We start from the raw sequence: 288,358 nt of genomic DNA on the forward strand, positions 1-288,358 counted from the left end.
CACATTTGTCTAAATAGCATCTATGCTTTTGAGGGCTTCTGTGGATAAAGCACCCTTCTGTTTGGGGGCAGTGGGGTCGGTCACACCACAACCTAGAAATACTGTAGATGTATCAGAAACGACCACACATGAACACCCATGCAGCAAAGCTATATATAGCACAAAAATGCTAGGTGTTTTTGTTTCTCGTGTGTGTGTGTGTGTGTGTGTGTGTGTGTGAGAGAGAGAGAGAGAGAGAGAGAGAGAGAGAGAGAGAGAGAGAATTTTTTAAAAAAGCAAACAAACTGCCATTTTAAGAATAGAGTTAAGACTCTCTCATGTAGTCCAAGCTCTGCAAAGCTGGGAATCGATACCTTAACAGACATGCCTCATGATTAGCAATAATGCAGTATCACAATCTTATTCATAGAATCCTAGAGGGACCCCATGGATCATCCAGTCCAACCCCCTGCAATGCAGGAATACGCACCCATATTCAGACCCTTGACCTTGGTGTTATCAGCACCGTGCTGTAACCAACAGAGCTAACTGGCAAGGCTATGCCTGCCACAACTTACCTTCTATGCACCTTTGCCTTTCAGGCCCATAGCCAGATGGGGAGGATGGAGGGCCTGGGACCAGGCAAGATGTCCCATGTTATCCTGGTCCTCTGCTGCCTTATGAAGAACAGGAATCCTCTTATGGGTTGACCCATGCCTGTTTGTTGTTGATGTTAGTGGGTTAGTGACCTCTCCTTCAACCACTGCCAAACATTGCCGTATGGGATAGGAGAGATGCTGTTGGGGGGGGCATGGTTATGGGGCCTGGTGCTTCCTTGACATTTTCTAAGGTTTCCACATGGGCCCACAAAGGTTGGAGAGCTTTCCTCTAGCCACTGCACCTCACATAATATTTCACAACTAGAGGAATAGTCACTGCACATGGCATCAGCTAGACGGCTTTGGCTTCACTTCTGTTTTCAGGCATGCACAACACTATTTTGCCAGTAGTTGTTTTCCAGAGACTTTAACTGGGTAGGAAAACGTTAATAATTTCTGAATTGCATCGAGTTGCTTCACCAAACCAAAGACCAACTATCCAGAATAAAGTGGTTTTCACTAAACCTGGAATGAAATTTATGAAATGCTTTTTAATAACTCCATAAAAATGGTTAAATTTTAAACTTGCTGTACCTGTTGCCGCTTTTATTGAATCATTTTGAAATTTCATACTTCAGTAGACGTCATCGAGTAGGTCATGCATGCCACATTTCAACTTGTTGATGCAGCAGGTGCCATTTTTATAAGCTAGAGAATCCCAAGAGGTACAGTGCTGGAACCTGAGTTTTGCTAGTTGCCTTAACTGTAGGAGCGCTCGCAGCGTAAGGTGAGGTATGCGTGACAGGGAAACGGTCTCATCTGAGCAGCATTTTTGATCAAAGTCACCAGTGTCTGGAATCAGCCACCAGGGTGAATACTTTTGCCGTGTCCTCAGTGCCCAAAGTATTCCAGAGCTGCTTCTCGCAGAATGCCGGCTCCTAATCATTTGCTCATGCCTTACATGCCTCCCCAGGGTACTGAGCTGAGATGGAGAATGTTGCTCCTTTTCAAACATGTGCATAGTTAAAGGGGGTGGAAGAAGGAGGAGGGGGCTGACACATGGAAATCTATGGAATTTAATCATTCCTAATGAATGATGCATTTTCCCCCAGTTGTGCTAATTCTTTGAGGTTGTGTTTTATTTAGATCCTATCATGTTGAGAATCCCAGCGTGTGCACACACACCCCACAAAAGGACGTCAGGGAGAAATTAAGCAATTTCCTTTCTCTTTGGAGCCTAAATATTTTAGTTCATTATTCCTCACCAAGTGATCTTTGTTCCAGAATTAAATAAATGCTTCCAATTAAAAAAGAAAACAAAGGCACAAACATATGGTATACATTCCTGATATTCTAAAGGAGGTTTGGAGAAGAAGAAAAAGAATGCCATCCTTTACTGGCACATTTTCTCTACTATGGACAGGAAAAGATTCTGATTATGTTTTCACTTAAAGGCCAACCTGCCCAATCCACAGTTCCCAAAACAGGAATGTGAACCAAAACACAGCCATCCTCCAAAATGTGGGCATCCCTAAATTTTGCACTGCAGTTCTCCAGCCAAATAGCATGTACAAAGGGTAGATGTGTGCATAGAAATATATGTGAAAGTAATGTGCAAAAATAGAGGAAATTGCTTCAAGTCCTCAAGCCAAAGAAGTTGGATAGCTCAATGCTCCTCTTGCCGTTATTCTATTTCCCTGATCTTGTGGAAGTCAGAAAAGGATCTCTGAGTGATTTGAAGAAAATGTGCAAGGTGACGGGGTTCTCTTGCCTCCAGCTGTTTAACAAGAGCAACTAGAACTTGTACCCCACCCCCTTTTATACTACTGAAATGAAGAAATCTGGAGGAGGGGGTCACCAGGTGTGGATTCTTGTGCAGAATGACTGTGAGTTCTGTTCAGCTCTGATATTTAAAACAAATTCCTAGTCTCGCAACTGTTGAGGCCTCAGTGAATTCTCTCTGTCCCTTGCACCAGGCCCCAGCCTGCTAAGATGGTTCTGGCCTTCCCAGCCACACATGGAGTTCACCTTGCCTTCAATACTCCAAAGAGCATCTAAATTCTTCCATTTATTAATTTCTAACATCCCTTAACTCTAGCAGTTATGGGTTCCCTTGCACCCTCAAACTCTGTTAACCCAGATCTGTAACAATATTGAGATTAAAAGAGATATTAAGAGCTCAGCAAGGAAGATAATGGGGGCAAAACTGGAATCTGTTGGCTCTGCCAATCCTGGTTCTGGTGCCAACTGCTGTGGGTCTCCCTGCCTTCTGCCCAGCCAGTCTCAATAGGCACCAGCAGCCGGCACTGGCTTCCCTCAATTCAGAGCACGCACAAGAGCGAGGGAGAGAAAGAGAGAGACGGGGTTAAGAGGACGTCAAGGAACATCGGAAGCAACTGGCCAAGGAAGCAACCCATTGTGTCCATCTTGTGTTCTTTTCTCTTTTTTTGTTTGCTTTGAGGGCAGACCACTGTGAAACATCCCAGTGTCACACAAAGGGGCAAGCAAGCCTTGTCTTTTGCAGAATCACAAATGCCAGCCTTTAATCAGGGCATGAAATAACACAAGTCATCCCTCTGGCGCCATCTGCTGGCCAAGTTGGTGCTGCTTCTGGCATCTCATTTAAGTGACTTTCTCATCACTTAAACTGCTTGATGATGGAGCTCTGCCAGGGCGAATTTAGGTTTGATGAGGCCCTAAGCTACTGAAGGTAATGGGGCCCTTTATATGTCCAGCTGTCCTTTGTCAACAACAAATTGTCACTGTTTTTACAGGTACCACTGTATATAGAAGAAATGAGCAAACCAGTGATATTTTAGGGAGCAGGCTAGCAGGCTATGGCTTACATCATAGGAGCCTACACAACACAAAACACTGTTGCTGTATGTAGGTTTTGTTTTATTTGTTTTTTATCTTATACTTTGGAAATGTACATCCAGGGTTTTTTTCCCCTTAAATTTTTTGGGGGCCCCCAAGAGAGTGGGGCCCTCAGCTACAGCTTGTTCAGCTTATACATAAATCTGGCGCTGAGCTCTGCAGTCAGCATTAGCCGCATTTCATAATGGTGCATAGAGGGAGCCTGGAGGCAGGGAAATTGCACTAGGACTGTGCACAGGAACCTAGGAAGCTGCTCTAATATACCACATCAGGCTGTTTGTCCATCTAGCCCAGTCCTGTTTGCTCTAACTGGCAGAGGCTCTTTAAGAAAAAAAGATACAGCAGGGGTAGGGAACATGGGGCCTGGACTACAACTCCCATCATCCCTGACCATTGGCCATGCTGGCTAGGCCTAATGGAAGTTGTAGTCCAGGCATAGGCAAACTCTGGCCCTCCAGATGTTTGCAACTACAATTCCCATCATCCCTAGCTAACAGGACCAGTGGTCAGGGATGATGGGAATTGTAGTCCCAAACATCTGGAGGGCTGGAGTTTGCCTATGCCTGTTGTGGTCCAACAATTTTTGGAGGGCCACAAGTCCTTCACCCCTGCTATGTAAATGAACTGAAAGCTTGAAAGAGTTTCCAGGCAGTGAAGAAACATTGTATGGCAGTGTCTCTCAAACTTGTGCCTTCAGCTGTTTGGGGACTACAATTCCCCTGAGTTGTAATCCCAAAACAGCTGGAGACCCAAGTTTGGGAAACACTGCTCTTTTGTCAGAGATGATTAAGGACAAGAGGATAAATTCAATTTAGTCCAGCAGTGTAAGGGGACCCAAGGCTGACAGTTGGGGAAGATTATTCAGAGGTTTGCAGTTAGCTGCTGTCCCTTCTGAGGGTTGGTATTGGGATCTGTGCTTTTTAACTTGTTGGGACTGAGCAGTGAAGGGGCTGAGTTTGCTAAATTGCTCAAGGGCATTAAAGCAAAAAAAAGAAAAAGACTGCAAAAGGACCTCTCCAAATTGAGTGAATGGACAGTAAAATGGTAAATGTAATTCACTGTAAACAAGTGTGAAGTGATGCATTCTGGGGCAAAAAAAATTACTAATTTCACATACTGTATACACTCAAGGAACAAGATCTTGGGGTCATAGTAGGTAGTTCAATAAAGAGGTTGACCCAGTGTGCAGCAGCCATGAAAGAAGGCAAATCCTGTGCTAGGGATCATTAGGAAAGGCATTGAAAATAAAACTGCCAGTATCATAACACTATAATACAAATCTGTGGTGCAATTGCATCTGCTGCTTTATGGAAGTGAGCCGTAGGCAACTGACACCCGTCAGGAGCAATGCCTCAACACCTTCTGCATCAGGAAGATTTTGAGCATCACATGGCAGGACAGTCTCAAACAAAAGGTGCTCTCCCAAGCTCACATTCCCAGCATGTTCACACTCCTGCCTCAGAGACGTCTATGCTGGCTTGTTCATGGAATGGAAGATGGCAGGATCCCCAAGGATGTGCTCTGCGGGGAGCTGGCTTCAGGCACCAGTTCCATTGGCAGACCAATGCTGCGTTGCAAAGATGTCTGCAAACGTGACATGGAGGCTGGGAATCCCTTGCAGATGACTGCAGTGCCTGGCGACGGAAAGTCAGATTATATATCCAGAGCAGAGACCAGAGGAGGGATGTCCGCTGGGAGGAGCACAGAGAGAAAAAACGCCATGGACAACTGGATGCCTTCATCTGCCCCAGCTGCAACAAAACACGTCTCTCCCTCACGGGGTCTCTACAGCCACAGGAGGGGCTGCAACCTCCCAACAGTTTGACTTCACCCCCAAAGGCACACTCCTCCATTGTCTCTCTAGACAAACAGATGGCATCGAGAATTATACAATTCTGTGGTGCAATTGCATTTGTAATCCTGTGTACAGTTCTGGTTGCCTCACCTCAACAAGGATATTATAGAGTTGGGATAGTTTCAGAAAAGGACAACCAAAATGATCAAGGGTATGGAAGTACTAAAAAGTCCCAAAAGCTGCAACTTTTCCCCTTTTGATTAAGGGTTAAGCTCTAATTTTGCTATATTGTTGTGAATTTTTATATTGTTATTATTTGATGTTATTGTTTACTGCTTAGAGCGAAAGAATGAGTGGGCAGTGTACAAATTTACTAAATCAATGAATAAAACGTGCATTTTTGTACATGTGTTTGGAGAACTGCATTGCAAAATTCGAGATTTTGAAAGATAATTGTGGTTTTTGGTTTGCCTTTTATTTGGGGGAATTTAAAAAAAATCATTAAAACTGAACCAAAATTCTCTCCCATCCCTGCTGCCAAGTAATCATGCACAGGAATGCACTGCAAAGAATTAAGCATCAAATTACAATTCCATGTAAGGGCTGCATCCTTTGAGCATTTCCCAAAGCCTTTTCCTCCAACGGCAATTGGCATTGACATCTCTTTCCGCAAATCCAGCAAGAGCACCTTGAAAACTCACCTTTTATAAGAAGCTCAGAGCTTGCCCATTTATCTCCAAAGCCATTGGAGGTGGATAAAGCTCCTCCCCGCAGTTCTTTCCTGCTTGTCTCAATGGCAGCCCAGCATTTGAGTTTGGCACCAGCTGCCTCTTGCCATCGACAAACCCCAGGGGCAATGTTACAGTTTACTGTTGCCATTTGGATGTTTTGTGTCACAAAACAGCCTTTGAGACACGACAATGAATCCAAGATGAGAGAGAAGGAGAAACAGAAACATATTTCCCTGCCAGTGACAAGGACTTTGGAGCACAATCCAAATCGATTATCATATTAACCTTATTGATACCATAGTAATGCTTGGGTTTTAAAAACAATGTTCATTGATTGTGCTACTTTTCACATTTTTTCCAGTTCAGAAATTCAGCATTTGTCAAAGTTGTTCCTGTAAGCAATGGGATCAAAGCAGCACATGGCACATATAATGCACTCTTCCATTGGTATCAGCTGGGTAACCGGAGATCAAGTTTAAGGATTATTTACAGACTAGGCAAAATGGATTAAGCAGCATTGTTTGATGAAGATTGGCAGCAGGGACATGGCTGCCAATTCACATGTAAGTCAAAACATTTCCTTGAGACTTTATGAGCTGGATAGCAGGACCGAAAATTAAAAGAAGCAGTGGAAAACTGGCCCCTTCTTGTATAGCCACCAGCACTCTCCCCATGACCCACAAGCCAAGCAAGGCAGGGATGGCCAGCTTGGTGCCTTACATGTGTTCCTGAACTACAGTCCCCATCATCCCTGACCACGGGCCATGCTGGCTAGAGCTGATGGGAGTTGGAGTCCAGCCATGCCTGGAGGTACTCATTCTAAGCATATTTATTGGAAGTGAGGGTCACCCTAGATGCAACACCATTCATGTAATTTAAGGTTACCAGATTTATTTCAATGAATTCTGGGACGGACAGACTGACTGACTGACTAAACAAACAAACAAACAAACTTCGTTGTTTTAAAAAAGGGGGGGAAATATTTAAAAAAATAAAGAAGTAATACCTTCTCTTCTGTGGTCTCCTCTGTTGCGTGGCCTTCCTCTGGGTCCCGGCCTTTCTTGGAGCGCTAGCCGTGCTTCCCCCCCTCCTCCCTCCTTGCACTGCAATCCCCTACAGGCTTACTCAGGAGTAAGCATTAGCAGAACCCCCTCCTCCTGCTGCTGCCCTGCCCGTCTGTCTGGGCGTCTCCTGCGCAGGCATTGTCCAGTGGCCACCCATGGCACGCCCAGTCAGCGGGCCCAGGGCAGAGCTGGCGGCGAGCGAGCGGGAGGAGGAGCACTTGGGCTGGATCACCTCATCTCCTGCTCGCCTCTCATCCGTGATGGCCAACGACAAGCTGGCCAACAAGCTGAGAAGCCACTTGCAAGTTGAGGAGCACAATGGCGAAGCCAAGCAGGAGCCGCCGCCGCCCAAGCACCACCCGGAGGCCGAGCCGGAGCCCAAGCTGATGGCCTTGGGCAGCGGTGCCAATGGCAAACTGAGCACCAAGTTGCAGCAGCGTACCAAGCTCAATGACCCCACACAGCTTTTGCCCGGCGGCAGCACCAAGCCCCTACTCCAAGTCCCCATATGTGTCTTGTGTGCAACACATCATATGGGGACTTCCAGGGAGGCATAATGGCGGGCAGCATGGTAGCGGGCAGCTCCCCTAGCCAGCCAGAGCCAACTGCGCTGCCAGGCTGGCTCCAGGGTGCTGAGACTGCTGCTGCGGCTGCCACGTTTCCCGGGGACATTAGATGAAATCCGGGGACATTCTGGGGATGGAATTTTTCTGGGGACAAATCCGGTGACTGTTCCCGGGAAATGGGGACATCAGGTAACCCTAATGTAATTAAGAATATAACCACCTGTTCCCTACCCCACACTTACATAGTGGGAGAGCTCTTCCCTTTAGCTCCAGTAGGAACTTTCCCCGCTGGTAAAAACGGGTTGTCAAAGGGTTAAAGCACCCCTGTCTCCCATCTCATGCCACAGTCCCAATCCACATAGTGTTTAATCTCCATTAAGGTTGTTGTTGTTGTTTAGTCGTTTAGTCATGTCCGCCTTTTCGTGACCCCCTGGACCAGAGCACGCCAGGCACTCCTGTCTTCCACTGCCTCCCGCAGTTTGGTCAAAGTCATGCTGGTACCTTCGAGAACACTGTCCAACCATCTCGTCCTCTGTCATCCCCTTCTCCTTGTGCCCTCCATCTTTCCCAACATCAGGGTCTTTTCCAGGGAGTCTTCTCTTCTCATGAGGTGGCCAATATTTCAAGCAGTGAAAATCCAGACAGAAAAGTTGTTGAGCTTTGCCAGCATGGGTTCCCATACGCCTGGATTTTCCCGGACATTTTAGCAATTTCTGCTTCCAACTGCAGTATTCCAGATATGTCCAGGAAATTCCTGATGTATGGTGACCCTAAGGCCAATATCTTTCTCCTATGTTGCTTCCCTTGAAGTCGTCTAAGTTTGCCACCTGTCCTGTACAATACAGGATTGCCTGTATTTCAATGCAAAATGCTACATCCTGTATAGTTACTATTTTGTCCTGTATTTCAGGTCATCTCCTCCTCCTCTGCCTCATTTTCTCTCCCTCCCTCTCTCTTTCTGCCAAGTTAGGGATCCTCTCCAAATGCCTGTGTTTGAAAGGATGTGTGAAAGGTCCTGTTATGTGGCAATAGATTGTAATGGATTGCTTTGAAATCACTTCAGTGCCAAATGGAAGGGGCGGAATCTTCCCTCAACTGCCCTGCCTCACATTTTTCCAGAACAAAGGTGGCAGCCCTACCTTTCTGCTATCAATGGGTTGAAGCTAGATTAAAGTCCTATTAATTTCAATGGAAACTAAATTCCGTTAACTTAGGCTGCACTCCTAACCCCACTTTCCTGGGGATATACCTAACTGTATTCAATATGACTTACTTCTGAGTAGACATGGTTAGGAGGAGACACTGTTAGTCTGGATCCAACCCAATGGGATCTATCTCCAAATAATAACCATGGTCCACTAGAATTATACACATTTAGGTTAATAGTCAAGAGAGAAATATTCTTCATTCATCAGAAATAAATTCCAGAATTGGAAACAGACAATGGGGCAAATATGGACTTAACCTGAGTCAAGACTTTGTAGCATTTAACCTCAGGTCTGAGGTGTATGAGAAGATAATTCCTCTGAGCATATTTCAAGTGCTTTCTATAACCACTGCCTGCTCAGCAGAGTTGTGAAAAACCTCTGGCTTAGAGAGTCATTACCAGACAAAGTAGACAGCAATGCAATTGCAGACCAATGGTCTGACTCAGTAGCCCTTTCTTCTCCCGAAGATCTCCCACAGGGCAGCAGAAGTTTTCCTTCTCCTAGTTGGGCTCCCTTCCCAGGTGGATGAGCCTCATCGGCCCCTCACTTCCCTCTACAGCACATGCAGAAACTGCTTTCTTGACCATTGGACCCATTAATGTTCTTGTCTGCTCTAAACACCAGAGCCTGCTTTGGCATGAAGGGGAAGTTGCTAACTCACTGAGGGCTAGAGACTCATCAAATGCCCTCACCTGATTTAGCCAGCCTCTTGAAGCCGTTTCTCTGCCTATGCCAGAAAATGGCAAGCACCCAAAAATAATTCTTAGGGCATCGTGGTGAAGATCTGGTATAACAAGCAGCCAAGGGTTTGAATCTTACTTTCACCATGAATGGACGAGGAAGCCTAGTCCTCCTCCTTCCGTCTAATAGATTATTATGATAGTTGCAATGCTGCTGGTGCTGCAATAAAAACAGCAGCAGCAACAACCCCACCCACAATCACAACACAGTATTTCCACACAATTATGCATGCAAAGTGTTCTGAACTCTCAAAAGTGCTTGCTATACTATTACTTTAGAACACAGCCTGGTAGTGCATCCATTAGATTTACACAGCATTTACCTTTGGATACCTGCCCAAATCATCTATTAAATCCTCTTCTAAGCCACCTCTTATGATTTCTCTTAACATCTGCCAAGCAACTTGCACCTGCTGCAAGACTGAGGTGGAAGTGTTTCAAGGGAGTTATAAAAAATGTGTCTTGCAGATTTCGGCCACAAGGAGGCAGTCTTGCAGAAAAAATATTGTCCTTGATCTCTGTGTGTGTTTTAAACAGGCTGCAGTGTTCAGCAGCCTCTATGGATTCTCTTAAATCCCAGGCAGGCTCGTCTGGAAAGAGGTGCCCAGCAGGTACTAGTGTGCCAAGGTTTCATAGGCTTAAACCAGCATTTTGAATTAGGCCCAGAAATGCAGGACAAGTGTTTCTGCTTTGGGATTAAAAAGACCCATTTCATTCCCCTAAAAACTGGGTTGTTGGGGATGAGCGTTCTGACCTTGGACTGCTAACCCCTCACCATCAGATGTTGGGGTGGCACTCTGCACATGGGCTGAGATATTCTATTTATTAATATGACTAATAGCTCCGGGAGCAGAGTGCTGTCATGACAGACAAGCTCCTGGGGCTTAACTCTCCACAGAGATGAGGCTCTGCACTGACTCCAAATCCTTTTTTAAATTTTTCTAGAAATCATTTTTATTTGGTTTTACAAATACAAAGTTATAAAAATCCAAATATATATCCAGAGATTCCTCTGAATCTCAGGACTTCCCCCAACCCCCTCCCTTCGGGTCCCATTTTGAGCATTTAGAACTGCATCTTCTTCCACACTCTAATTTTTATAACAATCCATATTAGCCATGGTAATTGTGACACTACGTGAGATAAAAATCCTGCCAATGTTTCAGTCTGCTTACAGTGATCTCTTAAGTGACTTTTTTGTGGTTTAACTTGTTTTATTTCTCTTTGCAAACAAAGTTGTCTTCAGTCCAGCTGGACTTGTGTAGGAGCAGAAATTGAAACCCAACAGAAAAGCAGCAGTAAGTCAGGAACACAAGGATTACAGGGGACTGACCTCAGCTACAGAAGGAATGGTTGATTGTTAAGACAAAGGAATTTTATGACAGCTGCCCCCAGTCAGAGATGGTGATCTTCTTGCTTGTCTTGCCGTTCCTTGACCCAAAGCGCTCCATTGCTTCCACAATATTCATTCCTTCTTTGACTTGGCCAAAGACCACATGTTTCCTATCCAACCAGTCAGTTTTGGCAGTGCAGATGAAGAACTGAGACCCATTTGTATTGGGACCAGTATTTGCCACAGACAAGATGCCAGCACCTGTGTGCTTGAGGATGAAGTTCTCACCAGCAGACTTCTCACTGTAAATCAATTTACCACCTGTTCCATTATGACAAGTAAAGTCACACACACACACCAAGGAATGATTCTGTGGAAGCAGGACCCCTTGTAACCAAAACCTTTCTCCCCAGCGCTCAAGGCACGGAAATTCTCTGCTGTCTTTGGAACCTTGTCTGCAAACAGCTTGAAGGTGATGCGCCCCACAGTCTCGCCATTGGCAGCGATGTTAAAAAACATGACCGGGTTGGCCATGATGGTGGGAATGAGTTGAGTAAAGGAAGGGGGAGTTTTTAAAAAGAAAACTGGCGGCAGTGGCAGTAACAGGCAACACCAGCAACAACCCCTCTCCACACAGTAAGGAGCGCAGCGCAGCAGAAAGCCTCTTAAGAAACTTATAAATTTCCCCCATTCTTTTATAATTCTTTTGTCCTCTTGGTTCCTGAGTTTTCCAGTCAGTTTTGCCATTTCAGCGTAGTCCATCAGCTTGGTGTGCCATTCCTCTCTGGCAGGAATTAGTATATTAGTACAGAAGACGTTTATATTTTGTTATGACCAAGATGGACTTTTGACAAAGAAGTTGATTGATTGATTGATTGATTGATTGATTGATACTGCTTTGGCTACAAGGCCATGAAAAGTTGTAGGAACTTTCCTACCCACTCATTTCTAACAAATCTCTAGGGTGAGCCAAAGTGGCTTCTTGTAAGTTCCAAAACCCAACCTGCCACAATTTGTATTGGTATGGACTAACTAAGGAGTTTGCTGTGGTTTCAGCTTTTCCATTTCCTTATTCCAGCAGAGTGGATTCAGATTTATGAGAGCCATGAGCAATTATATGCATGCTCACTGTGAAGGAAGCCTCAGTGGGAATTATTCCTAAGTAAGCATGCATGTCATTGTAACCTCAAACCTTCCATGTGTCCTATAAAGCCCACAGTTCATTCATTTCCTTTGTATCCCACACATCTTCCTTCCAAGAAGCTGTAGCTCAGTGGTGGAGCATCTACCAGGTTCACCCCTTGGCTTTTCCAGGTGAGTTGGGAAGCGCTTCTGTCTGAAACCCTGGAGAGCCACTGCCACCACCCCCCTTCCGTCCTTCCTCTTATTCGTATGCTGCTTTTCCACACACGAAAATCGTGCTCAAAGTGGCTCGCAATAAAAAAACAGGGATGGATTTCAGACAAAAGCTACAAAAGTAATTTCATAATAAAGTAGCAACAATTTCATAACATAGCAAAATAATAATAATTTCATAGCAAAACAATAGCAGAAACACCAAAGCCCACATTCTGATACTGTAAATATAAGATTGCTTAATGCAGCACCCAATAGCAAAAATAACAAGGGAGCTTCACAGTTTCACCTTCGTTCTAGAAAGACCCCTCCCATGATGTTGCTTAGTGTCCCTCTCCTGCAGCCACTTGCAAGACTTCCAAGGGCTGAAAACGCTCCTTCCATGAGGTTACTCCCCCAGTCAGGGCAGGCAGTCCTGAACTAGATGGACCAATGGTCTGGCAGCTTCCTATGTTCCTAAGCCCAGAGTGGTGGTCTAGCCTCGCAAGAAGTCCTGTGGGGTGGGTTAAGAGACAGTGACTCCCCCCAGCAAGCTTCACAGATGAACTTTGGGAAGTTCTTCAACATCCTCTGATCATCAGCAAGGGGACAGTTGTTACTGTGTTCTTAATAAGCATCTCACATTAGGGTAAAAGCAAATCCTAACGTGAATGGCTTCTTGAAGTATTATCAGTAGTGTGGTTTGCTGATTATATTTTGCAATCATCATTGCTCATTTGTGTTTATGAGCCAAGAGGGGGCCTCTATGGGCCAGAAAGTGTCATATCACTATTTATATAAATAGGCCAAATACTCTGGCACACTGCACCACCATGCGCTTAACACCATTTTTCTGTAGCCTCTGAGAACTGCAAGGGAATGCCAGTGGAAGGCTGAACCATATGGTCAGAAAGTCAAGAGCAAATTGGTTTTATATACAGATGACTCCTCACTTACGATCTCCTCACTATAATCTGGGTCCCCGCATGCATAAGCGAAATGTGTGTAAGCGGGGAACTAGGGCAATTTAAGAGGCATCAGAAATACCTTTTTCTTTTACACTGTACCTTTATCTCCAGATTGCCAGAAAGAGCATGGAACAGGGCAGCCAGTCCTGCTGCAGTACAGCTTCCCATCCAACCCCTGTTGAGTGAGGTAGCATGGCAGTAGCAGGTGCTCCCAAGTTTCATTTTGGAGCCCATAAGTTCTTTGTTTAAAGCATTTTAAATCTTTATTTCTAGACTTTGGACTCACTGGCATCCGCTTTGGGCTCTAGGAAGGGTCTCCTTGCTAGCTAAGAGGACTTTCCAGCTCTCCTCTGCCATTTCCAGATTTGAGTTTGTTTGTTTGTTTGTTTGTTTGTTTGTTTGTTTGTTTGTTTGTTTGTTTGTTTCCTGGTGCATTAGTGGGGGAGTGCCTGTATTCCAGCTTTTGGGTCTAAAGGGCCCTCAAAGCATTGAGCAGAAAATGGAAATCCAATCAAAAATAAGAGTAAAGTAACATATAACAATAAAAATACAGCTGATCAGAGCTTCACAGTCTCTGATCCTGTCTGAGGTGGGCCTTGGATGGAGGTCTGGAGAGATTCAGGAGCCAGGAACTAAGGGCAAGCAGGAAGTCAGGTCAGAGAACACAGGAAGCTGCATTATACCAAGCCGTTGGCCCATCTGGCTCAATGTTGTCTACACTGGATAATAGCAGTTCACCAGGATTTCAGGCAGAAGTCCTTCCCAACCCAAGCTGGAGATGGCAGGGATTGAACCTAGCACCTTCTGCATGCAGAGCAGGTACTTTACCACTAAGCTACAGCCCTTTTCCAGTTAAGGAATCAAACCCATAGAGGAATCTGGAACAGGGGACAGTGGAAGCAGTAGAATAAGCCTAGACTAAAGAGCAAGACCAGATAACACAAGACATGATGCGAGAGATCAAGAAGAGCTTGTTGCTCAGGCAAAGTTCTTTTATACGCCTTCTGTTCCATGATAAGCTGTAGTGACATGGCTCGCCACATGGGGCAGTGGTGAGCAGTTCCTGAGAAGATTTGCAGGCCGTTGGTGGTCCACAAACTGCATCCAGGTGGCCTGCAGAAAGATTGCAGATCAGTCATGAATATGTGCAGTTTGCCCTGTCCTGTCCTTTATTATTATTATTTCTTCTGATGACACTTTGCTCAGAAAGAAGGTGCATCTATTGCAATAGAAAAGCAAGACTATGATTATATTATAAAAACATGAGTTATATATGAACTTTGATTTACGGAACAACAGAAACATTTATTAAATGGTCTGCTAAGACTCCCAGAAGTTTTCAAGTGGAAATGAGAATGGCTGCAATAGATCAGTCATCCATCAATCAATGACCTTCCCATGTGCTCACAGGTGTCACCCAGTACACTGGTAATGGATCTTCTGAACCCCTTCCAAAGACACAGATGAACAAAAGAGGTCTTGCCAATAAATGGATACCAAAAGATGGGTCCAACTAAGGAATCAGTAACTCTAGTATCCTTGTTTCAGTCCCAGCAAAGTTGATCAGCAAGATAAATGGTGGATCACGGCTGGACATCTCAGGTTGCACATGTCATCCTCCTGAACTACACTCCCTGTCAGAGTGTGAGAAGGTCATTTCCCCCAGCTGTAAAGCAAACATTCACAATGTGTATTACAGGTGAAAGAGGGTAGCTAAGCGGTTGAGCAGATTGGGGAGGCAGCACTGTGCAGGCCACCCAGCCTGCGGACCATCTAATCATTTTGACAGCTGGCCATGGGTCTTAATTTGCTCTCCAGAAGCTGGGGGCAGGGACTGGAGCTTGGAGAAGGTCCTGCTGCAGGGCAGGGTGATGGCAAAGTGCTCTCAAAATAATACCTTTGGTTTCCTGTTGCTTCATAAATCTTTCCTTTGTGGCTGCTACGGGGATCCAGGGGTCGAGTTATTAGAAGGCTACTGAAGTTTCCAAAAGATGTGGCTAAGGATGCAAAACTGGCCGCTGGGGTGGGGAAGGGAAGGGACCATTGCGAATTGTTAGGGGGTGGACAGAGTCCGCTGAAAGCATTCCACAAAATGCCTGCCTAATATACAGCATTACAAAATGAGCTTGTCAAGCTAGGATCCCAGCTGGTGTCGATCTGCATGCCTTTTTTAAAAAAATTAGTTTTTTAAAAAGATTTTTCGTGTTAAAAAACAAACAGATAAACAGGGAACAGTACACTATCACCTCCACTTTCCATTCATAAACGGTTTTTTCACAGTTCATTTACCTTTAGTGAAAGACTCTTTTGTCTTGGACATCTTGCAGTGGGGGGATTATTCTTTCGTTCTGTTGTCTAATGTTAGTGCAGGGGTTTGTAGAGGCTACAATTGACGTTGGACTTAAGTCAAAGGATGCTAAGTGAGCAGGGATGCCCCCTTCCAGATCCCTTAAACCAGGAGTGGGGAATCTCAGGCTCAAAGGCCTTCCCATCTGGTCCTCAGAACTCTCCCTAAGGCCCTTTACTGACCCTGCATTTCCGGGGTTCTTGAGGGTTCTTGCCTGCTTGGAAAGTGTCAGAGAATCATAGAATTTGTAGAGTTGGAAGGGATTCTTGCATGTCTGGATGGAGGATAGCTAGAGAGGGACATGTCCGTGTGGCAGCCCTTCACATTTGTTGCACCACCCCTGGCATGTGGTCCTTGGATACCCAGAAAGGGATGCAACCCTCAATTCCCCACACCTAATAATAAACACAATAAACTAGAGCACCTGCAGTTCAATCAGTTTGTGCATCTCATAAATCAAGGCTGAAAGTGACCCATTCCCTGTCTCACTGGAGTGCTATCTAGCCCAGGTATGGGGACCATTTGGCCTTCTAGATGTTACTGAACTACAGCTCCAATCAACCCTGGCCTGTGGCCATGCTTGCTAGGACAGATGGGAGTTGTAGTTTAACAATATCCAGAAGGTCAAATGACCCCCCACTGCTGTTCTAGCCCCTTTAAGCCAGAAGTGGCTTTTAGCTGGGCAATCTTATTTATATATTGCATTATAGCCCTCCTTTTGGGGGTATATGGGGAGTTAGGGGAGGGGTTGTCCCTCTAGTGGGGAACACATTGTGCTCCTTCTGGGGTATTTTGTCCACCTTTTGTCCTCTCACCTGTGGCTCCTAGAAGCTGCCAGATGGGGCTCATCCACCTGGGAAGGTCGCCCATCTAAGAGAAGGAAAACTCTGATCCTAAACATCTCCTGCCTTGGCCTGCTTGGTGTTGCTGAAGTACAGCTCCCATCAGCCCCAGTATGTGCAGTGCCCAGTGATGATGGCGACTGAAGTTCAGCAACATCTGGCAGCCCAAAAGTTCCTGACACCAGCACTACTGAAAAACATGGGAGCACCCTGGAATCACTACTGCAGCGAGACAATGGCCTCGTCTCCTTGTCCTTCTCTGCACTGCCCAACCCAAGCCTCTTGAGTTCTCTTGGTTCTATTCCCACTTCCTTGTGGAGGAAGAAAAGATGGCAGTTAACGATTAGAGACCAAGGTTTACATTTTGCTTTTATCGTGCCCTTCCTCCAAGGAGCTCACATTCTACCTCACCCCAGCAGCCTTGTGAGGTTAAGTCAGGCTGAGATATGTCTATGATCGTCCACTGATGATCCACTGTGATCTTCGCATAGGGAAAATAATAACCTTTTACTTAGACAAGAAAGGGTTTCCAGTCTTCTTTAAAATATTCTAAATTTGTATCTTTTAACAGTTCCATCCATTTTGCCATCTCTGCAATATGCCAAGATTTTGATCAGGAGATCATATCAAAGGGGATTGTGAGCTGGGCCCACCCGTACCTGGAGATGCCAGAAATTGAACCCGGGTCCTTCTAAATGCTAAGCATGTGCTCTGCCACTGAGCTACAGCCTTTAAGGGGGGGGGCAACTACCAGGACACCTTTGACCAACACTCTCTCCTTCCTAAGTAAAGTTAGGGTCAAACTGCACTTCCCATGATCAGGGGAAACACAAAGGGCCAGGCTGTCAGGGATGCAGGTCAGCATGAAGAAGCAAAGGCAGTTTTCAGTGCTCAGTCAACTTTTTATTCAAGGAAATGAACATACAACTCAGCGACTTCCCAGTAGGTCTTGCCCCTGTGCAGCAGTTGTCAGGACTGACGGTCCCTGCCTTCTAGGGCTCCTCCTCTCCCCAGCAGTCTCAAACAGCATCTGAGCATCTTAGGCCTCTGTTCCACTCTCCTCCTTATTCTGTGTGTTCTTGGAGACAAGGCTGGAGGGGAGCTTGTCACAGCAGGAGAGGGAGACTCCCTGGATTCCTCAGCAGTCTCTTGTCACTTCTCCTCTGCTTCAGCCTTGGAGTCTGAACTGCTCCCTTTCACAGGTTCTTCCTGCTCCCGAAACTTTGTTGCCCCTTCAGCATCCAGATCCTCCTCTCCATCTTCTCCTTCTGACCTCCCCTCAGTGTTCCTTGGGGGTTCTCCACACTGGCGGAGGAAGTGGGGTGCAGTGGGTGCAGTCCACTCTGGGTGTCATCCCTGTGGGGGGGTGACATCGCCGTGCTGCCGCGGGTGCACATCTAGCTCCACCTCTGGGGTTAAATCCGGGTTAAATTGGGGGTCGGGCTGGCATTTTGATTACATGGGAGAAAGTCCCACCAAATTCAGAATAGCTTACTTCAGCATAAGCGCGCAGAGCGCTCGGGTGTGGAGCCTTAGGTGACGATCCTCTCTCCGCAAAATTTGACCCCAGAGGGAGAAGGGCGACCCACTGACTTCCCTCGGCCTTGCCAAATCCCCGCTGAGAAGTCGCGCACAAGAGCGCAGCACGCCCCGCGCGGGCGAGAAACCGCGCGCTCCCTGGTTCAGTGCGCGCTGCCTCAGGATCGCAGCCGGGTGGAGGAGGAGGAGGAGGATGGGTGAAGAGGCTCCCGGGCAGCGGGGAGGAGCGCCAGGCACCACTCCCCGCCAGGGGCCCGCCTGCCCTCCGCCACCCACCCGCTATAAATGGCCCTCCGGACGCCTCGGGAGCACAACTTTGGCCGAGCGCGGGGCGCCCCCTCTCCGGCCCGTGGGTCATGCAGGCCCCCGAGGCGCGCCCGGGCGGCGCTGCCCGCCCCAAGCAGCTGACCTCTTTCCTCATTCGAGACATCCTGCGCCCCGGCGGCGCTCCCGCCTCGGAGCCCGGCCGGGAGGCGCGTCCGCCGGCGCGGAGGGACCGGCCCGGGGCCAGCCCAGCCCCCGAGAAGCCCCGCGCGGCGGAGGCGACAGGTAAGGGGAGGAAGGAGGGGCGGGAGCCGCGGGGCGGAGGGGCGGGCCCGGACCTTGCTCAGTTCCCCGCTCTGGGCTTGGAACTTCTCGGAGCAGCCGCTTAGCCTGGCCCACCTGGCGGGGGAAATGGCAAGTGATGCTGCTCCGCGCCCCGGGGAGGAGGGCAAGGGCTCGGCGAAAGGCTGCAGGACCTTCAGCTCACGGATCGGGCAGCGGCTGCCTTGACGCCTGTCTGTCCCGAAGTGGGGGAGCAATTGCGTGTTGGGGAATTGCTTTGTAAGTTTTGTAAACTTTTGTCCATATTTTAAAAAGGAGGTTCCTGCAGGAGGAAAACCAGCATGGTTCCTGTAGTGTGGCCCTCTGTCTGCCGTGCTAGATTTCCTCTTGCAGGAAGGTTTATATATGGGGGCAATTAAAGAAATGTTTTCGTTGCCCCATTTGCAGTCTGAGATGGTGCGGTCTGTCCTGTCCCTTTGCTGCCTGAGTCTGCCGTGTGAAAGGCAGAATAAGCTGAGACCAGCTCACAGTCCCTCAGGGTGAGTTTGTGGTTGTGGGGGGATTTGATCTCTCCAACTAAGTCCAACGCTCTTAACCACAACACCCCACTGCCCCATTTGCACCTTACATCTAAAGCAGTATTTAAATAATCACAGATTTCCCTAAAGAATCCTGGGAATTGTAGTTTGTTAAGGGTGCTGAGAGGTGTTTGGGACCCCTTGTCCCACCACAGAGCTGAGCAACCACTTCCAAAGGTGGGAGGAGGGATTGCTTGTTAAACCACTCTGGGAATGGCACCTCTGCAGAGGAACAGGGGTCTCTGAACAACTTTCAGCGGCCTTGATAAACTACAGTTCCCAGGATTCTTTGTGTGGGAGTGGAATCCATGATTGCTTAGTATGGTGTATTGCCATTTTTACATGCATGGTTCAGAGGGGGCCTTATAAGCAAAATGCAAAGATCAAGAAAGTACACAAAATGCCGTGTTGTCATACACACATCCCATGTGCAGAGTGATTGTGTGGTTTACAGTGCAGGATTTGCTGGGGAGATCAAGGTGGCCTAAACATGCCATTTGGTTGTAGGTTGTGTGTATGTGTGTGTGTGTGTGTGTGTGTGTGTGTGTGTGTGTGTGTGTGTTTCCTTCCTTCCCTCCCTCACCTCCCTCACAAATTTTTGGTATTGTTTAAATAGGTCATAACTTCCCCCTTTCTGCTTCTCTACTAGATCAGTCTGCAGAGGCCTTCCTCTCTCATTCTGAGAACACCCCCAAATCCTTACCGAGACTCCCAAAGCAGCAAAAGCGTTCCCGGGCTGCCTTCTCCCATATGCAGGTCATAGAGCTTGAGAAGAAGTTCAATCACCAGAAGTACCTGTCTGCACCTGAGCGAGCCCACCTAGCCAAGCACCTGAAACTCACCGAAACCCAAGTGAAAATCTGGTTCCAGAACAGAAGATATAAGACCAAGAGGAAGCAGCTGGCCTCAGAATTTGGTGGTCTTGATAAGAACTCAGCAATTCCAGCCTTCAAAGAACGTGACTTCTCCAGGGCTACTCTGGCCCTTTCTGTGTATCACAGCTACCAGTATAATCCATATGTCTACTACCTGAATGGCTGGAGTCCAATCTTGTGGTAACTAATATACTGAGTGATCTACTTGCCACAGGGTCTAAAAACACTCTTCAGCCACCACCCAGCCACTGACTTTGCTACAGTGGGGTAGATTGCAAGTCAGACTTTGCCAGAGACAATTGGCTTCCTCCTGTTTTATTTTTCTCTCCTCTATCTTGGGACATCCAGGGAGCTCGCATGGTGCTCTTGAGCTACAGCTATGGTGTTTGCTTCCCATGGTGCAATCTGGGTGACATACAAAATAAATATTATAAAATATGCCTCTTTTCCTGCAAGGGATCACGTCTTTCCTCGAAAGTCAGTCTGCAAAGTAATTCACAACCTGCATATAATGTGCAGCACGTTTCACGTGTAGGGAGAGAGATACTACTATATTGTGAGAAGTGCACTGAATGATGGAAACTCCAGAAGTGTTCATCCCTAGAAGAGGCTGCCTGCTTCAGGAAAAGACCAGCGCTCAGCAGGGCAGCACATGTTTTTTGTGCAGAAAGCCCCCAGTCCAATCCCTCGCATCTCTAGTGAGAAAGATCGGGCAGTACAGCAGTACACCTTTTCTGGCCTGACGCACACACCCCTTGCCCCCAAACATGGATTTGGGGACCCACTTCTTAATTATTAATATTCTTTAAATTATCAATTTGTATGGTGGCCGGGCTGCTTTTGTGGTCTGCCTTAAGTCAGGCTGTGATCCAGTGGTGCAGAGAGCCAAGCTGATACCATCCAGATGTTGTCAGACTCCAACTCGATCTCTGGCCATGCTGGCTGAAGCTGATGAGAGTCCAGCCCATCTGGAGGGATCCAGGCTGACTGTCCAGGCACACCTGAGAAGGGATAATGCTCAGGGGTAGAGCAGTTGCTTTTCATGAGGAAGGTCCTGAGTTCAAGCCCAGCATTGCCAGATAGGGCTGGGAGAGAGATTCCAATAGTCTGACTCGGTATAAGGCGGCTTCCTATGACCCACCATTTGAGGCTGCAGATGATGGGTGGAGAAGGACCTTTGCCTGAGACTCTGGAACAGTGTCGGTCAGTGTGGTGACCTCTAAATATTGTTGGACTCCAGTTGCCCACCAGTTCCCTAGCCAACATGGCCAATGGTTGGGGATCACATAATGTGCTATTTAACCATGTTTGGTGGGTACCACATTGACTTCTCTTGCTATGAAGAGATCCTGGCAACCAGGGTAGACAACAATGGGCAAGAGGGCCAAATAGTCTGACTTGGTGAAACCCAACTCCCTGTGTTTCTTTGTTGTGTCACTGTATGATGAGCAGTTTCCTATCACAACAGAGAACTGCTATCAAGTTTCATGCATTTCTTTCAGTGCAGAGGTACAGCACCTTCACACTGCCTTTTGTGTTTCTGGGTGAATTACTGCTGTGGCTTTGCTTTGTTTTTATGTAAAATGTATGCCCAGAGCAATTATGCAAGACTATGGAAAGCTGCCTTATACAGAATCATACCACTGGTCCACCTAGCTCAGTATTACACTGACTAGCAGTAGCTCTCTAGAGAGGAATCTTTTCTTACCTGGGGCTTCCTGCACTTTGCTGCTGAGCAGAGATTTAACTTTCTGCTTTTTCTTTCCCAGAAAGCAAATCTCTTCTGGGATATGAGATGGAGCATGTATTCAATTTTATTTCCACGGAACGGTGTCTGTGCTTTGGCGAAGACATCAGGAAAACCCTGTGTTTAAACAGAGGCAAGAGAGAGTGAGCTTCCCTCAAGGAAAAAATCTGTTAGGTGGGGATGGAAGGCTCTCTGTTTCCCAGCCTTCAAATACAGCTGTTGGGGGTGGTTTCTTCTACCTCCATTGTGCTTGAGTTATGTGTCTGCGATGGTGGTGCAGATGTTTGTGAAGTGGCCAGCTCTGAATAGTGCAGAACACAGCTCCCCATCTTTCATAACCTTTAGGAGACATCAGAAGGCAGCCCTGGGTGGGATTATTTTTTAATGTTTAATGTTTTGCCATGCTTTTATATATGTTGGAAGCCACCCAGAGTGGCTGGTGCAACCCAGTCAGATGGGAGGGCTATAAATAATAAAATTATTATTATTATTATTATTGAATAGGGTGTCCCTATTTTCATGAGAGAAATGTTTGAGGGTATGTACAATTCCTTCTGAGAGCACATACCCTGCAAGTGTGCCAGTTTTCCAGGGACAGTCCTGGAATTACAGAAGCTGTCCCAGTTTCTGATTTTCCTTTTTCCTCCCCTCCACATCTTGGGGAATAATTAAAAGTGTGTGCATGTTTGTAGGTGCAAAAACAGAGACCTGTTTCTACTGAAAATAAAATACCTGCACCAAATGCAGGAAGCAGTGAATCTGGCATATGAAGCTCTTCCTATAATTTTGAAGGAAAGGTCACCATTCCATTTTCAATTCTTTAATTGCAATGCTTTAGCAGCCAGCCATTTTTAAGGAAACACATGGAGTGTTGATTCCTTTATTGTAGATGGAACCTTACACTGTCAACACAGAAGTAAGTCCCACTATAATCAGTGGAGCTTACTCCCTAGTATGTTCCTGATCATTCTCACAGTTTTCATCACCATCATCATTTATTATTATTTCTGACAATTAGTATATCCCACCTTTTCCCCGGCAGGGACTCAAGGCAGTTTACAGCTAGAATTTTATTTCATTCTATTTATATGTGGAAGGTGTTGTACATGATCCCTTCCCTCACACATTTTTTCTTTACAACAATCCTGTGAGGTAGGTTTGGTGGAGAGGCTGTAATTGGCTCAAGGTGACTGATGTAGATGTGTATATGACATCTATGTGTTTGGCAAGACCAAACGTAGGGGAAACTTCCTGGTGTGGAATAGGATGTCCCTCGTTTAATGAGAGAGATCTTGGAGGGCATGAGAGCATCAAAACATCAAGTCCTCTTGCTCCTTGGGGACTTGTGGAAAGTGCGTTCAAAACCTGTGGTAGCAATGAGCCTTGCACACCAGCCATGCTAAGCTGTGGACAGCTGAACTTTTAGAAGTTTAAGAAGGAAAACAATTAGAGGAGCAAACGCAGCCTGTAGCCATTAGACTGCCTCACAAGTACTTTTTATTGTGCTTGTGCGTGGATTTCACATTTAAACTTGCCCAGAAATGGGACAGAGCAGACTTCAGGCTATATATACACCATACATTTAAAGTACATGAGTCCCCCCCGCCCAATCCAAGAATGCTGGGAACTGTAGTTTGTTAAGGGTGCTGTGAATTATAGCTCTGTGATGAATAAACTTTTTGTTCCTTACTCCTACTTTCTGGGGTACCTGACAGAGCACTGAAGCAAAGCCTGCACCTTTCTTTTATTTTCTTTTATTGTAGGTTTGTTTGTCTTACGCAGAAGACACAGCTTCCTGTGATGGCAGTAAACATGCATCTCTTCTGTGATGCAGTCCTCTTCCACACATAATTTCTCTTCTCACTAAAATCAAGCATATTTGAGGGAAGCCCACCCCCCCCCGCCCTCCAGCCTTCTCTGACATGCAGAAGCAGGAGCTGCTACCTTCCGTTTGAAGTGGTGCAATCAGAATCAGTGTTAGTGACTTATAAAAAGGCAGGTTGCTCAAAATCACACAATTGATGCACCATAAAAAGACCAAATCCAGCCTGTAAGCAAATAATATGCTTAGTTGCTTCCTTTAGCATAGTTTATAATCCAGTTGTTTGCATATTTACTTGGAAGTCCTCTTTTATTAAGTGAAGTTTACTCATGTGTATATGTTTCCAGGCTAATGAGTCAATCTTCTGTATCCCTACTCAGAAGTCCAAGTGAGTTCAGTTAGGCTTCAGATAAGTTTTGCTTTTCAGAGCAATCCTATACATCTTCAACCAAAAGCCAATCCTTTTCCACACTGTGTTCCATGAGACCTATTCCAAATAAGTGTGTTTGCTTAGAATTAACCTTGATCTGCCTTAATCAAGAGATGCTGGCACTAATCCATGCTAGAGTCACCTCAAAGAAGTTGTTTGTTTTATTCCTTCTGTTCCTTTCTCCAAAGAACAATAAATTGAGACAATAAGCTGTATAAGCTTCCCAAATAAAGGCATTTTTTACTTTTCTACTATTGTTGGAATTGACTCTCTTGTTGACAGCCACACAAAATGTTATGCATATCAGCAAGAAATCTGACTGAACAATTTATATGTTAAAACCTACTTTGGAGTTCTGGATTTCACAAGTATATCAGCAAGTGTCGGAGCTGTGTGTTAGCCTTTCACACAGTTAGATGTGCCGCTTATGAGCACAAGAACAATTCCCATATCTGACGAACATTCACTAACTGTGCAATCATATAGGTGGGACACTTGGAAGTAAGCCCTGTCAAGTTCAGCAGGTCTCTCTGAGTTCAGTGGGATTTACTTCTGACTAGGCATGCATATAACTGTTGTAAACCCCTAAGAAGCTTGTTTGATATCAGAAAGCTGATATGTTGTGGGAGGACATTTAGACTGTATGCACACTAACCCATTTCTTACACAAATGTTTCTTCTAGGGCTGCTGGTTGAGTCAGGTTTCTTAGCTGCTTAGTCCTCTGCCTTGCATTTTAACCAATCAATTGTAAATTAGTGTGCATACTGCTAAAATCTCAACAGAAGTGCCTTTGTGAGATATTGAATGAAGTGTGAGATAAGTTATGATTGAATAAATGTTGCTGTTTGCTGGAAGGAAAAGCTACCTTGAGTATTTTCTGTTTAATTTCTCATTGCAGTCATGCAACAGAACCAAAATCACCTCAAGAAATACAGAGAGATGGAGCGGGAGAGGGAGACAGATGTGTGCCCTTAAATCCCAGCCTCACCAGTTAAAATGTATATCCAATCATCAGTGAAACCAGGGACTTTCAGATTTTTTTCCTGAGAAACATTGAGGTTCCTTGAAAGCTTCTCTAAACCAGGGATGGAAGGATCTATCAATTTTGGTGGGTGTGGTTTAGAGAAAGTTGCCTGGGAGGCCAAAGTGGAGGTTGCTCCCCCCTGGTTTAAGGCTTGCTCCTTTGTTGGGGACACAGGATGTTCCCAACATTCTTGGACTCCAGCTCCCACCAGCCCCAGCCAGCATTGCTCATGGTCAGAGATTATGGGAGTTGTAGTCCACCAACATCTGGCTAGCAACACATTCCCCACATCTGATCTAATGGCAAGGGGGCATTATTAGACAGTCTAAAATTGCTTCACTGCACCACCGATAGGCATTTTTGTGTTCTGCTTGTTAGCATCAAAAAGCCATTTGGCTGGGTTCTTGCCGTTCTTACGATCTGTCATTCACTGTGAAATCATTGGCAGGGCACCAAACTATGTGGGGGTCCACAGCACAGTGCTGCCAGTGACCCCCTCCCACAGCACACACAAGACTGGGTCCCCTTCAAAAGCGGCACAACTACCCAGCCTCTGCTAAAACATCTGTCTGGGCCAAGGCAGCAGCAGCAGCAGCAGAGCTGGTACAGGTCAGTGAGGGTCTCTTCTGAGGGTACCCCAGTCAGTGCCCAACTTGGCCGACTGCTGACACCAGTCCTGCTGGCAGCACTTCTTGTGATACTTGACAGTCATAGAGGCTGATTGCAATACAAACTTGGGATGGCCTCATGCTTGGAGCAGGTCCAGAACTAAGAGTAAAGAAGACGCTTTGTGTGAACAGGGCCTATAAAAAATAACAATTGCTTGTTTTCTAACTGTTCAGAATGTAGCTTATCCTATCTGCAGGAAACCTTTTCCCAGCTCTTTTATCTTGTTATTAGAGCCTATATATTCTGGATGATGCAGCCCCCGCTCTTCACCAGCACGAAGAGCAGAAGGTCATCGCCAAACAGTTAGAACAATGTTTCGAAGCCCAGCCTGCTGCTTATCCACTTTGGAGAAGGTGATTGCGCAATGCAGAGCCAGAGATTGATTTCCAGTCTCTCTGCCTTTCACCAAACAAGCTGCTCTTTTAAACACAAGATCAGGCTATTAGGACATAAATCTATTGGGATGGAGGACTTATTTCAACATTGCTCTCTGTCTCTTATGGTGGTTGCACCATCGCTCTCAAAGGATTGCTTTCTGCTGCCAGGACATCCGTCCATTTAGCTCAGGAATTTCTATATTGACAGGTGGTGACTCTGTGGTTCCAGACAGGAATACTTCCCAGCCCTAGCTGCAGTTGGCAAGGATTTCACCTGGTGCTGTAGCTCAGTGGTAGAGCAATTGCTTGGCATGCGGAAGGTCCCGGGTTCATCTCCAGATCAGAGTGGGGCAGTCCCCTGCCTGAGACCCTGAGGAACCACCATCAAAGCAGATACTACTGAGCTAGAAGCAGCTTTCTATATTAAGCACACAGAGCATGTGCTCTGCCAGTGACCTACAGCCTCTCCCCGATAACTACGTATGTCATCTGCCAAATCACCAAGTCCAGCTCCCTCAAGCATGAAAAGCATACAAAAGTCCTCAATGCCTTTTGATGCTTTCAGTGGCACATTGACAACACAGAAAAGATGGAATGTCAACTCTTTATTGCTTTACATCAGCACAGGTGATGCAGCGCATTTGGGAAGGGCCATAACTCAGTGGTAGAGCATATGCTTTGCATGCATGCAGAAAGTCCTAAACTGAATCCCCAGCATTTCCAAAAGGGTTCAGAACACCCCAGTCTGAAACCGTGGAGAGCTCTTCCCAGTGTAGACCATACTGAGCTAAATGGGCTGATGATCTTATTCAGTACAAGGCAGTGGCCTTAATTCCTATGGAGAAGGCCTGTAGCTCAGCATTCCCCAACATCTTTCAGCAGAGCTGGGAATACCCTTTGTCTGGAACCCAGCAGGGCTGCTACAAGTCGTCGTTATTCCATTTCTTAAGAGACAATGGAGTGTACCTCCAGGGGTGAAGTCAAACAGCTGTGCTAGCAGCACCAAAGTGACAAGCCTGGGCAGTGTGTCTGGAGGTCCTGGGATGCCCAGGTGAGAAGACCTCCTTCTATGCCTTGCTGATGTTGCTGTCCAAAGGAAAGCAGAGCAACACATTTTGCACCAGCTTGGCTGCAGGAATCATACAAGGTGCCATCCAATCATCTTAGGGACTCCACTCCAAATTTGTGTAGGGTTTACTCCTTAGCTTTTTCTTCTCCCGAATACATCCCACAAGACAGCTCAGGTTTAGGATCAGAGTCTTCCTTCTCTTAAATGGGCTCCCTTCCCAGGTGGTGGAGCCCCACCTGCCCACTGCAAGGTACTGTAAGCAACACTCAATGAAATACAGCAATCTGATTAGTTATGAGGCAGCTTCCTATGCTCCTGCTTATCTTACTTAAAATGTTCCTATGCTGCTCTTCATTTAAATGATCCCAGAGCAGTTCACAGCACATGAACATAATGCAATAAAATCCACATAATAGTAGACTAGTTTCTTCACACTCACACACCTCTCACTATCCTCCATCCAGGCTAGCAAGAAGCCTTATCATAGTTCAAGGAGACTTTCCAGCTAGGCAGAAAACTGTATGTAGGAAGATACAAAGCAGGACCTGTGAGGGGTTGGGCCCTGGAGAGAGTCCCACGGGCCAGGAAGAGAGGCCTGGGGAGCCACATTTGGCCCAGGTGCTTGACATTCCCCATCCTAGCTTTGCATGTTTACCTTGGTAAGCCAGCCAAATGTGCAGTTATCAGGAAGGCATTTCCACAGCAGGGGTTGGCAGCTGCAGGTATGGCAGTCGTGTGCAGCATGGCAAGGGGGCACATGGCCTTGTGAAGCCCCGTGCATGTTTTTTTCAATGCATGAAAGGCAAAGTCATGTAAACTATAATAGGCTGTTCCTGAAACTTCCCACCAATTGGTAAGGAGAAGTGAAACAATATTTTAATCACAAAAGACAAGGTCAAAAATTGTTTTTTGTAGGGAGAGTAACAAAAAGGGCTTTATGCTTTGATAACCAAATCCAAGCGTGTTAATGAAGGATCTAAAATCACAACAATGTAAAATGGAAACGATACACTTCCTCTCGATGAATGGGCAAGAGGAAGACCCACCCCAGCTTATGGAGACATTAACGTTTTCTCCAGCATTAACACAACAGACTCTTGTTTGCAAGCTACTGGAAAAAGGAGGCATCCTTTAATGTCTGTCAGCATGCGTCACACTCCACCGCTAACATCTCTATCCAGATGAAATGGTGTCGAAGGCTGACATAACATTTACACTTGTTCATGCCAAATTGTTTTATTTCATGCTACAGAAAAAGGAGCTGCTTTTGGATAACATTGGACTGACATTTGCATGCACACTTGGCAGGCAGGCTGAGTCAGAGTGCCAAGAGAAAGCGTCTACTTAACAGAAGGAACGCTTGCAGAGCAGAGGGATGTGGGAACCCATTGACACCAGCAGGCTAACGTGGTTCATTTGCCTTAGGGCTGGTTTTGGGTTCAAGGTGGGCTCTAGGCAAGTGTTCTCTGCTGACTACTCCCAAGATCTTCATCACCATCATCATTATTTACTTGTACCCCACTCATCTGGCTAGGTTGGCCCAGCCACTCTGGGCAGGTTCCACAGGATGTAAAAGAACACATGGTGCATCAGACATTAAAAGCTTCCAGATACAGATTCAGATGTCTATGGAAGGTCATATAATTGGTTATCTCTTGGACATCAGATGGGAGGGTGTTGCACAAAGTGAGAGGGCATTCTACTGGTGTCCTCCTGACATCAGCGCCCCATCAGAGGCATACAGGAGCTCTGGAATCTGACACGCACCATTTTAGATCTACCACAATGCCAATTGGTCCTGGTTTTCATAGAACCATAGAATCATAGAGTTGGAAGAGACCACAACGGCCATCGAGTCCAACCCCCTGCCAAGCAGGAAACACCATCAGAGCACTCCTGACATATGGTTGTCAAGCCTCTGCTTAAAGACCTCCAAAGAAGGAGACTCCACCACACTCCTTGGCAGCAAATTCCACTGTCGAACAGCTCTTACTGTCAGGAAGTTTTGTCCCCACCCTCCTCTCTGCTGAGTTCTACAAGGACCAATACTGGGACTAAGGAGGAAGAAGCTGACCACCTGCTAGGCTGGTTGTAAGGAATAAGAGAGGAAGGTGAAAGCTGGCTGAGAGCAGACTGAAGTTAGTGGAGCAGTGCCCCATTTTCCCTAATGGGCCAGCCTCCACTGTCTAACAGTGAAGTGTTTTGACGCTTTCTGTGACCTCATAGTAGCTCAGCCAATGGCCTGGTGAATGAAAGCTCCCCGTATAGAAATACTAATGAAGGTAAATGAGGAGTGTGGGGGTGTCCAGGGGACACTGTTTTGATTTTTCTAAGGAAAGAGTGGCATGTAACAACTATCATCATCATCATCAATGGAAGAGTGTACACCACAGAAATAATCAGGGCCACCTATAGACCAAACAGCAAAACAGAGTAAGAGCATTTCTTCAACTTTTGAATACTTGCAGACCATTTCACAATCTGCTGCATGAATTATCCCCATCAGATAAGTCAAAAAAATTTACAGACTAGGTTCAAAAAATTCTATATTTATTCATGCAAATTGAACTGTTTATAGCATTTGTTTTGGCTGTTGCTGAGACAGTTAACTTATGAAACATATCTTTGAGCTCAGTGTTGCCTCCCTCACCTCACAGCCTGGTGCTGGAAGCAGTTCCCTGGGTCATCTGCCTCTAAATCTGGCCCTATTGACAACCCCTTCAGATGGATTGATATTTTTGGAATAAGCCTCCCTCATAATCTAGAACATGGGTTCTCAGATATCTGGAGCCTGGAGTCACTTTTGCAAATCTAAGAAACTGTTGTGGGCACCACAAAACACCCATTTCACAGATGAAAAACAGGTCATGCTCAGAACACACACACACACCCCTCCCAAATAAAGCTGGCAACGCACACCATATACATACAACAGGCAATCTCCCAACCAAACAGCAAAATGCAACAACAACAATAACAAAACCACACCAACAATTTTAAAGTATTAAAAATGGTATGGCAAGGAGGCCTTGGCAGGCACCAAGGAGGAGATGGTGGTACCCATGGATGCCATGTTGAGAACCCCCGATCCATCATCCCTTGCAGCAATTTGATGGATTCAAAAATCAAGGAAAACTTTTGTAATTTTGGCAGATTATGAGCTAAGCCCCCAGGATAGTAGCGTTGCTCACTACTCTGACCTCTGACCAGCTAAGAGCCACCTGCTGTTTAAGGGATTGTTGGGTGAAGGCCAGTCTCTTTCACACCTTGCACCATCCAGCCCTGAAGCGCTGGAGTAGAGCCGATGCATTGCAAGGCTCAGGGACTAACCTCAGTGCTGACCTCCTGACTATAAAATCAGAAGCAGAGATTAAAGGTGGGACAGGAGGAATACTTTGCAGGATGTATATAAAACACAGATTGCCAAAGTACTGTTTCCTGTGTTTTGCCATGGTGGAGTGGGGAGGGGGAAATATTTTCAGTCACTTCCAAAAACCCTTGCTGAATTATTTTCTCTGTTCTTACGGGGGGGGGGGGAGAAGAAGCCAAAAACATGCCTGCATTTCTTTAATAAGGGATACCATGCCACAGAGACAAGCAGAAAAGGATAAATCAGCAAGAAAAATAAACCAGAAGGCAATTTTTCAAATATATCTGGACATAATCAGCAAACCCAGGAGTTCTTGGATGAGACCCAGTGTATAACTGTTAGATATTATAGGCAGTGGAAGCTGGAGTTGAAAATTAAACTGTTGATACCATAACTGGTTGAAAATGTTGAAAATGATCAAAGGGATGGAGCAACTTCTCTTTGGGACTTTTCATCATCATCATAATTTATTACCCCGCCCATCTGACTGGGTCTCCCCAGCCACTCTGGGCGGCTTCCAACCAAATATCAAAAACAATACAACAATTTCAGTGTAGAGCAAAAGCAAGTAAGAAGCAACATGACAGAGGTTTATAGAATTCTGCAAAAGTGGGAAAAGTGGGTAGTGAAAAGTTCTTTTTCCTTGCTCAGAACACTAGAACTCAGGGCCTTCCAATGAAGCTGAATGTTGGAAGATTCAGGACCAATAAAAGAAAATATTTCTTCATGCAGCACGTAGCTAAAGTATGGAATTCATTACCACCAGAGACAGGTTGAGTGGCTTTAAAAGAGGATTGGACAAGTTCATGGAGGATAATCCTATCAGTGGTTACTAACCTCGATAGCTATGTTCTACTGAAATCACAGTCAGGCACAGGGCTATTGTCTTGCTTGCCAGCTTCCCTTTGGCACCTGGTTGGCCACTGTGAGAATAGGATACTGGACTAGATGGCCACTGCCTTGATCCAGGAGGCTCTTCTTCTGTTCTTGTGTGATGCCCAGAACTAGACACACAGTGTGCTTTGTTTGAGAGGCATGGCTTGTGTTTTCAACTAGAGGACACAGAAGCATTGTAAGATACTCTACTGAAGGAGTTACCAGATAAGTTGATTGTGTCATCTGAGCCTAAGCTGTAATAAAAAAAAGTTACATAGAGCTGGAACACATTTTTCATCTAATGCAGTTAAATTTTGTACCCTTTGCATCTCTTGGTTGTATCCATTGGCAGTTCTTCTGCCACACAGATAGCATTATTGAATATTTGCAACACTTTCTGTTTTTGCTGGTCTTGTAAACGTTCTTCTCTGAGACGCCAAAAGTAAGCTACTTTCTCACCTTGGCAAAGTATTGGGGAGATGCATCAATCAAATGGTCAGGAAACACTAACAAAGACAACCTTGACTGACCCTGAAACAAACAAGGTATTGCTCTTATCGAGGGGGAAATTCCATTTGAAAGTGGAATGACATCACAGCCTCCCAACTGGGTATTCTGTATCTAGATACCAAGAGATTTAAGGCTCCAAACCTTTACCAGCTTTGCTGTGAGTAAGCCCATTGAACCCTATGAAATTTACTCATACGTACACAAGTACTCCATTAGTTAAATACTCAGACACCAGAGGTTTTGTCAGCATGATTAGCTAGTGACACCAAACCGAATGGAATCTGTAATCTTTGTTGTTGTTTGTTTAGTCGTTTAGTCGTGTCCGACTCTTCGTGACCCCATGGACCAGAGCATGCCAGGCACTTCTGTCCTCCACTGCCTCCCGCAGTTTGATCAAACTCATGCTGGTAGCTTCAAGAACACCATCCAACCATCTCATCCTCTGTCGTCCCCTTCTCCTTGTGCCCTCCATCTTCCCCAACATCAGGGTCTTTTCCAGGGAGTCTTCTCTTCTCATGAGGTGGCCAAAGTACTGGAGCCTCAGCTTCACGATCTGTCCTTCCAGCGAGCACTCAGGGCTGATTTCCTTAAGAAAGGATGCGTTTGATCTTCTTGCAGTCCATGGGACTCTCAAGAGTCTCCTCCAGCACCAGAATTCAAAAGCATCCATTCTTCGGCGATCAGCCTTCTTTATGGTCCAGCTCTCACTTCCATACATCACTACTGGGAAAACCATAGCTTTTACTATGCGGACCTTCGTTGGCAAGGTGATGTCTCTGTAATCTTTAGCTGGTTAAAATTATAGGTGGAGAGTTGTATCCAATGTTTGTTGTTGTTGTTGTTGTTGTTCTATTATCTGTACCCTACCCATCTGACTGGGTTCCCCCAGCCACTCTGAGCAGCTTCCAACAAATATAAAAGCATAATAAAACATCAAATATTAAAAACTTTCCAATACAGGACTACCTTCAGATGTCTTCTAAAAGTTGTATGGGGTTTTTTTTATCTTCTTGGCATCTGAAGGGAGGGCATTCCACAGGGAGGGCGCCACTACCGGGAAGGTCCTCTGCCTGGTTCCCTGTAACCTCACTTCTCGCAGTGAGGGAACAGCCAGAAGGCCCTTAGTGCTGGACCTCAGTGTCCAGGCTGAATGATGGGGATGGAGATGCTACTTCAGGTATACTGGGCAGAGGCCGTTTGTGGATTTAAAGGTCAGCACCAACACTTTTAATTGTGCTCAGAAAAGTACTGAGAGCCAGTGTAGATCCTTTATATGGTCCCAGCTGCTGCTCCCAGTCACCAGTTTAGCTGCCGCATTCTGGATTACCGGTAGTTGTAGATTTTGAGTCACCTTCAAAGGTAGCCCCAGGTAGAGCGTGTTGCAGTAGTCCAAGCAGGAGATAACCAGAGCAAGACAGTTTGAGGGCAGGTTGGGTCTCAGCCGGTATACCAGATGGAGCTACTAGACAGCTGCCCTGGACAGCTGTGAGTCCAAAATGACCCCAGGCTGCCACCTGTTCCTTCAGGGACACAGTTACCCATTCAGGACCAGGGAATCATCCACACCCACACCTGCCCACCCCCTGCCCCCCAGAAACAGTATTTCTGTCTTGGCAGGATTCCACCTCTGTCCATCAGCTGAGAGATCCAGCAGTACCAGGAAATAGCTTTCACCTTTGTCCCTAGCCTGCCAAAGTAGGTTAGTTATACTCAGAGCAAGCACACCAAAATTAATGGACATGACTATGGGCTGTATCCAATGATAGCCCTACTCAGAGTAGATCCAGTGAAAGCGCAGATTAAATACATGAAAGTGCATTAACCAACATTTGTTCCTTGCTCTTGAATCTTCTCCCTAATTGTCCATACAAGATCCACAGGACAGGGACCTTTATCTTGCTTATGTTGCTCTGCCATGTGCCAAGTACACTTGATGATATTGTTACATGCCACGCTCACCACCACAGTGGTGCCAGATTCCAGGGGTTCCAGGTGCTTACCCAGGATCTATGTTTCCTTTGGAAATGAGGCACAGTGGACTGAGGTGTCTTTATGATATAGGGTTGTATTTAAACATATATACAGCCTTAGTCTAGGTGGACGGAGTGCAGAGCATTCACATGCTAAGAAGGTTTGGCCTTTTCCATAACGGCAGCTTTGGATGTAAAGACAGCGCAAAAGCAATGCTCTTTGTCTCTTTGTTACCACTTGTCCCGGCCAGCCCGCCCCCTTCTTCACAGAGTCGAAGGATCTCTGCCCACGACACAGAGCTGGAGGAAGCCTCCCCACTTTGCCTGGCAGTCTTTGCCCTCCTTGATGGGCCATCACTGGCCTTTGTTCTCCCAATGACTCCCGTTGAGCAGGCTTGGCTTGTTAGCATAACTAAATCCAGGGGGCTTGGCACAGTTTAATCAAACCTTGATTAATTCTATCATTTACTAAATCCAGGAATTATGGGGAGGATCTGGCACCTAGGAGTTTAAGAGATCACTGCCCCCCACCAACTTTATAAACAATGCTCCATCTGGAACCGAATTTAGGACTGTGTGGGTGCTTCTCCTGCACGGGTTGCTGAGCTGAGGGGGTGCCACAGGGCACCATAACTATGACATCGTGCACATGCAGAACAGAAGGTGAGAGGTGGGGGTGCCAAATTTTGGGCTCACACAGGGCACTGCTGAAATTTGAAAGACCAAGTCTGCCCTTTCCAAATAGACACTTATAACAACTGCACTTTCTCTCAAAGCACTGATAACAGTTAAAGAAAGAGGAAGTGCCTGGACAGAGATAAGTTTCAGGAGTTTTTCACTGCCTGGTTGGGCAATCTGGCCAGGTGCTGAAAGAACTGGGCAAATGAAATAACCAGGTGAGAGTCTCCTTATTTATTATTTCAATCCTCAACTGCCTCCTTCTCAAAACACGAAGAAGTAAAGAGACCGCAAGCAGCTCACTGAAAACCTGGGCTGTCTTCCAGACACCCTGGTATATCAAACTTCTCACCAACCATTAGTGTTTCCTTTCCTCCCTGCTGGGTATGTAGTAAACAAATGTGAGGTTATCAGTATCTGTGAACCAGCATGATAACCCTAATCTTTTTTCTAGTGACTCAGAGGCTACTCATCCAAAGTTTGGTTTATTTAAGGTGTTGCTACATAAAAGGGGTGCATTGTATAGAGTTTTGTTCCAAAATCATAAAAAGTAAATAATTAAAATATTAGCTGTCTTAAAATTTTGAAACAGAGTTCCAAAACATGCCAAGGAATATACAACAGACCGATTCCTTTATATAATTTCCCCACTCAATAAAATAAAGGGCTGTAGCCACTGCAAGTCCTACTCAGAGTAGATGCTTTGAAGTTAGAGAACATGGCTAACTTAGGTTTATGAAGTTCACTGGGTTTGCTCAGAGAAGAACTTAGTTGGATGCAACTGGAAATCTGCTGCGGTCAATAGCTTAAACTTCTACAAACCCACCAACAGGAACAGAATGTGGTCTTTCAAATTTCAGCGGGGCCTGTGCAAGGCCAAAATCCAGTGCCCACACCTCACCTCTTGCCTTCCATTCCACTCAATTCACTGTATCATGGTTGAAACGAGCCCCCTAGGCTCAGCGCCCAGTGCAGCAGAAGCAGTCACGTTGTCCTAAACCTGCCTCTGCCACTAAGACATGAAGGACCTGCCTTCTCTGTTATAGACCTGCACAGCCAACTTTTGTAGACACATAAAATCATAGTGTGGATGGGACCCCAAGGATCATCTAGTCCAACTGCTGCAGTGCAGTGCAGAAATCCTGCCCACAGCCATCCCTGGGGCCGGGGGTGAGGGGCGGTGGAGCCACCAACCTTCTGGTTAACAGCCAGGTACACAGACCCATTGCTCCCCCTGAGGTCTTCATCTGAGATACCTAGAGCTGTGCCAAAATTTATGGGAGAGGGATCTTCATAACATTTCTGAGAAATATTGGGGAAGGGGTTCATTTATGATGTACCACCATGGGATGTGGCTGAAGAAAGCAGCACAGCAGAGGGGCTTCTTTTTTTGAGGATGGGGGTGAGGGTGTTGTAAGGGCAAGTTGTGGCAAACTGAACTTAAAATTGGAACAATTAGAAACTGAGAAAAACTGAAATTGACAGATTCATCCATCCCTAGCTGTGGAATGCTGCCTTCATGTCCTGCTTACAGGCTTCCTCAAGATATCAGGTTGCCACTATGGGAGACAGAATGCTCACCTAGATGGACCTTTGGTCTAATTTAACAGGGCTCTTCTTGTGCTCTTATAGCCCTCCTCTAAAAGAGAAGAACAACCACCAGAAATTATTGAGAAGTTTTTGGCATCTGTCTGTATCAAGAGACAATGGAGTGCACCTCCAGTGTTGAAGTTAAACCACTACAGAATCTACTGTGGCTGTAGAGACCGGTGTTTTTGCATCACCCAAGTGACTTCCCCGAGGTGCAAGCCTGGGCCATATATCTGGGGTTCCTGGGCTGCCCAGACAGCGTCTCCACCCGCTCTCAACCTCGATGATGGAGTCCAAAGGAAAGCAGAGCAATACATTTGGCACTGGCTTGGCTACAGGAGTTGCCAGAAAGAGGCTTACGATGTGCCAATGCAGCCGTCTGGATTGTGTAGGATTTACTCCTGAGCCTATTCTTCTCCTGAAGATGTCCCACAAGGCAGTGGGATGAGGCCAAAGAGTTTAGAATTCCATGTGCAAGGGACCACTATGGGGAAGGGGACTTTCATGCGCCCTCACACCATGTATCCTACCTCATTCCATGATGATAGGGACCACCAGGAGGGCCTCATCCACGGACTTTAAAGCTGGAAAACTAGGGAAATGAAGAAGGGGCTGGAGAAAAGGTATGGCTAACTGGCTGAAGTTTGTACCAGGAGTACATCATGCAGCAATATTGCAAGTTCTACAGTATTTATTGATGTGGATATAAGAGGGGGGAAATGCGGTCATTTATATTGCTGTCTACCCTGTAGAGCAGGGAGAGGAGGACCTGTGGTGGATTCCAGCTCCCATCAGCCCCAGCCAGCATGGTCACCATTAAGAGATGATGGGAGTTGTAATCTAACAACAGCTTGGGGATCTTAGGTTCCTCACCCTACTGTAGAGCAGTGATTGTTGGAAACCATGATGGTATAGGAGACATCTTGCCTGATTCTAGTCAGACTTGATGCAAGGCAGTTTTGAGAGTTTTGTCATGGGAAAAGCTGTTATCAACTTCTGGTCTAAGCTAATAGCCACACTGAGCAGGTTATGCTGGCAACCAAGCTAAAGAGTGTTTGTCCCTCGCAGATGGACATATTTCTGTACCTTGTCAGGCTCCAGAGCTGACAACTCACTTAGGTTGCACAAACAAAAATCCACTCAGGGAAAATAATTCAGGGGCCCAACAGGAAGAATGAACTTGCTCCAATTTTTTTTTTAATGAAAAGAAACCCATCTCACAAATATCAGCATGAGATTCCTGTTAAAAGCAGGGCTGCCCAGTTGTTGACTGTCCTTGTGACTCCTGTGACTTTAGTACAGTTTGTTTTGTAGAGATTAACAGATCGTATTAGCTACCTCCATGCCAAAAAACACCCTTGCTAGGGTGGCAATGTGTCCTACTTTACAGAGGACAGTCCTCTCTCTGAAGATGTTCTCTACGTGAAGCACTGCCCAGTCCAAGACTGGTTTAAAGATAAAGAACCCTAAGAAGGGAAGCAGGTGTAACCTTGAAGTTCTTAATAGTGAAAACCTGCCCAGCGGAGTGGGCCAAGACGCTGCTCAACTGATCACAGTCTTCCCACTAGGATGAGATGTTTTTCTATTTAAACTATAGCAATTATTGCTAACTTTAGAATTTCCAGCCCCGTGCCACCCCACAGAATTTGATGGGTTGCACTCTTGGGACAGACCAATACAGCTGCTGCTCTGGAAAGTAAGGGAAAGCAATTCCTTCCCAACTTTATGTTTGCTTATTTACTTAACAAGATGTATACACCACTTACTGGAACAAAATTCCTCTAAGTCGGTTTACAAGACACTCTAATATATTAATTTAAAATGCCAATAAAAACAACAAGCCTTAAAAGAAAGTTCATAGAATCATAGTTGGAAGGGACCCCAGGGGTCATCTAGTCCAACCCCCTGCAATGCAGGAATCTCAGCTAAAGCATCCCTGACAGGTGGCCACCCAATTTCTGCTTTAAAACCTTCAGTGAAGGAGATGCCACAGCCTCCTGAGGTTTCATTAAAGAATATAAATACAGTGGTACCTCAGGATGCGAACAGGATCTGTTCCAAAGCGAACGTAATCCGTGTCCGTGCGTGCGCGGGTTGCAATTCGGCGCTTCTGTGCATGCGTGTGATGTCATTTTGACAGTCTGCGCATGTGCGCGCAGCAAAACCCGGAAGTAACTTCCATTACTTCCAGGTCGCCGTGGAGCGCAACCTGAAAATACCTAACCCGAAGTGTATTCATCCCGAGGTATGACTGTACATAAAACAAAAGTAGTAATTTAAAAACACTTACGGTAAACTTGCAAAATCACACGCCTGGGCTTGCCAGAGGGAAAAACATTTAAAGCAGGTGCAGAAAACAAAATAATGAAAGAGTCTGCCTAACATCAGTGGCCAGGGAGTTCAAAAGTATAGATGCTGCCACACTAAAAAAAAAGAATTGATTTCTTGCAAGTTGGGAATGAATATTCTGTGCTCGTGGCAATTCTTCAAGCAAACTGGTTTCAAGCTGTTGGAGGCTTTATCCACCACTAGTAACACTTCGAATTTGATCCAACAGATCAGTGGCCAGTGCAGATCCCTGAACATGTTATATGCTGGCAGGTCCTTGAGGCAGCGGCAGCAGACTATGCATTCCTTGCAGGCCAGATCTGCTGCCCCTGTGGATCCTGCGCCATCTGAGGCAGTCGCCTCATCCTGCCTCATGGGTGGACCAGCCTTTTCACTTGCTTGTGGAAGAGGGAAACTGTGGAAGGAACTTTTAATGAGGACCATTTTGGAACTCATTTGGAAGGGCACATCTTAACGGTTTTACAGTTTGCATTTCCATGCTTTGCTTTGCTGCATATTTTGTGATTTTAAATCTGTGTTGGGGTTCTCTTACCAAAGAGCGTGTGCCCCAAACTTGGATGTTGGTATCCAGAAATTCTCTTACTTTTTTCTTTTTTCTCAAAGCAACAGTAACAAGAGCTGTTAAAAGTCGTATTTTCCCCAGAGGCATTATGGGAAAGGGGCACCCCTCAGTGGGGTGGCTATTTAAATTTCCCATAATGCCCTGGAACTACACTATGGAGTCACTGTGAGATACTGAAATGGCCAGCAGCCACCAGGGTAGAGGCCTATCTTGGATTTGTGGTGTGTCAGTTAATAAAAAGCAAGGGTTGTATGTCTGCAGCCATGGCTTGGCCCAGAGGAGACAACAGCTCCTTTCCCTTCTCCAGTGCCCTGAAGGGGGGTATTTTGTTCCCTGAGCTTTAGCCAGATTCTGCCTCTGTTCACACACTCCATTGTGGAGCCTCTGCTTTTATTTGACTAGCTAACAGGATTCTTCCCCTCCCTTTTGAATGGCCTTTGGTTGGGTATTGACAAGATGTCAAAACCTTCTTGTCCTTTATTTGTGCCAGTGAAAAGAGGAATTACCAGGAGTATTTATCTAATAAAATATCTTTCACCAGGGGACCGTTCCATTGTATTTGCAAAGCAGGCCTCAAGGTCCTAATCAGCTTTTACACATACCTTGTTGAAAAAGATACATAGAAAAAGGATGTATAACCTTGAGACTTTAACAAAGGAGACTTAAGTTCTGTGAGGGTGCAGCTGTTCAGCCATCAGCCTGTTGGCAGAAGGACCACTTAGGGCGTTTGGCCTTGTGGCTTAAGAAACAAGATGGCGTCCTCTGGATGTCAGCTTCTTCCACACTGAACAGAAGAAACGGAAAATAAGAGTTACCACCCAATTTCTATTTTTTAATGCTTTTATTCAGTTGCGCATTTATAGCAAAAAGCACTACAGTCCACCTCCCGCCACTCACCCCACTGAGGAAGAACCCATGTATTTTACAAATTAGGTTGCGCTACAGTTGTCCATGTGGAGATGGAGCCTGCTACCTTGATGCATTACGAGGCAGGAAAATAATAAAAGGACACCATATTTCCATAAAATTGTTAAGAGTCTTGAGTTTGACTAAAATCAGAGCAGTATTGCCAGGTTGGAATTTACCAGAACTTGATGTGGCATCATTAGTACAGTGAAGACTGGTGACCCCTGGACCTGGTGGGGTGTCCGAGGGGGCTACTGGAGATGGACCAGTTTGTTCTGGTTCTCTTCCCATCCTCTTCTCTTGTAACGATACTGAGAACACTAAAGCAGTGCAGTTGTACAGTGTGTTAGTTGTATCTAGCCGAACCCTGAGAGGGGTCCAACACTCCTACCTCCAGAGACAAGGGTGAAGAGCGGGACCTGTTAGTCATAGCAAACTGCATGATTGACTGTACTGTCCAAAGCTGTGATTAGTCACAGAGGAAATGGACAGAAAAGACTCCAGAGAGTCTCTGAAGGATAGGAAATTTAATAACATGACCATGGGGAACACAGAAGTACTGGGATGCAGCGCTGGCTTTTGGAGGTACAGAAAAAATACTGGCAGGGCTCTGTCACATCAGGTGTCTTCTAAAATTCAGATAGTTGTTTATTTCCTTGACATCTGGTGGGAGGAAGTTCCACAGGGAGGGCGCCACTACCGAGAAGGCCCTTTGCCTGATTCCCTTTAACCTCACTTCTTGCAGGGAGGGAACCGCCAGAAGGCCCTCAGAGCTGGACCTCAGTGTCTGGGCTGAGTGATGAGGGTGGAGACACTCCATTTAGGGCTTTAAAGGTCAACACCAACACTTTGAACTGGGAGCTTTCCCTGGTGAGGTAATTTTAGATTCTGGACTTAATGGTCTTACATAGCTCCCTCTTTGGATGCTAAGGTCTATTACTTCCCTTTCCTCAAAATGTGGGAAGCCAGTCCAGCTGCTTTGGGGAGCCTCCTGCTCATTCTGGGGTGTTCCAAGGGCCAGACAGAGAGGCCAGGGACTGCCTTTGGCCTCTGTGCCTGCTGTAAGCCCCTCTGCCACCACAGGCCATCCCTGCTCACAGGGTTTCTGAATTTACCCTGAAAGGAGAACTGGGCAGGGTGGTGGTGGGGAAGTCATGGTTCAACCATATGAAAGAAAGTATCAGAAGGCCTGACCTGATCCTGGGCCTTTAACTCAGGGTGGTCAGACCCTGCTTCCTTTACCACAGGACCTGCTTTCATTCTTCTTCTTCTTTCATTAATAAATTGCTTCTTATGAAGCATCATGATTTCATAATACAATAAAAACATACATAAAACAACTGAACATGTAAAAGCAGTTAAAGACTGTTTTAAAACAATTACTTTTATAAAATGTTTCATATCCAGTACAGAGATCAAATGGGATAAAATTCCCTGCTTAGAATGCTTTTCTTGAAAGAGGAAAGTCTTCAACAGACACTGGAAATACAACAGAGATGCCGCCTGTCTGATATGTAGCAAGAGCAGGGATGGAAAAAAATCTGTCAATTTCAATTCTCTCATTTTCCCAATCTTAAATTCAGGTTTCCGCATTTTTTAATTCTCGTGAAAAATCATCAGCATTTTTGTGCTGGTGGGTAGTAAAATGAACACATTTTCTTATGCAGTTTTGAGTAATGTACACATTTTTGCAAGCAGCTTCTCCTAAAATAATGCATTTCTGCATGCAATTTTCATGAATATATTCATAACATATGCAATTTTGTAAACATTGGTTGAAGCACTGCATCACAAAATTTGAAGAACGCGAATTTCAAAGAATGGCTGTCTCTTGGTTCACATATTGTTTATATTGCATAGATATATTGTGTAGATAGGTCACTTGTGTCACATGTGAATTTGTTCATAAATCAATTCCATCATTTTTCTGCATTAATTCTTCTTACTTGTTTTTAACTTGCCTCTCTTGAAGGAGGCCAGGGCAGCAAATCTGCAGAAGTAAATCAGGGAAATTGCAGAAAAATGTGTATATCATAGAATTATAAAATTGTCGAGTTTGAAGGCACCCCTGAGGGCCACCTAGTCCAAGGCCTGCAATGCAGAAACCTTTCCTGCAGCCATCCCAGGGTGGGCTCAAATCCCCAGCCTTCTGGCGAGACATGCTGATTCATTGTTCCACATTTAGCACAAACTATTTAAATACTGATCGCCAAAGAATTGATGCTTTTGAATTCTGGTGCTGGAGGAGACTCTTGAGAGTCCCATGGACTGCAAGAAGATCAAACGCATCCTTTCTTAAGGAAATTAGCCCTGAGTGCTCACTGGAAGGACAGATCGTGAAGCTGAGGCTCCAAGACTTTGGCCACCTCATGAGAAGAGAAGACTCCCTGGAAAAGACCCTGATGTTGGGAAAGATGGAGGGCACAAGGAGAAGGGGACAACAGAGGACGAGATGGTTGGACAGTGTTCTCGAAGCGACCAACATGAGTTTGACCAAACTGCGGGAGGCAGTGGAAGACAGGAGTGCGTGGCGTGCTCTGGTCCATGGAGTCACGAAGAGTTGGACACAACTAAACAACAAAAATTTAAATATTTATTGTACCTCAAAGTATAATATGAAAATGAGTGCTAAATTTGTGCAATGTTCCACTATAGTTCTGGAAGTGGGTTTTTATTTGTGTGAAAGCTCAAGTATAATGTGGGAATTATCAGTTAGGAAATGTCATGAAAATGCAATAAACCGTTGTGTGAATACAGCCCAGGACAGTTCCGATCAGGATCCACAGAAATTGTATTTCTCAAGCATGCCTATATCAGACACACAGGAATAAGTGCAAAATAGCTGATAAGAATAAAGCCATTGTCTTTGTTTTCACACAGTAGAGCAAAATCTGGTTTACGTACAGTGCCTTTGTCCAGATTGCCCCACTAGTTTCCCATTTTCTTCCTAGCAGAAATCTGAACGGACTTTGTGGACAAATAAAGATATTGTCATTCTTTTCCTTTTTCATTTGCAGAACAAAGCCACAGGTGTGGCTAAAAAAAAAGCTCCCCTATACTTTATGCAGTATCTTGTCATCCAAAGTAAACAGGGACTTTAATGACATTGTCAGGGAAGAGAGGTGAGATATTTGCCTCTGAAGCAGCAATAATATTTGATTGAGAAGCAAAGCATCAAGTAAACGAGATAATAATCGCATGCGGTGAACAAATACTGCCCAGATCCTGGATTAAAGGACGTGACAAAAGTCGTCCAATTCCAACTGATAGAACTTTGGCAGCCAGAGCTGGACACAAAATTGGAGGAAGGTGGGGGACTTTTCGGAAACCAGTACAGCATGTAGTTATTTGATCTGTCATGAGATGGTGACAGGCATTTTGCACAACAATCCAGAGGATAATTCTCTTGCACAAATCTCATTTCAATTCAAAGCAAACCACAAATCAGATTATTCTTCATTCTCTTGCACAGATCCCCACCATTCATTCATTGAACAACATCCATGCAAGAAAATGGTGACAATCTAGTTTCTGTTTTGCTCCGGATTTGAACCTAATACTGGAGTTTAGGTGCTAAGTAGTTGTAAATCTGCAATGCTTAAGTGTCTGCAGTATCTTTCCAAACAGGCGCACCACCTTGACCCCGCGACACTGGGTGCCCAGGGCATGCTGACGTCACCACAGCATGCGCATGTGATGTTGGCACACCCTGCAGCGTGTGCATGCCATGGCTTAGGACTTGAACATGTGTGGGTTCCCACAGCCCCGCGTAGATGGTGCCTATGTTTCCAAGGGAGAAGGATGGGAAGAAAACCAGAACAACTTGGCCCTGACCCCATGGCTTCATTGGCCATGCCTCTGGGACCTCCTAGCAGCCCCACAAGGTCCATTGGGCACCAGCCAACACTGGGTTGAACCAAAACTACGCTGGCTATTTTAGCCTCCAAAATGCACTGCAGGGGAGAAATGGGCAGGACCACCAAGGTAAGCTTCCCCCGCAGGGCTCTCCTGAATCCTGGGAAGGTCCAACATTGCAGGAGGGGTGACTCACTTTACCAAGGCCTCTCAGTACCAAAGCTTGTTCTCTTGATAGATGACATGGATTCTCACATAGCATATTAAGGCTGGATCTACACTGATCTGTAAAAATGCTTTAAAAAGTAATATAGCTCTCAATGCAATTTTCTATTGACTGCTGTACAGCGCCCTCTGGTGTCACATCTTTATAACACATTTTTAATGTTTTATCTGAGCAGTGTAGATTAGTCCTAAATGACTTTCATTTAACAGTCAGCTGATCCAGGGTTAAGGAAAACCCCTTTAAAAATCTCGGCAGACGAGAAACAAGCTACTTGCTCCTGCTCCTTTAGCTACACTAGGCTATTCCCGAAGAATTCCTTAGTGCAGCCAATCTCAGCTAATTGTCAGGTTTTTGGCTCCATGGTGCTCTCTCCAATCACCAACAATCTGCTGAAAGTGGGGGCTGTGCCTGCAACCCCCCTTTTGACCCAGTCTTGACTTTGCCTGTCCCACACATGGGCTTGGCCAAAATAGCCTGGTGAGCCAAATGGGGAAGCCTGGAGGGGCTAATTAGGCATGTGGGCTGTGGGTTGTGGGTCCCCACCCCTGATTTAACCCAGTCTTCCCCAGCCTCATGCCCTATGGATATTCCCCAGCCCACATGGCCAATGCTAATGGGACACCAGCTTGGGAAAGGTGAATTTAATAGTTTAGCAAACAAATGATGGATTCCAGGGTGTGTTAAAAGAACTGGTGCTCACATAACAGGTAAACTTTGTGGCGTATTCATCCAGAAAAAAATATATCCCCAAGGATATTAAAGCAGCCCTTTTTCAGGAACATTGAATACATTATTTTAAAAACTAAGCTCTTCTATTGTGTGTGCTCTTCAGAATCCCTTTGGCACATCCTCTCCTTTGTTAGACCAAGAGGTTATATTGTAAGCTGTGTCACCTTTATGGGGCAGGGAAGCTACAGGTGATTCAATATTGTTACAAACCACCCCAATCTACGCCTTGGGGTAGCAAGAGATCCCAGGGTTCTAGGCACGTAACCAGGGTTGTGTTTCTGTTGGAAAATGAAAACACAGTGGAGACAAGTGTGTGTGTGTGTGTTGTTGTTGTTTTTAAAAAAGGTTTATTGTACATGTATTTTCAACCTGGGTTTTGATGCAGAGAGTTCACAGCATTAAAGGTGTCTCTCCATTTACACGTGACCTTGTAAATAATTTAATACTTCAATTCAAACCCAGAAATGGCAGGAAAGAGCTGGGGAGTCCCTGTGGTTCATGAGGAAGAAGAGAAGAAGAGTTTGGATTTGATATCCGCTTTATCACTACCCTAAGGAGTCCCTGAGCCTGAAGAGGATGTCGCTGAGGGTGGTGGAAGCCCCAAAGAGACCAGTGGGGCAGTGGGGCTTTGGTTACGCTGCTCAGTCTCCCCGCCTAACAGCTGATGTGTGGGGTCGTGCAGCAGCAGCAGCAGCAGCAGATGCTTTACCACACATCCTCCAGCCTCCTGCCAGTGCCAGAGCTTCAATTCTAGTTGTGGATATTTTTGGATACAGTAATTTTTGTATGGATTGAAGAGATCGTGGCAGAAAGGGCATTTAAAGGGTGCTTAGAGGGGGCTCCCCATTTTATGCAATTTCACTTGTGTGCAGGGTCCCAGAACGTAACCCTTGCGTATGGGGGGGTGCCTATATGTAAAACTTGAAATTTAGTCATTTTCTTGTATTTAGAAGCCCCATTTAGAAGCCCCAAACTGTAGCTTGCTTAATTTGTGCATAAATTTGGGGCTGCAGCTTGGATCCTGTATTAAATGCACAAACACTTTCCTGTATATGTGCAGTGCTCCAGCTTCATGGAGATGCATTTCTGAGCAGGTGGTGGGCAGAACATGCTCAGAGGTCACCTTTAAGGACAGGGAACTGAATTATTTGAGGACAGGGGACAGGCATTCCTTCTCTCTGATAGCTGACGTGGACTGCCAGCACCCATAGTATCAGTCATCGTTTTCACATGGAATATTCTCATAAGCAAGGGAACAAAACAAATGAAGTCAATGTGTTGCCCTCCAGATGGATTGGACTACACTTCCCCTGACCATTAGTCATGCTGGCTGGGGCTGATGGGAGTTGTAGGGCCCCATCTTGGTTTTCGCTAAAATGGAGCTTGAATAGGGATTGGGCCAGAGATTGCTTCTCACTCTGCCAGTTCCAGACTTTGGGAAGCATTTTATAAGTGGACTTCTTTGCTGGCCCTCTAACATACACACATGCATGCCAGCTAAAAAGGTGCCCTGGGATTGTGATGTCCCGCAATCTGGATTAGCCTGGTTTGCTTGACTGATGTGTTTACCTACAGGAGATGGAGCAATAACGTGTTTCTTATGCTTGATAAAATGTCCTGAATAAGTTTATATTTTGGATTTCATCATCGAATAAATATTTAAACACCCCCTTCCCTCTTGGTCATAAATGTGTGTGCTTTTCTGAAAGGTGAGAGATGTATGAGAACGCAGTAAGAGCTACTGATCTGAAAATCTTAGGGGCGAGTAGTTGTGTGTGTCTTTTTTATCTGAATGTGTAATCTTCATTATGCGTAGATGTATTGTAAATCTGTTCTGGCACAGCACTTAGAAGGTTAGTCTACTGTTTACCAACTCAGGGACAAACTAGGCACGGTTTGAGGTGGCCCAACCCGGGGAAGCTGCTAAATCTGCAGCACCCATGGCATATTGGGGGGAGTACATTTTCAGTCCAAAGGCCACATTCCCTTCTGGCAGCCTTCAAAGGGCCACATGCCAGCAGGGGGCGGGGCAAGAGGCAAAACTGGGCAGAAAAGGGAATGCAAGCCAGATGGTCAGCAGCCCCAGACCTCTCCCTCGTGACCTGCACAGGTAAGAGCTCCACCATATTGTGCAAGTAGCTGGCACTGCCATGCGCTATTCACTCTGCCCCTGCAACCCAACTCAAGAGCGCCATGGGGTGATAAAAAAAAGTAATGGACCCCTGAAAGTTAAGTCCAGTCGCGGACGACTCTGGGGTTACAGCGCTCATCTCGCTTTACTGGCTGAGGGAGCCGATGTTTGTCCGCAGACAGTTTTTCCAGGTCATGACTAAGCCGCTTCTGGCAAAACCAGAGCAGTGCATGGAAACGCAGTTTACCATCCTGCCAGAGTGTTACCTATTTATCTACTTGCACTTTGACATGCTTTCGAACTGCTAGGTTGGCAGGAGGAGGGACTGAGCAACGGGAGCTCACCACGTCATGGGCAATCGAACTGCTGACCTTCTGATCATGACAGGCATATTGAAAGAGTACGTGTCAAAGCCAAACCATATGAATCACAGTTCCAGCAAGTGTAAGAAATGGTACTTTCCCTGCAATGGCATGTCCAAAGATATCAAGGCGTTTCTTGGCTCTGGACAAGGCAGCCCCAAAGCAGCTTTCACCAGCTTGGTGCCCACCAGCCATTTTGGACTCTTGCTGCCATTAGCACAAGGCAGCCTGCTTTGGGGGAAGCAGGGGAGGCTGGTCCATTCGGGCAAATGAGACACGTCTGCGGCCGCCCCCTGCAGACTTTCTTACCTATAAGCAGCACAGTGAGTGGCCCTGCCTATCGGCTTCCTTCTCCTCAGTCTGAGTTTTGTGCTTATAGATCCTTGTCCGCTGGAGGATGGAGTATACAAATTTAATACATAATAATAAAATAAATAAATAAGGCCAGTGCTTCCATGAGAGAAGATGAAGCAATGTGCTTCAGGTGACGGATTCAACCCCCATCCCTGCCTTACACCACTGCCAGCCTCGCCATGGGTGCAGCTGCGGTGGCAAGGTTGGTGGCAATGCAGGCATGACAGCAAAGACAGGGAGGGGCCCCAGATCGGCGGGTGGGGTGGGGGGTGTTGCTTTGCCTACCGCAGCAAAACATCCTGGGCTGCCCCAGGGATAAACCTATGATTAAGAGTCAATCCATACCACACATTGAAAGCACATTCAATGTACACGACTCCCCACAAAGAATCCCGAGAACTGCAATTTCCCCCTCACAGAGCTACAGTTTCCAGAATTGTTGTGGGAGGGAGTCATGTGTTTTAAATATGTATCAAATGTGCTTTCAATGTAGGGTGTGGATCTGCCCCACGTTGTCTCGGCCTGCTGCCCTATTGGGCACCAATCACCAACTCTGGGGATAGTAAATATCAAAATGTTCTTCCCCTGGAACACACTGGGGGGGGGGTCCCCAACCCAGCTGCTGGTCCATCTCTGTGCCTCTTCACCAAGAGAAGCAACTCTGACATCAAAATATTCACATAGGTAAAGCAAGAGCCCCTGGAACTTGGACTCGTTAGTGATGCCCAGCTAGCATGTCTCTATGGTTTGGTCACAAACCACAAAGACAACCGTTTATTGTTGACTTAGTGCTGCTCATGCAGGCAATCTTTGCACAGCATCTACAACCCTTCCTCATGAAAAAGCCATCTCAACCCAAACTGAAATCAATGGAAAATGTAAGGAGCCATGTTATAGATTGGTTACAATGCCATCAGTTACATGAAATGTTTAAATTAGATAGAATGGTTTTTTTGAACCAAAGCTCACAATTCGAAAAAGAACTTCTACAAAACAAAGAGAAACTTTTGTCTAAAATGTATAATCAGTTATTAGAATGGGAAACGAAAGACAAGCTTGTTAAAGCCTCAATGACACACTGGACAATAGATAGAGGACACAATATAGATTTTGGGGAAAACTCTGGAAAACTGACTTGAATTTTACAGCATGTTATTCTTTGAAGGAGAACTATCTGAAAATGATTCACAGATGGTATTTAACTCTGAGCAGGCTTGCTAAGATCTACAAGACAGAATCAGATAAGTTGACAGAATATGCACAACTTGCAGACTTAACATATAGAATAAGAAAACAAGAACATCATATGTTTATAGAAGATTGGAAAACATTTATTGAATATATGAAAAATAATTGTGTAGAGCTGAAAACACTGGCAACATTAAGATAAATTCAACAGTGTAAATAAGTTTTGATGGATGCAATAATGGAATACTGATTGGTATAGTTTTTGCAGGGATTTAGGATATGTAAAATGAACCATGGAAAGAAAAGAAGGGAAGTCATTGAAATATTAAGGATGTAAAATGAGTATTTAAAATTGTAAAACAGAAAATTTAATTTATAAATTTTGTGTGTGTGTGTGTGTGTGTGTGCCATCTCATTTTATTTCCCCACTTAATCCAGATTTACCATTTCCCTGGAAAATCAAGTAAGCTTTTAAAAAAATGGGTGGCATTTTGATGGCATGCAAGTGCTGTAAAAAACTTGCTGGCATAGGGAGCACAAAGTACCCAATGAAATGCCATGTAGAAGTAGCCACAGTCTCGCATCTGTATCCCCAAAGGAGCGTTTCCACCCGCATGGTTCAGCTGAGATCCAGCTCCAAGAGCCTTTTGGCAAAAAGTGAGGTTACGGGGGACCAGGTGGAGGGCCTCCTCGGCAGTGGCGCCTGCCCGGTAGAACGTCCTCCCATCAGATGCCAAACAGATAACCAACTATACAACTTTCCAAAGGCATCTGAAGGCAGCCCTGTCTCGGGAAGTTTCTAATGTTTGATGTTTTGTTCCTTTATATTTTGTTGAAAGCCACCCAGAGTGGCTGGAGTAACATAGTCAGATGGGTGGGGTGTAAGTAATAAATCACCACCACCACCTTGGCCTTTCAGCAAGCACCGAAACAAAAGTACAAGAAATGTTCACTGCCAATCTAATGCCCAATTTGTTTCTACTGAGACAACTCTATGGGGGAGAAGAGAACTAAAATTGGGAGCAACAGTGTTTTCCACATTTCAGTAATGCAGTGAATATTTAAAAATTCTCTCTCAGCAGCATTTTGCTGGTTGAAAGACTGGCTGCTTCTTGAGAACACAGACATTTTGGACCTAGAAGGTTTTAATAATGTTTTTGGGTGGCATGCATATTTGTGGTACGACAAGGTTAAAGCACATAAAGCATTTAAAAACCATATTGTCAGGAAAGCCTTGTTCAATGTCTGGATAAGATACAAAGACTTACTGGAAAATAAAACCCCAAGGTGGTTGTCACCAATGGAAGCGAAGGCTCACAAAAAGCTCAATATGGAGGCCAAATGGCCGAAATATTGGGAAATATTGGAACAAGAAGGAGAGAAATTGAAATTGCAGAGTTTTGAGAAATTAAAAGATAAAGTGCGAGACTGGCTTCATTATTATCAAATAAGAGAGGCCTATAATTTGGACAAAAAAAATTGGCTTCCAGGTGGAAAAATCAAAATTGGAAACAGAACTGTTAGATCCCAAAAATAAGATACTTTCAAGAATGTATAACTTGCTGTTAAAATGGAATACGCAGGATGAAACGGTTAAATCTGTAATGATTAAACGGGCACAAGATATTGGTCATAACATTATGTTTGCTGACTGGGAACAGTTGTGGACCACCGGTATGAAATTTACAGCATGTAATGCCTTAAGAGAGAATATTATGAAAATGATATACAGGTGGTACATGACACCAGTCAAGCTTGCAAAAATATATCATTTGCCTGATAACAAATGTTGGAAATGTAAAGAAAATGAAGGTACATTCTTTCACCTTTGGTGGACGTGCCCAAGGATTAAGGCTTTCTGGGAGATGATCTATAATGAAATGAAAAAGGTATTTAAATATACCTTCCTGAAGAAACCAGAGGCCTTTCTTCTGGGCATAGTCAGCCAATTGGTGCCAAAGAAGGATAGAACTTTCTTTATGTATGCAACAAGTATTGGAAGACACAAGATTTACCCACCCTGGAAGAGTGGCAGATGAAGGTGATGGACTATATGGAATTGGCGGAAATGACTGGCAGAATCCGAGACCAGGGAGAAGAGTTGGTGGAAGAAGATTGGAAGAAATTTAAAGACTATCTGCAGAAACACTGTAAAATTAATGAATGTTAAAATGATGTTGGATTGAAAATAAGTGGCATTAGCAACAAAGTTAATAAGAATATGCAAAAATGAATTGATAATGGATGAAAATATAGAGTTATAATATGTTAAGATATAGAGTTAAGATAAACGAAAGAGGGTAAGGATTTGCTGATTTTATTATTTAAATGGGAATACAAAAAGGGGAGGTGTGAGGAGGTCAAGGAAATAAGCTTATGAGTTTAAAGTTACAAAAAATGGATTTGTTTTTAATTCTTTTTTATCTACTCGTTTTTTGTATTTTGTATTTTTCTTTTTCTTTCTTCTTTTTTATGTATTTTTGTATGCTTTCTTTTTTTATCTTTTTCTTTTTATATGTCTTTTTTGCATGTTTTTGTAAAATCTCAATAAATATTTTATTAAAAAATAAAATAAAAATTCTCTCAATTCTGGCATATCTATGCTGCAAATTTAAACCAATTTGAAACATGTTTATCTGTGTTTCTTTCAAAGAACCACAGGAATTGCAGTTTGTGAAGGGTGCTGAGATGTCTGTGGTAGAGATCCCCAAATTCCTTCTTATGATTTCCTGCTTCAGAGCCCCTTCAACTATGCTATCTGGGAAGCTTACAGTTCAACATGTCATATGGAGGTTAGGGATGGTGGTGAAATTTGGTTTTGTCTGCATTTCATTGTGAACCTGCTTCATTTCTACTTCTTGAAGCAGTAGAAATGTACCACAGAGGGCTTTTACAAACCATTGATCCAATCCAATAAGATAACCACACCATCAAATTCCCATACGGCTTGCCTGCCAAGGTACAATTAGTTAATACTGTTGTATCTGTATATACCAGTAGCATTAATGTGGTATACTCATTTATCATATTCTCTTTGCTGCAGCTTATCCTTAATCTTTGTAAATACAAATCTGTATCAACAGGAGATCTTCAGAGACAGCGTCCCCAGTGTGTACTCTCAGAATCACTATAAAAACAGTGTGAAGAGATCAGCCAAATGCAGAGTGCTTAAGCAGTAAGGCAGAAATTGGCTAGAAAAAGGCAATTGTCTTGCAGTAATTGCTCACATGCTGTCCTGTAACTTTTTGTACTTTTATTTTGCAGTCAGTAGAATCATGTGGATTAGCTTTTCCTGCACTTCAGACAACAGATGGAGAGGAGCAGGAAAAGGGTTGCATGTCTGAATTCACTCTCACCTCCCCACGAAGAAAACTACAAAATATGGACTCCTAATTTTTAGTTTCTTTAAAAATGGCACATAGCCCTTTTAAAGCTACGTGAAAGGGGAACCAGCATAGACTTTGCATTCCAAAGCAAAATTATCAGATCGTAGTGAAGTGTAAAGAAAGAAAAAGAATGATTACACCCTGGCCACCTTTTGGCAGAATGCAAAAAAAGTTTGCTTTCTTTGTATGCATGAACATAAAGATTTTTATTTTTGCATTTGAACTTTGGAAAAGAGAAACTGTCCCTCCTCCAGCCCCTTAGAAACCCCATATTTCAGTTTCTGAAACCCCGCCATCCGCTTCCACCGTTTTAAATCTACTTGCACTGTCTCATGTGCTAGAGACATTATTTCATAAAATAACGCAGGCTACTGAATTCTGTACATTTATGAATTTCTTATCAACTACCAAATCATGAAATCCGTTCCTAGGGTCAAGGAGGGGGTCTATGTCTTTCCATCACCCATCTCCAAATACACAGGATATGTGTTTCTACATATAACGTGCATTATAACATAGCACTGGGGCCTGCAAATGGTACCCACGGATACCATCAGACGACTTTTCCAAGCCCAACAGGAGCCACTGCCACTCCCAATTTATATTTTTTTATTTGTCAGGAAGGGATCTGTTTTGTGGCCGTGTTTTATTTGTTGGGGGGGTGTTCTACCGGCTGCTGTGGGTGGGGAATCTCAGCGATCACCAAATTTTCTTCTGTAAAACAATTGTTTTGTGGTGCTTCCACATGCAGAAAAAAGATAAGAGCCGCTTTGCACATCCATCTGTGATGCCAGAGTCAACAGGTATGCAGAAGATGTACCTCTGAACACGTATTTGTGTGCTTACAACACATTTTAAGGTACATGTCTTCACTTTGATGTGAGTACCAGGTTTGTACAGGTGAAACTCGAAAAATTAGAATATCGTGGAAAAGTTCATTTATTTCAGTAATTCAACTTAAAAGGTGAAACTAATATATAAGATAGACTCATGATATGCAAAGCGAGATAAGTCAAGCCTTTATTTGTTATAATTGTGATGATCAGAGGACACCCAGGTTTAAATCCCACCCCGTCCCCAGCCATGAAGCTCACAGAGTTATTTTGGGTCAGTCATTCACTGAGCCTGCTCTACCGCACAGGGATGTGGGGGAAATAAAATGAAGGAACAGAACCATGTAACACCGCCCTGGGATCCTTGGAGGTAGGTGGGATAAAATATAATTAACATATTGCAGAATTCTGCCCCACAGACAACTTAAGTTCCTAGTTACCATTTACCCCCCCCCAAAAAAATCAAACACAAAATGCATGCATATGGAAATCAGATCAAATACTTTTATTTCTTAAGCTCCAGTGTTTTAACTGTAGCAGCATTTCTCAGAAAAACAACTTTCTCCCCTGTTAAATATATACATATACATATATGTAGAAACATTCTTTTAAAAAGTAGACATTGGTAAATACATAAAAAGGCAATTTTAGAAGAACAAAATATCAATTTTTAAAAATCCACCCTTGTTTTTTAAAAAATAAATGTGCGTTTATAGCATGCAAAGCAGCAATGTGTGCACTTGTCTGCTTTGTTTCTTAAAGACCTTTCAAAAAACTTTAGCTGCTAGAATATTTTAATTTCTTAAGCCAAGCCAAGACATGGCATAGCTGAAGATGGCTTTAGAGCAGAGGCGGGGAGCGAGTCACACCCCCCAGATGTCATCGGGCTCCCCTTGCCCATCAGCCTCAGCCACCATTAGCAATGGTCAGGAATGATGGCAGGTGTAGTCTGTAATCCCTGGAGAACACATTTCCTACTCTGTTTTAGAAGGGAGCTCCAGTCCCAGCCACTGGTCATTAATGAGTATTCAGATTTGTTTGTTTTTTAAAAAATGAAGACTGCACTCAGAGAGCATCCCCTGGTGGCTATCAGAATCTTCCCCAGCTGCTTCACAGATTAGCTTCTGAGAAGCCAGCCAAGTTCATGGTGACATCCTAGCCTCTGATCTAGATTGCAAGGAAATCAATTCAAATAGGCATCAAGGGAGACCAGTCTTTAAATGTAAGCCTGACCCCAATTGTGTGCACAGTGGTTGGTGAGGTTTAAAGCAGAAAACATGATGACGAGGCTGCCCTCCCCATTCTACCCAACACACACACCTTCTTACAGAATTACAATCTGGCTAGGGAAAATGACCTCAGGGCTGGAACATAGCCAGAAGGATGGTCCAGCAAGCCTCTTTTGTATTTTGAATCATATTCCCAACAGAATAAAAAATACTAGCCAGCAGAGTTTTGGGCTGGGTCAGTTATATTTGGTTGATTTTAGACTGTTACTGTCCTTAAGGTCACAGGCATGTATTAACGGCAGCAGCATAAGGGACACGGCTACAGATCTCCCTCCCGCAGCAACTTCTGTCTTCTCATGCATGCATTCTGCAACATTAGCAAGCACAGATGCTGCTGTGAACTGGATCCCTGATTGGCTAGCTTGTGCTGCTTCTTTTTCAGTCACACCACTAGTCAATGTGTGAGCTGATTCCAAACTGCTTTTCCCAGAGGCCTATTTTCCAACTCGACTGGGAGACTGCTTCACACTTTCTTGTGATAGAGGGTTTTGTGCATAAAATGTTTTAAAATGTGCAGTGATTAAGCAGGCATGTGGCATAACCAACATGCTACAGACCCTTGCAGCATGTTCCTGTAGCGGAAGACTTGTGGTTATCCACCAGTCGCTTGGGCAAAAGCAACTCTGATCTACGAATAGAAAGTTGGGTCCAATTCAAAAAAAGCTATGTCACTAGTTCTGTGCACAGTTCATCCAAGGCAAGCCCTGTCCAAACATACACATCCAACAAATTTCTGGAAAGGAGGGATTTTCAAAAGCAGCTTGTAGTAAGGCATTGAGCAGGGCGGGTGAGGGTGCATCCCTACTATTCAAAGGGGGAAACAATTGGCCATGAATACTTGCCCTAGTCCTGAGCATTCTGCTGAACCCATGTCTGGGTTGTAGCACTTCAGAATGTAAGAGGGAGGTTTACACTATATATCAAGTGTGATGGAACCTCCAGATGTTGTTGCACTAAAACTCCCATCATCCCCATCTAGAATGGGCCCTGGTTGAGTTAACAGGAGCGGGAGTCCAATATCTGGAGGGCCACAGGTTCCCCACCTGTGTCCGTACAAAAATTCTATTGGCAAAGAAATCTAGACTGTACGGGAACCTAGCCTAGTCTTCTGCCTGACATGCTGGGACAGGTGTAGAAATCAATTTTAAATTTCAGTCCTCAAGACCAAGGTTATTGCTAAACTCTCCTCTGGTTTGTATGACACTCTGGAATGTCTTTTCCCTCTACATTCCAAAGGCTGAAAATGCTACATACACACTGTTAAGAGAATGAAAAATAATCCCATTGATTTTGCAACCTAATGTCCATTTTCAGTTGAAGAAACAGGCAACTAGCCATGATGCACACACATTCGTCTTCCAGCAGTAGCTGCTATAATAATTCTGTTTTCCCCAGTCAAGTAATGCACTAACCCTGCTTTTAGCCAACGTGCCTCTAGCTCTCATACATCTCCAAAAAGGCAACAGCAAAGATTATTCCCCAACAATAGGAAGTTACTCAAGGGCCAAGTTACTAAATGTATGCTGGGACTGCTGTCTGCATTTATATCCAAGTGAACAGTGCCTGTATTCAGAAGGGCAATGAAAATCAGCATGCAAGTACATTGCAGAAGAACATTTGACTGAAGGTATTGAGTGGTACCTTTAAAAAAATCCTTCAGCTTCCTGGAAATCATTCAGTGAGAAGTATTATCAGAATGGTTTTAAAACTTAGGGCAAGCTTGACAACAAATTCAATATTTACTCGGGGTAGAAGCATTGTAATTAATGGACATGTTTAGCTTAGGTTCATTAATTTCAATGGGTCTACTCTGTGTAGGATACAGTGGAATACCACCCAAAACCTCCTTCTGCTCCAAACATATATGCTAAGAAAGCTGAGAAGCAAGAGACACACGATTTTGAAAATGCTTAAGTAGTGATTCAAGAGGTGTTTTACAAATTCACCTGTGCACAATCAATATTTGACCACCAGGAACAGAATCCTCTTTTTGCCAGGGAATACAAACACACACACACACACACACACACACACGGAAGAGAGAAACCCGCCTAAATCAAAATAAATGCCACAGCAGGGTGAGGGGAGATCAAAATTTGTCTGATATAACCATCAAATGGCAGGAGGCTTTGGGACTGGTTATCCCTCCACAGGAAGACCTTAGGACACCTTCAGAATGCAGATGATCATCCCTGTCAAGTAAAGGGCAATTCCAGGTGTAGTGCTTTGGCCAGTGATCACGGCAAGTTCTAGGGCAAACCTCCGTGTTACACCCAACCCTGAAGACAAGCCTTGTGTCAGTTACTCCCCGGCTGCCCATCCCAGGAGGAACACTTCCCCCAAGTGGTGAGATCATGCGCCTGTGCTGTGTGGACATACAATCACAACATGGTAAAGGTGACCCTACTGACCATGTCAGGATGAGGTGGGGAGATGGAGGGGAAATTTACATGGGGTGCTCTTTCAAGAACCAGCCCCATATCACGCACACCCTGTAGTTCTGCCACAAATATATTATAAACAGTGCTTTTCGTGACAGTACTGACCAGTATCACATTTTTTCCCCTGCCCATGGTAGCCATTTTGTACTGAAACTCATGGTTCTTTTTAAAGATATGAGTACCGGCACCTTTTGGGTCTTTTCTGCACTCTCCCCCCCCCCCCCGCAAAAAAGCACTGATTAGAAAGATTTGGGATGGCAGCAAAAGGTAGCAGCCAATATGCAAATGAGCAGCAGCAGCTCTAAGCCCACCATAACCCACCAAAGAAAGAAAAGGAACCTCTGAGGTATTTTTGTTTCACTTCTCGCTGCTGAGGAAGCAGACTGGAATAATCTGAAGCAGTTGTGCATTAGTATTTATAATTAAAGTGATCAGGCTGAGCTTTGGCACTTTCAAGCACAAAAGCAACCATCTACAACCCCTAGACTTGGAGCAGCCTTCATCCTCATGGCGCCCGCCAGGTGTATGGAACTACCATTCCCATCAGGCTGATCTGCAGCCAGTCCACCAAGTGCATTGAGATTACTATGAAATAGCTGCTGTTTATAAATAACTATTATTTATAAAGTGTATAGACCCAGGCACTTTGGAAGAGGCAGCCCGTTACAATTATTTCTTATATATTGTTCAGTTAAATCCCAACAGGATTTCTTCTTCTTTTTTAAGTACCGTATTGACCCAAATATAAGCCGCACCTGCAAATAAGCCACACCTATAAAATTCAAAGGGGTAAAAGAAGAAAAGACAATACCCGAATATAAGCCACTCCCTTAAAATTCTGCAGGCACTCACACCTGTAAAAGGCAAATGTAGAAGAAAATCCTACGGGTACCATTCCCCCACGCTCCGGGGGTGCTTCCTGGGGGGGAGCTGTGCTGCTTTGCCGGCAGCCTCCCCCCCATCCCCCTGACGCCTTGGGGGAGGCGTGGGAGCCACAGTCGGGATGGGTACCATTGTCCCACACCCCCAACAGCCCTCGTGCTGGCATCTGGGGGGGGCGCTCTCTCCATTCTGGCCCTGGAAGGCAAGGCAGGGCTACGGACCTAGCACAGCTGTTTCAGCAGTGATGTCGTAAAAACCAACTTCTGTAAGGTTGCGAATTTAAGCCACACTTTAACTTTTCATGGTTGGAATTGGGGGGGGGGAGTGTGGCTTATATTCGGGCAAATACGGTATCTTGCTTTAGAATTCTACATTTCCCACATACAGGGATGTGTAGCACACAACAAACAGGACCATCCAGTTGCAATCCTGATTTGCTAACTATATATATATATATATATATATATAAAATAAAAATACAGTGGTACCTCGAGTTACAAACGCCTCAGGTTACAAATGCTTCATGTTATAAACTCCGCTCACCTGGAAGAGTTACCTCGAGTTGAGAACTTTGCCCCAGGATGAGAACGGAAATCGTGTGCCAGCGGCGCAGCGGCAGCAAGAGGCCCCTTAGCAAAAGGACGCCTCTAGTTAAGAACAGTTTCAGGTCAAGAACGGACCTCCGGAATGAAGTAAGTTCGTAACTAGAGGTACCACTGTAAACTGTACTCTTTGTATGGACAAAACGTTACTGGGACAGCACAAAAGTTGTACATGTTCATAAAAAAGCTGACACAAAGCTATCACAAGTGCTAGAACTAACTCTACATACCTTCATTTGTACAGGCCAGAGGGCCAAGAGCAACATCACCGCTCTCTCTTTTTTTGGGGGGGGGAGAGTGAAGTTTGTCTCTGCCTCTGCAAAGGCTTTTTGGTTCAGAGGCATTATAACTGTACCGCAACAAAGAGCTGCCTTTTCTTGTCAGTCTTTTTTGCCTTTTCCTTTTTAAAAAACAACAACAAAAACTAAGAAGTGATTCAAGGCAAGTTTTCCTAAGGAAATGTAAACTGATGCCCCACCCCTCAGCACACTTGCAGGAGTGAAATTTGCAAAAACACACACACACACACACACACAGCTGCAAAAAGTCTCGGACAGGCACAGGGGTCTTAGTGGGGGAAAGTCACACAACACCTGTTCAGAAACTGAGATGCAATTTGGTTTTAAAGTACCATCAGAGGCATTTAAGGGTTTGCTAAAACATAGTTTTATGCAAAACTACGTACTCTTGGTCTTCTACTCGGTATAAGTCAAAACTGGTTGAAGTTTCCAGAAGTGCCTACCGATCCCAATACATTAAAAGGGAAATGACTCACATAAGGCAGTTTCTTAAGATTTCAAAGTCCTACGCCTCTTTGAGTATCCAGTTTCAGAAGAATTTAAGGAGCTGTTTAAGGATTGATAATTCTTTACCACTATGACACTGTACAACAAGTGATGATTAAAGCCATTCTGGTTTAGGAGGGGTGGGGATAATGCTATTCACAATTTTTCAAAATAGTGCAGAAGCCTCTTCTGACACACACACAAAAAGAACTCTTGTTCAACTGTTAAAACTCTTAAAAGCCACCCAACTCAGTGATATAGAAAAATAAAAGGATAAACATTATCCATCAATTTATATCGCATAATTTCTCTATATAGAACTTTGTTCAGCTAAAAGGCTCAATCTTTTACATTTTCAAAGAGGGGAAAGTCCAATCCACAAGAACTCTCTTTGCCCCTTGCCCCCAGGGGCAGCCCTCAAAAGCATTTCAAGCCTTGTAGAACCCTGTACAAACTGGTCACAGTTATAAACTCCAAATAAAACTATAAATACTTGTTCAAGCCAAACAATCCTTGCACAATATGGTTTAACAAAAGCAGGGGGGAAGGTACAGAATCAATTTCTCTGGCATCTAAGAAAACACACACACACACACACACACACACACACACACACACACACACAGCAGTCCCCAGGGGTGAATCTACCAGAAACCTTTACACAGTCACATAAAGAGCCCTGGAGAATTCCAGCACCCCCACAAAGGGACTCTGCCGTCTCAGAGGTTCTGGGTTGCAGCTGCAGCACCAGGACATGTCAGCACGGCGTCCCTTTCTCCAGTTCACGCTTTGTAAGTGCATATTTGAAGAATTCATACACAGACCAGGAAATGGCAGTTGAAGGCATCTGGTATATCACTCTTGCCTGGACCCCCTTAAAATACCCAGCGATGCCCCCCAGCTGGTACACTGTCCTAAAGGCATTGGCCATTCCAGAGAGATGTCCGCTAACGTTCACAGAACTCAACACCATGTTCTCTTGCGTGTTGAGGAGAGTCTTGCAGACGTCCAGGGGTGTCGTGGCGGCAGCCGCCACAGCCCCAGCCACAGCCCCCGATATGATGTGCGTACTTGGATTGTACTGTCGGCAGGGGTTGATCTGCTCCTGCATGAACTCATAGGTCATGAAGTGAATGGCTTGGAAGGGGATGTTCATGGTGAGCTGGGTGCTGTAGCTCCGGTAGAAGGCACCCATCCCCTCCGTCCGATGCACCGTCCGGATGCACTCCAGGACCGTCTTGTACGGAGAGTTGTACATCTGCATGCGCTGCTTCACCACTGGCTCAGTGGGCAGGAAGGCACAGCGAGGTGTTGGGCGTGCCCCGAGCAGGGAAACAAAAGAAATAAGAAAAGCCAAATTAGATGCAATTCACAGATTTCGGCGGTGCGTACCAACCAATAACAGAATAGTAAATAATGGCCATTGTACTTTCCCAGATAATATATTTGAGGAAGACAAAGTCCCAAAAGTTTAATTTCAGAATTACAAGATCTGAAAAGTTTAAAATTTTAAACTTGCAAAGCCAAATACACTAAAGTATCTGGCAGATTAAATATCAATCACCCAATCCACTGTCAAGTTTAAAGTAGATTTCATTTGGATTCTCAAGGCTGCCAAGCGGGGACATTTGTCAGTCACAAAAGTGTCTGTATCAGACAGAGGCCACATTCAGACCTTACCTTTACAGCACTATGGTGCCACCTTAAACAGTCATGGCTCCCCCCAACAAATGCTGGACGCTGAGAGCTTTTAGGAGACCCCTATTCCCCTCACAGAGCTATTATTTCCAGCATGGTTTGACAATCAATGCCTCTTCACAGGGAACTCTGAGAACTGTAGCTCTGTGAGGGTAATAGGGGCTTAACAAACTACAGCTCCCAGAATTCTTGGATGGAAGCCGTGGCTGTTTAAAGTGGTATCATAGAACTTAAAAGCATGGCGTGATGGGAGCTGGAGTTGCCCTTTCTGAAACAAAACTAATGTAATTGCTCTAAATGTACCGTTTCAATTCCCAGGTGACCCTCGCAGAAATTTGGGAGTCATTTGCCAGTCAGTACCGACAATGCTAGGGACGCGGGTGGCGCTGTGAGTTAAACCACAGAGCCTAGGACTTGCTGATCAAAAGGTTGGTGGTTCGAATCCCCACGAAGGGGTGAGCTCCCATTGCTCAGTCCCTGCTCCTGCCAACCTAGCAGTTCGAAAGCACATCAAAGTGCAAGTAGATAAATAGGTACCGCTCTGGCGGGAAGGTAAACGGTGTTTCCGTGCGTTGCTCTGGTTTGCCAGAAGCGGCTTAGTCCTGCTGGCCACATGACCCGGAAGCTGTACACTGGCTCCCTCAGCCAATAAAGCGAGATGAGCGCCACAACCCCAGAGTCGGTCACGACTGGACCTAATGGTCAGGGGTCCCTTTACCCTTACCTTTTTACTGACAATGCTGAACTGCCTGTGTCTCCCAATCTGAAACATTTCATTTACTTATTTGACTCCATTTGTGAATAGTTTCCCATAAAAACTCATGGGGGGGGGGGGAATCAACAGTAAAACAGTTTAAAATGAAAAAACAATTCAAAGCACTATGTAGGTCTTATGGGTTCCTGGCAATTTTAATTCTCCTTTCCTCCTCTCAACACCACGGAACCATTGATAGGCGAGGGCATTACCTTCAGCTGGATTCATAACACCATCATGGAGTAGGGTAGCTAAGCTCCCAGCCATTCCTGCACAAACATACAAAAAAGACAAGTCCCCTTTCACAAATCAATCCTCAGCAATTCGCCTTTCCTTTTGCACCCAAATGAGCTCTTGAATGCACAATACATAATCACCCTTATTTATGCAACATCATCAGGAATCACATTGCTCCTTTGAAAAAGAAAAAGAAAAACAGCCCCCACAACACTTTTATATAAAAAAGCCACAGTAGACATATGAAAGCATTCACCATTTGCAAAAATACAGCGCAGCAACTTATAAGAGACCATCTGGGGGAAGAATGGTTCTTCTTTGGCAGTTCATTCTTATGAAATTCATCTGTGCAGTTGTGCAAAGCAAGTCTGTGTTTTAAACTGTCTACCTGCCCATACCGACTTCCTATGATGAAGTTGTTATGAAAAAGTCGGGGGGGGGGAGGGAGCAACCGCAATCTCAAACCAAAACACAAGAAGATAAACCTCAAAAGATACTCAACAAAAGACGCATTCTTATTTGCACTCCCAATTTGCATTTCTGAATTAATTCTTAACATATTTCAAATATGATACTGGATGCGTAAAACATAACATTATTAAGATTATGTACAGCCATGACATGCTATTTAAAACAGTTTTCTAAAGTGTCCCAATTGGATCAACTGAAAATAAATAAATCCTATTTGTTTCAGAACACTGTTGTTTTTAAGTTTTTTTATCCCTCCATTATTCTTCTGTGGCTATGGCATCATGTTGTCATTCTGAGCAAGGGAAATATGCTAAGTGCTGCTCCCTTCAAACAATCCTTTAATGTGAGGGGAAAGGCAGGGGACAAATAAATATATCATCAGCACCAAGAAGACACAATTCATTAGGTGTGACTGGCCACACAGCCATCAATAGCTGACATGTCCCCTGAAATGGCCATGGGCAACTTTGTACCTGAAGAGACACTGGGTTGCATCCAAAGAGGGTCCTGTTCAGAGTAGACCTACTGAAATTAATACACAAAGCTGACTTGGGTCCATTCATTTTAATGGGCCTACTCTAAGTTAGTTGAAAGCGACCCACTGTCTGCATCTGCTATATGCACTGGATACTTTAAAACTGACTTCTGCATATTAAATAATATTTCAGAGGCACACTATATATATATATATATATATATATATATATATATATATATATATAAACACCCTGCATAATACTATACACATTGACTTGTATTTTAGACCACCAAGCCTGAAATACTGACTGCATTTAAATTGGATGTTTTTCTACATTAATCCATTAATCTGTGGTTACAAAGCCAGGCAGGTGCAAATTCAGAGAGTGAAGAATTTATTCCATGGGTTATTACTATAGTTCCCTCAAGAGTGGGAATATCAGCACAGGCCCCAAATAAAACCTCCCAAATGAAAGGTCAGGTACCTCCAAATACTGGGGGGACAAAGCAAGAACAAAGGCATTTGGCTGGCTAGACCAGAACGTAAGTTTCTGAAGATGACAGCCAAGAGAGGGAGGCAGGCAGGCAGACAAAGAGAATCGGGACCTTCTCCACTTGGATTGCTTCTCCAGCCAACTTTATGCTATAGATCACTTGTTTTAGTGTTTTATAATTCTAAGCCACCTTGGCAACAGAGGCTGATTCCTTAGGGCAGAGGTTTTCAACCTTTTTGAGTCCATGGCTCCCTCGACCAACTACGTTCTTTCTGCGGCTCCCCTGTGGGGCTCAGGAGTCCAGTTATGTCCCCCTTTGCCTGCAGAGCAGGCAGCCTCTCACCCTTTTTCAAACACCCGCCCTTGTGAAGTGTTCCCTCTCTGAGCTGCCCCTCCCCTGCCCCACAGGGGCCTGGGACTTGTCTGTCCATTCCCAACAGGACTGGAGGACTGGCTGGCTGGGCTCCCTCACCCACTTGCTTGCTTACTCCAAGGCTGCCTCAGCTCCTGGCAACCAGCACCCCCTGGCCAGCCCCAGAAGCACCATTCGCCTGGGAAGCTTGTAGCCAGGGCTACAGCCACAAACAGCTGTGCAAGCCTTTGGGAGGCAGAGACTTGAGAGGGCACCAGAGGAGGGAGGGTAGGAAAGAGGGACAGAGGCCAGTGTTGCCCAAGGCACCCCTGACCATCATTCAAGGCACCCCAGGGTGCCACGGCACACAGGTTGAAAACCACTGTCTTAGGGTGAACAGGGCCCTTCCCCACCAACCCATCTGCCGTCAGCCAGCCCCCAACTAGCCTGCCTTTCTACTTGCAACCAGTCTAAGGGGTGGCCATGCCTGTCAGCTTCCTCCTCCTCCTCCTCCCTGGTCTCAGTGTTGCGCTACAGAACTTAGCAGGGAGGCAGAGGATGGGGCAAAACTAGAGCGGCTCTGGCTGCACTTACTGTTGATCTCCCTGCCTCCTGCCCTACAGTGTCCCAAAGGCACCAGCAACCACTGCATCTTTGGTGCCCTGGCAGAAAGGCAATATATAAAGGCAATGGATAGATTTAATAAGATTAGATACTGATTTAGAAGCAGAAGCAATTTGTCCCCCCCCCCAAAAAAAAGCCCTAAGAACCTGCTTCCCTAGAGGGCTGCCCAAGCTTGACCAACAAGTTGCTTCAAGTATCTGCTTCCTATGGCCCCAACCAGAGTTGCTCAGGGTCAAATGCTTCTCCAACATCTAACTTTTAGGGGCTCTGGAGCACTACGTAACTTCTGTATTCTTCATACACGAGGCTCTAACACTGCTGATGCCTGTGGAAAACAGACAAGGAGTTGAACGCAGCAAGAGAGCGCTTAGGCGGCCACCGGCGGAGTCTTCCCAGCGTCTTTTTTCCAGAAGCAGAAATGCAGGCGGAAGATGCCAGAGCACAAGAAAAAAGTACACCATTTGAGAGGCAAGGGACCAGGATGGCCCCCTGGGCTGGTTTATGTCAATATACCGTTGGCCAGGTGGCTGTTCCCTCCGTGGCGAATAATGTCACTGAAACTCCGTTTCATTTTCTCATAGCAGGCAAAGTACAGGGCATGCGCTGGGCCGGCTCCCACCACAGTCACGTTGATCCCTCGCAAGGGTCTCCAGAAGCCTTCCGTCTGGATCATCTTCTTCAGGGCCTCAAACACACTTCTGTACTGGGCTTTGGGGTCGGGCTGCAAACTCTGCATCCGGGTCTAGAAAGAAAGAATTGAAGAAGCATCAGGAAAGCAGCCCTTGATGGCCCCCAGGATTAAGTTGAGGGCACCAGGTTCTGCCACTGAGCTTTTTTATCTAATCCAATCTAATCTAATCTATCTATGCATTTTTGCACTCAAGTGCCACAAAGGCAGCCACACCGATAAAACAAAGCCATTACACTCAGCAGCAAGACAAAACAGAATAAAACTACTCAACTGACAGTGCATTTGAAAGGAAAAGCGCTACCTAGTCCACTTGAAAGAGGACTGCAACAGAGATTGCCATCTCTAGCTACCTTCCCAGTTAAACACAACATGCCTGGGTGAATAAGAAAGGTTTTGCCTGGTGCCTAAAAACAGCCAGTGACTGTGCCAGGCATGCTCTCCTGGGGGGAGCATTCCACAAACAGGGAGCTATCACGGAACAGGCCCCTTATTGAGTTGGCATATGAAGCCGGGACTCAGACAATGTCCAGGTTGGTTCATGCGGGGAGAGGCAGTCCTGGAGGAGCTATGAACTCCTAATCTGTGGAGACCCGTTTTAAAAATGAATATATAAGCCAAGGAACCTTACACACAGGCTCCAACAGCGTGCCAGCAGGGGGCGCTATAACTCAGCCAAACAGGATAGCACTCTCTCCCCACAAAACCCGGACCCTGAGAACTTTATTGCTGTTACTCTCTCAATACAACAGAAGCTGCAAACGAGAACTGTATGTACTTGTCTCACATGTCTCAGTAACGAGCACCCACTTTAAACAAGAGTAGAAATAAGTAGGACAAAGCAAGCGCCTTCTGTGGTTTCAGAGACACATTATTCTGGGCCTGTCGTGCAAAAGCCAATTTTAATTTGTGCTGTAAAGATAATCATGCTGGGAAACGGTTTGGGATAGAAGCAGCACAAGATCAAGTACCAGGGCTAAGTGACAAACTATAAATTAACATCATCAGATCTAGTTGGCACAGATATGAAATTGTTGCTCCTCCAACAAAATGTGCAATCTTCACTCAAACTTCCCTCTTGTAAGACAGCAAATCTGGCACCATTTTAAAAAAGGAATCTGGGGGAGTTCGGAAGTTTCAGATCCTTTAACTTGGCTTCTGTCCCAGGTAAAGTGGCCAAAAGCATGGCAATAAAGCTGGAATCATTAAAATGAAGAGCAGGCTTTGGCAAGGAAGAATCAGCACGACTTCCCAACAGGAAGCTTATCATTCCTAGCATTCGCTGAGGCCACACCTTGATGAAAGCAAAAGATAAAAACCCCACGGCCCACCTAATTACTATATATGAATTTTGGAAAAGACTGGAATATTATGAGAATTGAAATTTGTATTCACCCCTCCTACTTATATTGAACACATTTTGGGGGGAAACCCTGACACCCCCCCCCAAGTATTTATATATGCCTACCTGGTTGAGAAACACCTGTCTAAAATCAGGGATTGTTACAGAGGAGCTCATCCCAACCTACACTCTGCACACACCCCAGAATTACATTATTATTATTATTATTATTATTATTATTATTATTATTATTATCAGTATTGTCATTATTTTGCTCAGCAGGTGGCAGTGCACTGAGCACAGAACACAGAGAAAAAGCAAGTCTGGGTACTGACTGCATGTATCGTGCACCAGTTACTGTCAGAGTAGGACCTGGGAGACCAGGGTCCGAATCCCCACTCAGCTGTGAAGCTCACTGGGTGCCCTTGCGCCAGTTGCTCACTCTCTGCCTAACCTACAGGGAATAAATGAGGAGGGGGAGAAGCATGTGTGCCACCTTGAGCTGCTTGGAGAAAAAGCTGCAGTGTAAATTAGCCCCAGAGAGCAAAAACAAATCCTTGTATTGTATTGTGGCATCCACAGTGACTCAGCAATCAAACCTATTGTTCTGGAGTGCCCTCTCTGTCCAGGCCTGAGCTCAAACATATGAAAATAATTGTGAGATTACAGCTAGCACACAAGCAAAGCCTAAAGTGTGATGCAGCTGCAAAAGGCAACAGGCACATGTGATTCGAAGTAAAAAGAACCACATTTCCAAGCCATGAGAATCAATGGTGTCACTTTATTCCGCACTAGCTACACCTCCTCCGGCACACGATGTATCCCTCTGGTGCCACACTTTCTAAAAAAGTATAGTCCGGGGTGTCCAACCTGAGGCCCTTGAGTTGTTTCTGAACTTCAACTTCCACCAGCCCCAGCCGTCATAGTCAGGGATGATGGGAGTTGTGGTTCAGCACTATCTGGAGAGCTACAGGTTCCCCATTTCTGAAACAGAGAAAGTGGAATGGGTTCAGGAAGAAGACAATAAAGATGGTCAGAGGTATAAAAATAAGTCCTTAGATTGTGGAGGGTGGAAACATGATAGAACTCTTCAAATCCTCCAACAGCAATCACACAGAAGAGGACACATCTGCACCATACATTTAAAGCACATCCACACCACTTTAACAGTTCATTTATCAAGGAGCTACAGTTTGCAGCAGCCTACAAACTACAGTTCCCAGGATTCTTTGAGGGAAAGCCATTCTCAAGTCCACCCACCTCACCCAACAACCCTATGATTCAAATGCTAATTATTGCATTTGTGCTTTTTGGAATCTGAGCGCATGATCTCAGGACAGCAAGACTCTGGGATGCAATTCAAGCTACTTGGCTGGAAGGGAGAACCAACGCTGCCAGTGCCGACTGGACTTGTCCCAACAGCCTAATGTCAGCCTGAGCAATGCAGATCACTGTCATTCTGTGCAAATGCTCATTAGCTCTCGCTTCCCTGCTCATTAAACATGTCTGAAAATGTACCTGCTCTCAAAGCTTACAAGTTTTGTGTGCATGTGCTAATGATGTTCCACCAAGGTACAGCCAAAAGGTATACAGTCAGGCTGTGCCATGGTCTCAGGTGCTCCAGCTCTTCAGTGGCAAAGCTAGGAACTCACTAGCCAGCCAAGAAATCTCCACCTGGCTGTTTTAATTGCTTAAGGCAATGCTTAATAGTCACCTGGATTGTTTCTACTGGTTCAGGCCTGGGCTGTTTAAGTTGCCGTGAAATCAAAGCGGAGGCCCAGCAAGTCTACTCAAGCCCCACAGAGCTGCTTGCTTGCGTCTCTCCTTTGAAGAACGGCATTCCAACCTGGAGCACAAAACCACTCTGAGCAGCGGGACACCATCTCTCGCTCTGCAGTCTCACAGCTCTGCCTCAGCGAGAAGAGGGGGTTCCCACCACTTTGCCACTGTCAACAGCAAGGTGCAAATCCAGGCTTCCTTACTAACACAAGTACAGCAAATCCCACTTCAACACAACCACCTATTTTCAGGGATGAAAAAGGATGCAATTCTAATCCCAGAAGATTGTCTCATTTGCTGCAAAGAAAAATGCAAGAGAAGAATTACAGCAGATAAACACCAATTTGCAAGCTGCCAAAAAACTTGAGATTGGCCAGTCACATGATGAACACATAACCAGCCTTGGCACAGCCTTCCTAGAAGCAATTAAAGGAACTGTGTATTTATATATCACATTTGCGTTTATATCACATTTGCATGTATTTATGTATTTATTCATTTATTCCGTATATCTCCCAACCTGCCTCCCAAAGGGGTTTGGGCCAGCAATCTGGAAAGCAGACAAAAACCATACCGATGCCTATGTGCTTCTCCAAGTCACTTTCAAGCAGTACTTTTTTCAGGGGGTACTTTAAGGGACACAGCCCTGACACCTCTTTTTTGGTTGCTGTTAAAAAGTGTGGCACTTACTGTAACAACCTCTATTGTCTATTGTATGAGGCAAACATGCTTGTCATTAATGTCTCCCAAAGCAGGCAAAGTAGTTTTAGGAGACTGATCCTGAAGATCTTACACACACACTTACATTATTAATAATTGCTTGATAATAATATTGCAGAAACTAGATAGCATCTATAATGTTAGTTTCAGGTGTTGAGGTGCTCCTGAAAGGTCAGACTTCTGCTCTAGGCTTTCCATGTCTTCCCCTGCCCTGTGGAACAGAATCCCTGTTGAGATACAAAGAGTGGGACACACTCTTTATACTTCCAGGAAACCACTGAAGATATTTTTGTTTCCAGAAGCTTTTCCTAACGTACGTGAAACCAACGTTATTATGGCACTTGTAAAAAAGGCTGCAGCCGGGGAGCAGCGTTGGAACCCCGGAGAGCCACTGCCTGTCAGAAAAGTCAATCCTGAGCTACAAGGTCCAATTGCCTGACTCTAGACAAGCTCCTTTGGGGACCCACCTATGGCCATATTGTCAAAGGAAGCAAAGAGACAAGGAAAGAAAGTTGTGCATCTCAAGGACATAAAAAATAACACCCAACTTTAATAAGCACGTTTGCATACCCTGAAGTGCTCCAAACATTGATCTGGAGACTGCCCTTTTAGATAAAACAGAAAGTGAAGCCACAATTACCAGGTTTATCATGGCCTGACAGATATAAAGGCAACAACAGAATTATGCAAGATGTCTTAGGGCCAGTTTTTTTTGGGGGGGGGGAGGTCCAGTCCGAGAATGGATTTATTTTGAGGATTTGTGAGTATTGGGCTTTGCTTCCTTTTACACTCACAACAAAAACTTGTTATCTAAGCCAGTAACACAAAGCCAGCTCACTTTCCAGGGATAGCTGGTCCAAGGGATAAATGCAAAGGGGGAAATGGAGCAGGGACATTTTTGAAATACTTGAGCACCACACCCAGTTTAGTCACAAGGAGGTTTATGTAAAATGAATCCTTCAGCTTGTTTACACTATGACAAAAGACACCCCTGTCTGCAAGACAGATCTGAAAATGTAGGCAGATATCAGAGCCTGCTGTTCCTGCTATATACAAACACTTCTCATGCATACACAACTGCCTAGATCAGGCAGAAAGTCTACTGAGTCCAGCATTTTGTTTTGTTATGAATTAGAAGTGGAACCTGGAGCAAGACGCTGAGGTGTGGAGGGCTCTAGTTCAGGGTTCTAGCCAGCCATGCCCATACTCCATTCCTGGATTTTCTGTTCTCCACCCCACCCCACCCCACCCCAATTTCAGTATTTAGTGCACTGAATATGCTCAGTCCTCACTGGGTTCTCTTTTGAGGGGCAGGGGGTCTCACCCCACCCTCTGCAAGGAATGCTGTCTATCTGCAAATCATGGAGTGCCTGAAAGCCCCCAGATACCTCCTTCTTGCATGCAAACTGTGCCATTAGAGGTGTATCAGGCAGGAGCGGGGAATCTCTAGTCATGCAGCCATTTCTCACCCACCAGCCCCACACATGTGATGTTACCCCTGATAGATAGGATCCACTTTGGAAGAGCAAATTTGCTGTTACTACTGCACAGGATTGTTTTGCCCTTCAAAATGACCCCCCCCACACACACACACCAATACTTGACAGATGTAAACACAAGCCATTTTTTAAAGAACTGCACATTAAAACTGCTTGTTGTTGTTGTTGTTTAGTCGTTTAGTCGTGTCCGACTCTTCGTGACCCCATGGACCAGAGCACGCCAGGCACCTCTGTCCTCCACTACCTCCCGCAGTTTGGTCAAACTCATGCTGGTAACCTCGAAAACACTATCCAACCATCTCGTCCTCTGTCGCCCCCTTCTCCTTGTGCCCTCCATCTTTCCCAGCATCAGTGTCTTCTCCAGGGAGTCTTCTCTTCTCATGAGGTGGCCAAAGTACTGGAGCCTCAGCTTCACGATCTGTCCTTCCAGTGAGCACTCAGGGCTGATTTCATTAAGAATGGATGCGTTTGATCTTCTTGCAGTCCATGGGACTCTCAAGAGTCTTCTCCAGCACCATAATTCAAAAGCATCAATTCTTCGGCGATCAGCCTTCTTTATGGTCCAGCTCTCACTTCCATACATCACTACTGGGAAAACCATGGCTTTAACTATACGGACCTTTGTTGGCAAGGTGACGTCTCTACTTCTCAAGATGCTGTCTAGGCCTGTCATTGCCCTTCTCCCAAGAAGCAGGCGTCTTTTAATTTCGTGGCTGCTGTCACCATCTGCAGTGATCATGGAGCCCAAGAAAGTAAAATCTCTCACTGCCTCCATTTCTTCCCCTTCTATTTGCCAGGAGGTGATGGGACCAGTGGCCATGATCTTCGTTTTTTTGATGTTGAGCCTCAGACCATATTTTGCGCTCTCCTCTTTCACCCTCATTAAAAGGTTCTTTAATTCCTCCTCACTTTCTGCCATCAAGGTTGTGTCATCTGCATATCTGAGGTTGTTGATATTTCTTCCGGCAATCTTAATTCCAGTTTGGGATTCATCCAGCCCAGCCTTTCGCATGATGTATTCTGCGTATAAATTAAATAAGCAGGGAGACAAAATACAGCCTTGTCGTACGCCTTTCCCAATTTTGAACCAATCAGTTGTTCCATATCCAGTTCTAACTGTAGCTTCTTGTCCCACATAGAGATTTCTCAGGAGACAGATGAGGTGATCAGGCACTCCCATTTCTTTAAGAACTTGCCATAGTTTGCTGTGGTCGACACAGTCAAAGGCTTTTGCATAGTCAATGAAGCAGAAGTAGATGTCTTTCTGGAACTCTCTAGCTTTCTCCATAATCCAGCGCATGTTTGCAATTTGGTCTCTGGTTCCTCTGCCTCTTCTAAATCCAGCTTGCACTTCTGGGAGTTCTCGATCCACATACTGTTTGAGCCTTCCTTGTAGAATTTTAAGCATAACCTTGCTAGCGTGTGAAATGAGTGCAATTGTGCGGTAGTTGGAGCATTCTTTGGCACTGCCCTTCTTTGGGATTGGGATGTAGACTGATCTTCTCCAATCTTCTGGCCACTGCTGAGTTTTCCAAATTTGCTGGCATATTGAGTGTAGCACCTTAACAGCATCATCTTTTAAAATTTTAAATAGTTCAGTTGGAATACCATCACTTCCACTGGCCTTGTTATTTGCAGTGCTTTCTAAGGCCCATTTGACTTCACTTTCCAGGATGTCTGGCTCAAGGTCAGCAACCACACTACCTGGGGTGTACGAGACATCCATATCTTTCTGGTATAATTCCTCTGTGTATTCTTGCCACCTCTTCTTGATGTCTTCTGCTTCTGTTAGGTCCTTACCACTTTTGTCCTTTATTATGGTAATCTTTGTACGAAATGTTCCTTTCATATCTCCAATTTTCTTGAACAGATCTCTGGTTCTTCCTATTCTGTTGTTTTCCTCTATTTGTTTGCATTGCTCGTTTAAGAAGGCCTTCTTGTCTCTCCTTGCTATTCTTTGGAAATCTGCATTCAATTTCCTGTATCTTTCACTATCTCCCTCGCATTTTGCTTGCCTTCTCTCCTCTGCTATTTGTAAGGCCTCGTTGGACAGCCACTTTGCTTTCTTGCATTTCCTTTTCATTGGGATGGTTTTCGTTGCTGCCTCCTGTACAATGTTACGAGCCTCCATCCATAGTTCTTCAGGCACTCTGTCCACCAAATCTAAATCCTTAAACCTGTTCGTCACTTCCACTGTGTATTCATAAGGGATTTGACTTAGATTGTATCTTACCGGCCCAGTGGTTTTTCCTACTTTCTTCAGTTTAAGCTTGAATTTTGCTATAAGAAGCTGATGATCTGAGCCACAGTCAGCTCCAGGTCTTGTTTTTGCTGACTGTATAGAGCTTCTCCATCTTTGGCTGCAGAGAATATAATCAATCTGATTTCGATACTGCCCATCTGGTGATGTCCATGTGTAGAGTCGTCTCTTGTGTTGTTGGAAAAGCGTGTTTGTGATGACCAGCTTGTTCTCTTGACAGAACTCTATTAGCCTTTGCCCTGCTTCGTTTTGATCTCCAAGGCCAAACTTGCCAGTTGTTCCTTTTATCTCTTGACTCCCTACTTTAGCATTCCAATCCCCTATAATGAGAAGAACATCCTTCTTTGGTGTCACTTCTATAAGGTCTTGTAAGTCTTCATAGAATTGGTCTATTTCAGTTTCTTCAGCACCAGTGGTTGGTGCATAAACTTGGATTACTGTGATGTTAAAAGGTCTGCCTTGGATTCGTATCGAGATCATTCTATCATTTTTGAGATTGCATCCCAGTACAGCTTTCGCCACTCTTTTGTTGACTATGAGGGCCACTCCATTTCTTTTACGGGTTTCTTGCCCACAGTAGTAGATGTGATGGTCATCCGAACTGAATTCGCCCATTCCCGTCCATTTTAGTTCACTGATGCCCAGGATGTCAATATTTATTCTTGCCATCTCATTTTTGACCACCTCCAACTTACCCAGGTTCATGGTTCTTACATTCCAGGTTCCTATGCAATATTTTTCTTTACAGCATTGGACTTTCCTTTCGCTTCCAGGCATATCCGCAACTGAGCGTCCTTTCGGCTTTGGCCCAGCCGCTTCATCAGCTCTGGATCTACTTGTACTTGCCCTCCGCTCTTCCCCAGTAGCATGTTGGACGCCTTCCGACCTGAGGGGCTCATCTTCCAGCGTCATAACTTTTATATGCCTGTTGTCTTTGTCCATGGAGTTTTCTTGGCAAGGATACTGGAGTGGCTTGCCGGTTCCTCCTCCAGGTGGATCACGTTTGGTCAAAACTCTCCACTATGACCTGTTCATCTTGTGTGCCCTGCTCGGCGTAGTTCATAGCTTCTCTGAGTTCTTCAAGCCCCTTCGCCACGGCAAGGCAGTGATCCATGAAGGGGTAAAACTGCTTAAGAACACCCAAATGGAGCTTGCAGACCCCACTATGGTCTAAGGACAACAGTTTGATAATATATTGCCAAGGGTGCTCTATCACTGACTTTTGCATCCTGGCTTTTGCATCAGCAAGATGAGCGTGGAAGATGTTAAAATGAATGAACACCCAGCTCTCTGTGCAGGGACTGCATTTGACAAATTACAACATTTCTGGCAAGTCCATTCACTTGCAAAACATACTTTCTGCTTTGAAGGGAACTTAGCAGCCCTGCACAGCTGCTCTGACTTCATCACACGTAACCCATATGATTGCAAGCCTTCATAGCCATAGGCGGAGGGCTTTTTAAGCTTTTAGGACGAAAGTGATTCTCAACTTCATGCCATTTTCAATACAATTATGGAATAAGAGAATGCAGACCAACAGACACTGGAAGAGCATAAAGCATAGCTGTACCTTTCTGCCACTCATCAGTGTTAGAAACTCAGATATATAAGCTAGGTGCCAAATGGCTCCTTAAACCAAGGTTACAGTCGCCAAAACAGATTGCCTAGTTGCCATTTGGGGGCCAGACAGCCAAGTCTTGTTTTTCAAATGACTGACTGTCACCTGGCTTGTTCAGATGACAATCTTGAGCTAGGTTAAGAACTTTGAGAACTTAAGGAAGAAAAGTCACTTGATCCACATATATATTGGCTGATTCCTACCTCTTTTTGTTAATGGTGGCATGCAGTGCTATTTTTCTAGAAAAAGTGGTGCCAGAACTCACCCTGAATGCGTCCCTCATCCTCTTAGAATAGCAATGGTGCCTACCTGAGAGGTGCTGGAACTCACCTGAGAGATGCCAAAACTGAGTTCCAGGGAGTTCCAGCTGAAAAAAGCCCTAGGCATGGATCATTCATAACGTAAGAATATTCTTCATAACTGCAAGCAGGGCACTGGGGCGGAGTAAGTGAAGTTCAAGCTACAACAATTGACTGTAACGTTGTTCAGCGCTCCTATTCCGGCTGCACAGAAAAATCATTTTGGTTCCTGAAATTCATTCTGATTGTGCATATAAAATATAACTGACATGTGGTTATATACAGGATGTGGTATTAATGTGTGAAAACTGTCCAGATCCAAGGATCCCCAGGCATGCACCTCTAGATGGTGGAGATATCAGACAACATCCTGGCGCCTAGACATCTTCATTTGGTCGCAATGGGCTAATAATTTCAAACACTCCTTCAAGGCATACAAAACGCCCCTGGGTGAAGAACACAGAAGTGTGCCTGGGAAATAACATCATGAGGCACCTGTTAATACCGGCCTGGTAAGGAATCCCATTGGTGCACACTCTTGCAAACCAGCTTTCTGCACGCAAGGGGGTGGGAAGGGTTTTCCACTCGTCTTGGACAGCCATTCTTTGGCAATGGAAACAAAATCCTGACAGTTCCCATTTGCACACACTCTCCAGCCGCTTGAATCAGCACCAAAAAATATTTCTCCAAGCTGAGCATCATATGAACATCTGAAATGGCCTTACACTCAGACCACGAGTCCACCCAGACCAGGACTTCCTGGTATTATAAAATTAATTTTGTAAAGAAATGCACAGCATCCCATTCCTCACAGTGGCCAACCAGATGCCTCAATGGTGAACCGACAAATAGGGCATGAACAGAACAGCATTCTGCCACTGATGCTCCCATGCAGAACCTTTATTCGCAGGAAGGCTACCCTTGATCTTGGTGGCAACATATAGCTATCATGGCTGGTTGGCTTTGGCAGCCTCATCCTCCACAGCAAGAACCCTCGACGAAGATCATCAAATGAGATAAACCCCGAAGGGCAGTAGATATATTGTAAAGGCCCTGGGCGGTATCCCATGCTGATCATACTCAGACCCACTGAAATTTGCAGACATGGCTAACCTAGGTCCAAGTATTCAATGGGTCTCCTCTTGAGTAGATGGGGCTCCTCAACCTGGGAAGGTGGCCCATTTAGAAGAAGAAAAACTCTGGTCCTAAATCTCCACTGCCTTGTGGAACATCTTCAGGAGAAGAAAGGCTAAGGGGCAAACCCTACACAAATCTGGAATGGAGTCCCTCAGATGGTTGGATGGCACCTTGTACTCCTCCTTCCAGCAAGTCCTGCACTGACTGCTACTCCTCACTGTCTCAGGTAAAGATACCTTTTTATGTCCCTCGCAAGGCATCCAATCCATTGGATCCCCACAGTTCCTGTCCAACAGCTCTGGAATTTTATGCCTCTGTTTAGATCAGGGTTTCCCAAACTTCTGAGTTCACTGATCCCTTTATGAGCTTATAAAGTCGTTATTAACTGCAACCCAAATTCTTGGGAATGTAAATGAAATACAATCAAGAAAAATCAATATATAACCAACATTTATCTATCAATCACCATTCCCAAGAATCATAAAACGGTTTTTTTAAGGAATATTGTTGCACTGTGGAATAATCTTATTAAATTTAGAAGTTCCTCAATGGCAACAGAAATGCAGTCTATACATGCCCATGCCCTATATTTCTGGGGCTCATAGTTCCTAATTAAATTTTTCACTCTGTGCCTCATAAACGCCTTTTCTAACCCTAGGCCCCCTCACCCTCTTCACAGACCCAAAACCCCAGGGAGAGGGGAGGGGAATATCTACCTGGAAACACTGGTTTAGATTGCAACCCACACTGTTATTATGCCCATGAATCCAGGATCTGTGCTACCCATCAGATTTATCAGTTCAGAAGCCAACATGAAGCATATGCAGGGCCAGCCCAAGATATTTTGCTGCTTCAGGTGAGGAACAAGATAGTAGTAGTAGCAATAGTAGTAGTAGTGGTAGTAGTAGTAGTAATTTATTTATACCCCACCCATCTGGCTGGGTTTCCCCAGCCTCTCTGGGTGGCTCCCAACAGAATATAAAAAATGTAATAAAACATCACACATTAAAAACTTCCCTAAACAGGGCTGCGTTCAGATGTCTTCTAAAAGTCAGATAGTAGTTTATTTCCTTGACATCTGATGGGAGGGCATTCCACAGGGGAGGCGCCACTACCGAGAAGGCCCTCTGCCTGGTTGCCTGCAACTTTGCTTCTCACAGTGAGGGAACCACCAGAAGGCCATCGGAGCTGGACCTCAGTGTCTGGGTTGAACAATGGGGGTGGAGATGCTCCTTCAGGTCTACTGGGCCGAGGCCGTTTAGTGCTTTAAAGGTCAGCACCAACCCTTTGAATTGTGCTCGGAAACATACTGGGAGACAATGTAGGTCTTTAAGGACCGGAGTTATATGGTACCTCCCACTCCTTGGCTTACATGTTCAGAAGCTGACTGGATTAGCAATCATGGCAATTTTGGCCACCGCAAATGAGAGCAGTAGGCAAGTTTGGAGGGTGCATAGCACATACAGCCATCTTTCCACTACCTTGCTGCCACTTCCTGCCCTCCTGCCCAGCATCTGATGCCTGAAGGAGCTGACTCCCTCTACCTAATGGTAGTACTGGCCTTGGACAGGCCTCAAAAATAAAAAAGCATCTGGAATCTACATTGCAGTAGCAAAGCACATATGACTAAGATCCATGAACGCTGGCCCTGGCATGCCTGTCTATGGAGAGATGCCACTAAAATGCTATTCTAGTAAAACGCAACCAAAGCAATCCCTTTTAATGGTGAACTTTAGTTTCCATTTAGCTTCCTGCAGACTATTTTGAGACATTGCATTCTGAGATTTACATTCCTAGCACAAAGCTGCACTGGAAAACAAAATATGTCACAAGGCTTTGGTATTGAATCCCCTTTGGCTATGTCAATAAAAGCTAAAACAAAGATGTCTTGCAAGTGTGGACCATGAAGCAGAACCAGTAGCAGCTTGTGCTTGCCCAAGAATGGGAAATGCATGCAACTGCAGCCTGTGTGAAAACGGGGCTAGAGGGAAGCCTGTATTTTAGGAATCCAAGCAGTTATGCTCCTTGGACATTCTTCATACTGGAGTAGTGATAACCATGTACTTTTAGTGCCCAGTGCAGAGGGCAGTCAGTGCCTCCAAAATGTGGGGATGCTACAAGTCCCACTCATCCTGACAAGTCAATCCTCCACATCTGGGCTGTTGCTCGGTGATGGAGGAGGTGCTTTGCATACAGAAGGTTACAGAGTCAATCCTTGGCAAACCCAGGGGTGAGCTTTGCCCTCTTCGATCCAACAGCCCTTCAGGAAGTCATGGTACTTCTGCATCTTTGAACTTCTCCACAGCAGAAAGGCGCTCAGCCAACATGGCTGCTCCCATCACTGCACCCCCTGGGAAGGAGAAGCCCCACCTACTGGCTATTAAAGTGCAGCCAGCTCTTAAAGTGCTGAAAGGAAATAGGGCAAGCCAGAGCAAGCAAAATAAATCCAAGCTTTCTAGCTGACTACACATTATTAACAGTTAATAAGCCTTCTGCAGGGCTGGCACCCAAATTTGAACACAAACTCATTAAAAAGAAGAAGCACCTAGAGAGATGGGAAGGCCTGGTGGGGGGTGGGGACAGAATAATGGGGAGGAGGTCCTCAATTTTTCCATTTTTCTTCCAGGCCTTCACATATCTAGGAATACAACCCTCAAGCCAACTGCTGATGACTGGAAGATAAAGTAATTGAGATTTTCTTTAGACATTAATGGAGCGGCATTCCGGAGAAAGAGAAATTTTGGGTGCAACCCGCAACACAAAGACACTTGCACAAAATAACTTGCAGAAGCCTCCCTTTGTTTTTCTCTCTTTTCAGAATGGAGATCCCAGCAGCAGCCCTAACTCCAGAGGAAGGATCCTCATTCCAGTCTTACAAATGAGGCGGCTGCCCTCAAAAAGCCTCTTCAGCAGAACTAATGACACACAGAGATAAGGAGGAGTCCTGATCCCAGCACTGGTTTAGCTTTTACTGTGAATCCACATCAAAAAAAATTCTTAACTTACTGCGCGCTGCCCAAATAATCACCATTATGAGGCACCTAATAAATAAACAGCTTAAAGGAGGCAACCCTGAACAAGAGGGCTCCACCAGTTTTGGCTGGCGTGACTTACTGGGCATGCAAAATTTATGGTCTCACCAACTCCTCCTTTCGGGTAGTCTTGTTCATTTGCACAATGCTTCTGCAGGCTGTCTCAGTAACTCCACTCTCCCTAGAAGAGTCCAGCAGGGTATGTGGGTAGGAAGGGAAGAGAACTCACCACCAGAGATGTGGGGAGGAGGGCTTTACAAAGTAGAAGCGCTTCTGCTTTGCAAGTTCCTTAGTTAACAATGAATGGATACCAACTGCAAATGAAGCTTTAGGCAAACTTGGCCACTTCAACCTATCACCTTGCCGACAAAGGTCCATATAGCTATGGTTTTCCCAGTAGTGATGTATGGAAGTGAGAGGTGGACCATAAAGAAGGCTGATCGCCGAAGAATTGATGCTTTTGAATTATGGTGCTGGAGGAGAGTCTTGAGAGTCCCGTGGACTGCAAGAAGATCAAACCTATCCATTCTTAAGGAAATCAGCCCTGAGTGCTCACTGGAAGGACAGATCCTGAAGCTGAGGCTCCAAGACTTCGGCCACCTCATGAGAAGAGAAGACTCCCTGGAAAAGACCCTGATGTTGGGAAAGATTGAGGGCACAAGGAGAAGGGGACGACAGAGGACGAGATGGTTGGACAGTGTTCTCGAAGCTACAAACATGAGTCTGACCAAACTGCGGGAGGCAGTGGAAGACAGGAGTGCCTGGCGTGCTCTGGTACAGGGGGTCACGAAGAGGCGGACATGACTAAACAACAACAACAGCAACAACAACTTGATACAAGCAAATCAGTCAAATGCTGCTGGAAAGAAAATCTCCCCAAGTATACTGCCAGGTATGCACACAGGTCTCCAGCTGTCAAACAGGAGAGGACAGAAATTTATGAAGGCAAGACTGAAGGTTGTGCAAAGCTGACGTGAGGAACACTTGCCCAGCATCCAAACACCACTCCTAATCAGCAGCATCTCTGGAAAACAAGGGTCTCTTTCTGCAATTCCCCAGAAACACCTGTATTGAAAACAGGTAGATTTCAAGCATCCCACAAGGGAAACTGCTGCAAAATAAGTACCACAGGGATCCTCTTCACAAAAAAGCAATTTTATTTCATTTACATATAGTCCCATTCTTGCAAGCTCAGAGCAGCTTGCAAGTGTGGAGGCATCGCTTGCAACTACTGACAGACCAACACCCCCCAACACACACTTTTAAAAATATGTGTTGTGCATCCTTTCCAGCATCTTCGCCCCTGCTTTTCTTCATTGCAGATGCCTCTGTCCCAAGCACTGAGACATCCAGCATTTCCCATGTTTTGTATACGCAGGGCACAGGATTCACCCCCAGCGGCACTCCGCAGCAAAGCACCCACTGCCAGTGTATGGGGCCCTGTAGGCGCTGCTACTCTACACTGTTATTGTCTCCTGTTCTCCTGCCCAAGAGAAGAGAAGAAGAGCCCTCTTGGAACAGGCCCAAAGCTCATCTAGTCAGGTATCTTGCTATCACAGCAGCCAGCCAGATGCCCATGGGAAGCCCGTAGGCAGGAGCCAAGCACGACAGGACTCTCCTCACCTGTGAGTGTCAACAGCAGCAGCAGCAGCAGCAGCAGCCATTCACGTGCCTTCCATTCTTAGAAGCATAGAATTGTAAAGAAGGAGGGTCACCTAGTCCAACCCTCTGCAATGCAGGAATCTTTTGCCCAAACTGGGACTCAAACCCACGACGCTGAGATTAACAGTCTCATGCTCTCCCAGCTATCCTGCATAGCAGTGCAAGTTGAGCCCAGGAAGGGAAAGAGAGATGGGGGTAAGCAAATGGACAGTTGTCACAGTGGAGGGGAGAACGTGAACCAAACTCTGGGCTTCACAACCAAGGATTCCCCTCTATAACCTCAAACAGATGCCATCTTTTTTAAAAAGGCTCCAGGAAAGCTAAACATTTGAAGGAGCAATCTACCTGCCTTCACGCAAGTAAAAGAGAAGACGCATCCTTTGAGCAAGGTCACAACTCAGTGGCAGAGTATGAGGTTCCAAGCTCAATCTGTGGCATCTCCAGAAAGGGCTGGCAAAGACTCCCTGCCCAAAATCCTGCAGAGCTGCTGCCAGTCCGTGTAGACAATACTGAGCTAGATGGACCAATGGTCTGACTCGGTATAAGGCAGCTTCCTCTGCCCCCAAAGCCACACATTCTTGTAAATAAGATTCAATGCGAAGAGCAGCAGACCACAACCACCACCGCAAAATGATTAAGACCCATCAGGAAAAGGCAGAGCTTCTCAGAAGCTTGGAAGGAATCCTCCCCAGAATGACTGCTCTGCAGAAGGAGGAAACACAAGCCAAAGGAAAGTCTCTCTTTGGCAAGTGCAGCCAAAGTTTACCTTGGCAAAGCACAGATCTAGTATTCCTCCACTTCCATTTGCAAGCAAGCAGCCATGGCAATTGCACACTCTCCGTGTTCAGAGAGGCCTGCCATTCAAGGTTAGTCAACGCATCCACACTCAGAGCGCGCCAAATGCTCAGTCATCTTTCCCAGCAGTGAAACAAGGTTACGTAGGCAGGGAGGGAGAAGCAGGCCTGGGCCAGAAAATGCAAGCTTCCCTTGCAATTGTGCAAGCGACTGGCAGGAAACATTTGGTTCTGGCCCATGTTAAGAAGAGAAAATGAAAGCTTTCTATTCACACATGTCAACACAATTCACTCCCCTCTTTCCTGTTTAAATTTAGATTTCACACTCCTTGGGGCAGAGGCCTATCTTTTTACACTTGCATAAATACTGGGAAATGTCACGTCCATCAGCTGGCACAATAATAAACACTTTCATCGAACTCTGAACTTTCCCCCTCTCTTCTTGGATGAGAAGCACAGGCCCAGTACAAGCACAGCTCATTCTCCACTAGGCCAAGTACTCCCTAGCCCTGCTGAGGCTCAGTCTGGAGTTGGAAAAGTCACACCAGGAAGCCCAAGAGGACCAGACTATTCACCCACCATTTCTCCCTTCCACTCAATCCACAGATATATAAACATTTAAAATATAAAATCATTTTATCACTGTTCATTTTCTAAAACTTTCAAGGTTGCTTATGACAGCCTTGTAACTTTTCATGGGCTTTTTAAAACTGTTTATTAACTGTTATTTATTACATTTATAGTCTTCCTTTCCACCAATGAGCTTGAGCCTAGTAGCAGCTTGCATCTCCAGACTTGTTAACGCAGGATACTACCCTCTTAGTAGCAGACTAATAATGATCCCTTCTGCCAAGCAGGCCGGCAGAGGAGGGTTGGAGCTGAGGGGTGGGTGTGCCATCCTCCATGGCCAGCACAGAAGTGGATTCATGAAGTAAGAGGCAGAGAGATCTGCTCCTCCTCTGCCGGACCACCCACTCGCCTGCATGGAATTCCTAGTCGCCTGTGGCCACTGGGTGAGTAAAAAACACAAGGGGTACAATGCAATTAATCAAGATAAAAAGCAGCAGATGAGACAGCTGAAACAGTACTAAGAACACATCACTGATAGAATTTTAAATAGCTTGGGAAAATAAAAAGGGGGGTTGTTTTGTTACCATCACCTAAAAGATAACGTTGAAGGGCATTCTGTACCTGGACTCCTGGCAAGGCAGACTCACACCCTGTCAGAATGAGTCTGCTTTGCCACTGACAAGAAGATGCACATGGGCAAAGGGAAACCTTTGAGTCAACAGGGGCTAAAGCTCATCCGCAAGCAACTAAGCCAAGGCATTTCCAGCATTGCTAGCCCATCTGACCGAAATTTCCTCCCCACCCAAAATGCAGTAAGCAGATCGTGGGCAAGTCCCTCCACACTGCAGAAAACAAAATAAATCCTCTGATCATGCTTAAGAAAATGATTTTGTTGAGAAAAAAGAACGCCCACAGATAAAATGCAGCAGGCAGGTTTTTTGGTGCAAGAGCTTCTAGGATCCATCATGTCCATATTGCACAAACAGAGAATAAGGCCTTTGTGCCAGGCACTTTCCTGGGTCCTATTGAAGACAGCAGGGACGCGGGTGGCGCTGTGGGTAAAACCTCAGTGCCTAGGACTTGCTGATCGTAAGGTCGGCGGTTCGAATCCCCGCGGCGGGGTGAGCTCCCGTCGTTCGGTCCCAGCTCCTGCCCACCTAGCAGTTTGAAAGCACCTCTAAGTGCAAGTAGATAAATAGGTACCGCTTTATAGCGGGAAGGTAAACGGCGTTTCCGTGTGCGGCACTGGTGCTGGCTCGCCAGTTGCAGCTTCGTCAGGCTGGCCACGTGTCCCGGAAGTGTCTTCGGACAGCGCCAGCTCCCAGCCTCTTGAGCAAGATGAGCGCGCAACCCTAGAGTCGGTCACGACTGGCCCGTACGGGCAGGGGTACCTTTACCTATTGAAGACAGCAAGACTTATTCTCATGGACGGTACATGTACACAGGGTTCTGCTCTGAGCTGCATGGTATCTTTCGCCCAAGACCATGACATCTGCTTAACCCGTCACCTTTAGGTGCCTCGCAGGGACCTGGGCCAGACAGAAAGCAGCTGCTCATGCACAGCCATCATCACTGCAGGCATCCAGCCCTGTGTGCCTGGTTAGCTGCACACAATAGCCACACAGCGGCCAAAAGGCAGACAGAAGGGAAATATGGGCCAATAGCCTGCTTAACGTGAACAGAACAAACTGACAGCCAAGATATAGGTTTTTGGGAACAACCCTATTCCTGTGACTGTAGTTTGTTTTAAACAGTTTTCAGTATTGTAGTTTTTTAATTGCTGCAAACTGCCTTGGGACCTTATGGTGAAGAGAAGGAAAAGTATCAGATTAACAACCAACAACAACACCAAACTCACCAGCCATCACCTGAGCCACTCATCACATAATGGCACCACCTCAAGACATAATTCATTCCTTATGTGCAGGCAATTGCATACTTCAGTGCTCAATTGCTCATAGAAACACATGCTGCAGAGTCAAATGTGCCAGGAGGGATCAAAACCAGTTTTTTAATCAGTGCATGCATAATGTCACAACACCAGGTTGTGCTTTGGTATCCTTACGCGCATGTGCAGAAGTGATCTGCACACCAGGGGAGGGAACTGGACTGGGGGGAGACAGAAGGCATGAATGCGCCCATCACTTGTGGCAAAGTTCAGGTAAGTTGGAGCCCTAAAGACTGGGGAGAAATTTGCATAGGGAGAATTTCATAATCCCTGTGCATAAAGGCCCAGAGCAACCTTCAGGACGGTAGACTCTTCCTGTTATGCCGATTACGCAACAGAACAAGCTTCCACAACAGCTGCCTGAATGAATGCCCTCATTTGAGGCAGCAATTTTAAAGGCACTTTGACCAGGAAGACCAAGATATCACTGGTAAAGTAAGGCTGTGATGCAACTTAGGACTTTTGCTCTTACAGTTTCAAAGTTACTTAGTTCCAGTGGTGGCAGCAGAGGAAGGGAAGGGAAGGGCAGAGAGGAGAGAAAATGCTGCTTTCAGTTTCTCACAGTCTTGCCAGGATTTTCAGTAAAGGGGGAAAAACATTTTTTGAAACATGAGGAAAAGTCCAAAGTAGTGGGCAAACCCCAAGAAGTGTCTTAACTGTTTCATAATCCTATCTATTTGCCCAGCATCACATTGGAGTTATGGGAGTGGCAGATCAACAAATTTCTAGCCCTCAAATGTACAATGTTTGATTTTTTTTTAAAAAAAAAAACAGTTGTTGTTTTGTACATTTCCAACCACTGAACTTCCTGCCCTTTCAGGAAATCCTCGCATATCATCCATGGAACTCCTGCATGTTAAAGCAGATCTGGAAAAGGATCTATAATGCATGCAAAGTTCACCACCTCAAAAAGAGAGATCCGCTACAGATACAGTACATGTAAATATCTGCTGTATACATTACTCCTGCTTGGTGTTCTAATCGAGAAACGCTATTTCATCTCCTCCAAGTTTCTGGTTCTCCATCACCTCCAGCAAAACAAGGTCACAGAGAGTACCAAGGAACAACGTTTAGAAAAGTGCTGGTCTAGCAGGCACACCCTGGGTCGGAGGATACAGCAAGCATTCATATAGCATTTTTCAAGTATCCCTCACACAATATATTGTTGGAGGCATCATAAGAATAGCACATGGCAGGTCTATATTATTATTCTCTTATGGTGCACAGGAGGAGCAAGGTTTGCCCAGCATGTTCGCAGCAGAACATGGATTTTTGAAGCACTCCACATGGGAAGGGAATAGGGGTCTTCTAAAGACTCTCAGCACCCTTAACCAACTATAGTACCCAGGATGCTTTTGGGGAAGCATAGATGTATGAGTATGAGTATGCTGCTTTAAATGGCTGGTGTGGATGTGGCCCCAGCTTAGTCTCTGACCCACTACACCAAACCAGGGATGAAATGGGAGACTGTGCCCCCTTTGGGCTATCTTCCACAGTGTTGGGCCCTCCAGATGGTCAGAAATAATGAGAATTGCAGCCCAATCTGGAGGGGTACAGTGTTCCTCACCCCCCAATTAAAAGTTTTCCCAACTTTTCATGTTGGTGACACACTTTTTTGACATGCATCATTTCACGACACACTAATTCAGTTTTACTAGCTACCCGGCAGGCTGCCCGCTCCCTTTCCAGCCCCAGGAGGAGCACAGGGAGTTTTTGCATGACACACCTACACACTGCAGCTGACACACTAAAGTACCGCGACACACAGTTTGGAAAGCTCTGTCCTAGAAACTCAATCTGAAAGTTGTCATCCTCTCATTTTAGGGAGGTTTAGTTTTAGTTTAGTTTTAGTTTTAGTGGAAGACAGAAATGCCTGGCGTGCTCTGGTCCATGGGGTCATGAAGAATCGGACACGACTAAACGACTAAACAACAAGTTTTAGATTTCGAAAAGAGATTTTTCAAAAACTAGAACCAATAGAAGGTATTGATTCACACCGCTGGCTCTCCTGCTACACATCACATAAGATAAGCAGAGCCGTTTTTCATCCAAAAAAACAGGAAGTGCTCATAAGCCATGCGAAGCAACTTTGTGTACACTTAATTCTGCCAAGCTCTGGCAACACACTCTGGAAAAGCCTGCCAAAGCACACTTTTGAATAACCGCCTGCTGGATTAGAGCAGCGCAGCCAGGGAGGGATGCAAATAACAATCTCCAACCCGCGGCAGCAACCAATCCCACGGCCCCAGAATGCACTACCCATGTATAAGATGACCTCAAACTTTGAACATGTTTTTGGAATAAAAAAACAGTCTTATACACAGAAAAGTATGGTATGTCATTTCAGAAGGCCGCGTGCAACCTGCGACAGAGAAGGAATGAAAGCATTTCACCCTGTGGTCTTTCAGTGGTCCTGTGCAACCTCTTAGGCATGCAGAAGACACACTAAGTCCTGATTAAACATGATGGGCAAGCAAGCAAAAACTTAGCCAATCCGCATTCCATGAAGCCAGCACCCCATTCAAACGGACTACAGCAATGAAATGCTTGCCCAAGCTACAAGTCCCAGGCCGGCTGCTAACACTGCCCACTGCTGCTGCCGTCCCTGGTCTCTGAGCTGCCCTCCCCCCCAAAGAGAGGTGCCTCCTCACACTGCCCCACAGGGGCCTGGGAAGCACCCCCTGGCCAGCCCCAGAGGCACCATTCGCTGTGCAAGCCTTTGGGAGGCAGAGACGTGAGAGGGCATCAGAGGAGGGAGGGAAGGAAAGAGGGACAGAGGCCAGTGTTGCCTGCAGCACCCCTGACCATCTTTCATGGCACCCTAGGTCATCCTGGAGCCCCTCTCCTGCACCTACCCCCGGCTGGTAGATTGGTGGCTCCTAGCAAACCAAAACAAATAGGTCACACAAGTCTGAAATTCACACACACAGCATCACGTTCGAGATTTGGGCCTAAAAGCCAATCTACAATATGTGGATCAGATCACAGTTGGTCCACCACTGACAAGCACTGTATCTGCAAAATCAGAATGGATCTTCAGGTCAAAAACAAGAGCTTCACACAAGCAAACTTTTGATGAAGACCACAATACTGCATGAAGGACAGAGCTTTCGTTCCCTCTTCTGCCAGACCCCGGCAATCCGATAGCCAGTGATCAGGGATGATGGGAGGTGTAGTCCAACATCATCTGGAGGGTCACAAGTTGTGCAACCCTGGTCTAGACTCTCAGCCACTTGAGAGAAAGGACCTGTCTTTTTGTTTACAAACTTCAACCTTCGGTGGCTGTAGAACAAATCCCAAGGTCCCTTTCAGCACGAGTACGCACATTTTTATGCATTTTATTTTGTGCAGAAGTCCTACCAAGTTCAACCAGACCAACTCCCATATGGCTTGCAATCTTGTACCCTCTGAAGACTGTCTCATTTGAAAGAGCTCTTAAGTGAAGGCTGCTCTTTTGTAGCCTATATTTCATATTTTAGTTACTTTGCAGCTGGATTATTTCAGATTTTTTGTTACAGCTGTATTTGAAACAAGCTTGTTAAGATGCCTTGTAGACTCCACTGTGGAAAGACTGGACAGAAAATATTTTAATGTGCACTCAAGTCCCACGAATATTGATGTCCCTGTAATAATATGAATGATGTACCGTAATAGGTGGCTGACAAGGCAGATGTTGTTCTTCAGCACTTGTGGTGGAACTGGAAGGCCTGAACACAGAACAACCATCTCTCCCAGCAACCCCCAAATTAAAAGTTGATAGCCAACTAAGTCAAACTTAAGTTTCTTAACTCTACTGATTTCAATATGTCTACTCTAATTTGAGTAACATTGGGTATCACGTGCAGAAGTCATAGGACTTCTGAGAACCATGAATTTGGTTTCTGCTGTGTTGCTTCCTGGATCCTTCAACCCACATGAAGTGAACTCCACAGCCATAGGCATAATTTTTTAAAAGCAAATTTTCCAACTGCACAAATCCCCAAAAGCAATATGAACACGAAGCATCTTGGACTGCTTGCTTACATTCTGTATTGGGGGGGGGGGGTTCTCCCCAGGAGTAAATATCTTTTAGCTACTATACAGAAACAGTTCAATAGTGATTCTGCTAAGTTCAGACACCAAAACAAGGAGCATATGAAGGTATTTATAACAAAGTGTCACCTGCCACTCAAGGTGAAAAAGAGACACGCCTGGCCCCCAAGAGTAGTGTGTTTTAATAAGATATGGACAGTGTTAAGTATGGAATCTGAGCACATTCTACCTTAACAAAATTTGTTTACCTGCTGACCCTGATGATACCTGTAATTTAAGCGCTTACATAAACACACACACTGAATGTATCTAGCTTCCCGCCCCAACCCAATTTTTTCCTCCAAAGTGGATATTATCAACTTTTCAATTGCACATACAAAAATTCCTACTCCACATTTTGTCTGTAAATGCACACTAAACAAAAACTAGGCCAGAGGATTTGAAACTTTTCATCTCCCATGCACAGACTCAGCTGAGAAATTTGCCATTTGCTGCAGGAAGAGAAGAGCTCAGGACCATCGCCAAATGGCAGAGGACATACTTTTTGTCCAAAGGGCTCCTGTTCAGCCACAGCACCTCCCAAGTTTTCTAGGAATGCAATTCAAGCCCCCTGCAGCCTCGAAGAACCAGGCCACAGCCACACCATGCATTCAAACCACTTTTATACCACTTTAATAGTCTTCCCCCAAAGAATCCTGGGAACTGAAGTTTGTTAAGGGTGCTGGGAATGGTAGCTCTCTTAGGGGTCTCCTAACAACTCTCGGCACCCTTAAGAAATTCAGTTTATAGGATCCATTAAGGGTGCTGTGAGTTCTTAGAAGACTCCTCCGAGAACTATGATTCCCAGTAACCTTAACAAACCACATTTCCCAATGGGGAAGACATGACTACTGAAGTATAAATATGCTTTAAATGTACTGTGTGGGTGTGACCCCAGTCAACACAGAAATCAGCTTCAAGGTATATGGCTCTAGGGGGCCAGGGATGGAAAGAACAGGGGATAAATGGGTTACCTGTGGCTCACAAATGCTACTGGGGTACAAATTGTATCAGTCTCAATAAGCATGGTCAATAGTCACAGCTGCTGGAGTTGCAGCCCAAGCATTTCCGGTGGGACGAAGGTTTCTCATCCCAATGAGAGATAGAGAGACCAAAGCCCCGAGTAGGGAGGAGATGTCCAAACAGGGAGAGGGATAAGGAAGATAAGGGAACCCCTTAAAAAAGATCTCTTGGCATGTGAGGAGAGTTCGACTCCACCAAAAACTATAGTTGTTGTGATGGCCAACTGACAGCTGTCAAACATTTCATGAAACCACGAGGCTTCAAGACCTGGTCTACTTAGCATAACTGCCTTAAAAAAACTGATGTTTTATTTTTCTCTTTTTTGTTATGTTTTTAACTGTAGGTTGCCCCTGGGTGTTCAGGTGTATGTATATGTCACTATTTTACAATTAACATGAAATTTTATTTATTTTTGCAATTAGCACAGATCAGCTTTCACCAATTACTGCTATACATTGAGCGGCAAAGTGTTCAGCACATATCCACATTTTCAAGTTCACCAAGCTGAGATTTATCACGTAATTTAATGCCAATAAGACTCTCCCTGTCCCTCCACCTCCCTTGTTTCTTTAACATGTTTTACAACACACTAAACCTTTAAGCCTGCCAAATCACCACCTTGGAAGAATTAAAAGGAGAGCTCAAAGATGGTTTCATAAGCCAGCTGACGTAGTTCTTCAAAGGAAGCATCTTCCTTCAGTCGTAGAGGAAATGATTTTAAGTTCCTTATCCATAAAAGAGTGAAAAAGGGGACCCGTCACCAAACTCAGAAGTCTCCACTTCCTCCTACATGTGATATACAACTCCCTAAACCACCTGCTGAACTCTAACCATTTGTTAGCTATGCAATGACCGTCATTATGTAGCTCACCCCAAATCTGCCTGGCAGTGTCCACATTCTGTATTCTCCTACCATACTGCCAGGGAATAGGGATGGGGGGGCGGGGTGTCAAATTCACTTCATATTTAAAGGCAAACCTACCTAATGTGTACTTTCCAAAATAATGCATGAACTGAAACTCAGTCATCCTTCCAAAGTCTGCTCCAAATTCTGCAATGCAATTTGCTAGCCAGGAATGTGTACAAAAATGCATATACTAGTGTGCAGAAAAAAGCACAAAAAATGCATTATATCAGGGAAACATGCTTTTCAAAAATGTGTGCTTTAGGCAACACTGCATACAAATATATGCATATTAGGAGAAATCTGCACTAAAATTCTGGTGGATTTTCATGAGAACATAAAATAAAATTCACAAACTGACATAGAAATGTGGATAGCTGAACTTAAGAATGGAATGATAAGAAACTGAGATGCTGAAATTGACATAGTCCCTCATCCCCCCCCCCCGGACTGGGCTTTGGAGTGGGACTCCATTTCTCCTATTCCACTGGGCTTTGAACTGGGGAGGGGGGTGTCTCATCACCTAACAATATGGAAGAACCCCAATCCAAATTCTCTAGCATGCATAACGATCCTGATAAAAGGTCTATGACAAATTCTAGATTATGTCAAGCCAAGAACTCTTAACTGGGCATTTGGCTGATTAACATTCTATGGCTTTTTAATGTGTTTGTGGGAGGGAGGTTATTCGTTTGTTTTTGTTTTATTATGTATTTTGTATTCTTATTTTGTATTTTTATAATGTGAACCACCCTGGAATCTTTAGATGAAGGGAGGTATGCAAATTTTAATAGTAATAGTAATAATAATGCTTCAAGAGTCTGTAAAAATGTAAAGGCGTGAAAATGTTCTTACCATCCCCCGCTTCTTAAACAGCAGTCACAAATCCAATGAGTAGAGCCGTTTAATGTTAGTTTTCAAAAACTATGCTCACTTACATCTGACATATTTAGAAAAGTCCTGCCATCCTCCAGCATTCACTGCTGCAAGCAATATAACCAACCAAGGACCATCCACAGCTCCATGGCAGAGAATCTTCCTTGTGTGCAGGAGGTCCCAGTTCCAATTCTCCGCATCTCCGGCCACGCCAATTACGGTAAACAATACTGAGCTAGAGGGACCAATACTCTGACTCGGTAGAAGAAGGCTTCCTGCATTCCTGTGTGTCTTGGATGTTAAGATTACATTGCATTATACAAAGAAAAATATAAGTGCATTTGTTGAGCCCACTCAATGCAAGGAGATGGGGAGTAAGAAGCTATGCACAATTTGGTATAGAATCCTGCCCTATGTTTTGGAGGTGGTACACCAGAGGAGGCTATCTATCATCAACAGCAAGCTTCAAATGTATGGGAATGAACAATGAAGACAGTGCCTCTTTTTTTCAAACAGTACGGACCCAGGCTCAAGTCTGCATGACAACCTTGTTACCTGCTTCTCTACTTCATTCTAAATGTGTTGGGAAAAGCTACATTTGGCTCCAGGGTTTGGAAAGGCGTTCTGCCCATGTTCAGTGCTGCCCTTTATTAAAAGGGTGTGCAAGTGTGTCTCTTTTTTTACTTCACCTACACCACTGCTCCCACTTCAAACAGCTCCTACAAGTTCATGATCGTCACCTGTGGCTCACCTGCACCTGCCACCTTCAGCAAAGGATTACACAGAGATGACTGAACCACCACCAAACCAGTCATTACTGCTTATTTACCAGCATTTCTCTCACACGCAAAAGAATTTAATGTGTTTAATCCACTTTACAAAGGGGTCCAGCAGGTTAGCTCCTCGTTGCACAAGCTTGAGTATTATTAACTTGACACTTGGAAAAGGAAAGCAGGCAATTTGTTTTATAACAGTGGAAGCTACAATAGGACAATACAAGATGGACTCTGATCTCAAAACGCCAAGGCTGCATCTCAGGTTATGCCACTTGCTCCTTCAGCACTGTTCCATCACCAAATGCTCTGCAGGGCTGGCCGACCCATGAGGCAAGGTGAGGCAACTGCCTCAGACAGCAGGATCTACAGGGGCAGCAGATCCCGATGTAGATCTTTATTACCCCCTTGTTCCCAATGTAGATCTCCACTCATTGTTTCATGGTGCCATTTTGTGTTTCACCTCAGGTACCAAAATGTCTTGAGCCAGCCCTGCTTTCTGTCCTGGCTCTGCGCCCAGCCCTAAACTACCATGGCCACCCTCCAACTCAGAAATACCACCTCCCTCAGGTAGGAGCTGGGCCAATCAGATTCCTGGTACCTAATCACTAAAATACGGGAGCTGGGTTCTAGGAATCTGAAATAGTTCCCCAACTCTGATTAGAAGCATCATTCCTCTAGGTAGACTTCAAGTAAAGAGTTGAGAATATTAAAGAGTTCAATCAAATGAGGGGCAGATATACATGCTATGTGGAAGATGAAATGGCGGTATGAAAACCAATGTTCCTTGAAGTACCATGGGAAACGTATGAAGATGTTTTAAACATGTGTACAGGATTCCCACTGCTGCAGCAGATGTCAGAGCGATAGCATGAACATAGGAAGCTGCCTTATACCAAGTCAGACCAGACCAGACCAATAATGTTGACACTGACTGGCAGAGGCTCTCCAGGGTTCTTCCCCAGGGATTGAACCTGGGACCTTCTGCGTGCAAAGCTCACACTCACTTTTTGAGCTGCGGCCTTCCTCGGTTCACAGAGTGGGCACATTTGCTGTGCCCCATGCATAGCAGACAGGAGACAGCTACTCCCAAGTCAAGCCTTGAAAAATTCCCTGGCATTCAAGATTGAACTTAGCAAAACTTGAGATCAGGGAATCGCCACCCAGTCACAAGAACAACCGAGGGAGGGAAGCCAGCCACCCAACTGCATTTTCCCTCACTCTTGAGCAACACACGAATTCCTGCTCCAAACCAGAGTGTGCTTCGCAAGGCAAGCAAGTACACATTGCCACATTTTTGTTAATGAGAGTTGTAACGTCAGGCACACGCCCATGCTGTTACCAGACACAACCCTGCTGCCAGACCTCTTTTGCAATCAAGTGAGTGGCAGAAAGCATTAGCCTATTATACTAAATATTGCTAGAGAACGTAGAATGATAGCATCTTCAAATATCTAAAGGGCTGTTGCATGGAAGAGGAAGCAAGCTTGTTTTCTCCTGCTCTGGAGGGGAGGAATTGAACCAACGGTTTCAAGTTAGATGAAAGGAGATTCCAACTAAACATCAGGAAGAACTTTCTGACAGTAAGAGCTGTTCAACAGTGGAACGGTCTAGATGACCCTTGGTGGTCCCTTCTAAATCCACAGTTCTATGATTCAATGAATGTGTGTTTGCAAATGAGACTAAACCTGATCAATGAGGGGTGGGAAGAGTGGCTCTTTTTTTTGTTAAAGCAACGTTAACATTAGTCTGAGTTCTGTAGGCTGCAATCCTATGCATACTTACTTCCAGCTAAGTTTTGCTGGACACAATGGGACTGGATTCTGAACAAATATGCTTAGGATTGCACTGGCAATTGATTTGAACAATGAACACACACGCGTATGTCAAGAAATTGGATAATGCAGTCTTGCTGGCAGATGGGCAGGGGAACTCCATGATGCCTCTTCAGCGATAATGCCAAAATGGTCACCAGAGCTCACTTCTAAATACTCCTGCGAAGTGCCTGGTAAGAGCCTACCACCAACTGAAATGACAGGAGGGAAAGCAGTTCACCTGTTCATCTAGGAAGGTGGTGCAGTCATCTCCAAGTAACAGAACGCAGGAGAAGGGCTGCTAAACTGAGCATGGGGGAAAGGAGACAAGACTTTTACTCCAGATTGAAGATTACCTAGAAATTTAATATTTAGCAGCAGGAGAACACCAAGTCCTGCAGCCACCATTCCTCCTACTGTATTCTCACTAACATGAATTAGGCACATTCCCTCCTTAATCCTGACTGGGATAACATAACGATTACGGTATTCACAGGGTTAACAGTGCCCAGTGCACTGGAGAAACTAGCAGTGGTGTGCAGTGAAATTTTTCATAGTGTGAGGACGACTGGGGGTCACACACATCCCTCCCTAAGCTAGGCAGAAGATTCCTGGGCTTTGGGAAGGAAGAGCCAGGCTTTAATACTCTAATTTACTAGGCACATTTAGGGGACTAGCCTAGTCCCCCTGGTCCACCGACTGGTTAAGAGGGGTGCTCTCTGCCAATGATTCACTGCACAGAACATCAGCATCTCTTAGGCTGCGGACGTGACATATATTTAAAGCACACACTCCCCTAGTAAAATATATTTTTAAAATCCTGGGAACTGTAGTTTGTTAAGGGTGCCAGGAACTGTAGTAAACTGAAGTTCCTGAGATTCAGGGTGGAGGAAAAATGTGCTTTGAATGTATATGCATCCTTAGTCTCAAGTCTAAGCACCATCATTAGCAGAAACAGCATTTCCAGCTGCAGTGCTGAAGCACAATTATTATTAGACCGCAGAAATATGCAGAGTGAGTGGATCCTATTTGTAAGTAGTAGTAAAGACAAGAAATGGCAATTTGAGGATACGGGTGGCGGAGGGCAGCCAGCAAAACACGCCCCTCTTGGCTTAAGGGGGGGGTGTCAGTTGCGACCTTTACAGAGATGTTGCTTGTAAGAGCCCAGGTGGCACTGCCATGCTGCAGCGCAGCCCGACTTTTGCCCTGCCCGGGACCTGCGCCCCAGTCTCGCTCTCCTGGAGTCAAAGGCGAAGGGGAGCGGGGAGCCACGCGAGGACGGGAGGGCGAAGGAAACACATGGCAGCGGCTGCCACTCGGACGGCGGAGCCCCAGCAGCCTGGGGCAACCAGGACTCGCCCGAAAGGGGCAGCGCGCCCCTGCCCCGGGGCGAGGGGTCTCCTGGCTCCCCTCCGCGCGCCCTCCCGCCGGCTCACCTTGACGGAGTCCACGGGGTACATGACCGTGTGCTCCAGGATGCCGGCCACCGCCCCGGCCATCATGTGCGTGCCCAGGGTGGCGCTGGGGGGCAGGCTCTCGTACTCCTCCTCGCCGGGGCTCTCCACCTCCATCAGCAGCCCGGGACCCGCCGCCGCCGCCGCCGCGGGGCCGCCCCCCGCCGGGCTGCCGCTTCTGCCCCCGACGCCGCAGCTCAGCGCCATCCCAGCCACAGCCCGAGCCAGGCGGCAGCTGCCGGGGAAGAAGAGAGCGGGCGCGCAGGGAAGGAGGAGGGAGGGGAGAAAGTTCACTTCTTCAAGTAACACCCCTGCCCCCCCGGCCCGCCCCCGCGGCCCCGCGCCGGCCAATGGCTGCGCGCAAAAGCTGGCCGCAGCCTCCTGGCAGCCGCAGCTGCAATCCTGCAGGCGCGCGCCGTGACTCACAGGCCGGCCAGCAAATCCCCGGGAACAGAAAGAGCGAGGCTCTCGCCCACTGGGCGGATCGGGTCCTGCCTTGCTCCCGCCCCGCTGCAAAGGGGAAAGCGAAGTACTCTACTACTACTACTACTACTACTACTACTATTATTATTATTATTATTACTACTACTACTACTACTACTCTGCCACGCTCAGAATGCAAGCAGGCACAGTCAAGTTGACTTGGGCTGCTGCTGGCTCGAAGGAAGACGGCTTAAGGCGGCTTGCCAAGATAAAATAGAAGGTTCCTCTTCTTCAGCACGGGGAGTGAGTTAAGGCACGCGTGCATGCAGTCTGCGGGCTTGCAACGCATGGCAGGTTTGCAAAGAAGAGCGCCTTGTGATGACTTCACGGGGCCACCTCGTGAGCGCATGCAGGGGCACGCGGAGACTCCGTGTGGGGTTTGGGGTGCGTTACCCGCTTTACCACAAGGGTCTCCGCCGTGGCAAGGAGGAAAACGCATCCGCATGTAACAAAGTCTCCCGAGCTTGCGTTACCCATTCTGTTTTCAATGACAGTCAGGACTTGGTGGATATGCTACTAATTGGATTTCTCTTGGTAGCAGCACCTATAGTTATAGCCACATTTTGGAAGGTGCGAATGTAATGCTCGGTGCAAGAGAATATGGTGTATCACCCTTACAGAAAAACTGACTCACAAATAAACACTGGCAAAGGGAACAAAGCAGGAGAATGATGGAGCTTCGTTTTGTTTACAAATTCTCCAGAAAACCAAAGACCCGCTCCAAAGGTTTGTACTAACATGTGGATCAACTCTACAATTCTATGATTCTACGAGTTTTATCGGTGTATACTGTTACAAGTTGTAGTGTGTGGTATATACAAGAATAAATACAGATTTTCATTATGTATTTTTGTGGATTTCTGGTGAAATAAATAAAATGAAAATAATAAAATGAAGCGGTATTATAAATATAATTTTAAAAAACATTCCAAAAAAATGTCAGTAATAAACTTAAGATGCAAGATGAAGGTATTAAAGCAAGATGTTAAATGGACAGAAATAAAAGCAACTCAGATATCTTAGGCAGTGTACACATGGCAGTTTAAAGTGGATTTGATCCAGCTCATGTGTGCATGTTTTCCATGCAACTCTGTTCTCATCCAAGGGGCAACCTGCACTTTCCCATCATTTACTTTGCATTATCCCAAACCACTGAGAGTGATGTAAGAAAAAATTCAACATGCAATTCCATGTTATGCATCTGTGGACATATTGTGTGGGCAGGAATTTTTTTAACAGTGCCATCTATCACCACACCACCTCCTCTTGCCAAGGCTGCTGGTGGAGTCAGGAGGGAGGCAGCCACACTTTTAAATTTTATTTTTAACCCACCATTTTGTGGAAGTCTGGTAGGACTGCACAACAAAACAAGTCTGTGGAAATCCATGTGTCCGTGGCAGGTATCTCTTAGCTCAGCGCAGGCAATTAAAAAAGGAAAGTGCTAACCGTCATGCTTGTCCCTTTTTTCTTCTTCTTTTTTCCCCTTGTTTTATTAAATTTGCTTAGTAACAATTATTATATATATTCTATAAAACAAAGAATACAGAACAAAATTCATTCATACTACAAAGCCTAACTACATAACATTAATATATATGGTTTCTGGAAAAAAGGCTTACATAACAAAATCCATTCAAAATACCATCCGGTTTACTTTTTTTCCCCCACTCCAAACCCCCCCCCCCCGGGTCAGACCTTCCTTCTTCATATTTTTATCCATGTACAGAGTCTGTTCATTCGAGCTTGTGTGTTAGGCTTGGCTCCCCCTCTTTCTATCCAGTTCCTGTAAAATGCCCATTTATTTGTGTTTCTTTGGCATTTATTTTCCCATCTATCCTCTGCCACTATCTGTGCGAATATTTCTGATTGTACATATTCAAAAACATAATCATTCCATTTTTCCATACTCCATTTGGCCTTTTCTTTCCATCCCAAAGCAATAACTGTCATTCCAGCTAGAATCATAATCTTGTACAACTCTTGCTTATTACTTTTTACTTTATTTCCCAGTATTCCCGAAAATAACAAATCCCAATTAACTTCTATGTTTATTTGAAATAGTCCAGAAATCACCTTTGTAATCTTTTGCCAATATTCCTTAACCAGATTACATTCCCACCACATGTGTGAATATAGTCCTTTTTCCTGACCACAATGCCAGCATTTGGGACTAAACCCTTTCACTATCTACGCCATTTGTGCCGGAATTCTATACCATTTTAATAAAAATTTTCTACTTAATTCTTTATACTTTTCTATTTTAATATTGTTTATATTCTTCATCAATTCTTGAGCCGTGTTTGGATGGATCATACCTTCCTGCTCCCATTTAATCTGGATTATCCTTATCATTCTTTCTTTGTCACTTATCATCAGTTTATATAACATCCCTGCTATCCCTTTCTCCGTTATTTGTCTTTTGTTCAGCACCAGATCTATTTTCATTTCTGTCCTCATCGTTTCCTCTAGTCTTTCCGTTTTTATTAAATAGTTTTCCTATTTTTTCTAAAAAAACTTTTTTTTGTAATTAAATTCCCTTCTTCATCGAACATATCTTTTAATTTATAAAATCCCTGATCTTCTAATTTCTTCCACCAACCTGGTTCCCTTTGACTCTCCTGCATATATTTTAATGGCATCCACCTTGAGTATGTTGGCATCCATTTTGTATTCCAATTCTTCCAAATTCCTAACGCAGTTTTCCTTGGTCCTATTGTCTTCTTAAAAGCTGTATTAATATCTCTATTAAATATCCCTTCTCCGTCATGCTTGTCCCTGTGGGTCAATTTGCAGCACAGATAATGTCAGGTGAGGGTTCAGAATGGGGCAAAACCCCTTGTAGGCTTTCTTCATCCATACAGGCCTTTCTCTGCACTGTATAGATGGAAGCAGAGCCAGCAGTCCATTGAAGAACCTTTGGCCCTCCATATGTTGCTGTCTCCAATTCCCATCAGTTCTAGCCAGGATTGACAGTGGTCAGGGATGATGGGAGATGCATAGCCAGGGGGGCTGCTGCCCCCATCAAGTAATAATAAATAATATTTTTTTATTTATACCCTGCCCTTCCCGGTTCAGAAAACTGGGCTCAGGGCGGCTAGCAACAAATTTAAAACACTTAATTGTGATACAACAAAAAACAGCATAAAATACAGTATAAAAGCGTGAATAACAATAAATTCAAAAATCAATTTAGAGGGAAAATCCAGCCAATAAACATTAGATGATCACCAGGGCTAGCTGGCTAAATTAGTCCTATTTGGGCCAGCGAGGAGACCAGGGGAGAATTAGCTGTGGGATCCCAGAGCAGGTAATCTTCATAAAAAGCAGGGGGGGAGGGGGAGGAAGGGGAATAAAAGATCAGGCCAAGTTCAAATTGAAAGTCAGGCAGAATAGCTCTGTCTTACAGGCCCTGCAGAAGGAAGTTAAATCCTGCAGGGCCCTGGTCTCATGGGACAGAGCATTCTACCAGGTCGGAGCCATCACTGAAAAGGCTCTGGCTCTGGTGGACTTCCTTAGGGCCCAGGACCTCTAAACTATGGACCTTAAGGTCTTCTGCAGGGCAGACCAGGAGAGGCGGTCCCGTAAATACGCGGGCCCTAAGCCACAGAGGGCTTTAAAGGTCAAAACCAGCACCTTAAACATGACGTTATACTCCACCGGGAGCCAGTGCAACTGGTATAGCACTGGGTGAATATGCTCCCATGGCAGAGACCCTGTGAGGGGCCTCACTGCAGCATTCTACATTCAGCCACTGGAGTTTCTGGGACAGCTTCAAGGGCAGCTCCACATAGAGCGAATTACAGTAGTCAAGCCTGGAAGGGACCGTCGCATGGATCACTGTGGCCAGTTTGGGGCGGGAAAGGTAAGGGACCAACTGCTTAATGTGGCAAAGGTGGAAAAATGCAACTGACCAATCTCATCAGTTCTGCCTCCCCTAACAAAGTCCTGCCCCCCCCCAAAAAAAATCCTGGCTACACCCATGGTTGCTGGGGTAAGGATTTGAGCAAGGACTTGAGAGAGAGGTGGATCTTAGGCCTGACTGACACAGGTAGCCAGCCAAACGCAGCGGTGGGAGAATCGTGAGTAGAGAGAATAGACTATGGCTTCAGACAGCAGGTGGAGGGATCCTGTTCTGGGATGCTCCCTCACATGAAAGCCTCCCTGCAAGTAAAAACATGAAACATTAGGAAACTTCCTTGCTGACGGCTGCATTCCCTCTGCAACTATCGGTTGAGGGGCGCATGCTGGCAGTAAGCAGGGCTGAAGCCAACTGAGCAGGACCAATTCCTAAAATGGGGAGTGCCTGAGTCAAAAATGAGGAGCATGGTTTGGCCATCCCTGTCATAGGACATCGGAGAGAAAAGTTCTGGCCTATCCTGCTCACTGTTGCAGCAGTTTCCTACCTGTGGGGAGTCATTCAGGGACAGGAGCATCATAAATGCACCCCCCCACACACACACATTCCACCTGGTGCCTCCAGAATCCTACCACCAAATCTCACTGTGGTCACTTCCACACTATACAGTGAAAGCACATGGCTTCTCCCAAAGATTATTGGAAACAGTAGTTTGTTAAGAATTTATTGTGGCAGCAACAATTGTGGGCTAGAGACCACTGCATCATATACTTGGGACTGTTGTCATCAGCTGGGAGGCATCCTGGCTTATAAAAGCTAGCCGGGAAGGACTGGGCGATGGGCTTCGTGGGGTGGCGAATGCTTCCCTCCGTGAGGGAGCCTTCCCAGACCCGCTGAAAGAGGCGGTTATTAAACCGCTTCTTAAAAAACCATCTTTAGATGCGGCCACGATGGCCAACTATCGCCCAGTCTCAAATCTTCCATTCTTGGGCAAGGTGATTGAGCGAGCGGTTGCCGAACAACTCCAGGCACGCCTGGAAGAAGCGGACCATTTGGATCCCTTCCAGTCGGGATTCAGGCCTCACCATGGGACTGAAACTGCCTTGGTCGCACTGGTTGATGATCTCCGGCGGGCTAGAGACAAAGGTGAGAGCTGTTTCCTAGTTCTGCTGGATCTCTCAGCAGCGTTTGATACCATCGACCATAACATCCTTCTGGACCGTCTTGAGGGGCTGGGAGCTGGGGGCACTGTCATACAGTGGTTCCGCTCCTTCCTCCTGGGCCGTGTTCAGAAAGTGGTGGTGGGGGATGAGTGTTCAGACCCCTGGGCTCTCACTTGTGGGGTGCCTCAGGGTTCTGTCCTCTCCCCCATGCTTTTCAACATTTACATGCAGCCGCTGGGAGAGATCATCAGGAGGTTTGGGCTGGGTGTTCATCAGTATGCGGATGATACCCAGCTCTACCTCTCTTTTAAATCAGAACCAGTGAGGGCGGTGAAGGTCCTGTGTGAGTGTCTGGAGGCGGTTGGAGGATGGATGGCGGCTAACAGATTGAGGTTGAATCCTGACAAGACAGAAGTACTGTTTTTGGGGGACAGGAGGCGGGCAGGTGTGGAGGATTCCCTGGTCCTGAATGGGGTAACTGTGCCCCTGAAGGACCAGGTGCGCAGCCTGGGAGTCATTTTGGACTCACAGCTGTCCATGGAGGCACAGGTCAAATCTGTGTCCAGGGCAGCTGTTTACCAGCTCCATCTGGTACGTAGGCTGAGACCCTATCTGCCTGCGGACTGTCTCGCCAGAGTGGTGCATGCTCTGGTTATCTCCCGCTTGGATTACTGCAATGCGCTCTACGTGGGGCTACCTTTGAAGGTGACTCGGAAACTACAACTAATCCAGAATGCAGCAGCTAGACTGGTGACTGGGGGCAGCCGCCGAGACCATATAACACCGGTCTTGAAAGACCTACATTGGCTCCCAGTACGTTTCCGAGCACAATTCAAAGTGTTGGTGCTGACCTTTAAAGCCCTAAACGGCCTCGGTCCAGTATACCTGAAGGAGCGTCTCCACCCCCATCATTCTGCCCGGACGCTGAGGTCTAGCGCCGAGGGCCTTCTGGCGGTTCCCTCATTGCGAGAAGCAAAGCTACAGGGAACCAGGCAGAGGGCCTTCTCGGTAGTGGCGCCTGCCCTGTGGAATGCCCTTCCAGCAGATGTCAAAGAGATAAACAACTACCTGACATTCAGAAGACATCTTAAGGCAGCCCTGTTCAGGGAAGTTTTTAACGTGTGATATTTTACTGTATTTTTGGTTTTTATGGAAGCCGCCCAGAGTGGCTGGGGAGGCCCAGCCAGATGGGCGGGGTATAAATAATAAATTATTATTATTATTATTATTATTATTATTATTATTATACCTCAGAGCAACAGAGCCAGATTTAAAAAGCTTGTTTCTGGTCATTAATCCCAAGGGTCACATTGATCGAGAAATACTTAAAGTATTTTTTTTATGTAATTGCATAAAATTATAAATTATAAAAATTATAAAATTATAAATAAAACATGTTATATTATAAAATTATAAATTATAATAATTATATATATAATTATAAATTATAAAAATTATAATTTATATACATGTATATATACATGTATGTATATATACATATATACATGTTCTATTTACAAACAAAACATTTAAATAGCTACCTTTCTACTGGTAGAACAGGGGGATCACAGGAAGGAAACAAGGTCAGAAGGGGGCCATGGTCAGAAAAAGGTTGAGAAACACTGGTCTGAACTCCACATGAGCTTTGTGCCAGCAAATCAGGGTGAATGCGCAATAAACAGGTGCTCTGGAAGGAACCCACAACTCCCCTTATCCTGACTGTTGGCCATGCTGGTTGGGGATGAGGAGAGCTGAAGTCACACCACGCCTGTTCTATGGCATGATACAGGCACCTGTAATCCCAGCTCCTGGGTCCAAATAGCAGCTAGAAGGGACTGATTTATGTCTGGAAAATGGCACCAAGAGAAAAAAGATTATTGTTCCCAATGCCCAAGCTAGTAAGGCTGCAGTTCTAACCCACTTAACTGGGACTAAGTAGGCTCCATGAAATTAAATAGGACTTGCTTCTGAGTAGATATGCTGAGGGTTGCATTGTTAGTCTCGCTTAACTAGGTGGATAAGCCTCTTCCACTCTGACCTTCTTCAGCCTCCTTGTCCTAGCAAGCTGGCACACATCCACCAGTTTCCAAAAGGTACAGTTTGTTACTTTTCAACTGATTAGGAAGACTGAGCCAAGCTTATCTTAAGCTACTTTCTAAGGGTAGGAGGTGTGTACTGCCACTTCCCAACTTGGGCTATGTCCGATAAAGAAGGTGCGGCCGGTTTTAAGCACCCAAGTGGGAGGAAACTTTTCTGAGAAGTGAGACTAGCCCTTGTTATCTAGCAGATCCAGTAGATGCAGCATGTGTGGGAGGCCACGCACACCCTTCCCTACGAATCAAGTGGTGGCACAGTATCTCATGGGAACCTAGGAAACATTGATCCATCTAGTTCATAAGGGCATAAGAAGAGGCTGCTGGGTCAGGCCAATGGCCCATCTAGTCTAGCATCCTGTTCTCCTGTGCTACTTTGCGGAAGCACCTCAGATGAGTGAATACAACTACAAACTGTGATCCTTCTTTCAAACCACCTTTAGCTCTCTTGCCAAGCTATTCATTTCTCCTTCCATATGGGTGTGTTTCCTTCCTTCCTTCCCCTCTCTCTTTAAATTATGAAGCAAAGAAAGAAAAAATAGAGGTGGCCCACTGAGTTTGGGGCACGACCCACCAACTGAACAGTCTTCTTTCTAGCCAGCTGTTTCAGCTGCAGAGCAGTAGACTGAAGACTGTTCCCCAGATTCCAGAACTTTTGAGACTGTTCCTTGAGCTCCCCAGCCCTGCTAGATCTTCCAGAGGAAGCCAGGGATGGCACACCAGATGATGCCCCGGCAACCCCCACTCTTCTGTTGCAAATTACGGGTTCCTTCAGATGACCTGTTTATTCAGCATTCATCCTGATCTACTTGTACAAAGCTTTCACAGAGGTCAGGCTATGACCTGTCTTCACTGAGCATTCATTCTGATTTGTTTGTGGGGAAGTTATGTGACCATGAGCATTCATCCTAAATTTATCCTGATTTGCTTGCAGAGTGTTTACATGTCTTCCAGTTAATCATTTGTTCATCCCATATTTTACAATGCATTTCTTCATCCATTTACAACCCACAAATACTCTTTTTCTTCTCTTTAAAATAGTGTGGATTTGTAGTGTATTGTTATGAGTAGGGGGGTGGGGCAGTAGGCTGAATACCTGAGTCCCCTTCTAATTATTGGAGTAGCCAAGCTAGCTTCTCAGTGAGGTGATGGACCAATAAGGGAAACAAAGGAAGTGACTCTGTGCGAGACAGAAATGGGTGGGGACCCGTCACTCAACTCACTGCTAGTTAGAAGGACAACGCAGGATTGAGAGCAGAGAATTGGAGTGATGTGAGCTAGAAGCAAAGCAGCTTCTTGTGGTGTTAATGCTGTGAGCCTCTGCATTGTAGGCTCAGGTTGTATATATGTGTAAATAAACCACATCTCATAAAGGCACCACATTCTCCACTGTCCCTCACTCCAAAGGAAACACCTGCAGTCTCGCACTGCTCAGAGACTGGGTTGGCTGCAGCAGTATATTATCAGATAGAACATTTTAATCAAGGGTGACAACTGAAATAAAAGAAGGGGGGCCCAGGTAAGCCCCGTCCCGCATAACTGATCACAAGACATGGCACACACACAATTTGAATTGCAATGCCTATTAACTTGGGGGGGGGGCTAATATTTTATTGGGCGACCGAAGGGACCTTGGCCCCTAAGAGTTGGCTCCTATGACTTTAATCCACTTTAAATTATGGCATGTGTTTGAGTCCTTCCTGCAAAATACTGCCTGGAGGCTCCCTTAAAAATATGAGACATGATAATGGAACCTTCTGCATAAAAAGCATGCAGTCTACCACTGACCTATGGTCACTCTCTTCTGAGCACAGGGGAAGGGGAGCCATTTGACCTTTTCTCCACTCACTGCTTCCTGCTGCAACTCTCACCTCCCCTTGCAAACTGTTTCTTCCTTCTCAGATGCGTTTTTACTCTCAGGAACATGTGCAGTAGGGCACAATCAGCCATGTATGTCCATGTGTGGCCTGGGGCGGACTGCAGTGCAAGCCGTCTCTCTGCAACCCACAATTACCAGGATTCTTTGGGGGCAGCCACACGCTTTAAATGTATGATGTGGAGGTTATCCTAGTCTGGATATAAGAGATCTGTTTTACTTGATGGGGCTGTGATATTCTGGTGGTAGGTCTAATGGTCCCTTGGCAACCTTATCCGCAGTGAACATTGTATAGCAGCCGGGTTGTCAGTTTTTAAACTAGTCTGTCACTGTAGCTCTGCCTTTAGCAGATTGAGATACAGGCATTCACAGGAGATTTCGTTCATTCCTATTATAAGCCTGCTGATGTCTGAACAGTGTGGTCAGGTGACCTTTGACCATTGGCCAAGCTGGCTGGGGTTGATGGAAGTTGAAGGCCAATGACATCTGGTAGGCCACAGATTCCCCATCCCTGTAGTATAGTGCCTTGACTATCAAAGGGGATACAACTGGTCACAGTGATCTGAACTCTGCATGCATTTCTAAGAGTTGCCTAGGAATGATGCAAAAGAGACCAGGGTTCTTAGGCCTTCAGTAGTTGTGCAGAAGGAGGCATTTCAGCAGGTGCAGCTTGCAGGACAAGTTAGACCTGCTGGAATCTCCTTTCCTATGCCTCTATTAAAAGTTCAGAAATCCTGGCCTCTTTTGCATCTGGACAGCCAACTGCAACCACCAGTGGCACTGACTTGAGCCCCACACTTTGAATGCCCAGTGCACTCGCCTCGTGCCTTGAAGTCGTGATGCCGCAATGCAATGTGATGTCATAACATCATATCATGACACTGCAACAGCAACATGGTGGCGTGAGGCGCGTGAGCGCTCTGGCACCTCACACCTCACAGCAGCAACTGAACTGGTGCCTGTGCCTCTGTTACAGCGGGGGTATGGGCTGGGCACCCACAGAAAAATTGCTGTGGGCAGAGGCGGGGCTAGCTGCTCTGGCACCCAGGGTGGCACACATGATGTGCACCCACGGGTGGGGTTAGCCGCCCGCGGGGGCAGGGCAAGCATCCCAGGGGGTGGGGCGAGTGTCCCATGGGGGCGGGGCAGTGGTGTCACCCCTCCTCAGGGATGACACCCAGGGTGGACTGCACCCACCGCACGCCCCTTCCTCCGCCGGTGGCTGTGGGTGCCCAGGGCCCCCTGAAGTTGGTGCCCCTGGCATCCACCACCTATGGCCCTCCAGATATTGCTGGCCTACAAGCACTAAAATTTGTATTTGAGCAGGTGTAGCCCTGTCGTCTTTTGCATTTGGCTGCCCAGCCTCCACATTCCCACTAAAAGGGCCTAGTCTTTCAGCACCCACCTTCGAGGCCCATTCATATGGGAATCGGCAAGTTCCAAGGAGATGTTTCTCAAGCATCTGGACTGTGGAAGTCATTTGGAATGGCAGCTTGAGATGTGCTGTGGCTCCTGGAGCTAGTCAGTGGACGGGCAGTCTGGCTCTATCAATATTAGGGAAACACTTCCAGCTTTTGTCTCTGGATTGGCAGTTTCCTGACCACAACAAGCTGCCTAACCAACTTCTTGCCTGCCCTACTGCCTTGGGAGTGTTAGTACGTAGGATTCGCTGGCTGGCTCACATCTGCTTTCTCATTTCATTCGCTTCCTGTAGGTTTTGTTGCTGAAGTTCCATGAGGACATAAACTCCGATTCAGTTCACTTGCAGAGCTTTCCTGGGACAGGGAGCGGCTCCACTTAGCAGAGTAATTATACCACCTTTTGTGTTTCTTCCTTGACCCAGTCTCTTCAGCAACTTGTCTTTCTGGTTTGGAGGGCCTCAGGTAACACAGGTGAAGCTGCGGTGTCAGTGATTGGTAGGCACGAGAAAGCAGAAAGGCATGCAGAGCAAGTGACAATGCCCAGATTAATCGCACATGGCCTCTGCAGTGTGTAATGTACCTGCACACCCTCCCGGCAGGGACATGCAAAAAAGACCATCCTCCTGCATGTAAGAAGAGCCTGCTGGATCAGGCCAGTGGCCACCCTCATCCAGCATGCCATTCTCACATTGACCAGGCTGGTGTCCATTATGGGAAGACCACAAGCAAGACAACTCCCATCACCCTGACCATTGTCCAAGCTGGCTGGGCTTGATGGAAGTTGAAGGCCTATGACATCTGGTAGCCACAGATTCCCCATCCCTGTAACATAGTGTAGGTGCCTTGAATATCAAAGGGGATACAACTGGTCACAGTGATTTGAACTCTGTACCCATTTCTAAGAGTCACCTAGGAATGATGCAAAAGAGACCAGGGCTCTCAGGCCTTCAATAGTTGTGCAGAAGAAGGCATTTCCGCAGGTGCAGCTTGCAGGACAAGTTAGACCTGCTGGAATCTTCTCTCCTATGCATCTATACAGAAATCCTGTCTCTTTTTGCATCTGGACACCCTTCTGCAACCACCACCTGTAGCCCTCCAGATGTTGCTGGCCTAGAACTCCCAGTCCCAGCATCCCTGACCATTGGCCATGCTGGCTGGGACTGATGAGAGTTGGAGTCCAACAGTATTAGGAGGGCTGTAGTGCCCAACCCTGCAGTAGTGGCCATTCCTGGCCCTTTTACAGGACTCTGATTTGTAAACATAAACCAACAGGTGAAGCTTCATGACATGAAGCTAAATGTGATTGCCTATTAATTGCTGGAGATTGAACAGATATTGAACATGGCAGCTGATGGTATTTTGGGACAGTTAGGCAATCCTGTTTAAATTAAAATACTGGTTCATAAACAAGCAGGTGTTAATACAGGCTTACTCAACCTCGGCCCTCCAGATGTTTTGAGACTACAATTCCCATCATCCCTGAGCACTGGTCCTGCTAGTTAGGGATCATGGGAGTTGTAGACCAAAAATATCTGGAGGGCCGAGGTTGAGGAAGCCTGTGCTAATTAGGAGGGAGGTGTTATTCTTACCCAGCAGTTAACCTGAACTTTGTATTAAATGCAGGAATATAACAACCAGCTGCTTGTCTTCAACATAAAATTTGTATCTGCTAATGCCAGTCATTCTGTGTTGTAACCAGATACTTGGGAGGAGAAGGGAGCAGCTGCAGATGTGTTTTGAACAGATAGCAGCTCACCCATCCTGAATGCTACAATGTCTTTCTCGTCCGTCAGCTTCTTGTCTTAGAGGAGCTTCAAATCCATTTTTAAGATGCACCATAATTTCCAACACAGAAGAGATGAAAGGGAGGGAGTTCACTTTTGGGAATTATAAAACAAGATGTTGCCTTGTGGAATGCTGCTGTTCAGCCAGCCTGCCATGTCCTTTTTCAGGATACTCCATTCCACCTGCCCACCAACACTAATTTCCATTCCCCCTGCCACAACTGTCAGTCAGCGCTCCATGCCCTTTGAGCATGCTAGCCGCTTAGAGCATGCTTACATTTAAAGCAGATTCAATGCTCATTTAAAGCACATGACTTCCCCCAAAGAATGCCGGGAGCTAGTTTGCTAAGCATGCTGGAAATGGTAGCTCTGTGAAGGAGAAACTACAGTTACCAGGATTCTTTGGGAGAAGTCACATGCTTTAAATTGATGCTAAATATGTTTTAAATGTATACTGTGGATCTGTATCGGTGGGAGGCTCTGCACACTTAAGATTTTTTCTAAATATTTTTTGCATTTGGGGAAAACTTGTGCTCCCCCCCATCCCTGCTGACACCTCCCTCTTGTACACTGATGGTGTTCTTTTGGCTGCATAAGGACTGGCATTGGGAGAATGAGTTTGCCATTAGTATAGGGGTGATATCGGCTTAAGGTTGCAAATGTAGGGAGTTGTAGTACTTAACTTCTAGAGGTTGCCAGGTGGGCAAAAGCTCCTCTAGAGGGAGGCTTAGTTGGGCTGGTTGACCCATCTCTAATTAAGAACATCTGCAGATGTACAGGAACAGGTGTCCAGAATGGTTCAGGCAGGCTTTTGTGAAAACCAAAGTTTACCTGTAGAATATAAAGGACAGCATGAAGCCTCCTGTTTTCACACACAGAAGGTAATAAAAGATCCTTCAGTTACCAATAAGTGCCGGGAGTTGCTTAGAAGCCTAGTACACCTCTGTCACACTTGCACCCAACACTGCAGGTCCTACTGTGGGCAAAATCTGCATTGCCACCTTTGCCTTCAGGGCTGGCCCAATCATTAGGCAGACACTCGGTGGCAGGGAGGCGCAGCCACAAGGTAGGGGGGCACAGAGCATGTAACAAAATGGCTTACTCTGTTGCCCATGCCTGTTACTGCGTGCTAGGGTGGAGGATTAGTTCCCACTGCCAATGTTGATGTAAGGTTGCTATTGATTTGATTTAATATTGCTTTTGATTTGTGTGCCACTTTTCCCAAGCAACCAGGTTGAGCTCAAAGCAACTCACAACAATAAAAAGCCATTAGAAATTTTAAAATAGTCACATTTCCATCCATATATAATCATGTCAAAAACACAGAAGCACGAGGATAAGGAGCCTGCGCCCCTCCAGATGTTGCGGGACTAATGTGTCCCTGCACATCAACCTGACAGCACACTGAGCAGGTCCACAAGCAGGCCATATAGTCACTGTCTTCTCCACTATGCTGCAAAATTCTGCATTTCTGATTAAATTACATTAATGATTTCTAAAGTTGTATCTATACATATAAATCAGCACATTTATTTCTTGATCTACTTACACAAATCTGTGTCGTCTTCTGTAACATTGTGAAAGTAGTCACCCTACCTCTCTTTGAGGGTAGAGAGGCAGGCACCACACATGGCGGCTTTCAGGGCTCAGGGTGAGAAGAGATCCAACCATCTTCCTTTTGATTAACAGTTTAACTGCATACCCTGTTGAGCCACGAAGATGTGCAGTTGGAATTGGCCTGACGTTGCTGTAATATACAGTTAGTGGCTCACATGAAAGGGTGCATGAAAGGGTAAACCTGAGCTCAGGTTGCAAGTGGGTGTAGTTTGACAGCCTCTCAGCAGGCTCTGCTCTCCCCTACCCCATCCCACTTTTCAGCATTTTTCTCTTCATGCTTCCTGAAACAAGCAAGAAGCCATAAGACCTTGGCTCCCTGCAAGTGAACTGAATCACTCTGAAAGGAGTCTTTAAAGCCTGCATCTTTGCTAACCCAAAGATTGCATGATCTTTTTTTGTAAGGAAACCAAATACTTTCCTTTTTAAAGGCGTTTGGAACCTTTTTCTTCTTCTTTGTTTTACTGCCAACAGATGGAGACTTGTTTGCTGTAACTTCTGGAAACTCTGTGAGTAAAATGTTCACTTATTTGCAAAGCTAAGTGTCTGTGATTTATTCTAGCCTAAGTATTTCTGTGGGGAACTTTGTTCAAAGGTGGATGAGGGCAGATGTAAACCTAAACAAGTATTAATGTGCTTGAAGCCATTGTGCTAACTCTGCTACTGGAGAGTAGGAACTTCTTCCAAACCTCTCTCTCCAACATCATAAACCCAGGCAACAATACTGGTCCTAAGTCAGCCTGGGGTACAGCTGGACCTCAGCAGAGTTCAGCAGCAAAAGTATCTAAAGGAAGAGGAAGCCACCAACAGTGGTCACTTTCTGGGATCAAACTAAATCAAACTAAATGTGACATTGAAATGCATGGTTGCAACGAAGTGTCTTAGTTTTTCAAACGTAAATAGCTGCCCAAGAGAGCACAATCAGAATCAGAAGCAGAGTGCATGGAAGGGAAAGGTAACCCTTACCCCTCCAGCTGCTACTTAACCCCACATAGAAGCTTCCATTATAAATAATAAAACCTTGTAATATATAATGGCTGTCTTGTTTGACCCAGTGAATAGCTGGATGTGCTGACCAGCTGGGTCACAAGAGACTTGAGAATGATACATCATCTGATTGAGTTGGGAACTGCAAGGCTTAGTAAGCAACTAGATTCCTGGAGAGCTATTTGTGGCTATTACTCATTGATTCATGACCTTTTTATAAACTTTTTTTTAGTTTTTAATATACAATAACTATAAATAGAAGTGTCCCTTAGATAATGGTACAGAACAACCTATAATGGGGAATGTGGATCCTGGGAACTGTAGTTTGCCAATTGTCCTGAGAATTATAGGTCAGTGGCAAACTTCAGTTCCTGGGAAACTTTGCAGGGAACCATGACTTTTAAAAGTGGTATAAGAGTGCTGTAAATGTATGGCTTGGATGTGACCTATATCAGTGGTGGGGAACCCCGGGACTGGGGTTGAATGTGGCCCCCCAGGCCACTCTATCTGGCCCTTGGGACTCTTCCTCCAGCCATTCTTAAGCCACCCCTTCACTGGCCTTGCTCCATAGTTAGTTGTGCAGACACTCTTCTCATGTGGTTTATGAGAAGCTTGCCTGCTCCCACCTTTTGGTTACGTGTATATATTTATTTCCCCTTCATGGATCACTGCCTTGCCGTGGCGAAGGGGCTTGAAGAACTCAAAGAATCCTAGAATCATAGAGTTGGAAGAGACCACAAGGGCCATTGAGTCCAACCCCCTGCCAAGCAGGAAACACCATCAGAGCACTCCTGACATATGGTTGTCAAGCCTCTGCTTAAAGAAGGAGACTCCACTACACTCCTTGGCAACAAATTCCACTGTCGAACAGCTCTTACTGTCAGGAAGTTCTTCCTAATGTTTAGGTGGAATCTTCTTTCTTGTAGTTTGGATCCATTGCTCCGTGTCCGCTTCTCTGGAGCAGCAGAAAACAACCTTTCTCCCTCTTCTATGTGACATCCACTCCCTTTGCTTGGCTGGAATGTGTTCTTGAACTGCCATAGTGCCTCTCTCAGGAACTGGCTGGTTGCAAAGGTGGGGGGGGGCAGTAAATATCCTAGTTGCTGCAGGACAGGCCATCCAGGGTTAGGGGCCATTTTTGCCCCTTCCTACAGGAGTCTCCCACATTTTGTGACCTGGGGGCACATTTGGAAATCTCTTACGGAAACTACAAAATACCAATGTTACAGAAGAAAAACTGGTGATGCTCAGGTATGCCCCCTCCGACAAAAGGTAAGTCACCTACACATCCCAAATAAAACAAAAACGGACACAAAAACACTCACAACCTCACGGCAACACTCACAACCCACAGAAAACAGGCAACCTCCCCACCAAACAACCAAAACATAACCAGCTCAAATTTTAAAAATAATGATTGGGAGGAACAGGAGACCTTGGCAGGTAATAAAGCGGGTGTCTGTTAGCTCCATGGTGCCCATGAATGCCACGTTGGGGGCCCCAAGTTTGAAGGGCCCAGTTAAACTGACAAAAAAATCTAAAGAATGGATGGTATCCGATGCTAATCTTACTCAGAGTAGACCCATTGAAGTTTTTCAACTTAACAAACACATTTAAATGGGTCTACTTCCTTGGGTGGATGCAACCCAGCAATGTACTCTTTACACCCCATAATAGCTCCAGTCTTGCTATTAACGCAGAACAAGAATAGGTCACACAAACACCAGCTGTTTTGTTCAATATATAGCCCATTTTACTGTAACAATATGTTTCACCTATAGACCCGGAAATATAGCTGCTCTTGAAGGGCCGTCTGAAACACGGGGTCTGAGCTGCACCCTTCCCCCCCCCCCCCCGCCCACTGTGACATGGCGCCCCTAGATGCCAGAAGCATGACTCAGCACTAGCAGCCACATCAGACACAGCTGTGCTAAGAGTTCCACTGCCCCACAGTGGTAGAAATGAATCCCTGTGACTTTGTTTTGAGAGTTGATGCAATGTAGTAGCTGCAGCTGAGAGGCTGTGCAATATACCAGGAAGCCTCTGGTCCTACTCTCATCTCTTCTGTGAACTCCTACCCAGTCAGATGAGGAGCTCAATATTACCTAAACCTGTATTCTTCATCCTTGGGTTCCCAGATGCTGGACTACAATTCTATCATAAGAATTTAAAAAGAGCCTGCTGGATCAGGCCCATGGGAAGCCCCAAAGCAGGACCAGAGGGCAACAGCACTCTCCCTACTTCTGATTCCCAGCATTGAGACATTCTGCCTCCAACAGAGGAGATAGAACATAAATATTGTGGCTAGTAAACATTGATAGACTTAGGACTCATCCGCACTTCCACTTGTCCTGTGCTTAGAAAACACAGATCCAAGAGATTTCCCCCTTTCCCCTCTTTAGCACTAAATCAGAGCAAACATCAACCTGGAGAAAACCCGAATTGCCATTTGCTCCAATTGAGCGTTAGAGAGTGGTTTTCCCAGGGGAAAGCAGCGGGACCAGAGAAAGTGTGGGAAAGCCCTAAGCCTCCATGGACTTTTGGTGGCCATCTCTGCTTCCTGTGAGAGTGAGTTCCACAGTTTAATGCTGTGCTGCTGTGTGAAGAAGGGCTTTCACTTGGGTGTCCTGATTGCTCCAACATTCAGCTTCATTAGATCCCCCTGAGTTCAAGGGTTGAGAGAAGGAGCCAAACTTTTATGTATCCACTTTCACCACACTATTAATAATTTTATACACTTCTATCATGTCTCCTTTTGCTCACCTTTTCCCAAGACTAACAACCCCCAAATGTTGTAAGCTTTCTGCATTGGGAGAGCTGCTGTAGCCACTAGATCATTTGGGTTTCTCTTTTCTGAACTTTTTACCAGCTAGAATATCCTCAGCATCGTCCCCGGCTAACTTAGCCACTTATTAGGGGTGATGCGGTCCAGCCGTGCTTGTGGGGGCCCCATGACAATTGCGCTGGTTTGTAAATGTGTCCACAACCCCAAAATCTTGGCAACCCCTCTCTGCTGCTATGGCCACACCCTATTTTGACTGTAAAAGGCACACTAGCAGTTTAGGCTGTTGTTTTTCTCATCATTTGGAAATCCTACTTCTGACCCTTTTAATCACCCCTTTCCCTCACCTTCCTTTACTTTCCTGGTTTAAGGTTTGGTTCTGGAACCCTCCCCCCATTTTAAAGTTTCAAGCTCATATAGTGACACCCCCACAGTACAAGGAACAACTAGCAGAATGAAAAGAGGCACATCAACTTTCTTTTGAAAGAAAACTATATGAAAATGATGTATAGATGGTATATAACACCAGTACAGATAGCAAAAATGTACAAAACCGGGTCAAACATATGTTGGAAATGTAAAGAAAAAGAGGGTACTTTTTATCATATGTGGTGGGAATGTAGAGAAATTTAAAAAAAAAAGGAAATGATATACAATGAACTGAAAAAAATGTTTAAAATGACATTTGTAAAAAAAACAAACAGAAGCATTTTTGTTAGGGATTGTATTGTAGGACAAGACCTGCCAAGGAAAACAAAGAACTTATTTATGTATGCTACAACAGTGGCAAGAGTTTTGATAGCACAAGGATGGAAGAATGAAGAAATCCTGACGAAAGAACAGTTGCAAGAGAAATTGATGAACTATACAGAACTGGCTAAATTGACATACAAATTGCGAGACAAGGACAATTTTGACTTCACGGAAGAATGGGAGCTTTTTACAAATTACTTAAAAAGACAACAAAAATAATTGGACTCTTTGGCAGGTTTTGAATAAACATTCACAAATTTTATTAGTTGAATATATGATAGATACGACAAAGATATGTACAATTTTATAATATGCAGAGAATAAAATGTGTTGAGAAATCAGAGAAAGGCGCTGAGGGAAGTCTTTGGGGGAGGGGGGTTGAGGGGGGAGGGGGAAAAGAATGTATGTAATAATATGATTGATAATTGATTATGTTGAAATTGCTTAATAAAAAAATTATTAAAAAGAAGGGGGGAAAGTGAACCTCTATCCATCTACTTCCTTCCCAGGCAAAGCTCCAGTGTCAGGAGCTTGTCCTACACTTGAGTAGGACACTGGCAGAGACACATGCCCGACTGGCATGTTCTTTCCCTCCTGGTCGTTTATTCGGAAGCTTCGAAAGCTTTCTTCAGCCCGAACATCACAGCGACCAATGCCAAGAGACACCGGCACACTTAGGGATCTGCAGAGTGTTCGCAGTTTGCGTGACAGACCTCAGCAACTCAGCATTTTGGCTAATCTACTTTATTTACATATAAACACACACGGAGCACTGCAACATGGCTCCCTCTCTCTCTAACATCAGACAGCAAAGAAAGAGAACAAAGGACAATAGTCCCACTTTACGGAACACAGTTACACAAACATCCTGTCTCCATCACTTCCCACTCTGTGGAGTCAAAACATATACTGTCATGTGATAGACAACAATCCCATGACTGCAATCACGGAGCAGGAATTCTTAACAACTGTTAAGTTGTGGGTGAACATATCAGATGACACAGTGATTCTTCAAACAGCTCTTCTTTATTCAGAGGCCAGAACAAAACTGAACTGAAGGGCTCAGTCAGCCTGCTTATATAGAGCTCCAGTACATTACTGTAGCAACTTTCTAAAACTATCCAATCACTGAACGTCACTTTCGATCCTTCATTTGCATAAAAACTATCCAATCACTGAACGTCACTTTCGATCCTTCATTTGCATAACTATCTACAGTATCCCCCTGCTGGCCCAGGGTGAGAACTTCAGTACATAACAACAACCATCACCACTGGACCGGGGACTAAGCTCTTCTCACAGCCCATGCTGCAACACCACTACAGCATTGTCCTTTAAAGAAAACACTGGGTTATTTATGGTGTGATCAGCAGTGCAGTCAAGTAATTTCAGACTCTAGACTTAAAAGCCTTCCTTGGGGAGGGAGGGTTCCTTAGATGGTTATGTGTATTATTTTACCAATGTGAAAATATGGCAAACCTGTCCTGTGGCATTTGCCCCCCCCCCCCCCGGCCATGCTGCTCGACATCTGCCTCAAAGTTCTGCCCTGATGGCACCACTTGGTGTAATACAGCAACTTTGGTTTGTTTGGGGCTTTCAAATAGATTTTCTGTTTGCAATATTATTTTTACTTAACTTGGTCTGTTTTATCCCCTAAACAATTGATTTCTTAGACTGAAGATGGGGCTATTAAAATTTGACAGAGGTGTTAGACCACTAAAAATCACTCTGAGCCCATGGGATAGAGTGGGATATCAGCCAGCCAGCCAATAAAATATACATTAATCCAGTGCTTTTTTCTGGGGGGATGCAGGGGGTATGCATACCCCTAAACATTTTGTGAATCTAAGTTTGGCCTCATTGAGGGGCAGTATTTCAATATGACTAGGAAAAGGAGAGTACCCTTAAACATTTTTTAAGAAAAAAAGCACTGCATTAATCACATACTTGTGGGCATGCACATGGCTAGGAGGAAGGACCACAACTCAGCGGCAAGCAAAAGGTCTCGGGTTCAGTCTCCTGGTGGGGCTGGGAGACAGAGGCCCCCGTCTGAAACCATGGAGAGCTACTGTCAATCACTGGAGAAGATACTGAGCTGCAGGGACTAATGATTTGACTCAGTCCTATGTTCCTATGGCTGACGTTCATTCAACAGAGATGCAGCAGCCCTTTGAAAGGGCTGTAGTGTTTTTAAATTGGTATTAACATTCATGAATAAGAAATCCACATACAGATGGGGACAATCTGGTGAGAAGGCACCACAGAAAAGCTTTCTTCTGCTTTAAACATCTTTTTAGACATGTGTTAAAAACATTCTATTCTTGACAGTTCCCACAGTGCAAGTGCCATGCGTGCCCTTCTAGGTATGATCCTGTCATTCAAGCTATTTTGTTCCTTCCTCTTGTGAATGACTGCCTAGGACCTGTGTGTATTCAGCTGCATTTCCACCAAGGCGTTGACACAATGACCTCCCTGTATTTTTCCTGTAGAGTCCTTAAACATGACACCCTGGTACTTCGACCCCCTCGGCAGCACTTTAGCAAATCTCTCACCTAGGTCAATTAATGCCAGCAAACATCACTTCCTGCTGCTCAGCATGAAATAGCATTGTTTTGTTTTGGGGTTTTTTTTAAAAAATACTTGTAATTTCTAGAAGTTCTCAAATACAAGGTACAGTTTCACAATACATGAATAATAACATAAAACACTAACATAATTTTAATACTGCATATGGCTGTGCGCACCCCAATATCCAAGTGACAAGAGGGTTCAGGGGTTCCAGCATTTCCCCAGTACATGTGCAGTCCACCTGGAAAGATCTAGGGGTCTTGGTGGACCACAAGCTTAACATGAGTCAACAGTGTGATGCAGCGGGGGGGGGGGGACTAATGCTGTTCTAGGCTGCATCCACAGGTGTCTAGTGTCCAGATCAAGGGAAGTAATAGTAGCACTCTGTTCAGAGCACACCTGGAATACTGTGTCCAGTTCTGGGCACCACAATTTAAGGAGGATGTTGACAAGCTGGAATGTGTGCAGAGGAGGGCAACCAGGATTATCTTTTTTTTTTTAAAAAAAGATATTTATTAAGATTTTTAATTTTTTATACAAACAAAAAACAAACAAAAAAATTAAAAAAGACATACAGTTCGTAATACAATCTTTTCAGTAACATATTTCTCTGACCTCCTCATACCTCCCCTTCTTGTATTCCCTTTTAAATTCTTTGTTCAGCAAATCCTTAACTTAAAGCATTACAGCTTATAATATCACCTTATTTTCTATCCAAACCCTTTTTTTCATCCATGTTCCTTTATATCATTACAGCTAGAAACCACTCAATTTCAATCCAACATCATTCAGCATTCCTTAATTTTACAATATTTCTGTAAATAGTCCTTAAATTTTTTTCAATCTTCTTCTGCCGACTCTTCTCCCTGGTCACGGATTCTGCTCGTCATTTCTGCCAATCCCATACAGTCAATCAGTTTCATCTGCCATTCTTCCAGAGTGGGTAGATCTTGCGTCTTCCAATACTTTGCGATGAGTATTCTTGCTGCTGTTGTAGCATACATAAAAAAAGTTCTGTCCTTCTTTGGCACCACTTGGCCGGCCATGCCCAAGAGAAAGGCCTCTGGTTTCTTCAAGAAGGTATATTTAAATACCTTTTTCAATTCATTATATATCATTTCCCAGAAAGCCTTAATCCTAGGGCACGTCCACCAAAGGTGAAAGAATGTACCTTCATTTTCCTTACATTTCCAACATTTGTTATCGGGCAAATGATAGATTTTTGCAAGCTTGACTGGGGTCATGTACCACCTATATATCATTTTCATAATATTCTCTCTTAAGGCATTACATGCCGTAAATTTAATCCCGGTGGTCCACAACTGTTCCCAGTCAGCAAACATAATATTGTGTCCAACGTCTTGTGCCCACTTAATCATTACAGATTTAACCGTCTCATCCTGGGTATTCCATTTCAGCAGCAAGTTATACATTTTTTACAAAGTCTTAGTTTTGGATTCTAACAATTCTGTTTCCAATTTAGATTTTTCCACCTGGAAACCAACTTTCTTGTCCGAATTGTAAACCTCCATTATCTGATAATAATGAAGCCAATCTCGCACTTTATCTTTCAATTTCTCAAAACTCTGCAATTTCAGTCTGTCCCCTTCTTGTTCCAAAATTTCCCAGTATTTTGGCCATTTGGCCTCCATGTTAAGTTTTTTCTGAGCCTTAGCCTCCATTGGTGACAACCACCTTGGAGTTTTATTTTCCAATAGATCCTTATATCTAATCCAAACATTAAACAGTGCTCTCCTGACAATATGGTTTTTGAAAGCTTTGTGTGCTTTAACCTTGTCGTACCACAAATATGCATGCCACCCAAATACATTGTTAAAACCTTCAAGATCCAAATTGTCTGTATTCTCAAGAAGCAGCCAGTCTTTCAACCAGCAGAATGCTGCTGACTCATAATAAAGTTTAAAGTCTGGCAGGGCAAATCCACCCCTTTCCTTTATATCAGTTAATATCTTAAATTTTATTCTAGGCTTCTTGCCCTGCCAGAGCAACCAGGATTATCAAGGATCTGGAAACAAAGCCTTGCAAAGAGCGCTTGAAGAAGCTGGGTACATTTAGCCTGGAAAAGAGACTTAGAGGAGATATGATAGCCATCTTCAAATGTCTTAAGGGCTGTCACTCAGAATAATAATAATAATAATAATAATAATAATAAATTTTATTTATACCCCGCCCTCCCAAGCCAAAGCTGGGCTCAGGACGGCTAACATCAGTAAAATTACAGTCAAAAACATAGTAGGGGAAAAAACCAATTTAAAATACAGGTTAAAATGCAATTTAAAATGCAGCCTCATTTTAAAAGTAGCCCATAAATCAAAACCATAAGGGGAGGGAAACATAAGGGTCAGACTGAGTCCAAACCAAAGGCCAGGTGGAACAGCTCTGTCTTGCAGGCCCTGTGGAAAGATATCAAGTCCCGCAGGGCCCTAGTCTCTTGTGACAGAGCGTTCCACCAAGTCGGGGCCAGTACTGAAAAGGCCCTGGCCCTAGCTGAGAACAATTTAACCACCTTGCGACTTGGGACCTCCAAAATGTTGTCATTTGTGGACCTTAAGGTCCTCCACAGGGCATACCAGGAGAGGTGGTCCCTAGGTACGTGGGTCCTAGGCCGCATAGGGCTTTAAAGGTCAAAACCTTACCTTTCCAGCCTCGACCTGGCCACAGTGATCCATGCGGCGGTCACCTCCAGGCTTGACTACTATAATTTGCTCTACGCGGGGCTGCCCTTGAAGCTGTCCCAGAAGCTCCAGCGGGTGCAGAATGCTGCAGCGAGGCTCCTCACGGGGTCTCTGCCATGGGAGCATATTCACCCAGTGCTTTTCCAGCTACACTGGCTCCCGGTGGAGTACAGGGTCAGATTTAAGGTGCTGCTTTTGACCTTTAAAGCCCTTCACGGCCTAGGGCCCTCGTACCTACGGGACCGCCTCTCCCGGTATGCCCCACGGAGAGCCTCAAGGTCCATAAATAGCAACACCCTAGTGGTCCCAGGCTCTAAGGAAGTTAGATTAGCTTCAACCAGAGCCAGGGTCTTTTCAACACTGGCCCGGCCTGGTGGAACGCTCTGCCTCATGAGACCAGGGCCCTGCAGGATCTGATTTCTTTCCGCAGGGCCTGTAAGACAGAGTTCAGTCTCAGTCAGTTTTATTGCACATAGCCAAAGGCTGCCGCAATGTACACAGAATTATTTGACAATTAAAAGAAAATATACTGAATTGGTAAAAAAGACTTAAAACATTTATATTATTAAAACATTACGTACTCTAAACAAAGCTATAAAAGTACCCCAATGTACAAATAAAAACATTAAACAATAAAATTCATAAGCTAAAATCATCACATAGTCACTAATGTTAAAAACAATATCAATTAATACAGTGTCCAAGATAGATAGGATCAAATAAATTCATCTCCTTTACAGTTAATGGCTACCTTGGCTATATAATTTGCTCTAATTTTCCTAGCAGCAGTTGCAAAAAGTGCTACCCGCCAGGTCACATACTTATCTGTGTCTGCAAGGAGATATAACATCATATCAAGAGGGTTCTGGCCAGGGACCCTGTCATTATAGGTACCAAAAATCTTTTTCTTGCATCATTATATAGCGGACAGTGCAAGATATAATGCATAATGTCAGGGAACTGCCATCTGAGACGCAGGAGGTGAAGGGGCTCACGGAGGGTGAGAGAGACCATTCAGCGGAGGAGGGGACCAGCAGGGGGAGAAGTGGAGTTCCAAGGGAAAGTGAGTCGGAGGGAGGGCTCAGAGACACTTCAAGCGAGAACAGTGGGGAGGTTTCAGGACCTCCTGTAGGGACACCCACTCCTCGCCGGAAACTGTCACGCCGAGAGTCCAGAAGACGCGTTTCCGTTAAGGAGCTTTTATGCTGGAAGAAGTTCCATAAACGCCCACTGTCCGATTCAACGAGCGACTGATGGAGCCATGCTTAAGGAGCTCCGTCACAGACAGAGGTTTGTGGACTTAGCCAAACTCTGAGGGACTAGGATTTTACGCACAAGCAGCTCACCATCCCATCACACATAAGGTCCTCTACTTCAGAACATCCCCTAATGCAAACACGTTCGTTTTTTGGTATGCCTCTGTGTCTCCCATCTCTATAAGCAGAGCTTATTGTATTTAGTTGTAGCTCTGTAAAAGCTTCTCGAAGCTGTGCAAAAGTCAATTCATTAAAATAAGATATGTGTTCATTGACCTCTCTAACTTTAAAATACAATGGGGCGCATGTAGATGTGCACATAGAGTTTAGATCGATTTTAGTTGCCACTGCCCTTATGGTTCGTTTAAAAATATTTTTCTGTGGATATAAGGGGAGTTCTTTAATCTCAGTCACTGAGAGATCATATTTGCCCATCAGTTGGGCAGCATGATGTGCCCAGTTTTTAAGGGGTAATCCATTTGAGAGCTCAATCAGGCATTTTTTTGGTAGCCTAGTGTTGTCCATCTGTTGAACTCTAAACCAGTAACAGAGAATTCTTTTATCTATTTGGCTCTCTATGCTCAACATGTGAGTTTCCAACCTGACCATGGCAGATTGCACATCTTTGGGTAAACCTAAAAGAACTCTTAAAAAATAATTCTGTGGGGGTTCCAGACCGGAGACCTTTGAGGTACCCCAAACCTCTGCACCATATAAAATCTGGGCCATTGTTTTTGCTTTATACACAGATAGAGCTGGGTTGACCAGATTTCCACCTTTACATGCAGCGAATTTCAGAATGGCTTTTGCTGGGCTACTCCTTAGGAGCATCTGTCCAAGGAAAGGATTGGGTAAGACAGAGTTGTTCTGCCTGGCTTTTGGCTTGGAGCCAATTTGATTCGCTCCCTCTCTTTCTTTTTTTTCCTTTCCTTCTCCTCCTGCGATGAGGCTGCATTTGAATATTTTAATGTTTCAATATTTTAATGTTGTATTTTAATTTTGTTTTTAAGTTGTAATCATTCAACTTGTTTTTATTATTGCTTGTAAGCTGCCCTGAGCCCGGGAGGGCGGGGTATAAATAAATTATTATTATTATTATTATTATTATTATTATTATTATTATTATTAAACCAGCACCTTAAACCTGACCCTTTACTCCACCATACAAGCTAGTTTTCTCCTGCTCTAGAGGGTAGGACTTGAACCAATGGCTTCAAGTTGCAAGAGATTCTGACTAAACATATGGGAAAACTTTCTGACAGTAAGAGCTGTTCTGCAGTGGAACAGTCTCCCTTGGGAGGCGGTGGACTCTCCTTCCTTGGAGGTTTTGAAGCAGAGCTTGGATGGCCATCTGTCATGGATGCTTTAGCTGAGATTCCTGCATTGCAGGGGATTTCACTAGATGACCCTCAGGGTAGCTTCCAACTCTACGATTCTCTGATTCTAGGGTTGGTTTTCCTAGGAATGTAGGTCTCTGGGTACAGTAACGTCTTTATATATAGTTTTATTTACAGATATGTACAAACTAAACATCGGACAGAAGAGCTCCCAGCATTAACAATCCCTACAACCTCCAAAGCCACAGCTTTATTTCAGCAAAGAAAGCGAGTCAAGTCTCTGTGTCTCACGTCAGATTAGACTAAGACAAATAGAAGCTCCCTGGCTTATTTCCCCACCCCTAGGATGACGTGGCATCCAGCCAGGTGAAGGCGGGAGGCTTACCCCCTCCTGAAAGAGCATCACCAGTCAGTTGTCTCTATGGTAACATGTTTGGTCTTGACCAACTCTTTACACATGTAAATGGATACCTAACACACTTTAACAAAGAGACTGATTTGACCAGTCCAGCAGGTCCTGCTATTAGAGACTACAGTTTTACAGTTACAAAATCACAGGCTTGGTTGGAACCCATCCTAACCAACCTCCAGTCCTATAACAATGCAGTGCACAACTGCTACAAATTTGAAAGAAATGGGCTATGGATAGGAATGTTCACAGTCATTGCCTTTATCCACGGTACACCCTGGAATGTTTCAGCATAAGGTTCCTTGTTAGCAAACCCAGCCAAAGGTTTTCTGTGTGACTGGGACCTCATAGCTTCCTTGGGGCTTGCTACTTAATGTAGGAAAGGGTCCCAATTGCCTGCAGTTATCTCTCATGCTTTACCTCTCAAAACCAAACATTGTGAAGTTAGTTTCCCTAAAAGAATTCTGGCTGATGTAGTTTACCCCTCACAGTGCTTTGAGGGAAAGAATGTGCTTTAAAGGTGTAGTGTGTACACAGCCCATGTCTGAAACCCCCACCTTCCATGTATGGGACACCTTTACACAAGAATCAGTGTAAAAAAATATCAACAAATATCACTTCCTTTTCACTGCAGTGCTTTGATAATGTCATGCATTCTCCAGCAGAAAGGATGATGATAGGGGAAACTATTTATTTACCTCTATATTTAAATATTTATTAACCACACTTTTCATAAAAATACAGCAAGGCAGAGTACAATATACAAAATTGTCAGCAGACATTTGAAAGTGGGCAGAGATTATTCTAGTGGCAGGGCTTTTTCCTACAGGGCAGGACCTGCTACAATCAACGTTCAGTCCCTAGTAAAGGCTGCCAAACATCAGAAACCACCAGAAGTGCTCCATCAGAGGATCTCTTTCACTCAAGGGCCGTATTCAACACTAGTCCTACTCAGAGTAGACACATTGAAATCAGTGGACTTAAGATACTCATGTCCATTGATTTCAATAGGTCTACTCTTAGTAGGACTTGCACTGGCTACAATCCTTAGACTTCATGCAATTGCAAACTCTGGTTATGTGGGCTGGGGGAAACTGTAGCCCATCTTGCTCCCTATCCAGACGTTATCCCAGATATCCCTTTTATTTCACATTCAGGGCAGTCATACCACATGAGCCTGTTTTCAATGCTATTTGTGTCAGTAAGGTTTTGGGGTGATGATGCTGCCTCATTTCCAATAAGCGCACACCTGTAACTTTCTGCTGAAATCCTATAACTTTTCACACCATAAATGTCCAGCTGTGTGCGCACTTTTGTTGCACCAAAGTGATCTCCCCAGGGTGCAAGTCTGGGCAGTGTGTATGGAGGTCCTGGGCTACCCAGACAACAAGACTCCCCTCCTGGCCTCGCTGGTGTGGTCCAAAGGAAAGCAGAGCAATACATCTGGCACCAGCTTGGCTGCAGGAGTTGCTGCAGGGAGGAGTACAAGGCACCATCCAATTGTCTTAGGGACTCCAGTCTGAATTTGTGTAGGGTTTACTCCTTAGCTTCTTCTTTTCCCAAAGATGTCCCACAAGACACACAAAGCAGAATACACCTCCAATAAAAGACCAGTCTGGAGGGTTCCATTGTCTACACATGGAATGTCAAGCGCAGGGCTAGTTCTATTGCTCAGCTTATTAGACGGATGCAAACCATCCTGCAGCATTGGCTGCAGTAAGACTGCATATGAGCAGCAGTACATTTTTGAAGCAGACTTGTACTACAAACTCTCCTTATGGTCTTCCCCAGCCTGGTGCCTTCCAGTTAGCCAAAGGCCGACAGGAGTTCAGAAATGATAGGAGTCCACAGAATCATAGAATTGTAGAGCTGGAAGGGACCCCACGGGTTATCTAGTTCAACCCCGTGCAATGCAGGAACCCAAAAACTCTTGGAGGGTACTAGGTTGAGGAAGAGATTTGCCCACACGTGAAGTTGCACAGGGTGTCAGACCGCTGGTCCACCTTCCCCAACAGTAGCTCTCTGTGAATACTCTACTATGGAGCTCCTTCCCTATGAGGAGATGCCAGGATTTGAACTAGGGAACTTTTCCCATCATCGGTTATATGTTTGATTATTGAGTTATACGCACATATAAACAAAAATAATCCAACCTATCACACAGAATACAAAATCAAATCAAAGGAAGAATGAGTTCTCTGCTCTCATCATGATCTTCTTGGAGTATGCACTCTACCTCTCAGCTAAAAATGAGGCGGCACTTGTTTTTGAATGGGGACTAAGTTCTCCTCACAGCCCACGCTGCAACACCACTACAGCACTGTCCTTTAAAGAAAACACTGGGTTATTTATGGGGTGATCAGCAGTGCAGTCAAGTAATTTTAGATTCTATATAGACTTAAAAGCCTTACTTGAGGAGGGAGGATTCCTTAGTCAAATGCTCTACCCCCATCACACAGAAGAAAGCAAAGCACTTACTTATTGTGCAGAATACAAAATTAAGCATGATTATAGTTAGCCAGGGAATACCACGACAACAACAGCCAATCAGTTTATTACTGGAAGAGGCTAGAAGTGAAATGATGGAAGAACTAGATGTCACAACTATCCTTACTAGCTCTTCAGCACCCACGGGCCCGGGGATATAGCTCAGTGGTAGAGCATTTGACTGCAGATCAAGAGGTCCCCGGTTCAAATCCGGGTGTCCCCTCCTTCTTTTTTCCCTCCTTCCTGAAAAAAAAAGTAAATTCCCCCAATTGCATTCGCGCGTCGATTCCTTCCTATCCCTGCACGGAAGGGAAAGCTGCGGCTGCGGCAAATGCATTCGAAGGGAGCCTTGCATCCGGGGAAAGCTTTGCTCCTCCTCCTCGGTTCCTGAGCCGCCAGGGCCCGATCCACGGCTTAAAGCAGCGGAGGCAAAGCCAAAGTCCCATCACCCCCTGCGCCGAGCCAGACTCCCATGATGCCCTGCGAAAGAAGCGCCCGTGGCCAGTCGCCATCTCGGTATATCAATGTGATAAATGAAAGAGATTCCCCCCTTCCTTTTCTTTATGGTTGTAGATCTATGTTTACACCGGAAGTGTGCCCAAAGGGACCCTGAGGCGACCGCGCGCGCGCTGCTCTATACTTCAACTCTACGGTTGAGGCGGCTCTTGCGTCCCACCGCGTTCGGCTATCGCATTTGACGTCACTTCCGACGCCCGGTCCTCCGAGACCCGGAAGTGGAGGATGGCTGAGGTGTCGCTATGCGCCCGGCGCGCGGCGCGCGGCCCGGAGAAGCCGGAGAGGCAGCGGCTGAGGTGAATTTTGGCGGGGAGGGGAAGGAAGGGCAGCGCGCCCGCGTATGTTGTGCGGCCAGCTCGGACTCCTGGGTTCTTCCTTCGCGCCCAGTGGCGCCGCCGCGGGCTTCCCTTCCGCCGTGTCTGAAAAGGCCAGGGAGGAAGAAGGGCAGGTTCCGGCGGCGGGAGGCGGCGGGGGAGGAGCCTCTCAGAGCCGTTTTTTGGGGAACGGGGGTTTGGTGTGGGATCCGCGCCGGTAACGGCCTCGGCGGCGGAGCTGCGGGACAGCCGTGCGGGAAGCGATGGGTGGCTGCCCCCCCCCCGTTGTGGCGGACGGCGCCCCTCGTTCCAGCGGCGGCGGAGGAGGAAAGTCCTGTGTTTGAATGGCTGTCCCGGGCCAGGCTGGTCTAAGGGGTAAACCGAGAGAAGCGTTCGTATAAACTGCGGTGAAACATGAAGTGTGTGTAGCAGCTTCCCACAGCTGGCTGGCTATTGGAAACTGTGTGCTGGGCTGGATCCTGTCACCCTCCAGATGTTGTTGGGCTGTTATCAGCCCCATAGCCAGTACTGAGGGATTATGGGAGTTGTGGTTCAGCAGCACCTTGAGGGCTAGAGGTCCCCTGTCCCTGTGCTATAGCCGTCAGCTTCCTAAAAATCTCATGCTTGTTACGTGGAAAGAACCAAGTGCAGAAAAGGGCATATTATACAGCTGCTGCATCAGCTCCCCTAGTTGGAAAAGTTGCAGCATTGGGAGCTTTTTAGCTTAGCAAAAAAAGAGGCTAGCAAAGGTATGCCTCAGCCAAGGGACTTTAGTTAGATGCAGCCAAGGTAATTCTTAATGTCTTAAAGCGCAGGAGCCCATGTATTACATAACATGCAGACATGTAATAAAAATGAAGTATTCTTTAATCCTGAGATGAAAGATGAACCTTTTTGCATATTTTCTTCCTCATAGGCCCCCATCCTTTCAAGTCTGGGATCTACTTGCTTCATTGTGCTGTTAAATGTAACCTAGCAACAGGGTATTATACTGACAGTGTAACTTGGTTTTTAAGTTAAGCAGATCTGCTGATTTTAATGAAAATCCCATTTTAATATCTTGTTTTTTCTTCCATTCTCCGTTTAGTTTCTGCATGATATGGCTTCTTCCAGCATTCTTTGCATGGAACTATTAAGATATGTAATTTGTATTAAATAGCTGGTATAGTTTGCCGGAAGGTCACAATGTTTCAGATGTAAGTAATTATAAGTACTTCATGTTGCGGTGTCATAATTTGGAACACGCACACTTGGAGTTCCATTTCAAACCATAAATTGTTAAGTGGAAATTACTCATAATAAGACTGCAGAGTCTGCATTAATGCCTTCAACAATGTTGGGAAACCTCTGGCCCATGAGACCATTTCCCCACCTGCCCCGTACCTGATGCCACATATGACATCAGGTGTGGAACAGGTAAAACACAGTTGCAGAGAAATAGTTGGAAGCCTTAAAATTCTCCTCTAAATATTCTTTGCCAGGCAAATTTTGTATGTGGTACCTTTTAAATGTTGCCCCAAAGGCAAGCCTGCTGGGATTTGTTCCACATGGCAGCTCCCAAACAGAGCTTCTGAGTGCAGTTGATCTATGCTGAAAGCAAGGTTTGCAGGTGCTGCCAATCAGTGTGTTGAGTGACACCATCAAAATATGTGCCTTTGTCCATGCAATTGGAAATCAAACAATGTGGGCAAAAGAAAATGCTTCAACTAATGTCATAGTGATGTCAGGCAATTCTCATACATGCATGAAATGGATTTTTTGAACATATTGTGATAGTGTTGCATCTGCTAGCAGCCAATTTGTTTCTGATTCAAGGTTCTAGTTTGTAAAGTTGTAATCATTATATATATTCCTTACACACACACACACACTGTGCTGATTGCTTCAAATTTTGTTTAGAAAGTAGGGATTAACTTGGTAATACAACTTGGAATCTTATTGCAGTTAAAGCCTTGATTGTATAATGTGGGTTTTTGTGTTTTGAAATGTTATTTAAAATACAGTGTGTTCTTCTGGTTATTTATAGCTGGAAGCTAGCAGCTTTGTTGCTTGCTTCAGCATCAAATTGCACTGATACAGAAGATGAATTTCAGCAAATGTATGCTGGAAGGTCATCAAGCATCAGACTACATTTAGTTAAGTGGGAAGTTTACATAACCTCACATTGCTCTGCTAGCTTCAGTGGAAGTAGTGTAAGCTAGCCCTTGGCTTCTTCGGAAGGAAGAGTGAGATATAAATTTAATAATAATAAAATTGCCTGTATCTCCAATTTGTGAGTAACTGTGCTAGTGCACTTGCTTCAGATATGAGAGATGAATTGACCACCTCAGAACGTGTATTTCATATTGCCATGCCCTCACACAGTATGGCTTGGTGAATGGAGTTGTTGAAGATGTATCTGAGAGGTCTTCACTATCCTTAGCCTAACAACATTGTTGTGTGGTTAAAATAGGACAGTCCCATGCACAGCATCCTGTACTTTTTGAAAGAAGGGTAGGATATAGATCAGGGATTATTGCTAATAATTTGTTACATTGGTTTAGTTTTTGTGCTCATCAGATGTTGGATCTGAATAAAAGTACCATCTTTTTAATATCACTGCAATCTTTTCTTTTCAGTTCCTATTTGTACCATTGGTCCTGGGGATTATGTTTGTGTGTTATGAATCTGTAACATTTGGCTGACAATAGAAGTCTCTCTTACTGTACCTTGCCTGATCAAACTGTTCTGAAATGGGTAGGTAAGTATCTGAATGCTGTCGGGGTGAAAGGAATATGCTGAGTGCTTGATGGGGATGAAACAGACTTAAAAGTCTATTTGACTTTGGGCTCCCTTAATTTTGACACTTCCTGTACTATTTCTATTGATGAAGGTACAGTTGGAGACAAAACATCTCACATTGTTAACAAGTACAGTGCTACCTCAGGTTAAGAACTTAATTCATTCTGGAGGTCTGTTCTTAGCCTGAAACTGTTCTTAACCTGAAGCACCACTTTAGCCAATGGGGCCTGCTGCGCCGCTGCTGCGCGATTTCTGTTCTCATCCTGAAGCAAAGTTCTTAACCTGAGGTACTATTTCTGGGTTAGCGGAGTCTGTAACCTGAAGCGTCTGTAACCCGAGGTACCTCTGTAAACTGTTACAGCTGAATACTGCACTATACAAGATACAAATAGGTACAAATAATGAATAAATAACAAAAGGTGCTGAATTTCAATTGCTTGTTTTCAGCACTTGTGTCATGAAGAAATATAAAACACAAAAGGAGCTCTGCTGAATACTAAAGGCCATTCTATTCTAGCACTCTGTTCTCACACTGGCCAACTAGATGCCAATGGGAATTCTGCAGTGAGTACTTGAAATTGACTTAAATGGAAAGGACTCACAGTGGCATTGCATATAAATTGGAAAAGTGGGTAAATGGTGTTTGGAAATAACAGCACATATAAAAATTATTTTTAATATATTTTACCAGGTTTGTCATCTACTTAACGCTTTAAAAATGAATTGATAAGATATGCATTTGAGAGATTGTGATAAAGGAAAAGTGTTCTTTGAAAAAATGTTGCACACCTGTAGCAAGCAGCATCATAAAGGAAGCATTGCCCTTTCTCACACAAGAAGAATGGTGGTACTTGCTTCCACAATTTAAAAAGTAATTTTATTCAAACTGAAATGAAAAGCTGCTACTTGATTAAATTGGGGCATCTTTTAGTAAATCAAAATGCATTTAATTGCTTAAATTAATCTAACTGATGAATGAATTGAAGATTCCATCTCTAATTACTGCAACTCTATGCCATAAATGTAGTACCCCTCATGTTGTAGTCCTGGAGTCTGAGATATGAGGATTTTGGCTTGCCCTAGGGTCATCTAATAAACTCTGCTTGACTTACAGCAGAAACTACAGTACACAAACTCTTGAATATAGCAGTGTATTAGAAGGCTACACTGTGGGAGCTGAAATTTCTGACCACATATACACTTTTGTGTGACTAAGCCATATCCCCTGATCATCTCTTCTTCCTCCCAGCAGTCTCCACCCTTGTGGCTTCACTCCTCTGTCCCCAGGCAGCTACTTGTGTTCATAGCAGTATTGGGGGCTATGCAGACTTAGCTTGCATTTACTCATCTACTTAAGCATATCTATGCTCTTAATATTGGATTGTTGCTTTAGTGTCAATAGTGATGATATTGATGTTTTAGAATTACTGTAATTGAGCATCGTGACTGCGATAGGAGGACAAGGTATACATCTTCTAAATACATACAAAGTGTAGGGAAGCATTTTAAATCTAGGAATTAAGAGTTAGTAATGTAACTTTTGGAGTCTTCCTTCAGTTCTTGAAACTGCAGAATCATCTATTTGAAGAGTTTACAATCTACTTAAATTCACCATGAAATATTTTCTGGCTTAGAACATTTGGGATCCAGTGACTGGATCCTTTGTGTGTCAGTGAGTGTACTATAGTAAGGCACCTTTTCAGACAGGCTATCTTTTTGTTTTCTAAATTTCAGGATCAGTGTTTCTTGTCTGTTTCCTGCTTCTTGGCACTTCAGCATTTCCCCAGTAGGGTGTCCACGAATATTGAACACCACGTTACGGCAGATTATTGTCATTGGGTTGCTCGCTGCTGCGTTTTTCCTGCTGTACTATTCTGTTGTAAAATATGGCTACAGGGACAAAAAGCTGCACAGGTAAGAACATCCTGTAAGACAAAAATATATATTCCAAAAGTGTTTGTTCACATCTGAGACCAACACAAGTAACAGTTGTTTTTGCTTTTAAATGTGCTTCTAAGTCCCTATAAATTGAATGCAAGTTGCAGTGAGATCTTATGCTTGTTGACTCTTTAAGCTCAGTCCCACTGGTTTCAATGAAATTTGCTGCTAAACAACACTTTGATGCTCTCTTCCAGGTATCTTGCTCGAGTAACCGACACAGAAGCTACAGATACCAACAATCCCAAGTTGAACTATGGTATTATGGTGGACTGTGGTAGCAGTGGATCTAGGATCTTTGTGTATTGGTGGCCGAGGCACAATGGCAACCCACATGATTTGCTGGACATCAAACAAATGAGGGACAAAAACAGCAAACCAGTGGTTATGAAAATTAAACCAGGTATTGGAGAAAAGGCCATAACTCCCCGCCATAGCTTAGCAGCATGTCTTAAAAGGAATGGTAATTTATAAAAATGTAGCAGTTTCATTTTATTAAATGTCTCATTGTGTTTTATCCCTGTTTTACTTGGGATGATACATGCAGGCCAATTCTGCCCATGTTTACTTGGAAGTCAGTCCATATAGCCAAGGGTTTTGATTTCATTCTAACCTCCTTCACCTCATTCCTGCAGACAGCTCTGCTTGCTATTGTAACATAAAAACAAAGAGTTGTTTCCCTGTGGTTTGAAATTCAGCACTGGTTGGCCTGTGCAGTAAACTGGAAGGTTATAACTTTAGAAAAACTCATTGAGGAAGGACCTATTGGTAGTTACGTCAGCTAACAGTGACTGTTTCATGGAAGCTACCTTGAGTATATATAAAAAGGTGGTATATAAATAGAATAAATAGAAACATAAACATGTTATGTTTAGATTTTATTTGTTGTCAGACTCGATCTGTGGCATCTGTTCAGTGTCCTTATTTTTTATGTGAATAAATATGATCAAGTCATACTTTTCTTTTCATCAATGAACTGTGTTTATATGCAATATTTACTAAAAAAAATACTGCTGTAGCCTAAAATGCTAATATAGCATGTGAAATTATGCTATTTGGCATATTTATGAAATTTACAGGGAATACCCTTAGGCATTTTTACTCAGGCACAAGATGTTTAGTGAAACTTACTTCCAATTTGAGGGGGGGGGGGAGAAAAAATTGGAGAACACTTAAAAAAACCACCTATGAAATGTCCTGTTTTCCAGAATGAGTGAAATGCTTTTAAGGATCTGGAATCTGTGGACCAGTTCTATTCAAAGTGCAAACTTCAGGATGCCATATTAAACTTCAAGCCGTATACTTTTCCTGACACATAAATTGAAAGATGCATCATTCAAGTACCTGTAATATGGCCTTTTCCCTGGCATTCAAACATACTGTGTATGCCTCCCTTCAAATAGATGGAATGATTATTTGACATCTTGGGCCCTTTCTGCTCCATTTGGTTGCATGGCTGTTATATGGACTCCAGTTATATATGCCTTTTATGCTCTAATAAAACATATTCCAAGGTCTATTATAATACAACCTTTGTAGCATGGGAGCCAAGGTGTTTTACCTTTTGCCTAGATAATGTTACTAATCTCAGCTCACATATCATGGGTTTTTTCAACAACAGTCTTGACCTTTCCAGAAACAGGCTTTTTTAAAACCAATAAATCACTTTTGTAGTAATGTTATGGCCACATGAATTATACTGGCTAGTAGATCCCTTTGCTCAGGCAGTATTTTGTCTTTAATTGGATTGGCATACTGAATGTTACCCAGAAAATTCACCAAAAAAGCAAACAGGTTATTCAGCTTCCAACTCTTACAATCAGAAACTCTTTGAAATAATAAGGGGTTTTTTGTATGTTGGACTCTCCCACTTTCTGCTGTATACATATATACTCATGTATTTCCATTGCTTTTTTTAGGCATTTCAGAATTTGCTACCTCTCCTGAAAAAGTCAGTGACTATATTTTCCCACTTCTGAGCTTTGCTGCTGCACATGTACCCCGTGCAAAACATAAAGAAACACCTCTGTATATCCTTTGTACAGCAGGGATGAGAATCTTACCAGAGAGGTGACTGAATATCTTTTTTTTCTATTACAGTTTAATACAGAGAATTGAGTATCTTAGGGGTCTATTTGTATTTTAAACATATTTGGAATCTTGCAGCCAGCAAAAGGCAATACTAGAAGACCTGCTAACTGATATCCCAGTGCATTTTGATTTTCTGTTTTCGGACTCGCATGCTGAGGTTATTTCAGGAAAGCAAGAAGGTAAGGAACTGCTTTTGAAAAAGACAAGTTTGAAACCACATTCACTAGACTGATGGAATGTCTGTCCAGGGAGCAGGTCCCCTTCAGTGGGTGACAGAGAACTGCTACAAGAAACACAATTGTAAGAGATGCTGTGGATGACAACACAGAATGAGGAGAGCAATGTCCCTTTCCAGGATGTCTATATACCTAGTTAGCCCACAACCAGATTGTGTCGATACCAGGTCACTCCAATTTTAAGAAGCAAAAAACACAGGCAAATTGGAAGTTAATTTTGAAGGGGCAGGGGCTCCTTAGATTGCTACATTTCCTCTCTACTATAAATTTAAAAAAATATCCAGGGATGTAGCAGGGTTAGGGAGTTTGAGGGTGTTAGTTTGGTGGTTGGTTTTTTAGGTAGAATATATTTGGTGGGAAGGAGAATGAATAGATGAGAAGTCTTCCCTGCATGATATAAGAGTAAAATCAGCTGGATTTGTGCAGTATCGAGAGATGCTGAGAAAGGGCTTTATTGGAGATTCATCAGTGGAATGTCAACAGTTGATCTGAATAAAGCAGATTCTAAATGTGATGTGGGTGGCGCTGTGGTCTAAACCACAGAGCCTAGGGCTTGCCAATCAGAAGGTCGGCTGTTCAAATCCCCACGATGGGGTGAGCTCCTGTTGCTTGGTCCCAGCTCTTGCAATTCAAAAGCACGTCAAGTGCAAGTAGATAAATAGGTACTGCTCCAGTGGGAAGGTAAACAGTGTTTCTGTGTGCTGCTCTGGTTCGCCAGAAGCGTCTTAGTCATGCTGGCCACATGACCCGGAAGCTGTCTGTGGTCTGTGGACAAACGCCGGCTCCCTCAGCCAGTAAAGCGAGATGAGCACCACAACCCCAGAGTTGTCTGCAACTGGACTTAACGGTCAGGGGTCCTTTTACCTTTAAATGTCTTTGAATAACCATACACTGTTTACCCCCACACCCCTCCATTATTTTCAAATACAATTACATAGTGTGAAATGCACTTTTTGAAACTCACCTGTATTTCTTGTAGCATCCTTAGATTTCTCTTATTTTTTAATTTTATATATTTATATTCTATATTTGGATTTTTTAAAAAAAAATCAAGGCAGCGTACAAAATGCAAGAAGAAAATTGGCATAAAAACTTGATGAAAAACATAAATAAGTCATCAGGTGTTTCTTTGTCTGCTTAGCTGACTGCTTAATTCTCTGCACACATCACAGGTACTGGAATCTTTATTTTTTTGTAAGCCTTTCTTTATCCCTTGTTTGATTTTTCCAGCAATACACCTCTTTCCCCTCATCATAGTTCCTGTGCCTTGTGGCCCTCGAGAAGATGTTGCACTACAACTCCTATCATTCTTCTGGGGATGATGGAAATTGGAGTCCCAACAACATCTAGAGGGCCACAGAGTCCCCACGCCTGTTTTAGCTAAGCCATTGTGTTCTGTTATTTATAGGTGTTATAAAGCTGGAGGGACGCGGGTGGCGCTGTGGGTTAAACCACTGAGCCTAGGACTTGCCAATCAGAAGGTCGGCGGTTCGAATCCCCCGCGATGGGGTGAGCTCCCGTTTTTCAGTCCCAGCTCCTGCCAACCTAGCAGTTCGAAAGCACGTCAAAGTGCAAGTAGATAAATAGGTATCGCTCTGGCGGGAAGGTAAACGGCGTTTCTGTGCGCTGCTCTGGTTTGCCAGAAGCGGCTTAGTCCCGCTGGCCACATGACCCGGAAGCTGTACGCCAGCTCCCTCGGCCAGTAAAGCAAGATGAGCGCCACAACCCCAGAGTCGGTCACAACTGGACCTAATGGTCAGAGGTCCCTTTACCTTTACTATAAAGCTGCAAGAGCACACTCTGGTGGCAACATTTGGAATTGCTGGGCAGAGCACTTTCATACTACAGTACAGTCATACCTCTCAAACGCATTGGCTCCCGAACAAATCAGCTCCCGAATGATCGAAACCTGAAAGTGAGTGTTCCCATTTTCAAATGATTTTCAGAAGCTGAATGTCTGGCGTTGCTTCCGCTCCTGCAGCCAATCGGAAGCCTTGCCTTGATTTTTTAACTGTTCCGGGAGTCAAATGGACTCCTGGAATGCATTCTGTTCAAGAGCCAAGGTACAACTGTACATAGATTTTTAGAAGGTCTTGGAGAGGCTGGAATTTTCTGTTTATTTCACACATCATTGTGGGCAGTGAGGAATTGTTGTTTTTCTTTTTTTTACCCATGTACCTGAGAAGTAGCATGTCTGGATTAATTCTTTTAAAAGGAAAGTAGTTTTCCATACAACTCAAGTTTATTGGGGCTCATCCAGACTTGTAGTTGTCCAGTGCCTAGAATGCAGTTTTACCCTTGCCCTGCCATTTTCCTCCAGAAAACCCGCTCTTTAGCAATAAATTGCAGCAAACATCAATCCAGAGTAAACCTGATTGGCATTTGCTCTGATTCAGTGGTAAAGATCTGGTTTCCCGGGGTGAAAGTGACTGGGCAAGGGCAAGTCTCGTTGGGCCCTTGTTATAATACTGTTTTAATTAAGTTTACTATTTTTAAAGGTGCAGCCCGATAACTTTTAATACTTAAAATTGTTCTCTTAAATTTTCTAGGAGTATATGCATGGATTGGAATCAACTTTGTCCTTGGAAGATTTGAGCATACCGATGATGGCAAGTGTCTTAATAGCACTCTATGTAGCCTACCAAAGGGAGAAATGGTGTTGATGGTCCGATGGCTGTTGCTAGTGGACAATATCCTGCAGCAGCTGTGAATGAAAGTTGATCAGCAGCTGTGCTTGGTGGATTCTGATCCATAATAAAGATATAGAGTCTAAAAATATGTGTGTCTTATTAGAGAACAGAAGGCATAAAACAATACCCTAAATATTTTCAGCTACAGAAGTTTTAACAAGGCATTGTGTGTGTGTGTGTGTGTGTGTGTGTACACACATGCACCAGGAAGTCCCAAAAACATTAGCTTTTGAGAGGTATGGAGGAGACTTTGAATAAGTGCTTCAACCCCATACTGTATTATTTTCATTGCTATTTTCTGTATCTTTCCCAGCTCTGTGTTACCATTTCTGAAAATAATATACAAGGCATTCTAAATATGCCTACTTTAGAATGTCATTGCAGCGTTTCCTGTTTTACTCCAAACTTCTTTCCTAATACTGTTAAAATATAGCACATATTTTCTCCCACCACAAGCTAACTTTCCTATTACCTTCCAGGACTCTTGTCATTATGGCTGTGATGTGGGATTATTGGGGCACTATGATCAGAGAGCTTACCAAGAGTCCTCCTCAAGAGTGTTATACCAAGAATTGCATGTTTTTGTCAACTCTGCAGCCTAGCAAACTCTTGGCATTAGGCTGCCATTGCAGGATTGCCATTTCTACATTGTACCAAGCAATGGCAGTGCAAATGTTTGAAATTCAGATCCTCAGAAGGGTTTGCCCCCACATCTCAACATCCTTCCTGTCTTGTCTTTCAGAGGATGATGCTGTAGTGGAGGTGCATATTCCTGGCAGTGAAAACACGGAAGCCATTCTTCGAAAGAGGACTGTGGGTATACTTGACATGGGTGGTGTGTCAACTCAAATAGCATACGAAGTCCCTAAAACTGTAAGCTTTGCCTCTTCACAGCAGGTTATTATCTGTACAACTTTTCCTTCTTTTCCTTTTGTTTTTTTCCTGTGTTTTAATCCATATACCATTGATTCTTTTTCTTTTGCGTGTTATGAGTTCTGTGCTTCACTACGTGACATCTTCACCCCAAGACAAGAGGAAGTTGCATCTTGATGTCCATCAGCTAAGCAGTCTGCCTGTACATGATTCATTTCATCAGTCAGTTTAATACAAATGTCCTTGAATTATGCTACACAATTGTTAACTTTTCCTGGTGTTTAACCCCCATTTTGAATTGTGCCATTGAATTGTGACACTTCTGGTGGGAATATGCGGTGGTATATGGATTGTGGGTGTTACTTATTTTGGTTTGTTGGTTTGTTTTTATAAAGTTTTATTCAGACCTTTCCTAATACATTGCAATAAAAACCAACTAATCTAAACAAAAACATAAACATAAAAAAGAAAGAAAAAAGAATTCAAAGTCCTCTTTCACAGATAAATCTTAACTTGTCACACACAGAGACAGGTGAACCATCCTAGCTCTCACCTGGGAGATTCTCTTCCCTGCCTCATGCAGGTTCTTTTGTCAGTTATCAGTAACCTTCATCAGCATGTTACCCCCTCTTTAACCCTGAATAGAGAGCCACAAATAATACAAAAGACCAAAGCAAAGCAGAAAGAAAAAGGAAAGAAAACAAATAAGAATATTAAAGAAAAGAATAAAGTGGAAATGAAAAATAAAAAGTAGATAAAAAGGACTTCCAACTATCCATCTGTCAGGTATATATACAATAGTTCTTCAAAACAGTCAAATGTTCAATCTAGAGTAGTATCCAGCTGTTCCTTCCTCTGCTAGGTGCTTTTTTCTAGTTTTCCATCTGGGACTCTTCTGTTCATTTCTTTCGCTGCAAGAAGTCCAAAGGAGGTTCTTCGATTATTATTATCTGTAAGAGTCAACAATAGTCCTCCTCCAGTCCAACATAACAACGTTCCCTCCAATTTTAAGAAACATTCAGTCCTTATTCCTTCCAGAATTTCTTCACTATGGTTATGTATTAACACAACAGTCTATAATTATTTAGTTCTTATATGGTCATTAATCCACTCCCAAATTCATATCTTCCAAACCCCTTTTCCTTGTAGCTATTGGTTGTCAATCCTTTTTTTTTAATAGAATTTTTCTCCTCTTCCATTCTTTTTCCAAAAATGTTGCAGGAGACGTAGTAGCTTTTTCTTCCAGTTTCAATCAAAATTATACGCACAGTCCTTTCGTTCTCAACACTATCTCTTCTAGTTCAGGATATTTCTTGGTCTCTCCATCTATGCACACCAGCACCTCCTCCAACATCATAACTCCAGCATTTGGCTATTTACTCCTTCAGGCATCTGTGTGGATGTTCTCTGGATTTCATCCTCTATTGTCTCCAATTTTACCATTCCGTTCTCCTTTTCTGGCAGTTCTCCATCAGCATTTTCTCCAAGTATTCTATAACTTCTCCAGCTTCGGCTTTACACAATACAATTTTTAAAACCATTTTACTCACCTCCACTTTAATTTCTAACAGTTGCTTATGGAATAATTGCTGCATGACATTGACAGTTAATGGTTTAAAATAAAAAATTAAAAAAAAATTCCTTCCAGTAGCAGCTTAGAGACCAACTAAGTTTGTTATTGGTATGTGCTTTAAAATAGTTTAAAATTCAGCATCCACGGTGCACTCTCAGAAATCCACACGGTTTTTGCCTATCTTAAGAGTCAAGCAGTGCATTCCTAACATTTCAGTCCCATAGGCAGCCATGTAGCTCCACTTTTCAAGCAACACATTAATCAGTGAGATGGAGGGTTGAAAATAGATCACAATAAAATGAAAACCTCTCAGAAATGGAGAACCTCCCAGCTGTAGATAACTTTATTTGATAAATTACTTAAACACGCTTCATCCTTTATTTGTTTTCAGCCTCTTAATGATGTGTCCTCTTAAGCCAACTGGCAGGTCATATTTCACGTGAACATTTTAACCAACAGACAGAGAATGCCTCTGTAGAAATAGTCTCTGTAGTAATTTCAAAAGTAATTCAGGAAAGGAGGTTTTGCTGGACTTTGCTCTAGAGACTAACCTCTAGGGCTATTAAGTGGTGTTTGCGCCAGGTTATGTTTCTTTTGCCCCCAATGCATGTTCCTCAAAGATTTCTCTGTCCCATGGAGGGAGTAATAATTCCAGGGCATTCAGAAGTTAATATATCTGCCCCTTGCCTTCAGTAATTTATACTTGATATGTGGTAAAGATGTCAAAGGGAGGGAAGGAAAAGAAGAGGCAAGAGTTAACGGGTGAATATAAGAACATGCACAGTTCCCCCATGGGTGGCTGCAATCAGTTTGGATCATAAATTGTGCAGATTTGGTCAACTAGCAGAGTTTTGGTTGTTGGTGCCACTTTCTTTAGCAAGGGGTACCCAATGTGGTGCTCTCTAAATGTTAATCAACTGCAACTCCTATCAGCCCCAACCAGCATGCCTGATTGCCAGACATGATGGGAGTTGTAGTCCAACTGCATCTGGAGGTCCCCCGTTTTGACACTTGGGTATTAAGCACAAAGAGTTCCTCTAGAGAAAGTTCTTGTGAAAATGTTTAGAGAGCTGCAGATTTGAAATAACTTCCCTATATTCAGAGTTAAGTGTTACACAACACAAAGCAGAGCTGTTCATGCCTCTTTAATCTCGTGTTTTGGGATCTGCAGGAGGAGGTGGCCAAGAACCTACTTGCAGAGTTTAATCTAGGGTGCGATGCTCACCAAACTGAACATGTGTACCGAGTTTATGTGGCAACTTTCCTCGGCTTTGGTGGAAATGCTGCCCGGCAGAGATATGCAGACAGCATATTTACCACCACAGTATTTAGAAACAGGTAATATTCTATAATTAACTTGATTTCCAGATCCAAATGATTTCCCTCCTATACATGTCAACATTTAAATCTTCCCCAGTGAGATGGGCACATCTTCAGATGGTTGCAATAATCATGTAGGTAAGAGCTATTTGACAGTGGGACAGACGTTCTCAGAAGGTGGTGGACTCTTCTTCATTAGAGATTGCTAAGCAGAAGGTGGATGCTTTAGTTGAGATTCCTGAATTGCAGGGGGTTGGACTAGATGACCATGAAGGTCCCTTCCAATTCTACAATACTATGATTCTATAAGCTCCTTCCCAGCACCCTCTCCCTGTAGGGCTTTGGCTCAACTGGAACTCCAGTCAGGCTGGTTCTGCCCCCACCCCTTTCCTCACACCTCAGTTCCAAGGAACTTGGAAGCCTCACTCTTAACTGCTATGTGTCTCCACAGCCCTTCCTTATTTGACTTATCTCCCAGCCATCATTATGATTAATATTGCCCTTTACTCAGTTTGTATATACTGCCCTTCACAGGGCGGTTCACAAAATGAGAACACAAAATACATAACAAACAAAAACAAACCAATAACCCCTCTCCCACAAACAGATTTAAAAGGCTGTATAATGTTTACTCAGCCAAAGGCCTGGTTATAGAGAAATGCTTTTGCCTAGTGCTTAAATATGCCATGAAGGTGCCAGGTGAGTCTCCCTGGAGAGAGCAGTCCAGAAGCGGGGAGCCACCACAGAAAAGACCCTGTTCTCATGTTACCACCCTCTGGACTGCCAGCAAGCCCTGCTGACCAGCGTCCCGATCGCGTATCCACAAGAGGAACATTAGAAAATGCTTTCTCATGGGAGCGGTGGGCCCTCCTTCACGGGTGGGATGGTTGTCTGTCAGGGATGTTAAGCACAGGTGGAATGGTCCTCCATTAAGGATGTTGTAGTTGCATCCTGCATTGACCACCACAGGCCGACTAGAAGTCACAGATTTTGCCATTGTGTTGCTTTCCCCAGTTTGTGCCTGCCCACCTGACACAGCGCTGGGTGGGACCACTCTCCAAGGCAGAGCCATCTGGTATCCTGTAAACGGTTTCTGCACATGTAACTTGCTCAATCTTCTTTGCAGGCTTCTAGGCAAACAGATTGGTATGACTTCTGACACCCCCTATTTAGACCCTTGCCTGCCTTTGGATGCTGAGGATGAAATCCAGCAGAATGGGCAGAAGATGCATCTTCGAGGGACAGGAGATTTCCACTTGTGCCGTGATGTTATTCAGCCTTTCATGAATAAGACAAATGAGACGCAGACTTCTTTGAATGGCATTTATCAGCCTCCTGTGCACTTTGAGAACAGCGAGTTCTATGGCTTCTCGGAGTTCTATTACTGTACCGAGGATGTATTGCGGATGGGAGGAGAGTACATTGCTGCTAAGTTTATTAAAGCTGCAAAGGTAAAAGGTCCCTCTGCTTTTGGGTGGTGAAGGGGGCAGCTAGATTGTCAGACCAAGGGCTAGGTTCATCTTCTCAGTGAACCCACAAAGCTAATTTGGTGATCTTGGGCCAATCACTTTTCTCTCAGCCTAACCAGCCTCAGATGGTTGTTGTGACAGTGAAATTGGCAGTGGTGGTGGTGGGGTGTAAGAGAGAGAGAGCGTGCTTTTTATATGACCCTGAGTTCCTTGGAAGGAGGGCAGCCAAAATATAATAAAATTAATGCTACTCTTTATTACACATGTACATGAGTTGTGATTGATGCTGAAGAGTTTTGGTTCTGAGAGTCCTAAGTTTCTATCATTAAGGTAACATTCTGCTATATAGGTATATTTATTTCATTTACGAATTGCTTTCCATGAAACATCCCAAAGCGATCGACAATAAACCCACCAATAAGAAAGATTTCCTAACCGATACAGATACAAACTGAGATGGGAATATTCACTTAAAAGGATTTTTGAAAAAGGAAGGTCTTCAGTTGGTACCAAAAAGGACAATAGAGACAGCGCTTGTATGATATGTAGCGGGGTGGGTTCCAGAGGTATAGACATATACATGCAATACACAGATTTCCTGCATATGTTCAATAAAATCCTCACCAGCCAACTCCTTAATTTTCGGTTTCATGGAGAGGGAACAGCAGGGGGTGGTAGTTAACTGTGATCAAACTGGGGAAGAGGTTTGGGCATGAAGAGTGGCTGGAGGGAGCCTGGGTGAGGGATAGTGCAGTTGCTCATAGTGGTGGAGCAGAGATGGGTGGTGGAGATGGAAAGAGATGTAATTTTGAGCTAGTAGGCTCTGCAAGCTCATACTGACAAGGGAGAAGCAAGTTCTTTAAAAAGGTGCTAAATTTTTATTTGAGCCCAATTGACACTTTTCTTTTTATTTAGAGAACCTGTTTCTCCCTTGAATGTGTTCCTGTTATAACCCCCACCCTGTTTCATTCCTGGAAGCTCTTCATACATATTTAAGTCTCATTGTAAGTGGATGGAGGTGCATTACTTTTTGTTGGGCTTGGCCCTAAGCAGGGAGGGGCATTCATGTTTGACTCCTCTTTATTGCATGCTGCTTTTTTAAAGAGTTTTGAAAAGGATTATCTTTAATTTTATCCTCTGAACACAGTGAGCACTATACTGTGTAACAACCCTTCCCTGCTGGCTGGCAGAAGGGATAAAGGGCTGCCTAAAATCTGCCTTTGCCCCCACAAATTCTGAATGCCCCACCCCCAAGATTAGCTAACTTTGCTCCCATATGCTTTAGTGTATTTGAAAAAAAGCTAACAACATTGTAGAGTGGCTTCAAGAACCACTGATTATGAAGCAATTTGCATGTAAAATTGCTGTATAAAATGTTGTTAATCTTTAGGTCCATCTTCTGGTGAGCTCAGATATCTGAAATAATGCATCTCCCTTAATTAGCCACCCCAGTTCCTTAGACCAAGGCAGAGAGGCCCTTTTTGTTGTCCCACCACCACAGGCAATAGCTTTGGTAGTGACATGGGAGAGGGCCTTTTCTGGTAGTGGCCCAGTTGTGGATGAAGTATGCCAGACACATTTGGCATTTTGGTGCCTGACAAATACCCGTTTGATTGCACAGACATTTGGGGGATTATTAGTCCGCTCCTAGTTAGTTTTAAGTACTTAGGCAGTTTGGGATATATGTTAATAGTTTTAATCATATTTTTACCAGCTCTTGTTTATTAAATATGGATATATTACTGTTTTTAAGTTTTTGTAACCCTGAGATTTGTAGATGATTGGGATAAAAATTCTGTGAGATAAAGGATAGATAAATACAGAAATATCTCCCTACCGTTCTATTTTATCCTTGCAATAATGTTGGGGTTGGTCAGGATGAGAGACGGTGACTGGACCATAGTGCATTTTCCCATGGTGAGGGGATTTGAACCTGCTCTTCCTAATTGAGGTTGGGCACTCTGTCCAATATGCTGCGCTGCTTCTCTGGTTAATGCAATAGCCCTCAATTTTCTTAGCCCCCAATATTTCATTACATTCCTTGCCTCCAAAAATGTATAATATTTTCTATATAATATTTTCACATTGCCTTCAAAATGTAGATATTTACATTCTTTGTGTTTCTTTTTCAGGATTATTGTGCAACAAAGTGGTCAGTCCTAAGGGAACGTTTGGACCGTGGTCTTTATGCCTCGCATGCAGACCTTCATCGATTGAAGTGAGTGTTCATATTCTCTCATAGCTGGATCTGCTTGAGCATCCTTCCTGGGGAGAGAAGAGCCGAGAACAAATTGCACCAGTAGTTCCTAGAAGGAAACACTTCAAGGAGGCCCAGAAGCATTCATTCTTGCCATCTGAACTACTAGTCATAAACTGCAGAGTTTTTTGGAACTGTGGTTGAGTACCGAGTACAGTTTCATAAGCAATGCTATACGTTTATAGCTATTTCGTATAACAGAGTTCTAGTGCAAACAACCACTAGGACTGTTGCAGTTCCCATGTGGTGGAGGAGAGAGACCCACCCCACAATGGGGCTGACCTCCTACACAAGCCGCTTAGTACAGTGGTACCTCTAGTTGCTGTTCGCACCCCGAAAAGTCCACAACTTGAGCGCCTCTTCTGCGCATGTGCACAGCGCAATCAAATACTTCTGTGCATGCACGAAGATTGCTTCTGCGCATGCGCGGGCGGCAAACCTGGAAGTATACACTTACAGGTTTGCCGCGTTCATAAGATGAAAGTCGGTAATGAGTGGAACACAACATGAGGTATGACTGTAATGCAAATGCCTGATCCGTGAACTTCGGTCTTCCCCCACATAAGCTGGGCTTCCATAAAATCACATTGCGCACCTGGTGGTTCACACAAGCTCTTACCTCCATGTTGGAGGAGTAGTGAGGGGACGTCCTCCATCTTGGGAGGAGAGTAATGATCCAGTGAGTTTATGAATCATATCTTAGTGTTCCCGAAGGTGACTGATTAGTGAAAAAGGTTTATACTTTTCGGATCCGCAGTGCCAGATCTGTTAAATGCTGCTATTCCTGGAAAAATGGAGTGGGTAGCACTGTGGTCTAAACCACTGGGCCTCTTGGGCTTGCTGATCAGAAGGTCAGTGGTTTGAATCCACGGGACGGGGTGAGCTCCCGTTGCTCTGTCCCAGCTTCTGCCAACCTAGCAGTTCGAAAGCACGCCAGTGCAAGTAGATAAATAGGTACCACTGTGGCAGGAAGGTAGACAGCGTTTCCGTGCACTCTGGCTTCCGATACACCGTTGCGCCAGAAGCAGTTTAGTCATTCTGGCCACATGACCCGGAAAGCTGTCTGTGGACAATGCCGACTCCCTCGGCCTGAAGCGGGATGAGCGCCCCACCCCACAGTCGCCTTTGACTGGGCTTAACCATCCAGGGGTCCTTTACCTTTTACCTTATCTATTCCTGGAAAGTCCAATAATGCTGTCTATTAATTACAGAAAATTAACATGAGAAAGGCTTGTTAAAGTAGCCAATACCTAAGCTTTCATCCCACCTTTTTATCTCTTGGGTTTAATGTTCAAGCCTGCTGGAGCAGATGCACTCCCTCTGTCATAGCAAAACTTAATAATCTATTCCATATAAGCGCCTCATTTGTTGGCTGCAATCTAGAGAATGTCTGTGTAAGTTTAAGTAAAAAGTGTGCCCTTGAATATGCAATTATATGTAAATGCACAAGACCAAGGGAATTCAGTTATTCTTTTTAGGCTGTTCTTTTTATGTCTTAACGAGTTCTGCTTCTGTTTAAAAACAGCAGAAGTTGACTTCTTAATGTTTATTCTTTGTAGGTATCAATGCTTTAAGTCAGCCTGGATGTATGAAGTGTTTCACAACGGTTTCTCTTTTCCTGTAAACTATGGCAACTTAAAAACTGCACTGCAGGTCTATGACAAAGAGGTGCAATGGACGTTGGGGGCCATTCTCTATCGAACACGATTTTTGCCTTTGAGGTATGGCTTCGCTTTTCTTAAGTGTGGTGTTCAAAAAGAGCCAGTCACCAGTCACAACCCTTTCAGTGGATAATTTTCTCCAGAAAACTTTGCATCTGTGATGCTTTCTGAGCATCATGTAGAGCTAGTGAGTTGCCCACCACATGGTGGGAATAGAGGACGAATGGGATGGTAAACACTAGTTGTTGTTCACCTCTGTGTGCCCTGTTCCTTGAGACCAGCACAGCAGCCTTTGCTGTTGGGTTGCTAGGCATTCAGATAGGTTTGAGAGGATGAAAGGAATTGGTCTAAGAGGAAGATGACATTAGTGTTACAGCCGCTGACATCACAACTCCCCCCCCCCATAAAGTTCTAAGGGATAGTTTAGGAGTTGGGGCTCTTCCCACTTGAAAATCAGCATATTCCTCAGTTGCCCTCTCAGCTTTCTTCTGGCATCTCTCCCACCCTTGCAGAGGCTGACTTGCTGAGGTGTGGGTTGCTGTAAGATTTCTTTCACGCTAATAATTTTGTTCTGTTTTCCCAGGGACATCCAGCAGGAGAATTTCCGAGGCAATCACTCCCATTGGCGCAGCTTCTCCTTTGTTTACAACCATTACCTATTCTTTGCCTGCTTCTTTGTTGTGCTGCTGTCCATCCTGCTGTACCTGTTGCGATTGCGACGGATTCACCGGCGAATGCTACACAGCGGCCCGTCCCCTTCCCTCTGGATCGAGGAAGGCCTCCCGCCACAGAAGATCCCAGGAGCCTTATAAGCTGCTGAACACTGGTCTTAGGACTTGCTAAAGAAAAAGCCATCATTTTTGCCTCAGGGTTCTTTTCTCATCCCTAGAAACCGTTGCCCAAGTCTCTTGCTGCGGTGTTGGAATCGAGAGGTCACCTGTACCTGGAAAACTGAGGGGGGAAAGCAGGGTCAGCTCCGCTTGGCTAGACTGAGGGAATATCAGCCAAAATTATTTTAAAAACTCATACCTTAAAAGTAAATGCACTTTGACATTGAGGGGAGATGTTGTAGAGGGAGGAACGAAAAGGGTGGGGCAGGGAAGACTTAATGCCAGTAAATAAATAAATGGGAAAGAAGCAAACTAGTCTGTTCTCCACTGTTCTGTACACAACTACTGTGATTGTTCTCTCAATATATGGTAAGCCAGCTCATAAAAAGTTCCTGTGGATGTGAGGGAAATCTTATTAACCAATAATCCATCCTGTAAGGCAGGGCTGGGGAGCTGGATGGGGCTGGCTGGCCAGACCATTATCTTCCTGCACCTCTCGTGCCCACAGTGACATTGGGTGACCCGTTTTTGCCTGCATGGTTTGAAATCAGACTGTGGGCAGAAGCACAGCCTGCAAAGCACAGACTTATCAGTTGAATGTCAGGGCTTGCAGAGTGCTATGCACAGCCCATCCTGACAGGCAGCTGATGGACAATGCCCGAAACCCCCTTTTGGCTGTAACTCATATGATGTTTAGTGTTGGGCAGGTAAGCCCAGCTGAAATGGCCCGGTAGACTTAATTGAGCCCATGGGCTGGAGGCTCTCCATTGGAGCCCTCAGGATATCTCATTTGTCCCTAAGATCCACACACTCCGTATGCCCCAGAGCCACACTGACATCAGACAAAGGGTTCTTTAATATATTCATTCCTGGTGTGAACAGCAACATAGGCTTTAACAGAACTCTCCCTTGGTGCTCTTAAGCTGCTTGCTGTGTCTGCACAGAGGAACCAGCACCCAGGGAGAATTGCGCAAAGTGAGAGTCAGCAGCAGGATTCATAAACCCTTCACCGCTGTAAGCAAATGCACATTGCAAGACGAGGCCTCCACCCAGTCCTCTGCTGCTGTCCACGCCGGGAATGAGGGTGTTAAAGAGCCTTTTTTTTGGTGTCTTGGCTTGCCTGTGAGTGTTTCAGTGAACAGTGCCAATATGGCTGGTCTTGAAGCCCTTGCTCTGTTTAAATGTCTTTAAAAAACATTTTGTAAAATATGCTGACCAGGGCAATAGATCTTGAGGTTCTGAGCCGCCCCCTGAAAAGAGGGTTCTTCAGTTTGTTAATGTTGTGATGTACAGTATTCTTGCAATATTGGGATGGAGCAAACCTGGCTAGCCATTGTAATGTACTGGTGTTGGGAAATGCACTCATAACATGGCACAGTTGGCCTTGCCTGCAGTCCACCTGGTGTGCTTGGTAGCACTATCTGTGCTGCAGCAGAGAGTTAATATATGTGTGGCTTTCAGTCTTTGGGCCTGGCAGTAATTATTGATCCTTTTGTAGCAGCAAATAATTGAGTGAGACTGAAACACTGCTTGGACGCGTGCTGGAAAGATAACATGTATGCTGTCATGTCCTTATTTCTGGCTATAGAAACTGTTTTTTACTTGAAAGAACATGTTCATAATTTAAAGTGGCATTTGTGTGAACATCTCATAAAATACAAGCTTTATCATCTTAGAAAGCAGCATCTGGTTTCACTCATGCATGAAGGGGTGTGTGTGTGTGTGTGTGTGAGAGAGAGAGAGAGAGAGAGAGAGAGAGAGAGAGAGAGAGAGAGAGAGATACTAGCCTAATTGTACCTTATTAGAATCTCTTCCAGGCTTGTGAAGTTGGAGTGGGAGGATACATTTGAAATTAATTATAATCTTTTGACTGGAATCCCCCATGTGTGCTCTGGTCAGGGAGCATCTATTTAAGGAGGGGAGATGCTCTTGCACATGTTGCTCATGCTTTGAATTTCTTTCTTTTCTTTTTGGCCTATTTAGATTCTCACACATCTAATTTTATTGTTACCCTTTACCCCCAAAAGACCCAGGATTGTAAGTGGCCCTGAGTGTTTAAGTATATTATAGAAATGTAAGCAACAAGTGTAACTATCAGACTTCCTTGGCATTTTGTGTTTTTTCAAAAAAAAAGCTGAAGCCTTTTGCTTTCCAATTCTATATACAGTGGTCCCTCGGGTTACATACGCTTCAGGTTACAGACTCCGCTAACCTAGAAATAGTACCTCAGGTTAAGAACTTTGCTTCAGGATGAGAACAGAAATTGTGCTCCGGCGGCAGCGGGAGGCCCTATTAGCTAAAGTGGTGCTTCAGGTTAAGAACAGTTTCAGGTTAAGAACGGACCTCCGGAACGAATTAAGTCCTTAACCCAAGGTACCACTGTACAGTAAATGCTTGTGATTCTATCATGAAAAATATGGGAGGACAAATCTTGCAACTTTCGTACTTGTGTCAAATCAACAAGTTTTTAACAGCTGTTGGAGGAATAATGAGCTGCTTTCTAATCCAGAGCAATTTGCAGTGACCCCCTCCCCTCCACAAAATAGTGAAACACAACACTCTTAATAGCCTTAAGCTCAACAGTTTTCAACTGGGTTCCCAGGCCTCGTGATCCTCTCCATCCCAAAGGTTGTGTTTATACATTGGGGGGGGGTTGGTTAGGCACTTAACAAGCTTTGCTTCAGCCTCTCCTCTCTTTCCACCCCCCCACCAAAAAAAAATCCATTAAGGTTAGCAAAGAAAAGACCAGGGCTGTGCCCTCTAACCTTTGCCAATGGCCTTGCAGCCAGGTAAGTGATATCAAGACATATCCATCAGAATTGCTTCTGCTTCAGGGCTGCAGCTACAGGACCCAACCAATCTTTGATAAGCATTCTCTTAAATGCAGGAGAGGAGTAGCTTAAAAAAGGAAATGATTTTTTGTTTTTTGTTTTTAATTGTTAGAATGCTGCACTCTGTATGAGGGAAAAACAGGTTTTTTTTCTCATTTCCTTTCTATTACTCAAGGGTCTGTCTTTTTTCCTCTTTTAAAGGTTGCCCGGACAAAACAGTTTGGCTAATTATACTCTGCCAAAAAGAGCGTAACAAAGAGGTCAGCCAAAAAGTCTCAGTAGCCTGGTGACAAACTTGATCTGGGGCACTCTGTCCCCTGATGCTGCTTTTATCTCTGCCATTGTTGGTGCTTAATGATGGGTAGAAGTCTGCAAATGCCACGTACATGGTAGTAATGTTCACTCTCAGAAATAGACTTTTTGGAGAAGAAAAAATTTCTGTTATTTTTCAGGTCATCTTGCCAGCAGCAGAACCAAGTGCAAAGCAAAGGCTGCATTCGTGCCGAGCTGCTTTTCTAATTTTGTAATATTTTTATATCCCACCTATCGTCCAAGGAGGACCTCGGAGTTCTCAGGAGGCCTTCTGACCAGGCACTGGACAAGCCCTGGCATTCTTGGCTTCAGTAAGGGCATTCCATTTAGTACCATAGGTCTGCAGGTCTAAAGAAAGGGCCATTGTTCAATGGCAGATCGTCAACTTTGCATGATGTGTGGCTGTGACTTCATAAAATGTTTTCTTCTAGTTGGATGGCACATTTTGATTCATAACTTTCCTTCCAAAAAGTTATAGCCTATTCTATTCTAGTCTAGAGGAACAGAAAGCTAGTGGGGGAATCAGCAGAACGGGTTATGTTTAAAGAGATGTGCACAGTTCACTTTGCCAGCAAATAAAATGGGGTGGGTTAAAAGGCAGGGTGCAAGCAATTGAATGACTTAAGGGAATAATGGGTGGAGAAAGATCTAAGCATGGGAATTAGGTGGTGATTACAGGAAGAAAACCAAATAAGCTGAAGGGAAACTGAGCAAGAGATAAAGAAAAACCTAGGCATAGGGCTGCTCCATTTTTGTTTCATTTTATTTTACAAAATGTCACTTAACTGTAAATAAGCAGTTTACAAAGAATATAAAATATACTTTAACACCATCAGTGAACCCCCCCCCCCAATAAAACCAACAGTTAAACATATACATTATAGGGTAAAATTACAGACTAAAATACAAGCAAACTTTACATGTCTGGGCAGGCTTGCCTAAACGAAAGTTTTTAGCAGGTGCCAAAAAGAATACAGCAAAGTCACTAATGCCAATGGGCAGGGAGTTCTAAAGGATAGGTGCAGCCACACTAAAAAAAAGGATTTCTTGCAAGGGTGCCTCAAAGATCATGGCCACTTTTAAATCCTCAGATTTTGCTGCCTGATATTAAGCATTTTGTTAATGAATTAATTGCATACTGCCTTCCTTACTCATCCCAAGGCAGTTTATGATATTGTTCCCCATCTAGGCTAGCCTAGTCCTTTGGTCAACTGTGGCAGAAAATTACACAGGCACCTCTCCTTCTACCTGGCAGTAAAAATGTAATAATAATTTGTTGTCTTTCATTACATCCAAGGCCTCATTTTGCCTGATGGTGGGACCAGCCATCCTACTGTGTTCTTCTGTGTCTGCATGCACCTGAAACTTATGGCTGAAAACAAATCCAAGTTGAAAGATTCAGGTGTAAACTTGGCTGTGCTTAGAATAACTGGCCTGTGGACCACCAGTGGTCTGTAAACATATGCATGTTGATTTTTAATCGTATTTTTATTGCTGCTTTTATTCTGCTATACTGTACTGCAATTCAAATTCTATGGAATCCAGTTTGCAGTGCAATGTAGAAATAAAAGCGGTAAAAATGCAATTACAGATCATACAGCATCTAGCACAGCACATTACAATTGCTACAACAGGCAGAAAAATCATTAAGTGGTCCGCCAAGACCCTCAGCAATTTCCAGGTGGTTTGAGAGGGGGTGGGGCTTGGCAGCCACTATTCTCACCAATATCTGAAAATTTGCCTATTCACCCATCCCTAACTCCCAGTAATGGTATTCAGAGGCATCTGGCCTCCACCGCTGTGGGCAGAACATAGCCACCATAGCTCCTAGCTGCCATTGAGAACCTTATCCTCCATGGATTTGTTTAATCCCCTTTTAAAGCCATCCAAGTTAGTGGCCATCAGTGCTTGAGTCCCGGTCCCAGAATTTGGCATCTTGAGAACTTCCAGTTTCCTAATAACAATAATAAGGGTTCTAGCCCTTAGGACAAACAAAATAAGTTTCAAGCTTGTGAGACTGTAATTAAATCCCCCAAGCCAGAGCTGACTGAGCTACGTCTTCAGTGGACATAACAACAGAGCCATAATAATAAAAACAATAAACTCAGATCACAACGTCTAGCTTTTCCTGGCACAGAATATTGGATTGGCATAGGTTTTGGAAAAATAATAATGCAGAGTGCGCACAGCATCACATATAACAATGCACAGTCTGGTGACAGAGTGCAAGTGGAAATGTCATCTCCATCTTGTTGTTTTGATGTCTCATTGTACTGAATGTCTGGCTTCACTTTAAGAGGTGAAGTCAAGGTACAACCAAGTGATGATGTTGCTTTGGCCCTTGTGTATTGTATGTAGAAACATGCTTGCCTTAATTGCGCCAGGTGGCTTCTGCCAAACTCTTAACAACTAGCAGGTTATCTAGACAAGTGACATGGTACCCAGCCAGATATTTTTCAAAGGTGTCCCTTCTTTCATTAGTGCAAAGTATTCGCTTGTGGTGCCACGTGAGGTGCTTAAGATTGTGCTCAGCACACACCAAGCCGCTAGAGTGGTGGAGAGGGATGAAAAGAGACCGAAGGAGGATTGAGACTGGAGTTTAAGAACAAAGGAAGATTTCTGCTGGATCAGCTCTAATCCATCTGTTTCCAGATGTGGCCTGTTGGATGCTCCCAAGAAGCTTGGCAACTGGGGCATCAGGACTAGAGCTCATCCCAATTTGTCACCACTGGAGGTAGCTCCAGAGCAAGAGACTCTTAATCTCAGAGTTGTGGATTTGAGCCCCACATTGGGCAAAAAGATTGCAGGGGATTGGACTAGATGACCATTGTGATTCCAGTTCTATGAAAGCTTGATACTCATAGATACACGGTGCCTCTGAATAGGGAAACTCCGTTTAGCTGTCAGGGTTTGTCATCACTGGTAGATGCATCCAAGAGCAATCATTCTCTTTAAATCTTCTGTAATTGCAAATATTAATGAAAGTAACTTGCAGAAATGTGTTGTATTAGTGAAAATTTATCTGCAAAAAAGTGCATAGAAAAATGTTACATTAGGATAAATTTGTACTAAAATGCTGCTGAATTTCCATGAAGACTTTTTAAACAACATGCAAACTAGTGTTGGATATGGAGAGAACAGGACCAAAATTAAAAGAATGAGAAACTGACAGAAAATGAATTTGACCCATTTGTCCATCCCAACCTGGGAGGAAACTTTATTTAATTCTTTATTTAATTCTTTATTTAATTCTAATAGAATTTACTTCTGAGCCGACATGGGTAGGACTATAGCTTAAAATATTTATTATGGCATAAATTTTCATGGGCAATGGTCCATGCCATTAAGAAATCTTATACAGCCACAATGCTTCTATTAATTTCTGGTTTTATTTGGAATATGTTTGTACTATCTCAGTATATGTGTGCTTTAAACCCTGTTTCAGGTAGCATGTGATTTTTAAATTCTAGATAATTGGCCCCTGCAGTTGATTTTAAAAATATGGAATGGAAACTTTACTTTTTAGGGACTGGCTAACTTTTGTATGAGGACAGTCTCCCCAAATCATGAGTCCTTTTTAAAGTCAGGCATTTATCTGGGAATTTTTAATATCTGATTCAAAGACATCTGTTTCCAACCTCTGGGAGTCAGAGCTACAAAGTGAGCATTATGAAATGTTTCTTCAAATCTCGTAAAGTCTTTGGAGGAATGCAGTGTTAAAAACAAATGTTTATTGGGTTTGCTTCAGTAGCCAGTGCAAATAGAATAGAGGACTCAGAGCATTAAAAAAACACACTTTGTTTCATCAGGCCAATGACAGGCCCAGAAAGCCATATAATGTCGGACTCCAACTCTCACCAGCCCCAGCCATTATGGCCACTGGACAGGGATGACGGGAATTGTAATCCCACAACATCTGTAGGGCCACAGCTTTCCCACCTCTGATCTGCACCCCAGCTTGCTTATACTACAGAATGAGGTGGTTCAATGGACAAAACCACTTCAAAAATCAGGTTGAGGGGGTGTCCCGTTTTGTTAAAGTCCTTATGAAATCAACTCCCTGTATTACTGACTAATCTTCATGACACTACTCTTCAGATATACTTGAAGGTCTGTCACACACAAGAGGGCGAAGACTAATTATCTGCTGCCCTACAGAGCAGGACTTGGTCTAAGTTTCACAAGAGGGTAGATTTCAGTTGAGTATCAGGAGAAACTTATTGATGGCCAGAGCAGTTCAATGATGGAACCTAGAGGGGGTGGGCTTTCCTGTGCTAGGGGTCTTCAGGCAGAGGCTGGGCAGCTCTAGCTGTATTTCCTGCACTGAGCCAGCATTGGACTAGATGCTCTAAAATACTTCTTTTAAGGCCCCCTCTAACTTGAAGTGGTTTACAATAAGGTCGAAGCCTGGAGAATAGAGAACTAAGAGGAGATAAGATAACCATCTTCATATTTCTGAAGCGCTATCACATGGAAGAGGGAGCAAGCTTGTTTTCTCCTCCCCTGGAGGGTAGGATTTGAACAAATGGCTTCAAATTGCAAGAAATGAGATTCCAACTAAACAGCAGGAAAAACTTTCTGACAGTAAAAGCTGTTCAGCAGTGGAACAGTCTCCCTTTGGAAGGTTGTGGACTCTCCTTCCTTGGAGGTTTTAAAGCAAAGGTTGGATGGCCATCTGTCATGGAAGCTTTAGCAGATTCCTGCATTCCAGGGGGTTGGGCTAGATGACCCTTGGGATCCCTTCCAACTCTACAACTGTATGATTCTATGACTCAACTCTTCAATTGAAATCCAGTGGGGCTCAGTTTGGCTCGACTGGAGTAAGGAGTCCCCTGGAGACGTCAAGGTGGCCAGATAAGGAATGGGAGGAGCTTGGAGAATTGGAGGAGGAAAGGGAAGGTCCTAGGGGTTGAGGAATGAGGGCTGTGGGTCCCAGGAAGGTTCTGATCCAGAGGAAGGTCCTTGCTGATTGGAAGGTGGAGTTCTGGATCCAGGAGAAGGGCCTAGAGATCCATCAAAAGCTTTCAAAACTTTCAGCTATAGCAGCAATCTGATCTGCAGGTGGGGAGCCAGAACATCATGCCCCTCACTTATATGGTTCTGGTAGGGTGTAAGGCAGGGAGTCCAATCAGTAGGTGGGGCCAGAGCTCATAATAGGTGGGGCCAACTAATTCTAGTTTTGTCCCTATCTGCCTCCCTGCTGAGTCCTACAAGCTTGTTCTTCTCAAGCTATCACCTAAGTCATCTCTCTGTAGAGATCAGGCTGCTCAGAAGTTCCATTCATGTGCTTTAGTCAATATGAAAGGCTGAGGTGACCTGAATGAGGCTTGAACCTGTGGCTCCAGGAAGTCTAGATGATGCGGATAAAGGACCAAGGCTGTTAAACCACCCCTCCACAATGTTTGGAAAGAGCTAACAATTTTGAGAAGAAAGAATAAATGACCGGTTAGTGAGGACCAGGAAGCTAACATGTGCATTGACACTTGGCATCCCAAGGCCATGGATATTCAGTGGGGGAAGTCCAGCAATTGTTCACAAACCTTGCTTTCAATCTAATTGCCTAAGCATAAACTTTGTTGGCACATCTGGAATTCTGGAATTCTCATATTTTCATCACCATCACCACCATGTGTGTTTCTAGACTTCAAGGGTATGAGAAGCTCGGAGTCCTTCCAAACCATCACTGTTTTCACAAGGCTGCCACCAGTATATATCAATTTGCTGCTTTTCAGATAATAATATACTGTAGTTTGCATTTTTCTGATAGCGGATAAGGGAATGTAGCTTTAGAAGGTTACATATAATCCTAAAATGGTTTAATAGTTCTGTTGGAAGCTGCAATGCTAGCATCTGCCGTGGTTTGCCTTGGCTCTTACCTTGGCACACAGTCCAAATGGGAGCTACTGCTGACAAGTTCCGACAAGATCAGTGACTTCACCTCAGGCACTTCAGTTCATTTTCTGTCAATTCTCTCACTTTGCATGGAAATCCAACCATTCCATTGGCAGAATGCTAGATGCCTTATCCTTACCCGACCTTCCACTTTACCTAGGCATGCTGTAAGCATTCCTGATGGGGGCTGTCATTTGCCTTTCCATGCCTAGACTAGCGGCAGCCCTTGCATTCCATTACATTCCCAGTCTGAAGGGAGTTTCCTTTGTGGCATTTGCAACCAGGGCACAAATTGAGTAAATTTGAGTAAATTGTAAGTCTCTGGTGGGCTTCTGCCCAGCAACCTGTGGCTCAGCTGGTGAGCTGATGAGCCAACATGATAAATGATCAACCACAAGGTGGCTCTCTCAATGTGTGGCAAAGGCAGACCTTTATCACCCTTTGCACACGATAGACTGATGCAGTTGGAAGTGGTCTTGAAGATCATCTGCTCCAACCTCTTACAAATGCAGGAAATGCACTGCTCTAACATTGCTGATCAATTGCCATCAGTGGCAAGCTCTAATGAAGGAGAGCCTAGCAGCCTCCGCTGTCAACTAGCTTGCACTGAAGGATGGACTCATCGGTCCGTTTCAGTTTCCTCAGGTTCTCATTTTTCCAGTCTTAGTTCTCCAAATTTCTGCAGGAATTTGCAAGTTCGTTCTTTTAATCCTCATGAAAAGACATCAGCACTTTAGTGCTGATATCTCCTAATAAACACTTTTTTGTATGCAGTTTTCACGGATGTACACATTGTTGCAGGGGATTTCCCCTAATACTGTATATTCATTTTTATGCACACTTGCCCCAGTACATCCTTTTTTGTAAACATTGGTTGGAGAACTGCATCACAAAATTTGGAAAAGCGTGAATTTCAAAGGATGGCTCTGTTTCAGTTTGTGCAATGTTTCAGAAAGTGTGAATTAGGTATGTTCACCTTAAAATGCAAAGTGAATTGAATTTCTGCCCCGTTTTCTAATTCCGCTCCCATGAAGTTCTTCCTAACATTTAGTCTATAAATAATTTCCCAGTGCTGCTCTTTGGAGGTTGGCTTTGAACTCTCAATGGCAGGTTATAGGACAATTGGGTTTTCCTAGCATGTCTTTTACATCAATAGCACAAACGGCCACCCTGGCTTTTTAAACTAGTGAACAACAGGCTGCTGCAGAGTAAAAAGAAAGAAAGTTGATGGATGAGAGCCTTTCCTTCAGCAACATTCAGTGCTCCCTCTGGCAAAAAAGTCTACATTTCCTGAAGGCCCAAAGTGGGTAAACCAGATGCACACACACCCATTCCCTCTCCCTCCTCCCCTCCTGCACCACAGAGGAGAGGTCTCTGTTGGAAGACATCCTCTATTTGAGGGCTGTCTGGTCCAAGTCTGGTTTAAAGATAAAGAAGAGCCTTCAGAAAGAGAGCTCAGGAGAGGCCTTTGAGTTGCCCACCAGCAGCTAGCAACTGGAATGGAGATGGATCAGGCCCCAAAATCACCTGGTCCCTGGGGCAGAGGAGGGGGGCAGTGGGGGCGGGCTGCCTCGGGTGTCACAACTGAGGGGTGACAAAATGGTGGGGGGCACTCACTGTGGGGCCTGCAGTGAGCCCAAACCACGCATCTCTCCTGGGAGTGACATGGTGGCTTGGGCGCCCGCGGGCTCCACGCTGCCCCAAACTGTCCGCCCACCGCCTCCCCCTCAGCTGTAGGGCGACTGAGTGGGAGGAGACAGGCAGACTCCTTGGGGACCCCAGGGTATGTCCTGCCCTGGCTCCCCCCGCCCCCACAGGCAGCTGGCCCCACCCCTGGGTGCAGGGCATGCGCGCTGCCCCAGGCGCCTGATCAACTTGCTCCACTGCTGCCCGGTCCACTGTTTTCTCCACCATAGGGAGGAATGTTTCTATTTAAATTATAATAATTGTTTCTAAATGTGCACTCAGAGATATGAATTACAATGTGCAAATGTTTTGGCAAAGTTTGAGTGGCCACTCCCTCTCTCTCTTTCACACACACCTGCCTGCACCCCAATAGCCAGGACAGGTACAGGGAGGGGATGGCCAGTGGAAAGTCTTGCAAGCCAGACTAAGAAGCCTGGTGAAGGGGAGTGTGGGCATCCACAGGACTTTTCCTGGCCAGGGGGTTGTGTGGCGAGAGAAATATTCAGAATGAATAAATAAATATATGTTGTTGTCTTTGTCCATGGAGTTTTCTTGGCAGGGATACTGGAGTGGCTTGCCGGTTCCTCCTCCAAGTGGATCACGTTTGGTCAGAACTCTCCACTATGACCTGTTCATCTTGGGTGCCCTGCTCGGCATAGTTCATAGCTTCTCTGAGTTCTTCAAGCCCCTTCGCCACGGCAAGGCAGTGATCCATGAAGGGGAAATAAATATATACACGTAACCAAAGGTGGGAGCAGGCAAGCTTCTCATAAACCACATGAGAAGAGTGTCTGCACAACTAACTTCAAATTCCGGGTTCCAGAAATACTTGAAGCTTACTATTTTTAAAAAATTAAAGTTGGGAATCTGAGGATTTTGGATCAGCTTGGGGGGAACTGCCCCCCTTGCCCCCCCTGAACACCCATGCCTGGTGGGTCACATTCAGATAAGCACTTCTGCACTTCTGTTGACCTTTCCTATGGTAAATGTTTCCTCCATGAAACACTGGAGGATATTATTTATATTTATCAGTCGCTTTACTCACAGAAATGACTCAAAGCGGCTTGCAAATACAGTAAAATAACTACAACCAATTACAATAAACACAACAAATAAAAATCTAAAAACACATTTCTACAAATGAGAGACAAGTCTAGTAGTTCCTGCCTCACCAAAGGAGACCACATCTACTTAAGAAACCTGCAAATTAAGGGCCGAAAGATGGTGATTGCAGGGTCTGGGTTGGTTCATGTCAGCAGAGGTACTGGAGTCCTGAGCCCTTTAAGTCTTTATAGGTCACAACCAGCACATTTGTGCTCAGAAACTAATTGGTAGCCACTGCAGTTGGACCAGGATCGGTGCTGTGTGCTCAGACTCTGTTGCTCCAACGATCAACCTGGCCACCAATTTCTGCACCAGCTGCAGTTTTCAATCTGTCTGCAAAGGCAGCCCCACGTAACGTATTGCAGTAATCTAACCTAGAGGATACATTACTCTCTTGTGTATTTTTAGACTTTCCTGACGTCATGGTTGGATAGCAGTCTATACATTTGTCAATAAATAATAAACATTTGTTACCTATAGGGTAGGCTAATATACACCAGCAATAGGGAGCTGGGCTACATTGTTGATCTGAAATTGTCAGGAGGACTTTTAAAAACAAAGAGCAATTCTAAATGCAAAAAGGCTGTATTTTTATTGGTTTTTGTTTTTCCTTAACTATACAAAAACAGAGCAGAGCCCAATGGGCATGTACTTTGCACAAACAATTTCAATAATGGAAAATTTAAACAATGTAGGGCACTTTTCCCATTTCATGTTTTGACAATGTGCCTTTCTGAAAATTTGGGTTAATTTCCTCCTGAATTATTGCTTTTGTGTACATGTATTTTGTTTTCTGATTTACATTGGCTATCAAAAATATAGAATCTGATAACAAGCAAATATGCAGGGGATACTTTGGGGATGTGGAACTGTGTGTGTGAAGGAAAGCAACATGACAGGACTGAAATGTGAGATTTGGAGAAAACATCCCTGAATGACCCCAGAAAGTTCTCCGTTGGACCAAGTGCTCTTGACATCACAGTGTTAGGCAATCTAATTGCCTCTTGACACTATGGTTCATTTCTTATTGTTCTCCTTTTCAGCATTAAAACTTGCACTTATCCCATCAAGGTATTTCAGAGCTTTGCTTTGATTACAGGGGAAATGTCACATTCTTTTCTGTGAAAACAAATATTTGGAGGCAATAAGGTTGTTGTTTTTCCATTGGAAGGTGTACTCAAAGGAATAGCTTTTCCTACCTCTTGTTTGTTCTTGTTGTTTACCAGCATTGATGGTTGCTTTATCATCCTTTCTGGGGAATGAGCTGGCACTCCCTTGTGTGTCTGGACCGCATCACAGCTCCCTATTCAGTTTTGGTCCACGTGGGCACAGCTGTTAGTACAGGAGAGGTGCCCCTGCCACCCAGCTCAAGCCTGCTCTGTTTGCTTGTTCCAGCTGCAGCAGGCTAGAATTAGTCAAAGGTGAGGTTGTGTTTGGGCCAGAGGATCTTCATGGCTGAGGCGTCCAACCTTCAGCAATGGATGGAGACAGAGGCAACATTTTTAGGATGGATTCTTTACCAGTGGTGTGAGCCCGAAATTGTGTCATGTCAATTCCAGCAGAGCAAACACTGGGTCAGCTAGCAGCCTTGTGCTTCCTTTTGCCCAATAGCTAAGAGTAATGGAAGCTGTTGTTCAAAAGAGCTGAAGGGCACCAGGTTGGGAAATGACTGTTCTGAAGTAACACAGACACATATGCTCAGCCCTCCCATTATTCCCACTCCACTCCTAAATTATAAACCATTCCACAGTTGCTCTGGGGATCAAGACAAATACCCCAACTGCACTATACATTTAAGGCATTATATACCACTTTATACAGCCGTGGATCCCCAAAGAACCCTGGGAACCGTACTAAGAGGGCTGAGAGATGTTTGGAGACTTCCTTTCCCTCCAGACTGGTTTCCCAACCAATCTCACTTCCCAAGGATCTCTGGGAATTGTAGCAGCGTTTCACATTAGTACGGATGGTGCCCAATTTTTCCTCAAAGCAGCTGAGTGTTCTGCCTGTTCCCACAGTTTATCCAACAACGATATGAGATCGAGTGAGAGGGAGCATGACTGGCCCAAGGTCAGTCAGTCATGGCTGAGAGGGATCTCAATCTGGTTCTCTCAAGGCCTCATCTGATTCTTTAACCACTACACCAGTGACAGGGAACCTGAGGCCCTCCAGATGTGGCTGGAATCCAGATTTTATCATCCCTGGCCATTGGCCATTCTGGCTGGAGCAGAGGTGAGTCATAGTCCAGGTTTTCCATCCCTGAACATCAATTTGGCTGATCTCTTCCTAGGCAGCCAACTTTCCCCTCATTCAAACTGACCATGCTGAAAAGTTTGTTTGTTTATTATTGTTAAAATTGCATACTAAAAAGGTAAAGATACCCCTGCCTGTACGGGCTAGTCTTGCCAGACTCTAGGGTTGTGCGCTCATCTCACTCTATAGGCCGGGAGCCAGCGCTGTCTAGAGACACTTCCGGGTCACGTGCCCAGCGTGACAAGCTGCATCTGGCGAGCCAGCGCAGCACACGGAACGCCGTTTACCTTCCCGCTGGTAAGCGGTCCCTATTTATCTACTTGCACCCGGAGGTGCTTTCGAACTGCTAGGTTGGCAGGCGCTGGGACCGAACAACGGGAGCGCACCCCGCCGCGGGAATTCGAGCCGCCGACCATGCAATTGGAAAGCCCTAGGCGCTGAGGTTTTACCCACAGTGCCACCCGCGTCCCAAAAATTGCATACTACCCTTCATCTAAAGACCTCTGGGCAGTTCACAGCACAAAAATACAAAATGAAAGCACAAAATACATAATAAAAACAAGAACAAGAATAAAACAAATCAATAACCCCCCTTCCCCAAACACATTTAAATGGGCACCGAAGGCCTGGTTAAAGAGGAACACTTTCGCCTAGCGCCTAGAGGAGTATACTGAAGGCAACAGGCAACAGTGGCGTAGCTGGGAGGGCAGGGGGCTGCACTGGGCGCCACACCGCAGGGGCGACACTTACCACAGGGCCTGCAGCATGCCCCAGCCACACATCTCTCCTGCGAGTCATGTGGTGGCTTGGGCACCTGCAGGCTACATGCTGCCCAAAATGGCAGTGTGGGGCCCACTTCTCCCTCCGCCACCTGAGGGGGAGGTGGCTGCAAGGCTCTGTACAGCGTGCCCTTCTCTGGCTTGTTTTGCCCCTGGGCGCAAGGCACATGCGCCGCCCCGGGCGCCCAAGCAGCTACCTACGCCACTGCCAGGCGAACTTCTCTGGGGAGAGCATTCCACAGATGGGGAGCCACTACAAGAAAAGGCCCGTCCTTACGTTGCCACCCTCTGGAACCCTCATGGAGGAGGCGCATAAAGATGGGTGTCAGAGGGTGAGCTCAGGGTCCAGGTCAGTTCATATGGGGAGAGGCAGTTCTTGAGGTATTGCAGTCCTGAGCTGCTTAAGGCTTTATAGGTCTAAAGCAGCACTTTGAATTGTAGAATCCGTTTTCTAGAATCTGTTCTGCCTGGTTCAGAAAAGGTTACTGAAAGATGGAAGCAGCCAAGCTGGCTCATCTCAGTTAGCAGAGTACCTGCACCTTTTGCTTCATAATTTTCTTTCAAAGAGGGCCAGAGACATACTCTTTTTCAAAAATGTGTGTGGTTTCTTTCCCCAGTGGGGGAGACTGCTGACTGTGAGCCTGGTACATCAGTACCCCTTTTCCCCACTTCTTGGCAGCCCTCCACGGTGCTTTGGCGCCTTCCTTTGAGATCACCAGGGCATCTTCCAGGTGCACCATCACCATGGAAGTTTGAGGAGGTCCAATCCCCTTGAAAAGATTTTGGGGGGTGCAGGCCCCCAATTACCCCTAGATGGTGCCCCTGGTTTTCCTCCTACCTAGAGAGTTGCTACAATAAAATAGCATTCAGGGACGGTAGGGAGTCAGACAGCAGCAGTATCTCAGGCAGTTGTGGGATCCTGCAAGGTTCCATCTTGTCTCCCATGCTCTTAAAATTGGAGCGTCCAAGAATTTGGGACATGATGCCACCAATATGCAAATGACACCCAGCTGTGTCTCTTCATTGCATCCGAATCCAGAGAGGCTATGCATGTGTTTGATAAGGGCCAGTAAACTGAGGCTGACTCTTGGTAAGACTTGCTCTATGGGTAGCTGGCTCCTGGGTCCAGAATTAGCTAGACCATCTGTTCTAGGTGGAATAGCACTCCTCAGACATAGCAATTGCATAGTCTGGAGGTACATCTCCATTCTAAGTTGTTGTGGAGACCCAGTTGGCCTCAGTGGTGCAGACGGTGTGCAGACAGCTGCAGATGGTTGGCTAGCTATGGCCATTCCTGGGCTGGGAAAAGCGGGTGGCAGAAGTCCATGCTGTGACCACTTTGTACTTCTGCATGGAGTATTATTATTTTTTTAAGTAGTGGTAAGTAATCTGGTCTATTTCGCTACCTAATTCCTGCATGCCTAGACCCTGCTTATACTTAAGGTCACTTTCAAAACAGTACCACACAATCATTTATATTTTAGGGAATAACATTATGGAATAAATTAAAGATTCTATATTGACAAAGGCTGCAATTCTGTTCACTTTTACCCTGGGAGAAAATCTCACTGAACTGAGTATTGTTAGGCAGGCTGAAATCTTATGTCCATTTACCTGGGGTGCAGTATGGTGGAGGAATGGAGCAACCACGAGGACAGAAAATGGGATTTAAAAAATGGAGTAGCATTGATGGGAGAGATGGGGGGGGGGGAGGAGAAACAGGACAGAGAGCAGCCCTGAGGGGCAGGTGTGTTTGGGTAATGATCCACTGTGGGAGAGAGAAAGATGTGGGGTGAGTTGGCTGACAGAGAGAAAGAGTGTGCCTTCTGTGAAATGTTATTTGTTTTGGGTTTTGGCCTTTTTGAAAGGGTGTTCTTTTGGAGCAGAAAGCTATAAGTTCCAAGGATTTGCTGTTGTGTTTTGGGACTCAGACTCGACCTCTGCTTTGTACTCCCTTCCTTCCTAGTCTTTTTTGCCTCACCAATTTCCTTCTGCCTGCCTTTTGAGAATGGGCCTGCCCCCACTCCCTGACAGCCATTTTGCGGTGGTGCCCTTAGTGCTTCCTCAAAATTCGAAATGTGCTTACGGACCAAACACAGTTGGGACTCCTATGGTGACCCCTATGGCAAGTCTGTGGGGGTGGAGGACCTTGTTAGGCCCCTGCCAAGGCTCCCATGCCAGGAGGGCCCCTGGTGCCAACACACCCAGAATCCCTGGCTTCCTCCTCCTGCTCACAGTTGCTGCCTGTTGCCTTATCTTGTCTAAGCAAATGGGCAGGGACAAGACTGGCTGGAACAAGCATCTTCTTTTCCATTCATCTTCAGGTAGCTGTACCCAATGAGAGAGAGTACCATTAATGGGCAGTTCTGGCAACTGGGAGGCTGTGGGTTTCCCTCTGCACAGAGCTCTGTCTGGCACCTTCATTATGCAGTTTCCACTGTATGTTTTATCCTGGCATTTGACATCTGAGACCCACTGACTCTGCGCCTGAGATGGTAATTTTTAAAACATTGTTTTCCATATTGAATTTTTAATTGTTGTAACTCACCCTGGCACCTCCTGGTGAATGGCGGGTGATAAACCAAATGAAAACTAAATAAATATGAGGAGGGATTAGGACCCTGCATAGAAGAGGCTTATGGAGAGTCTCTTCCCCAAATCCACCACCCCAAATCTTGGAGCCAGCAGTCTTTTTTGCCTTTCATTCCCTCCCTAGAAATTATGTCCATCACTATTGACCTCATGGGGTTAGAATACCACTAGTATGAGGATGGTGTCAATGAAAAGAATTTATACCCCACCTTTCATGACAAGAAAAGGACTTTTTGGTCCAAATGTGCCTACCTGCACAAATAAGACCTTCCACAGAGGCCCTCCTCTGGGTGGCTGTCAGAGAAGGGCCTGTAGTTGGTGGCCCCTCAACTGCAAGATTTAGTTCCCAGGGAGACTCACCTGGTGCCTATTTTGATTTCACTGAATGTCATAAAAATCATGGGATTGTAGAGCTGGAAGGGACTCCAGTGGTCATCTAGTCCAACCCCCTGAAGTGCAGGGATCCCAGCAGGAATCTCCACTCACAGCTGCTGGTTTTATGCTGGTTCCTTAAACTGTGCTGCTTTCAAGTTGTTTTTGATTTAATTTGCGGGTTTTGTTTTGTTATTTTATTTTTGTGTGCGTGTCTCCCAGAAACTTACACAGAAAGCACACACTTTTGAGGACTGAAGAATTGGGGGGGGGGGGGAGGTGATAAAAGGTGATCACCAATTGCAGTTTCTGAAAAACATCCCGCCAAGAGAGAATGAAATGAATAAATAAAATGACCACCCCGGCACCCTTTCACATGCCTTCCCACACCTTTGCCCCTGCAGTACAATAGGCATATTAAAGTATGAATAATCCAAAACAGAGAGCAGCCCCCACCCCGGCCGCCCGCCAACTTTTAAATACATGTTTCCTAGAAAGTAGCCAGTTCCGCCCCCTCCCCATCACCCCCCCCCCCCGCTTCAATGCCTGCGCTTTAGGAATGCCACAAGGCAGATCTCAGATTACAGCAAAAAAGCACATGATATCACCCATTTGAGTCTCAGCTGGTGTTGGCTGCGTGTGAGGGGGTGGGCCCGGGGAGGGGTTTGCCCTGAGAGGAAGACTCCTGTGAAATGTGCAAGAGAAGAGGCTCTTCTCAGCTGCTGCGAGGCTCAGTCCGGGAGAGGCGCTTTATGCAAGAGGATCCTTTCCCCGCAAGGTGTCCTGCCAGGAACTGCTAGGTAAGAGCAATCACTAGAGAATTAATGATGTCCTGTACTTAAACTGATGGAGCTACAGAGACAGCAGCAAACCAGGAAGAGCTACTCTCTCTGCGGGTGTTTGTGGGCACATGCATTTCTCTCTCGCTTTCTCCTTTTTTCAGGGGTAAAGGCACTGCCTTTGGTACCATCTGCATTCAGAGACCTGGAAGAGTCAACATGCAGAGTGTGGGGCGCTGCTCCGCAGACCCCTGCTTTGCAAGCAAAAGGTCCCAGATCCCGTCTTTGGGGTCTCCAGCTAAGACTGGGAAAGACGTCTCCTGTCTGAAACTCCGGAGAAGCGGAGTCTCTCGCTCGCCGGACTGGCTGCTTCCTGGGTTCTGAGCCATAGCTGTCAACGTTTCCCTTTTTTTTAAGGGAAATTCCCTTATTCCGAATAGGATTCCTTGCAAGAAAAGGGAAAAGTTGACAGCTATGTAGCACTGCTGGCAGAATGCTTTTTCAGAGACGGGGGTGATCAACCTTTGAACAGCCGCTTTAGACAGAGTAGCTGGAGACCTGAGAGTCCATTTGCTCTTCCCTTCAAACTTTCTGTCAACATCATGAACTGTCCCGGGCACAAGAGGATAAAGTGTAGGAGAAGGGGAGGGGGGAACCCTTCCCTAAAGCTCCGTTGGGTCAGATTGAATAATATGTGGGGCCAGGGTGCTGGGAAAAGTTTTCATCACAACTCAGTGCACTCCAACTTAAAACGCGGCTAGGTCGTTTTCTCAATTCCCAAAGAAACGACAGGATGAAGGATAGATATGGATTGTGACTAACTTCATGTGCGTCCCTCTTCCCAAACCAGCAGTGAGAGCACACGGGATGCAGAGTAAGGGGAGTGCGAACAGAGCCACTTTCCCATTCTTTGTTCTTGGACAAGAGGAGCCAAGACTGCCTATTAGGAGGAGATAAAAGTCCAGATTTGAGGAGACCCAAATTCAAACATGCCTAATTAGCTCCAAAGCTCGCTTATGGATACTGGGCCTGCCTACATATTTCACCCTAGCCTACCTCACAAGGCTGTTGTGAGGACAGAAAGAACTTATGATTTTATTTTATTTTATTTTACAAAATAAATCTAAATAGATAGATAGCTACAAATCCTGCTCTGGGGTCCTTGGAGGATAGGTGGGAAGCACATGTGTTAATGGGAAATGCTTTTTTATATATAAAAATACCAGTATCAAAATGCTGTGACTTTGCAGATATGAGTCTATTGCCAGACTGACTCTTTCCACCATGCAGTCCCTGACCTAATGAGGCAGAAAGAGAGGATTGCTAATTGCCCACAAGTTGGGGCAGTCAGCATTCAGCAATGTTGTTAGTAGTGTTTGTTTCACCTTAGAAAGCCACAGATCAGAACTGTGTGTCATTTCAGCTATTACAAAATCTGGTGAGCCAGCCCTGCTGCTTTAGTGGGTTCCCCAACTTCTGCCTCACGACGCTGCTGATGGTGCCACTCTCGGGCTTCAGAGTGAATGTTCAGAAGGGTTTGGCGTAAGGAAATCAGATGTGCAGTGTTTGTGAATCTGATAAATAAAGACAAGGCGAATAGTGGGAATGAATAGTACTGATAACCTCACAGGCTAGTTATGACCTGAGGATGAAAAAAGTGCATTGCAAACTAAAGGCAGTGGGGCATGGAGGGGGTACCAGCCATATAAAAGTGATAGAATCATAGAATGGTAGTTTGAAGGGACCTTGGGGGTCATCTAGTCCAGCCCCCTGCAATCACAGCTAAATCCTAGAGTTACATTGTAAACTTTATGGCTGAGTGGGGATCCCTGATCCTAGTCCAACATCATAACCGCTATACCACATTGGCTCTACAGAGATGGGGGAGGGGGAATTTCCTGGAAGTCAGAAGTTTGAAAACACCCACTATGGATAGTTGTATCCGTCAGTCCTGAGCCAGACTCAAAAAGGATTTGGAGTGGCCTTCAAATGGTGAATATCCTGAATCAGAGGTGTGTGTGGTTTTTCCAAAGTACTCCCAGATGTGGGAGCTCAGGGGACTGTAATATAAACGTCATTTGACGGATTCTTTCTGGACTGAATGCAGCCCTTATGTAGTGCTTTGGTTCATGGCTCCAGGAGATCCCTGCCTCTTCTGAGGATCAAATAACAGGTGTCACCTACTGAAGTGTGTGTGTGTGTGTGTGTAATCTCTGGAAATGCACAAGGGAGGGCCAAAATTTAGATAAAGTGACTTTGTAAGCAAGATATACTTGTATACAAAGAGAATGGAGAAGTTGATGGTGATGACTGGGCTGAGGAGGCGTTAGGGTGGGTTATCTGTAGAGTCGCAAAATGTGTGTGTGGAAGGCACTTCTATGTAGGAAACGATCTGTGTGTGTAGGTTGTCATTCATCCTGCTCATGTGTGAGAGGCATGTGTGTCATTGGCCCATGTGATGAAATACCTGTTTTTTTCCAGGCCGGGTACCTATGTTTCTTTGTTGTGTGGGGAGCAGGGGAGAAGCAAGGTGTATTGTGTTACCTTAAAGACTAAGAGTGAGATCTGACGTTAGCCATACTCAGAGTAGACCTACTGAAGTCATTTATTTCAGTGGGTATACTCGGAGTCGGACTATCATGGTGTTTGTAAATGAAACCAGCAAGGAAAGATACAGGGGTTGAAGATAAGCAAGACTGGATTCTAGAAAATAGGTGCTTTCCAGTTCACACTTCAAGTTAAGCCCTCTTTTGTAAGAAATGTTTGGTGAGATCTTGCTGGAAACTGGTGCTGTTGGCGTGGCAGTTTTCCACTGGAGGTGGGACATTTGTGGGGGCTCCACCTTGTGGGCTTTCACCACTCAAGGCGGTCACCCCAGCTTGCCTCATGGGCAGGCAAGGCCCTGAGTTTAAAGATCATAATTGTTAGGGAAAATAAATTTTAAAATTCACATTCCACTGTGTATGTGTGCTTTGATGTTTTCTTAGGCTTGCTGTTCTATATTTTGGCACGTCAGCTTGTAATAGTCTGAATGCTGAAGGAAAAATTGCTGAGGGTCGTGTGAACTGGAACTGGGAACTGAACATGAATGACAGTAGTTCATTTTGTAAAGGGATGGGTGTGGACAGGAATTAGTTCCTTTTGGACATGCTGAACTAGAACTTTTGTTGTCGTTTAGTCGTGTCCGACTCTCCATGACCCCATGGACCAGAGCACGCCAGGCACTCCTGTCTTCCACTGCCTCCCGCAGTTTGGTCAGGCTCATGTTTGTAGCTTCGAGAACACTGTCCAACCATCTCGTCCTCTGTAGCCCCCTTCTCCTTGTGCCCTCCATCTTTCCCAACATCAGGGTCTTTTCCAGGGAGTCTTCTCTTCTCATGAGGTGGCCAAAGTATTTGAGCCTCAACTTCACGATCTGTCCTTCCAGAGAGCACTCAGGGCTGATTTCCTTAAGAATGGATAGATTTGATCTTCTTGCAGTCCATGGGACTCTCAAGAGTCTCCTCTAGCACCATAATTCAAAAGCATCAATTCTTCGGCGATCAGCCTTCTTGATGGTCCAGCTCTCACTTCCATACATCACTACTGGGAAAACCATGGCTTTAACCATACGGACCTTTGTTGGCAAGGTGATGTCTCTGCTTTTTACTTTTTTTATATAAAAAAGCAGAGAACTAGAACTAGTTCTGTTTAAAAATGAACTTTCCAAACACTGTTGCAGACCCTCACCGTCTATGAATAGAAAGGCAACAGGAAACGTGACTTTATGTGCACCTCATGTAAGGGACAAGCCCTTAATCCACAGCCCTGATATGCCCCTGATCTAGAAGTTAAAAGATAAGGTTAGAAGGTGGAAATCAACCCCCAAGAGCATTTGAACCTCTTGGCTCATCTCTGGTTTGTGTCAGGGCAAAGGACAATGATCTGAAAAGAAACCTCATTATCTGAGATATGTAGAGTTTAGTGGACCACAAGCACACTGACTGGGGAAACTGCTTCACGCTGGCTCTAGCTATGTAAGTTTCGCTCAACAGCAAAGAGTACACTCCATCCTACCCTTTGAAAGCAGTGTCCCATTCCTAGTCCACACTCATCTCCACCTCCCTTACATACAAAGGGTCCCCAGTGCTATCCCTGACAGCTCAAGCTAGGGCTGGGTAGACCCTGTGATCGGATGGGGAACTTAGGAGCCTCCAGACACAGTTGGACTGCAATTCCCATGATCCAAACACATCTGAAGGGCCACAGGTTTCCAATCCCTGGTGTAGACAAAGCTCAGCTAGGTTGACCAGGTGTCTGACATGGCAGAATGCTGCTCCCTGGGCTCAGAGATTTAACACCGGCTCCTGGTGCCAAGGCTTCCAGTTCAGCATGAAAACTTGCAAGCCCTATTATGTTGCATTCCGGATCAAGATTTCTTCACTGGAGGCTTTGGCCACTCAGCAAAAAAAATCATGTTGTGGAAGCTGAATTCTCTCACAGTGGGCCCAGCCGAGCTCCATGAATCTGCTCTGCTTTTACCCCTTTGTGATTTTCTTGTAAGAGTACAAACTGCAAAGGAATTCACAAAGCTTCTTGTAGTTAATGTAGGGGCTTTGAATGGCCAGCCCCTGTTCTCTGACGGCAGCAGCATTCATACATGACCTCATTTGGAAGCCGAGGTCTCAACTGGCACAAGAACTGACGTGTCTGTACAGTTTAACATTGTGGAGGAACATCTTATAGCCTGATCTTGTAAACCCATGACCCTTTCTTAGATTATGATGGTGGTGGTGGTGGTGGTGATAGTATTCATAATCATAATTCTTAACAAGGGAGGTCAGAATTATTATCCTCATATTGCAGGTGCAAGGGGGGGGGAGGCTGAGACTGGATTGCATAAGGCGACCAGGCTAGTTCATGTTTGAGGGGAAAGGTGAATCCAGGATATTCTGACTCACAGCACAATCTCTTCATCATTAAAGTGCTGCTTTTTAGTATGCTGGTCTTCGTAGTTGTTGGGTCACCCTGGCTCATGGTGGATTGGATCAGTGGCGCCAGCATTGTTTTGTTTTTGTTTATTTGGGTTTGTTTTTTATGAGGAGAGCTGCTTCCAGTGAATTTCAGTGATGCTGAGGCACTGCTTTTTCGGCAATTGACTGAAAGCCAAACCAAGTTGGAGGTTCCACACAGCCCATCTTATAGCGCTGTATTATCTAGCAATACCCAGACCCAACAGCCTTCAAGAGTATTTACTCACAAGTAGAAATACAAGTAGGAGATCTGTTCAATTTGGGTCCTCTCAATTTCTCATTTTTCCAGTCTTAAATTCTGTTCTCCACATTTCCACAGCAATTTGTGGGTTTGTTTGTTTTTTCATCCTCATGAAAATTCATCAGAATTGTAGTGCAAATTCTTCCCAATAAACACACTTTTGTATACAGTCTTGACTAATGTGCACATTTTCAAGCAATTTCCCCTAATATAATGTGGCCATTTTCACTCCATTTTCACTTGTCTGCATTTGAATGCATTTCCCCCTAAGACATTGGTTGGTGGAGAACTGCCTGACAACATTCAGAGAAGTGCAAATTTCAAAGGGTAGCTGTGCTTTGGTTCACATACTGGTTGAAGAAGTATGAATTAGGAGGTTTTTCATTAAAGTGCAAATGAAATAGAACTCCCCGAGTCTTGTTCCACAAAGATGCTTTTTAACATTAATTAAATGTTCCCTGTTTGCAGATGCTTCCTGGTTTATGACTTCCTGTTGAGCATGATGGAGAATTAGTGCAGGGGGCCATGTGTGCTACTTTACAGGTGATAGTGCTCTGTAAAAGGACAGCTTTCTATCTGAAGGGCTGCCTGGCCTGCCAGGTTTAAATATAACCCTAAAGAGAGAAAGCAGGGGCCTTGAAGTTGCTCATCAACAGCATCTGACAGGAGGCCCAGAGTCTACTTCCTCCCAGTCTTCACAGTGAGGGTGGGATGTATTCGCAAATGTATCTGTTGGATCATAAGTTCTTTCACCAGCACATGCCCACCAGTTGGATGCAGGGGTGGGTGGGACTGAGATGTTTAGAATCCTTCCTCAGAGCAGGAAACTTGACTCCAACAATGTTTGATTCTGACCTGGCTAAGGTTCTGCAATGCTCTGAAACATGAAGAACTGCCATTTTTTCCAGGGTAAACCACATTGAAAAGCTATTAAACCCAATTAATCATCTCCGGCAGTAGAAGGAGGGGATCTGTTGTAATAGCTTTTCAGCATGTGACTGTTTTAAAGCTTCTGCTTTCAGGAGAGCAGGAAATAATAGCATACAGCATGCAGATATGAAGGCGCAGATATGAAGGGGTTCCTGCATGGCCCTGTTAAGTGGGGCTTTCAAAACCGGAAACATTGTACCTTTCAGGGTACCAACAGGTGTACACCAACCGTCCCAACCTGGTGCCTTCCAGCTTTTTTGAACTACAGCTGCCATCACCCCCAGCCAACGTAGCCAGTGATCAGGGATGATGGGGGTTGTAGCTATTTGGAAAACTAGGTTGAGGAATGGAGCCTACACATACAGTTACACTCACCCCAAATGGCATGATCGGACCGGCCTTGGTAATGCTAACCCCACCTGAGTTTCAGCCGTTTGAATTAAGAGCGTCTCTATTTGAATTCTGAACAGAAGCCGGGCTCTTGCAAGCAACTCATGTTTGCTCTATCAGCTCAGGCCTGCAAAGCTTGTCTAACATTGCTCTTTAGGAAACATGGGTGAACCTCCAGGTTCAGATGCAGTATACCTCTAGATACCAGTTGCTGGGTAACAACAATAGGAGAGAGCTGTTGCATCCATGCCCTGCTTGTGCCCTTCCTTGTTGGCCCCTGTGGGAAACAAGATCCTGGTTTAAACCTTTGGAGTGATCAGGCAGGTCAGCAAAACTGGCAGCACCATCCATTTATTATTATATTTATCCCATCTTTCCTCTGTGAGGCAGGGTCGGCTGAGAGACAGTGACCAGCCCACTGAGCTTCTTGGCCAAGTGGAGTTTTGGACTTTGGTCTCCTGGGTCTGACCCTCCAGCCACTGCACCACATTGGTTCTCCAGGAGTGCAACGCTTAGCAAAAGGCTGGTTTTCTCTTTCCCTTATCACGTTTTTGCACTTGGTGCTGAAAACAGCCTCTTTCCTAGATGTCTGTTTACGAGCTGATTCTTTCCTGTGTTTTGGCGGCTGCTAGGGAGAGTAATCCTACTCTGGGAAGTCCAGTGGTGGGCTTCTCTCGCTGCTGCCTGGCCTCGCTTCACGTGGAAGCTATTCCACACACATGGCCCTTCCGACCGCTTCATGTGCCGGTTGCAAGGATGAGAAAAGAAATTGGCAGTGAGTGAACCAGCCGGCTCAGTTTGAGGCCAAGAAGCAGGCTCACGTTTCTGCCTTGTCTTTTTAAGTCCCTCCCCAGCTGAATCAGAGGGTCTTGAGATGCTCTGAGGATGTCCCTGTGGTTTCAGCCCCTGCCCCCCACCCCCAGCATAAACTGTTGGCCGGGGAGGAAAATGATGCACAGGCAGGGGGTGGCAGGCCACTCTGCCTAAAAGTGGAGAGGGGAGAATCTCATCTGGGTCTTTTTGGTGGTCCTGTGGTTAAAACCAGACATTCAGTAATGGAAATACTCCGTACATGACATCATTTCAGGGGCCTTGTGGGAGGGGGATATTCTCTCTATTGTGAACAGTGGGCCACAGTATTTATTTATTTGAGGATCTGCCACTTCCTTCTTTTTTTATTAAACATGGTACAGAGGGAGACACAGAAAGAAGGAATGAAAGAGAGAGAGTGACCCAACTCACAGTTTAAAGGAACTGTTTGCTTATATCATCACTGGTTTCTGTTGTTTATTACATCTCTACCCCACCCTTCCTCCCAGGGGAGCCCAGGACTACAAACAGAGAGTAATACAATTTAAAATGAAATGAAAATACTTCAAGCATAGGAAAACTTTGAGAGCATTTTAAAACAGCAACACAGCTCATAATCTCAAGGCTGCTGGGGTCTCTCTCAGCCAACAAATGCCTGGGTGAACAGGAGTGTTTTAAAATTCCTCCTGAATGTTAATAAATGGGAGCCACTGCCATGAAGGCCCTGCCACACGTCAGCACCAAGCAGACAGTGCAGGTTGTTAAACAGATCAAAATCCTCCACATCCGTTCTTTTTGGGATACAGGTTGGGAGGGCAGAAATGAAGACGAAGCAGATGTGGTCAGTGGATCCAGCATTTTATCATACGGTATATGCTAACAGCAAACTCAGTTCTCTAGGTGTTTTTCTTTTAGTCACCCACAAAAAGATGGAGGTTATTAGTAACCTCAGAAGAGTCCCAACCTTTGCAGAAATACAAAAACAAAAAAACAAAAAACAAACCACACACAACTTCAGTGGGGGGAAAAACCTCCTGTTGGGCTGAACAGCCCCAAAAACAGGCCAATGAAGGTTAAACATGTTCAGTCGCTACAGAAAGTTAACTGACTATTGTGGGGGGAAACAACATCAACAACAACAAAAATCAGGAAAGGGAACAGAGTATCCTGAATGAGACTCATCCTTTCGATTCATTGATTAAACATCTTGGGCTTAATTCAAACCTTGAGCCCAATTAACAGTGTTATTTAATTAACAGAGTTAAGTGTTTAAGTTATTGAGGGTTTATATTCCACTGTACTTTTGTTCCTCACATTTCTTAGATTTCTTTTATATATATATATATATAAATATTCATTGAAGTTTTCAAAAAAATAAAGAAAAAACAAAAAAACAATTAAAAACACATAAAATTTACATCCTTACTTTCAATAACATATTTCCTTGACTTCCCCACACCTCCCCTTCTTGTATTCCAGTTCCAATTTTTAGCTCAGCAAGTTCTTGTCCCCAAATTTTACCTTATTATATTTAATTCATTTTAGTTAACCAATTTTAACTTATAAACCTCAGTCTTTATACATCAGTACTTATTCTTAAAAATCTTTTTCTAAGGTCGACCCCAATTCCCTTCCACGAATTCCCCATTTTTATATTAGTAGCAAAACAGAATAAAAAGAAACAGAGTATAATTGTACACCCTTTGGATTCCCAAAGCCCCCCCCCTTTCCCGGTTTCGAACCCCAACAAATGTCCATCAGTCTATCTGCTGTCAGCCTGGTGACCTCACGTCCGAGGCTCTTAATTCTCTCTCAATTCCTCTCTGCCGGTTTTTTTGATAGTCCTTTGTATTGGACACCAAATCTTGAAGAAGCTATGTCCCAATAAGGTCCATGTTTCTTCCAGCCAGACCTCCATATTTAAAAGTGGAGCCGAAATCTTGTTTCTTGCTTCTCTTAAGTCCAAATGTCCAAAAAGCTCCAGTTTCCACTTTAGCCAGGTTTGTAATCCATAGGTCTTCAGATCTCCATATGAGGAGATCTCTCCATTCTCCATTCTTCAATTCAAACCAAATTTTCATCATCCTGTTCTTATTTTCCTTTGTATCCATCTTAACAGGCCTCTGGCTCTCCTTAATCATCTGTGGCATCATAGCTCCTCCTTCCTTTTCTTTCAAATCATCATATATCTCTTTCCTCACATTCTCAAATTTCTCAAATTTCTTTTCTTGTTCAGCTGCAGAGATTTTTAGTTCAGCTGCAAAAACTTTTTGTTCAGCTGCAAAGACTTGAGTCAAGTCCCTTCCAGGCTCAGTAGTTTTATTTACTGTTTCATTCAATATTGTAACATTTATAGCCAAAACATCACTTTGTTCTTGTAACTTTCCCAAGAGAAAAAAAGTCCTCTCCAGTTCAGCCAGTATTTCTCCACTTACAGCCATTCTTGTAATGTCCCTGAACCCCCTCTAGAGGGGTTCTGGTTTCTTAGTATCTTCCAGTTCCAACCCAAAAGTCAAGTTAGCCTTTTCTTCTTTGTTTTTAACAATTTATTACCAAATTGTAACAAATATAACCAGCAAAGACAACAGAAACAAAGTTCTCCTTTTTTCCCAACTTTGACAGCTAGTTTGACAGCTGTCAAAGTCTTCTATATCTCTTCAGCAGGCTCTCTCACCGATCGCTCCCGGGTCCTGGGGGAGGGGTGACAGTTCCGCTCTCAATATTAGCTCTTATCTTCCAGCAAAATCACTTATATTGCCAAAACGTGGAGTTAATTGCTTTTATCCACTAAAGAGAAAGGTGTTCTCTCAACCTTAGTTATCAAATCCTTGCTTTAAGATGTTTACAAGGCGGGTAGACGGACTTCCTCTTTGTGCCTTCCCCGGTCGTGCCTAATTCCCAAGAAAAAATTTCCCTTTTTAAGTCCAATTTCCGTATTACTCACGGGTTGTTACTTTTAGTCCAAATGTTCAGAGAAAGAAGTCAGCGCTCTCCGTCCATGGCATGCGGCTTCACTCAGTAGGGGAAGCAGTCGACTCTCAGCACCGCACCGCTCTCCGTCCCCCGTTCCGAAGCCTTTAGAAAGGCTCCTTCGCGGGTCGGGGGGTGCAAATGGTGCCCGCCGAGTCACCAGGTCCACAGGCTTCAGCGCCTGTGGTTTCTGAGGGTCCCCGCGTCGCCGCCGCGGCAGGACCCGACCCCTACTAAGCTTGGAGGGAATCCGCCATTAGGCGATGATGCTAACCCGGAAGTCACATTTCTTAGATTTCTTACCTACCACTTCACCATAACGTCCCAGGGTGGGTTACCCAGCCGTGTCAAAATGCAATATTGCAATCAGTTAAGACTATTTCTCTTTCAACGTTTAGCTGGCTGCTGGCTTTGGCTGGCCTGGAGAGTTCCCTTGCCCTTTTCCTGAAGCTCATGTGAGCCCTGGGAAATTCCCCTTGTTTGGAAGATTCAGGAGGAGGGCAGGGGAACTGACTGATCTTGTGGTGAGTCTCTCTAGTGGCTGCGAAAGCAGTGGGATGACTCTCTTTCCCAGGCATCTGAGGTTCAGCACAAGCCATAGAATCATAGAACTGTAGAGTTGGAAGGGAACCCAAGGGTCATCTAGTCCAACCCCTTGCAATCCAGAAATCTCAACAATGCAGCCCATCCAACCTCTGCTTCAAAAGCTCCAAGGAAGGAGAGTCCACCACCTCCTGAGGCAGTCCATTCCGCTGGAACAACTCTTACTGTCAGAAAGTTCTTCCTGATGTTTAGTCAGAATCTCTTTTATTTTCACCTGAAGCCATTAGTTCGAGTCCTGGCCTCCAGAGCAGGAGAAAACAAGTTGCTCCATCTTCCATGTGACAATCTTTTAGATATTTGAAGATGGCTACATATCTCCTCTCAGTCTCTTCTTTTCCAGGCTAAACATCCACAGCTCCCTGAACTGTTCCACATAAGCTTAGGTTTCCAGAGCCTTGGTTACCTTGGTTACCAGAGCATGTTCCAGCATGCTGCTAATATGCTGCTAAAATTGTGGTGCTCAGAACTGGACACAGTACTCCCAAGTGCAGAATAGAGTGGGAGTATTCCCTTGAACACTAGACTTCTGTTGATGCAGCCTAGAATAGGTTTTTTTGCTGTTGCATCACACTGTTGACTCATGTTAAACTTATGGTCTATTAAGACCCCTTGATCCTTTTCACATGTACTACTGGTAATTTAGGTGTCCTCCATCTTATACTTGTGCAGCTGGTTCTTCCTGCCTAAGTATAGAACCTTACATTTCTCCCAATTGAAATTCATTTTGTTAGATTTGGCTCAATTCTCCAATCTGTTAAGGTCATCTTGAATCCTGATTCTGTCTTTTGCAACATTAGCTACTCCTCCTACTTTGGTGTAATCTGCTAATTTGATAAGCCCCTCCTCAATACCTTCATCCAAGTCATTTATAAAGATGTTGAACAACAATGGGCCCAGGACAGAACCCTGTGGCACCCCACTTGCCACATTTTTCCAGGATGATGAGGAGTCATTAGTGAGCACTCATTGGGTTCAATCAGTCAATCAGCTACAAATCCACCTAACAGTTACCTTGTCCAGCCCACATTTTACGAGCTTATCCGCAAGGAGATCATGGGGGACTTTCTCAAAAGCCTTACTGAAATCAAGATACACTATGGTTGGATAGTGTTCTCGAAGCTACCAGCTTGAGTTTGACCAAACTGTGGGAGGCAGTGGAAGACAGGAGTGCCTGGAGTGCTCTGGTCCATGGGGTCATGAAGAGTCGGACATGACTAAACAACAACAACATGACCACAGCATTCCCCTGATCCACCAATCTCTCCCCACTAGGAGAAACTGAGCACATAAAAATGCAAAATGTATGATGAATTATTAGATTTGTATAAATTGCAGATCAGATTTTTCAAAAAATAAATAATTCCAGAGATATCATTTATTTCAGTGTTGTTGATCTACCAGTACAAGACATAAGCAAATATCCCATCATCTATACAAGGGTTTGGTCCCCAAAGAGGTGAAATGTTATACAGTATGGGTGACAGAGAGTGTCTTCCTTTCCATCTTAGCATATCTGGAACCAAGGGAGCCAAGGAATCTGGGCTAACGAGTGTTTCAGATTATAAATTCTTTTAAAAAAGAAAAAGTGTTGTGGGTTGGATCTACCAAAGTCATACCTTTTCCCAAAGAGTTATTTCTATTCAGTGGAACTTCTCTCTCTCCTCTTCCTTTGTCCTCTTCATGACCCCCCCCCAAATAGTTTCTGGAGGGGTGGGGGGAAACCAGAGCAGATTTGCGGCATGTGGAGTGTGGGGTGAGGAGGAAAGGGAGTCCTTTTGCAGAGGCGGACGTCCTTGTGCTGAGGAGGCAACACTGTTGGATATAACTCTGTGTTTTTATTGCCCCTTTGCATGTGTGTGGTGTTATACCTGCAATGATGCATTCACAGAAGTCCCCATCCAATGCTGCAGTCAGGGAGGGAGAGAGGGAGGTGCATGTGTGAACTAGCCTTCAGGGAGAAGTCAGGAAGCCACTTACGCGGTACCCAAAAATAAGACAACATGGGCCATGGCTCTTGCAGAGTTTAAGGGAATCCAATGCAACAGCTGCACTAGCGGAGGCTTGTTTCGCAACAGCTGAATCCATTGCTTAACCATCTTTAGCAGCTGGCATCCTTCTCACAGCCCATTTTTTTCCTTCCAGCAAACCAGCCCAGCTGCCTCCTGATCCTCTCTCTACTAAACTCAGCTGATAAAGGACTTGGCTTCTGGGGGGACCACAGTTTCCCAAAATGGAAAGGTTCCTAGATTTCAGCCCAAACCACTCTTTGCTCACATTGCTGCTCCTTGCATGCCTGAGCCACCTGACCTTGGCCCAATATGAACATTGGCCGCACTACCCTGAGCAACAGCCTCCGCAGCAGCTGCCTCCCCTGCCAGCTGACGTCCCTCATATCCAGCTGCGGTTGTCAGGGCAGAAGAGGAAGCACAACGAAGGGCGGGTGGAAGTCTTCTACAACGGAGAGTGGGGCACCGTGTGCGATGACGACTTCACCATCCACGCTGCGCACGTGGTCTGTCGGCAGCTGGGCTACGTGGAGGCCGTGTCCTGGAGCCCTGCTTCTAAGTATGGCAAGGGAGAAGGTAAGGCTTTTCCTTGTCCCTGTGCACAAAGAGCATTTGCTTTCTCCTGCCTTCTGCTAGCAAACATTAGCCCAGAGGCAAGGAGCCTTTTTCATACACATTTTCTTAGGGGTCTACATAGCAGTGGTGGGCAGAGCAATGGATGTGACTCTTAGCCTTTGTAGAGCAGGTTACACTGCAGGCACACAAAAGCCAGAGGTTTCTGCCCACACATCCCCACCAGCACCACACCTCCATCTGCACAAGCAAGAGGCTTTATCTACAGTTCAAGGTTGCATTCCATCCAGACAAAAGTACTTGTGGGGGTGGAGCAGGGTGCATCCTGGACAGGGGGGTGTCCTATGGAGAACCCCAAGAACTGGATAGAGAGCAACTCCTGCAGCCAAGCAGGTGCCAAACGTCTTGCTCTGCTTTCCTTTGGGCCACATCAGTGAGACTCGGGGGGGGGGGTCGTGGTGTCTGACCAGCCCAGGACCTCCAGACACACTGGCCAAGCGTGCGTCCTGACTTGGGTGCTGCTAAAGCAGTGCTTTGACTTCACCCCTGGAGGCACACTCCATTGTCTCTCAAGACAGATGGGTGCCAACAACAACAATTTATGAAGAAGAAACAGAAACTTCAGCAAACCTATCCCTTTTTGAGAAACCTCTTATAGCCCTCCTCCTCTGTGTAAGGCAATCTGAGAGAGCTATGTCTCAGACATAATCCAGGTCTCCGTTAGTGGCTCTGATTTGGCTTTCCAATGATGAGCAACAACTGGTTGCACTGCTGTCAACAACAACAAACCAACCAACCAACCACTAGGCCATTGTGTTTAATCACTGGGTTTGCACCACTTTCCAGTGAAAATAGAGCTAAGGATGGGTCAGACTTCAATTCCTGGACCATGATGGAAAAGATGGTGTCAAAAACATTTCCCCAGAAATTTTGCACTGTACTGTGGGCTCAGCATTCATGAAAAAAGGAATAATTCCTAACCCTTTCCAACACAGTGTGGATAAAATCTTGTTTATTCGTTTGGATGGCACAAGATTAGATTGGGATGAGCATTCCCTTCCAGATCAGCAGATTATATCAGCAAACCATTCACCCTTTTTGTTATGGCTAGGGGTCTCAAAAGATGGGTGTCTGGGGCCTCTCTGGGCCTCTGAGAGAGCCTGAATTTGCATCATTATCATGCCCATCAACCCCCCCCCCCATCATCTCTGACCATTGGCCATGCTGGCTGGGACAGATGGGAGTTAGAGTTCCAGCAATGATCCTGTAATGCACACTACACCTCCTGAAAATCCCATTCTGCATTTGCCCATCCTAGTCCTTATGCATTCCTTCAGTAACTTTACTTCCTTTTGTAACATTAATGGAGAGAGGGGGTGGCAAAAATCTGCACCCATTTATTCAGAAGTTTAGAGGCTGTAGCTTTCTCATAACTACTAGCTGGGATTTAACCTCCCAATGGGCCTCTACCTATCTCAACCATAGTCCTGCTTTGCCTTTCTGGCAGCTCTCCCAGGTGGAGTAAAGCTTGCAGCATTTATTCCATTTTCCAAAAAGTGACATTCCCATTTCAGAATGCTGCCATTAAATAAGCTAGAGGTATTATGATGCCTGTTTATATTTTGATCCCACCCTCCCTCCAAGTAACTTGAGGTGGTCTACCTGCCGGGGACTAGGAGTCAGGTCCCTCTCCATCAGGTGATGGAGGCAAGACCTCTGAACCTGAAAGGGAAAGGCATGCAGGGCCACCCCAGAGGCACTGCTCCCAATTGACTTGTGCCCGACTACCACCCCATTGCTATCCTCTGACCCGACTGTAGAAGGCCTGTACTTCCTATGCTCTGTTGAAGTAGGAGATTACTAGAGAGGGATGGAACCTTTTAATTACAGCAGCATTTTGCAACACAGGTGATATCAACAATTAGGTTGCTAGCAGCCTGGTGGGCTTGCTATAAAAGGGCTGGGTTTCAGCTTGTTCATTGCTGGAGCAACTTTGGAGCTAAGTGAGAGAGAGAGACCAACTGGCTTAAAGTCATCTTGTACTGTAAGCCTTATGCTGAGTGGTGGTTTTAACCCAAGTCTCTCTGCTTTAAGTCCCAAACTATAGCCGCTATACCACACATCCTCATACCCCCCTCTCCATTTAGATGACTCAGTCAGTGGTTAAACTGAACCCCCCTCTACAGCTGTTTATTGAATAGTTGGTGCCTTTGGATAGATGTGAAAGCTGCTAAATATAGAAGGATGATTTTTCAGCCCGGATAATTGGAGGCTGTGGACTAATCAGCAAAACTAGTGGAATTTAGTGACATTGCTGCATTGTGAATTATAATAATAATAATAATAATAATAATAATAATAATAATAATAATAATAATTTTATTTATATCCCGGGCTCAGGGCGGCTAATAACAACTCAGCACGGAAACTCTTGCAGGTTTCAATGGGAGGAACCTGTGATAAAGGTCACTTTATCCTGACCCTTGTAAGCTGATACAGCACCATCAGATGATTGACACAGAAAGGAGGGGGAGTGAGGGTTTTGTGCAGTGTCCAGTCATGTGCCTCTGGAAAGCCCATGAGCAGGACATGAGAACTATCGCACTCTCCTGTTCATGTTCCCCAGCCACTGGTATTCAGAGACATGCTGATACTGGAGGTATTATATAGCAATCTTGTCTAGCAGCAATGTATGGCCTTATCCTCCTTTGAAAGCTGTCCAGGTTGGTGGCCTTCAATATATATTGCATGGGGTCCTCAGGCCTTTTTTTTGGCAGCCCTCGGCAACATTTGATGCCCCCTGCCCTGACAGCCCTTGCCCTGCCCTCCGAAAGCCAGGTAAGCAAGTTACTGGGCTTTGGGAAGAAGGTATGAGGGCTCCGACAGGGTCCTAGAGTCCTCCAGCCTCCTTCTCAAAGCCTAGTTAATGCTTTGACAGCTTTGGGAAGAAGGTGGTAGGACTCTAGGACCCTGCCAGAGCCTTGCACCTTCAAATTTTGGCCTTGCTCCTCCCCGCCCCCCGGGAGTTCCATCTCAAAGTACTCTTGCAGCCCACTTGTTATGAAAAGTTAGACCACCCTGATATCTTGGACGGAGAATATATGACCACTCAGCCACAGTAATCGAAATGTGTGGCACTGTTTCGGGATCTTTATTTCTTGTTTTTCCTCTGTAGGCAGAATCTGGTTGGACAATGTCCACTGTAATGGCAGAGAGGCTTCATTGGCTGTATGCACCTCGAACGGCTGGGGCGTATCAGACTGCAAACACACTGAGGATGTGGGTGTGGTCTGCAGTGAAAAGAGAATCCCTGGCTTCAGGTTTGATGACTCCCTGCTCAACCAAATAGAGGTAAGCACAGCTCGGTATTAAGCAGGGCTTAGCCCCTGAAGCGTCAGCTGCTTAGACCTGTGAGAACAAGTTGCCTCCAATTCATTTGGCAAACCATTGTTGTAGTCAGGGTACACAGTTCTCAAATTCCATTTAGAAGAATGTTGATAAATGAACAATAAAATACAGTGGTGCCTTGCAAGATGAAATTAATTCGTTCCGCGAGTCTTTTCGTCTTGCGCGGTTTTTCGTCTTGCGAAGCACGGTCCGTCGCAACTGCACCTCTTCAAGCGGTTTTAAGAAAAAAGGAAACAAACTCGGAAGACGTTTTCGTCTTGCGAAGCAAGCCCATAGGGAAAATCGTCTTGCGAAGCAACTCAAAAAACGAAAAACTCTTTCGTCTTGCGAGTTTTTCGTCTTCCGAGGCATTTGTCTTGCGAGGTACCACTGTATGGATTAAGGTAGGATGCACCTTTAGGCCGTGTTTGCAAACTTGGGTTCTGCAGATCTAGGCTGATGCTAAAAGCAAGTCAGAGGCAGGGGAGGGGTGTATCTGTAGGCAGATTTAGGGCAGGTGTTTTCCACAGCAGGATCCCAGAATCATTGTTCAGGGCTAAACCCTAGAGTAGGCAGGCGGGAGCAGATCAGATAAGGATAGAAGGCAAGGCTCCTTCTATTTATATTACACTATACAAAATGTACAAAATACATTGTACGTAGGGTAAATATAGATGCCTCTTCACCTGACAATGTATGGATGAAGACAGATGCCCTCATGCCACAACCAGGTTTGGGCTTTTCTGTTCTAGGGTGAACTCTCCTCCTCAACTGACTCTTTTCTAACACATGTACCTGACTCTGATTCCAGTGAGGGTTTTCCCCTTCACCAGTTGGCTTTTATTTAAAGATACCTACAATGCTTTTACATTTAAATCAGGTTGACCAGGTGCAAAATAAGAGAGGGTGCAGATCACTCTGCACAGCTGGCAGGTGGGAGGTGTTCCATGATTCTCACAAGGGCTGGCCAATCAACAGCTGGATTCTCATGGAAGGAGGAACAGCCTATTGCTCCCGAGTTCAACTTAGTTTGGTGGTTTGGCCATCTTTCCCAAGGGAGTAAGTATAGATCCACTTACTGCAAGTGAGATACATACTACTGTACTTCACCCTAGATTTCTCCATATGCCTCTTTGGGGATGTTGTATTAGAGAAGCACCAAGCATGACTAGAATGCCTTTTGCTCTCTTCCTTGAATGTGTGGGCTTTTTGCATTCCACCCTGATTCTCTTGGAGATGACTCAACTTGGGGAGGTCACAGAATGTCCAAGATGGCTTGGGTAGTCACTGGCTTCCCCAGGGCCACATTTGCATTCTCAGAGCGGAAACTGGAGGAAAAGATGGATGTCTAGACAGAGGTCAGCTCTCTCTGGAATGCTTCATATATTTAATCATGCAAGTCAGCTTCTCTGCCTACTGCTTTTCCATTTGCTAAGGATTGAAGTGTATGAGGTTAATTCAAGGCCATTCCGATCTACCCTGATGAATCAGTTTGCACTGACCTAACTCTTCCTAGGAACTTGAAAAATCATACTTTGGGGGTGGGAGGAAATTGGAAATAAATTATCTGCGTAGGAGGTAGAGGAGCAGAGGCCTTGGCTTGTGTATATATCAGAACATTCACAGGCTTCTGGTTGATCTGGTGCCTGTTGCATCCATGCCATTTTGTGTCTTGCATTCATGAATTGACCTGGAAACTGGTAGGAAAACTCCCTGCAGTTCACACTGTTCTATGCTTAGCTTCATCCTTGATCAGAGGCTCAAATCTTGGTATATCCTGTGCTTTTTCCTGGGGGTATTCAAGGGTATGCAGTACCAGCATCTTTCCCACTTAACTGTTAAAAGTGTGGCACTTGCTGTAACAACTTCATGGTGAGTACCAGTACACACACACACACACACACACACACACACACACAATATTGGGTATCTCCACTTTGGGGGAAAGAGTTCAGGTGGCAGGTCTGGGGGATGTTTTTGCCTGAGGCCCTGGAGACTCAGTTAGCCTAAGGGATGGAACTGCCTGACACCAACTTGGACTCTAAACAGATGGTGACCACTCTCACAAGCCAAGCAAAAATCACCTTGGAGTGATTTCTGCTTCAGCCCAGGTTGGGGAACATTTTTCAGCTGAAAGGCCACATTTCCCTCTGGCATATGTTTGTGGGGCCACATGTCAGTGGTGGGCAGAAGCAGGAAGCAAAAGTGAGCAGAGCAAACAAAGGAAAATTTGAGCACTGGACAGTAGTTTGGTCTTTACAACACTCAGTCGCTCATCTCTGTCGTCCATCCAGATAAGCAAGACACATTACAGTGGAACATTGGTTCCCAAATGGAGAGCCAGTGTGGTGTAGTGGTTAAGAGCGGTAGACTCGTAATCTGGGGAACCGGGTTCGCGTCTCCGCTCCTCCACGTGCAGCTGCTGGGTGACCTTGGGCTAGTCACACTTCTTTGAAGTCTCTCAGCCCCACTCAGCTCACAGAGTGTTTGTTGTGGGGGAGGAAGGGAAAGGAGAATGTTAGCCGCTTTGAGACTCCTTAAAGGGAGTGAAAGGCGGGATATCAAATCCAAACTCCTCCTCCTCCTCCTCCTCAAACACCAAAAACCCAGAAGCAAATGCTTCCATTTTCAAACATTTTTTGGAACGTGCAACTTGGCTTCCACTGAGTGCAAGAAGCTATTGCAACCAATGGGAAGCCGCACCTCGGTTTTCGAACGTTTCAGAAGTCTAATGGGCTTCCAGTACAGATTTCGTTTGAGAACCGAGGTACCACTGTATCAAAGTTCAAGGACACATTCCAACTAGGCAAAAACATTGGGGGGGGGGTGAAGCAGGGCCAGTGAGGGGTATGACTGGGGAAGAATCCAAATCGCCAGACAGAGAGGAATGCTGGACCAAATTTGGCCCCTGGTCTGAAGTTACCCATCCCTGCATCAGACCATAAGCACAGCAAGAGGACTGCAAGAGGCCTCCTGTCTCATAATGAGTATGGAAACCAATCACTGATGGCTCTTAAAACAGGGATGGGCAGTCTGTTTTATCCCGTGCCCTAGTGGTCTTTGGCCTAGTTTCATGTGGGTGACAAGAAGGCACAAAATGGGATATGAGAGAGAAAAAAGGGTGATGGGCAGAGAGGGAAGGAAAAGGTGCTGTTGCATCCACAACTGGTTGTGGCTTTGTGTACCACCAGCATGTGACCTATTACAGGTTACCCCCAAGGAAATATGGCTCACAACAGCAACAGCAAAAGGGTTCCCCGCTCCTGTCTTAGAGGTATGGTTAATACAGGAGTCGGGAGAGAAGCAAGTTGTGGAGTCATCATGATAGACATTGGGTGGTAAGGTTGGGTGAAGGTTAGTCTGACTTCTTTGGATTCGGGGGTTGCCCTGGTTGGTCCATTAGAGCAAGTGGGGCAGAGCCCCACTAATCTCCACCTTTGCTTAACCAGCCCTCACTTGCCTGCCTTCCTACTTACAACCAGCCTAAGGGGTGGAATTGCCTGACACCTTCCCCCTCCTCCTTAGTCTTAGGGCTTGTCCATGCCTCCATTTGCCCCACCGTTTTCCCCTGGGGAAACCCGCAACTTACCACTGAATCAGACCAAATGGCAATTGCATTTCCCATGGATTGCTGTTTGTTCTGATTCATCAGTAAAAAGCATCTTTTCCAGGGTAAAGCTGTGGAGTAAATGCAAAACTGCTCTGAGCCATGCTTTCTAGGCATGGGACAAGCATAGCAAGGAGGGGGATAGCAACCAAACCTAAAGCAGGTGGCTGTGCCTGCCATTGGCTCAGTTTCCCTGCCTTCCAGGTCCTGTGGACTTGCACTGCCAGCATCACTTGCTTCCTACTCTTGTTTTCTCAACCTGAGTATGTTTTGACCAAACAGTCCATAGGTCTCTCAGGCTCTCTTCTCCAGTGGATCCTTAACTTTTAAAAACCTGCCTTGGATTTTTCAATGCTTGGGGAAGGGGGAAGCAAAAGGAAACTTTTACAGCAGTGTTTCAGCTGCAGAAAGTTTAGCCTGCCTCTGTGAGCCAACAGACTACTCCCCTTGGGTCTTTTTTTAACTGGTCTGAGAGCGGCATCATATCTTCCGTGGCCACTTGCTCCCTTCAAGCAGCCGTGCTTTCAGCACGTGGCGCTGTGCTGTCCCAGATCCGGCAGTCAATGTCTGTGCACGTGGATGCAAAGCCTCAGACTTTTCTTCCCTTAACACCACAGGGATTCTTCTGTAATGGAAAAGCTGACCATTACTGACAAGACCTGGCCGCACAGCTGCTTAAGTTATTACCACTCATTGTACTGTAAAGATTAAAAAACCACCTTATCAGCTCATCAAAAAGCATAGTGCTGTGCAATTCTATTTGACTGTTGTAAGAAACCACCACCATTTATTACCCCTTAAGTTTCTGGAATATGTAACAACAGAAAAGCAGGATCAATTTTTTTAAACAAATGTATTATTTGTTGCAGTCCAGCCCTAAAGACCCCACTGCTCTCCCTCTGCAGTGAAAAAAAAAGTTTGCCTGAATTAGATATTGCGTCTCTTTCCAATGATGCTTATGACATTAGGGACATGGGAAGCTGCCTTACAGAAAGTCAGGCCCATTGGTCTATCTAGCTCAGTATTGTCAACACTGACTGGCAGCAGCTCTCCAGGATTTCAGGCAGGAGTCTTGCCTAACTGGAGATGCACTTCATACCTGAGAATTATAGTTGGTGGTAGGAAGGGCGGCAGCAGAGCAGTATAACATCTGCTTTGCATGCCACATGATCAGTTGCCTGGTAATCATGGCTTGCCACTTTGCCATGCTATCCAGCAATTTAATGAGCATAGTAAATAGGACCCTGCTATTTATAATTTTTTAAATTGTCACACACACACACACACATGTGCGCATGCATACACATACACAGATGTTTCTTAATAATCTCCCAGACATTCCTTTTAAAAAATTAGATGTTGACTTTGCCCTTTTCTGCTTAATATAGGTCTTGTTACTAAATATATCAAGCCACTGTGTAAACAGAATGGCTCTGAATTCCGGCAGCATTCCAGCTGTGGGCTGATTCAGGTACAGGTGTAATAGGACCTAGATCTCAGGTCCAACATTTATATCTAGAGCACTGTGGGGTTAATAAGCAATAGGGGTATGCGTACACATATATGGGAGAGTTAAGCTGCCCCCAGTCATTAGGAGTCATTAGCAATCAAGAATTCAAAGGTCCACAAATGATCTAAGTTTGAAAATAAGAATAAATCATGGCATTCAGTCTTAGATAATTAGCAGAGCATCAACATATTGATTCCATACCCCTGGACAGCTTAATCTTCTCATTTATAGAAGAATGTCAAAACAGCTACAAGAATGAGGGTGTTTTACGAATGTGCTTATTTTAAACTTCCGTTGCTTATTTTCAGTTCTTACTCTTCAGTTAGGTGTTACAGGTTTCTAGACTAGATGGCAAATGTTCAGCTTATTTCCAGTTTGGTTACTTCAGTTCCTCAACTTGGTTGTTTCATAGGTGCTACACTGGGCTTTTTCCCCCAGCACCTCCAAGGTGGGTTCCACTGCCATTCTAAAAGAACAAGGGGGAAGTTCATGGGGAGCTCCAGCACCTCTTTTTCTAGAAAAAATAGCACTAGTGCTACAGCTTAATATTTTGGTTTTTAAAGAAGGTGGAACCTCCAGTCTCTTCCCCAAACTCTTCTCACTCCCACTCCTGAGGTACCTCTAGAAGTATAACAGACCCAGGACCTCCCCCCCCCCTTGTGACTGGATTTGGATTCTTCTCTTCCTAGAAGATCTCTCCCCTCCTGACTGACATGAGACCCAAGGAGACGGTGTCCTCACAGCTTCTCCTTCCCCAGCTCAGCCCCCAGTTCACTCCTCTCTGAATACTCTCCCAAGACACCACACAATGTCTTCCTGTCTAAGTTATGAGGCTCCTTTCTCTAGCTGGAGATATTTTCCTCAGAGTGGCTGTTGCACACAGACCAGAACTGAACTATCCCTGACTCTCCTTCTCTCCCTCAATCCATCTCCCCATCTGAATCCTTTCTCAGAATCGGCTCCTTTTATTCTCCCTCCCAAAGCGCTGGCTCCACCCCCCCTTGGTAGCCAATCAGAGAGAGGCTCCAGCCCTCTGGTGGAATTCTGAGGCACTGCATCACCAGACTCTGGTCTGGCTCAGCTGTCCATCACAAAGGTATTCCTGTTAATTTGTTCACCCCACACTTTTCAGTGCATTTCTGTTATAGTTGTTTAGTGGACTTGTTACATTACGGCGGAGCACTTTAATCCACTTCAGTTGCACAAACCAAAATTTCTGATATGCACTTGAATCCTTTCCACAAAATATGACCACACACACACACACACACACACACGTGTTCGCTCTCCCCTTACTGCCTATTCACCCATTCCTCTCTCACAAACAGAGATACCCTTTTGCACTCTTGTCTTACAGTCTTACAGTTTTCTGCTGTTAGTGCTGTTCCCTCCCTCCTCTTCACTGCTTCCTACCAACACCCTGTGTATCCTGAGGCCTTGTATGCTTCGCATTCTTTTTCTTTTTAAACTTCTGAGCAGTTGGAATGCTCCTAATACATTCCATAGCACCTCACCAAGTGAACCGATGGCTAGAGAGGGAGGAGCCTTTGCAGTCAACAGCTAAAGGATTTCCCAAGGATGCAGCCTGTGTCATGTTCTTTCAACTTTATTTGAGTGAGGCAGTGTGCATGTGTACACACAAAACTGACAAAACACAATTTGGGGAGGGGAGAAACAGAATGCCTTGTGTGCTTTCATATGATATTTCAGCTTGCCTTGGTGTGATTGCAGCCTTACCCTTGCCAGTTATCCATACTTGCAGGTGGAGACTTGCAACACACCTTGCCGCATATCCCTCCCCTTTCCTGTCCAGGGCTCTAAGTGGTTTGCAGCAGGAGCCAAATGGGAATAGGCGGGGAGGGATGAAAAGTCAACTATTTTATTCCCTACTCCACCAAAGGTTTTATCTGCTGTGCTACATAGCACTAAAGCATGGGGGACTAACCTGCGCCCATATGTTGCTGGACTCAGCCCCAGCCAGCATGACCAATGGTCAGGGATGGTGGGAGCTGGTGTCCAACAACGTCTGGAGGGTCCCAGATAGGGAAAGAAGGACCTGTCAGTTTGGTTATCTAGGGGCTCACCCACCCTTAACCTTTTGCCCCATGCTTTCTAGGCACAGGTCCATGCTTTAAAGCACCATGTTTGAGGGGGCCTCCCTTGGAAGCGCTTTCCCCACGAAAACCCACTCTTTAATGCTGAATCAGAGCAATCAACAATGGCTGCTTACCTGTTTTGGTGGTGAGTGGCGGTTGTGGCCCACTGTGGCACCTCCAAAGCCCACAGAGCCTGGCCACGTGTCTGCAACTATTGCCACACCTCCCCAGCCACCACAGAGCCTTGTGGGCACCGCCAGGCCTGCAGTTCAAATTCAGCCAATCTGTGGCGACTCAGGAGGCGGGGCTTGGGGAGCGGACCTGAGAATCCTAGACTTCACTCAGGTCCTCTCCCCGGGCATAAAAGCAGGCCAACGCTGCTTGCAGCATCCCAGTCGGCCTTGGAGCTCACCCCACCCCCCTTTATCAGTGCTGCTGCTCATGTGTGTTTCCTTTCCTTTCAATCTTTTCCTTTCTACCTCTGCAGGTTTTTCTATGGTCTTTTGACGGTTGACGTATTTGGAGCCGGGAAGGAATTTCCCCTGCCCAGCAGGTTTTGCCTTCCCCGTAGCACTAGGTTTAGGCCTTGGGCCGAATCCTTTAGTCCATCCTTGACCGGGGCAGGGGTGGAGTGGGGACCCACCCCCCTCTCTGCGGCGGCAATTACAGGGTACCCCATTAAAGGGGTCTTGAGGGGAAGCCAGAGGTTGTTGGCTAGCGGGCCATACAGCTTCCCCCAGCTTTGGGTCGGCCCATCTGCATAAACCCAGCCAGACCCTGTCATTCCTCAGTCCCCTGCAAGGGGGGCTGACAGGTCTACACACCCAATGCCTATGCCAAGGTTCACCAACATCTGAAATCAGTAAAGCATAGCTGTCAACTTTTCCCTTTTCTTGCGAGGAATCCTATTCAGAAAAAGGGAATTTCCCTTAAAAAGCGGGGGGGGGGGGAGTTGACAGCTATGCAGCAAAGTTGTGGCCTTTTAAATCCCAGTTGTCATGTCCATTCTTTTATCCCTCTAGTCAGCATGCAATTTGGGTTTTCCCATAGATTGTTTGCTTTGATTCAGCAGTCAAGAGTGGGGTTTTGTTAGGAAAGCACCAGGACAAAAAAAGCACTTGAACGTGGCCCCCCAAGACATCCTCAGTATTTCCAAGGACAGAAGTTCTTGACCTGTCTTTGGGTGGTGCCACTTTGTCGCCCAGCTATCTGGACCATCAGCCAGAATGGTAGTTGTAATTTAGAGATACTTTCTTAGAGAGAACATAAGGATGGTGTTATAGTGATAATCCCTGGGAGATGGGTGGGGAGCCAAGAGCAGAGAGAGAGGAGCTCCAGCAGAAACTATATTTGTTTGACAATAATACATTATATTAATTTCCCCTTTGGTGTTACCTTCAAGTGGCTTAACCCCTAATTTATGACTCCAGCTTCAGTATTAGAAGTGTTGCCAGGTGCAGTGCTGCTCTTAAGAGTTCCTGCCCGCAGATTTGTCAAGATACTCCATTAAATCCCCCTCCCCCAGTCTTCCATTCCCCCCCTCCCCAGTCAGGCAGTGTTTCATGAGCATTCAGTATATTCAGTCCTCATTAGGCTATTTTTGGGTTTCTTTCCTAGGGTTTTCCTGTACTTCTGCAAACTTGCTAACGCTTCCGTCATGTCCATGTATGGGGCAGTTCTACCAACTCACAGTTGGAGAACTGAGTTTGCTATTAGTTTATAATATGATGAAGATGATAGGTGCTTGCTGTAGAAGAATAATGTATTTCAATTCATTTCCCTGCTTCTCATGTTACTTTCTATCATGTTATGGGAATATCTTACATTTTCTGAATTTTTTATCCATTCCGTGTTTTGTTGTAAGTTCCTATGACCACTAGCTGAGACAGCAAGCTGGCAAATCCAGTGCTTCTAATCACAAGTATAATTCCCAATGGTACATATGCCCTTAACACTCGTATAACTACTGCCAGAAAAAATGTTGTGAATGTGGTGTATGAGTACAGGGATGGAAGATAATTCTGTGATCAAAGGCTGAAATGTGTATGCAGCCTGATGATGACAGCAGCTGCAACTGACGTGGCCCCTTATGTCACGTCTGAGACGGTGTAGTTAGGCGAGACACTCTTGAGTACATACGTAAATGTACTTGGTGTGAAATTCCTTGGATTCTTCAGCCTCTTGAAGGAACACTAGATTGCTGTGTCTGTCCAGACCCATGGGAAAATTCAGACAGAGGAATGGGATACCCCAGTCAAAAGTTTGTGCCAGGCAAGATGATCACAATGTTCGGAGGAGGTTCCCTTTTTCCAATAAGATTTTATTAAGACCTTTCATAATACACTGCAATAAAAAGCAAACTAATAAAAACAGAGAAAGAGAAAGGCAGAATAATGCAAAGTCCTCTCCCACAGGTAGATCTTAACTCTTATCTTACACAGAGAGAGGTGAACCCTTCCAGCTCTCACCCGGGAGCTTCCCTTTCTTCTCCCAGCCTCCCTCCCCCCCCCGACTCTCTTGGTCCTTCACCCCCATCTACATGCAAACCCCTCATTAACCCTGAGTGCATGACAACAAGAAACACAAAAGAACAGAGCAAAGCAGAAGCAAGAACAAAGCAAAAAAAGGGAAAGAAAAGATAACCAAGGGATAAAAATATTAAAGGAATAAGAAAATAATATAAGAAAGGAAAAGAAACAATTAAAAGGACTTCCAACTATCCGTCTGTCAGTTGTATATACAAGAGTTCTTCAAAATATTCAGATCTTCACCCCAGTGTAGTATCCAGCTGTTCCTTCCATGGATAGTTGATCTCAGGTTCATTCATTGGGAATGTTCAGAGCTGGGTCAATGGTAGAGCACCTGCTTTGCATCCAGTGGGTTTCAGGTTTACTCCTGGGGCCACCTGCAATTAAAAGGATCAGGTATCAGGTGATGGGCAGAGCTGTACCTGGGAACCTAGAAAGGTGCTGCCAGTCAAAGAAGAAATTGTTTGCATTTGACATCATGCTAAATCATACCAGCTTGGCATGAATGAGGAGGAACAAGACCCAGTGGGTCCTGGGTTTATGTGCTTCCCCTTTCCTCCTTCCATGCAGATGGGAGGGGGGGAGGTCAGAAGCTTTTGCTTCATGGTACTTTATATCACCTGAACTCACAAACTTTATGGCTGGGGTAGCCAACATGGTACTCAATAGATGCTGTTAGATATTAACTCCCTTCAGCCCCAGCCATCATGGGTAATACTCGGGGATGATTTATTTTTATTTATTCGTGGCATTTATATAAGTGCTGTACATGGTTCTCCCCCTCCACACAACAGCCTGTTAGGGTGAGAGACAGTGACTGGCCCAAGGTCACCCAGTGAACTATGGTTTCAAACAAGCTCCTTGAAGCTGCCTTGTCTAAACTAACAATAGTTAACTACAGTTCTGGGTTTGGACAATAAGTTGTGATTAAATGAAAATGAAAGCTGCTTAACTCCTGTTGCTGACTGTGAAAGAAAAGGATAGATGGAGTGGGGAGTGTGCACACCAAAAAGGCATTCTGTGGCTCATTTCTGCCACACTAAGCTGTGGTTTAGCATGACATAACAGTGTGGTCAGTAGTTGGCTAGATGGACAAATAGACTGAACTAATATAATGCAGCTGCCTGTGGATGCTTCCACTCATGTCAAAACCACCAGAAATCTCTATTAAAATGGAAATTTCAGCAATTTAAAAATATTTGCTCCATCACTACTCTGGGAGCAGTGTGGTAATCAACTTTCTAAACTTAATATTAGTGGGAGTTATTCACAAAAATCCTTTGAGCTGTTGGTAATATATTGTGATTTTCTGCTGAGGATGTTCCACATATCAGGTAAAGGCTTGCCAGGAGCGTGGCCAACAAACAGCTGTAACCAGCCTTGCTCTAGAGGCTGGCTGCCAAGTTGTGTAAATGGCGGGAGACTATAACATGAGTCACTTCAAGGACAGATGTTGTTCCAGGGTTGGTGCAGGCAAATTCCACAATGGTAGTTCATGTCAGGGCAAAGCAAGGAAGACAGGATGGCAACAGAAGAATAATCAAGTATGAGGCAAAAAAGCATTGGGTTGCCGGAAAGCAGATAGAAGGGCTTGAAGTAAGTCAGGGACTGGGAGAGCCTGCAGGAACAGATAAAAATAGGAAAGTCCCAGAAGATACCAAGGCTTCTGTTGCTGAATTGTTGAGAGCTGTGCATTCAAAGATGCTGTGCTCTGATTCTCTGGGCTATCAGTCAGTGCAGGTGAAATACTGGTATCTAGACTTCAAGTTCAGGTCTACTGCCAAGGGTGAGGGAGCCCCCAGTAAAGTGTGGACTGTGGGATTCCTGAAACAATGGTTGGCCCGCTAGTTAGGACTTGTAGTGGCCTGGGGGCCTTGCCTTTGTGGCACCAGCATGTTTTTCCTTCGTCAACTTCCCTCAGGTTGAGTTGGCTACCAAGACATTGTAGTGAAAAAATTATAGCTGCCACTACAAAAACATGGTAGCCAACTTGAAAAGATAGCTGGCCTCTGCTTGGAACTGCTATGGATGTTCATTTTAAGGAGAGACCAGAGCAGGTGTTAAGTGGTGGACTCTGCTGAGGAGGGTGTACTGGGAGGCCAGCAGCTGATCAACGATGCTTGCTGCTAACACTGGACCTGATAACGTTAATCTAGCTGAAGAAACTGATGTCTGAATCAATTATATGACTGCCGTCTTTTGCTTTCTGGGAAGGCTAGCATCTTTAACAGTTATGGGACATGAGGAATTCAGTTGCATTTCCATGAAAAATACCTCTCTGCCTTTTGAGTTTCTGCCTGTTTTGCAGTTGGCAAAGGCACAAAAGCACGGCTGTAAATCAGGAAGCAAACCTAACCAGTTGCTCCATCTTTGGCACAAGCACATAAAATACAATGGATGAAGCTCGAACAGATATTGTTCCAGCTTTCAGGTTAAGTTTGTCTTTTATTTTCTTTGGCTTCATGGAGATAGAATAGCTGGGGTTTTTTTTTCCGTTGCCCAGATCTACTGCAATATAACACTTGCTTCAGCTTAGGCCTAAACGTTATCATAATGCGCTTTCAATTTAAATGCCATTAAAGAACTTTAAAAATGGAAGGAAATTATCCAAACTCACCCAGGGCAACTGGCAATTCTTTGACATATTTTTGTTAGTTTGTTAAAAAAATTTAATGGTTATTTTAACCCATTGCTGTTGACAATCTAAATGATGCACAACAGAATATAATGATAAATAGGACTTATACCCAATGTAAAGAAATGGAAATTGATTAATTACAAGAGTTTGAGGCTGCTATCCTGTGCCAACAGGGAGTAAGCTTCATTGAACCCAATAGGACTTATGTCTGAGTAGACATGCATGGGATTGCATTGTTAGTTAATTGGTTGATTATATCAGTTAGATCTACATAAAACTGAATATTAGAAAGCTATACTTGTAAAGCACACATATCACAGCAGGGAATTGGAAAAGGCATTAGGCTTTCACACACAGAAAGGAATGCCTTTTTTAAAGATTTGAAGTTTAGGAACTTAGTAGAATATAGGAAACTGTCTGTCAGGGGCTAAAGCCAGGCAGAGGTCAGCAATAAAATAATAAAGCACCCAACATTGGTGAAATTACTGCTTTATTTAAAGAAATGAAACAGTGCCGTCCTAGTGATGAGAGCAACTCTTCCCTGTAGGTCTTGCCCCAATGCGGCAGTTGTGAGGACTAAAGGTCTCTGCCTTCCCACCGCTCTCTAAGGCCCCTCTTCCCCCATTTCCTTCCCCAGCAGCCTAAGGCTCCATCGTCTTGTCTCCCACTGCTCCACCCTCTTCATTTCTCTGCATGTTTGGGGAGACCAGGGGGGAGGGAACCCTGTCGCAGCAGGTGGGGGAGACTGCCTGGATTCTCCAGCAGCTTGACTCAACTCTGTCTCTTGGCCCTCAATCCTCTCCAGCCTCTAAATCGGGGCTGCTCTGTGCCCCAGCTTCTTCCTGCTCACTAAACCCTGTTACCTCTTCAACTTCTGACACCTCATCCTCCCAGTCTCCTCCCTCTGACCACTCATCGTTGTCCCACCACCAATCCCTGGCCTCTGAGCCTTCTTCCCCTGGGGGTGTCCTTGGGGTTTCCCTGCTGGTGCCTGCCAACACTCCTCTTCATCCAACCAGTCCATGGCACTGCCCCATCGAGCTCAGTATTGTCCACACTGACTGGCAGTAGCCCTCCATGTTTCAGGCAGGGGTCTTTCCCATCTTCCTGTAGATGCCACTGGGACATTTTGTACGTGAAGCATGTTCTGTCCCACTGAACCACATAGCCGTTCATGGAATCACAGTCCTTCCCCTTTTTAAAAGAGCTTGATTTGGAAAACAAAATCTGCTGACACTTTTTAGTCAATCTTATTGTTTTAAATTAAATTAATCATAATTGATGAATCAGCTAAACAATGTAGCTCTGACAAAAAAGTTAAAATGGGGCCCACCAATTCCCTTAGCGCCAGAAATTCATTTTCCAGGATGAAAAATAGTATTTAGTCTGGCAAAACACTCAACTGATATCTTTTACACCATCGTTTTAGTCAATGTAATATTACACAAGCAGATCTAGTGGGACTATTTTGTTTTATAGGTGTGCAAACTGTGCGCCTGTATGAAGTTGAACTGGGAAGCAGGAAAGAAAATGGGGCAAAGGCTTAAGTTAGCTTTTCTGGCAGACCTTAAATGTTGTGCTGACCTGGTAAAACCATTAGCAAACTCAAATATCCTCTGAGGATAAAAGCTATGAAATATTGCTGATGAAATTGTTCATATGTGTTCTTAGCCAACACAGGATGAAAATCAGAACAAAAGAGGGATGGATTATTATTATTATTATTTCTTTTTGCAGTACATGAATCTTCTTTTTTATACTAGAAACTTTAAGGAGGAGAAACAAGGACTGGCGTGCCACAGAAGCAGGGGAAATTTCCCAGAGTGACATTTTTTCCTTTTAAACCAACACCCAATGTGTTGGCAACTCATTTCTCAAGGCCAATTTAAAAGTGATTTCACTAGCTACAATTGTTAGTATATAAGCCTGACATGTTTGCCTATAAAGCAGAAAGATCAGGGTGGCTTTCACACTAAACTTTTCTCTGGCAGTATAATCATCTATTTACTCACTTTTTATGAAGCATTCACTGTGTTGTAGCTAGATTTTTGCATTGCAGTGGTTTTTCTCTTGTCTTCGTGTATTTTTTCAGATGTAATCCATGGTTTGCTAGTGGTTTTTTGCAGTAAAATGCTACATTTGCAGCAGCATCCTGTCTAGTGTGGAAAGGCAAAGCATAAGTAAGGCTTTTGGGGGCTACTGTGTTTGTAATTTAAAGCTTCCTCCTTGCATGTTGTGCCATTTCTTTTCCTTTTTGTGCTTTCTGTTCAGCTACTTTCTGTCCTGCCTTAAAAGAAATAAAAGAAATAATGAGAAGATTCCAGAAATTGAAGCCTTCACTGCCCCAGCAGATAACAAAGATTGGCTAATTAAAGGATAGTTAATCACTATAATCCCCCAGCTGCACTGAACTGGGAAGTAATATTGCAAAAAGAAAACTTTTAATTAATGTTGCAAGGGATCTTAATTGTGACTAAACACTTTAGAATGACTTTGGCTATGCAGAAAGTTATCACTCTAAGTGTACAACTTCTCTTTTAATTCTGCTTTCAGCTACTTGCCTGAAGGTAATGCCTGGCCAACACGGAAGGATGCTCACATGGTTGCAATCTTGAAGTGTTTTTCAGGGCTTGCTTCTGAAATTCTTTAGTGCTAAGACCAATATCTCCAGGTAGCCACTGAATATATTTTAGGGGACGGAGTATCTGTGATGGGGTTGTCTCTTTTTCACCATTCAGATATTAAAGCGGGAGGTGGGGTTGTTTAATACCGAAAAGCAGACGACTTCAGCCAGTTCCAGCAGCAATCGGCCATAAAATAATACTGCATCATAAGGACACTTGTGTTGCTAAGGTACAGGCAGAGGAGCAGGAGGTAGAGCGATGGATGATCCAGCAGATAGAGACCAAAGTCTGTGTGAGTTATGAACTAATATAAAGTAAGGTCACCCTGCATTTGCCTCTTCTAGTAATGAGGCTTTGCAGTTGGGGAGGAATGAAGGACCTGTGACCCTCCAGATGTTGCTGAACCACAACTCTCATCATCCCTAAGGATGCCTTGCTGCTTGGGGGCTGACAGCAGCTGGAATACAACAACATTTGGAGAATCACTAGTTTTCCACTTGAGCTATAGGGACTTTTCCAGCAGAATATGGAGATAGTTGGCCCGTTTCCTCTCGGAAGGGATCAGATTTATGCTGTAGCTTCAGGGAGTCCAGACAACTGTTTACAGCTCTGCAGCTAAAGTGGATTGATAGGATTGTCCCATCCAACTCGTTCTGCTTGGGGCTGGGACTCATCATTTTCTGTCTTTGACATTCTGCTGAACCAGAGCTTTGCCTGGTTTCGAAGAACACCAAATCTGGAAATCTATTGTGAAGAAGAGGAGGAAATTAGTTATTTTAATCTAGAAAATTTAGCTGAATCCTTGGAACAAATGTTTGAATTCAGTGACTTTAATGTTCAGCGGGGTCAATATTTATTTGCATGACTGCTTGTAGGGAAAACAGGCAATGTTTGACTAAATCAACATATGGTACAAAAATTCAGACAACTTATGACCTGTTTGCGTGGTGGTGAACTGACTTTAGGCAAAAGTGTGCCCGCCCCCTGCTCAATTGCATGTGCTGCCTGCCTGTCATGGACAGATGGTGGAAACTTCAAACAGCCAAACTACTGCATGATTGTTGGAAACGCCCCATGAGAAAACAAGGGCTGGGTAAAGCCACCATTAGATGCTGGAAAAGGGGGAGAAAGGAGGTCCCACATTGAGGCCCATCTTTCCATATTCAGTTTATATACAAAGTGTCCAAAAATGTACATGTTATAGAGCACTTCATAGAGAGAGTCAGCATGGAGTAGTGGTTAGAACATTGGACTTGGGAGACTATTATTATTATTATTATTATTATTATTATTATTATTATTATTTATTAATTTATACCCCACCCATTGGGCTGGGTTTCCCCAGCCACTCTGGGCAGCTTCCAACAAAATCCCCCATTCGCCTATGAAACTCTCTGGGTGGCCTTGAGCCAACCGTTGTTTTTGTGAGGATAAAAGAGCAGAGGAGAAAGAACTTCATTTAGCTGTGGTTCCTGTATTGCAGACCCTTGGGATCCCCTCCAGCTCTACGTTTCTGTGATTCTGTTATTTTTATTTATTAAATAAATAAGCTCCTTGAATCAAAAGCAAGATATAAATGTAATAAAAAGACATTCAATAAGTGTCTGATCTTGCTCTTCATTTTACGGTGCACAGTGTAGTAGTAAAAAGGAACAGCAACAGCGTTCTCCCCTTCCCCTCTTGTATAGCCCCATGTTGCTCATGTTAAAAGGACAGAGCTATAAGGCAGCCGTAAGCAGCAACAGAAACACAAACGCCATATGGGAAGGCATAAGAGATTGTAAGAGGCTTCACCTTACACTAATGAAGAGCAGGGTAGGTGCCAGGCAGCCTGGGGCTGCTGGAGAAGAGTGTTCCCAAGTCAGGAGGCCATAGCTGGAAGGACTCCATCTCCAGCCCTGCCAGGGGGGCTTTAAGGAACTATTGCTCCATTTGTGGAGCGCTGCAAAATGCAGGGTTTTCACTGCAAAATTCAGGGGTTTTCCTGCAAAAAGGCTGCAAAACTTTGGCACCAGTTTTGAGGGGATCCCAGATTTTGGGGTTCTTGTTAATGAAGCTGAGGCCATATGCAACTTACTTCCAACAGCTTTTCTTTTCATTTGATTACTGTAGATTTAAAAAATAGTAACTATTTTTCAAAATGCTACCCAATTCACTTTCAGAGGTACTGTATTATATTTATAAACAGGAAGGGGGAAATTCCACAGTCGTGACATAATGACAAATAAACCATGTATATAAAGGAAAACAAGCTCTTTGGGGTACTTTATATAAAGTTCCAGTGGGCTCCCCCCCCCCGCCCCGTGATTCCTTTTCTTCCTTTTTGTTGCCTGTCTCTGCAGCCAAGAGCTCCCCCTCCCTGGCTGGGCTGCTCTAGCTTTGGGGGGTCAGAGTTCCTGTGAGGTTTGCATGCTGCTGCTGTTGTCACGTAGGCCCTGGATGTGAAAATCAGTCTCTCTTCATGACTCATAACCCATCAATTCAGTGGAAGGGAAATCCAGACGTGCTCCAGAGGAGAATTAATTTCACAAAGGCAAGCACAGAAATCCTAGGAAATTGCTAGTTAAACCTATCTACCCTTTCCACTCTTGCAAGGCATAGCTATTGGAAGCAGAAACAGCGTAATTTTAGCCAGCAAATTTTATTTATCTGGTTGTTTGTATCCTGTCCTTCTGGGGCGCATGAACAAAGTTTCCAGGCAGCCCTCTCAGCTGGGCTAGAATCTGTGGGAATAGCCAGTAGTCAGGACCGAAGAGTAAGTCAGAATTATAGTGTATACCAGGTTGCGGGATTGCTTCACATGTTAGATTCCTGCAAAAGAAATAATGGTGTATTTTAAAATAATAGTTCCCATCTGAAACACATTTTCTCTGAAGTAAATTGTATTAGTTTTGATGGAGTTGAAAGTCAACTCATGCTTAGAATTGCAGCGTTATTTTAATTTCCAGTTTATGATTCAGTTATAATTAGTTCATTAAAAGTCTCTTTCTTTCACTTAGCCACAGGGCTGCAGCAATAGTTAGTGGCTGGGTGCGTGTGTTCACACACTAACTGGTTGCTTGTCTAGGAAGCTCCTTACCAACCCCACCCCCGACCAGGCCACCCACATGTAGATTGTGTCTAGATTGTGTCTGCCAAAGGCAGCCCCACAGATGTCACAGACTGGTTGGACACAGAGGAATGGTGGGAGGCACCCATAGCTGTCAATGTTTCCCTTTTTTAAAGGGAAATTCCCTTATTCCGAATAGGATTCCTCGCAAGAAAAGGGAAAAGTTGACAGCTATGGAGGCACCAGCAGGGGAGCCCCCAAGGGAAGAAGGCTGAGTGGTTGGAGGAAGAAGAGAGAGAAGAAGGAGAAGGGGAGATGTTGGAAGCTGAAGAGGAAACAGGGCTTACTGAGCACAGGGTGGGGTGGTCTGTGACAGAGAGAAGTCCACACTCAGAGGTAGAAGTGGAAGCAGGAGAGGAGGGAGGCCAAGAGGCAGAGATGAGTCAGGCTGGTGAAGAGGCACAGGTGTCTTCCTCTCCTGCTGCGACAAGCTCCTGCCACCCCATCCCCCCAGTTTCCAAGAACCAGGAGAGGCATGAAGAGGGCGGAGGAGAAGGTAGCTTCACACAGGCGCAGTCTCAGATTCCTTGGAGTAAACCTTGGAGAGGAGGGGACTTAGGCAGCTGTGGGGAGGCAGGGACCTTCCATCTCTGCAACTGCTTCATGGGGGCATGCTTCATAGACCTGTCGGAGATGAGTTACTATGCTCATTAGGCCAGACACTCCTGTGCAAATCCTGCTTTTGCTAATAAAGAGTTAACTCCAACTTGCTTGGTTTAATTTACTGCTGGCTCACTCCTGTCACCAGGCCTCTCTTATCTGGCCTTCAGGACTCTCATTAGCTCCTCTCTTTCCCAGGCCACACACCCCACTGGTCCTGCTCCGTGTTTTCCTCAAGTGCTTTTGCTTGGCTGGAAGGTGTCCTTGGACATTGAAACATGCCTCTAGCTTGTCTCAGTGGAGGACTGAGAAATGTGTGTGTGCACAGGGTATGTAGGTGTAGAAACCTCTGACTTTTGTGGGGCTGGAACGTAGCCTACTATGCAAAAGTAAGAGTCACATTAATTGACCTGCCAAGTTTTGCCTCTGGCCCCACTTGCTGCCCAAGGATGGTCCCATAGGAAGGAATGCAGCCCTCCAGCTGGAAAAGGTTGCCCACCCCTAATCTAGAGCCATGACCAGATCTCCAGTCCAGGCCTTGGATGTAAAGAGTCCACTGGGTGCGCCATCACTTCCAGGCACATGCCAAGGTTTTTATGATTTTCCACCCTGGTCTCATCTCACCAGGCTTCTACAATTCCTCAGGGCTTTAGAACAGCCTTGCTGAGCAGTTCTGGGAGCAGGGAGGCATGACTGGGAAAAGACCTCAAATGCCCCACTATCAGCACAGAGGCGCTCAAGGCAGCAATTTGAATCCTGGTTGAAGACTTAGTGTTGTTAGTTTAGTTAATGCACAGGTATATACAGTGCTTTTTTTCTTTAAAAAATGTTTAGGGGTACTCAAGAAAACCAGCATTTTATAGTTCAAATTGGGGAAAATAAATGCAGTAAATGGACAAAAGTACAAAGATTCACAAAATGTTTAGGGGTATGCGTACCCCTGCATACCCTCATAAAAAGCACTGTGTGTGTGTGTGTGTGTGTGTGTGTGTACGTGTGTACACCCACCCATACCGCCCTAGGATCTTTTGATAAAGGGCAGTATATAAATTGAATAAATAATAATAATAAAATAGTAATAATATTTGTTTTATCAGCGCAACAAATCTGTTGTTTGTGATGTATTTCTTGCTTGCTTTGTATCTGCGTTGTGGCCAATGGATTAGCAACAAACCTTTGCCTGTCTCCAACTCCTTTTCCTAGAACATGAACATCCAGGTGGAAGATGCCCAGATCCGACCCATCCTCTCTGCCTTTCGCAAGCGCATTCCCGTCACAGAGGGTTACGTGGAAGTGAAAGAAGGAGGCGTCTGGAAACGAATCTGTGACAGGAACTGGACCACAAAAAACTCACGTGTTGTCTGTGGCATGTTTGGATTTCCATCAGAGAAGAAATACAATGTCAGAGTCTACAAGTAAGAGAGGGTTTTAAAAGGGGGTGGTTGTGTTCTTGGGCCCTGCTTAGAGCTAGAGGTTTCCAAATGAGGTGGCAAAACCTTAGGCAAATTGCTTTGGTGTCCCCCACCCCCTGGTCAATGTATTAAGCAGCTTCTTTTCTTCCTTTAATTTCCTTCATAACAAGGGAGGCCCCCAGGCAGCTGCAGAACAGCTTGTGTTAGGAAACTGTTTGTATTGTTTTTCCAGCCTGAAGACCATGATTTGTGGGGCAACCGTGGAGGGAGGTCCAAAGGCTCAACATTTGCGGTTTTTTTGCTTGTTCTTCTGGCTTGTCAAAAGGCTGTTTCCCACTGAGGTTCCTGCTTACAGGATTCCACTGCCTGTGTTTCTTGTTGTTCTTCATTAGCGAGAAAAGTCAAAACAGAAAGGCTCCTGGATTAGAATCATGTAAAGCAGCATGGAAAGGCTCTTTCTTTTTCAAAGTCCAGATGCTTTTGTTTTTTTCCACAGGCATCAGTAAATAAGTGCTTCCAGGTGACCCGGTGTTGTGTCCAGTGCACAGGAACAAAAGATCACATGTTTATGCCAGTTCTCTCCTCCCCTCTTGGAATCTTTAAAACTCACCGTTTATATTTCAGCCTGATGCATTGTGAAAGAATTCACCACAAGAAGGGCAGAGAGAGAGAGAGAGAGAGAGAGAGAGAGAGAGAGAGAGAGAGAGAGAGAGAGACGCATGTGAACTCTGTGAACTCGCTTCTTTTTGACATGGTGCTGACATGATGCGGTGCCTTGTCAATCTATATCTGGTCATCTGCTCCTTACCATAAATTGTATCTTGTCAGTCTGCGCTCTGCATGCACTGCTGCCCTACAAGCAGCGGTTTGCAAAAGTTGAGGTTTAGTGGCAGTGCCAAAGTACTCCATCCTGCCCCACCAGATTAAATGGGGGCAGGTTATGGGCTGGCATTTGATGGCAATGGCTTGTATCCCATGCAGCACTTAGTAACTTTCTCATCCATGCAAAGTTTCTGTGTTTCCTGAATTTTGCAGTGCAGTTCTAGCAAGGTGTATAAAAATGCACATACTAGAGTAAAGTGTGCACATAAATGCACATATTAGTGGGGGGGGGGGAATCATAAAATGCATTATATTGGAGAAAATTGCATGCAAGATATGCATAGTAGAAGAAATTAGCTCTGACATGCTGATGAATTTTAAAGGAGGACTTTATTTGCAAACTAATATGGAAATGTGCTGAACTGAACTTAATATTGGAAAAATTAGAAACTGAAATTTACATATTCAGCAATCCTAAATGTGCCTGACATGAAACTCAGTGTGCACATTTAAACAGGACACAGAACCATCTGTAATAGTGGAGGTCATTTTTGTGGGAGATGTGGAATAGAGATCTCTGAAGGCAGAAAAGCTGGAGAATCATTTTGCTAGGGATGTGAGGTATGAGTTTCTTTAAAAACTGGGGAGCCCAGCCCCAGACTACCCATGTTGGGATGTTAGTTGGTATCTAGCAGCTCTCTCTTTTCCCAGTGTGTTCCTTAATACTGCCTTTGTATTTTCACATACTGCCTTAAAGGGAAAGCAAAGTCTCCAGTCACTTGGATCCAGTCTTTTTTGCACGTGACTCTGAAGCCCTGTTAACATGCCTCTCATTTCTCTGGTTTCACTCTGCATAATATTGTAAATAGCCTTTTCCACAAGGGTGGGGCCTTCCATTGACACTGTGGTTTCCACAGCTGGGAAATCAGTTTCCAAACTGGGTTTCTACTCCAATAAGCTGACTCTGTACTTCTGGGGGCTGTGGGTTAAAAGGAAACCCCCCCTTGCCCACAGAACTAAGAATTTTCATTCCCGAAGCGTAACCTCAGCTTTTACGTGCTGAGGCATTCCACGTGAGACTGCTGAACTTCATGATGGTGAGAAGCCAAAAGATTCCCAGATGCCTCATTTCGCTAAAGAAAACAACTTAGTTCATCATCATCCTTGCTGCCAAACTCTCACCCTGGAATGTAATTTGGGTTCTGCATTTGACAGTGCAGTTTTATAATTAAAGGAAAAACAAACTTTAAAGCTCTGGGAGTTTCCTATCCTACTGTTCGTTTCATTGAACTCTTTGAGGCCATTTTCCTAATCATTCTTGTACCATAAGAGCATAAGAAGAGGCCCCTGGATCAGACCAAAGCACCATCTAGGTCAGCATCCTGTTCTCACGTTGGGCAACCAGATGTGAGGAGGACCTGAGCTCAACGGCACTCACCCTATTTGTGCAACTGCTATTCAAGATGTACTGCCAGTCACAATGGTTATATTCTACCCCCGAGAGCATGGAGGCACTGTTTACCTTCCTGCTGCAGCAGTACTTCTTCATCACTTGACACAGTCCTCCGTGCGCCAGAAGCGGTCCTGTTGTCCTGTTGGCTACGTGACCCAGAAAGCTGTCTGTGGACAAACACTGGCTCCCTTGGCCTGAAAAGCAAGATGGGTTCCACAACCCATAGTCACCTTTGACTGGACTTAACCGTCCAGGGGTCCTTTACCTTTTTTATTATTCTACTCCCACTGTCCCAGGCAGTACGTATATCCCTGAATAGTGGTTTTGGGGAATCCCAAGTTGGTATGGTGTTGTTGTACTCAGGTCCTGTTTTGCAGTTTCCCACTTTGGTTAGCCACTTTGAGAACAAGATGCTCTATTAGAGGAGCTAGTGGCCTGATCCAGCAGGGTTTTTCTGTTTTTATGCTACCTTGATAGTGGAGGCAGTGTATAGCCATCGTGGCGAGTAGACACTGAATAGTCCTACCCTCCATGAATTTGTCTGATCCTCTTTTAAAGCCATCCAAGTTGAGAAGAGCCCTTCTGGATGGTGTATTTAGTCCAGCATCATGTTTCATGCACTAGTCAACCAGAAGATTCTGGGAAGCCCACAAGAAGGACATGAAGACCATTGTCCATGGGAAACATAGGAAGCTGCCTTATACCAAGTCAGACTTCTGGTCCATCTGTCTTAGTATTTTTGACACTGACTGGCAGCAGCTCTCCAGGTTTTCAGTGAGGGCTGTTTCCCAGACCCATGCAAGTCAGGGATTGAACCTGGGCTGTTGACATCCTTCCCTACCTTGGCCCCGCGGTATCTGAGCTTCAGAGGCATACCTGGAAGTCTCTTTTAGCTATCATGGCAAATAGCCACTGATAGAACTACTTTCATGGATTTGTAGTGAAATGTCTGTCTAGCACTAGTCAAATCCTTACAACCAGATCAATCCTCAAAGCAAAATCCTGGCTACCACAAGCAGCTGCCTCCATCAAGCAACTCCCAGGCATTTGTCAATTCACAATCTAAATTGCTGACACAAGTAGATAATTCATTTAAAAAAAAACTATTGTGGATTTAGGCAGCATGGAAGGTTTCCTCAAAGCATTGCACAACACAGCATTCTGAGATTTTTACTGCCATGCGTAGCAGGGATGGTGAACCCAGGTCCCTTCAGATCATAGCTGTCAACTTACAGATTTGAAAATAAGGGACCAGCAGCCAAAATAAGGGACCTGCAGCCTCACCTGTTCCAGGCACTCCAGTCTTCCTGTCCTCCTGCAGTCTGGTCAAACTCATGCTGGTAGCTCCGAGAACACTGTCCAACCAACTTTGTAACCAGAGGTTCAACTGAATAGAATCTAAATCACATGCATCACAAGGCCTATGCAGCCTCAACTTAAGATGGCTCCCCGGCCTGGCTTTGCACTGCAAAGTTTGCAGCAGCACGTGCAACAAAATGGCATCCAGCATTCAAAAACCCCCTCAGCTTGCATTAACTAGCCACACACAAGGCATGCAAGCTCCACCCCCCAGTCGTTCTTAGACTTCTTATTGGGTGAGCAACACAGCCAAGCAACACAGTTGGAGCCTCCCTCCTCCCTGGCCGGCAGGGATAGAGGGAGAGGAGCTGCTTCATTTGAAATTTAAGGGACATCATTTAAGGGACATTTAAGGGACATCCATCAATAAGGGACAGCAGCGGGACATGGCGCTGAAATAAGGGACTGTCCCTTCAAATAAGGGACAATTGACAGCTATGCTTCAGATTCAGTTGGACTTGCTCTCCCATCGTCCCTGGCCATTGGCCAAGCTTGTTGGGGCTCATGGGAATTGGAGTCCATTAGCAACTGGAGGACCACAGGTTCCCCTGTCCTGCTATACAAGACATTGAATCCTTAAAGCCATATTGAAGTAGCTCAAACCTTGGTCCTGAACTGAGAGCTCTTCTTTTATGTATAAGAGATGTGTTCTTAACGAGTTTCTTCCCTGTTTCTTTCATGTATCTCAGCTCAAGACAGTCCTGTATATGCATTTGGATGAATATGCTTATTTGATTGTGTGAATTTACCTAGCTTGCATGTGAGCAGTGTCACAAGACTTGGCCCATAAGGACAAACCTATTGCTTCAACTAATCTGGCTAAACACAACTTTTTGTTATCTCAGCATGTTGCTCTCCGTGATTCCGGTTTCTTCCTTCCTTCCTTCAAGGATGACAGCAGCCAGAAGAAAGCACACTTATTGGGCTTATTCCATGGACTGCACGGGCAACGAAGCACACATCTCCAGCTGCAAACTGGGCAATCGCATCAGCACAGCTAGTGGGAACGCAACATGTGAGAATGGGATGCCTGCCGTGGTGAGCTGCTACCCTGGTCGTGCTTTTGCCCCTGGCAGCCACAGTGGTTTCCGAAAAGCTTTCCAACCTGAGGTAAGAGAGACAGAAATATGTTCAGCTATTGCTGAGGAGCATAAATTTGTGGAGCTTGAAATAAGCTGTGGGTATTCAACCAACCATGTGGCTCATGTGGAAGGCTTAAGCTAACACTCTGCACCATACGTTTGAAGCACTCTTATACCACTTTAACAGTCTTGGCTTCCCACAAAGAATCCTGGGAACTGTAGTTTGTTAAGGGTGTTAGGGGCTGTAGCTCATCACAAACTTCAGTTAGCCATGACTGTTGAAGTGGAATGGTGTGGATATGACTGAGACAAATGTTTTCTTATCTAAATCTACATATGAAGGCAACAGGAAAGTGCTGACTCCACACAGATCCCATGTCTGCTTGCCATCCCCTGATCCAAGGACAGCCAACTTGTGGCTGAAGAGCCACACCCAACTTTGGTCCTGATTGTCTCCAGCCCACGCAACCTTTCTGATTGCATCTTTTTAAAATTAATAATAATATTTATTAAGTTTTCCAATTTAACAATCCAATAAAAAACACATTAAAAACATTTCAAATTATAAAATAATCAAACAGTCCAAATCTTATGCCAAATTATAAATCTTTGTTTGACTTCCCATGCTCTGAGGTGGGGCGGTGGCGTTTATCTCACATTTATTCTGCTCCTAAGTTATTCTCTGATTGCATCAAGTTGGATGCAGTGACTCAAATGTCTCTCATTAATTTATTACCTTTCCCCCAAGGTGCTCAGGGTTGTATACATTGTTCTCTCCCCTCCCCTTTTTATGTTCATATGGTGAGAGCTAGTGACTGGTCCAAGGTGATTCTGTGACTTTCATAGCTGAGAAGGGATTTGAACCAGTGTCTCCCTAATCCTAGGCCAAGCATGTGTCTAATCCATTACACCAATGGGAGAATGCCTGCCCACATTCTTCAGCCATGGAGAGGGCAGACACTCCCTGGCCAAGTTTCTAGTGGGAGATGCACAGTGATATCATGACCTGGTGAGTTTGGGGCCTGAGTAAGTGGACTATTGCTATCCTGTTCGCTGAATTACTTGCATTCAAGCATGTCTTCACTGTAAATCAGCCTTTGTCCGCCTAGAGCCCTCTAGACGCTTTGGACTCTGCAAACTCCTGTCAGCTCTAGCCAGCCACAGCATCTTGGGAGCTGAGGGGCACCAGGTTGACATCCTTTACTCTCAGTGAACCATGTGAGAGGTTTATGGATCTCTAAAAGAAAACTCTTGGTATCCTCATCACAAAACGGCAGCCTTCAGATGTCCTTGGGGGAAGCTGTTGCCATTAAACTGGGTACATCAGTGCCCACAGCACTGTAGCTTAAGCCTATTTCTTTCACAGTTAATGTGGCTGAAAGTTTGCACAACCATGAGCAATGGGATAAGATATTCCAGTGTGACTCATAGCACCTTTCCATGAATTCCTTGTGCATATTTGGGCATTATTTACAGAGCTGTAGGAATACACATACTCTCTGGGATGCAGTGACGGGATAACAGTGTTCTCAACAGTTGCCTTAGTAGATTCTCCAACCACAGTACAGTGGTACCTCGGGTTACAGATGCTTCAGGTTACAGACGCTTCAGGTTACAGACTCTGCTAACCCAGAAATAGTACCTTGGGTTAAGAACTTTGCTTCAGGATGAGAACAGAAATTGTGCGGTGGTGGCGTGGCAGCAGCAGGAGGCCCCATTAGCTAAAGTGGTGCTTCAGGTTAAGAACAGTTTCAGGTTAAGAATGGTCCTCTGGAACGAATTAAGTTCTTAACCCGAGGTACCACTGTATGAACCCATCTTTGAAACTGCTATCTATCTATCTATCTATCTATCTATCTATCTATCTATCTATCATCTATCATCTATCTATCCAGTTGCAAAAGTGGTCCAGGAATTAAGGGATGGTTTCGTTGCTGATATCATGGGTATTAACCAATGATTACTCATAACAACTAGCCCCTCACCCCAATTCAGAGTGAATGGTACAAGAAAGCAGTGGCGTAGCGTGGGGGTGCAGGGGGGGCCGGCCGCACCAGGTGCAACATCTGGAGGGGGCGCGCTCGCACTCGCAGCTCTCTAAAATCCACGGGTTAGGGGGCGCAAATTACTTGCCTTGCCCCGGGTGCTGACAACCCACGCTACGCCACTGCAAGAAAGTAACAACCACGCTGAACCTCTTGTTTTCCAAAGCTTACCACTCTAGAACAGAAATGCATGTTTGTTTGTCAGCAGGGAAGATGTACTCAACTCAAGCTACATTTACTACTCTTAAAAAGTTGCATCTGTCTTCAGTCCATCAGAGCAACATTTGTACTGTAACGATGCTAGTGTTCCTATTGTGCAAGGCCTCGTTTATAGCCTCCCTCCTGTTTTGCTTTTTGACTAAAGACAGCGTATGTTCCATTTAGTGCTGGAAATGGCAAGGCTCTTGGCAAAACACTTGCCACATTCTTGTTCAAAATTCTTCTGTTCAAGCCAACTGACTGCTGAGCTGGCTGGCTTGGCTGAACTTGCAGCTCCTTGTTTCTCTCGTGCTGTCTGCTATTCTTGCTATGTAGATGTTAAATGTGGACAATTCCTTTCCGTTATATAACTGTGACTTGTAACAGATAAACTACCCAAAGGAACATACAGTACAAGCATTGGTTTTGGATTTTTTTATATTATAGATAAATGTTTGATGCTGGTGAAACTGGTTAGCAGCACTCCTGGAGATTATGGATCCATGACCCCATCTTGTATAAAAAAGCTGCCACACTTTACTGCATGGGTAGGCAAACTAAGGCCCTGGGGCCGAATCTGGCCCAATTGCCTTCTCAATCCGGCCCACAGACAGTCCAGGAATCAGCATGTTTTTACATGAGTAGAATGTCTGCTTTTATTTAAAATGCACCTCTGGGTTACTTGTGGGGCATAGGAATTTGTTCATATTTTTTTCCAAAATATAGTCCGGCCCCCCACAAGGTCTGAGGGACAGTGGACCGGCCCCCTGCTGAAAAAGTTTGCTGGCCCTTGCTTTAGTGTCACGCCTTCTTTCCTACATTCATAGCAGAGATAGAAATTGCAACACAGGAAGCATGATACCATTTAGGTTGCAGACAGATCTATGGAGCTGGATTGATTAGCCTCAGCCAGGCACTTCCAACTTCCAAAAGGTTGCAGTCTATTCACAGTATAAAAAACTGGCAGTGATCTACCCATTGTCATTGGAGGGACCAGGAGCGTGCGCGGGGTCATAGCTGTCAACTTACAGATTTGAAAATAAGGGACCAGCAGCCTTGAAAATAAGGGACCAGCAGCCTTGAAAATAAGGGACCTGCAGCCTCACCTGTTCCAGGCACTCCAGTCTTCCTGTCCTCTTGCAGTCTGGTCAAATTCATGCTGGTAGCTCCGAGAACACTGTCCAACCAACTTTGTAACCAGAGGTTCAACTGAATAGAATCTAAATCACATGCATCACAAGGCCTATGCAGCCTCAACTTAAGATGGCTCCCAGCCTGGCTTTGCACTGCAAAGTTTGCAGCAGCACGTGCAACAAAATGGCGTCCAGCATTCAAAACCCCCCTCAGCTTGCATTAACTAGCCACACACAAGGCATGCAAGCTCCACCCCCCAGTCATTCTTAGACTTCTTATTGGGTGAGCAACACAGCCAAGCAACACAGTTGGAGCCTCCCTCCTCCCTGGCCGGCAGGGATAGAGGGAGAGGAGCTGCTTCCTTTGAAATTTAAGGGACATCATTTAAGGGACATTTAAGGGACATCCATCAATAAGGGACAGCAGCGGGACATGGCGCTGGAATAAGGGACTGTCCCTTCAAATAAGGGACACTTGACAGCTATGCGCGGGGTGCTGTGTGGAAGGTGGTGGCTAATTGGACGCGGGAGGGGGGGAGTTTTAAGTGGGGGGGAAGGAAAGGGAGGCAAAAGTTCTCTCCCTCCCCCAAGCGAGCCCTTTCTCTCCCCCTGCTGACAAAGGGAGCTGCACAGTTGATGCGGATCAGGCTGTCACACACAGACCAGAACTGACTATCGCTCCAGCTCTTTCCCTCTAACTATCTGCCCAACTATCTTAGAAACTATCCTTTTATTCTCCCTCCCAAAACAATGGCTCCACTCCCCTTTTGGTAACCAATCAGAGAGAGGCTCCAGCCCTCTGGTGGAATTCTGAGGCACTGCATCACCAGACTCTGGTCTGGCTCAGCTGTCCGTCACACCATCATTTGATTCCAAAATGCATCCACAAAACACCTGAGATCTGTGGGAGAAGGAGGTTTTTTTCCCTAATGGAACCTCAGACTAACCTAGCTGAGGTGGAGTTCCTGGAACAGCCCTATTATCCTGTAAGTCATCAGAGAGTGCATTTATTTCAGCACCAATAATTGCTCTATTTGTTTTTTATATAGAAGCATGGATTTTCAGTCCTCTAGCCTTATGGGGAAGTATGTACATCGTGTCCTTGGATGAGGAACCTGTTTTCAGTTTATTTAAAATATTTCCTATGGCTCATAGCTGTTGATGTTCTTGTTGGATTTGGGGGCCTGAAGGAACATGAGCTTTAGATACTCCTGAGTGGGCATAGCTGTGTCTCTTTTTAATTCCAACTTTTCAACAATCATTATCATTATCAGTAAAGGCTGAAAAGATGAGATCTTTATACCTGATACAAAATTCTGTCAAACAAATCAAATGAACCATGCAAGTTCATCTCTTCTCCCTCCTCCATCCAAATTTAGAAAATGTGCACAAATGTGTTAGGATTACACAATCTAGTCTGCTTCAGCTAATCATAGGGAGGGGGCACAGAAGCTCCTCTTGACCTGTCGACTACTGAGAAGCCTAATCTGTCCCAGAGTTAAAAAAGAAAGTAGGCCAGGATCTACCTCATATTCCTTGAAGTGCCCATAAGTTGGGAGAGGGAAAAAATTAATTTTATTTGCATTTTAATGAGAAATTACCTAATTCACATTTCTGAAACCAGTATATAAACTGAAAACACATCTATTCTTCAAGATTCAGCGTTGCCCAAATTTTGTGATGCAGTTCTCTGACCAAATAATTTGTATCAAACTGTGTATATTAGGTGAAAGTGTACATCAAAAAGATCATATTTGGGATTCTTTACAGAAACTGCATAAACAAATGTACATTTTAAAAAATCACTAAAATGATGTGGAATTTCATTATTTGTTTCCAAAAAGCAAATTGCTGTGAAAATGTGAAGAATTGAATTAAAGGTTGAAAATGTGAGAAAATGACTCTTCTATCCGCACAATGAATCGTGCCCTAGGTTGCGGCATCACTTAACCATCCCTCCTTCAAAACAATGTGTGTGTTTAACAACAATTTGCCACCTCCAGTAGTGTATTCAGGAAAATTGCATCTATAAACTGAGTTAATTTCATCTCCAGTTCCTAGTAGGAAGCAAATTGCTCTGCGTTATAGACAGTTGCCTGTGACGGTTACATTCCTGTGAACTTAAGGGTTTTTCCCCTTGGTCTTTATCTTTCAGTTTCCACTGGTGAGGTTAAAGGGAGGAGCCAAGATTGGCGAAGGTCGCATTGAAGTGCTGATGAATGGGGAATGGGGAACTGTTTGCGATGACCAGTGGAACCTCGTTTCTGCAAGTGTGGTCTGCCGAGAGCTAGGCTTTGGATCTGCCAAAGAGGCTATTATGGGTGCAAGGCTTGGCCAAGGTAAGCATGCTTCCTGTGCAGGAACCTTTAGAGGGGGCTGTCAGGACAGCAAGATGAAGAACTCAGTGGCTGAGCGCCTGCTTTGCGTGAAGAAGATCCCAGGTTCAATCCCCAGTACCTCTGGTTTAAAATAAAGGGACGAAGTATCAAGGGCTGGGCAACAACTCAGCAGCCCTTGGAGAGCTGCTGCCATTGAGAATATTGACTCAAGGTGGCTTGCAGATAAAAACAGCTAAAAACATTAAAAACCATCATTGAAAAAATTAAACACACACACACACACATGAGAGAGAGAGAGAGAGAGAGAGAGAGAGAGAGAGAGAGAACCATACAAATAATGACAGTAAAATAGCACAGTATCAGCCTTTCATTAAAAGCAGTTGGTTCCCAAAAGTCTGTTGGAACAAGAAAGTCTTCACCTGCTAGTGGAAGGACAACAAGGAGGGAGCCTGTCAAACTTCTCTAGAGAGAGAGGTCCATAGTCTGGAGCATCCACTGAGAAGGCCCCCTCCCGCACCCCTACCAAGTGTGCCTGTGAGGGTGGTGGGACCGAGAGAAGGGTCTCCCCCAAAGATTTCAGGCAGGCTCATATGAGGGAATATGGTCTTTCAGGTAGCTTGGACTTAAGCCATGTAGGGCTTAGGTATAGGTATGTAGAGTAGATAATGTCAGGTTAGAGGGCAAGTCGTCTAACCTGGAACAAGGCATCTTCCTATGTCCCTATGCATACTCACAGATCCATACAGGGCCATACTCACAGATATTCTGAATACCCACAGAGGGACTCGTATTAGGGTGCAATGCATGTCTGTACAGACACACATTGATCTCACCTGTGGGGAATCTTATCAGTGGAGGCTGGGACATTCAGCCTTGGGGAAGTTGCAGCTCTTGCTGCCACCGCAACATTGTCCTGCATTGCAGCTTTTGTTTTTCCTTCTAGATGTGAATGACAACCACTTGCTTACTTGAGGGGTGCACTTGATCCCACCCCAGGCCTGGGTTCAATGTCTTTATCATGCTAGAAAAGAGGGGAAATCTTTTTTGGCCCAGATCTGCATTCCTTTATGGGCCACGTCCAGGGGGGCAGAGGATGAGCCCAGAGGCAAAAGAGGGCAGCAGCAGCAGCAGCAGAGGCAGCAAAACGGGTGGGGCGATGAATGTGGCTCCTACATTTAGCCAACGGGAAACAAAAAACAGATTTTTGACACACAAACTCCATCCAGGCAAACAAGAGGCATTATCAGCCCCAGGGATATGTTCTTGGGGTGCTTTGGCCTGGCTGGAGCAGGTCCTTAAAGTGAAGAGAGCAGGGCTGGTGCAGGTGGGGCTTGGGCAAAGTCCTGAGAGCCAGATGGAGAGGCCTGGAGGGTGACATTTGGCCTCTGGACTGGCGGGGGAGGGGTGGGGATTCCCCATCTCTGTCCTGGAATGTGACGCAAGGGAGAGGGGGAGAGAAGCATTTTGCAATATTTGGAGCTGGTCTGCATCTTCATTGCTTAAAAGTATATCCTCCTTTCCCTCTATAATGGGATTATTATGTTAAAAACAATCAAACACAATATGAACAAATAATTAGAAAACTCCCAGCAGCCAAAATACCTGGGAGATTTCTAAAGCCTGATTAAAAAGAGAAGTTATAAACTACTTTCCTGAACGCATACAAATCTTTAGGTTTTAAGAGGCGGGAAATAGGCCCAGGGTCCTTATGTGGCCTCGCTGCCCAGACCTCCCCGCTCCCCATGGGTGTTTTTGCCTTCTTGGATTGTATCCTTGAACTCTGATAATGCCTGCATGGAGAAGTGTGTTTGTGTTGAACAGGGATGGGGAGCTCTATGTCTTTCCAGGTGTTGGTGGACTACAGCTCCCATCTTCCCCGGCCATTGGCCATGTGGCCCTGGGCTGATGGGAGTTGGAGCCCAACAGCATCTGGAAGACCACAGGGATAGAAAGTAGCCTGCTGTGCACAGGGTAAAGGTTTCCAGGGCTGCTCTACCCACTTTTGCCTATGGCCCCATCCATTGTGGGCATGTGGCCCCCAGCAGGGAGCGTGGTCCTCAAGCTGGGAAAAAAGGTTCCTTGCAGCTTTGTGAGGCAATCGTTTCCATGGACTCTTCCTCAAGCCTCCAAATCATCCCCCAGGCCTGTGTTACTATCCACTACCTAACCAAAAACCACACCATAAAACATAATGGAAGGGTGAAATGCCTCCAAACTGTGTGGTTTGGGGTGAAGGAAAAGAAAAAGGAATAAAAACGTATGAGACACACTGCAGCTCTCTGGAATCTTAAAAATGCAAGCTTGCCAGCCAGGCAGCACACAAGAGTTCTCTGATGTGAATTTAATTGCAGTTATGGCTGCAGAAGTGCCAGCCATCTCATGAAAAGGTTTGGCTGCCACGTGAAGGGCTCAAACGTGCTGCCTGCTGCCACATTACACAGTCAGACCCTGGAAACTCTCTCTTTTTTTTACCGTCTTGGGTGGCTGAGCTGAAAAAGACCTCTCTCTACCTGAGGCCTTGGCAAGTTGCTGCTGCCAGCCAGAACAAGCAATATTTGGTTTGATGGATCAATGCTGTAACCAATAAGGTGGCTTCATATGTTGGGGGCAAAATGCAAGCGTAAATGAATTTGGGGCCTTTCTTAAGTCCTTAAAACCCATCTAGGCTGGATATGCTTAGATTGGAGAAGAGAAGATTAAGGGAAGACGTGACTGTGGATCAGACTTGTTGTCTCAAGGTGGCAGGACTAGGAACTGATGGGTAGAAATTGCAAAGAGGCATATTTCAGGTGGACAGTGGGTGATGCTTTCTATTAGTGAGGGGTGTTTGACAGTGCAGCAGGCTGCCTCAGGTATTTATGGGCTCTCCTTCATTAGAGGTTTTAAAACAGATGCCAGACAGCCCTCTGTCAAGGATGCTATAACTGCATCCTGCATGGCAGATCCAGCAGATCCATCTCTAGGATTCTTTGATCTGGTAAACTGGGGGTTTTCACATCAGTTAATTGGCTCCAAACCCTCACATTATGGATTGTATACAACTAACCTCTTCTCAGAGTAGACCCATTGAAATTAATAGACCTAGGTTAATCATGTCTATTAATTCAGTGGGTCTACAGAGTATGCCATTAGTGAAAGGCTATAACTACAGAAATACACCTGCACACGCAAACACTCATATAGTGGAGAAAGTGCTGGACTTGAGAAAACAAGGCCTCCAAGCCCAGCACAGAAATGAAACTCACTAGGAGATCCTGGGCTGGTTACTGTGAGGATAAATGGGGAACAACCCCAGACATGCTGCTTTGAGCTTTTGTGATGAAGAATAGAATGCACATGTGATAAATGCATCTACTGTATGTGGGTGTAGGTAAGTTGCACCCTCCCAGCCGATGATACATTTCTTTGACTCCTGGAAAAGCTGCTTCTGCTCCACACTCTCCCAAACAAAGCCTCTCTCCATCAGAAGGTGGCATCTTCTGATTTATGGGTTCTTGGGACAGGTGTTGGCTCAGGCACTTTGCCCTTGGTTGGAAATGTTTTGCTTGGTCCTTAAAAAGTCAAGAAAATCACACACTTTTTTTTTAAGCCAGAGGTGCCAGGGATTGAACCGAGAACCTTCTTCATGCAAAGCAGGTGAATGCATTAGAGGCTAAGGCCTCTATTGTATTGTAGGGACCTACTTCAATGCCACAAGACTTCTCAGTAAACACACACAGGTCCAGGCTGCAACAGATTTATTGGAGAAAGGGCTTCAGGCTTAACAAGCAATCAACTTTGGCTAACTAGGTCCCAGTTTTATCCATGTTAAAGTGGGAAGTGTGAGTCATTCTACACCCAAAAAACCAAATAATTTTTTTTATTATGATAAAATACTTATTCAAGCCTTATTCAAGCTCAAAACATCCTGTGGAATCCTTTTGTATCCTCAGAAGGCCAAACAATCTTGGACTCCTCAAGTAGCCCACCTGTATTTGAAGTTACTTGTTTTTCTGTTCTTTTATATTGCCCTGGAAAAAGTATCCTAGTTCCCACTGAAATGTCAGAGCTTGATCAAGTGCAGGTTCCTGACGGGGAGGAAATTGCCAAAAGTGCTGGGTAATATATATTTTGCTTCCAGTTCCCCAGCTGAAGTTTATAAATGATGGAGAAGTGGAAAGTTGGCCTTTCTTTTCCTTCGGGCCTCTTTATTGTAGCAAAATAAACTACTGGAAATAATTTCTCAAGCAGTTTTTAAAAAGTGGCAAGAAGCATTAGCAGAAATCCTTACTGTGGTCTTCTTGGGTTAGTATCTGAAGTTTCTAGATCTTGGGATTTGATAAGTCTAGAGTTCTGAAGTATGATATCTGAAATCCAATGTTTCTTCATCTTACTTGTTGTTTCTTCTTCAAGGTATGGGCCCCATTCATGTCACTGAAGCAAATTGCAAAGGATTTGAAAAGTCTTTCACAGACTGCAAATTCAGCACCCAGTTAGGAAGTTGCACTCATGAAGAAGATGCTTCTGTTAGATGCAATGTTCCAGCTATGGGATTCCAAAACCAGGTAAGGAACAGAGCTGTCTTGTCTATAATGGGAGAACCATTTTTCTTCCTTTTTTTTGGTATTTATGATATTTTCCACAAGCAACAGTTCCCCTACACAAGCAAGTGTGAAAATAAACTCTGAGCTAACTCACAGGAGCTAATTCACAGGAATATTTCAGAAAGCCAGCACCCTTTTCCACAGCTACTGCAAAAGTTGGAAAGTTCAAACCATGCTGGCAATTTTGAAATGTCACACTAAACCATAGTTGAACATGCCAAGAATGAACCTAGATGAGTTCGAGGGAAGGGCTTGCATGCTGCCCTGCCTGCCTCTCCTCTAGCATGGCTTTGGTTTCCAATTTCCCTTAACCACAGTTTAGCTTGCCGTAGGTAACCTAAGCTGTAGCTAATGTTTACTGTGGTTTTTTAAAAATAAAACAAACTAGCTTCATAACCCATGATTCACAGGTTGTCAGTTTATGAAACAAGTAGCTGCATTTAAGCACCAAAGGAAGAGAAAAGAGGTGGGAGTAAGCAAACCTAGGGGTATCCGAAGTAGGTCTTTGTTATGCTAAACTAGGGTTTAGTATGACATCAAAACTTTCCCACTGTGGGTGAAATCCAAAATCCACAGTTCCACAACAGCTTTATTAGGATCAGCCAAAATGTCAGAAAGTTTTGAGCAAGCTTTTTGAATTCTCCTGCACTTTTCATCACACAAGATGTTGAACAAAGTGGTAGCAGGAGGGAAGGAAAAACATGGCGTAGTCTTTTTATCCTCAAGGCTGCAGTACTTAAGCTGGAGTATAGCAGGAGTCATGCAACATTAACCTGAATGCAGAGCTCTCCATCCCTTGCCTGGTCATATCAAGATCCAGAGCTCAATAGTAGACAAGAGTTGTGCATTCTGAAGATCTCAGGGTTGAAGTCTTTGTATCTCTAGTCAAAAGGAGGTCTCAAGGATGGTGCAGGAGAACTTCCAAGCAGATTGTGCCCATGGCTTTCTGATCAATGTTACTTCCTTCATCAGGTATGCCCAGTTCTATTTTTCTAGAAAAGGAAGTGCCGGAACTCACTATGGGAACCTTCCTCATTGTTTTAGAACGGCAATGGTGCCCACCTGAGAGGTGCCAGAACTGAGTTCCAGTGAGTTCCGGCTGAAAAAACCCCTGGGTATGCCACATGTCATGCATTGATCATTAACTCCAAGAAAATAGGCTTCTTTCAATTTTAGAAGCACAAAATAGTATAGCCACAATCAAAATGTCCAGAAGAGTGCTGGAGGTTTTTACTCTGAGCTATTCTGGACCTAATGGTCAGGGGTCCCTTTACCTTTATTCCCCTTCAATCTAGAATAATATTATTGGGATACAACTTGCTTGTTCACTAGTATTGCTAAGGAAACACAAGGGATGTGCTTTGGGGCAGAAGAACACTTGGGAATGTCTTTGTGGATTTGTTGTTCACCTGTATTGGAGGGATCATAGCAGCAGAGTCGTATGGGTCAAGGAGCTAAGGGCAACTCCAGTCTAGGCTGAAGCAAAGGACAAAATCTATTACAGTCCTATGGTTCATGGTGCTAACATATTTGCAAATGGGCAGCCATTTGTATTTGTATGAGACTCGTTGTCACCCTCATGTATTTGTGTATTGCTAATGCTGCTCTGCAGAACAGATCAGACCTGGGGTTGGTTCAGAGCAGGAGTTGCCAACCTGTTGCCCAAGGTGGCTAAGATAGCTTCCAATGGCGTCCCTAGGCAGATGCCCAAGACTGTGGGTTTTCTGTTCTTTTTTAAAAGTTGGTCTGTAACCCTCCTAGAGGTCTAGAAATAAAGCTACGGGGCAACATGTGCAGGTCCCTTCCAAGCAAATTTTGTGAAATGAAGAGTGGTGTGGCCACTCACATTCTGCTTGCAGGCTTCCCACTGACATCTGGCTTCCAACTATGAGAACAGGGTGCTTGACTAGATGGTACTTGAGTCTGATGCAGTTGGGCACTTGATGTGCTGCATTGCAGTACTAGATTGGCAAAATGGCAGCCACTTGAAGAAGCCATCATGTGAGATTCAACCTCACTGCAGATGTTCAAATAATGCATTTGTCAATGCACAGTAAAAGCTGGATCCAGTGCTTGGCAGCCTGGGCCCACAGATGGCTAGAGACCAATAATGTGCATAGGCTCTTCAGCTACTGTGTCCCCACCCCACCCCAAGGTGATGCTTTAGACTACTTCTTAAAAGTGTTACTAAATATGTATTTAGTTTTAATGAGAATGAGAAGAGGTTTTGCTCAGCCCTTCACATTGAGGTCACCTTCAAATGTTGGCTCAAGATCTTGGCTGGCAGGCAGGCCACTGAACTTGTGGGATTTGTATCCTGATCATTTGGCCAGACTCTACTTGTTCCATTCACTTTAACATCTGTGTTCTTTTAGACCCAGAGAGCAGAACATAGAGCAGCATGCTAGTCATTCCTCAAGATCTGTGCTTCATAAACACTCCTGTGCTTCTCACTGCTGGTAGCATTAAAACTTTCTGAAATATGCAACTTTAAATGACACTAAGGAAGCTTCCTTATACCAGACAATTGGAGTTGATCTGAAGCCCTTCTCTAACTTAAACATTTGGGCCCATCTCTGTAATACTCGGCACTAGAGATTCCTTTAGGCATAGATCACATCAACATCTGCTTCAGACCCTCAGCCAAAGAGGCACTGCAACTTCTGTAATGTACTGTACAAGGCTTTTCTTAAACCCAGGTCCCATGTCCTGGGGGAAGGGGGCAGACTCTGAGACCTGATCCTGAGGGGTGGCCAGTCCACAAGTCTGCTAAAATCAAAAGTAACAGCAAAGTTCCCAGGCTAATGGTACACAGCTAATGGTAAATTAACCACCAATCAATATGCAATTGCAATTGCATTTGCATTAAGGGGGTGGGGGACAGATGGGCAAGGAAGGCATTTAAAAGCTGTTCCCATAATGAGTGATGTGGAGAAGTGGAAAGTTCAGGAAGCAAAAAGTCAAGCAACTCCCAATCATCTCAGTCCATAAACCCACTGATGAAGCATTAGAGCCAATTGTAAAAGGTTCAATTCATAGTTGTAGGTCCCAGAGGAGGCCTGAAGGTCGCTAAATCCAACTAATCTCTAAGTGAATGGAGTGCCGCTCTGGACACTTAAAGCTCTGATCACTATTGAACTTGAGAATGTTGTCACACATCCCAGCATAGTGACCTTGCCCATAGTTCTGCATAAACTATATCAACATTGGGCTTATCCACACCTCCATTTGCCCTGCTGCTTAACCACTGAATTGGAACAAATGGCAACTGGGCTTTCCCACAGGTTGCATTTTGTTCCAATTTAGTTCTAAAGAGCTGGCTTTCCAGGGGAAAGCAGTGGCGCAAAGCCAAAACTGCTCAGCCCTGTGCCTAGAAAGCACCAAACACGTGAAAAACCACTCAGCCTTGTGCTTTCTAGGAACAGGAAAAACAGACATGTGGATGAGCCCGTTGTGCAATTCAGCCATTAAAAACCAGGGGTCTTTGGATGATTATCTGGATGCTTGCAAGTCAAGTAGAGACAGAACTGTGTTAGCTGTTAGAAATCACACAGGCCAGGCAGGGAGATGCTACTGACTTTTAATAAGTTAATTTGCCTGGGACTGTTCTTGTTGCATTTCTCCTTTCCCCGTTTTAGTGCTCTGTGTAGAATTGCCCTGTGCACACTTCCTTGGGAGCAAGCTGCATTGAACTCAGTGGGATTTACTTAGGAACATAAGAAGAGCCCTGGTAAATCAGACCAAAGGACAACCTAGAACAGCATCGTGTTCTCACAAGGGCCAGCCAGATGCTGCTGGGAAGCCTGCAGGCCCTGAGCAGAATGCTTTCCATTGCTAACAAAGTATTCAGAGGCCACCACCTCCGACACGGCAGGCGGTACAGAGCTGCTATGACTAAGGCTTGTCCACACTCTGGTTTGTCTTGTGCTTTCTTAGAACTGGCATCAGATCAGCAGCTCTGGTCCGAAAGGTTTTCATATCTATCCCAGCGCAGAAACACAAAAAACTACTTTCTACCTCTGTCTTGGCACAAACAATTTGATTTGAGTTTCTAAGTTTCATGTTTCAACAGGAAATGAATTTTGCTCCCTTTGTTGTTTGCACAGGACCAGTTTTCTTTTGGTGACAGGAGCTATCACTTTTTATTTTTCTTCTTTTATAATTTACAGATACGTTTGAGTGGTGGCCGCACGCCCTACGAAGGCCGGGTGGAAGTCCTCCGGGAGCTCAACGGCACACTCAAGTGGGGCACAGTCTGCAGTGACAAATGGGGCACGATAGAAGCCATGGTGGTCTGTCGCCAGCTGGGCCTTGGCTATGCTGCCCACGCCTTCCAGGTGTGTTGATAACTCTTGGCTGGTTTCCTAGTGGGCCAATGGGATAAGAGCAATATTACCTAGGATCCAATCTGAACACCAACCTGCTACATGGGAACCACTTATCATTTTTCATTATACTTGTTTGCCTTCTTTATCTGGCTGTCTCCATCTCTCTTTCCATGCCCCCATACTTCTGCATTATTCTCTCCTTCCTATCTTCCTTTCCTTTCTTTTAAAAAGTTAGGAAGAAAGACAAAATTGTGGCTGCATCCCTATTTTAGGGATGGAAAACTGTGGTCTCCCAAATATTGTTGGGCTCCAGTTCCTACCAACCTCAGTCCATTTGGCCAGTGGTTAGGGGTGATGGGAGCCCTAGTTCAACAACCTGGAGGGCCTCAGGTTCCCCTTCCTTTGCTAGGGGCACACTCACCTTTTGGTCCACAGTGCACTGAGGTTTTCATATGCATGACGGGAACCACCTGGAGCTTCACATGGCTGCAATGTGTACAAGCAGCACAGCTGTCTGTAGACCTTAACCTCAAAGACTCTTAATTCCAATAGCATGAGCTACAAGCAGCTTTAACTTCTGCTTTTAAGGAATGTTCTAGTCATACATCAGAGAATCGTAACCTCATTTGTATTAAAAGTTGGCCAAACTAGGGAGGCCTAAAATTATTGGACCATGTGAGACTTGAAATGGGTCATGGAAACTGAACATTCATCTATACCCAAATAATCCAGTTCTTCTTTAAGAGCAACTTGTACTGATGGGGAGAAAGTAGTAATGTTGGTTTTAGGTCACTGCAGGAGAGTTACAATGTCTCTGTGAAATAAGCTATATGGTCTTACAGTATTCATTGAAAATTCTTGAAGTATTAAGACAAGCAACTGTGGTAGAAAGTGGACAGTATACCGTATTTTTCACCCTATAGGACGCACCGTCCCATAAGGCGCACCTAGTTTTTTGGGGGCTCCCACGGCTTGCAGAGATCTACGCGAAGCCTGGAGAGCGAGAGGGGTCGGTGCGCACCAACGCCTCTCGCTCTGCAGGCTTCAGCGAAAGCCTGCATTCGCCCCATAGGACGCACACACATTTCCCCTTCATTTTTGGAGGGGAAAAGGTGCGTCCTATGGGGCGAAAAATGCGGTAATAGCTTTGCAGCAACAAGTAAAATGTAATACAGCAATGAAAGAACCCCAGGAGAATGTTTAAGATGAAATCATGTCCAACCACACGAGAAGCAGACCACCCATATTTTGGTGAGTGTTTTTGGTTGGGATGAGGAAGGTACCACATCCACAGGTGCTGCGCAGAGCTAGTTCCATGCTTGTTAAGAGGACACACCTGCCTTAATATCCACATTGCCTGAAGTCCTTTCCCTCCTGGGCCTCTGGCTTCAGTTTGCCTGCCATCAGCTGTCATGGAGCTTATTGATTAATCACATTGGTATGCCACCCTTCCTCTAAGGAGCTCCGGGAGTTACATAAATGGGGATTGTTCTATTTTACGGAGAAGTGTCAGCAGCTCTTCCCAAACCCAGGCCCCTCTTTTATGCAGCCACCCGCTTATTTTCTGATATATTTTTGAATGCTGTGACAAGGCCCTAATTTCCTGGGTCATTTAAGACTTAAATTCACACTTATTGCTCATTACTTGATGCTGTACTCAAGCATTTTCCGCTCAAGGAAACATTGCTATTCTTCATCCACGCTTTGGGTTTCCTGCCAAGGGGGCAACTTGTGATTCTCCTCTGCAGAGAGTTGTGCAAACTGCAATTGCATTGGCCCCCTGACCTCAGTGGAACCTTCCACTTTAGCTGACCCAGAAAGTTCACAACACCTGGTTCCTTTCTAGCTCATTGTTTTTCGCAATTCAGATCAAAGCTACTTTGAGGGGAAACGCATCAAAATGCAGCATTTCCTAAGAAAGGACAGGTTAGATGTTAGATTAGCAGTGAGAGTGCACTGGGGGCAGAATGAGCAGGGCTGCATCCACAGCCTTTGACATTGTTCAGCGTTTATGCAGAACGCTGCTGGGAAGTGAGGTCTTCTTAAATGAGGAATTCTCTTTTGCAACAGTAGCCAAAAGTGGAGCTCCCTTTGGTGACCCCACCCCACCCCCAATGTGTTGCAAAAAAGCACCAAGTGTTTCTGGGACATTTCCCCAGGAAATAAGCTGGTGCCAAAACACACCTTCATTGTCAAGGCTAGGGGAGGTGGCAGCAAGGGAGCTAGCGCTACAGTCTACTGTGTGTTCCTCTTAAAACTGGAGCTGGAAGGCCTCACTTTGGAGATTTGGTTTATTTTCTTGTGTGGCTGCCAACTCCTAGTTCAAGAGTTGCGGGCAACTACATCCATGGAACACCATGCTTTCCGATCTCTCAGCTGTGTTGACATAAGCAGGGCCAGTGCTGTTTGATGTGGGGCATTTCCTGTGGCCGGGGCTACTGATACTTGCAAGAGAAAAGGCCCTTGTGTTCCTCCAGGCTGCACCCTTGATTGGAATATACGGCCACCCTTGTGTGTGGAACAGGGCGCACCCTATGCATATGTGTGTGCAGCCAGTCAAGGGGGCCGTTGGCAGTGTAATTAACTAGACCGTGTGTTGCTACAGAAGCGATGGTACGTACAGTTCATTCACCCTTCAGAAGCATATCCTTTTACGATGTCCTCCCTGCCTTGGATCTTGCGCAAAGAGGACAATAGTGCTAATCTGAAGCCCTTCTTGCATTTATACCACATGTTGCCGAAGCTAAGAAGCAGGGCGCACATTTTGCATGTAAAAGGTCACAGTTTCAGTCTCCCTCAACTACGAGAAGCATGTAGCGCTGGGAGAGAATGCTGTTTGAAATTCCAGAGAGCTTCTGCCAGCCAGTGTAGACAATACTGAGCTTTATGGACTGATGGTCCGACTTGGTATAAGGCAGCTTCCTATGTAGTAAATACAGGAATGTGGGCTGCCAATCAGATAGAGAGAAAGCCAATTTCAGTCTCCTGTAAAAAGACCTTTAATTCTCATGGCTGAAAGTGTGAGGACATGCATAATGTCTTAACAGCAGTCGCGAGGGGTCCTTTACCAGAGACTTCACAATGTGTCTTTTGCTTGCCAGCGAGTTCAGTGCTGACTTAGCTGTCAGACTTCACAAACACACACACACACACACACACACACATGCCTCTCCTGCATGCTCAGCAGGGGTGCCATCTAGGGGGAGCCGAGGGGCCAAGGGCCCCCCAAAAAATTTCAAGGAGGGGGCTGAGCCCCTTCAGTATTCCATGGTGATGTGCATGCACCACGCAACACGCTTACATCACTCATGCACACACTTCCCTACATGCTCATGTCACATGTCAAGTCATGTGGTGGTGGGGCTCATCGGCACGTCCCACGATGTGCGTGCGACACATCAGCATGCCGTGTGGTGTGCGTGTGCCGGCCCCCTCAATCGCAAGGGCAAGCCAGTGTGCCTGATGCTCAATAAGATGGTCGCATACGTGATTTCTCAAGCATTAGAAACCATTAAGTTAAAAGTAAATCTGAGCCACTCAGAAACATTTCAGTTCAAAAATAGCTTAAACCAAAAAGGAGTTTAAAAAAACAAAAAAACAAAATAATGTTAAGAACTAAATGAGGTGTTTGTGTGGAACTAAATAAAAAGGAAGGTATGCTAGCAAGATTTTTTAAAATAATAATGTTTTTAAAACTGCTCCAGGAATTGGAGTGTTAGCGATCTCACAGGTGCTAGACAATAGGCTCCATTCACAATTGGCTTCTCATAGAATCTTAGAGTTAGAAGAGACCCCAAGGGCCATCTAGTCCAGCCCCCTGAAATGCAGGAATCTCAGCTAAAGCATCAATGACATCCCTTCTTCCAAAACCAAACTACACTGAAAACTTCACTCCCAGTCCAAAAAAAGTATGTTAGTATTGCATAATGGGTGCTTTCAATTGCTATTGATGTGGCTTTTCAGGGTCTTATCGTAACTTTCAATAATTTCCAATACTTTACAAACTATCTCCATGGTATTAGTTATAAAAGTGCATCTTGGCTACAGAGTGAGCTTTCTGTTGTCCTTCCAAACACACAGATGTTGCAAGGGAGGCCTCGTTTATATAACAGGCAACAATATTATTGTGGCAGCACTTCTGACTCAAAACAGATCAAGCCGATAAATTAATAGATGATTTGTGGTGTTCAGGGTGGAGTTGAGAATTCAAAGCTTGGCTGCCCAATTGCTATAGCAAGCCCAGAATCATTGCATTTGCAATGAATTGCATCATCAGACCACCAGATGAGGAGGAGGAGAGGCTAGGATGGTTGGAGTAACCTTCAAGAACAGTCTGTTGCATTTCCCAACCTTCCAGCTCATTGGATAGACCAGGTCTTGCAGGACCAAGCCAGTCCCCAGCAAAGGATGCTTGCTATTTATTTATTACAATTGCCTTTCAGGGTATAGGGTTATAGCCAGTGTTACTTATACTCAGAGAAGACCCATTGAAATTAATGGGCATTGCTTACTTAGTCCTATCAATTATAATGTGTCTACTCTGTGTAGAACATAGTTTGAGATAACCCTTGGATCTTACCAAAGTGGCTTACAAGTCACATTCAGTCATATATTTTAAAAACACAATAAACAATATTAACAAGTCATCAGCATCCTTCCTATGTGGCAGCTGATGTTAGATTACCTTTTGCAGGGGGAGGAAAGTCCAGCTGGAGTGGGTCTGCTTGAGGAATCCATTCTTTGAGAATTCCAGAACTAATTTAATGGGCTAATCTGCAGCACTTAGAGTGACATGCAGTTGGAATGCAGTTATTCTTCGGAATGTTGTGATACAGTACTTCACTTAACAAAAATGTAACAAAATGCATATGAAAAAATAAATATATTTAGGAATGCATATTTTGTGAGGAAATAGTAGGCAACAGTCAACTATCATTTCCCACTGACACAAGGGTTTCATTTTACACAATGGAACTTCTCTCCTTCTGCCCCTGTGCTCCCCCTAAATGTGTTCCCCTAACCCTCTGGAGCAGATTTGGGAAAGGTGTGTGGCATACATGGGGAGAAGCGAGGGGGAACATTCCATTGCACAACAGAAAGTCCCTGCACCAATGGGATGTATTACTTGGCTCTTGTTCTTTAAATACGACTTCGTGTGCAGAATTATTATTATTTTAATCATGGATTACTGTGGAAACATAATATAGTGGACTTTGGAATGAGGACATGCAAAACTGACATGGACCAGTAACAGACATCCATCCATCCCTACCAAGACCATTTTGCTTCTTCAGCTCTGAAGCAACCCTTCACTCATACTGATACAGTTCCAGCATTAGCATGTCCACACTGGGTTTCTCATGCAGATGTACTGACATATTAATAATGGTGCTACATTGCTGGCTGGCCAGTCCTTGATTGGACTGCTTGCTGGTTCATAGCTCAATGGGAGAAAAAGGCACGACAAGCTGCTTGATTTGCTGTTTACTGAGCTGTTGCCTGTTTTCCAGGACATGTGCCAGGTCTCCATTACTCAGTGAGTTCAAGGAGGTGGCATTTTAATTTGTTCATAATTCAGTTAATTCTTCTTGGGCAAACGTCAGCCGTCTGGGATCCAGCTGCTAAATAGATGCTTCCTGGATCCAAGTAGCAGATAGTAGCAAAAAAACTTGAGAGCTTAATTAGGGGTTGCAAGAGACAATGAATGGTAGCAGATTTCCCCCCCCCCCCCAAATAATGTTTGGGTAAAGAATGTGTGATGACTGACACAGCATTTTGATGTGTTGTTCCCCCTACTATGCCAGGACAATGACAGCATGCATTGAGTTTACAGTGGTACCTCAGGTTACATACACTTCAGGTTACATACGCTTCAGGTTACAGACTCTGCTAACCCAGAAATAGTGCTTCAGGTTAAGAACTTTGCTTCAGGATGAGAACAGAAATCATGCTCCAGAGGCGCGGCAGCAGCAGGAGGCCCCATTAGCTAAAGTGGTGCTTCAGGTTAAGAACAGTTTCAGGTTAAGTACAGACCTCTGGAACGAATTAAGTACTTAACCCGTGTTAAGTACTTAAGCACTGTACTTAGAAATTGTAAGAGGAAAGAGTACAGCTCTGTAACTTTCACAGCTGTGAGCTGCGGAGCCTTAATTTCAAAACTTTATGGGACTGCATATACACTATGACTTCCCCCAAAGAATCCTGGGAAGTGTAGTTTGTTAACGGTGCTAGCAATGGTAGCTCTGTGAAGAGTAAGCTACAGTTCCTGGAATGCACTAGGGGAAGTCGTGTGCTTTATCTCGGCCTCAGCTGAGACGTGGTGGTGATCATAGTGGCCTCTTATAAGAGTGTTGTAGATGTGGCAGGTGTAGCACTTTGCATTCAAGAAATGCAGTAAATAATAGCAATAATCAATAGGAACAAAGCAATAGCTACAAAAACCACAAATATATTCAGACTGAGGGTGGATCTACACACAGGAGAAAAGTAATAAATTACCGTATTTTTCGCCCTATAGGACGCACTTTTTCCCCTCCAAAAATGAAGGGGAAATGTGTGTGCGTCCTATGGGGCGAATGCAGGCTTTCGCTGAAGCCTGGAGAGCGAGGGGGGTCGGTGCGCACCAAGCCCTCTTGCTCTCCAGGCTTCAGGAAGCTATCCGCTAGCCGTGGGAGACACAGCTCTCCCACGGCTAGCGGAGAGCTTGCCTGCACCCAGAAGCTTGGGGCGCGCTGAGCTCAGCATGCCCCAAGCTTCGGGCTTCGCGCAGCCCTCCGCTAGCCGTGGGAGAGCCGCGCGAAGTAACGCAGCTCTCCCACGGCTAGAGGAGAGCTTGCCAACACTCAGAAGCTTGGGGCGCGCTGAGCTCAGCATGCCCCAAGCTTCAGGCTTCGCGCAGCTCTACGCTAGCCGTGGGAGAGCTGCGCGACTTCGCGCAGCTCTCCCACGGCTTGTGGGTAGCAGCCTGTTCTGGGGGCTGGGGTCGGGGGAAGCTTGGGCTTCCCCCACCCCAGCCCCGCACCTGGGGGGGGGAAATAATTTTTTTTCTTTATTTCCCCCCAAAAAAACTAGGTGCGTCCTATGGGGCGAAAAATACGGTAAATTGTTAGAACAAAAGAATAAAAACACTATGTAAAATCACATAGAAAGGTTTTGTGCTCTACTGCGCCATCTGGTGCTGCATGTTTATAATGCATTCAAAATGCTGTGGGGTACTAATGTAGCTGAGTCCTGACACTGCCTGTGTGAAGTTATAAGGCAGATTAATGCAACAGGTGATTCACAGACTTTTTAGAAAAAACAAACTCAATTTAGATTAGTAGGGGGGGACTCGTACATGATTAGCAAGGGGTAGTTACAAGATAGTTTTTAAATTTTTCTTAATAGAAAGGCCCATCTAGCCCAGCATCCTGCTTACACAGTAGCTGACCAGATGCCTGTGAGAAGCCTACAAGCGGAACCTGAGTGTAGCAGCACTCTGCCTCCCTGCGATGCGCAGCACCTTTTGCCTCTGACAGCGACAGTAGCTGCCATAGCTAGTAGCCATTGGTAGCTCATCCTCTGTGTGTTTGCTTGATCCTCTGCTGGCCATCACTGCCTCCTGCGGGAGAGAGCTCTTGAAGGGCTCCTCACGGACTCCTGAGGGTGCTTCTACTCTGCCATTGATTGTGTATTCGGTGCTAATCGTGTCTGCAAGTTTTGTGCAGCATCAAAATGTCATCACTTTTTGCTTTCCCATTTAATTCAGATTTGCCAGCCCTGGTGAAATCTGATAAGTAAAACAGAAGTAAAACCCAACAGAAGCAGTAATTGTGGATGAAGTGGGCCTGGGTGTGTGGGGTGACATTTTGCTGAGAACAGCATCATGCGGAGGTGTTGTGGCCTGAGGAGTCGGGCCGGGCGGCCCCAGTTTCATTTGCACTGATAAGGTTGGATATTGAAGCCACTCTTCCTATGGGGAGCAGGGACCAGTGCCTTATTTTTTCTCTCTTTTAGTAAAAGCACAGGAGTAATGCTGTACATTAGCATCAGGAGAACACGCAGTTTAATGATTTTGTTGCTGCAAGCTCCAGGACCTTCAGAATCCTTAATGGGGAGCCTCTTAACCTTCAAAAAGAAAAATGAGAAATTGTCTGAAGCTGCCTTCAGCATTTTCAAGTGTTCCATGCAAAGTAGGCTGCTGGGTCTTGGGAGCCTCAGAAATGACAAATCTCATGTTTCCCTGAACTTGCTATTATTATTTTTTATTGTAAAGCATACATTGTTCTTTTTTTTTTTTAGCATTAAATTCTGCTTCCATTGCTATGTTTTCTGCTAGGAAACCTGGTACTGGTATGGAGAAACGAGCACCAGTGATGTTCTCATGAGTGGGACAAAGTGTTCTGGGACAGAGATGGCCCTGTCACACTGCCGCCACGATACCCACGTATTCTGCCCCAGAGGAGGTGGGCGCTTTGCAGCTGGCGTTTCCTGCACAGAAAGTGAGTTGTGAAACTTCCTTTTCTAGGTACCAGAAAGACAAACCTCCCATTTATATTTTTTGCCCTGGATCTTTGTTTTGTTTTGTTGTTTTGTTTTGTGACAGCTGCCATTATAAATGAGATTTGCCTTGTATTGGTGAATTTTTAAAACTCTGTTTAAAAGATCTGTTTCTGAGTCACTCAGGGCTCTCTCTGCTTCAAATCATTATTCTGAGTTCCGAGCATCTCTGCATAAAGGGAAGGTGTCTCTTCCCCCATTCACTACTACAAGGGATCTAAAAATCCACAACTTTTTCCTCTTGGCCAAAATGGATGGAATTTCTAGGCACAGGAGCTCCTCCAGAGTAAACTGTATCTGCCAAACTGAAGACAAATAGGTCCAGCAAATGGGGAGGGCCATAAAAGAGATTCACTTTCCTCCATAATCCCTAGTGGTTTTGTCTCTTTCTCACTGTGCTATAATTAAAAGGTGTCTGAGTGGTATGTGGTTTTGCTTGTCTTTCTGGTGATTGATTGTGTTCTCTAATAGGCCTTCCACTTTAAAGCTTACAAGGTAGTCCCATAAAGGCCTCCCCTTAGGGCTTTGCAGATCTCAAGTAGACCATACAATTGTAAGCTGCCCAAGAACTCTGTGTATGGAGGTATAAAGAGATCTTGGGGGTTTTGTTGTTGTTAGAGAAACATGGGATTTTTTAAATGAAGCTTTTAACTTTTTTAAAAAAAGAAATGATCTCATGTTGTGCTTTAACAAAAAAGAATCCAGAACTCTTCAATGCTCTGCACACAACATTTTTGACCACCTCACTAAACCCATGGATGTAAGAAGCATAGTGATATATAGGAAAACATAGCTGTGCAGTACGGAAAAACACAGCTAATGCAACATGAAGGGTGCTGGCATCATATTTGGCCTGAAAAGTCTGTATGTCGGGGCTAAGAGTCCCCTTTCTTTTCTGGCCTCCAGCTGCAGCTGACCTTGTCCTCAATGCCAAGGAAGTGGAATACACATCATACCTGGAAGACCGTCCCATGTTCATGCTGCAATGTGCGCTGGAAGAGAATTGCCTGGCCTCCTCCGCTGTCAACACCTCCATTTCCACTGGCTACAGGAGGCTCCTGCGTTTCTCATCCCAGATCCACAACAACGGACAGGCTGACTTCCGCCCCAAAAGTGGACGCCATTCCTGGATTTGGCACGACTGTCACAGGCAAGACTTTGCTGTTCACCACCACCATTGTGGATTTACCCAGTAGAAAAAAACTTGGGGTGGTCAGAGTTCTGGCCTCAGCAAATTTGATAAAAGGCAGATTAAGATCCATGTGAAATGTAGGGCAGCCCTGTGGATAAAACGCTGGTTGTGAACTCAGTGTTCAGGTTCAATGTCCACATCTGCCAGCAGCAAGTGAGCTAGGTTCAGTATTTCTTCTGCATATATTTTTAGGCCCCACTAAGCCTAATTGGGTAATTGAGGCATCCTCTACATCCCCTGAAATGACATAGGCCAGGAGTGGCATGGAGGAAGCAGTCACTCTGGTCACAGGGATTTCCAAGGCTGCTCTAGGGAAGTGCCTTCCAGTGAACTACCACCCACGGAGCAGCACCATCACTGCAAAATCTGTTTTGGGGACCATTTTGATGTTCCCACAATGCCGTGGCATAGCATTGTTCTAGTGCATCTTAGGAACATCAAAATGGTGGCTTCCAAAACAAAACGCTCACTGATGGTGCTTGATAAACCTGAGCCTGTGGACATGGGCAAGTGGGAGGGCCATTGCAGGACAGGTGTTGGCAAAATGGGCCTTGTTGGGACCCCCGGTGGGTGCCTGAGGTGTCATGTGCCGCTGCTGGCACTGGATAGACCAGACACCACCCAGCTGGTCCTGACAAGAACTCTGTGAGGTGGGTTAGGCTGAGAGACAACAGCTGGCCCAAGGCTAGAGTTAGGTTAGCACCATGTGCTGTGTGGTTTAGTGGGTATTTGAACCTAGTGCTCGGGGATCCAGTTCTGTGATCCTTGTCCCCACTCTAAATATGCCTAAAAAGCAAACCAGGGATAAAAAGCAAGTCTTCTTCGCAGATATTCATTCATTCCTTTCAAAGCATGATGTACAGTCTAAAAAAAACCAAATAATATATGTTTTGAATCCCAGTCTTTCATCCATTATGTTCAGAGCAGGCCCAGCACTTGCATGAGTGTATACGGAGCTAATACTCGCCTCTTGCTGCAATGGGAAGCTTTGCCTTCGGCAGAGAGGCTTCCACAGGAAAAGTTCATTGTGGACTCACTGCTGCTCAGGCATGTAGGTTTGCTGCAGCTTCCACACAACATCATCCTTATCAAAAGGCCACCCCATATTTTTTGCCCATTTAATCCAAAATCAACACTTTTGTTTGTTTTTATGTACAGGATTTTCTCCAGAAACAGTAAACCTGAATAAAGTGGGAAAGTAATGCAGGGTAGCATTTTGATGAAAGTGGCTTTCTCTGGATACTATGGGAAACTTGTACGTGTGAGCAGCCTTGACTGAGCTTTAAACCCCACGCGGAAGCACCCCCTATCTCTGGAGCCCCAAATCAGCCAATGCACTTGTGCCTTAAAACAATATAATAACCCTTTAGCAATCTGTTGATGAGACTCTCAATAAGTTACGTAATATTCCCAGTTTATACTCCATTACCTAGTATATTACATTACTCCATATTCATCAGCAAAGATATGTAAGGTTGTAGCCAGTGCTAGTCCTACTCAGAGTAGATCCATTGAAGTTAATAGACATGACTAACTTAGGCTCATAGATTTTAGTTGGATACAACTGGTAATGTTGCATCTAATGTAGCACTAAATTGGGGTCCCATAAACACAAAGATTACCGTTAATACAATTAGACTCCCCCCCTTTTCCCTGTGCAACCCCTAAGTTCTAGGGGCTCCTCCACCCCTCTGAAGCCGTTCTGGGGAGGGCTGGGCATGCGTGGAAGGGGGGAGGGAGTCCTGTTGTGCTAGCAGTAATCTTTGGGCTGACGGGGTGAGTTTCTTGAATTATGCAGGCGTTCATCATTTCAGGAGGGGCCCCATTTCCCATCTAGCGCAGGTCTGAATAACTTGTGATTCACCAAACCAAATTCAGCAAGCATTATGGGGCCCACCACCTCCTTGACAGACCTCATCCTCCCCATTTTTGCAGCACTCAGTCAGCTGCAAACATATAACAGTTATCGGCCTCTGGTGGCTGTTGGGCCACGTCTACCTGGGGGGGGGGGGGTCAAGAGTTCTACAGGCCTCTTTCTGCTTAATCCCAGGGCCCACCAGAAAAAGAAAAAGAAAGAGGAGTCCCACCTCAGCACGCTGACTCTCTGGCATTTCCAAACAAGCTCGAGTTAAGTGAGGCAGCTGTAGCCCATCCATGTGTTTAAGCCAGTCTCTGTTTGCACTAAGGAATACAGACTCAATTCCTCTTCAGTATTTCCAGTCTGTAAACACCATAATATAAACAAGTATCTGAATGAGCAGACATATTTTAGCAACGGAGTCAGACCTGAGGTTTAAAGTTTTTTATTTCTTTTTCTTTTTTGCACTGGAAATACTTTGAGCATCCAACCTCAATGTAAATAGTTTGGACATCTCAAATTTTTCTTCCTCTCCCTGACCATCTCAGCCTGTTCCTGAGCATTTTTGTCCAGGATACAAAACCAGGGAGGCAGGGAAGGCTACTTAACAGGCAGGTAAAAGGAAACCAAAGAACATCTGGCAGTGATTCCAGGGCAATTAAAATTTCCCTTTATGCCCCCCTCCCCTTATGTCAACATATTTAAATAGAATAAACACGATGGATGTACTAGGTGCTGCTACCTGATACTGAATATCAGCTGCTTAATATTAAGCCATGGTCTATTTTTACAAGTGAAAAAGAGCAAGCGAGCTCCACTTTTCAGTTGCTTGGCTTCCCTTCCCTTAAACTGTGATGTGTCCATTAGAGGAGCTTGGTTTCCAAATGGGACAAATCTCAATATTCATCTATACTCAAGCATTGCATGAGTGTAGGGCTTAACTCGCGGATATTGGTGCTAGGTGCTTTGAAGGCAAAAAACAGGGAACAGTGGCTCTTTGAGAGACACTATGGCTCTCCCTTAGCATCCTCTCCACAGGTTTCTAACTAGCTAGGTTTGTTGCACAAGAGTGCCAAATCAACTTTAATCGTGTAATTTTAATTTGTCAGTATGTTATTGAAACCCAACCCAAAATAGAAATATTCTGAAAGGACCCAGCAAAAATATAACGGATATGCTGAGTGCTTCTAGTGAGGTTCTGTGGACCTCTGACAATACAATTTGCCCCATAGCAGAGTGCAGATTATTTTTTGGCATTTTGTTATTTGGAATAACTGCAACTTGCTCTTGTGAAGAAACTTAACACGCTTGTCAACTGTTTTACTACCACATGGGTTGAGCAGCCCAGTTCTGAGCCTGAGCGGAGCAGAGTTGGACCTCTTTGCTTCAGGTGCTTTGGCTTACGATACACTCAGCCAGAATATTCCCAATCCTTGAGGACAAAATGAGTGGAAATTTCCCCTATGAGGAAAGCTTTCAGCAGTTGGGGCATTTTGGTTTAGAAACAAGATGAGTCTCAACTTATGCTTGGAGAAAGTGGGTTGAGGAGTTTTCCTCCCTCTCTCATAATTCTAGGACTCAGGGACATCAGATGAAACTGAATGTTGGAAGATTCAGGATGGACTGAAGAAAGTACCCGGTACTTCTTTATACAGGGCAGAATTAAATGATGAGATTTGTTGCCCCAGCAGGTAGCGATGACCACCCATTGGATTAGACAAATTCATGGTGGTTACTAGCCATCATGGCTATGTTTTTGTCTCCATGGTCAGAGACTGTATCCGTCTGAATAACAGTTGCTGGAAACGGCCGCAGGAGAGATTGCTCTGGCACTTGCATCCTGCTTTTGGGCTTCCCAGAGGCAGCTGCTTGGCCCCTGTGAGAACAGGCGGACCTCTGCCCTGATCCAGCAGGCTCTTCTTGTGTTCCTAAAGCATGTGCTTGGCTTGATACGATACAATAATCTTTATTGTCATTGTCCCATACAGAACAACGAAATTGAAAAAAACTACATCAGACATTCAAAAACCCACAAGCCTGCTATCCCAGCTATCCCAGCCTGGTTAGCCCCTAAAAACTCTGATACCCCATAATTGAATACAATATACTCACATAAAGACTACCTTACACTGTGTTTAAAACCAAAATCGCATTTGGATAGAAACTGTTTCTCAGGCGGCTAGTCCTAGTCTTTATAACCCTGTACCTTCTTCCAGAAGGCAGAAGCTGAAAGAGATCATTTCCGGGGTGCGCACTATCCTGCACTATCTCTGCAGCTTTCTTATGGCACCTGGAAGCATAGATTTGATCCAAGATGGGAAGAGTGCACCCAATTATTCGCTCCGCAGTCTTTACAACCCTGGACAGCATTGTTTTTTCCCTGACTGTGCAGCTCCCAAACCACACACACAGACCATAAGTTAATACACTCTTGTGCAATGCGCTATGGCACATGGACTCAAATGTGCTGTTGTCTGGGTCAGAGTAACATGAATTCCCAGATTAAATGGCTGCATATGGTGTTAATTTCCTGCTTCTATACTAATGTTATAAGGCTAAATTTTTGTTACAAAATTCCCACATTTAGGGTACATTCTGATCTGGCCAGTGAGCATTGTCTGAAAAATGCCTGCTAATAACTTGGTTAAGGAAAGGATCACATGTCCTCTAGGGAATTAGAGCTATGCTTCTGGTTCCACATCACCAATCCTACTGGAAAACAGCATTTCCTCCTCCCAGTGAATAAAGGTGTTGACTTGCTTTGGCTGTAGCATTGCATATGCTATATGACGTTTTGATATGTGTTAGTCTACAGCCCACGAGGCAGGAAGATCAAGGGGTGAAGTTGCTTCCCAAAATAAGAGGAACTACACCCCAGTTGTACGCGCCCATTGGCGCTGTCAATAAATCTGGGCAGCATTGCTGTAGAAGTATGGAACCTGTCCTTAATCAAAATGTTTGCTTTCTTCTGCTCATGCAGGCATTACCACAGCATGGAAGTGTTCACGCATTATGATCTGCTGGACCTCAACGGGACAAAGGTAGCGGAAGGTCACAAGGCCAGCTTCTGCTTGGAAGACAGCGAATGCCTAGACGGTATATACATTCCTAATATACTCATGAAATACACTCCAATGTAAAATAACCCATTCTGCTCTCATTTCTACTGGGGGTCTACTAAAGATGGGTGGAGAAAGGTGTGGAATTCACATTTAAGAATTCGTGATTCTCAAGACAGAATACGTACAAAATGAAATGTAACAATCCTTCAAAATTTGCACTTCTTCAAATGATACAGTGCAGGTCTACAGGAGCAACAAAAAGTTTATTATTTATTTCATAAAATTTGCTTGATGGGGGGGGGGAACCACCTCAAAGCTGTTTACAAGAGTCATACAAAACTGTGTATATTGATAAAAGGTTTGGCCCCCAAAGCAAACATTCCTGAACATAACGTGTGAAAATGCATATAGTTAGGGTGAAATTGCTTGTGAAAAATTGTATATCATGAGAAAACATATGCAAAGGTGTGAGGATTTTTGTCTCAGCTTGTGAACTGATGTGAATTCTTGGCTGTCTTGACATGGCTGTGTTGCAGTCCTCGGTCTGTTGCAAATTGATGGCGGTATTCATTCACAATTGGGACAAGTGTGGTGAGGCAGAGACTCGGTGGAAAGGGAAGTTCTGCTCCAGAGGCCCCTAAAGCTCTGCTTTAAGCATGGTTGGTGCCCCAGTCATCTCTATGCTGCTCAGGGGACAGATGCGCGAGATGCGCACATGGATTGTACATCCCCACTTGGAACCACTTGCTTGACACTTTCATCAGAGCACTAGAGGGGAGGCATAACAGCCCCTGGCAAGACTGGGGACAGGAGAGAAAATAGCCGCTGCCAACTAACCTGGGAGGTGGGGCTGTAAATTAAGCATCCGGGGCATCACAACAAGGTTGGGCTTTCAAGTTCTACAGCCCAAACACTTACCTGAAGCCAGGACTTCCTAAAGGGCCTCTTGGCACCACGCTGCTGCTGCTGACGGTTTTTCACATGTGCTTCCTTTCCCCCTTTAGGTTTCCAGAAGCAATATGAATGCGCCAATTTTGGGGAGCAAGGGATCACGGTTGGCTGCTGGGATGTGTACCGGCATGACATTGACTGCCAGTGGATTGACATTACAGATCTTGTGCCAGGAGAATACTTCTTCCGGGTAGGCTGGGGTTCTTCAGATTCTGGAGTGCTATCAGAGTAGCTAAGAGCCAGTTCATGCCATCACCAAAACCAAGGGGCAGTAAACCTTTTAGGTGGATAGTAGCATTCAGGTTGCAGGTGGTGGCAAGGAGTAAAGGTAAAGGGACCCCTGACCATTAGGTCCAGTCGTGACCGATTCTGGGGTTGCGGCACTCATCTCACTTTATTGGCCGAGGGAACCGGCGTACAGCTTCCGGGCGAGGAGTACTGCATGTTTAAATGGCATATAAAAGGGGCCAGTTAAGAATGGTGTTTCAGCTCTAGGACAGGGTGGCTGACTTAGGACCAGCAGATGCTGTTGGACTACATTGCTTGCCATTCTTGGCTACTAGCCATGCTGGTTGGTGCCGAGGAACTGGAGTCCAGCAGCGGCTTAAGGGCCACACCAGTTCCCTGTTCCTTATTTAGGAACCCTCTAGATATTTTGCAACTTTTGAACTGACCATTAGGCAACCTACAAAACCATAATATGCATTTCTCAAGATACTTCTTCAGAGTTAATTGCAAATAGAAAGCAAAGGACAACTTGAAAAATTCCTGCCTGTGGTCACATTAAATATCAAGGTCTATTCATAAATACTTGATATGTTTGGTATAAGTATCAGCCTTGCATTGCAGCATGGAATACATTTTATGTTATTCATTTTGCTTTAAGCTTTTATTATTATTTTATTTTTTTGTACTCCTCTTGCCTTCATGACTATTCTTATGATTTTTATTTTTATAAGTAACAAGGTCTTTGAAAAATGATAATGAAACCACAATAAAATAATCTAGTTTTTTAAAAATTCTGTGGTGTATAAATAAATAATATTTACTTGGGTTTAACCCGCCCAATTGGTGAACAATTGTGTCTGAAGTTGTGTAGAATGAGTAGCAAATAATTTCAGGGAAATAGATTGTTTTTATTAATTTATGCTGTTAATATGAGATGTTAAGTTCTCAAAAAGGATGAAAAAGTTCAGACACAAAGAAACAGGATGTGAGAGAGTGCAGAGAACTGTGGTCTCCAAAATTAGTCATACTTTGAGTAGACCTATTGAATTGCATATTCTACACCTCCACAAACAGGATAGTTTGAATACATGCAGCCCCAGTTCCTGAATCAGAAACACAATTGAAGCACCTGGATTGCACAAAGAAATCCCCCCACTTCTGGATCAGGATCTATGTCTGAGATAAGATGGCCCTAAGATCCCTGTGTCTGTCCTTTCCCAGATCATTGTCAACCCAAACAAAGAAGTGGCAGAGTCCGATTATTCCAATAACGTCATGAAGTGCAAGTGCAAGTACGAACTTCACCGGGTCTGGATGTACAACTGCCATATAGGTAAGTTTATTATAGAAGAAAAAGAGAAAAGTCTAGCGGCAGAGATGAGCTTTGCATCAAGGGGGTGATTCAGCGGTGTGTGTAAAGCAAAGGGGAACCCTGACCAGGCAGGCTGGCGGGAGCAGGAGTCTAACAACAGCTGGAGGGGCACAGGTTGCCCACACTGGAGTGCACACATCAGAGTGTACAAGGATTCCTTCCTTTCTGTCCGCCCCCCCCCCCATTTCATTACTCATTTGTTAGAATGACATTTGTTTAGTTAATGGGCACTAGTTTATTCACTTCTGTAACTCCCATTCATTTTCCTCTTGTGATGGATGTCAATGTGAGACTTGGCCTGTAGCACTGTCTGTTGCTTGGGAGTTTTCCACCCAGTTGGCATGACATTTCTAGGCATCCTACTACTCTTTCAATACACTGGACCAACCAAATTTCAGATAAAATCTACATTTCATAGGCAGTTTTAAAATACAGACAACTCCCCATTTAGATTCCCATTGCTTTCTATGAGGAGACACGACTGTTCTTCATATGCTTGTCGCTTCTGTGTTTTCCATCCAGAACTAGCACAAAATATTTAGTTATTCTACTATCCAGACCTGCACAGTGGGGTCTCCAGTTTACAAGGCGCGGAGACTCAGCCTAACTCCTTCCTGTAACATTTCCCTGTAACATTTCTGTGACCTGTACAGGCTGCAAGTGAAATTAATTGGTTTTTGTTTGCAACTTATTTATCTGAATTCTCATTCGTTTGTTTTATTTAACTTATGTACTACACTTTGTTACCAAAAAATGCTACAGTAATTTACACAATTAAACAAATGAAACGTGTTTTTTAAAAGAAATGCAACCCTAGTAAGGGGCAATTTAGACACACGGCTTTCTGCTTTCAGACACGGGTAGCAAAACTGCCTATGACACTGTCTTTTCCCATTTTTTCTCCCCCTCACCCCGACTGCAGCTGATGCCTTCAGTGAAGAAATAGAAGAACAGTTTGATTTCAATGGACTCCTCAACAACCAAGTGTCTTAATTGGCCTCTTTTTAAGGAGGGAAGAATACCTTTTCCCAAGATTTCCCTAACCACTGCACAGAAAACTAAAGTAATCAAGCAAACAACTATGAACTTTTAAAATTAGCTTTGTAAGTTATTTTCAAGTGTGTGCTCCATGCCTACTTTATGGTGTTCAGCAGAAGAAAACGGGTTGACACTTATTTCACATCCATTCCAGCTGAATGACGATTTTGCACTACCTGCAAGACCTCCTTACCCTTCGTGGGGACCCTAACTTATTCACAAGGAATTATTTGCAAGCTCTCATCACACCTTTGTTCATACAGAGCAGCAGCGCCACCTGCCCACAACCTGCGTAAAGGATGCCTGAGGCTGCCAAAATATTTTCATTTTTAAGGGAATTCCTTTCTCGGCCTTTGTGTTCTGCCTTGATAAAGATTTGAAAAATCCGACTCTACACCACTGGCGCAGAACAGAAGAATCATGACACACGAAGGTCTTGAGGCCCTCTGTCGTATTAATTTCCTGTACTGTCACACTCCTTGGCACCTCCTCCTCTGAGAGCACCTCTGACACTCAGTTTTGACAGAAGGTTTGAGATACCACAGTGAGGAAAAATCTGCCAAGTCATTTCATATATCTTGGTTTTTGATGCCACTAGACTGTGAATTTTTTTTAAGACAGTAAGCTATTCCCTTGCCTACATTTTTCCTTTGACCCGTACCTTCCTGCCACCCCCCTTCACTTCCCACCCCCACCATGAATACTGCAAATAAGAAACCCACTACCAAACTAATGGCTTTGTGCCCTCGAGGTCACACATCCCTTCTTATTAAGTCAGGCTATCCTGTGATGGCGCAGGGAGGGAGAGCTTAAAACACACACATTAGTAAATGCATAATGGTGCTGAGCACATGTGCCTCTGTTTGTTTGAGGCCATGCACTTGCATTGCAACAGGTGCCGACAGATCTACACCCTACTTGAATCTTTTAAAGTGCTTTTGTCCAGGAAAAGAAAAAGCTGGTGTGATTTGTGTTATTTCCAGTGACTAGAACCAGCTGCTGTCCTTTTATTGCATTTTGTTTTGTTTACTCTTCTGCTGCATGGTTAAAGAATGGGACTGCAAGACAGAATTAGTTCAACCTTGTCTCTCTGGAGCAGACCACAGTTCATCTAGTCTAGCCTTCTGCTTCCAGAAGCAGACAGCCAGGTGCTGCAGGATGTTCAGAAAGCAGGACAACAAAGATAACAGTCCTCTATTTGTCCTAAGCACCTGGTAATCAGAGGTAAAAAGGTAAAAATCAGAGGTGTACTGTATCTGTCCCTAGAGGCTCTGCCATAGCTACTAGCCATTGGTAGACCACGCTCTATGCCCCACTTGTTTTGGTACAATGGGTGAAGGAATTAAAAGGATACCTAAAGCTCAGGCAGAGAACACAAGAGTGATTTGGGAGCTTTCCCTTCTTAGAACCTCTCCATCACCTCCCTTGTGTGATGTGTGAAAATAAAAAAAACTTCTATAACTGGAGAAATGAATTATAGACCCACACACGGTGCTATCAGAATTGTATTGTCCGCTAGTGGAGAGACTAAAAAGCAAGCTAGGTTCATCTTTCCCACAGCAAACCCATTCTCTCATCCTCCACTTCAGGCTGCAAAAAGAGAGTAAGAGTCACTAGACCTTTTTTTGCATGGAAAATGAGGATTACGGAAAGACATTTTAGCTATGCAAAGTACTATATGAATAACTTGATGGTGATGCTTACTGCTTCTAGATGTTTTGCAGTAATGCACAAGAAGGATTTCATTGTCTGTTATTCTTTCCCCCATGTATAACCTACCTCACAGGGGTGTTGTGAGGCTAACGGCCAGTTCACATAGCCTGGCTAGGGCTGGCCACTTTGTTCCTTCGGCAGGTGATGAGTGTAATCATTTGACCAGGAACCAAAGCCAGCAGTATGTCAAGGCACCCAAAGTCCACACTGCAATGATGCAAAGCAAGCGATGTGGGGTGGTCAAGCTGGCCTGGCGCATGAGGGGCAGGAGGAGCCACGCAGCAGCTACCAAGTTGAGAAGGGGGGCTTGTTTCCCACGGGTAGGAGCTGGGTGAGACATCCAGAGGCCTTATTTGTGAATGATTGACAGCAGCAGTTTAGAATAGCCTGAGGACCACAACACAGGCCACCTCCATCCCTCCATTGTTGCTGCCATTATGCTATAACCAAAATAGAAAAAGTGTTGTCTGGAGCTGGGCTGTATGGAAATGCCAGGCAAGGTCTCCGACTACTACTGCAAGGGAGTGGGGCGGCAGGAATCTGCATTATACTTCTTCCACCACAGTGGAGTTTGTCAGAAACTTTGCCTCTTTGGGAAGGGTGAGGCTTGTTCCAGACTACCTGAGCCTGGCAGCTGTGCTACGTCAGCCATGTGGAGGCTGCAGCAGCAGCAGCATAGTAACTGCCAGAGCAGCTCCTCCAATGTAGGACCACCTATGCAATACTGGGATCAGGAACACAGCTGCCCAGGATGTGGCCATTCTGAGTGGCAATCAATAGAAGGGATTAGAGGGACATCAAAAGTTGCCTTCCAGCAAGTCAGACCACTTATCCATCCAGCTGAGCACCCTCTACTCTGACTGGCAGGGGCACTCCAGGGTCTCCACGGGAGAGCCTTCCAGCACCGGCTACTTAATTTTAAGATTCACAAGCCATCGCCTGCAGGTGCCAGGGACAGGATTTTCTGCCTCAAGCCGTGTGCTCTGCCACTGAGCTGCGGTCCTTTCCCAGCACAGAAGTCTGCAAGCAGGAGATGCCTCTCGCCTGCCACACCTTCAGGCAGCTGCTCAGTTATGGTGACTGAAGGCTGGGCTATCAGCTTCAGCGCTAAAGTTCTCCTCCTTCCCTGGCTGATATGGCCAGCAGTCAAACTCTTTCCATGTGCCCTCAAGCTGCTTCTGGTGCCCATAGGCTCTGGGTAGAGCCCACATTGCTGAAGTGAAACAGGTGGGTATGCAGAGGTCAGTCCATAATTGAGTTGAGCAGGCTTGCTCCTTGTTCACAGCAATTGAGCCAGTGCTTCCAAAATGTAGGCCCTGAGCCTGATTCCAATGCAAGGGTTTCCAGTGCTTCTCAAACTTGGGGCCCCCCCAGCTGTTGTTGGACTACAGCTCCCATCATCCCTGACCCCTGGTCCTGCTAGCTAGGGGTGATGGGAGTTGTAGTCCAACAACAGCTGGAGATCCAAGTTTGAGGAGCACTGGCTTAATCAGTAACAGGCCTGCTCAAGTGGAGCTGCAATGGGCTGACCTGGATTCCCAATGTTGTGCATCGCTGCTGGGAGCAGGGAGCTTGACAGAGCCATGGAGCCAGCCCATGACGCTCCATGGTCCTGATGCTGCAGCCAAGCCAAGCCCACCACTGGCTTTCCCCTTTTTCCCTTGGTAACTGGCAGCGACACGCAGCTTGGGGAAGTCAGGTGCTGGCTGTGGCCTTGCAACTAAAGGAGAGAGCGAGAGGAGACTGAATCTCTACCTGACCCACTGAAGAATCACAGCCACCTCCCACAATCTGCTGCCAGGCAGGATTGATCTCCTGTACTTGTTTGTTCCAGGTTGGTTTTTCACAAACACAACTTATGGCAAATGGGCAGTTTTCTCTCTCTTATCACTAACGGAGAAGAAAGTTAAGATCCAGAAGGGGCCACTTCCCCCAAAAAGGAACCAGTTAGAGAACAGGAAGTAGTTGTTGCAAGATAGTGGGCAACAGAGGATTCAGAAAACCACTGTGCATGTTGATTTGTGTATTAACAGCTTTAATTTTAAAGAAGAAAACCCAGAAAAAAATATTTACAAACTTCAGTAAATAAGATATTGACTCCTGCAAACATGTCTCTCTCCTGTCTGTTTGTAAACTAAAACAGCCCCCACCCCCCCACTCCTGGGCGGGGGCAGGGATGTGTGTCTCACTGGTTCTCCCTACATAACTGAATGGAAGTTTTCCTTCCAGTGAGTTTGCAGCTAAGTGCTCACCTACAGGGGGGCTCAATGTGGGGTAGAAGCAGACTAGAGCTGGGGCAGCTCTGGCCCTCCTGAGGCTGTTAAGACCCTGCTTCCCGTCCGGTCCAGCAAGCATTTGCACTGGGGTCAGGGATGGTTGGAACTGCGAGAGCCCCCACCCCTTAAGTATACATTCTGCCTCCATCTCATCTCTTCAATGCACAGCGGCTCCTCTGGGAGAATTTCTAGTGGACAAATGGCAAGGAAGCACTTGATCCTTCAGTTGCTGCATTCCCCCACAAGGAGAGCCAAACCTGATTTTCAAACACACACACTTGGAACCTGAAATGGGCGAATGGAGGGGGCAGGGGGCGCATCTTCTGCACTCCCGCCCCTGGAAATTGCGCTCTCTCCTCTCCACTTCACGAGAGGTTTAGAAGAGACATGGAAAGGGAAACCAAAATTGTCCAATTCCACCTTAATGGGCCCAAGGAACGTCCCGTGCAAACAAAACACCAGATCCCAGCCCCGGCCAACTTTTCAGAGTGCAGGTTTTTAAATTAAAATAATATCAGCCAAGTCACATATACATAGAAGAAAACCTTTATAAGGTATTTCAGTTCTATTGCACTTGGCTAATTGGGACAGCTCTTTTTGTGCTAGAGCGCCCTCTTGTGGTGCCTGTATGAAGGTCAGCCTCCTTCCCAGCAAGCGTCAAGGAAGTTCAGTGCCCAACAATAACTCTCATGGGCTTGGAATCCCTGTCCGGTTTCAAACACAACCAGCCACTATCACCACCAACTTCTTACTACTTCCATAGTAAAAGAAACCTGCAACCACCACCGAGCCAGCTGAGCACAGATGAGGCCTGCAATCATCGTAAGTGAGGAGTACAGTTTTAATACCACCCCCAGACCATCACCTCAAGCCACACAGGGCAACCTGCTTTTTACTCTGGCAAGCTTGTGCTTTCTGCTGGATCCAGCACTTGCCAGCCGGAGCTCCGTGGAGGTTTGCGCTGTAATCCCAGGGCCCTGGTCACCAGCCTCCGAGCCACCGCCACGTCCGTCTGAGGTCTCTCTTTGGCCAGCTGAAGGAGCTCTGGGGGGAAATGGAAGAGGAGAAGGAGTCATGGAGCAAAAGGGGTGCAGTGGGAGAGAGACGCAGCCTGGTCCGGGGTGGGGAGTCTGAAGGGTCTGGCAAAAGGGGTTTGGACTCCCAGGTTCTCTTTCCACAGAAGGGAGATGGGCTGGTCTAGACATGAAGGCAGCTGGATGGGGCATAACATTGCAAGTGATGAACACCGTTTTTTAAGACTTCAAAAAAAAATTTAAAAAGCCAAGCATGAACACTATCACCTCCCTGAAAGTATATTAAAAAAGAAAATCGGCACCTCAGAGAGAAAGTTTCTTACTCAGTCCACTTCCTGCTAAAAGCCTAGCTAAATTCACTGGGCCAGTTCATACATAACAGGAATTATAGCTTCCCGATACACAAATGTGTCAGTGAACTGACTTGGATACTCTCCCCTCTTCCGATGTGCGCAGGAGGAAATGGTTGAAGGCATCTACCTTGGAGACAAGCCACAGTTTCCCATCACATCCAAACACGGGGTACTGTGGTTTGTTGAAACTCCACTTAGCGGACAAACCACTGTGGCAAATGCAGACTACTTCACAATTGCGTCGTGAACTGGGATGAGTTTGAAACCAGGACATATTTAAAGCTTAAACTATATAAAACCAGCATCCCTTCAACACACAATAATGCTGACATTTCATATCCCTTCCTATGCAATATGCTGACAATTGGTTCTTTGCAGCAACTGAGTCCTGCTCTTTTCAACAGTGCTGCTGCTGCTGCCTTTCACAGCTGCTCTTGCCCTCATTAACGCTCACACTATACATTGCTTTCTCTCTAAGCCAGGAGTGGGGAACCTGTGGCCATGCAGTGGATGTTGGGACTCCAGCTCCCATCAGCCTCAGCCAGCATGGCTAATGCCCAGGGGTGATGGAAGCTGTGGTCCAGAAACACCGAGCCACAACTTCCCCACCACCACCTCTGCTCTAGACAAACTCTGCTACCAGCTTTCAGTCCCAGATCACAGCTCCCACTTCAATAATTCCATTATCAGAACTCAAGGGCAAAGCCAGGCCACTGAGCATGTGGCCTGTGGGAAGTCTCAAGGGTTAGAGAGAGAGAGAGGTCCAGAAGCCACTGGGCCTGAAGTTTCCTTTTTTTAAAAAAAAAGATATTTATTAAAATTTCCAATTTTTATACAAACAAAAAGCAAAAAAGTTTAAAAAACACATATAGTTCACAATACTTAGTTTTCAATGACATATTTCCCTGACCTCCTCATACCTCCCCTTCTTGTAGTCCAATTCAAATTATTTATTCAGCAAATCCTTATCTCAAAGCATTACAGCTAAAAAACCCCTTAATTTCTATCCGACATCATTCAACATTCATTAATTTTACAATATTTCTGTAAATAGTCCTTGAATTTCTTCCAATCTTCTTCCGCCGACTCTTCTCCCTGGTCACGGATTCTGCCAGTCATTTCTGCCAATCCCATGCAGTCAATCATCTTCATCTGCCATTCTTCCAGAATGGGTAAATCTTGCATCTTCCAGTACTTTGCAATAAGTATTCTTGCTGCTGTTGTAGCATACATAAAGAAAGTTCTATCCTTTTTTGACACCAACTGGCTGACCATACCCAAGAGAAAGGCCTCTGGTTTCTTCAAGAAGGTATATTTAAATACCTTTTTCAATTCATTATAGATCATTTCCCAGAAAGCCTTAATCTTAGGGCATGTCCACCAAAGGTGAAAAAATGTACCTTCATTTTCTTTACATTTCCAACATTTATTATCGGGCAAATGGTAAATTTTTGCAAGCTTGACTGGGGTCATGTACCACCTGTATATCATTTTCATAATATTTTCTCTTAAGGCATTACATGCCGTAAATTTCATCCCAGTGGTCCACAACTGTTCCCAGTCAGCAAACATGATGTTATGTCCAACATCTTGTGCCCATTTAATCATAGCTGATTTGACAGTCTCATCCTGAGTGTTCCATTTCAGCAGCAAGTTATACATTTTTGACAAAATCTTAGTTTTGGGTTCTAATAGTTCTGTTTCCAATTTAGATTTTTCCACCTGGAAGCCAACTTTCTTATCCAAATTGTAAGCCTCCATTATCTGATAATAATGAAGCCAGTCTTGCACTTTGTTTTTTAGTTTCTCAAAACTCTGCAGTTTCAGTCTATCTCCTTCTTGTTCCAAAATTTCCCAATACTTCGGCCATCTGGCCTCCATATTGAGCTTTTTCTGAGCTTTCGCTTCCATTGGTGACAACCACCTTGGGGTTTTATTTTCCAATAAATCTTTATATCTAATCCAAACATTAAACAATGCTTTCCTAACAATATGGTTTTTAAATGCTTTATGTGCTTTAACCTTGTCATACCACAAATATGCATGCCACCCAAAAACATTATTGAAACCTTCTAAATCCAAAATGCCTGTGTTCTCAAGAAGCAGCCAGTCTTTCAACCAGCAGAACGCTGCTGATTGGGCCTGAAGTTTCCAGCCCTTGCTTTACCCCACCCAAGTGAACCTTCCTGCATCTGCCACACCAGGTTCAAAAACCTCTGTATGATCCTTGTTTGCTCATTAGCTAGACTTTAAACCTCAGATCAGAAACGTGGGGGCCATAAGGAATTAACCTGGCAGCTGTGAGCCTCTAAGCCCCAGCCAGTGTCCCCTTTGTGAGGAGGAGGTGAGGACCTTGGAAGTACAAAGAGACGAAAGAGGAAGTTGGAAGGGCAGCACTCTGACCCACATCCTCTTACATAGTTCTTTGGGAAGAGGGACTGACTGTTCAACCACTCTGGGAACTGTAGCTCTGTGAGGGGAAGAGGGGTTTCCCAACAACACTCTCAGCAACGAACTACAGCTCCCAGAACTCACTGAGGGAAGAAGCCATTACCACTTAAAGTGGTCTGAAACTGCTTTACACATACAGAGCAGATGGGGCTTTAGACCTTAGCAGTAAAGTGATAGACATCCATCTACATATGTGAGTAGGACATTGCCTCTTGGGAGGTGGGGTGCCAGAGGTCTTTGAAGCAGCAGCAGCTTCAAAAATGCTCTTACTTGGCCGCTGAAGAGCCTTGATTTTTGACTGCCTTGTTCCATGGATTAGGTGTCGGATCTTTAGGGAGGTATAGCTCTGTTCCAAGGCTTGAGAAGCTGAAAAAGAAAGTACGATTTTTCAGAAATAAGACCAAGCATGATTTTGGACTATATCTCCCAACAATCCCAGCAGGCACACGCTGCCTAGGGCTGATGGGCATTGTAGTCCAATCACATTATCTGGAGGCCACCAGCTTGTGGAAGGCTGACCTGAACTCTCTCCCCCAGTTGCCACAGAGGGAGTCAAATTATTTCTGGAGCAAAGCATAGATTGATGCCATGATTGTTGCCCAGTGCTTGGGAGTGTCAAATGTCTAGGGAAGATTGTTCACGCCCATTCCTCCCTACACATGCAGCCACCAGGTGAGTGCACAAAAGGCTCCCCCAGCAACAGGAGGCAGGAGCCAGAGGGGATGCATATCGCACACATTTGGTTCTCATGCAAACCCAAACCATGGTTTTGCCTCTGGAAAGCAAGGATTGGGCTCAAGCATTGCCCCTTCCAATTCCATTTCCTAACTTCCTATTTTGTGCAAACCGTGGTTTGTTGATTCAGGTATCATAGCAACAGGAAGGGAGAGTCCAAGCTTCACTTGCACAATAGCAAACCATAGTCTGCCATTCCACATGAAGCGCCTCTCTCCACAATCCATCAGCTACCTCCCTTTTATTACTCTCCTTGGCAGGGAACATTCCCTAAGAGTTGGGAGGACCAAGGAAGATCAGCTGCCTAGGAGATAAACAAACAACAGATGCAGAGACAGCCAGAGGTTCCTCCTTCCCGATATGTATGTCATTTGTAACCAGCTCTGCTTGTCTTGTGCATTCTCCTGATCTGAGAATGCCATCGCTGGAGTGGGAAGGAGAGGAAAATGCAGGCGGGGACATCGGTCAGCCCTAAACTCACAGGCATTCTTACAGAAAATCCAAAATTACCTGCTGCCAAACTGGAGAAGATCCCAAGAGCATGAGTATCATCGACCCACTGTAGCTTAAATCCACTCTCTCTAAAAGACAGACCACAGTGTTGCTTGTCAGTTACATGAAGCCATGGATAGTTCCACCCAGATAAAAATATTAACAGAGGGCCCCCCTCTCTCTCTCTCCAAGGCACCCACACCATCCCAGTTGTACACCCTTGTCCCCAGGCCACACCTCTCACTGGCCCTGCTTTGCTTCCTCCTTGAATGTTTTTTCCTGGCTGGAATGTGTCCCTAAACTCTGCATCATGCCTCTGGCTTGCCAACATCTCCAGGTCTGAGTTGGGCACATGCCCTGCTTGAAATTTCATAGATACTAGTCAGTATGTACAGCCCTGAACCAGATGGACCAAACGTCTGATTCAGTGTAACACCACTTCCAGCATTCAGCCAGTCCCAACCAGGAAGTCCCTTGCCCATCTACTTACTGGAACTCTGCAAAGGCCTCCAGAAGATGCTCGGTTTTTAGCAAGGGCGAAAAATCATATATCTCTAGCACATGGCCAAAATCTCCTTCATTGATCTGTGCTTCCCCATAGCTGGAGTAATCAAATTGGATTTTCTCAATGCTTATGTCCTTTATGGTCAAGTAATTTGTGATCTAGGGGCAGGAGAAAAGAAGAGAAAGAACATTGCAAGAACAAGAAATATTTACAGATAGGAAACATCTGTACATGGAACACAGTCAGGATCAAGCTACACCATCAGCAGAAACAGGTGGCAAAGCTTTTTCTAGACCACTTCAGCATGCAGATGTACTGCTGCATTTTTCAACATTTCCCCATTAAAAATCACCCTGCAAGTAGAAAACTAGAAAGCTGGTCTTCTGTTTTCTTCCACGTCAGTTGTGGGGTACCTTTGAACCTACAGAAGTTGCTGAACTGTAACTGCATTAGCCTTGGTCATTGGCCAGGCTAACTGATGGGACTTGTAGTTCAGGAATAGGGTTGAGTGTGGTATCGATACATTGTCCAAACCCGGTTTGAAGTCCAGATCACGATAACAGTTTCATAATTTTTGACCTGGTAATATATTGTGTCCTACATTTCTGAAGGGGAAGAAGATTCCCCGATAGCTTGCAAAGAGCTCACCCACGTGCAAAGATCAGGGTCTCCTGCCCTTTCGCCTCTGACTGAAGACCCAGCATAGCAAACGCAGGAGCCAAGCCAAGTCGATCTTATTGCCTGATCACAAAAAACAAACCTCTTACTTTGCTGATCTCCCTCCTTCTCCCTCTCTCTCCCAAGAGAGACCAGTAAGGAGAGAGTAGATTACAACAACTTGGGCTGGTCTGAAGTCCACACCCAGGAATCACCCCTCAGCTCCTGCTTCCTCCTTCCTCCTTATTTCAGGCATCATGATATATCGGTATCTCACGATTTTTAGCTGGTGATATATCTGTTGAAAACTATAAATCGCCAAGGCCTCTTCAGCAGCATCCCCACACCTGCTCTATGAGCTTGTTTTCTACATGCAAAGAGCAGGTGGTATTCTGTGCTAGTCCTGCCCCGAGGAGACCCCCTGAGGCAGGACGCAGCTGAATACAAACTAGGGGTTTCCCCCTTGGGGAGCCTTCAAACATACAACACTCCACCGACAGCCTCAAGTGGTACAGTCCACACCCTACAGTCGAAGCATGACTATACCACTTTAATAGCCGTGGCTCCCTCCAAAGGATCCTGGGAACTGTAGTTTGTACAGACTGCTAGGAGTAATTAGGAAAACATTAAGCAGCTACAGTTCCCAGGGTTTTTCTGGGGAAGCCAGACTGCTAAAATGGCAAGAGAGTGGATGGTGCAGGCGTGATCCAGTAACAGTTTTTCCCCACACGGTTCTGCTGATCCACCTCTCCCTTTTTTGTGCCGAAGGGCAGCTCCACACAGGAGGGGCTTTTGGGTGCTAGCTGAGCCCCCGAGTAATCCTTTGTTATGCTGCTACTTTAGCATTTTGGTTGCTTGTTGCTGAAACTGAGGAAGGATCCTATGTCAGGGATAAAGGACCCAAATCGGCCTGTGGAGGTTCAGTCCCTGCCATCTCCAGGGAGGGGTGGGAGAGACCCCCTTTGAAATTCTGGGGAGCTGCTGCCCATCAGTGTAGACCAGGGGTAGAAAACGTGATGTCTCCGGGTACAGTTGGACTACAACTCCCATCACCCTGACAGCTGGCCATGCTAGCTTGTAGCCCAATAACGTCTGGAGGCTCTTCCTGGAGTAGGGAAATACTAGATGGACCAAGAGTCTGACTCAGTAGAAGGCAGCTTCATAAGTTCTTAATCATTTTGGAAAGCGCTGTAGCTCCTGGCAGAGCATCCTGCTTTGGGTGTAGAAGGCCCCAGAGTCAACCCTTGGCAGCTCCAGACAAAAAGGAGCTTCCATAGGTCGCAGGAGAGCCCTTTCCCAAGAACTTAAAGCACCACTGCCAGCCACAGTAGACCAGGATGGGGAAGCCTTTTGAGCCCTGGAGCCACAGTTCCCCATGGGCTCACGCCAGTGGGGGCAGAGCCATGGGGTTTGCTCTGCGTGAGCCAATCATGGCTTCTTCGGGAGAAGCAAGCCACAAATGCTGGTTGGGATGGGATGCAAACCAGCTGCACTGTGGTTTGCCTCCCTGCTGAAGAGAGGAAGCAGCAAAGTGGAATTACTAGAGCTGTGGGCACCTACAAGCAGCCTGGGAACAATGTGGCTAAAAGAAACCACACTGAATGGCTTAACACAGCCTTTGCCAACCTGGTGCCCCCCAGATGTTCTGGACCACAACTCCCATCAGGGCCAGCAGGGGTGGAGGAAGAGGGGGACAATGGGGGCAGGCCGTCCCAGGTGTCACCACCGAGGGGGGTGACAAAATGCCGGGTGACACTCACTGTGGGGTCTGCAGCATGCCTGCAGGCTCCGCACTGCCCCAAACAGTGTGCCCGCCACCTCCTCCTCAGCTGAGTGGGAGGAGCCCAGCAGACTCCTTGGAGGCCCTGTGGAGCGTCCTGCCCAGCCCCGCCCCCAGGCACAAGGCATGCATACAGCCCCAGGCGCCCAATTGGCTTGCTCCGCCACTGAGCACCAGGCAGGACAGCAGAAAGGGCTCCTGATTAGCAAAAGCTGCCTTAGTGTTCCACAGCCATAGTGCTAAACCTTGGCTTACTGTTACATCTGAATGCAACCATAGTGCTAAACCATGGTTTACTGTTACATCTGAACCAACCCACTCAGAAACAAGTCTGTAAGTTAAATCTATTACCTCTTGTAAGAGTTCAGTGCCGCAATCATCCTCAAAGATGCTGTCCTTTTCTTCCACTGCAGAGTGCCCCACACTTCTATCTCCAGAAGAGAATTCTAGCCCAGGCCACTGGTTACCTTCCAGGTCTACCACTGCTTTCTCCTGGCTTTCAAATACAAGGTTGGCTTTATCAGGATCAGACAGAGAAGTACTCAAAAAGGGGAGAGCCTGTGGATCCAACGCGGGTCGATCTTTGCCACTTTCCATTACAGGAGTGGGTGCCCCATCTGGCCCAGAGCCACAAGGACTACTTTGACCCTGAGCAGCCCCGTAGGACTCTGTTTGGCTACACTCCAATGCCTCAGCGCAGTCCTTGTCCTGGGTTTCCAGTGCTGATGCCTCTGGGCTTCGTTGGAATGCAAGGTCATCCACAGTGCCATCTTCCGGCAAGGGCAGCATCTCGCTACACTCTACCTCAGTGGCACAAGCACAATCATCACCCTTATCTTCTGCAAGGGAGAGATCATTATGAGGCTCTGACAAAATGGCATCTGCAATGTCTCTCACATGGTCTTCCAGAACAGGTGGGAAAACACCACTTTCCAGTACAGGGGAATCCTGCTTTTCTGCAACTGAAAAGCTTACGCTCAACTCTAGAGCAACAGCATCTAGAGGTCTCTCATTCTGGCCTTCTGGCAAAGGCTGATGTCCACTTTCTTTGGACAGCACCCCACCAGAAGGCTCTTTCTTCTGCTCTTCTGGAAGGCCTGAGGTTTCACAGCACTCTAGGACCAAATCATCTCTGCTATCTTTACTAGGGCTTGGGCTGCTCTCCAGCACTGAGACTACCTGGCCGATGTTGCTCTGGCCATCCGGCTTTGATGGATTAGACACACATTCCGACAGAAGGCAGCTTGAGTGCTCCATAGCCCCTTCGCCACTTATACTACTGAGCTCCAAATTATCTGTACACATCTCTCTAGGGCTTTCAGCCTCTGGGTGATGCACGCAGGGATCACTGCTGGCAGGTAAGCTGTTGGCAGCTGGTATCCTTTTGGTGCTATGAGTGGCACTGGACATCTGGTGACCATCCTCACTGACCCCAAAGCCGGCCACCTCACTCGCAAAGGCCTCCGCACCTTCCTGCCTCAAGCCCTCAGGCTTCTTGCGCATGGCTCTGGGAACATACAGAGCTCTGTCCGGCTTCCTCCGGGGCTGCCTCCTGCCCCGGCCACCTCCCTTCCGGCCTTGGGAGCCATCTGCCAGCGTGTCCATGTGATGTGGGCCTCCTCTGGCTCGGCCTCCTCTGCTTCTCGACTGGGGAGGGTGGCCTGAGCTGGGGGCACTGCTACAGGAGCCATTTTGATCATCTGGTTCATCTGGCAACCTAAACCCAAGAGAGGAAGAAGAACAGCAGAAAGGAGGCGTTCCAAGGAGCTCGTCATGTGTGACCTGCTCCCTGTGAACTGCTCCCTTTCAAGCACGGGACCCCAAAACAAAGCGCTTTCCTCAGTAAGAAATCCAACCTTACCTAACCCTATTGCAAGTTTACTCCAAATTAAATCTCCCTGTGGCCCTCTGGGACTACAACGCCCATCATCCCTGACCACTGACGACATCCCTGGTTTGCCGCTTTAAGCGCATGAACATCAGGTCCTGCTTACATATTTCTTATGGAGTAGGAGCTGATAGACCTTTCCAATGGGCCACCCAATTATCAACGCCCCCCCACGTCAGGTGGCAGCTTCAAAGGAGCTCGCTGTCAGCATTAATCCCATCAGCCAGTAGCTCGTGCTTCCCAGAATTCCTGTTTGCTGCCCCATGTGGAGGGAGCTTCTGAATTCCTCAACACTCAGGAGCCTGGCTTACATCTTAAGGAAAATTTTACAGGAACCTCCCAACTGGAGTCTGAATTTGGCTTGCAAAGGCTGTCTTCCCAAGCCATGCCCACTTGCCCCACACTGGATGTCCTATATGGAAGGTGTGGGGCAGATGCAGGTGGAGCTGTCTGCTGAAAGAGGCTTTTGCCAACACCACTACCCATCAGCACTTGCAAACCCCTGAGGAAAATGCTTCCGCTGATGTCATGCTGACACCAGGCAATTGGCAGATGAGCAGCTCAGCCCACCTGTCAAAATGCCCCACTGGAATTGTGGGAGATAAGAATTCAGCCCACAGGCTGGGAAAGTTTCCCCGCTGCAGTCTTTGCCCTTGGGGAGAAGGTGAATCAAGGGCTGTAGAACTGTGAGAGTCCAACCTGATCGCTGAGTGACAGACCACCGTCCTCCTCCTCCAGCCTTCTCCAACCGAAAAGCTGCTCAGCTGGTCGACATCATCCACAGTCCTGTGGATCAAGTACCGCAGGCGACTGGACAACGGAGGAAACAAGAGGACTCTGGAAAAGGAAAGGTAAAGGACAGAAGAGTCAGTAGGGAGTGGTCAGAGGTTGTGCCAGATGTCCCCCAATTTCTGGCCATTTTGCAGCTGTGGTAAAAACAACTCGCATTCATAAGGAAGGGGGCAGGGAAAGACTAAAGCCCTCCAGATATCACTGAACTACAACGCAAATCATCTCTAACCATCAAGGGTGTTTTTTTAGTGTACAGTCAAACACCAAATGTGAGGTTGGAAAAAATGTGCATTTGGACAGCTGATAATGTAGTTTGAAAAAATGGGGAGGGAGATATCAGACATATTAAGCATAAATGCATGTGAAGACAGGCTCCGGCGGATGGAGCGGACAAGACCAAGAGTGGGTCCAACGGTCAAGAAGGCAGTTTCTGCATATGCTGTCAAGGGAAGTGAGGGGCAGGTGGGGCTCGTCCACCTGGGAAGGAGGCCCACCTAGGAGAAGGAAAACTCTGACTCTAAACCTCCACTGCCTAGCAGAACATCTTCAGGAGAAGACAAGACTCAGGAGTAAACCCTACACAAACCCGGAGCAAAGTCCCTAAGGCAGTTGGGTGGTGCCTTGTACGCCTTCTTCCAGCAACCAAACTGGTACCAAATGTCTCGCTCTGCTTTCCCCTGGACCACGTCAGCGAGGCCAGGAGGGAGGCTCTTGTCGTCTGGGCAGCCCAGGACCTCCATACAAAGAGCCCAGCCTTGTGCCCCAGGGAGGTCACTTTGGTGTGGCAAATGCAGCAGTTTGACTTCACCCCCAGAGGCCCACGCCACTGTCTCTCGAGACAGACAGGTGCCAACAAATAGGCAATGGCAGGAACAGAATGTGCACGTATTATATAAGCGTAGAACGGACAGCTTCCATACTTAATTTAAGCTGCCCAAGACATATAAAGCACTTTCCTCTTTTTCATCTTTGGGCAGGTAGTGTCTCACTGCAACCCTGAATAGTAGATAACTTTAAAGAATTCAATTTTCTGTGCCTTCAAGTTATGCAGCTAAAGCAGATTCATCAATGAATCGTTGCTCTATAGCACAGAAGGACTCCTAACCCCTGGGGAGAAACTGCAGTGGTACAGGGTAGAAATAAGGAGCAAGGCACACTTTGTATTTGCCCAGCCTTTCTTTTTCCCTTTTCCATTTTTTTGGGGGGAGGGTGTCTGATTGGTATTGGGGCCTGTGCTATTTAACTTGTTCATAAACAATCTAGAGTTCGGGGTGAGCAGTGTGGTACCATGTTTGCTGATGATACTAAACTGTGCAGGGCATTAGAACAGAAAGGGAAGAGCTCCAAAGAGACCTTTCCAAATGGAGGGAATGGTCAGTAAAATGGCAATGTAAGCAAGTGTAAAGGAGGGGCAAAAAATAATAATTTCGCATGAGGTCCGAACTGGCAATGACTGACCAGGAGTGAGATCTTGGAGTTGTGGTGGAGAGCTCAATGAAACTGTACCTGATGTGTGGGAGCTGTGAAAAAGGCAAATTCTATGCTGGAAATCATTAGGGGGGAACTGAAAATAAAACTGCCAATAGGATAATGCAGTTATACAAATCTATGATGCAACCACATTTAGAATACAGTGGTGCCTCGGGTTAAGTACTTAATTCGTTCCAAAGGTCCGTCCTTAACCTGAAACTGTTCTTAATCTGAAGCACCACTTTAGTTAATGGGGCCTCCTGCTGCTGCCATGCTGCTGGAGCACAATTTCTGTTCTCATCCTGAAGCAAAGTTCTTAACCTGAGGTACTATTTCTGGGTTAGCGGAGTCTGTAACCTGAAGCGTATGTAACCTGAGGTACCACTGTACTGTATACAGTTCTGGCCATCTCATTGCAAAAAGGATATTGCAGAGTTGGAAAAGGTTCAAAAAAGGGAAGCCAAAATGACCAAAGGGATGGAGAAACTCCCTATGAGGAAAGGTTATAGCATTTAGGGCTTTTAGTTCAGAGGACAGGTGAGTAGGAGGAGACATGATAGAAGTGTGTCAAATGATGTACATCATGGAGAAAGAGGAAAACTCGTCTCCCTCTCGCATAACACTAGAACATTCAATGAAGCTGAACGTTGGAAGATTCAGGATGGACAAAAGAAAGTATTTATTCACACACCACGCAGTTAAACTGTGGGATTCAGTTCCACAAGCAGCAGCAATGGACACCAACGTGGAGGGGTTTGAAAGAGGGTCAGAGAAATCCAGGGCTTTAAGTGGCTACTAGCCACAATGGCTCCACTCTGCTTCCAGAGTCAGAGGCAGCAGCCCTGAGGGCCAGATGCTGGGAATCACAAGGGGAGAGGCTGCTGTTGTGCTGAGTTCGTTTGCCTGGTTTCTATGGGCACCTGGTGGCCCACTATGAGAGCAGGATGTGACACTGAACAGGCCTTTGGTCTGATCTAGTAAGGCTCTTCTTAGGTCCTTAGCCTTTTCTGAACATGGTCGCCCAATGCGCCTTCCAGCTTGGGCACCTGCAGCGCTGGACTTGGGAGACTCTAAATGTCTCTAAATGTTGTTGGATGCTGCCTCCAATCAGAGCCAGCCAGCGCACAGCCAATGGTCAGGGACCTGGAGGGCACCTCACTGCCTCACCTGTGGCAGACTACCATACAAAGGCCTAAAGCAGAGGAGGACAGCTGCATCCGCCAGCTGCTGACAGGAGCCACTTACTTCTCCAGCTGGTTGTGAAGCAGGAAGTGGTCCAATTCCTCCACAATCTTGTTGACAAAGTCATTCTCCGTGGGGGAAAGGAATACACCGTCCAAACAGCGCAGCGCCAGGGTGACGGTGGGGTGGTGGCCTGTCGGGAGGAGACAAAGCAGGGTTAGCCATCCGACTGGTTAAAAAGAAATGTATTCACTTTGTTAGAACAATTGAGCATGGCAAGTTCATCAACAGGCTTGATACTCGTTTGCAGATTACATTTCTTTTTTGAAAAAGCAAATTTATTGTAAAACAGTTAAAAGTAACTTTAAAAACAACTTGCTGTAAAATGAACGCAGGTGGGTTAGGTTACCAGAAATGGGAATGAACTTCTTAGGAAGATAGGAAGCTGCCTTGTGGTCAGTATTGCCTACACTGACTGGCAGCAGCTCTCCGGGATTTCAGGAAGGAAGTGTCCCTCAGCCCCACCTGGAGATGCCGGGATTGAACCTGGGAGCTCCTGCATGCACACCTAGTGTTCCCTAACTTGGGTCTCCAGCTGCTGTTGGGCTACAACTCCCATCATCCCTAGCTAGCAGGACCAGTGGGCATGGAAATTGTAGTCCTAACGCAGCTGGAGACCCAAGTTCTGGAAACGCTGCTCTCACCAGTGAGCAGTTCTGGCCCTTCCTCCTTCTAACTGGCTGTGTCGAAAGACCAGCTGCAAAGTTCTTTAAAAAGGGAAATTCATGAAAGAGACACGTTTTTAAAAGGCAGCTGGCTTAAGCAGACAGCAAGCTCCAGAAAACAGCTGGCTGCACTGAGCGTCCTCGAGGGACGCCGTCTGACGGGTCAACTGGCCGGGGAGGGGCGCTTTTAGGAGACAAAGGCGGGATGGGGAGCCGGGAAGAGGGAAAGGGCAGCCGGCTCCCGGAGGGAGAAGCCCCGGGGGCGAAGAGACCTGGAGGAAGCAGCCGCGTTTTCTCGCTTTGAATCGGAACCATTTCGCCCCCCCCCCGCGAAAACGCCGCCGGATCCGGGGGGCCTGGCAAGCGAGGGCGCCGGAGGCTCCGTCCGTGCGGGGCCCAGCGCCGCGCCTCCCTCCCGGCCCACTTGCCGAGCGGGGAGCGGAGAGGCGAGGCGGGCGCGCCCGGAGGGGGCAGCGGCCTCTCCACGGACAGCCGGCTGCTCGCCCGCCGAGGGCACGTACCGCAAGGCCCGGCGTGCAAGGGCTCCCGGGGCGGCGGCGGCGGCGATGATTGCGGAGGCTCCTCCCTCCGCCGGGGGGGCTGCAGTTACAATTGCAACCGCAGCTGCTGCTGCTGCAGCTCCTCCTCCTCCCCTTTTATTTCCTTCTGTGTGTGGTTGGAGCAGCCGCACAGCGCCACCTCCTGCCCTTGGATCGGGCGCAAAAAGCACGCAGCCGGCTCCCTTCCACAGTCATCTAGGAGGAAATGGGTTAGCTTACACCGTCTCTCGCCCTTTAAGGAAAGGTGGGGTACCATTACAAGAAACTAGCTTCTGAATACGCAAAGTTGGTCTGCATTTCTGTGAAACATCCATACCTGGCTAGGAGGGGTCAAAACAGAAGAAAGGCGGGTGAAGCTTCCCGTTTTAGGATGAATTCAGCGGCAGCAAACTGGCAAGACTGAGATTGCAGTCCTAATCCCATTTATCTAGAAGTGGGCCTCATTGAGCTCATTGGTAATTAACTCTGGAGTAGATAAGCATAGCATAGTACCTCTGAACGTTTTTATGAAGCTTCCAGCAATGCAATTATACATTTACTCAGAACTAAACCCTACTGAGTTCTGTGTATAGAATTGCAGCCTGCACATTGTGTACAAACTATGCATGCTGCTGCTTGTAGCTGAGTAAGATCATCTTCCATGAACACAGTTTTAACAGGGGGGCCGTAAGCGACTGTGGAGGCCAATTCTGGATCCTCATGTCCTTCTGCAGTGGGGTTTGCATGCAGGAGTTGATAACGGTGAGGGTTTTCCAAATGTGCCTCTCTCTTAGCACCTTTCATCCTGAGTTTGAGCGTCTTCAAAGCCCATGACACCTTTGGTAAAGGCTGTTCTCCAACTGAAACGCTCACAGGCCAGTGTTCCCCAGTTGTTGGTGTTTATACTACATTTTAAAAGATTTGCCTTAAGAGAGTCTTTAAACCTCTTTTGTTGACCACCATCATTACACTTTCCATTTTTAAGTTAGGAATAGAGTACGGTAGTTGCTTTGGAAGACGATAATCAGGCACCTGAACAACATGACCAGTCCAACGAAGCTGATGTTGAAGAATCATTGCTTTGATACTCATGATCTTTGCTTCTTCCAGTTCACTGGCATTAGTTTGCCTGTCTTCCCAAGTGGTATGTAAAAATTTTTGGAGACCCCGTTGATGGAATCTTTCGAGGAGTTTGGAGATGGTGTTTACAAGTGGTCCATGTTTCACAAGCATACAGTAAGGTTGGTAGCACAATAGCTTTGTAAACAGGCATTTTGGTTTCCCTGCAAATGTCCCAGTCCTCAAACACTCTGCCCTTCAATCGGGAGAAAGCTGCACTTGCTGAACTCAGGCAATGCTGGATTTCGGCATCTATGTTGGCCCTTGTGGAAAGGTAGGGAAAGTGATCAACGCTTTCCAACATTATACCACTGAGTTGGATTTGTGGCGCTGCGGAAGGGTTGTTTTTTGCTTGTTGGTGCAGCACTTTGGTTTTTTGGATGTTGAGCGATAGGCCAAGGCTTCTGTGAAGATATTTAGGATGGTTTGGAGGTCATCCTCTGAGTGTGCACACACTACATTGTCATCAGCATATTGCAGCTCTACGATGGAAGTTATGGTAATCTTACTCTTTGCTTTCAGCCTACTCAAGACAAAGAGATTTCCATCTGTTCAATATAAGATTTCTTTCTTTTTTAAAAATAATTTTATTGAATGATTTTATGTTACAAAAAACATTACAACCATACTACCACAAAATATAATTGAGAAATAAAAATTACACACATCAATATTTTGTTTGTTATTTGTTATTTACCGTATTGTTTCCTCCCAAACATTCCATACAAAACACACACCCACACAAACACACACAAAAAAATAGTGATTATAATGAAAATAAATATTTTTTTCCTTTTTATCTTATAAATCTTTTCTTCAATTTTGACTTCCTGTCAAGTCCCTTCGCATATATTTTATCTTACAATTGAATGTACACAAAACAATAAACCTTTCTATATAGATTTTCCAGTACATTCAGAAAACATCATAAATCCTTAATTGTTATCCACCTCCTTTTACTTCTTTTGTCACTTGAAAGCTAGCATGGAGTCAAAACTATTATTGTATTTTTGAACATATCTTCTATAATCATCCCATTTTTCTGCAAATTTTTGCTTTGAGTTTCCTCTGAGTTTGCTAGTCAACTGAGCCATCTCCACAAATTCCTGTAATTTAATTTGCCAATCTGTTCTTTTTGGAGCCTCCTGATCTTTCCATCCCTTGGCAATGAGTATTCGAGCTGCTGCAGTTGCATACAAGAATATCTCTCTTAAATTTTTGGGATCTCTTTGTCTAAAATACTTTTTTCAAAAATAATTTTTTATTGATTTTAACATATAAATTATAAAATGTACCACAAAACTTATCACTTATACAATCTTTTTAGACTTCCATCAGCACCTCTGATGATCCACCGTTTTAACCACTTCTTATGCATTTCTTAACTTTATATTGCCTTTACATCTCTTAACAAATCATCCTCCCCCTTCTCCATTTTTGCAATACTGCTAATAATACTCCTCACAAAACTTCTTGCAAACCTACAAACATCATCTGATCTTCACAAATACTTTTCAAATAGTCTGTAAATTTACTCCAGTCTTCCGTGAATTTCTGGTCCCGCTGGTTTCGCCCAGTGAATCATAACCGACTTAACCTCCTCTTTGTCTAAAATACTTAATAGAAATGCCTCCGGTTTTTTAGTAAAAGTTATCCCCATCATCTTTTTTAATTCATCGTATATTTTCGCCAAAAAAGTCTTAATCTTTTCACGCGTCCACCACATGTGGATCATGTCACTGTTATTGATATAAGATTTCTACCCCGGTGGGGAGTTTCCTTTTGACAATGTATGGGATCATGGCAGTGAAAATAATGAATAGAGTTGGGGTGATAATGCATCCCTGTTTCACACCTAATCCCACTGTGAATGGTTCACTTTGAGAGCCATTGTTATCTGCAATTGTTGCTGTCATATTATCATGGAGGAGCCGAAGGATGTTCACAAATTTATCTGGGCAGCCAATTTTCAGAAGGACAGTCCACAGGGCATTACAATTTACAGTGTCGAAAGCCTTAGTCAGGTCAATAAACGCCAAATACAGGGGTTGGTTTTGCTGTCTGCATTTTTCTTGAAGGTGTCAAGCAGTGAAAATCATGTCCATTGTCCCCCTAGAAAGTCAGAAACCATTTTAGGATTCAGGAAGGGCAGCCTCAGATATAATTAGAAGACGGTTTGCTAAGATCCTTGACAGAATTTTGCCAGCTGCAGCTCATAAAGAGATGCCTCAATAGTTTCTGCAATCCGTTCTATCACCTTTTTTTAAAAGGCTGATAATTTTGGCATCCCTAAAGTCTGCTGAGATCTCCTCTCTCTCCCAGATTTTTTCAATGAGCTTGCGAAGTTGTTGTGTAAGTTCAATTCCACCCACTTTGAAAACTTCGGCAGATATCCCATCAGGTCCACTGACTTGGTTGTTTTTCATTTGGTTAATAGCTGTACACAACTCTCCCAGATTGCAAGCTCATCTCTAATTTGTTTTTGTGGAATTTGTGAGAGGACCTCAGCAGCTACGGGGAAGTTGCGGTTAAGGAGATGCTGGTAATGTTCTTTCCAGCACAGTGCAAAAGCTTATTTATCCTTTAGAAGTGTGGTACCCGTCTGTTGAGCATAGGGGGCATATGCCATGATTTACTGGCCCATAGATGGTCTTTGTGGCTTTAAAAAAACTCAGTGCATCATGAGTGTCAGCTAAGTGCTGGATCTCTTGAACTTTTTTTATCCACCAGGTGTTCTTTACTTCTCTGGTTCTTCTTTGAACCTCAGCCTTAGCGTTGGCATAGGTTTTTTTCTTAGGGGCGCTTGAGTGTTCATTTTGTGCCTTGGTTTCCTTCCTTGAAGCCTGCGTTGAGGTATAATCTAGATAGCCATCATGGAGCGTATTAGTTGGTGATCCGTCCAGCAGTCGTCGGCACTCATCATAGCTCTGGTTAGGAGCACATCACAGCGATCTTTAGCTCAGATAATTACATACTTGAAGAGGTGCCAGTGGTTTGACTGAGGGTGCCTCCATGATATTTCAAATTTATTTTTTTGTCAAAAGAGTTGTTGGTAATAAGAAGGTTGTGTGCTGCACAGACAGTCAAAGTAAGATTCCATTCTGGTTGCTGCTGCCAATTCCTTTGTTCGCAATAGTCCCAGGCCACAGATCAAAATCTCTCCAACTCTTGCATTAAAATCACCCAGGATGAGAACCTTAGGCATCTCTGATAGGATGGCATCCAGCTGGGGGGGGGGGAATTTCTTTAATGTCTTCATTGGCATCCAGTTGGTGCATAAGTGCTTAAAATAGTAGCCTGTTGGGTTTGGGCAAGTTTTAATTGAAGGATTTAAAGTTGCTCATTAATGCCGGTAGGGACTTCTGACAAGAGCTTCACAAGATCATTTTTGATAGCAAAGCCTACTCTATGTATTCAACATTCTTGTTCAGGTAGACCCTTCCAGAAGAATGTATAGCCTCCTTTTTCTTCCTTCAGTTGTCCCTCTGCTGCTCTTCGGGTTTCTTGAAGCGCTGCAATATGGATGTTAAATGTCAGGGAACTGCCATCTGAGACGCAGGAGGTGAAAGGGCTCACGGAGGGTGAGAGAGACCATTCAGCTGAGGAGGGGACCAGCAGGGGGAGAAGTGGAGTTCCAAGGGAAAGTGAGTCGGAGGGAGGGCTCAGAGACACTTCAAGCGAGAACAGTGGGGAGGTTTCAGGACCTCCTGTAGGGACACCCACTCCTCGCCGGAAACTGTCACGCCGAGAGTCCAGAAGACACGTTTCCGTTAAGGAGCTTTTATGCTGGAAGAAGTTCCGTAAACGCCCACTGTCCGATTCAACGAGCGACTGATGGAGCCATGCTTAAGGAGCTCCGTCACAGACAGAGGTTTGTGGACTTAGCCAAACTCTGAGGGACTAGGATTTTACGCACAAGCAGCTCACCATCCCATCACAGCAATCGGACAGTCCCTGAAAGCAGCTTGTGCAGAGAGGCATCATGAGCAACCCAGCCGGAGCCGGGGGAGCAGGAGGAGCTGGAGAGGGTCCAAGCCTGGAAGAAAGGTACAGGGTGTTGGAAGTCCAGCTAGCACTGCAAACGGCGAGGCTAGAAGAAAGGAGGGCGCAGGATGCAGAAAAGGCAAAAGGCGCTACACTAGCAAGAAAGATGCCAGGATTGGTGCAGAAGTTTGGGGGGGACCCCAGGAACTACCAAGCCTTTAGGACAGAGATGCAGTATGCTCTCGAACTGCAGTTTAACGACTTTCCCGACGAGGCATCGCGAGTGGCGTTTGTGATTGGCCATCTCGAAGGGGGGGCGAGAGACTGGGTTAGACCCCTGATGGCAGGGAATAGTGAAATGCTGAAGGACACGAGGAAGTTTTTTCGCGCCATGGATTTGATGTTTTCCAGCGAGATTGAACAGGGACTGGTGCGCAGACAATTGATGGCTTGCAAACAGGGGAGCCGATCGGTTCGTGAGTACTGGACTGAGTTTACAATGTTGATACATAAATTGGGATGGGACCTATCGGCGGAACCCATTCAAATGCTCTTTGAAGAGGGGCTTTCTTCGGCGGTGAAAGACGAACTTTCCCGGGCGCCCAGGGCGGAGTCTATGGACCAGCTGACCAAATCAGCGCTGACCATTGGAGCGCGCCAGGAGGCAAGAGCCTTGGAGAAGCGGGAGGGGAAAGGAGAGCGTTGGAGGGATTTCCGCATTCCAGAGATTCCAGAGCCAAGTTTCCCGCCAGGAGAGCCGATGGAAGTTGGAACAGCGTGCGCGCGCACAGTTTCAAATCCCAGTGAAGGGAGGAAGGAGGAGGGAAAGAGCGCCAAGAAATGTTATCTCTGCCAGCAGCCAGGTCACTTTGCCAGAGTCTGCCCGCAAAGAAAGGAATGGCAAGGGATGGCGGGAGCTGTTGGGGGGAAGGAGGAGGGAGTCCAGGAGCCAGTAAAAGCCAACGCCTGGCTGCCACCGTCAGGGCACTGCAGCCAGGCCAAGGAGCAGTAAAAGTGCCCACTCCGGAACCTCCAAGACCAGCCCTAGTAATAGAGGTGTTCCTAGAGCTGGCAAACGGATACCCACTAAAGACAAAGGCGCTGTTGGACTCAGGCAGCTCCTGTAATTTTATGAGTAAGGAGTTTGCAGCTGAACACCAGATACAGACACTCCCTTTAAGCAACCCCCTGCAGGTGACCACGATCGATGGGAGGGAGCTGTTGGGAGGAGAAGTTAGCCTACAGACCGTCCCAATGGTTATGAGGGTGGCCAGGCACACCGAAAGGATAGCGTTCAATGTGGCCACCCTGGGAGGGGCTCCCGTCATTTTGGGAATGAGCTGGCTAGCGTTGCATGACCCGCTAGTGGGCTGGCATCAGAGAGTGGTCTCCTTTGGGTCAGCACATTGCCTGGAACACTGCAGAGAGGGAAAGGTGCCAGAAGGGGCAAAAGCCTTTCTAGCAGGGACGGAAGTGGCGGACAAAGGGAAGGTGCCCAAACAATACGCTGACCTGAGCAAGGTCTTCAGCGAAAGGGAAGCAGATAAACTACCACCGCATAGAGACTTTGACTGCCAAATTAACCTGGTCCCTGGGGCCCAGCTCCCCGTGGGCAAGCTGTACGCCATGTCAGACAGGGAAATGCAGGAGTTAAGGGAGTTTATTGATAAAAACCTGAAGAGGGGCTTCATCAGAGAGTCCAGAGCGGTGGGGGGGAGCCCAGTGTTTTTTGTGGACAAAAAAAACACGGATAAACCCAGGCTTGTAGTGGACTACCGGCGGCTAAATGCCGTGTCAGAACCAGTGACTTTCCCCATGCCCAGGATTGATGACATTTTGACCAGGGTGAGGAAGGGAAAGATATTCACGAAACTGGACCTGAGAGGGGCATACAACCTGATACGAATAAAGAAAGGGGATGAATGGAAAACCACCATGTTCACCCCTTTGGGGGCTTTTGAATATCTCGTTATGCCATTCGGATTGCAATCAGGCTCCACCTGTTTTCAATCGCTCATGAACCATGTCCTGGGACCTTTGCTCTACAAGAATTGCGTGGCCTTCCTCGATGACGTGCTGATATATTCAGAGAATGAGGAGCAGCATGTAAAGGATGTCAGGGAAGTGCTGAGCCAGCTGCAAGCAAACCAGCTGTGGGTGAAATTGGAGAAGTGTCAGTTTCACACCAAGGAGGTGGAATTCCTGGGGTACCGCTTATCAGACAAGGGATTAGCCATGGATCCAGGCAAGGTCCAGGCGGTGCTGGAATGGAAGACACCGAAAACGAAAAAGGATGTGCAAAGGTTCTTAGGGTTTGGGAACTTTTACCATAAATTCATCAAGAACTTTGCCCACTTAACGGCTCCCATCACGGACTGTCTAAGCAGCAAGAAGAAATTCGTTTGGACGGCGGAGGCGGAGCAAGCATTTGAGGAATTGAAAAGGGCATTCGCTTCGGAAGAACAGCTCCTGCATGTGGATTTACAAAAACCCATGAGAGTGGAAACTGATGCCTCAGACCGGGCGGTGGGGGCGGTGCTGCTTCAGCCAGGGAGCAATAAGTCGGAATGGAGACCGTGTGCCTTCTTTTCGCGTAAGCTGAACAAATCCGAGAGGAACTACACCGTATATGACCGAGAACTACTCGCCATTCACGAAGCGTTCCGGAGATGGAGACACTTACTAATTGGCGCACAGCATAAGGTGCAAGTGTGTACGGACCACAAGAATTTGGAGTATTGGAGAACGGCACGAGTGCTCAACCAACGACAAGTGAGATGGGCCCAGGAGTTCTCCAAATTCCATTTTGAAATCTGCTATGTGCCAGGTCCAGAAAACATCAGAGCGGACGCTCTCTCTCGCAAACCTGAATATTTGGAGGGGGAGGGAGCGCCTGAAGAGAGACATATTATCCCAGAGGACCACTGGGTGTGTGGGGCGGCCTGGGTGGGGCAAAGAGAACTGGTAGAGGGAACGGTAAATGATGAATACGCCCAGGATAAGCTCAGAGGTTTAAGGAGAGAGGGAGAAGACCCCGGAGGTTTTGAAGAAAGAAACGGGGCATTGTATTACAAAGGGGCACTATATATACCCGAAGGGGAATTGAGGGGGAGAGTACTCAAACAGCTGCACGACAATCCCACAGCGGGGCATTTTGGGCAACACAAGACCATGTGGTTGGTGACCAGGGAGTTTTGGTGGCCCAAGGTGAGGGAGGATGTACGGGAGTATGTGAGAAGGTGTGACCAATGCCAGAGAGCCAAAGGAGAAAGGCGGGCACCAGCGGGGTTATTAGAACCGTTACCCACACCAGAACGACCGTGGGAGGCGGTATCGATAGATTTTATGACTGATCTGCCTAAATCCCAGGGGAAAACCGCCATACTAGTCGTAGTAGACCTGTTAACTAAGATGGGTCACTTTGTAGCTTGCTCACATGCAGTCACGGCGGAAGAGACAGCGAAATTGTTTGTAGAACATATTTTTAGGCTGCATGGCGCCCCCTTGAGGGTGGTCTCCGACAGAGGGAAACAGTTCACGTCCAGATTCTGGAGGAAACTTATGAGCTTGTTGCACGTAGAGGTCAACTTTTCGACTGCCAGGCACCCTGAGACCAATGGGCAGGCGGAGAGGGCAAACGGTATCCTCCAACAATACCTGAGGTGTTATGTCAATGACAGAGAGAACGATTGGGTCGAAAAGTTGGCGCTAGCGGAATTTGCTTACAATAATGCAGAGAATGTGTCCACCGGGATGAGCCCCTTTTTGGCTAATTATGGGTGCCACCCCAGGGCGTTTCCCGGGGGAGGAGGGGAGAGATGGAGTGTCCCGGCCGCTGAACTTTTTGTAGAAGAAATGGAAGCGATCCATCGTCAACTCCAACTCAACTTAGAAAGGGCCAAAGAAGAATATAAGAGGCAGGCAGACAAGAGCAGAAGGGAAGGTGAAACCATTAGGGTGGGGAGTCAGGTCTGGCTATCAACCCAAGGGTTGCCGTTCAAGGGGGGTTGCAAGAAATTGAGACCCAAAAGATTGGGACCATTTGAGGTCATCCAACAGGTCAACCCGGTGGCTTTCAGACTCCGGTTACCGAACCACATGAAACTGCACCCAGTATTCCACAGGTCATTACTGTCACCATATAGGGGGGAAGGTGAAGGGGTATCCACACGGGGGCCAGCCATAGAAGAAAGGGAAAGCAGTAACCATGTGGCGGAAATCATCGACTCCAGGTGGAAGGGTAATCAGGTGGAGTATTTGGTCGCGTGGGAAGGGGAACCGGAGTCGGAAAACACCTGGGTGACGGCAGAGGAGGTCCGTGACGAGATCTTGATCGAAACGTTCCACCAAAGGTTCCCCAGGAAACCTCAGCCAGTAGCGAGGTTCCGGAGGGAGTACTTTGGCACCACCGACGATGAGGAGGAACTGGAAGGATTCAGGGAATCGGAGTTGGAAGGAGGAACAGACTCCGATGAGGAGGAGTACTTGGAAACCGGAAACAGCAAGAGGTGGAGGGAAGTGTTCGAAACTTCGGAAGATGAGGGAGGTTCCTTCAGGGGTTTTGCTCCCTCGCCTCCCGCAGAGGAGGGGAGGGAAGGGGGTGAAGGGGGCCCTGGAGGGGAGGTGGATGTCAGGGAACTGCCATCTGAGACGCAGGAGGTGAAAGGGCTCACGGAGGGTGAGAGAGACCATTCAGCTGAGGAGGGGACCAGCAGGGGGAGAAGTGGAGTTCCAAGGGAAAGTGAGTCGGAGGGAGGGCTCAGAGACACTTCAAGCGAGAACAGTGGGGAGGTTTCAGGACCTCCTGTAGGGACACCCACTCCTCGCCGGAAACTGTCACGCCGAGAGTCCAGAAGACGCGTTTCCGTTAAGGAGCTTTTATGCTGGAAGAAGTTCCGTAAACGCCCACTGTCCGATTCAACGAGCGACTGATGGAGCCATGCTTAAGGAGCTCCGTCACAGACAGAGGTTTGTGGACTTAGCCAAACTCTGAGGGACTAGGATTTTACGCACAAGCAGCTCACCATCCCATCACATTAAAACATCGCAACTCTCATGCAATGATGACAGTCTTGTGTTCGGGACACTCATTACAGTGATACCTCCAGTTACAAACTTAATTCATTCCGAAGGTCTGTTCTTAAGCCAAAACCGTTAACCTGATGTGCGCTTTCGCTAATGGAGCCTTCCGCTGCTGCCACACCGCCTGCATGCGACTTCCACTCGCATCTCGGGGCAAAGTTCGCAACATGGAGCATCTACTTCCAGGTTAGCAGAGCTCGTTACCCAAAGCATTTGTAAGGAGGATGGTACATAACCCAAGGTTCCACTGTATCTGTGTTATCCAACAAAGTCCTATATTCCATGTTCCATGTTCTACATATGCAAAGCATATTCTTTCCCTCAAAGAATTCTGGGGACTAGTTTACGCCTCCCAGAGTTACAATTCCCAGAAACCCTGAGCAAACTACAGTGCCCATAATTATTTGAGGGGGCCTGAGCCCAAGAGAAGGGATGGGGACCCTTCAGGCTGTGAGCCAAATGTGGCCGTCCTTCCAGATCACATCTTTCACTGGTTCTGCTCTGTGCCCTCAAGAACGTTTGCCTGGATGGAGTATCCTTGAGCTGTGGTCATGCTTCTTGCTTTTTAGAAACGTAATAATAATAATTGAGCTGTATAAATTCACCGAATATGCGAGATGGAGCAGGGATTTTTCTGTAACTGGACCAAACTGAGGAATTTAGTGACAACCCCATTTGAAAGGAGGAATGAAGCCTTATGTAGAAATACATCAGATATAACTCTTGGATTGCCAGAATTTATGAAATAAATATTTGCTTGTCACATCGGTTTACAAATCTTTGTGACTGCGTAGCATTCTTAGGACTGGAGTTTGGTATGAGACAACTTTAGGGAAAAGAAACTGTTGAACAATTAATTATTTGTACTTTCAAAGAATACAGTATTTTGAAAATCATATACACCCAGTTCTTTGCAGCCTGACAGAATGGGAGGCTCATAAAATAAAAATTGCAACTGTTTTGTTTTTGTTTTTTTAAAAAATAGCAGCTGGAAGTTGAAAGATAAGGTTCCTTCAAACCACACCTCATCTCCCTCGATGGGCCCTACATTTGTTGGTGCCCATTCTTATGTAATATGTTAAGCGACTTGTATCAGTTAAAAACTATATCAGATCATTGTCCATGACACACAGGAATTACTAAAGTTTTGGCTTTTAATGTTTAATAGCCCCCTTTATTAGAAAACTTACTCGAACTTCAGTTGATAGAGAGTAGTAGTCCCTTAAGCTGTTTCAGTTGTTCTGTGGTCAACATTCCTAGAATCTCCCCTGATTCCAGAATGCCCATTGTCTGTCTTAAAGGGCCCTTAAAAGGGCCTTTTGCAATCCCACAACTCTCTTGGACAGACTTCCATGCTGTGCACAAGAAGACGTTTGGGATGATTTGTTTCTCTGTTGCTCCAGGCAAGGCCCATATTTAGCCCAGGGAGCCAGGTTCCCTTCTTACTAAGCTTCCGGGGGCCACATGCCAATGGTGGATGGGAAGGACCAAAGCAAAAAGAGAGTGGGGGTGCCCATCCCTCCCATTCTCTCTCACACACATAACAAACAAAGGTCATTCATTCATTCATTCATTCATTCATTCATTCTCTCACACAAACACTCTCACCTTTCCACCTTTCCACTTAGGGACAAACAAGCAAGCATGCAAACCTCAGCCATTTCTGTTTCCCTCTGACATCCCTGCTTCCAGTCCTAGATAACCAGCATTCTGTCTGATTTGTTTGCAGAGAGATTAGATGGCGCCAGCTGTTTCATGAGCATCCATCCCGATTTATTAGTGGGAAAATTAGACAGCAGTTGTGTCAAAGCAAGTGTTATCCCACAATTTCTAGTGCACTTTCCTTATTGCAAATACATTCATTCATTCATTCTGATCTTTTGGAGGAAAGCTCCAAATCAACTTGCTAGGAAGTGATTGAATCCCACCCAAAAAGAGTGAGTCTGGAAATTCTCCTAGTCCTGTTCTCCTAGTTTCCCACAGTGGCAAGCCAGATCCATGAGTCTCACCTGAGGATTCTACACAAATATATTTGGTGCATTTCATTTCTCTCCCACCTTCCCTCCAAGAAGCTCAAGGGGGCCTACATGGCTGGTCCCCCTCCACATTTCATTCTCACAACAACCCTGTGAGGTAGAATTGGAAGGGACCACAAGGGTTAAGGCAGGCTGAGAACAATGACTAGCCCAAGGTCACCCAGTGAGCTGCAGGATTTGAACCCTGGCCTTCCAGGTCCTAGTCCAACCTTCTCACCACTAGGCCCCTTTGGCTCTCTCTGAGAGGGTGTGTGTGGCCTGGATTCCATCACATCACATTGGCTTCTGCCAGGGGCATTGTTGGTGGGTATTCAGGGGACACCACATGAATCCCTCCATTCAGTGCCTCGTGAACGACTGTGGCAGCATCTTCACTGGCAAGTGACCTTGTGACCAGGGTCATAAGGTCACATCTCAGTCACACATGGCTTCTCTGTGAATTCTATAGTTTGTTAATAGGGCTGGGAATTGGATCTCTGTGGGAGATAATTTATTTATTTAAAAAACGTATATACTGCCTTTTATCCAAGGATCACAGGGTAGTTTACAGTATAAAAGCACAAAAATACATAACAGCAAACAAGAATAACTCCCTACCTGCAGTTCTTTGGAAGAAAGCATGACAGTCAACAATGGATATAGAGCATGAATGTGACCTCAAGCTGACAATAATGCTGTATACGTTATCATGTTATTAGATTAGATTTTGTTTCTACTGCCCTTAGTTGTTGGTTATGTATTTCTGGTGTTTCTTACCCACCCTTCAGCCTAGGCTCCCAGGGTGATTGACAGAGACTGATGATTTTGCAGTTGTTTCCTTAATCATCAGTAAAGCATAACAATAAAAACATAAAGCACATAACAGTTTTTGTGCTGCTGACTTTAAAGCTGGCTGAGCAAACACTTTAAAAACTTTGCTTTTATGGCATGCTGCAAAATGCAATGCCAATGAGACCCCAGCTGCCCATACAGCATGAATTAGCATATGCAAATGATATGCAGATGTGCATCACGGTCCTGTGCCCTTTTCAGTACCTGGCAGTCCTTCTTGCCAGTCTATGGACTGATTAATGTGGGAGCACTTTCCCTGGGGAGCTGATGCAAAATCCATCATGTTATTATTATGTTAGGGTTTGTTTCTACTGCTATTCTTTTTTATTTGTTTATTATTTATGTATGCATTTATTTATTATTTCTTGCTTGCCCTAAGGTCCCAAGATAGGTTGCACAGACAAAAAATACAATTACAAAATCTTCAGTAGTCTGTAATCTGTGGGTCGTATTGTTATGCATTATTTCATGCCTGAGAGGCAACTGAAACCCATCTCAGTTTGCAAGTGCTGTTTTAGAGAGAGACTATCCCTAGACGATGCACAAGCTAACCAGATCTCACAGCCATTAGTCCTTTGAAATGAGCTGAAAGCAAAAGCCTCTTTCTGTAAGGATCTGCACTTTTATTTTGTATAAAATCAGGGACAAAACTGGAGGAACTGAGGGGTTATGGAATGCTGACAGTACATTATAAGAGTTTTGAAGAAAACAACATGCAATCCAGCCAGTGTGGTGTCATGGTTGAAGTGTTGGAATAGGACCTGGGAGACTCGAGTTCAAACCCCTACTCTGCAATGAAGACCTAACTCACAGGGTTGTTGTAAGGATAAAATAAGGGGGGACAACTATGTGTGCCTCCTTGGAGGATGGGTGAAATATAAAATAAATAAAGAACAAGCAAGCTGTGGCATGTTCCATTGCTTTATACTGTATAATTGCTGAATAGTACTGAGTTTAAATGCACCTTGAATACCTGTTTACTGCAAACTGCTTTTCATTGCTGTACTGTATATACTGGGAATTTAGTGCTGCTTTTTTATTTCAAACTATAATCTGCTGCTTGTTTTAAGCATATGTTGCTGTATTTATCTGCTACTGCTTTGTATGACTTATTTCCTTCCCAGGCACCCTATGCATCTTTCACAGGATCCCAAAACAAAACTGAGGTCTCCTTTTCTCCACAACCCTGCTGGGTGAGCAGATAGTGAGGGCTGAATTTACACATCACAATAAGCTAGGATTGCTGACTTTCTATGGTTTATTGTGAACATGCAGCATGCACCATGCTTGAGGCAAGCAGGAGAAACAAGCCAGGAAGCCACAGTTAAGCTTGGCTTGCTCACATGTTACACTGAACACAGGTACAAACTGTCTCTGTACATCTGCAAGTGTTTGTGTGAAAGAGTGTGTACTGGTTGATTGTACAGCTCAACTATTGCACACAGAGTATGCACACTCGTGAACGTTGCATGTAAAAGCGCTTTCCTTGTGACATCCAAACTTTGGATGGTTACGTACTGTACTTGTTTCTCCTGAAGCCTGAGTCATTCACCAACATCACAACATGGTGTGTTGTTGTTGGCTCTGGAATCCTAGAGAGAACCAAAGCATGATCTCGTATACAAACATTGCAAGGAAGCCAGACTTAGTTGCAGCTTCCTGCTTCTTTCTCCTGCTCATGCCAGACAGGGAGTGAAGCAGGAGCGATCAGGCACTAGGACAAATGACAAATCGCAATAAGCCAGCAAGCCTGGTTTATCTTGATGTGCAAACTCCACCTTTCCCTTCCATGGCCAGCCTCTTGCCCACAAAGTGTTAATCTCTCTCTGCATTTCTCTCTGCATTTCTGATTGCTGCGAATTACCATACAGATTGAGAAAGCCAGGTCTGTGATTGCTCAAGAGCCTTTGCTTCAAGTGGCCAAGACCTTCAGCAAGATCCAGCCTGCAGCCAGGCCCTCACTCTGCCCCTGCCCCTGATGAGACCGGCCTCTAAGGACTCCAATTTGGAAAGGAACCTAAGGAGGTGATGATGACGATTGATTTAAATCTGCTGTTTCCAGTCAGCCCCCTGGAAGTCTGTGCTAACACTGTTCTCCTTTCCTCAAATCTACATCAGCTACCCTGTTCTCCCCCCTCACTCACACACACCCTATCAAGACCCTGATCCCACCTGAGGTGCTGTTTGAGCTTAATTTCCTCAGGCAAGAAATTGCATTGCGTGGGGAGTTCCCGCCCCCCACCAGGATAAATAAAGACACGAGACACCATAATTTAAGGTTAATTGGGCGAATTAGGCCACAACTTTATTGAATTTCAGGAATGAGAGGCATTGGCTTAGGCATTGGTCCTAACGACTATCCGGCTCCAGCCCATTTGCTGGAGACACGGGGAAGGGTTAACCTTATATCAGGGGAGTCTCCTGCCGAGGCACGTCGCCTAGGAGCTCCCCCGGGTCACCGCTCTGGGGCGTGCCTTTGGCCCTCACCTCCATAGGCTTCGGACAGGGCCACGCCCCCCCAGAGTCCTTTAACGGACCACCCTTTGCTCACTGGGGGGAGGTGATGGCGTTCCTCCCCCCCCCACATCCTCTTAACCCCTTCTTACCAATGCCTACCGCCAATGCCGAGAAGTTGTGACAAGTTGCTACGAGGTAGGCGAAAAACCAAAAGACCAGAAATCGCCAATTGGGAAAAATTCCTACCATGCCCCTTGCGGCGACAGACCGAAGTCCATAGCAAAGTCAAAGACCTACCTAAGCCTAGTTAAAGGTAGGGAGGGTGGGAAAACGTGGGGGCGAGCCGGCGAAAAGAGGGCGAGCCCCCTCTGCGCCGGCCCTAAATAGGGCAGGCCATGCCCCCCCAGCCAGCCAGCTGATTGGCTGGCTGGGGGGGGGCAGACCCTACCGGGATTCCCCTGCTCTCGCGGGGGCTGGGACCAGCCCCCGCTCACGTGGGGTGGGCGTGAAGCCCGCAACCCCACCTCCTGGGCAGGCCGGAAGTGGCTTTAGCCACCAACTGTATTCCTTTTACCCCTTGTGCCTGCTCCTTTCCACTCAGCAGTCTCAAGAAAGGGCCATAGCTCAGAGGTGGAGCATCTGCTTTGCATGCATAAGGCAGTGGCGTAGCGTGGGGGGTGCCAGGGGTGCCGGCTGCACCGGGCGCAACATCTGGGGGGGCGCGAGTCCAGAGGGAAGGGACAAGTTCCTTCCTCCGCCGGGCTCCCCGCCGCCACCGCCAGCCTTGCGCCCTAGCGCGCGCGCCCCCCGCCGCCGCTGCGGCTGCGCTCCACTCACTGCTCGCAGGAGGAGCAGCCGCTGCAGCAGCGCCACCGCCGCCACCGCCGCCGGGCACGGGCAGCCTCCGCACCCCAACGCTGCCACCGCCATCCCCTCGGCCCAGCCACAGGCGGCGGCTGCTTCTGCCGACTGGAAGGGAGGAGAGCTCCGAGGGGCCTCGACGTGCCCTGCCCTCCCCAAAACCCTCCAAGACGAAGCCGGTGGGCGGGCGAGGGTCTCCCGACGGAAGGGGGCGCTGCTGGCTCCGGCTCTCAGCGCAAGTCTCAGCCGCGGGGGGGGGGGGGGGCGAGGATGGAGCGCGGCTGGAAGCCCCCGGACCCGGCCGGGAGGAGGAGAGGCGCTCGCCAAGCCCGGATCTGGAGCGCCTCGGAGCGCGGGCTCCACCTACAGCCCAAGGAGAGGAGGGGGCGGGGAGGCGCCCGAGGGGAGGGGGCTTCGGCTGCCTCGGCCCGCGGGGGCTCCGCAAATAATAAATTTAATAAATTCCTGCTGAGCCTTTGGGGGGGGGTCCTTGGCTCCTTCGCTCGCCCCCAGCCCCAGTGGCGTAGCGTGGGGGTGCAGGGGGGCCCGGCCGCACCGGCCGCAACATCTGGGGGGGGGGCGCTCGCACTCGAGTGCTAAAATCCACAGGTTAGGGGGCGCAAATTACTTGCCTTGCCCCGGGTGCTGACAACCCACGCTACGCTACTGGCATAAGGTCCCAGGTTCAATCCCCAGATAAAGAAGGGAAAGATTCATCTCTGAAACGGTGGAAAGTCCCTGCTAGTCAACAGCCCTGAGCTAGATGGTGCACCCCAGATATATAGGGGAGATATATAGGGGAGATATATAGGGGAGATATATATAGGGGAGATATATAGGGGAGATATATAAGCCGAAGTCCCCCTTCATGGATCACTGCCTTGCCGTGGCGAAGGGGCTTGAAGAACTCAGAGAAGCTATGAACTATGCCGAGCAGGGCACCCAAGATGAACAGGTCATAGTGGAGAGTTTTGACCAAACGTGATCCACTTGGAGGAGGAACCGGCAAGCCACTCCAGTATCCCTGCCAAGAAAACTCCATGGACAAAGACAACAGGCATATAAAAGTTATGACGCTGGAAGATGAGCCCCTCAGGTCGGAAGGCGTCCAACATGCTACTGGGGAAGAGCGGAGGACAAGTACAAGTAGATCCAGAGCTGATGAAGCGGCTGGGCTAAAGCCGAAAGGATGTTCAGTTGCGGATATGCGTGGAAGCGAAAGGAAAGTCCAATGCTGTAAAGAAAAATATTGCATAGGAACCTGGAATGTAAGAACCATGAACCTGGGTAAGTGGGATGTGGTCAAAAATGAGATGGCAAGAATAAATATTGACATCCTGGGCATCAGTGAACTAAAATGGACGGGAATGGGCGAATTCAGTTCGGATGACCATCATATCTACTACTGTGGGCAAGAAACCCGCAAAAGAAATGGAGTGGCCCTCATAGTCAACAAAAGAGTGGCGAAAGCAGTACTGGGATGCAATCTCAAAAATGATAGAATGATCTCGATACGAATCCAAGGAAGACCTTTTAACATAACAGTAATCCAAGTTTATGCACCAACTACTGGTGCTGAAGAAACTGAAATTGACCAATTCTATGAAGACTTACAACACCTTCTAGAAATGACACCAAAGAAGGATGTTCTTCTCATTATAGGGGATTGAAATGCTAAAGTAGGGAGTCAAGAGATAAAAGGAACAACTGGCAAGTTTGGTCTTGGAGAGCAAAATGAAGCAGGGCAAAGGCTAATAGAGTTCTGTCAAGAGAACAAGCTGGTCATCACAAACACGCTTTTCCAACAACACAAGAGACGACTCTACACGTGGACATCACCAGATGGGCAGCATCGAAATCAGATTGATTATATTCTCTGCAGCCAAAGATGGAGAAGCTCAATACAGTCAGCAAAAACAAGACCTGGAGCTGACTGTGGCTCAGATCATCAGCTTCTTATAGCAAAATTCAAGCTTAAACTGAAGAAAGTAGGAAAAACCACTGGGCCGGTAAGATACAATCTAAATCAAATCCCTTATGAATACACAGTGGAAGTGAGGAACAGGTTTAAGGATTTAGATTTGCTAGACAGAGTGCCTGAAGAACTATGGATGGAGGCTTGCAACATTATACAGGAGGCAGCAACGAAAACCATCCCAATGAAAAAGAAATGCAAGAAAGCAAAGTGGCTGTCCAATGAGGCCTTACAAATAGCGGGGGAGAGAAGGCAAGCAAAATGCGAGGGAGATAGAGAAAGATACAGGAAATTGAATGCAGATTTCCAAAAAAATAGCAAGGAGAGACAAGAAGGCCTTCTTAAACGAGCAATGCAAAGAAATAGAGGAAAACAACAGCATGGGAAGAACCAGAGATCTGTTCAAGAAAATTGGAGATATGAAAGGAACATTTCGTTCAAAGATTGCCATAATAAAGGACAAAAGTGGTAAGGACCTAACAGAAGCAGAAGACATCAAGAAGAGGTGGCAAGAATACACAGAGGAATTATACCAGAAAGATATGGATGTCTCGTACACCCCAGGTAGTGGGGTTGCTGAGCTTGAGCCAGACATCCTGGAGAGTGAAGTCAAATGGGCCTTAGAAAGCACTGCAAATAACAAGGCCAGTGGAAGTGATGGTATTCCAGCTGAACTATTTAAAATTTTAAAAGGTGATGCTGTTAAGGTGCTACACTCAATATGCCAGCAAGTTTGGAAAACTCAGCAGTGGCCAGAGGATTGGAGAAGATCAGTCTACATCCCAATCCCAAAGAAGGGCAGTGCTAAAGAATGCTCCAACTACCGCACAATTGCACTCATTTCACACGCTAGCAAGGTTATGCTTAAAATTCTACAAGGAAGGCTCAAGCAGTATGTGGACCGAGAACTCCCAGAAGTGCAAGCTGGATTTAGAAGAGGCAGAGGAACCAAAGACCAAATTGCAAACATGCGCTGGATTATGGAAAAAGCTAGAGAGTTCCAGAAAGACATCTACTTCTGCTTCATTGACTATGCAAAAGCCTTTGACTGTGTCGACCACAGCAAACTATGGCAAGTTCTTAAAGAAATGAGAGTGCCTGATCACCTCATCTGTCTCCTGAGAAATCTCTATGTGGGACAAGAAGCTACAGTTAGAACTGGATATAGAACAACTGATTGGTTCAAAATTGGGAAAGGAGTACGACAAGGCTGTATTTAATTTATATGCAGAATACATCATGTGAAAGGCTGGGCTGGATGAATCCCAAACTGGAATTAAGATTGCCGGAAGAAATATCAACAACCTCAGATATGCAGATGACACAACCTTGATGGCAGAAAGTGAGGAGGAATTAAAGAACCTTTTAATGAGGGTGAAAGAGGAGAGCGCAAAATATGGTCTGAGGCTCAACATCAAAAAAACGAAGATCATGGCCACTGGTCCCATCACCTCCTGGCAAATAGAAGGGGAAGAAATGGAGGCAGTGAGAGATTTTACTTTCTTGGGCTCCATGATCACTGCAGATGGTAACAGCAGCCACGAAATTAAAAGACGCCTGCTTCTTGGGAGAAGGGCAATGACAGGCCTAGACAGCATCTTGAGAAGTAGAGACGTCACCTTGCCAACAAAGGTCCATATAGTTAAAGCCATGGTTTTCCCAGTAGTGATGTATGGAAGTGACAGCTGGACCATAAAGAAGGCTGATCGCCGAAGAATTGATGCTTTTGAATTATGGTGCTGGAGGAGACTCTTGAGAGTCCCATGGACTGCAAGAAGATCAAACGCATCCATTCTTAAGGAAATCAGCCCTGAGTGCTCACTGGAAGGACAGATCGTGAAGCTGAGGCTCCAGTACTTTGGCCACCTCATGAGAAGAGAAGACTCCCTGGAAAAGACCCTGATGTTGGGAAAGATGGAAGGCACAAGGAGAAGGGGACGACAGAGGATGAGATGGTTGGATAGTGTCTTCGAAGCTACGAACATGAGTCTGACCAAACTGCGGGAGGCAGTGGAAGACAGAAGTGCCTGGCGTGCTCTGGTCCATGGGGTCACGAAGAGTCGGACACGACTAAATGACTAAACAACAACAAAATAAGCCGAAGTCAGGGCAGAGCCTCTCTGTTGCTGCAACTGAATCATTAAGTGCACACCTAGGAGTAGCTGGGGACGCGGGTGGCGCTGTGGTGTAAACCACAGAGCCTAGGGCTTGCCGATCATAAGGTTGGTGGTTCCAATCCTGCGACAGGGTGAGCTCCCATTGCTCTGTCCCAGCTCCTGCCAACCTAGCAGTTCGAAAGCATGTACAGTGGTACCTCTGGTTACGTACTTAATTCGTTCCGGAGGTCTGTTCTTAACCTGAAACTTTTCTTAACCTGAAGCACCACTTTAGCTAATGGGGCCTCCTGCTGCTGCTGCGCCACCGCCGCACGATTTCTGTTCTCATCCTGAAGCAAAGTTCTTAACCCGAGGTACTTTTTCTGGGTTAGCGGAGTCTGTAGCCTGAAGCATCTGTAACCCGAGGTACCACTGCAGTACAATTAGATAAATAGGTACAGCTCCAGTGGGAAGGTAAACGACATTTCCATGCACTGCTCTGGTTCGCCAGAAGCGGCTTAGTCATGCTGGCCACATGACCCGGAAGCTGTCTGTGGCCAAACGCCGGCTCCCTCAGCCAGTAAAGCAAGATGAGCGCCGCAACTATAGAGTCGTTCGGGACTGGACCTAACGGTCAGGGGTCCCTTTACCTTTACCATTAGAAGTAGCTGAGACACAGATGGACTTTCCCTAATTTGTAAGTGTACTTTTGACAATAAAAAGTTAATTCCTCACTTTGGGCATTTCTTGCCTGACAGTGCCATATTTGAAGCAAATTCCCAGCAGGTTTTTCACTAGAGGTCTTAACCAGAGTAGCCAATGTGGTGCCATCCAGATGTGGTTGAACTCCCACCACACCTGACCACTGGCAATACTGGTTGAAGGTGATGGAAGTCCCAACAACACATTGGCTGCCCCTGGCTGAACCCAGCCTTCTTCACAATTGGTGTGACTGACAGAGCTGGCCTGGAAATGCAGAGGTGGCTGGTGCTCTCCTTGGGCTTCTAGTGGCAGCAAGCAGCTCCTGTTCTACATTGCCCACAATGCCTTGGGGCAATGCTACATTGGACATTCTGCAGAACTGTAGGAAAAGTAAGATGGTGGCTCATTTTCTCAGGTCATCTGCAAATGCACTTCAGATGTTGATGGGACAAAGAGGAGAACCTGTCCTAAACACCTTTAAACAAGGAGGGGGGAATCTGTGACCCCCCAGGTGTTGTTGAACTCCAATCCATCAGCCCCAGCCTTCAAGGGCAGTGGTCAGGCATAATGGGAGCTGTCACCCAGAGGGCCAATTTCTGCATCCCTGCCTTAAAACATGGGCAGGTTTGTATGAGAGAAGCCTTCACCTGCTGAGCCTTTTCTCTAAACTGAAAAATCCAAAAGGTGCAACCTTTTGTCTTTGGGGAGTTTCTTGAATCATTTTGGTTGCCCTTTTCTGAGATGAGGGAAGGGACAGAAAAGCAGCTTCACTTTTTTAACAGCTGATTAAACAGCAGGTCTGTCAGTGCTGCAACAAGGAGAAACCAGGATGGTCCCCACAGAGCATCAGCAAAAGGCTTTCTCCCACCCACACCAACTGAGCAGCAACTTGACTGTAATTGGGGTGTATTTAGTCATTACATTTAACTCAGTAATTATCACCTTCATCTTTTTCTTTCTGTTAAAAGTTTGTTGGAAAGGAAAAACTGGGGAAGAAATGGCACTAGAGATGTCCCACCATGGCGGAAGGCAAGAGAATCACATCTGCACATCTGCCATTTTCTGCTTTGGCTTTTCAAAATGTGTGTGTGTGTGTGTGTATTTTTAAAAAATTAAAGTAAAAACCCTAACCTCTGTCACATTTTACAGTGAAATGGTGGCAGGTGCCCTCCTTCCCCCCCTTCACCTGCCACTCAAAGCTATCAGACAGGATGGGATTATGCAAGGAAGACAGTAATTAAATGGTACAAGTAGGAAAAGCCACTTTAAAAGCCATTGTTATTGAAATGAGACCGCCCCCCTGGTGTAGGGAGAGCCTTAAGGCAGCAGCCCTGATGAAATTTCTTCAGATAGGCAGGGCTGTGGTGGTTAACTGGTAAATCCAGACTGCTGCAACCAAACAGGAAGTTAATTATGTGACTACAATTAAAGTGTGCTTGTTTGTTTCGCTAAGTTAGTAGCAGCCCAGGTAATTGTGACCAGCCTTAGGACTCTGGAAAGTGGTGGGTAAGTCTAACTGCTCCTCACTCGGCCATAGTCTCGGGGAAATTACTTCTCCCAAGCTGCTATTCGCATTTCAAGGGAGATTCCCATTCCCATCAATGTAGGCTTCTCTTGAGTTGCCAATAACTTCAGAGAGGATGTTTCTGTAGGGATTGTGGCATGGAGAGAAAGAGGGTTTCTGGACTGGGGCTATTTTGGGATGGGATGTGATGACAAGAAGTGATGCTCGGTGCTCTTTTTCTGGAAAAAGTGGTGCCAGAATTCACCATGAAGGCCTCCCTTGTTCTCTTAAAATGGCAATGGCACCCACCTGAGAGGTGCTAGAACTGAGTTTCGGTGAGTTCCAGCTGGAAAAAAAGGCCCCAGTGATGCTTCTCATTTTGCTACTTGAAGCAAATCGGGAAGTGCTGCCTGGCCACTGCCACCCCACTGCCACCTCCACCAGCAACAGAGAAGTAGCACCGAGATCTCATGAGAGCTCACCAGAAATTGGATCCAATGCCAGTTCTACTTCTTCCAGCAGCAGGGTGCCACCCCAGGGGCTTTCACCACCTGAGGCAGGGCTTCTGGCGAGACAGTCCGCAGGCAGGTAGGGTCTCAGTCTGCGTACCAGGTGGAGCTGATAAACAGCTGCCCTGGACACAGAATTGACCTGCGCCTTGATGGACAGCTGTGAGTCCAAAATGACCCCCAGGCTGCGCACCTGGTCCTTCAGGGGCACAGTTACCCCATTCAGGACCAGGGAGTCCCCCACACCCACCCACACCCTGTCCCCCCAAAACAGTACTTCTGTCTTGTCAGGATTCAACCTCAATCTGTTAGCCGCCATCCATCCTATGAACTGTGCGCTTGCCATCTTGCCTCGCCAGAAGTCCAAGCACTGTAGTTCACCCCTCACAGAGTTACAGTCCCCAGCAACTTTTAACCAACTAGAGTTTCCACAATACTTTCTTTATTTAAACAATTTACATACTGCTTAACTACAATAATCTCTGAGCTGTTTACAAGATATACAATGCAAAAAGATATTAATTGGTTAAACATATGAAATCAGATTTCAATGAGACAATCAGACTTTGAGGGAAAGCCAATTTGAATGGCTTTAAAAGTGGATTAGACAAATTCATAGAGGATGCTGCTGTCAATGGCTACTAGCCACGAAGGCTATGATCTCCCTCCACAGCTGGAGGCAACACTGCTTCTGAATGCCAGTTGCTGGAAACCATAAAAATGTGTTCATCCTACATATGTGTTCCTCATGTGTATTTAAGGGTGTGTGTGTGTGTGTGTGTGTGTGTGTGTGTGTATTACACACACACACACAGACACACCAAGAAAAGAAAACATATATACATATATACAATCCCAAAAGATGTCACAATACCAGGATGAGTTGGTTTTTACAGGTGACAAAATACCACAGCTGAATCACGGAGAAAATTCATAAACCAACATGATGTAGTGGCTAATATTGGGGTTGGATCAGGGAAACCCGGGTTCAAATCCTCCTTGTGCTATGACATTCACGTGTGAGATAGATTAGGTTGTTGTGAAGATAAAATTAAAACATCCATATAGACCACCCCGAGTCTCTTGGAACAAGGAATTGACAAGCCCAAATAGTAAAATACCTTGGAAAAATATATATGGAGAGGGATTATGTAACAAATTGTTAACTTGGACCCATTTATTGTCTGCAAACAGCATTCATTGGGAAAGGTTCTTAGAAAGAAAGGAAATGTGTGTGTTTCCCAAAATTTTAATAAACGTAAATGAAGATGGAAAGCAGTTATGTCTCACACTAGAAAAAGAGAAGGAATTTGTTACTTCAAAAGCAATAGTTATAACAGTTTAGGAACCCTTTTGGCCACTTCACATGTAACCTTTCTAAAGCAGTAAAATCACATAGTTTATTAAGCTGGGATCAAACAGCAGGCACTCTCTCCATCTCTGTCACCTTCAGTCACACACCAGTTATGGCAATTTAGTTCTGGCCTCTAAAAACTAGAATCGAGAAAGTGAGGTTTACTCTTGGGTTACTAACCTGGAACTTAATCCATAGCTTGTTTCTGGTTCGTAAGCCAATGTGAAATCACTGAATCCTGTTGTGGATGCAACAAGGAACTGTGGTTTTTTGTCACTAGGATCACAGCGTCCAAGTCAACATCATGGTTTAGGACGCCACGATTCTTACATCAGAAAGGCCTTTTGTTTACTGTTCTTAGCTTGATCATCTTTGTCCTATTGTCACTATTTTGCGATTTTTAACTACAGCCTGCTTTGAGAATGATCAACACGGTGACAAAAAGACAATGTTAAAACTTCAGAATAATCTTCTACGTATAGAAGCCGTTCAGTACTGCAGACAAGCTTTCTGTGCATATTGTTTCCATCAAAGATGATTTAGTTGTGAGCCACTGACTGCACTTCCACTGTAGAATGTATTAAATTGTTTTCACTACGCACCCACCTTGGGTGCTTTTGTCTGGCTGGATTGTGTCCTTGACCTCTTGATAATGTCTCTTGCTTGCCTGGATGGAGGATAGAGGGGTGTGCAAGCATGTGTAGAAATTAGCCTACTATACGAAGGTACAATGCACATCCAGTGCTCCACCCACTTCTGCCTCTGGCCCTGCCCACCACTGGTATGTGGCCCTTGGAACCTTGCCCAGATGGGAAGGTGGCCCTCAGGCTCACAAATCTTCTGCATCCCTGCTGTACCTTAGTCTCCCTCCAGGCTCTGAGAGCATCATCTGCAAACACATTCCTTTCCAGTCAAAGAGTCAGTTATTTGTCACCCCCCAAAAAAATCCCCCTCTCCATCAACCCCTCCCCATCACACGACACAGAATTTTGACTAAATGTGAAGAGGCTCTCTCGTTGTGTCCCATCCCCCTTCACGCAGCCTCCTGCCTGCCTTTTTTAATCCAGCGTGTTATAGGCGATCTTCTCAAGTGACGTATCAGTCTCATACTCCACATGCACTATAGCTGACAAAGCAGCTCCCTTGTTATCACGGGAGGTATCACGTGAGATCTCAGAGACTTTGTCAAAAGTCAAATCATTATCCTCCCCTTGGAGGGACATGGTGTGAGGTAGAAGCTGTGGGTCACTCAAGACCACCAGGTCTTTCTGGCAGGTGGTGTCGTGATGGTATGAAACAAGCTCATTGCTGAAGTTCACCGTCTCCACAGCATTGTTGGGGCAGAAGCGGCCACAGCCCAGGATGGTTGTAAAGGCCTTTCGGAAGTCCGCATTGAAGGCATAGATGATGGGGTTGAGAGAAGAGTTTGCCCAGCCAAACCAAACAAAGATGTTGAAAACTGTGTCGCTGACACACGGCAGTTCTGCCAGCTGATGCAGGTTGTGGTCACAGAAGGGGATGATGCAGTTGAGCACAAAGAAAGGAAGCCAGCAGAAGACAAAGACCCCCATTATAATGGAGAGGGTCTTGAGGACCTTCGTTTCTTTTCTGAAGGAACTCTTCAAGGACACTTCATGGGGACACTCGTTGCTTTGGCAGCTCTGGGCGTGTTCCACGGCCCTCTCTAGAGAGGAGATCCTCCTTATCTGTCGCTGAGCAATGCAGAAGATCCTGGTGTATGTCACGATCATGATAACAACAGGGATGTAGAAGCTGATGAGGGAGGAGGAAATAGCATAGGTCCTGTTGAGGCTGGAGTCACAGTTTTCCTCTGAGCTCCAGGTGATGTTGGAGTCTCTCTGGTGGGCAGGAGGAAGCTCCTTGGCTTGGTGCCATCTCAGCTGGACGGGTATGAATGAGATCAAGACGGAGAGCATCCAAGCCACCCCAATCATGACAAAAGCCACTTGCTGGGTCATCTTCCGCTCATAGCGGAAGGGGCTGGAGATGGCCCAATAGCGGTCCAGACTGATTATGCACAGGTTGAGGATCGAAGCCGTGGAGCACATGATGTCAAAAGCCACCCAGACATCACAGAAGCTGCCAAAGGGCCAGAAGCCAGCCACTTCCGTGACCGCCTTCCACGGCATCACCAGCATGGCTACCAAGAGGTCCGAAACAGCCAGGGAGATGACAAACAAATTGGTGACTTTTGAGCGCAGGTGCCTGAATTTGACCACTGCCATGCATACAAGGGTGTTTCCCAGTAGGGTGGAGAGGATGAGGAGGAGGAGCAAAGTGGCCAACACCACTTGTAGGGACATCTCTGAGTGCTCTTCCTCTGCTCGGCCTTCTTTATTGAGGGTATCATTAGTCATGGCCGATGCACCAACACGTCCTCCTCTTCGCAGGTAAAGCTCATCCATGCCCACCTGCAGTCCTCAGGCGTCCAGAGTGTTCACCTTCTGCTACATCACCACCAGCCCATCATATCCCTGCTCCTCTCCTTCTTTCCTTGAAACTCAGAAGCAAATGCTGTTGGCTCCCCAACCCCCAGGATCTCCACCAGATCTTCAGCTCAAAGGAGCAATGCTCAACCTTTCACTCCTTTCCAAGATTCCTACCGGCAGCCTGGCATTTCGCCCACCCCCTTTGCTTTTCAGACTGCCACTCAAAGCCAGCCAGTTCTCCCCTACTACACTTTTTGCCAAGTGGACTCTCATATAACAAGCCTACCCCCCCTCCCCTCTATTTTTTAGGAGCTCATCAGCTTCTCTATGCTACCCCCCAAGCACTAGACCCTTTTGTGCTGGCTAGGATTTGGATGAGGCTTTATATGGGATGAATACAAGACCTGGGATTTCTCCGCTGTTGCTGCTGCTGCTGCTGCTGCTGCTGGATGCTCTTTCTGCCTTTGAGCTCACTGTGGCTGCTGTTGCTCCTGTTCCTGCTAAGCTTTGGTGAGAATCCTTCCTTATCTCTGTGCACTCTTTGCTCTGGGACCTTAGGCAAGGTGCATTTTAGCGGACAGATAGGCTCTCAGGAAGAGTAGTGCAAGGAGCAAGAGAATGAGCAAAATGCAGTCTTTCATTTAGTGGCAGTCAAGGGTGGAAATTCAAATTCAGTAAAAGAGACTCTTGGAGGCGGCAGGTAGAGGAAGCAGAACAGGGCAGTCAGAAGAGGTTTGTGTTCAGTGTGTGAATTAAGGGGGGGGACAGAGGCAGCCGGGGCCCCATTCCTTGCAGAATACAAGTCCCCTTAGCTACCGTCAGTACAGGGATTACAATAATTTGGTTACGGACTCCCATTCCCTTTTGCCCCATAATCTCTGCTCTGGTTTGTGGTCCCCGAATTTCCTATAAACTCCAGTCAATTACTTCCAATAAGAATATTCTTCCAAGTGGTATTTGGATTCCTTACATGTACAGTATTGGGAAATGGATTGATTGTTGCTGCTGCTGCTGCTGCTGCTGTGGTAGGTATTTGCTTTCCTCAGTATTTTTTTAAAATTTCATTTATATTATCGACTTTATATTATATTTATATTATCCCATTTTCTGTGATGTTTTTCTTATCTCCCCCTTTGCTGCAGCCTGTCTTACCTCTTTTTTTAGCATAGTCATAACACAATAATCTTTAAGTGTTCTGTTGCTCATAGTTCAAAACCTGCTTGCAGGTTCTTCATGTTGTAGTATTTCTTTAAATAATCTGAGAAAAGCTTCCATTCTTTTTATTTATTTTTTAATCATTAGCTGTTAGCTTCACTGATTTAACATAGTCTATTACTTTACTTATCCATTCTTCTTTAGTGGGAACTTCTTCATCTTTCCATTTCTGAGCATAAAGGAACCTAGCTGCTGTAGTTACATACATAAACAACTTGACCATCTTTTTTTACTATTATTATTTCTATACCTATAATCCCTAGCAGAAAAGCTTCAGGTATGTGGGTTTTGTGGGGTTTTTGTGTGTGGCTTTTTGTATACTCAGTTTAAATATCTTTTTATAATCTCCCTCAGTACTGAGTAATCTGATCCTTCTCTTTTTTTTTTTATGAATGTGAACATAAGCAACTTTTAAAGCAAGAAATCCCACAGCCTCTTCCTACAGTTTATTCCCTACAAGGAGAGATGACACCCAGCAAAAAGGCCAGACTACAATAATTTAGCTGGACTCCAAAGCAGGGATGAGGATCTTCTGGCTTGTGAGCCAGACTTTGCCCACCAGAATTTCCCAGTTGTCCCACAGGGCTGCTTTCCCACAACCATGCCCACATGCCTCACACCAGATGTGATATGTGGCACCAGGGCAGGTACAGATGCATTTGTATAAAGTAGGATAGCTCCTCATGCATCAAATGATGTGCAGTGATTTCAAAGCAGGATTGAACCCTCTGCACATCAGCTGAGACACAGGAAGTTCTATCCTGCTCCGTTTTGGTGCACCAGCCAGTTCCCAAATCCTGCAGGAAGTGGTGAGCATGGTGGGTTCAATACAGTTCAGGACATATCTCCCTTCCCCACCCCTGAGGGCCAACTATGTCAGGTACGCAGGACCACCCACCTGAGGTGAAATTAGCAATAATAGAATAATTGAAGGGGAGTTGTGGGTCCCTTCCAGCGCTATGATTCTATGAAGATTGGTCGGAATTTAAGGTTAATCAGGTGTTTCTGCAATATCTGCCGGATTGAAGTTCCAGGGCACAATTAACTAGTCCAAACTGATTCTCTTCCACTAGTCTGCCAGCAGTACTTTAAAACAAGGCTGGGAATCAGCAGCACTGACCTCATTTAAGCTCAGGTTAGTCTTCAAATTAATGGCCCATATTCTGTCCTAATTTCACTTGGGTTCCTGCAGGGCTCGATGTGACCCACAGGGCTTGGATGTTATTACACAGTAGAAGAAGAAAGGTAGGAAAAGGGTCAAGTCACTACCCAAACCAGTGACCATCCAGGCCTGGAGCCAAGGCAGCTGCAGAAGCCTCTCCTCTCATGTCAGCCTTCCATTCTCAGCCCTTCCCAGGCGCCAACACTTTGCGTTTCTTCCTTTTGAGTGAGGGGCAAATCTGTCAGTGTCTGTTTCTCCTTCTTCTAGTCTTAAGCTCAGTTTTCCACATTTCCATGCCACTTTGTGATTTTTAAAAAAATCCTTATGAAAATTCACCAGCATCTTAGTGCAAATTTCTTCTAATATTGTATATGCATTTTTGTATACAATGTTGCATCATACACCCATTTTTTTAAAGCCTCTTTCTCCACATCCAATGCATTTGTGTTATGTTATCTTCACCAATATATGCATTTTTAGGTATACTTCAACCTACTATCTGCACTTCCTACACATTACTTGAAAATTTCAAAGAAGTGCTTATTTTGAAGCATTTCAGTCCAGGCATTATTTTGTGAAAGTGTGAATTACAAAGTTCACCTTATATACAAAGTATAAATAAAAGATAATAAAAATTCAGTGCCATGCAAAACCTGCTTTAATCTCCCAGGCTTTTTAAAGTATAAATTGTTTAAACCTCTTTTTTACTATTGATTGCTACTGGCAATTTCAGCATATAATTTTCCTAATTTTATTTTATTGTGCTTTATGTCACAATATGCCCTGGAAACTACAGTATACAAATGTTAAAAAATCAAGAAACGTATCTTTAAGTGCAGGGAACTGTTATCAGTGAGAACATGAGTGTCTATTTAATAAGTTTTAGCTTCAAACAATGGCTCTTGAATAATTTATTCAGCTACATATATAATGTCCCCCATATACTCAGCTTCTTTCTACCAGCTGAATACAGAGCCTATTCCCATCCCCTTCCCAGCCCATTAACTAATATCAGAGCTTGGAATTAACTAACAATGTTCACTGAATTAGTTCAAAAATATATGAACTACACCTGAAAGTAGTTCCCATTATTGCTGGGTAAACTGGATGTGAATTAAGTTTGTTTTGGGGTAGAACTTCAGATGTTTTCTAGATCACCTTCTACATAATTCTCTTATCCATTTTTTAAAAACTTTGTAGACTCTTGGGGCTGTTAGGCTTAAAAATCGTAATTGTCAGGGAAAATAAACAATTCACATTCCACCCTGCATTTGTTTCAATGTTTTCTTAGTCATCTTAAGTACGTATGTTTTCTACTTCAGCACAACAGTTTGTAGAACAAAATGCAGAACAAAATTTGCAAAGGATCCTTTGGGTAAACTTGAACTGAACTGAATTATAGTAGTTCGTTTTGCAAAGGGCCAAAAGCAAACTGGAATGAGTTCCTTTTTGGACATGCTGAACTAGAACTAGAACTAGTTCCTTTTAAAAATACTGTGCCCTTTGGCCCTTAAAACAAAACAAAAGCAACACAGAGAAAAATAACTCATGTCCCCTCCACCCACCCACCCCAAATACAGGGAGGCAGACATAAGAACTGTTAACAGCTATGCTGAGTCTACATGCATAGCAGAATGAGGCAGAATAGACTTGCCACTTGAGACAGCAGACCCAGGGTTGGGGTAAAGACCACATTTTTAAATATTCCCCAAAACTATTTATACCTTGTGGGTGAAATCACAACAGGCAGAGTGCTAGAGAGTCTCTTGCTTAAATGTTAGCTTAGTTTTCTATGTGCAGTGAGTTATTTTCAACATGGAAGAGTTTTCATGTCAAATATCTTGAGGTTTTGCCAGGCTCAGGAGTAGCATGGCAGGCTGGCAGATGGAGGGGGGACAGGAGCATGACATGGGGGGGGGAGACTGGAGAAGAGAGGCTGGGGGGGTGGAGAGACACAGGTACTCCCCCTCCATGGCTGGGGAAGCAGGATTCCCACCTCTCTTCTTCTCTCCCAGGGAAAGAAGCATAGCAGCAGGATGGGGGGGGCAGGTGTCAACCCACTGCTGGGAGTGGAGGAACTAGAGTCACAAACAGAGGGCACAGCAGGGTCACCCAAGACCCAGTGGTGCTCCTGTTGCTGAACAGACGCCTTCTCCCTGCACATTTGGCAGTCTTGCAAGGCAAGAGGGTGTCATGAGTGAGCATGCCTTACTTGGCAGGTGGGTGGGCCAACCCGTTGGGACAACTCTGTAGTGTCTGGCTGTTAATCAGGTTGGTGGTTGAGCTAGATGATCGCCAGGGTCCCTTCCAATTCTACAGTTCTCAGGTGCTTGAACGCTGCTATAATTCACAGACATGCTTTTGGTGCTGGGAGCTGGCTTTTCAAGAGGTTCACTTTAACACATAACCTGCAGATCGTTGGTTACAGTAAATTCCTTCCAGGTCTCTGTGGGGTGGCCACATTCACTGCTGGCAAACAGCCCCCCAAGGTTAGCCCCACTCCCGACATAGCAGATATGGGAGATTCGTACCAGAGAGCCTGGTGCTGCTGTTGCTCAGACTGTTCTGCGGTAGATGAACAACTGAAGGCCAGCTTCCTAACTTGTCTAACCCTTTATATAATAATAAATATTGCGCTCCACATCACACTGCGGAACACTTAATTTCAGAAGTTAATGATGTCTTGTGGAGGCATTTGTTTTCTCTCCTGAAAATTGGTGGCTTTTTTACCTAAGAAAACCACCTCTCCATACTCATTATACTTTTTCTAAAAAAGGAGGGGG

The 288,358-nt window shown here is 45.4% G+C and overlaps 6 protein-coding genes, 1 long non-coding RNA gene, 1 other non-coding gene and 1 pseudogene across 13 annotated transcripts; 4 read left to right on the top strand and 5 right to left on the bottom strand.

The window, feature by feature from the left end:
* Window positions 1–10,752: 10,752 nt before the first annotated feature.
* Window positions 10,753–11,435, bottom strand: LOC128403181 (peptidyl-prolyl cis-trans isomerase A-like; annotated as a pseudogene).
* Window positions 11,436–18,202: 6,767 nt separating this feature from the next.
* On the top strand, window positions 18,203–20,840 carry NKX3-1 (NK3 homeobox 1). Its single transcript, XM_053367850.1, has 2 exons — window positions 18,203–18,472; window positions 19,697–20,840. The coding sequence occupies exons 1-2, from the start codon at window positions 18,280–18,282 to the stop codon at window positions 20,104–20,106; spliced, it is 603 nt and encodes a 200-aa protein (XP_053223825.1). The 5' UTR covers window positions 18,203–18,279; the 3' UTR covers window positions 20,107–20,840.
* A 37,723-nt stretch (window positions 20,841–58,563) lies between these two features.
* SLC25A37 (solute carrier family 25 member 37) lies at window positions 58,564–94,383 on the bottom strand. The gene is made up of 5 exons (XM_053367851.1): window positions 94,288–94,383; window positions 93,093–93,157; window positions 64,556–64,784; window positions 61,600–61,656; window positions 58,564–60,213 (listed from the first exon to the last, which is right to left on the bottom strand). Exons 3-5 carry the CDS (start codon window positions 64,776–64,778, stop codon window positions 59,693–59,695), a joined length of 801 nt encoding a protein of 266 aa, XP_053223826.1. The 5' UTR covers window positions 64,779–64,784; window positions 93,093–93,157; window positions 94,288–94,383; the 3' UTR covers window positions 58,564–59,692.
* A 29,638-nt stretch (window positions 94,384–124,021) lies between these two features.
* TRNAC-GCA (transfer RNA cysteine (anticodon GCA)) lies at window positions 124,022–124,093 on the top strand. Its single transcript has one exon. It is a non-coding gene; the product is annotated as a tRNA-Cys (tRNA).
* A 474-nt stretch (window positions 124,094–124,567) lies between these two features.
* On the top strand, window positions 124,568–145,879 carry ENTPD4 (ectonucleoside triphosphate diphosphohydrolase 4). Of its 6 annotated transcripts, none has more exons than XM_053366495.1 (14): window positions 124,568–124,682; window positions 125,788–125,896; window positions 127,319–127,440; window positions 129,216–129,395; window positions 129,617–129,822; window positions 131,339–131,489; window positions 131,586–131,689; window positions 134,296–134,355; window positions 135,179–135,333; window positions 138,054–138,220; window positions 139,329–139,653; window positions 141,804–141,889; window positions 143,488–143,649; window positions 144,173–145,879. In XM_053366495.1, the coding sequence occupies exons 3-14, from the start codon at window positions 127,433–127,435 to the stop codon at window positions 144,399–144,401; spliced, it is 1,833 nt and encodes a 610-aa protein (XP_053222470.1). In that variant the 5' UTR covers window positions 124,568–124,682; window positions 125,788–125,896; window positions 127,319–127,432; the 3' UTR covers window positions 144,402–145,879. The 6 variants fall into 6 exon arrangements, with proteins under 6 accessions (XP_053222470.1, XP_053222472.1, XP_053222474.1 ...); XM_053366497.1 differs by having other exon boundaries at window positions 135,179–135,309; XM_053366499.1 differs by having other exon boundaries at window positions 127,319–127,436.
* Window positions 145,880–162,906: 17,027 nt separating this feature from the next.
* LOXL2 (lysyl oxidase like 2) lies at window positions 162,907–237,898 on the top strand. The gene is made up of 14 exons (XM_053366997.1): window positions 162,907–163,040; window positions 176,118–176,557; window positions 179,730–179,905; window positions 199,857–200,068; window positions 204,590–204,809; window positions 210,313–210,496; window positions 214,889–215,040; window positions 219,249–219,416; window positions 227,725–227,887; window positions 228,852–229,095; window positions 233,976–234,091; window positions 235,062–235,198; window positions 236,458–236,569; window positions 237,531–237,898. The coding sequence occupies exons 2-14, from the start codon at window positions 176,206–176,208 to the stop codon at window positions 237,599–237,601; spliced, it is 2,307 nt and encodes a 768-aa protein (XP_053222972.1). The 5' UTR covers window positions 162,907–163,040; window positions 176,118–176,205; the 3' UTR covers window positions 237,602–237,898.
* A 4,560-nt stretch (window positions 237,899–242,458) lies between these two features.
* Window positions 242,459–256,014, bottom strand: R3HCC1 (R3H domain and coiled-coil containing 1). Its single transcript, XM_053367819.1, has 8 exons — window positions 255,972–256,014; window positions 255,038–255,167; window positions 252,230–252,367; window positions 249,994–251,359; window positions 247,191–247,363; window positions 246,719–246,789; window positions 245,744–245,839; window positions 242,459–242,679 (listed from the first exon to the last, which is right to left on the bottom strand). Exons 1-8 carry the CDS (start codon window positions 256,012–256,014, stop codon window positions 242,528–242,530), a joined length of 2,169 nt encoding a protein of 722 aa, XP_053223794.1. The 3' UTR covers window positions 242,459–242,527.
* On the bottom strand, window positions 249,793–249,952 carry LOC128402513 (uncharacterized). The gene is made up of 2 exons (XR_008327726.1): window positions 249,917–249,952; window positions 249,793–249,858 (listed from the first exon to the last, which is right to left on the bottom strand). It is a non-coding gene; the product is annotated as an uncharacterized LOC128402513 (long non-coding RNA).
* Window positions 256,015–281,701: 25,687 nt separating the features above from the next.
* LOC128402861 (D(1) dopamine receptor-like) lies at window positions 281,702–283,950 on the bottom strand. The gene has a single exon (XM_053367266.1). The coding sequence runs from the start codon at window positions 283,172–283,174 to the stop codon at window positions 281,807–281,809; it is 1,368 nt and encodes a 455-aa protein (XP_053223241.1). The 5' UTR covers window positions 283,175–283,950; the 3' UTR covers window positions 281,702–281,806.
* Window positions 283,951–288,358: the final 4,408 nt, after the last annotated feature.

The sequence above is a fragment of the Podarcis raffonei genome, chromosome 15 (genome assembly GCF_027172205.1).
Source record: "Podarcis raffonei isolate rPodRaf1 chromosome 15, rPodRaf1.pri, whole genome shotgun sequence".
Taxonomy (NCBI): Eukaryota; Metazoa; Chordata; class Lepidosauria; order Squamata; family Lacertidae; genus Podarcis; species Podarcis raffonei.

What these genes read in the sequence shown, in the direction of transcription:
- NKX3-1 (XM_053367850.1), top strand. Translation starts at nt 18,280, where the DNA reads ATGCAGGCCCCCGAGGCGCGCCCGGGCGGCGCTGCCCGCCCCAAGCAG. An exon ending in CCGCGCGGCGGAGGCGACAG is followed by an intron (nt 18,473 to 19,696) that starts GTAAGGGGAGGA and finishes CTTCTCTACTAG; the next exon opens with ATCAGTCTGCAGAGGCCTTC.
- SLC25A37 (XM_053367851.1), bottom strand. Translation starts at nt 64,778, where the DNA reads ATGCAGAGTTTGCAGCCCGACCCCAAAGCCCAGTACAGAAGTGTGTTT. An exon ending in GAACAGCCACCTGGCCAACG is followed by an intron (nt 61,657 to 64,555) that starts GTATATTGACAT and finishes ATGTTTGTGCAG; the next exon opens with GAATGGCTGGGAGCTTAGCT. An exon ending in TGTTATGAATCCAGCTGAAG is followed by an intron (nt 60,214 to 61,599) that starts GTAATGCCCTCG and finishes CCACTGAGCCAG; the next exon opens with TGGTGAAGCAGCGCATGCAG.
- ENTPD4 (XM_053366493.1), top strand. Translation starts at nt 128,069, where the DNA reads ATGGAAAGGACTCACAGTGGCATTGCATATAAATTGGAAAA. An exon ending in ATTGCATATAAATTGGAAAA is followed by an intron (nt 128,110 to 129,215) that starts GTGGGTAAATGG and finishes TCTAAATTTCAG; the next exon opens with GATCAGTGTTTCTTGTCTGT. An exon ending in ATTTGAGCATACCGATGATG is followed by an intron (nt 134,356 to 135,178) that starts GCAAGTGTCTTA and finishes CTTGTCTTTCAG; the next exon opens with AGGATGATGCTGTAGTGGAG.
- LOXL2 (XM_053366997.1), top strand. Translation starts at nt 176,206, where the DNA reads ATGGAAAGGTTCCTAGATTTCAGCCCAAACCACTCTTTGCTCACATTG. An exon ending in TAAGTATGGCAAGGGAGAAG is followed by an intron (nt 176,558 to 179,729) that starts GTAAGGCTTTTC and finishes TTTCCTCTGTAG; the next exon opens with GCAGAATCTGGTTGGACAAT. An exon ending in GATGTACAACTGCCATATAG is followed by an intron (nt 236,570 to 237,530) that starts GTAAGTTTATTA and finishes CCCCGACTGCAG; the next exon opens with CTGATGCCTTCAGTGAAGAA.
- R3HCC1 (XM_053367819.1), bottom strand. Translation starts at nt 256,014, where the DNA reads ATGGTTCCGATTCAAAGCGAGAAAACGCGGCTGCTTCCTCCAG. An exon ending in GTCTGTCACTCAGCGATCAG is followed by an intron (nt 251,360 to 252,229) that starts GTTGGACTCTCA and finishes TCTTGGGTTTAG; the next exon opens with GTTGCCAGATGAACCAGATG. An exon ending in GAGGCCTTTGCAGAGTTCCA is followed by an intron (nt 246,790 to 247,190) that starts GTAAGTAGATGG and finishes TCTGTCTTTTAG; the next exon opens with AGAGAGTGGATTTAAGCTAC.
- LOC128402861 (XM_053367266.1), bottom strand. Translation starts at nt 283,174, where the DNA reads ATGGATGAGCTTTACCTGCGAAGAGGAGGACGTGTTGGTGCATCGGCC.